General features: G+C 40.7%; 2 protein-coding genes, 2 long non-coding RNA genes, 2 other non-coding genes and 2 pseudogenes across 39 annotated transcripts; 4 read left to right on the plus strand and 4 right to left on the minus strand.

Annotated features, from left to right (window-relative positions):
• Nucleotides 1-3,915: 3,915 nt before the first annotated feature.
• SEC31A (SEC31 homolog A, COPII coat complex component) lies at nt 3,916-96,674 on the minus strand. Of its 23 annotated transcripts, none has more exons than XM_066385449.1 (29): nt 96,493-96,674; nt 78,285-78,364; nt 77,491-77,614; nt 74,669-74,867; nt 72,943-73,038; nt 70,804-70,944; nt 67,656-67,798; nt 62,562-62,661; nt 57,531-57,692; nt 57,176-57,328; nt 52,831-53,061; nt 47,903-47,977; nt 46,177-46,215; nt 45,563-45,640; nt 43,903-43,975; nt 43,300-43,478; nt 39,049-39,175; nt 38,045-38,190; nt 36,627-36,800; nt 33,265-33,438; nt 30,439-30,531; nt 29,628-29,754; nt 25,541-25,879; nt 17,193-17,231; nt 15,062-15,120; nt 13,393-13,659; nt 9,800-9,919; nt 6,423-6,494; nt 3,916-4,715 (listed from the first exon to the last, which is right to left on the minus strand). In XM_066385449.1, the coding sequence occupies exons 2-29, from the start codon at nt 78,361-78,363 to the stop codon at nt 4,536-4,538; spliced, it is 3,789 nt and encodes a 1,262-aa protein (XP_066241546.1). In that variant the 5' UTR covers nt 78,364; nt 96,493-96,674; the 3' UTR covers nt 3,916-4,535. The 23 variants fall into 23 exon arrangements, with proteins under 23 accessions (XP_066241546.1, XP_066241549.1, XP_066241538.1 ...); XM_066385452.1 differs by having other exon boundaries at nt 25,586-25,879; nt 78,285-78,367; XM_066385441.1 differs by having other exon boundaries at nt 78,285-78,367.
• On the plus strand, nt 85,058-86,190 carry LOC136406497 (keratin, type I cytoskeletal 18-like; annotated as a pseudogene).
• A 7,555-nt stretch (nt 96,675-104,229) lies between the features above and the next one.
• LOC136405935 (uncharacterized) lies at nt 104,230-118,697 on the minus strand. Of its 6 annotated transcripts, XR_010751598.1 has the most exons (9): nt 118,556-118,697; nt 118,227-118,394; nt 117,162-117,257; nt 115,065-115,267; nt 113,923-114,021; nt 109,410-109,536; nt 109,063-109,142; nt 105,658-107,035; nt 104,230-104,631 (listed from the first exon to the last, which is right to left on the minus strand). It is a non-coding gene; the product is annotated as an uncharacterized lncRNA (long non-coding RNA). The 6 variants fall into 6 exon arrangements; XR_010751595.1 differs by having other exon boundaries at nt 104,230-107,035; nt 117,162-117,189; XR_010751594.1 differs by having other exon boundaries at nt 104,230-107,035.
• A 205-nt stretch (nt 118,698-118,902) lies between these two features.
• LOC136405873 (uncharacterized) lies at nt 118,903-128,641 on the plus strand. Its single transcript, XR_010751584.1, has 3 exons — nt 118,903-119,236; nt 126,266-126,359; nt 128,431-128,641. It is a non-coding gene; the product is annotated as an uncharacterized lncRNA (long non-coding RNA).
• An 11,265-nt stretch (nt 128,642-139,906) lies between these two features.
• Nucleotides 139,907-139,982, minus strand: TRNAV-AAC (transfer RNA valine (anticodon AAC)). The gene has a single exon. It is a non-coding gene; the product is annotated as a tRNA-Val (tRNA).
• A 5,770-nt stretch (nt 139,983-145,752) lies between these two features.
• On the minus strand, nt 145,753-220,385 carry LIN54 (lin-54 DREAM MuvB core complex component). 7 transcript variants are annotated; one of them, XM_066385472.1, is made up of 13 exons: nt 220,263-220,385; nt 204,053-204,105; nt 198,209-198,332; nt 191,963-192,105; nt 173,433-173,649; nt 166,525-166,595; nt 165,721-165,918; nt 164,138-164,229; nt 163,012-163,083; nt 162,110-162,212; nt 161,815-161,952; nt 149,588-149,790; nt 145,753-146,846 (listed from the first exon to the last, which is right to left on the minus strand). In XM_066385472.1, the coding sequence occupies exons 2-13, from the start codon at nt 204,071-204,073 to the stop codon at nt 146,645-146,647; spliced, it is 1,584 nt and encodes a 527-aa protein (XP_066241569.1). In that variant the 5' UTR covers nt 204,074-204,105; nt 220,263-220,385; the 3' UTR covers nt 145,753-146,644. The 7 variants fall into 7 exon arrangements, with proteins under 7 accessions (XP_066241569.1, XP_066241565.1, XP_066241564.1 ...); XM_066385468.1 differs by having other exon boundaries at nt 203,390-204,105; XM_066385467.1 differs by lacking the exon at nt 220,263-220,385 and adding an exon at nt 219,502-220,011 and having other exon boundaries at nt 203,390-204,105.
• Nucleotides 166,063-166,399, plus strand: LOC136405549 (large ribosomal subunit protein eL30 pseudogene; annotated as a pseudogene).
• Nucleotides 176,448-176,572, plus strand: LOC136407401 (small nucleolar RNA SNORA51). The gene has a single exon (XR_010751941.1). It is a non-coding gene; the product is annotated as a small nucleolar RNA SNORA51 (small nucleolar RNA).
• Nucleotides 220,386-254,774: the final 34,389 nt, after the last annotated feature.

Below are 254,774 nucleotides of genomic sequence, written 5' to 3' on the forward strand. Positions count from 1 at the left end.
TATTTCCTAATTCGTAGATAAGAGGGGCTACTTAATGAAAAGCCAACAGAGGCACTGATACCAACTTAATCCTGTCTCTTCTGTCAGTGATGTGCTGCCCTTTGCAAGGTTCCAAGTTATCTTCAGTTTGAGTCCATTTTTTTTCATGCACTATCTATTTACTGAGCCTCCTCCAGAAGCCAGCACGAGCTCAGCGCCATGCAGAGTGTATGACTGTGCTCATGGGACTCCCGGGGCAGCAGGGCAGGCAGGCCGTACTCGGATCATCACGACAAGAAGTATATATCACAAACACCAGCAAATACTACGGAGGAATCACTAAACATCCTTTATAAGACCCAGTCATGGCATGTGAACATTTGGTAATTAATACCTACACCACATCCCCCTTTTTGATCAATATCTGTCTGGAACAACGGCCACCAACCAAACTCCCCCCACTCTCTCCCTACTCCCAATTCCCAGCTCTCTGAAATAAAGGAACAATCCTATTATTGTGACAAAAGAAAGAGAGTATTGACAAGCTTTTCAGCCACATCTCTTTTAGCTCTCCACCACACCAAGAAACTCCCACCCAGCTTCTTTTATGATAGTTATTTTGGTTTCCCAGGGCAGATAAACAAAGGTAGAGCACCTGATTTATTTCTCAGCATTAGCTGTTGTTACAGTTTCAGTGACCTCTTTCTCTTCCTGCTGTGTCAATTACCACAGGCTGCTCTTAAAAGGCAAAGGCCCCTGTTGCTCTGTAGTGAGAGGGGCAGTTGTAAATAGAGTTCAGGAATGTCAACAGGGTGACCTAGATTTGCAGCACCAGAGGAGAAACAAATCCCTTTGAGAACCCTACATAATCAAATGGAGCCTATCCTTCATGTGGGGAATAGGTGTATAGAAAGGTTAATTTCACGAAAATATGTATCATTACCTATCATTACACAGAGGGGACCCACTACTTAAGGACCTCAAGGCAGGCCAAGTAAATGTATTGGTCCAGAGACCTCAAACAACAGACTGTTTCTCTGATGCCTGCCTACTCATTTTCAATCAAGGAAGTGCTGCCTTGATTTTCCTCCAGATTAGAAATGAATTTAACTCGATGAGAGGAAGAAAGTTATGCAAATATAGATAGGCTGGCCTGAATTCTTTCACCTTCCTTCCAAGCTTTGGTGCTTATCCAAATTTGTTTTCAATTCCTTCTGAAGACATATAGGTGATACACAGAGATGCTGTGGGACAGGTAGATGGGTCACAGACTTCCAGAGCTGGAAATGAACTTAGAGATCATGTAGTCTGACCCACTCTCTTTTTTTACCCTCTCATTTTATAGATGGGGCACTGGAGGCAGAAAGAGGGACATGATTTGACTAACAATAAGTGGCAGCGAAGACACTAAAACCCAGTTCTTGACTGGTATGTGCTCTTCTACACTGCCCCTCATGATTATACAATTTATAGCCACTGGGATAGAGTGGGCTTTCTAGTAGCACTTTACTGTGACCATCGGGCTTCCTTCCAGTCCAGAACCCTGCTGGGTACTGTAACTCCCCTGAAATGAATCAAGACCTTTATATTGACTGAGACAAAGCAACCAAGTTAGTAACAACTCTAGGATGCTGCGCTCTCTAGAGCTAGGAAATGTTACAGCTGTCAAAGGTATAAAGAGTTCATGGTAGATATATTTGAGGTGCGTTAGGTTTAACTTCACATATAAGAACTAAAAAGCTAATAAGCCCACGTATCTTTTTGAAATAGGAAGGTTTCCTCTCTTTCACAAGGCCTCTGAAACCACGCTCTCTTCCTGTTTGCACAGTGTGAGCCCACTGACATACGCACGGTGCTCTAAGGAAGACCATGGGCTGGGAAACTGTCAGGTACCATAATGAAAGCGGAGACAGACCGGCCCGGTGAACAGTAGGCTTCTAGGCTTATGGAATGATGGCCAAAAATCAAATTCAACCGGGAGTGCAGTGCCATACAGAATGCAAACATGACCGAATCATGTTTGTACAGTCATTCTAGGGGTTTCAGGCGTAACAAGATCTCTGGAAACATAAATCCAAGGTGCAAAAAACGTATACCAGTTAAACCAAAGTCTATTTCCTTTTGTTTGACTTTATTAGCTTTTCCAAGATCTACTCAAAGCACTTAAAACCCACACATTCTAAACCTCCCAAAGGGGAAAAAGGGCCAACAGCTGGAAAATAAAGACTGGTATAATTTGACCCATCAGGGTTATATGCACTCCATGCACCTGGGCCTAAGAGACTTGTATGGTTACCAAAGCACTGAGTGGAACAGATGCTACAGTCATGTAGATAAAACCACCGAAGAGATTTGGGATTCAGAAAGAATGACTGCACGCAGCAGTTACTCAAGTGGAGCTGTGACTTTCCCAGACGGAACAGCAATCAGTTGTATCAGACACCGGATCCTGTCGTAAGAACAGCTTTAGACAGACATGCTAGACTGTACAGACATACATAGTGCTGTTTTTGGAGTTGAAAGCACTCATTTTCAAAATCAAGTGAGATTGTTTTTATCTACGTTTCCCTACTTAAAAAAACTTTCAAAAGGTGTTTTACTTATCTTCAGAAAAACAAACTATTCTCAATAATTGCCTATTATCTTCATCCTTCAAAGACAAAACAGTATGTGGGGTTCTCTTCTTACCTCCATCCATCTGTATGAAACTTCTCCACCGTTATCAGCCATGTGGAGAAATGTCTCGGCAGTGGGAAAAAATCAGTGTTTCACTGGAAAAGGGGAGATAACAGCTGCTCAGCTGTCAGCGCAAAGGTTTCCGTACTCAAACCTGCGGGATCTTTGCGGTTAGCCAGGGCCCCACTGCCACTGACTCGTGGTTCTCATCTTTTGGGAATTTGTCTTTTGTAAAATGCTACCCATAATGCCACTGTCGTGTCAGAGTAAACATAAATCTTAAGTATAAGGGAAATGAATGCGAAATATTACTCAAGGCCCGCCTGCTGTTCACATGGGGTCTTGGGCTGACACCACACTTGAGGGTCAGGTCTGGAAAGTCAAGTTGCCAGTTGAATGAGTCACAGAAGTGACTCAGACTATCAAAGTCCCAGGAGATGGCAGGGCAGGGAGGGTGCTGATACAGCACCGATACCTGAGGCTCCAATGCTCATACATGCTAATCCTCCTTTTTTAGTTATAAAACTATTCTAAGCTAAAAAGTGAGGATTTTTGTTTATTTTTTTAAGAGTAGTTTTATTTGAAAAGTAGGGAATCCTAGCAAAGGAAATTGAGAGGTTCTTGTAAACTTTTCCCCTCAGGCTGTAAAATACCTGACAAGCTACTCTTACTCCTTAAAATAACACCCCTGTCTCCACAATAGTCACACTATTTTTTTGTTTTCCAACCCACTCACGTAAAACTGCACAGGCATTGAAAATTACTAGTATCTGATTCTCCAGATTGGTGGGGACCATTATCTTGTTTACCACTTGACAGAAAACTGGCTGAAAATGTCTGGCTTTGATTCAGAAGGCTCACAGAAATTAACGTTTTCTTTCTGAACGTAAACCTCGGAGCTATAGATACTTTTTAAAAATTGGATAAATTTATAGATATAAAATAGAGATGATTCGATCTTAAAATTCAAACAGAATAGGCCTGACCAGGCAGTGGTGCAGTGGACAGAGTGTCAGCCTGGGATTCTGAGGACCCAGGTTCGAAATCCCGAGGTCACTAGCTTGAGCCAGGGGTCACTGTCTCGGCTGTAGCGCCCTGGGCAAGGCACATATGAGAAAGCAATCAATGAACAACTAAGGTTCACACAAAAGACACAACAAAAGAACTGACGCTTCTCACCTCTCTCCCTTCTTGTCTGCCCGTTTGTCCCTCTTTCTATGCTGCTAAAAAATAATAATAAATTAAATAAATTTTCAAATAGACCATTGAAAACATTTATTAATAAAGTTCAATGCATTGTACAGAATGAAAATGCTCAGTCTTTTCCTTATAGATGCTTAAAGCCAGTGATCCCACTTTTCATTAACAGTTGCTAAAATTTATGTAGCAGGGTCTAGATTTAATTGTTCAGGACCAGAGTGAAGCCAAACACAAAAAAAAATAAGGATTAAACTGTGAACAGCTGTTTAAAAAAAAAAAAGACTACGTACTCTTAAAATAAGATTACACACTTGAATCTGACTGATGTGGAGGGAGAGGACAGGAAGGAAACTGAGTTTTTGCCCTGCTTTCTGCATAACCAGATGCTTCTTTCCAAAAAGTATACGAAGGTTTTAAAAACCACACTTTATCAGAACACTTCAGGAAAACATACTAAGTGTAATCCAGGAAATACACTATTTGCATAATAAAATCATCACGGGCAATAAAAGACAGACAAAAGAAAGCACCAGGGTTTGGAGCAGTTCTACGTGAGTATCTGCAGAAATAGTGTAAATGCTATGGAAACATGCTAATGAGGACTGGTCCATTTCTTACCATTTTTTAAAACATGTTTCTTTGGAAAAATGGCAACATTGTCTGGGAATGAAGTTGTCCTTTTAGACACCCAGCTTACTGGCCTGGGTGAGGACAACTTTGAGAACTGGCATGAAAGCTGAGGTCTCGCTGAAGTTGCTGGTGCTGACGATGTGGGTGTGGATGCTCAAGCCGTCTGAGTAGTTCCGCATCTCCACGTTCCTGGCAATGTTGTGTAAACCACTGATGATCGTGGGGGAAAGCTGAAATAAAGATGGGACGAGAGATAACTAAATTAAGGGAGAATTCCCCCAGAGACCCTCTATAGACATTAAACTATGATATGTAAAAGGAGCTTGATATAAGCATTTTTAAAAATATATAAACCATTTAGCAATTCTAAATTTTTTAAACATTTTTTCTAACTTACTGATTTTAGCGAGAGAGGAAGAAAGAGACGGGGAACATCAAGCTGTTCCTGTGTGGGCTCTGACCAGGGATTGAACTGACAACGTCTGCGCTTCGGGACAATGCTCTAACCAACTGAGCTTTCTGGCCAGGGCTTTTAGCAATTCTAGAAATATTTTAGACCAAGCAACACTTAAGTTATAAAACTGAACCATGGCAAAATGATATATAAGGAAATTATTTATGAATCAACCATGTGCGATAAGCCCGAATTTTTTTTTTTTTTGTATTTTTCTGAAGCAAGCTGGAAATGGGGAGAGACAGTCAGACAGACTCCCGCATGCGCCCGACCAGGATCCACCTGGCACGCCCACCAGGGGGCGATGCTTTGCCCCTCCGGGCGTCGCTCTGCCCCGACCAGAGCCACTCTAGCGCCTGGGGCAGAGGCCAAGGAGCCATCCCCAGCACCCGGGCCATCTTTGCTCCAATGGAGCCTTGGCTGCGGGAGGGGAAGAGAGAGACAGAAAGGAAGGGGGGGGGGGGTGGAGAAGCAAATGGGCACTTCTCCTGTGTGCCCTGGCCGGGAATCGAACCCGGGACTTCTGCACGCCAGGCCAACGCTCTACCGCTGAGCCAACCGGCCAGGGCAAGCCCGAATTTTCTCATAGAAAAGCCAGATTTCCTCCCCCAAGCTGAAATGCTAACCTCTCTACTTAAAAGCTTTAATTCTTCAATTATTTTAAATTTTTTTTATTTATTCATTTTAGAGGAGACAGAGAGAGAGAGAGAGAGAAGGGGGGAGGAGCAGGAAGCATCAACTCCCATATGTGCCTTGACCAGGTAAGCCCAGGGTTTTTGAACTGGCAACCTCAGCATTCCAAGAATTCTTCTTCAATTATTTTAGATACAGCCTCACATCTTTATAAAAAAGATTCTTCATCATCATATCTCAAAGTAAGGACCCATTTTAGTCTTAAATCTTGTCTACAATAGAGATCCTGAACTTTTAGTCTACTTTCATTAATAACCCTCATCGTGTACTCCATTTATCTATTCTTTTTTTTTTTTAATTTGGAAATTAAATTTTAATGGGGTGACATTGATCAATAAGAGTTCATGGGATTCAGATGAACATTTCTGTAGCAGTTGAACAGTTGATTTGTGTTGTGTGCCCATCACCCAGCTCTAGAAAGGAGTGGGGGAGCAGGGAACAGAAGACACTGTGTTTTCCCCCTCTGTGGCGCTCTTCACAGTGGCAGCTCTTCAGTCGGCTCGTCCTGTGGCCACGTGTAGCCTTGCCTTTATGTGACAGATGTGCTAGAGGAAAAGGATCGGGAGTCTCAGACTGTGAGAAAGAGTACAATTTGGTCTCTGGAAAACAAAGCATCTTCCCACTCTGACTTCTTGATTCAAGGAACGTATAAAACAAACAGAAGGCCAGCCAGTCGCCTTAACATGGCAGTCTGCCCCCAAGCACACTCCATGCAAGTGCCGATGAGATGCTTATTTTAGCAACTGGGAATAAATGACTACCATAAATCCTCTTTTCCCCAGAAACTTACTGTCTGTTCCCTAAGTTTATCATATAGAAACTCCAAGCGTTTGCTGGCATCATCTAGCTTCCTCTTCGTTTGCTGCAGGAGAAGAAAAACAGGTATGTTATATACATATATATATATTTTTTTTTTCTTCTTCTTCTTTTCTTTTTTCTTTTTTCTTTTTTTTTTAAGATTTTATTTATTTATTATAGAGAAGGGGGGGGAGCAGGAAGCATCAACTCCCATATGTGCCTTGACCAGGCAAGCCCAGGGTTTTGAACCGGCAACCTCAGTATTTCCAGGTTGACGCTTTATCCACTGCGCCACCACAGGTCAGGCTCTTCTTCTTTTGAGAGGAGGTAGAAATAGAGAGGCAGGGATCTACCTGGCAACCCCCATTTGGGGGTTGATGTTCTGCTCATCTGGGGCCATGCCTGCAACTGAGCTATTTTTAGCAACTGAGGCACCTGGAGCCAATATGCTTGAACTAATTGAGCCATGGCTGCAAAAGGGGAAGAGAGAGAGAGAGAGGGGAGGAGGAGGGATGGAGAAGCAGATGGTCACTTTTCCTGTGTGCCCTGACTAGGAATTGAACCCGGGACATCCATATGCCAGGCTGACGCCCTTTTGTTAAGCCTACCGGCCAGGACCAGATATAGTATATTTGAACATTAACTTTTATCCCCCCAATCTTCCCGATCTCATTTCACTCAACCTTACACTAATGATGTTGAACAGCTTCATTTATAAAGAAAGGGAGGCAACTATGACCGAGAAACTTGAACCAATTATTAGAACAGAGGTCAGTAATCCCCTAATGGGAGGAGGGCAAGAGGATGAGCCTCTTCCTTCCGTGCACAAAATAAAGTACTGGCTGGGTTTCAGGGGGCTGCAAACTCATTACACAGGTATGTGCATGGACAGGTGCACCACCTCCATGAGCGACAGGCAGGGCCACTTGGAAGCAGCGGGGTCAGTGTACTACAGAAAAGAAACGTTGAAGTACAACTGTTATACGTTATGGGGGATGGAAGGCAAACGTATACGTGAACTAGAATCCTGTTTTAACCTTTCAAAAATATTAGTTATACACTTAGTCATTTGGTATGTTTAATCCTCCCTCTTTCTGAGCCTTTAAAATACCAAGAAAAAAACCAAAATTATCATCTGGTCACTTAAGACTACTAAGAGGAAAGTATGTAGTAAAAATGAGTTCTTAAACTGACAAGATTCCCCCACCCCATCCTAATGTCATAGGTATAGCAAAAGAAAACTACTCAAACCAAAATGAGAGGTTTAAAATGACAGTGTGATTAATTTAATGATCTACACTATACAATAGCTTTATAACTGACACTGTTTGTTCTTCAATATTAATTTGGGGTCTCCTATGTACCATACTGGGGACACAGTCTTATGTCTCATGGAACTGTATTATATGGGATACAAAAAGATGCTAAATAAACACTATGATTTATGTAGATGGTGACAAGGGCCATGAAGAAAAGTGAACGGGGTAAGGGACTGGCAGTGTTGTTGAGTGTGGATGTAAAGAAAGGCCTAGTGGCTAACGGGACATGAAGCAGAAGCCCAGAGCAAGTGAGCAGTGAGCAGTGCGGCCCACTGTGTAGGGGAGTCCCAGGCAGAAGGAGCAGCAAGCACAAGTCCTGTACTTGAGGGAGGAATGTTAACATGTCAGAAGAGAGGAAGAGATGAAGCCACCAAGAATAACATTACAAAACAAATGGTGCTGCAAAATTACTTTCCACTGTTTGGACACAATTAAAGTGAAAATAGGAATAAAGCCATAGTATAAAAATGGTTCCAGCTATTGATTAAAATGAACTTGTGTGGAGGAGAACCACTATAGTCGTCCCTGTTCTAAGTTAATCTCACATAGCCCAAGGGGGCGGGGGTGCCGGGGCAGGAGAAAATATTTGAACTTCTTCCCATACTAATTACAGAAATTACAGAACAGTTTGTTTTTTGTGGTCCTCTCTGCCAAGGGCTCAGGAGGAAGATGGCATTGTGTCCAGAGGAGGGTAAACTCAGTAAGAATTTCTTTAGCTGGCCCTGAACTATGTGTCCTCCCAACCTCTTTATACTGACTCGTGCCTGCAGGACTAGAGCATTCCTACATTTTTATGGGGAAGCCTCTATTTCTGATTGACAGTGGCCTGTCTATTCAGGGATGTGCACAGGGCATGGCGTCTGCCTGGCCACCAGCTGCACCGCCCCCTGCACCAGACCGTCTCCATTCCTCTCGGAAGGTCAGGCACTAGAGTTCTGTCAAGCCTACCCAGCCTCTGCTCTCCTGACACTGTCAGTTCAGGGAATTGCTCTCCAAAACACCAGCTGAAGGCTGCACATTTTAATACTCAATGTTGATGAAATAACAAATTCCAGAAGCTGTTTTTCAAGTAGACGAGTGGCCAGTCCTAAATAAGTCTATTCAATGTTTGCTGGCAGAAAGTGAAATTTCAGTAAAACAAAACTGGCTTTGTGGAGTTTTTGTTGTTGCCAATACACAGGTATCTCCGAAGTAAACTAAGTAAAATCAGTTGCTCTAGCTATGAATATGACTCCAACATCTACAACATTTAACTTGTGTGTGTGTGTGTGTGTGGCAGAGACAGAGTTAGAGAGAGGGACAGACAGACAGGAAGGGAGAGCGATGAGAAACATCAATTCTTCGTTGTGGCTCCTTAGTTGTTCATTGATTGATTTCTCATATGTGCCTTGATCGGGGGAGTACTGCAGACCGAGTGACCCCTTGCTCAAGCCAGTGACCTTGGGCTCAAGCTGGTGAGCTTTGCTCAAACTCAATGAGCCCACGCTCAAGCTGGCGACCACGGGGTCTCAAACCCAGGTCCTCCATGTCCCAGTCTGACGCTCTATCCACTGCGCCACCACCTGGTCAGGCAACATTTAACTATTTTTAAGGTCTTTGCAAAGTTACGTATAAGATGATCTACTTTAGAAAACTTGGATGTAAGTTCGGAAGGAAACCCCAAGTCTGACCGTCTTACACACCACCATTCTGTTCTATTCCTGTGCCAAACATGAGGCTGCTGCTGAGAGAGCTGCTGAGTGGCTGAGGGCGATCATTCTGGAGCTAGCAAGGTGAGAATGCTGGCTCTGACCTTCATGTTACTTTTCTGCTTTCTGCTTTAATTTCCTCATTGTAAAAAATAAAGATGACAAACCCACCTACCATGGAGTTATTGAAAGCATTAAATAAATTCAGATACAAAAAAGTAGTTACATACATTTTTATATGTAAAGCAAACTATGTAAGTTTGTACAAACTTTAAACTATCTCTTGTAGGACTTTAAGCAATAATTATAGAACTTCATAAAGGATTATATTAACTAGGAAAAATATGAGAAAAAATACATACTGGATCTGTGGCTGAAGACAGGCAGCGCTGAATGAGATCCTCAAATGTGGTCTTTAGAATCAGGTGCTCATCTGGAATAGGTTTCTTGGTAATTTTCTCTGTTGGCAGAGACTGCACATGCTGGAAGAAATAATACCACAAGATGAGTAGAAATGACCAGAATCTACCTATACACAAAGCCCTGAAACCCTGAGATACAGAGAAACCAACTACCTTATAAACGGGCTATTCAAGACCAAATGAAAAATTAACACGAAATCACTGAGATAAGTAACAATGAAAATCAAATATCCAGGAGAGGGCATAGTTATTCCTTCTACAGTTTAGTGGGGTTTTTTGTTTGTTTGTTTGTTTTTAGGGGAGAGGAGGGGAGATGGTGAGGCAGACTCCCACATGCACCCTGACCGGGATCCACCTGGCAACCCCACCTGGGGCCAATGCACTAGTACTGAGCTATTTTTAGCACCTGAAGCTGATGTGCTCCAACAGGAGCTATCCGTAGCACCGGGGGCCATGCTTGAACCAGTGGAGCCACTGGCTGGCTGCAGGAGGGGAAGAGGGAAAGAAGCAGGGGCAAGAGGGGAGAAGCGGACGGTTACTTCTCCTGTGTGCCCTGACCAGCAATCGAACCAGGAGTATCCATACTCTGGGCTGACACTCTATCCACTGCACCACCAGCCAGGGCCAACTTTGGTTCTTAAAAAACATGAATGGATATAAAGTATTTACCATATTTTTCTCTCCATAAGACGCACTCCCCCCCCCCCCCAAAGTGGAGGGGAAAATGCCCATGCATCTTATGGAGTGAAAAATACAGTATTTTATTAAATATCTTAACACACCATTTGGTTCAGAATATTTTTCTTATTTTCCTCAAAACTCTAGGTGTGTTTTATGGTCAGGTGCGTCTTATGGAGCGAAAATATGGTAATTAAGTATGGAACATATATTGACAGTACTGTGTATTAACTGATGGGAAGCAAACCTTGCCAGTAAGAAATAAAAAGAACCAGGCTTTTATCAAGTTGGCTGGTTAGAGCAGCTGCTTGCTCTGCTTGTTGGTTCATTTTTGTTTATCCTGATATTCTTCTATTCTTTTGTTTAATCTCAGAGGTTGGTTGTTAACTGGGCTATTAACAAACTACAAGATTAAGCCAAAGGTTAGAAGAGACTAGGATGTTACTGAGTATAAAAATGGAAGAGGAAGAAAGAATGTTTAAGTTTTTAAAGTTCTGATATATTAGTTCATTCATTCAAAAAGTATTTACACAATTATGGGTCAGGTACTAGTTATGTACTGATAAGCAAATACAGAAATGATCTCAGTCTCAAGGAGTTTACAAGTTAATGGAAGGAAGAGAATGTTTTGAAATGTCATAAATGTATGTATGTAAAATTACAACCGTGGCAAGCCAACAGACAATATAACTGAGATTTAATTGAAGGGGGATAAGTAGGAGTTAACCAGTTACATCAAGGGAAAAAGCATTCCCGACTTTGGAAGAACATGTACAAGAAGGATCATGACACAGGGGACTAAATGGAGACGATGTGGCTGGGCAGAGAGACAGCAGGAGTATGACAAGGTGAACTATTTCAGACTTCATCTTGAGAAACATCAGAATCTGTAATGTTTTGTTTTATTTTTATCGACTGATTTGAGAGAGAGAGAAACATTCATTTGTTGTTCCGCTTAGCTGTTCATTCAGTAATCACTTCCTCTATGTGCCCTGACCAGGGATCAAACCTGCAGCCATGATGTTTGAGGATAACACTCTAACCGACTAAGCTACTCAGCCAGGACCAGGAAGCTATAATGTTTTAAGCAAAGAGAAGACAAGACCAGATTAGAGTTGCATAAAGTAAACGCTGGCAGACCAATTTGAGGCTCCAGCATTGCTCAAGACTGGAGATGAAGGTAGCATCGACCAGACTGGAAATGTTGAGAAGGGAATTGAGAGAGACTTTAAAGTAGTATCAACAAGATTTGGGGATAGATTTGAAAAAAATGGCTAAAGGAAAGAGTATAAACAGCTCTCCCTTTCAATGGTAAATGAGGTTCTAAGAGTATAAATAAGGCCTGACCTGTGGTGGTGCAGTGGATAAAAGCGTCAACCTGGAAACGCTGAGGTTGCCGGTTCAGAACCCTGGGCTTGCCTGGTCAAGGCACATATGGGAGTTGATGCTTCCTGCTCCTCCCCCCCTTCTCTCTCTCTCTCTCTCTCCTCTCTATAATGAATAAATAAAATCTTAAAAAAAACAAAAAGAATAAATTTCAAAACTGTGAGAAAAATTTTTTTTAATAAATAAATAAGTATGGCATGAGCACCCAGGTCTAAACAAAAGCGAATGGTTGGGTAACTACCCAAACTGACATAGACTTGTAATTATAAAATAAACAAAAATTAGCAACACACCTTTATAATTTATGTTCCTGTGGAAAAAAATTAGTCCTCCTACCTCCATCAAAACACTGGGTTTTATAATGCAACTTTTAATATTGAGAAATTCCTTAGGTAGAACTGTCTCCTAACCAAAAACCATGCTTTTATGATAAGAGATAAAATTGTTAAAATTTTTAAAATTTATTTTTAGAGAGAGAAAGGGGAAGAAACAGGAGGGGAGAGAGAGAGACAGAGGTATGCTGTTCCACCTATCCATGCATTCATTGTTTCTTGCATGTGTCCTGACTGGGAATCAAACCCTCAACCCTGGGGATGCCGCTCCAACCAACTGAGCCACCCAGCCAGGACTTGACCAAGTACTTTAAAGGGGAGGTTTAAAAAAAATTTTTTTTAAGTTATAGATTTTAGAGGGAGGGAGGCCGAGAGAAAAAGACAGGAATATCACTCTGTTCCTGTATTTGCCCTGACCAGAGACCGAACCAGCAACCTCCATGCTTTGAGATGACACTTACCAACAGAGCCATTTGGCCAGGGCAAAATTGTTACACATTTGAGTTCAATGAGCCAAAGACAAAAACAGAAGACTAGTTTTATAGTTCAGAAGGAATTTGCTTCATCTTACAGTGAACCTGGGCCCAAGCTCTTTCCTTTTCATGGAAGAGATCAAAATGGTTATCTTTGCATGTCTAAATCAGTTATGTGGACATGTAATAGATTTTTCATCATCTAGAACCCTGCCAACTAGCAGTTTGTATGTGAAAGCAAGTATAAATTTATATTTCCATCTAAAGACAAGGCTGCATGTTATTAGCTCTTACACATACATAAGAAAAAACTCATTACATTTTTATTTTAGATTTTAAGGAGAAAAATCTTTGAAAATAGCTTCAGCTTAGCAACCTTGGGAGGCAAATATGGATCCAACTGAAATTGTGGCTACTGATTAGGTACAATGCAATCATCTAGTTATTGGAAACATACACTCGCAAATATCTAAGCCTCCTCTAGAAAGTTTGTATATGGCCGTATCGCTGAAAAATAATATACTATTTTTTATTCAGTTTGTCTAAATTGAAACCAAATTTAGATGCTTGTAAATAAAGGTATAACCATAAAAGTCAACACATTAAAAAATTTTACTGACATAGAGCCATCTCCCATTCCACTTCCACAGATCTTTACTGTTACCTGGATGGTATTTCCAATAGGAGCTCCTGGGGCGCCTTCGATATTGGGCTTTGAGAAAGATGGTGGCATGCCTGGTTGGCTGAGGGGCTGCTGTATGCCATGGAAAGAGGGCTGGCCACCTGGAACGTGTGGCTGTGGGAATGAAGCTTGGCTAGACAGTGGTACTGGAGCTGAAGGCTGTTGCTGCAGCATCTGTGACTGGGGGTCACCCAAGGGGTTCATGATTGGCGATGTAATAGGAACAGGAGGCATAAAGTTTTCAGGCATCTTTTAAAAGATGGTAATAAAGACAAGATGATTAAGAAAAAAATGATAGCAGCATTTCCTCAGCTTTAAATAAGGAAGACCATTTTATGGTTTAAAATTTTTTTTTAATAAAATACTTTTCAAATAAAATGTTATGCAGAGTTCTAGAGTAAAACATAAAAGTAGAGCTAATCTAAGAGAAATAGAAAGCTCAAACCTAGACCTTTCTGTTTCCCCTTCGCCTTCCATAGTTACTCCCATAACGAGGAGCCAAAACCACGGTGTTTCTAAAACGGGATGTCAAAGTTTAGAGAATTTTATCTAGCTATCCTAAAATCAGATATGCTAAATGTGTGTATGTTTAATATGATCTCAATATAATACCGTTTTCTTAGATCACTAAGTGGATATTGCCTGTAAATTCAATTACACAAAAAGTAGAGTAAGTTTCTGATTATTCCTAACCTAAATTTTGGGTTTTCTTGCTCATTTAGAGTTTCCCAATTTTATGTATGGCCTCTCATTACTATATTTGGGGGAAGGAGATCACTAGGAATAAAAAAAAAGGTAGAAAATGGCTTTGGGAGAAAGAAAAATCTTATCTTGTGCTCTAACAGCTCTTAACAGTTATTGACATCTAAACAATACTCAGCTATAAAGATAGTTCTTCATTCATATTATATGTGATAGACAAAATATAATTACCGAACTCATAATTACTATTGGAACCCCAAAACCAAAGTAACTCCTAAAAAAAGAATAATTTGAGAAGCCTGAAACTTTGTTTCTTACTCTTTGAAAGAGTTGGGCATTTATATTTTGCCTCCTTAAAGATGTTTAATTCATACCACCACACTGTTTTTTACTCTCTTTCCTTTCCTTCGTGGATTCAAAGATGTAAGCTGAAATACAATTTATTATTTATTTATTTATTTTTGTGAGAGACAAAGAGAAGGACAGACAGGCAGGAAGAGAGAGAGATAATAAGCATCAATTCTTCGTTGTAGCTCCTTAGTTGTTCATTGATTGCTTTCTCATATGTGCCTTGACCGAGGGGGCTACAGCAGAGTGAGTGACCCCTTGCTCAAGCCAGCAACCTTGGGCTCAAGCCAGCGAGCACGGGGTCATGTCTATGATCCCACACTCAAGCCAGCAACCCTGTGCTCAAGCTGGTGAGCCCGTGCTCAAGCCAGATGAGCCTGCGCTCAAGCCTGTGACCTTGAGGTTTCAAACCTGGGTCCTCTGCATCCCAGTCTGATGCTCTAGCTACAGTGTCACTGCCTGGTCAGGCTGAAATACTCTTTAAATTTATCAATCAGTAAGCTTAGCGTTTAAAGGAATCAGTGAACTGTGGTGTGCTCCAGGTGGCTACACGATTAACAAAACATCTGAAGGCAATTGGACAGACATCTTTTACTAGTACCTTCTTCTTTTTGGGTACTCTGTTCAAAGCTGGAGGATCATTCCAACCATTCTGAGGACCTAGAACAGATAATAGAGATCATTTTCTTTAGAATCTTGAAGAGAAGAAAACTAAGTTGTAACCATTTTAAGACACCTTCATTTTTGCTTTAACCCTAGATGATGGTCACAGAAGTTTTACCAGCTGAGCTATGAGGATCACTACATAGCCCTGGATTCTCAACATTACCTCTAAAATTCACCAGGCATTGGCTTAGTAGGCAAGATACCTTGCCATTAGTATGAAAGCACTGTGCTAAACTTAAGGGCTGTAAAACTTTTATGTCTACATTGGTGTATAACCTTCAAAGATCTGTTAACAATTCTCTCCTAAGAAAGAAAAAAGTAAGTCATAAGATTCTTCTTTTAAAAAATCTTCTGCCTGACCTGTGGTGGCACAGCGGATAAAGCATCGACCTGGAATGCTGAGGTTGCCGGTTCAAAACCCTGGGCTTGCCTGGTTAAGGCACATATGGGAGTTGATGCTTCCTGCTCCTCCCTTCTCTCTCTCTCTCTCTCTCTCTCTCTCTCTCTCTCTCCCCCCCCCCCTAAAATGAATAAAGTCTTTAAAAAAATAAAATTAAAAAAAAAATCTTCTGATATTCAACACACAAAAAATAAAAGTATTAATTTCCTATTTCCCAAGAGAGCAATTCAACATAAGCAAACATCCACATGATAGCAACACTGTTTAAAAAAAAATAAAGCCCAGGCCCTGGCCAGTTGACTCAGTGGTAGAGCGTTGGCCCAGTGTGTGGATGTCCCAGGTTCAATTCCCAATCAGGGCACACAGGAGAAGCAACCATCTGCTTCTCCACCCTTCGTTCTCTCCCTTCTCTCTCTCTTTCTTTCCCACAGCCAAGGCTCCATTGGAGCAAATTGGCCTGGGCGCTGAGGACGGCACCCTGGCCTCACCTCAGGAGTTAAAATGGCTCTGGCTGCAACACAGCAATGGCCCCAGATGGGCAGAACATCACCCCCTACTGGGCATGCCAGGTGGATCCCAGTTGGGTACATGAAGTAGTCTGTCTCTTTGCCTCCTTGCTTCTCACTTAAGAAAAAAAAAGAGAGACCAACTATACAACACCAGTAATTTTTATCATCTTTGCCTTAAGGATTATTTACAAAGTAGAAACGGGCATTCAAATATCTGTGGTGATATTTTTTTTAATGCCACAAAACAAATTCCAGGCTGGCAGCAAATTAAAATTAAACTACTGCCAACTTTAGTAAATTTCCTCTTAAAAAAAAGAATCATCTCAAAGTGAGAAATGGATATAAGTAGCAGAACTCACTAAGTACTCAAATATCAGTATCTTTAAAGAAAAAAATAAAACATACCAGAAATAAGAGGAAAATTTCCACATCACAATATAATCATGTTTTATTTCATTGAGTTGTATATATGTATACATGTAAAGACAAAAATTACTCCTCTTTACATGTACACATACATATGTATTATGTGTACATGTAAATTAAATATTCTTTCAGTATTTTACCTGTTGTTTTATTGATATCCTTGATATTAAATCATAAAATTGATTAGCAAAAAAAAAGAACCTGTGATTAATATACAATGTCACAAAATTTTTTTAAAAAAACAAGACCTTCTCCTAACCAGCATGTATCATAGGCCTTGATTTTAAAGATAGAATAAATTTTCTATAAGTTTACTAGGAAACAGAATGCCAAATGAACCTCAAGACACTCATGAGCTAGTCATAAAATATTAAACCACATCTTGCTATCTGCTTAACAAATTCTTGAAGCTTTGGCCATATATAATCATTCATCTCTGCCATTACCGTACCTTCTAATCTTATTCATATCTAGATAGTCTTGGTATAGTTCTTGTCTTTATGTTCATATAAAATAGATGAGCTTTTATGATTTAATGCTATTTGTGTCACCATGTCAAATCAATCAGTTCCAAGATCTGATTCATCAAGAAACCAAATTTAAAAAATTATACTGATCAGATTTGGGATATCATCAGCTTTGAAGTTTGCATGCGTTATTGTGAATGTCCAATCATTAATTGCATTCAATGATTCAGAGATTTCCAAAGGTATATTTTATAACCAATTCACCTTCCAATATAGGGGCCTGGTCTTGCATGGACTGATTTTCTGTAGACAAAATGTAGAAGTCACTTAAACAGTATTATCAAAGACATACTAAACTCTACTTTTCATTTTATAATTGTTTCTTCTCCCTCTGCCAACTCCCAGAAAGAACAAAATAATTTTGTGGGGGACTACAACTTACTTTTTAATCAAGTCATATGAAATGTCTTTTATTTAATTAAGAAAATAATTTTTTTTTTTTTTTTGGTAAAGCAAATTTTAAATAGCACTTGTTTCTCTTACTATGCTAGATGTCCCTTTTAAAAGAAAATTTTGTCCCTTCTTATTTAAGATAATTTTCTCCTAATTGTTTGCATCAATTGTTTTTCTACTACTTGATCAATGAAGCTCAGAAATATTACTGGGGAAAGACTTCTTCCTAACATGTTATAACTAATTTATCCATTTTAGTGTTATTTAAATCTGTGGCTCCAAACCAGCTGATGATCTTGATAAAATGAAGATTCTAATTCATGGGCATCGTGCAGGGCCCGAGATTCTAAGGTTCTGGTCAGTTCCCAGGTAATGCCCATGCTGCTGGTCAAATCCCTCTGAAAGTAGCAGGGGTCTGAAGAGAAATGGGAGGATTTCCACACTGGCCTGCAGAGGTCAGCACTGCACTTGTTAAAGATGTCAGACAATCTCAACAAGGCGGTACTACTTCACTGCTGAATTTGGGAGGCCCCAAACATCTGCATTCTGGAGAAACTAATTTCTGAGATCACACTGTGAATATGAATGTACATGAGCACAGGCCCACTTAATATGCTACCATATCATAAGGCCTTTTCTATAAAAATATATGGATTTGCAGACAGTTTAGGACAAGTCTTCCAGAAATCACTGCTCCTCTTAAGGGAACTAGTTTTGCCAGCAGACAAGAGAAAAGGAGGCTGACTAACACAGCAATTCCAAAATTGTCAGACATTCAGGGTCAGGGCAGGCCCAACCTCAAATCAAAAGCATGCAGTGGAGCCTGACCAGGCTGTGGCACAGTGGATAGAGCATCAAACTGGCATGTAGAGGATGCAGGTTCGAAACCCTGAGGTCGCTGGCTTGTAAGCGCTGGTTCATCTGGCTTGAGCGTGGGCTCACCAGCTTGAGCACAGGGTCACTGGCTTGAGCCCAAAGGTCGCTGGCTTGAAGCCCAAGGTCACTGGTTCGAGCCCAAGGTCGCTGGCTTGAGCAAGGGGTCACTCGCTCTGCAGTAGTCCCCAGGTCAAGGCACACATGAGAAAGCAATCAATGAACAACTAAATTGTTCCTGTCTGTCTGTCTCTATCTGTCCCTCCATCTGTCTGTCACACACACACACACACACACACACACACACACACACACACACACACAAGCATGCAGTGGAGGTACATCATATGCACCTTATAATATAACTTATGAGAATTCAACTTTCTCCACTTGGGGAGAGGAACCAAAAGAATATAGAAATTTACTAGTGAGTTCAATTCAGTCTGAGCCTCAGAAAAATTGTAAAGTGGGAGAGGTAATCCCATAGCTTGAACCCTCACTGTGTGGAGTTTATGAAGAGATGTTCTGCTAATCCAATATGGCTCCTAAACAAAGCAACTTCTTCACCAGGGGCTTAACTGAAGAAAGGAGTGATCAAAGGTTATTGATCGTAAGTGACTTCCTATTTTTGCCTTAAATGATGACTATACCCTAACTCCCCCTATAAGATATGACCTCACAGCACTGTCATTAATAAACCCCTGGGATTCATGTGTGCGCTGTGAGGACTGACCTGATTTGCAACTGTTGATACATTCTCTACACCAAACTTCAGCTTCTAGGCTGCCGGGGGTCGGGGGGGGGGGGGGGGGGGGGGGGGGGGGGGGGGGGGGGGGGCTAATTACAAACCTAAAGGCACTGAAAATACCTTGGCCTTGACCTTTCTTTTCAAGAAGTAGTTCCAACCACAAGCCCTTCTCCTCTCTTGTGGAAGAAGAAAGGCAAGAGCAGAAGATGGAAGCAGTTTTTCCTCTAACCTCTCATGGAAGTGACTTAAGCCCTGGCTCTCAAAACCTGAAAAGGTATCCTGATTTTACAAACTATGAGTAGCACAAAAAAGTTTATGGAGCAATTTCATATGGCCCTTTGGTAAAAGGAACATACAAGCTAGTTGGCTAGCCCGCACAACTTGAGGGGCAGGAGAGTTTCTGTTGAATAGAATTTAACAGTTGTACAATAATGAAAGTTCCTCCCCAGATATATGCCTGTCTCCTCCTAACCATGAAATACATTAGGCATGTTTTATTACAGCCCAGATAATCCTTGTTCAAATTTCTTACCAATTTAAAAGCGCAGTTTTGTTTCGCTATCATTTTAACCCTTCTCAATCTTTGTGCTTTTATGTTTTCACATTGTTTAAATATCATTTTTTAAAACCAATTAAATTGACCTCTACTTTATAGAGAGACACTTTAACAGCAACATCAGGTAAAGCAAGCTACATGAAGAACATGAATATCTAGAGAAGACAGTATTATGGAGGTTCACTATGGATGTGCACAATGATACTCACAGTCAACATGCAAAATATCAACACAGCATTATCTAATCTGGAACATAATTTCTTTTTCTTTATAGACACAGAGAATCAGAGAGAGGGACAGATAAGGACAGACAGACAGGAAGGGAGTGAGATTAGGAGAATTAATTCTTTGTTGCAGCTCCTTACTTGTTCAGTGATTGCTTTCTCAAATGTGCCTTGACTGGGGGGCTACAGCAGAGCGAGTGACCCCTTGCTCAAGCCAGTGACCTTGGGCTCAAGCTGGCGACCTTGGGGTTTCGAACCTGGATCCTCCATGTCCCAGTCCAACGCTCTATGCACTGCACCACCACCTGGTCAGGCTGGAATACAATTTCTTATAAAAGTGTAAAGAGATAATCTTTTACTCTTTCAAAAAGTAAAGAATAGGGATAAATCTCTTCCATACTTTTCAAAACATGACATGACTTTAAAGGGCAAAAAAGAGAGGATTCCTGGTATATAATATTTAGAAAAATAAGATGTAAAATTATGTGTCTGGGTATGTGTTTTGTTCTTAAGTGTATAAATATACATGCATACAATGAGATACTACTTCACACCCATTAAAATGGCTTTAAAAAAAATCTAAAACCAGAAAACAAGTGTTGATGCGAATGTACAGAAATCAGAACCTTTATGCACTACTGGTAGGAATGTAAAATGGTACAGCCGCAATAGAAAACAGTATTAAGTTCCTCAAAAAATTAAACATTGAATTATTATTTTATCTAGCAATTTCACTTCTGGTTATATGGCCAAAAGAACTGAAAGCAAGGAATTGAACAGATATTTATATACCCATGTTCACACCAGCATTATTTACAATAACCAAAATGCCCACGTGACAATAAATGGAGAAACAAAATGTGATATATACATAAATGGAATATTATTCAGTATTAAGGCAAATACTGTATGCTTCTACTTATATGAAGTACATAGAGTAGTCCATTCAGAGACAGAAGCTGGGGGGAGAGTGGAGTTACAATTTCACTATGGGGTGACAAAGAAGTTTTGGAGATAGTGCTGATAGTTGAACAACAATGTGAATGTACTTAATGTTACCAAACCCTTAAAAATGATTAAAGTAGTGCCTGACTAGTGGTGGTGCAGTGGATAGAGCATCGACCTGGGATGCGGAGGTCCCAGGTTCAAAACCCTGAGGTAGCGGGCTTGAGCACAGCCTCGGCAGCTCGACCACAGGGTCGCTAGCTTGAGCACGGAATTACCAACACAATCCCAAGGTCGATGGCTTGAGCAGAGGGTCACTGGCTCAGCTTGGGCTTCCCTGGCCCAGTCAAGGCACATATGAGAAGCCATCAATGAACACCTAAAGTGATGCAACTATGAGTTGATGCTTCTCATCTCTCTCTCCTTCCCTTCTTTCTCTCCCTTCCTATCTCTCTCTCTCACCCATACAAAATTAAAATAGTAAATTATGTTATCTATATTTTAACATTAAAATTTTTTATTAAATGTATACATACAAATATATGTATATGTATGGAATAAATAAACCTAAATTAGTGGTTATATTTGGGTGGTAGAATTACAGCTAATTTTAATTTTATTCTTTATATTATTTAGAATCTTTCAAAATCCTATAGTGAAAAATAAATAAAAACAAGGGAAAATTAATTTAAAAAATGAATATGGCATGTCATTGAATAGTGCAGACCCTTATCCATGTTAGGGCGGGGATGAGTCCTGCACAGGTCTTTAGAAGAAAGAGGGAGCTACTTGGTCTTACATATAGGGGTGGAGTTGCATACCATCCTTACTGGAATCCTATTTCTCACTGGGAACCTTCTTAAGTATTCTCGCAACGACATAATGAAAGGACCTACATATGTACTGGCTAAGATATTTTTTAGTGGATGCACAAAATATTAGCTCTGATGGTATGTAGACTTTGACTACAAGATAATTTGAGATGAAGGAAATAGAGCACCCTTGTCAACAATATACATCCTCTTTCCCCTGTATGCCTAGCATATCACATTTTAAAAAAAAGGTGACAAAATTAAAAATTATAATTTAGACATGAATCTCTGAGGTCGTTCACATTGACATAAAACAATTTTCAAAAACAAAACAAAAAGAAAAGGTTAAAACCAGGTCCTTCTAATTTGACTAAGAAATATTTTTGAAAAATTTAAAAAATTTCAGAATACTATTTTATGAAAATATGCAATATTATTTATTCATTGCATGCATGCCCCTTCAAGATCTTCTATGTGAGGAAACACAGGACTATATACCTAGATTGAGTTTTCTATTGTTTAACAAAATCAATGTTTACTCAAAGATAGTTTCATAATAGCTTGAAGGTCATTTTATCAGAAAATAATTTTTGAGTAAAATTCTAAGGCCTTCATATTTGAAAGAGCTCACCTTTAGTAACAAACACACATTAAACCAGGGTTTTAAATAATGTGACAGGCAGTATCCTATTCATCCTCAGCAGTCACCCAGGGCACTCTTCCTGCCTCCCGTACTGCCAGCACTGGCCCAATACCGCACTGTCCCGGCGCAGACTGTAGCACACCACACTAGAACTGGGAGAGAGCCTATTGTCCTCACCTCTGAGTCTGCCATGCTGCCCACAGTCTATTTTGTAGGAAACCTTCAGATTAGCTTCCATCAAGTACCAATTCAACCATGCCTGTGAGCAGTTCAAACTCCTTCATTAGAACTTTTCTTCTTACCATAAGAAGTATAAAATTCTTGTTCAGGCATTTTAAGGCTTTCTAAAATCTGGCCCACATACAGATTTTATGTTCTAACTTCTGACAGAGCTAGGTGCTGTTTACTAGACATGCACTGTCTCTTTCTACCTTCTCACCTCTGCCCAGAATAATTGTGATTACAGACTGAAGAGACACACATTAAGAATTTACTGAATGAGCCTGATCAGGTGGTGGCACAGTGGATAATGTCAACCTCGGACACAGAGGACCAAAGTTCGAAATCCCAAGGTCGCCAGCTTGAGTGCAGGCTCACCAGCTTGAGAACAGAGTCGTGGCTTGAGCATGGGATCATAGACATGATCTCATGGTCGCTCGCTTGAGCCCAGAGGTCACTGGCTGGAAGCCCAAGATCACTGGCTTGAGCAAGGGGTCACTCACTCTGCTGTGGCCCCCCCCCCCCCCCGGTCAAGGCACATATGAGAAAGCAATCAATGAACAACTAAAGAACTGCAACTATGAGTTGATGCTTCTCATCTCTCTACCTTCCTATCTGTCTGTCCCTCTCTCCTTTGCTTTAAAAAAAAATTTACTGAATGAATATTGTTTTGATTGTAATATTAGTTTCTCTGAGTTTGGGCACATTACTTTGTGGTTTACTAACAGTCAGAGAGGGCTTGAAAATCCTAGTTCTGTCAAGAATTATCCACCTGATAAGCAGAATTCCTAAATCCTGTAGGGAACCATAATATGATCTAAGACACCATTAGAACAAAGATAGTGTTTTCAGTAACAATCATTTATATAACCTAAGCAAAAAAATTTAGAAAACCAAAAAATAAATTACGATAAGCTGTATAACTGTTCACTAAAATATAGGAGACTATTAACATGCAAGAGGTAAGAAAGCAGCTAGCTTAGTGCATGCTGAATACTGAAAAAGCCTGTTTGGCTGTTTCTTCTTCAGTCGCTCTGTTCTTCAGCCAGGTTAGAACATTCTGTTACTTTGTATATAAGCAAAGACTTTATCTCAGGGCCAAATGCATTTTTGCTTAATTAAGAAGAAAATGATACCCATGCAAATATTTAACTTAGATAATAAAGTAACAAATGCCTCAAACAGTGTTGCTAAATGTTCTAATTCTGACTGATAGCTATTTCTATCACATTAGGACTAGACTATGTGGGGGGGGGGGGGGATAATGAACACGGCTTTGAAGACTTGAGAGACCTGGGTTTGTATCTCAACTTGGAGGTTGTCACAGTGCAACCATGGGAACATAATATAACTCTTAGAAAACTCGTTTCCTTGTGTCAATTTTTAAAAAAAAAATTATTCCTATTTCTCATGGCTTTGAGAATTAAGTAAGAAAATACTTGTCAAGTGTTGTTATCTGTCCAATACACATTCAATAAATGATAATTCACTTCCCTGCATGACCTTTTAAGTGGGGATTACTCACATCCATCTCTTACTCACCAACTCTACTACCCAACTAACTATTCACTGAAACAACGTTGACACTGTCTTCACTCACCCAGTTTTAAAAGGTAATTTTTTAAAACTTGACAACTGAATTAGCACTTGTCGCTAAATATCAATCTATTGAAGTGTTGAAAATTCTAGAAATTTTATTTGTGCAGTAAAAGATGATGCATATAATGTGTGAATGTATGTGATTTTTGGTACTTTGGACTTTAACATTATCTATTAAAGAAGAGAGGAGGAGATATGTGTATAATTCTGGATCCATAAGACTTTATTAGAAAGAAATTTTCCTTAGAAATTGTATTTTTTAATAAATGTTTTCAATAATTAAAGCTACTGCTTAGCACATAAAATGAGAAAAATATATGCTGGATTCCCCAGGAGCAACCTCAGTATTAATAGTAAAGTAAGGCTAGTTGATCCGCTAGTTCAAAACCATCAGTTATAATCTGAAAGAGAAACTATTTTCAAACACCAAAATATAAAGAACTCTAATTCTGAATGAGGTTTTGTGTAATCTCTACTAATTTTGCAGTCACTGTCCCTAAATGCTTTTGATGTATTAATGAATAAGAGAATTCAATTCTCTTCATAAGCCTATGAGTAGGTACTATTATTAATTCAAGGAAACTGAGGCTTAAAGGAGTTAGGTAACTTACTCAAGGGCACATAACTAGAAAGTAATGAAGCTGAGATACAGACCCAGAGGGTCTAACTTCAAAGCCTGTATTCTTAACCACCGTGCTAGTGGTTCCTAACCCTGATTCACTAACCTCTTTTTATAGCACATGTTTTTGAAGCACCTTTTACTATCTAAAAATGAAAATCATATCATATAATCTATCCATAAAATTAACATAATGCTCTAGCTGTAATGTGAGAAAAAAATTATTAAAATATGTATTTCACTATAAAAATAATTTTAAATTATAATTTTAATTAGGAAAATTCAGGCACAACTACACTACTAGATCAAAAAAAAGGAAAGGCCTAGAAATGCCCCACGTTTGCGGGCAGAGATGCCGCAGTGGAGCGCAGGTGCGCTGCCTTGCGAGGACGCTCTGCCGTGTCTGTGCTCCGCCACTGTGTTCTCTCACCTTTTCCCTAGATACGCTCATCTCCTCACCTTTACAAATAAACAATTATAAAATTTGTACAACCTCACTAAGACTCTGTACTGTTTGACCTCCATGACTGAGTTTAAGGCACCAATAATTTTAAAAATTGAAAACTTCTCACTAAGAACACAGAGCATAGTTCTGCTCCAGTAAAAAAGACTGGTGTCAGGTAAATCTGGTTCCAACCACCACTTATGTTGCCAATTCATCTCTTAGCACTCACTTGAAATTCAATGTAGACTGTACACTTCTTCCCTTTTGAATCTCTAAAGTTTTCCTCATTTAGCAACTAAAGTTCATTATGGGAGAATTACTATTTTAGAAATAGTTTTAGAATTTACTGTAAAAATTTAATCAACATCTTATTTTATCCAGTATACAAATAGTTAGAAGTAAGTCCCCTCCATCCACCCATGTGTTCATGAAAAAATACAGGAAGGAGCCAAACCAAATCCCTCTTAAGCTCAGACCTGTTCTTTGGGACGCAGGCAGCTCACTGGCAGCAGGCAGTGTACCTGTTGTTCCAGGAGGCAGTGCATAAGCTGAAGACGGGGGAGCTCCCGGTCCACCATGCTGGAAGGAGGCTCCGGAGGAAGGGGGCGGAGGGAAAGAAGCAGTGGGGCTGGAGGTGGCTGGGGAGACCGGGTGCTGTGCTGCATACAGCTGAGACTGCCCAGAATAGGAAGGAGCAGGAGATATGTAAGGGGTGTTAGGGTAAGCGTTTGAAGTAGAAGGAGCAACAGGCTGCTGAGGTCGATACGTTGCTGACCCCCCTGTTCCGAAGGAATACTGCGGGGCTGGTTGATAAGCTACACCAAGAAGAAACAGAAATTTTCATTAGTTACAAGTTTATTCAGACAGCAACAGAAAACCAACAAAGTTATCTCATTCTATGGAAATTGTTTTTTTATCATTCTTATTTTAATAATCAGTTATAACCAAATATGAACACTTAATAAGATGGTATGCTTTTGATAGCTCAGATGTTCTAAATATACTAAAGTCATTAGATCCCATATTTGAAACCTGACTTCTCAAGACTGCTATGGGCTATGATAACCTCTGAAACATCTGACCCAAGAACTACAAGACTGATCCTTTTCTATACTAGACTTTCCAGGGAGATCATTTCATAAGGTATATAAATGTCTAATCACTATGTTACATACCTGAAACTAATATAATATTGTATATCAACTGTAATTGAAAAGTTAAATTTAAAAAGTAAAATAAATTTGGCCCTGGCTGGTTGGCTCAGCGGTAGAGCATTGGCCTGGCATGCAGGAGTCCCGGGTTCGATTCCTGGCCAGGGCACACAGGAGAAGCGCCCGTTTGCTTCTCCACCCCTCCCCCTCTCCTTCCTCTCTGTCTCTCTCTTCCCCTCCCGCAGCCAAGGCTCCATTGGAGCGAAGTTGGCCCGGGGGGTTAAGGATGGCTCTGTGGTCTCTGCCTCAGGCGCTAGAATGGCTCTGGTTGCAACAGAGCAACGCCCCAGATGGGCAGAGCATCGCCCCCTGGTGGGCGTGCCGGGCGGATCCCAGTCGGGCGCATGTGGGAGTCTGTCTGACTGCCTCCCCATTTCCAACTTCAGAAAAATACAAAAAAAAATGTTATATGGAATTTGGTGGCAATACAAAATATCCCCCACCTTAGTACACTGCGGACCAGTAATTTTATTGCTAGCTTTACCCAGTGGCCAGATACGTTATTATTATTACTAATGACAAAAGACTAATCACTTTTAATTCCTTTTGTAATTTTTAACTTCAGCAAATGTGTTTTCCATTACACTGTTTCTCTCTAAATGACAACAATGAAAAGCCGAGAATTCTCGTGACTGGCCACAAGCCTTAGAAAACATGAGAATTCTCGTGATCTGTCTGCAATGTGTTAAGAATTATAGCATGAGTACTATTGTAACTGAAATCTTCTACATTTTTTTCAATTTAAATTTTATTTTTTCGAGAGAAAAGGGGCGGAGCAGCAGGAAGCATCAACAATGAATCAATGAATAACTAAAGTGAAGCAACTACGAGTTGAGGCTTCTTGCTCCCTACCTCTCTCCTTCTCCCATATGTGCCTTGAGCAGGCAAGCCCAGGATTTCGAACCGGCGACCTCCTCATTCCAGGTCGACACTTTATTCACTGCACAACCACAGGACAGGCTCCAACATTTTAGTAAAATCATCAGCTATTCAAATTCTGAGTTTGAGTACAGTTCCAAATTAATTATCAGCTCTTACGACCTCTGGCAAATAGTTACTATATAATATTTCATATACTATACGTAATTGGTTAGTAAGTGATCGAGCAGCCAACTAATATTTTAATGTAATGACCTGAACTCAGATTCGAGATCTTAATACCCCCACATTCTACACGACCAGGGTAGGTATGAACCTCTACAGAGTGACCCAAACTGTACTTGGTTCTACTCTGAAGACAGCACTTTCACATTGAACACTTGAGTGAAGAGTTGTATCAAATCTGTATTCATGTTATGTAAGAACATCCACTTTAGCACAGAATATGTTCATTAAGATTAGTTCTTAGTAGGTTAGGTAATGGGCCTCTTGTTTTTCTAATAGTTGTTTTATCATAATTTTCCCCTTTAATATTTTTCTTTTTGCTCTTCATTTAAATTTTAAAATAGTGGCAATATTTAGCCCTATTTAACATAGTGCAAATATTTATTTTCGGAAAACAAAACCAAAAGCTAATAGTGGATATATATCATTATTATACGTTTGTCAAAATTCACAGATGTACAACACCCAGAATGAACTCTAAAGTACAGACTCTGGATGACTATGATGTGCACAGCCATGGTGCAAGATGTCAATAATGGGGTAGGTTTGTGTGGGGGCAGATGGTACAATGAAACTTTCTGTACTTCCCATTCAATTTTGCTGTCAACATAAAACTGTTCTAGCCTGACCTGTGGTGGTGCAGTTGATAATGTTGACCCAGGACACTGAGGTTGCCAGTTTAAAACCTGGGGCTTGCCTGGTCAAGGCACATATGAGAAGCAATCAATGAATAACTAAAGTGAAGCAACTACGAGTTGAAGCTTCTTGCTCCCTCCCTCTCTCCTTCCCTCTCTAAAATCAAGAAATACAATCTTGCCCTGGCTGGTTTGCTCAGTGGTAGAGCATTGGCCTAGCGTGTGGATATCTCAGGTTTGACTCCTGGTCAGAGCACACAGGAGAAGCAACCATCTGCTTCTCATCCTTCCACCTTCTCTCTCTCTCTCTCTCTCTCCCCCTCCTTCCGTCCCTCTCTCCCTCTTGCTGCCATAGCTCGACTGGTTGGAGCAAATCAGCCCTGGGCGCTGAGGATGGCTCCGTGGAGTCTCCATCTCAGGTGCTAAAAACAGCTCGATTACAACCATGGCCCCAGATGGGCAGAGCATTGGCCCCCAATGGGGGTTGTTGGTGGTTGCTAGATCCCCGTTGGGGCGCATGTGGGAGTTGTCTATCTCCCCTCCTCTTACTTGGAAAAAAAAAGAATAAAAAAGAAAGAAAATCTTAAAATAAAATAACTGTTCTTAAAAAAGCCTATTTAAAAAAAAATAAGTGCAAAATAACAAAAAACAAATATCCCTGGATCCATTTTTCAAAAAAATGGTTTGTATCATCTTGTCCAAAGGAAAAGAATATATACCAAAAAATTTCTAGAATTCTACTTTTTTTATTTATTTATTCATTTTTAGAGAGGACAGAGAGAAGGAGGGGGGAGAGAGACAGAGAGAGAGAGAGAGAGAGAGAGAAGGGGGGAGGAGCTGGAAGCATCAACTCCCATTTGTGCCTTGACCAAACAAGCCCAGGATTTTGAACCAGCGACTTCAGCATTTCCAGGTCAATGCTTTATCCACTGCGCCACCACAGGTCAGGCTAGAATTCTATTTTTTTTATACCAAATCATGGAATGATTGACTCTAATAGGTCTCAGTAAAGGCTGAGTAACCAGGAGCCAAGTGTTCTGAATGGACTGACAGGAGCTGTTTGCTAGCAGGTTGATTTGAGGTGCTCCCTAGGGAAGACAGATTTCTCTCTCCCAGGGGTAGTCAACCTTTTTATACCTACTGCCCACTTTTGTATCTCTGTTAGTAGTAAAATTCTCTAACCGCCCACCGGTTCCACAGTAATGGTGATTTATAAAGTAGGGAAGTAACTTTACTTTATGAAATGTATAAAGCAGAGTTACAGCAAGTTAAAGCATATAATAATTACTTACCAAGTACTTTATGTCGGATTTTCGCTAAGTTTGGCAGAATACATCTTTATAAAACAACTTACTATAGTTAAATCTATCTTTTCATTTATACTTTGGTTGCTCCGCTACCGCCCACCATGAAAGCTGGAATGCCCACTAGTGGGCGGTAGGGACCAGGTTGACTACCACTGCTCTATAGCAATGATTTGGGCCCTATATACACTGGCTCTTGCTTTACTTGTTAAAATTGATTTGATCATGGCTTTGGAGCTTCAAAGTAAATAGTTACTATATTAGATAAGACATGCTGCTGTGAAAGGACTTCGGGGTCACAATACTTACGCTGCGGCTGTGGATAAGGTGGTACCTGGGTGTGCATGTGACCTGGAGATGGGGAAAGCTGAGCTGCAGCAACATTGGGGTTAACATTTCCATGCATCAAGAAACCTGGAGGTGGAGGATTTTCTCCCTAGGAAATGAAAATATGGTAAAAAGAGGATTACATTTGGAACCAAGAACCTTACCTGATAGATTTATAATCTCTGAAATGGAATTCTATTAAAAAAAAAACTTTATTGTGTAAGAAACATTGCATTTTGCACATTCTGTCTTCTTCAGTGCACATTTTCTGAACGATATATTCTGAATGATTTAAAGATCAGACAAGTTCAAAGTAATAACTGTAATGAATGCTACAGATGCCAATAGCCTCATAAAATAGTGCCGATAATATTTATAAGTCACCAGGATTTTCCATCTCTACTAAATTCCATCCACTATTCCACTCTTTGAAAATGTAAGTATAAATGTCACAAGGGAAGGCTGCTTCTCTTCAATTTTTGTAATGCTCAAAAAAAGGGGGGGAAGAGAAAAGGACATCTCCAGTGAAATCAGATTGAAACCATTGTTAGAACCTTGGTTGATGTTTTTCTTGCTCAAGTCAATTTAGAACTGTAAAGGTATGAGAGAGAGATAAGAAGAATAGATTAATTGTGCTAACTACTGCTTCTTGCATCCTAAAAGCATTCAAATGCAATAAGCAGACAGAGAGTTGGGGAAGGAGAACTTAAGAACAGGGGTAGAGAATATATAACTATATATATATATTTAGGTGAGCAGAACTCTGCTCAGAGAGGAATAATGAAGGATATACCTGTGTGTCAGAGGGAGAGGCTGCAGGTGGATGGCTGGGAAGGGCGGTAGGAGTTTTGTTACTCCAGGTAGTGACAGTAGGGGCAGTTCTAACCTGAATTGAACAAAGAAACACCAATCACAGAAAATAAAAAATGAAAATGTTAAAGAAGAAAAAGAAACCCCAAAAGGCATTAACAGCCATATGCAAAGTGAAACATTTAAGTGCAGCAAAACAGCCCGTTAGTGTCAGTCAGGCAATTGCTTTCATTGTAGCTGGGATTCCAAAAGAAAAACACATTCACAATAAAACAAAAGGAGGAAGGCAGCAGAAAAACAGTATGAAAGCCTAAATCAAAGCACAAAGAACAATGTCATTCAAGTGTCAATAATAAGGGGGGAAAGCTAGGTCCTGTAAGTAGGAAAGGAAAGAAGATATTTGGAGAAAAAAAAGGTAACTGAGTTAAGGTATTTTGAAGCATTAATATTCATGCTATAATTAGTTCTGTGAACATATTGCTATAAGTTCCCTTTTCTAGATTACAAATTAGAGCTACAAAAATAAAGTTAGTCCCATATGAGGCTTAGAGTCATACAGAGATTATTAAAGAACAACCAGTCTAATTCCCACTCTTTACCATTGAGAAACCATGGCCCACAGAAATGAAATGCTGAGGTCCATACAACTCACTGGTGGAGGATCTAGGCCTGATTCCAGGTCTCCCAATTCCCAGGCCAGTGCCTGCTACACTACTATACCATGTTGCTTACCCTGGAGTCCAGAGGTCTTCACTTTTTTTTTAAAAAAGACTTTATTTATTCCATTTTTAGAGAGGAGACAGAGAGAGAGAGAGAGAAAGAGAGAGGGGAGAAGCAGGAAGCATCAATTCAAAGCATATGTGCCTTGACCAGGCAAGCCCAGGGTTTCGAACCGGCAACCTCAGCATTCCAGATCAATGCTTGATCCACTGCATCACCACAGGTCAGGCCAGAGGTCTTCACTTTTTTAAAGTCATCAAAATCTTTTTTGTCAAGTAAATCTTTGTAGACATGCCAATATATAAACAAGTAATAGCAAAGATGTGAAGGGGGAGGGGCGGAGGAAGGTAGAAGAGGGATAGGCGGTGATGGAGGGAGACTTGGGGTGGTGAACACACAATGCAATATATGCAACATACAGATGATGTAAAACTGTATATCCAGAACCTGTATAATTTTATTAATCAATGTTACCCCAATAAAAGTTAAAAAAATATTTTTTTAAATAGCAAAGATGTGCTGGTCGAAGTGGAAGAAGGACTTCTACAAATCAGGTCTCCCTTTCATGCTTTTATTCCTGCCTGTACACATTCTTTTAAAACCATAAAATGTCCTCATTCAGTATAGCACAAGCTTTAATAAGGAAAATCACTGCTTAATTTATGGCTGAATTTGTCTTTCTTTTTTTAAAGCATGAGACTGCTAAGTCAAAGTAAAGCAAAAGTCTTTTGATGTTTCTATTTTCCCAGAAAGACAAATAAAGGCAAGGACGTAAAGAGTAAATACTCTGTCCTCCCAGTGGAGAGAATGCCTGACCACTTCAGTATCCTGAGAAACAGTGTGGCCCAACTCACAGTGCTTGGGAGTCTTCCTCCTAAACTGCCAATTAATTAGCCACACAATGCGGAAAAATTTAAGCTCGAAGTTTTAAAACTCTGGTTGGTTGCTTGACTCCTCCAACCTCTCACTTTGCCTAGCCATCACCAGATTTGCCTACCTATGCCATCGACTTTCCAAGTCTAGCTTAATCTCCACGAGAGTGGAGTTCTGTTTACCAATGTACCCTAACAGGCAGAAAATAAAGACAGACAGTCACAGTATGCTCTTAATAAATATTTGTCAAATGAATGAAAAAACAAAACTGTTAAAACAGAGATTATTCTACATAGTTATTATATTATTATTCAAATGTTATCTATAAGTATTAATCAAAGGTACAATAGACCAAAAAACATGACTTGATTTTTTTTAGTTTTTCATGACTTTATATTTACTTTGCTACAATAAAATGCAAGAAAGACCCTGTCAATTCCATCAGTAATTTGTTCTATTTTAAAATGGGCACAGTATTTGTGAACTCTGTTTCCAAACAAGACCATTTATTACTTATGAAAACATACTTTTCCTTTAAGAACATGAAGGTTATCTGATAGTCTAGAAATGTAAGTCTCTATATGAAATAATAAAAGACAGCAACAGCCACATTTTATGCCACTAAACATTCGGTAATTTTAATTTAATAAATAAATTAATGAAGATATTTAATCATCTTTACACTCCCAGTGGCCTACAACTTCATAAACTCACTTCTCTCTAATATACAAGTTGTCCCCAAAGTGTATGTGTTCTCAATGCTCTTTAGCATGCTGATACAGAGAGACACACTAAACCTATACCAGTGATTCAGAAAAGAATACTAAAAAAATAAAACAAACTACTTTCTAAAAATATTTTATAAAATTAACCACAAAATTGTTGCCACCACTTTACTTATAGTTTGTTAGATAAATCAAATTATAGAAGTTTCAAGAACATGTACATTGTAAGGAAAGTCTGAGTGATGAAGACATAGAAAACCCCCTAGAGAGCTTACACTTATATCTAAAATATCTATTAGACTAGATTAAAGGGATAATTTTTAAAAGCAAATTTTAAATACCACTTTGAAGAGTATAAAAAGTGTAACTATTAAAATAATATGTTGTCTAGTTTCATCATAGTAGATAAAGTCTCTTATACAACAAACTAAAACCACTAACTGGAACAGAAATACATACAAGTTCCTACTCAACCTAGACATATCACTCACATGGGGATAATATTGTTGAGTCGCAACTCTTGGCATCTGCATGTGGCCGGCAATTGGTCCAGGCCTGCCCTTGGGCAGCTGCTGCCTCTCATAAGGTACTTTAGGTGACTCCTGAACTGGTACAGGCTCTCCTTGTGCTCTACAAAGTCTGTCACGAAGCTGGACAATATTAGGCTATAAAACGTAACGGAAGAAAACAATACAAATGGTTAGAGTTCGCCTAAATGTATGACAGCATGTTGATTTTCCTTTTCATTTTTTTTACCGAGAGAGAGAGAGAGAGAGAGAGAGAGAGAGAGAGAGAGAGAGAGATAGGGGGGTGGGGGACAGACAAACAAGAAGGGAAAGAGATGAGAAGCATCAATTCTTCGTTGAGGCACTTTAGTTTATTCATTGATTGCTTTCTCATATGTGCTTGACTGCAGAAGGGGCTCCAGCTGAGTTACTGACCCCTTGCTCAAGCCAGTGACCTTGGGTTCAAGCAAGCGACCATGGGATCATGTCTATGATCTCATGCTCAAACCGGCAACCCTGTGCTCAAGCTATTGAGCTCATGCTCAAGCCAGATGAGCCTGCACTCCAGCTGGCAACCATGGGGTTTCAAACCTGGGTCCTTAACATCCTAGGCTGACACTCTATTCAATGCACCACTGCCTGGTCAGGCCATGTTGATTTTCCTAAAGTAAGCTTGATCATTCATATTGTATGCTGTGTATTCCACAACAGACTTTGGCATGACAGACTTTGATATCATGGTTTCCAATACTGAAGATTGACACCAAAGGCCCACAATTGATAGTATAACTTATAATTTAACTGAGGCAGTAATTTGAATTATGCCCACTACACGTAGCATGCATTGTCACTTCTCATCCCTGCTCTTTTGTTGTTTGCTTGTACATAGTTGAGTAACACTCAAAATCACAAAAGAAGCTAAAAAATACAATTTTGTTTCTTTGCCAGGAAAAAAGGCCCCAAAAGAAAATCAACTGCTAAAGATAGTAATGAAAGAAAAATGGCAATCTGAGAAAGAGATTAAACTTATTTAAATAGATGTTTGAAATAAAAGAGTAAGATGTCAAACTTAAAGATGCTTGTACAGATGTACAACTATACAGATCTGCAGTATGAGCTGACTATATACATGTTCTATACTAACAAAGGAGCAATGTTGAAATGTTTCAGCAAGAATTCATTTTAACCTGACCAGGTGGTGGCACAGTGGACAGAGCATTGGACTGGGATGTGGAGGACCCAGGTTCAAGACCCCGAGGTCGCCAGCTTGAACAGGGGCTCATCTGGCTTGAGCAAAAAGCTCACCAGCTTGGACCCAAGGTCACTGGCTCAAGCAAGGGGTTAATCCGTCTGCTGAAGGCCCACGGTCAAGGCACATAAGAGAAAGCAATCAATGAACAACTAGGGTGTCACAACAAAAAACTGATGACTGATGCTTCTCATCTCTCTCCGTCTCTGTCTGTCCCTATCTATCTGTCTCTCTGACTCTCTAAAATAAAAAAAAGAAAAAAAAAGAATTCATTTTAATATCTTTAAAAATTATATATTTCTAAAAATTATATAATTTAAACATTTTAGGTATTCTTTATTGCCTTTTATGGAGGATAATTATATACTATACTATCACAAAGTCTCAGGACATATTCCCCAGAAAATACTAAGGGTTTACTGAGATACATAGGAGAAAATAACATCAAAATTATATTTACATAAAGAATGTTCTTAGAAGTCCAAAGAAAATCCTAAAAGGTAATGAACAGAAAATGTATGTGGTTATAAATGATAATGAAAATAAAGAGTTTGGTTCTAAGGCTAGAAGATCTAATGGTCTTAGATTAAGTTAGTCTTAAAATAAATAAAGGGTCTTTTATCTCAATATTATTAAGTAAATAATCATTTAAAACTATTAAGCCAAAGTCATCATAAAGACTAAGTTTCTACTCTACCCAATATGCTCATTAACAATTTAGAAAGCTATGAGCTGTCTCTATATGTAAGAGTGTATATCACACCAACTGGAGAGTCATACCTCCACGGTCCTGGGACACAGATGGGTTTTACTCAATGAAATATATTGACAATTCCCTAGAACAGACAAAATACTGAAAACAATTTTAACTAAAAAAAATCCATAAAAACAGAATGAAGTTTACAATAAAAAATATAGAAAGGCCTGACCAGGCGGTGGCGCAGTGGATAGAGCATCAGTCTGGGATGCAGAGGACCTAGGTTCAAGACCCCGAGGTCGCCAGCTTGAGCGCGGGCTCATCTGGCTTAAGCAAAAAGCTCACCAGCTTAGACCCAAGGTCGCTGGCTTGAGCAAGGGGTTACTCGGTCCGCTGAAGGCCCGTGGTCAAGGCAGATATGAGAAAGCAATCAATGAACAACTAAGGTGTTGCAACAAAAAACTGGTGATTGATGTTTCTCATCTCTCTCCATTCCTGTCTGTCCCTATCTATCCCTCTCTCTGTCCCTGAAAGGAAAAAAAAAAAAAGTATAGAAAGAAAATAGTAGCAAGGCTCAAAATTAAGCTTTGTCAGACACAGAGCACAGACATAAATACCCTGTCAGTGAAAAGCCCACCCTGACGCCCCGTACCCACTGTGGGTTCAGGTTCCCTCCTCCTTGCTCCCACAGCACTGCTGCCTCCGTCCCAGCACTCTGCACGTCTGCCATCCCGTGTTTACTTGTCTACAGTCATTCTGAGTATAGAAACTCCCTCAGGAAAAGGATCTTGGCACTTTTATTCATCACTGTATATTCAGTTACTTATGAAATTGAACTGAATTAAAACCAATATCATGAAAACGCCTGAGTTTAATTGCACACCAAATAAAAAAACTAAATTAGGAATGTAATGTAATTCTCTCTGCCTTGAACACTTAGAAAATCTACTTGCCCACAGATGGTAGCAGACTGAAATGGCATAAAGAATGAACTTCCTAGCTAATTATCTGGAATGGAACTTGTAGAAATTTCAAAATTATAACCCATTAGTCTGATTAAGTATTAACCTTTATAACTTTTCAACACAGAGGATTCCTACAAAGGACCTTATATACAGAATTAGCACTTGGCTTAAGAAACAAAAAGTTGGTCCTTTTCCATTCATTTTCTTCAAATACTATATACAAAGGGCTCTTTCATGCTACAAGAGCATTCTATCTCTCTGACACAGCTTGGGTATAACTAAAATGATCTGTCATACATAACATTCACCTGTAGTCATGTGACAAAAATTCAAGCACTCCAAAACACTCCACCTACTTATACATTTCTGTTTAATACTGAGTGCTATCTACTGTACTCCCTCATATATTAGAAGAAAAATGACCAGTTATAATTACCTGGTTGGTGCTTTCAGGAAGAAAAGCCAAGGCTGCAGCAATACTGCCCTGGGCTGCCAACAAATTGGCATATTGACTCATCTTCTCAGCCAAAAGAACTCCCACAGTATTGGTATCCATGGCTTGGGTGAGTTGAACAGCTTTTCGTAGGATGACAACTTTTTCAATCAGATCCTACATGAGAAAAAGAAAGAAGAGTAAAGGAGAAAGACAAAGATACCAAGATGTATATGAGAAGAAATAGGAAAAAATAGTTACTAAGATTTCTAAAACTTACTGTAAGTATAGTACCTATTATCATCTCTTTAGAAAGGTCTAGAACAGCTGACCACCATTTAGGTAATTGAAAGGGAGGAAGAAGGTCTCTTACTCATGAATAGGGCACAGGTTACCACCTTCCCCTAAACATCCTTAAACTGCCAGACACCTGTAAACTAAAACAGGCAAATATCCAAAGTGAAAGTAATAAGCAGATGTCCGAAGGCAGAAACTTGGGATCCAGCAGTGTAGGAGAAACTACGAGTAAAAACACCATACTATCTATATTATAAAAACAGTCCCACTATGTGATGACCTCCTAATGGACTTGCTATTTCAAACCAGAGTTTCTCATACTGCTCTTCAATGGCAATTCTTCCAACAATGGGGAGCTATGCTTCAGGTGTAAAGCACAAGACTACCCCCCACCTGCCCTTCACAGGTGCACAAATCCAGAAGTGTGGATCAAGTGTGTTTTCTCTCAGAAGCCCACAGAAGGAAAACCGTGATTTCCTACCAAACTTTCAGTTTCAACAGAGTGATCTTTAAAGCAACAACCCTACTGAGAAAACCGCTTTCCAGAAAGAAAAAAAAAAAAATTAGACTGAAATATCATGAGACTCTGCTGATTAAATTATTAGGGGAAAAAAAAAAGATATAATTACTCAGTGCCTACGAAGAATATTTTACTTCCTTGCTTGTCCATATCTTACATGGGATTACACTGACCTCTTACTTCCATTTCCTCTTAACCATGAAGATTCTCTACCGGTACTGGGGATGCCTCCCATCTGTTACCTCATATTGCTTCTTTCTGTACCCAAAGCACATAGGATCATTGGGAGCAGAGAGAGGAGCACGAGGGAAAAAAAGGTAAAGCCAGGGCTGTTTTCCTGCTCTTGCCACCTACTTCTCCCAACAAACCACCAAATCAATCTTGATCTCAAAACAGTTGCAACCACATTTAACTAGTCCATCGTCTCAAACTTTGTCCCTCCAAGTATAGCAAGCAATAAATACACCTAATTAACAGAAAAAGAACTTCTAAAATTTAAGTTAGTGAGGTGAAAGCAATGAGCTTCTGGAAAAAATCAATTTCTAGACTATAAGGAGGGCGAAAGACAACTAAAAAGGAAGCACCATGTTTCAAAGATACTCACCTGAAGCGACAAAGGATTGCTTCCATCTTGAGCTTTAGTCCAACATGCAACTAATTTCTCTACATTCCCTGCACAAATATAGCAGAGACAAGCCTGAGTCTGCAGGAGGCTATCACCTTCCCTTTCAAGCCTGGTTCCCAAAAGATCTACAGATCAAGAGGAAAACAAAATGAGGTTAGACCCAAGGCAATCTGTATAGGAAGAGATCCTGAGCAGCCCATTTTCAGCAGTATGCATTAAACTTCACAACCAAAACAAAACCACTCTGTCAGGCAAATGCTCAGTAAATATTTGTCAAATGAATAAAAGTGTGTGACACATTGTACATAATGAACTACTTCACAAGATTCTATACTTAGCTATAGAATGCATTAACAATTATATTAGAAAAAATAATAGAAACAATATTTGCATCATTGCTTTTGTAAGCAGCAGTCTAAAATATGGCACTTTGGGATAAACATCAATGATAGCTAGGATTACTGTAAATTTTTCATAATAATAAAGTTAATATCTTTTCTCTTTCATATTCTTATGTTTTCAAGGTAGCAATTTGCTGCTCCTTCTCACTAAGCAGCCTGATGTTTTGTTCTTACACATTATAAATATTATTCCTCAGCCATCAGTTTAGTCATGGTCTTCAATGATAATTTCTACTCACACATTATAATGATTAATTTTATCAAGCTAACATTTATTAAGTGAGAGCTGATTATGTGCCATTTCACATAAGAATACACTAAGGCTTAGGAAGTAATTTTGACTAGGTTGTATAGCTAGTAAGGGGCAGAAGCAAGATTACAAGTCTGGTCTGTCTGAAACTAAAATCATTAAACAGTATTATTGAAAATAATGACTAGATATGGAGAAGGAATACAGTTAATAATTCTGAAAGAAGCATTTTTCTTATTTGTGATCGGTAGGTTTATGAAAATTTTTAATATTTGTTCATTTCATTTACAATATACAATGCCACATACGTAATATAAAACTCGTTTTCTTACCACAAAGGGCTGAAAACTCATCAGGTTTAGCATAAGTCAATACTGCAGCTAAAGCCTCTCTCCAATTTTTAAGATCACAAGACTCAACAATCTCTTTCCAGTTCTTCATCACCACTGCAGTAATTAGCTTGAGAAAGGAAAGAAAACAAAGGGAAAACAAAAAGCTTTGGGTATATTAATAAAAATGAACTCTAGCTAATCAATTATATCTTTAAAAAACTCTTATTATTCATAGTATTTCATGTGGAATAAAGCAGCAGCAAAGTGAAATATATCCTTAAACCAACTGACATAGAATATGGTATTGTTCCCCCCCCCCCCCAAAAAAAAATCACACAAGCATACTTTTTTTGTTGTTGTTATCAAAACGTTTAACAGGAAGACATGACCTGGTCTGATGGATCAAGAAGAACTTCTGAGCACACAGACATTTGAAGTCAGAATTAACTTTATCAAGAAGGAAAAAAACATTATAGGCCAAGAGAATACTAGGTGCAAAGTCCCCAGAGAGAGAAATGCACATAGAGTAAGAAACTGAAAATGGCCAGTGTGGCTAAAAATAACAGAGGAGAAAGTGACTTGAGACAAGGCTAAGGAGACGGACAGCAACCAATGCTGGAAGGACTGAAAACTGAGACTTTTTTTTCTTTTTTTAGGTGAGAGGAGGGAAGATAGGCAGATTCCTGCATGTGCCCTGACCAGGATCCATTTGGCAACCCCATCTGAAGCCAATGCATGAGTACTAAACTATTTTTAGCACCTAAGGCTGATGTGCTCCAACAGGAGCTATCCTTAGCACCTGGGCCTACGCTTGAACCAATTGAGCCACTGACTGTGAGATGGGAAGAAGTAGAGAAGGGGGAGAGGGAGGGAGGGGGAAGTAGATAGTCGCTTCTCCTGTGTGCGGTAACTGGGAACTGAACCTGGGACATCCACACACTGGGCCAACGCTCTATCCACTGAGCCATTGGCTAGGGCCTGGGACAACTTTTATTAAGTAAAAATTTTTTTTTTTTAATTTTTAAATATTTTCTCTGAAGCTGAAAACGGGGAGAGACAGTCAGACAGACTCCCGCATGCGCCCGACCGGGATCCACCCGGCACGCCCACCAGGGGCGATGCTCTGCCCACCAGGGGGCGATCGATGCTCTGCCCCCCCCCCCCCCGGGCGTCGCTCTGCCATGACCAGAGCCACTCCAGCGCCTGGGGCAGAGGCCAAGGAGCCATTCCCAGCGCCCGGGCCATCTTTGCTCCAATGAAGCCTTGGCTGCAGGAGGGGAAGAGAGAGACAGAGAGGAAGGGGGGGATGGAGAAGCAAATGGGCGCTTCTCCTATGTGCCCTGGCCGGGAATCGAACCGGGTCCCCTGCACGCCAGGCCGACGCTCTACCACTGAGCCAACCGGCCAGGGCCAAGTAAAATTTAATAACATCAAGCAGGAGCTCAAAAATGTTTAGACCGAGGAATAAAGAGGGACAAATATATATCCCACCTATGTGGGATACAAAACTATGATTCATGGACATAGATAAAAGTAAAGTGGTTACCAGGAGGGGAGGGGAAGGGGGAAGATAGTAAAGAGGGACAAATATACGATGACAGAAAATGATTTGACTTTGGGTGATGGATATACAATGCAATCAACAGTTCAAATGCTATGAAGATGTTCAACCAAAACTTAAGTACTCTTATTGATCAATATTACCCCATTAAATTCAATTTCTAAATTAAAAAGAAAAAAGTGTTTCGACCCTCTGCACCAGAAATTCTTTTCCTAGGACTATGGTCTCATTAAATAATTAGAAATTCACACATATCTTTAGGTATAACAAGGATGTTTATCACTAATTTATCTGTATTAAGAAAATATTAGAAATTACCTAGGCCCTGGCTGGTTGGCTCGGTGGTAGAGCGTCGGCCTGGCGTGTGGAAGTCCCGGGTTCGATTCCCAGCCAGGGCACACAGGAGAGGCGCCCATCTGCTTCTCCACCCCTCCCCTCTCCTTTCTCTCTGTCTCTCTCTTCCCCTCCCGCAGCCAAGGCTCCATTGGAGCAAAAGATGGCCCGGGCGCTGGGGATGGCTCCTTGGCCTCTGTCCCAGGCGCTAGAGTGGCTCTGGTCGCGACAGAGTGACGCCCAGGATGGGCAGAGCATCACCCCCTGGTGGGCAGAGCATCACCCCCCTGGTGGGCATGCCGGGTGGATCCCGGTCGGGCGCATGCGGGAGTCTGTCTGACTGCCTCCCCGTTTCCAGCTTCAGGAAAAAAAAAAAAAAAAGAAAAAAGAAATTACCTAAATACCCCCGAATAAGGGAAATAATATATCCTTCCTATAGAATATTATAGAACAATTAAAAATTTTTGTAAGAGCCTGGCCTGTGGTGGCGCAGTGGATAAAGCGTCGACCTGGAAATGCTGAGGTCGCCGGTTCGAAAACCTGGGCTTGCCTGGTCAGGGCACATATGGGAGTTGATGCTTCCAGTTCCTCCCCCCTGTCTCTCTCTTCTCTCTCTCTCTCTCTCTCTCTCTCTCTCTGTCTCTCTTTCTCCTCTCTAAAATGAATAAATAAAATAAAAATTAAAAAAAAAAAGATTTGGAAAAAAAAATTTTTTTGTCAGAATCTTGAATGATATGGGAAAATGTTTGCAATATAAGTAATAAGCAAAACCACACATATATATACATATATATCTTGATTTGTTATTATTTTTATTTATTTATTTTTTACAAAGACAGAGAGAAGAGTCAGAGAGAGGGATATATAGGAACAGACAGGAACAGAGAGAGATGAGAAGTATCAATCATTAGTTTTTCGTTATAACACCTTAGTTGTTCATTGATTGCTTTCTCCTATGTGCCTTGACCGTGGGGCTACAGCAGACCGAGTAACACCTTGCTCGAGCCAGCGACCTTGGGGTCTCGAATCTGGTTCCTCCGCATCTCAGTCCAATGCTCTATCCACAGCACTACCACCCGGTCAGGAGATCCTGATTTGTTTTTAAAAGCTCTATAAAACTTACAGGAAAAGGATAAAAAACTGGAACGAATTTGAGATTGAGAGGTACTAATGTGATGGAAGAATTAAAGGGCATTAAACCTTTACCTTGCCTGGCCAAGCCATGGTGTAGAGCGTCGGCCTGGAATGCTAAGGACCCAGGTTCGAAACCTTGAGGTCACTGGCTTGAGTGCGGGATCACTGGCTTGAGCGTGGGATCATAGACATAACCTTATGGTTGCTGGCTTTAGCCCAAAGGTCACTGGCTTGAGTGCGGGATCACTGGCTTGAGCGTGGGATCATAGACATAACCTTATGGTTGCTGGCTTTAGCCCAAAGGTCACTGGCTTGAAGCCCAAGGTCACTGGCTTGAGCAAGGGGTCACTGGCTTGATTGGAGCGCGCCCAGTCAAGGCACATATGAGAAAGCAGTCAATGACCAACTAAGGTGCTGCAACTATGAGTTGATGCTTCTCATCTCTCTCCCTTCTTGTCTATCTGTCCCTGTCTATCTCTCTCTCTCTCTCTCTCTCTCTCTCTCTCATCTTTCTCCCTTCCTGTATGTCTGTTCCTGTCTATCCCCCACCACTCGATTAAAAAAAAAAGTCTGACCTGTGGTGGCACATGGATAAAGTGTCAACCTGGAATGCTGAGGTTGCCAGTTTGAACCCCTGGGCTTGCCTGGTGAAGGCACATATGGGAGTTGATACTTCCTGTTCCTCCCTCTCTCCCTTCTCTCTCTCTCTCTTTCTACCCTCCCAAAATGAATAAATAAAACCTTAAAATAATAAATTTTTACTTTTAAAATTTTCTAAGTTCTTTCTACAGTAAAAAACCATGAAAAGTATTCTTCATTTTATAAATTTTATATGCAAAGAAAACAAATTGGTACAATCATGCCAAACTATCAACAGTAACTATTTCTAGGTCAAGAAATTAAGGATTTTTGTTGTTGTTGTTCTTTACTGATTTTTGCATTTCAATTATCTATAATAAGAGTGTTTTACTTTTAGGCCCTGGCCAGGTAGCTCAGTTGGTTAAAGCATTGTCCTGACATGCCAAGGTTGTGGGTTCCATCCCCAGTCAGGGAGCATACAAGGAGCAACCAATGAATGCATAAATAAGAGGAACAACAAACCGATGTTTCACTCTCTTTCTCTACCCTCCTTCCTCTCTCTTTAAAATCAATCAAAAAAATTTTTCCCAAGAGCATTTATAATCAGATAAAAGTTATAGTTTATTATTTTTAAAATAACATACCCTGGTAATTTTGCTTTGGGATTTTGCAAAGTATTTTTTCTGAGTTCGAGCCAAGAGTTCTTGTCCACCCGCTATGGCCAATATTACGGCATCAGCCATGCGGTTATCATGTAAACAAAGGTCAACAGCACTCTCAAAGTTACCCGTCAACAAAGCCTGAGTAATTAAACCATCAATATCTGTAACAAGGAAATAATACACCCAAGTTAAACAAAGTTTTTGTTACAAGAAAAAATTCTACACATATCAACCTTTACATGCACACACAAAGGAGAAAAAGGTGCTAATCTCTGAATATTACTGATGATTAATTTCTAACCCAAGCTGTTGAGATTTACAGAAATATACCTAGAGTATGTAAGTAAAATCAGGTAAGACAATACTAGATTGCTTCAAACAGAATAATAAAGAACATTATACAGTTTCTATCACATAGGCATCAGAACATTCTACCATTTCTAAGGCACTATTTACACATACTAAATGATTACTGAGTTATTTTTAACACCAGCACCTGTGACAAAACATTTCTAACTTAACCTTAAGAACTATTTGCTTTCAAATGGTTAAAAAAATTAGAAGTCAAAGCCAGTAAGTACTTACCTCCACTGATGGAGATATTAAATGGTCTTCCAGCTGAAGGTAGAAATTCAGGTTCTTGTTTTTCCTCTTTGTGCTAAAGAGGTGAAAGGATAACAATTCAGCAAAATTAAAAATAAAATTCATACATGATTATTCACCTACTGACTGGATGACATGCCAAGTTATTCCAGAAAAGTGCTCAGATCCAACTTTACACTTAAGATCTATGATTTCCTTAAGCATTTACTCCGATTATATAATCATAACTAAAATCCAATATCAGAAGTAATATCAAACAAACTGAACTATACCTATCCATTACTTGTAGCTCGGAAATTATTGAGGCTGAAGAATCTTTGTTTTCTTAGGTACTTCAGCTAAGAGTACCTTTAAACATGCGAATTATGTTTTTTAATCATACTATTCTTAGATTTTAAAACAACCCTGTTTCTACACACCTAAAAATTTCTGCCCACTAGCTTTAATTATAGGATCCTTTTGTTTTGATTGAATTATTCATAAAAAATTACTTGGTGTCCTTACATAAATGTAATATAAACAGATTGTTTATGACTATACTACAAGTACAGATTTTGTATTCTCTTCAATTAGTCACACTCAGAATAACAGATTAACCTGGTAAAAACATATACAGTTCTGCTCCAAATTTCTGAGATTACATGTAAGATTGAGTAAATATAAATTCAATATTTTTCTTTAGAAGAAAAGGAGTTTAATGCAGGGATATCGCTGACAAATACTCTAAATGCCTTCTCTTCTATGCATAAAAATTCAAAAGACAAAAAAATATTTCAAAGAGATTAGCGAGGAAATTTTAAAGACAAGTATAGCTGTCTTGCATGAGATAAAAGACCTATATTCTCCGCTTGTGCTAAAAAACCTCCTTCTAAGAAAACTGTCTTTTATAATCATCATGTAATAGTTGAAGTTTATTGATAAATTATGTTTATAACTTAGTAAAAGTTAGAAAGAAACACTCCATAGTCAGGATAGTCCCATATCAGAAAAAACAATGAAAATGTCAAAGGTGAAATGAGAAAAAAGAACCTGATTAATTTTCCAAGATGAAATATAATTAAAAAGTAAGAAAAGTAATTACAGAATTATTAGTGGTTAAAAAAATCCAGAAAATTAAAAGAAAAAATACTAATGGACTCTTTTTAAACTAATAAAAACTGTCAACTACAACTCAGAATATGTTTATAGTAAATCATGACAATCATTTTATTTATTGAAATAGTCTTTACCGGAACTCAAAGTTCAAGAGACTAATTCAGAAGCCTATGCCACTGATAGTGGGCCTTAGATATTAATGTGCCAAGAAAAAAATTAACTTTACATTCACTGCACTGTGGATTTCTGAATAAAATCTTTTATCAGCAGATATTATAATATCCATCTGACCAAATTAAGTCAATCTCACATCAACTGTTAATGTTAAACCATATAATCCAGAAGCTAGGTCAGAGACCTAAAGATTTCAGAGATAATACTTCCATCAAACTAGTAAACAGATTCCTCCCCTAAATTTCTCTTAGAAAACAATCTTTATTTTGGAACAAGTAGTTAAGAAAACTTTCCATATTTCAACATGAGATAAACGAATAGCACATAATTTTCCAATGTAACTATTGATAAAAATGAAAAAGAAAATAAGTACCTCTCCCAAGAGCTGCTCTTCAGCAGCAGGGCTCTCCTCCCCATCACTCTGTGCTACTTGGTCAGAGTCCTTAAGAGCCTTTGGTACACAAAACAATTGCAGAAGAAGTTGAAGAATGGAGCATTAAAAGGTTATTAGTGAACAAGGAAGACAAAGACCCAACAAACAATATTCAGAGCTAGTTTAATCATAAGAAGCAATACTAAGTTCACTTCTTGGCCTTTTGGCTAAGATCAAGTGAAGAAGCAACACTAAGTAAATTTGAGAAACACCATTAGAGGAAAAGCAAAAAGCCATTAGAGCTGAGACCTTCCCTTTCTTTCCTACTAAATGCCCTTTCGACAACAAAGATCTTAACAGTAAGTATCTGAGCAGTCACTGATTTCACTTTTCCTCTTCCGTGAAACTTATATACCATCAAGAGCTAGGAATGCTCTACCAGCTAACTTTATACTATTTTAAAATGAGAATTTATTCACTTATTAAAATACCTACAACCAGCACCTCTTTTTATACTGTAAAATAATGAAACAGATAAATTTCTTAAACTACATTTCCTTCTTATCACCTAAACCAAAATTTTAGAAGATAGCTATTTTTAAAGGCCTTCTTACCACATCGGGTCCATCCACTCTGTTCAAGGCCAAGGCAATCTGAAATAAAAACAACAACTCACCTACTAAAATGAATTACATTTCAAGTTAAATAGCAAACATTCACCTCTTACTCCATTCTCATTGGCAAAATCCACAAAAGTTTAGAACAGGGAGAGTATTTTTAAGAAAATAAAATCTATGCAGAACTGATTGATTCTCAATGGTTCTCGTTTCAACCACAAGGAGTCCCACTGCTCACAGGTCATCTCACTCTGCTGGTCAATGGCAAAACTCCAAAACAAGCATGTTTTCTTCTACTTTGTTTTAAATAAAATAACTATAACTATTTTTAAAAAGTATTTCCTCAGGTACTCACTCTTGAAAGAACCGCTATTAGAGGTATTTTGACAAATTCTATTTTCTCAGTTTTTGCTATCTAGTATGCAGTAAAATTTTCAAATTAATCTCTTAAGAACCTAAAGTGTAAACTAATCATAAAGTTAAATATAAAAAAAAGTCTAAAGGAATAATCAAAGACATAGCCAGTAAGCAGCTGGGGCTATGATGTGATGCCAAGACTGTATGACATCAAAGGGGCACTCATCTTCAACGAGGCGGCATGCCTGGAGTGGGCAGTACTAAACCTGTACGACCTATGTGACAACGCTGCAATGCTACAGAACGACAGCGATAATATCAATTACACAAAGAACCTACAATATTTCCTTCAAGGTTTCCGAAGTCAAGTGTTTTTACTGCTGTTCATGTCAACACTGTGGAATAAATAAGTCCCTCTTAGAGAAGACAACTATAAAATTGGAATATAATTTCCCCTTTTTTAAAGGAAATTTAAAAAATTAAGATGTTAAGCAAATCACCTGAATTTTTTGTTTATTCAAATCCAATGCAATAAATTTCCCTTGTACCAAAATATATATTTACTAATTACTTGTTAGCTGGACCAACTCAATACAGTTTGGGAATTGTGGGCTACAAATATAAACAGCGAGGGTGGAAAACTGTGATAGCCAGAAATAGTACACTATTTTTCATCACTTAAGCTGAAGTGCATGTGGGGTGATCTCTAACAGTTTTCAGGGCCATTGATTATACAACTACTTACTGGTCATCGCCCAATCTTCCCTGACACTGTTTGAATTAAAGGTGGTTCTGGCAATTTCAAAATCCAGGTATAAAGTGGAACTTCAGCTTGACCAGGTAGTGGTGCACTGAATAGAGCACTGGCCTGGGACACTGAGGATCCAGGTTCAAAACCCCAAGGTTGCTGGCCTGAGCACAGGCTCACCAGCTTGAATGCGGAGTTGCCGGCTTGAGTGTGGATCACAGATATGATCCCATGGTCTCTGGCTTGAAGCATAGGTTCGCTGGTTTAAGCCCAAGGTTGCTAGCTTAAACAAAGGGTCACTGGCTCAGCTGGAGCTCCCTGGTCAAGGGACATACGAGAAAGCAGTCAATGAATAACTAAGGAGCTGCAACTATGAGTTGATGCTTCTCATCTCTCTCCTTTCCTGTCTGTCTGTCTCTCTCACTAAAAAAATAAAATAAAATATATAGTGGAATTTCATATTTAACAATCTGTATTCAAAACTTTGGCAAACAAAAATTCTCATTAACTATTTATTCAATGATTGAGATGAGATGATCTGTGTAGAACTTTGTTTTAAAAAATCTATTATACATAAAGATTGAGAATAAACACTTTTTTACTTTTCAAAAACTTTACCTTTTCCCCTAGGTCTTCTTTTCTGTATCCTAGAAGTTCAAGGTATTTTCCACGAGAATCATCCTCAAAGTTTACCTTTAAAAAAGACATATTCTTGAAACAAAGACCTGCATATAAAGACTTAATTTTTAATTACATGATCGAATTTCAAGTAGAATTATTAAAAATACCTACAGTCTACTATATCACCTAGAAGGTTCATTGTAAGAAAGAATCCAAAAAATAGTTTTTAAGTTATTTTTAAATAGTAAATATACCAGTAATTATCCTGGTTGATTAAAATTTTACTTTTTAAAATTAAAATGATTAGGGTGACATTGGTTAATAGGATTATATAGATTTCAAGTGTACATTTGCATGATATAGGGTCTGTATATTTTATCGTGTTCCCACCACTCAAAGTCAAATCATCTCTGTCACCATATATTTGGCCCTCTTTACCCTTTACTACCCCTCCACCTCCCTCCCTCTGATAACCACTGTTGTTTGCATCTATGAGTTTGTACTATATCCCACATGAGTAAAATCATATGGTTCTTAACTTTTTCTGACTTAGTTTAGCATAATATTCCCAAGGTAATGGAGTATTTCATATTTTCTTAGGGCTGAGAAGTATTCCATTGTATGTATGCACCGCATCTTCTTTATCCAATCCTCTATCGAAGGACACTTTGGTTGTCTCCATGGCTTGGCCTCTGTGAATAATGCTGCTGTGAACACACAGGTGCATATATCTTTGCGAAAAAACGTTCTCAAGTTTTTCAGATAGATGTCCAGATGAGAGATTGCTGGGTCATATGGTAACTCTATTATTAATTTTTTGAGGAACCATCATACTGTTTTCCACAGTAGCTGTACCAGTTTAATTCCCACCAGCAGTGAATGAGGGTTCCTTTTCCTCAACAACTTCGCCAACACTTGTTATTACTTGTCTTGATAATAACAGCCATTGTAACAGGTGTAAGGTGGTATCTCACTGTAGTTTTGATTTGCATTTCCCTAGTGAAATTGAACATCTCTTTCTGTATCTGTTGGCCTTTTGTATGTCTTCTTGGAAGAAGTGTCTGTTCAGGTTCTCTGCCCATTTTTTAATTAAATTGTTTGGTGTTGAGTTGTATGAGTTCTTTATATATATATATATATTATGGATATTAACACCTTGTCAAAGGTATTGTTTGCAAATGTTATCTCCCATTTGGTCAGCTGCCTTTTTGTTTTCTTAATGCTTTCTTTTGCTGTGCTGAAGCTTTTTAGTTTGATATATTCCCATTCATTTATTTTTGCCTGTACCTCCCTTGACTTTGGGACCCAATTCTTAAAATGTTCTCTATGACCAAGGTCCATAAGTTTAGTACCGTTGTTTACTTCTATGTAATTTATTGTTTCAGATCTTACATTTAGGTCTGTGGCCCATTTTGAATTAGCTTTTGTACATGGGGGCAAACTGTATATTCTTTTGCATGTGCCTTTCCAATTTTCCCAGCATCATTTATTGAAGAGGCTTTCTTTTACTCCACTGTGTATTTTTGGCTCCTCTGTCAAAAATTATTTGCCCATATATATGTGGTTTTATTTCTGGGCTCTCGATTCTGTTCCATTTGTCTGTCTGTTTTTCTGCCAATACCATATTGTTTTGATAATCATAGCTCTGCATTATAATTTGAAGTCAGGTAGTGTGATACCTCTCTGGCTTTGTTTTCTCAGAATTGCTTTGGCTATTTGGGGTATTTTGTGCTTCCATATAAATCTGATGTTTCATTCTATTTCTTTAAAAAATGACATTGGGATTTTGATGGGGATTGCATTAAATCTGTATATTGCTTTATCAGGGGTCCCCAAACTTTTTACACAGGGGGCCAGTTCACTGTCCCTCAGGCTGTTGGAGGGCCGCCACATACAGTGCTCCTCTCACTGACCACCAATGAAAGAGGTGCCCCTTCCGGAAGTGCGGTGGGGGCAGGATAAATGGCCTCAGGGGGCCGCATGCAGCCCGCGGGCCGTAGTTTGAGGACGCCTGCTTTAGGTAATATGGCCATTTTAACTACATTGATTCTTCCAATCCATGAACATAGAATATCTTTCCATTTCATTGTGTCTTTTTCAATCTCTTTTAATAATGCTTTGTAGTTTTCAGTATATAGGTCTTTTCACATCCTTTGTTAAGTTTATTCCTAGGTATTTTATTCTTTTGGTTGCACTGCAAAAGTAATTGTTTTTCTCATTTCTTCTTTCAAAGTTTCATTGTTAATATACAGGAAAGCAGTGGATTTTTGTATATATCTTTTTATCCTGCAACTTTACTGTATTTGTTTATTATTTCTAATAGTTTTTTGGTGGAGTCTTTAGTATTTTTGATATACAGAATCATGTCATCTGCAAAAAGTGATACTTTTACTTCTTGCTTCCCAATTTGGATGCCTATTTCTTTCTGTTGCCTGATTGCTCTGGCTAGGACTTTTAGAAATATGTTCAATAGCAGTGAAGAGAGTGGTAATCTTTGTCTTGTTCCTGATTTTAGAGGAAAAGTTTTTCATTTTTCACAACTGAGAATGATATTGGCTGAGGGTTTCTCAAATATGGCCTTTATTTTGTTGAGATACTTTCCTTCTATACTTACTTTATTGAGTGTTTTAATCATAAATGGATATTGTAGCTTACCAAGTGCTTTTTCTGCATCTATTGATAAGATCACATGATTTTTATCCTTTGTTTTATTAATGCGGTGTATTACATTGATCAATTTGCATATGCTGAACCATCCTTGTATCCCTGAAATGAACCTCAATCGATGGTGATGTATTATTTTTTTACGTGTATTGCTGTATTTGATTTGCTAGTATTTTGTTTGGAGTTTTTGTATCTGTATTCATTAGAAATACTGGTCTGTAGTTTTCTTTTTTGTGTGTTATCCTTGCCAGATTAGGTATCAGAATATGTTGGCCTCACAAAATATGTTAGGGAGTATAGCTTCTTCTTCAATATTTTGGAAGAGTTTAAGGATAAATATCAAATCATCTTTGAATGTTTGGTAGAATTGACTAGTGCAGCCATCTGGACCTGGACTTTTCTTTTTTGGGAGGTTTCTGATGGATATTAAAGCTTCTTTTTAAACTATGATTTCTGTAAATAAAAACTAATTTATGTCCAAAGGCTATATGAATGCAACACTCATACTATGTGGAACATTCAATATCCTAAAACATTGCCAAAATTAATATTTAATTAAAAACCTATAAAAATTAACTGTATAATGCTTTAAATTAACCTTATTGTAGTCTAAACCTCTTTTCTTTGGAAAATTTATTATAAATAGTCATTCCAGTGTAGGCAAATGACCAACTAGAAAATTCTATTTGTTATTCTACTGTCATATTGCAGCTCAATAAAAGGGATGAGAAATGCCCCCAACCTCTCTTCCCTATACCTTTTACCTCACCTCCTCCATCTTTTTCCATTTCCTTAACAGGATCTACTACAAAAAATATTCTATTTTTTATTATACTTATGATTTTAATATACTAAGCTCTATGTTCTAATTTTAAAATAGGTTCCAGTAGAGATTATGTCTTTTGCCTGACCTGTGGTGGTGCAGTGGTTAAAGCATCAACCTGGAACACTGAGGTTGCTGGTTCGAAACCCCAAGCTTGCCTGGTCAAGGTACATACAAGAGTTGATGCATCCTGCTCTGCCCCCCTTCCCTCTCTAAATGAATAAATAAAATCTTAAAAAAAAGAATATTATGTAGTGTATCCCAAGGTTCTCTTTACCATGCCACAGTCACAGAGCTCCAGGGAAAAGCAACCTGGTCTCATCTCTCCAGGCAGAGGAGAACAGAAGCTCCATATCCACACATGCTGCAGATGGTTTTTCCAGTCTACCTGAATCATTACCAGCTACAAGCAGTGGTCATTGGGACTTGGACATGAGCTGCAAAGTATAGAATTGTGACAACAATTCCAGTGCCATGCGGACTTTTCCTGGATGTGGACTTTTCCTGGACTCCTGCTCCTTGGGACAGCTCCTAACAGACTGAACTGGGGTTGGGTTGCATTTTTCAGGGATTTGGCATGGTGATGGGGCCAATTTGGACTTAGTAAACAGGTTAAGGACACTACTCTTTTATGGATTCTTGCTGTATTGGCCAAGAGTTTGCTTAAAGGCTTTAATCACTGTAAAAAAAAAAATAGAAGACTAGATAAAGAGGATGTAGCACATATACACCATGGTATACTATTCAGCCATAAGAAATGATGACATTGGATCACTTACAACAAAATGGTGGGATCTTGGTAACATTATACGGAGTAAAATAAGTAAATCAGAAAAAAACAAGAACTGCAGGATTCCATACATTGGTGGGACATAAAAACGAGACTAAGAAACATGGACAAGAGTGTGGTGGTTACGGGGGGCGAGGGGAGTGAAGGAGGGAGAGGGGGAGGGGGAGGGAGAGGGGGAGGGGGAGGGAGAGGGGGAGGGGGAGGGGGAGGGGTACAAAGAAAACTAGATAGAAGGTGACGGAGGACAATCTCTCTTTGGGTGATGAGTATGCAACAGAATTGAATGACAAGATAACCTGGACATGTTTTCTTTGAATATATGTATCCTGATTTATTGATGTCACCCCGTTAAAATAAAAATTTATTTATAATAATAAAAAAAAAGAATATTATGTCTTTCTCACTTAAATACACCTATTATATTGTTTTTACTTATTAAAAAAGTACTTCTTGTTAGACTTTTTAAAGAAAAGGAAGAACTCTTGACTTGAACAGTTAGGTCGTGTGCTCTTCACAAGGTTTTCTTAATATCATTCAGAGGTTCCTGACATCACATTCTTCCCATTGTTTAATAGGAACACAGATTTAGAATATAATGGGAATAGATTTGCAGATAGTGAAATAAAAGTATTTTAATACCAACTTTACCTTCAAAAAGGACCACACATTTTTTTCAAACTCCGACTGAGAAGCATCAATTTTTTTCTGACAATAATTGATGAAGCCCTGTGACTGCACGACCTGCTGCAGTTGGTCCGATCGACTGAGGAATTCCTTTTCTGTCACAACCTGACTGATGAACACGTGCTGCGGCTGCTGCTCAGCTCCCTGCGGGGACTGCAGCTTGACGTTCTCAAAGGTAACCAATTTGCCTCCAAACTATAAAAGAACAAATGAACAAAATCAGTTTGAACCACAAGAATGTGGCCAGAAAAAATGCTTATTGTAAACATGCTAACAGAAGGAACTACGATCTAAGTATATATCACTTGGATAAAATTAACTGACACACTCTCCCATACTTCACAATCTGACCCTAGTCTTCAATCGTTATTCCTCTTCACAAAACCAACCTTCTAGATAAAATGTACTATTTATTGTGATCCACACATTTCTTGCCTTCTTGATTTTACTAACTTCCAGATATTCAATACTACTTCTCTTTGAGGCCCAGGCAAATATTGCCTTTTCTATCCCAATGCCTTTAGAGTATTATATATATATATCTTTTGTTGATTCAACTATTAATTATATGTATTCGTCTCACCTTCTGTTCTAGGACCTAAGTTTTAGAGGATGGCAGAATATGCCACTCTTCTCAAATATGCCTCTTGACATGATTATTTGAGCTAAAAACTACTTGAAAACAAGCAGGAGCAAGAAAGTCACTCTGACCTCCTCTTTTCTTTCTGAAAGTAGGAGATGAAACTCCCATATGAAAGCTGCTCTTCGTAAACCAAGAGTAAAGTAACATTCTTGCCCTGGCTGGTTGGCTCAGTGGTACAGCATCGGCCCAGTGTGTGGAAGTCCTGGGTTCAATTCCCAGTCAGGGCACACAGGAGAAGCGACCACCTGCTTCTCCACCCTTCCGCCGCCCTCTATCTCTCTCTCTCTTCCACTCCCACATCCATGGCTCGAATAGGTCCAGCAAAGTTGGCCCTGGGCTCTGAGAATGGCTCCATGGCCTCACTTGAAGTGCTAAAGTAGCTCAGCTGCCAAGCAATGAAGCAGTGGCCCAGATGCACAGAACATCGCCTGGTAGGGGACCTGCCAGGTGGATCCCGGTCAGGGAGCATGAGGAGTCTGTCTCTGCCTCCCCATCTCTCACTTAAAAAGGGGAGAAATCTGTACAAACATAACATGTTAAATAACAATCATCTCCTTTTAGTCTTTCTCTATATTTTAATTTTTCTACAACTGCCACTTGTTCAACCTATGATATAATCCCTTAGGTTTTGCCACTTCTTTGAGTCTTCATTTTCCTATGGAGCTTCCACGTACATGTAAAAATCTGTAGGCTTCTCTCCTGTTAATCTGTTATGTCAACTTGATTCTCAGCCCCCACCCCCGAAAAGCCTAGGAGAGTAGTGACAAAGCTGAACCTCCCCTATACTTACAAGGAAGGCTCTCTGTCTACAGTACTTTATTCTTGTATTGCCTGAAGTACTCAATACCTGCCTTGTATATAGCAAGTAGATAGTTAATATCGAATTAATGTAGTCATAAAAAATAAATTTAAGAGAAAATACAAGCCCAAATTTGGTTCTTTATGCTCAATAATTTTTATCAAGAATTATGATCTTTACACAAATTTATTAAATAACTAATATAGTCCATGTGTTTTTTATGTCAGGCATTATACAAAATGCCAAGATGTAAGAAAACACAAACCATTATTCTTAATAAATTCTTTTTATAATTGAATTTATTGCCTGGCCTGTGGTGGCACAGTGGATAACGCGTCAGCCTGGACCGCTGAGGTTGCTGGATGGAAACCCCGTCTTGCCTGCTCAAGGCACACAAGAGAAGCAACTACTACAAGTTGAAGCTTCCCGCCCCTCCCCACCCTACCTTCTTTCTCTTTCTTCTCTCTAAAACAATAAAATCTTTTTAAAAAATTGAATTTATTGGGGTGACACTGGTTAATATAATTATATAGGCTCCAGGGGTACAATTCTATAACACATCATTTGTACACCGTACTGTGAGTTCACCACCCCAAGTCAAGTCTCCTTCCGTCAACACTTATCACCCCTTTGCCCTCTCCTACCTCCCTGACCCCCGTTTCCCTCTGCTAATCACCATACTGTTGTCCGTGTCTAAGAGTGTTTGTTTTGTTTTAATTCCTTCACCCTCTTAAGAAACTTAAAGTGGAAATAAAACCGGATACAACAGGCACACGTAAGTGATAAGTGAGGTACAGATTATACCACACATGGTATGGAACTTCACAGAACGGCCAAAGCACTGGCTTTCCTCAAGTTCTAGGGAAGTCTGAGAAAACTGTTCCTAAAAGCAAGACCTAAACTGAGTTATTAGTTTTAGTCATTTACTTGGCTCTACGTAATATTAACATTATAATGTTAAATAATTATAATAACGTAAATGCTGTTCGCTAGTAATCAGCTTTTTAAATCATTCAAAACAAACACAGAAAACAAATATTCCTACTGAACATAAAAAAATATTTTTGAATACTTAGCAATGTAATTTGCAAAAATTAAAAGAAATAAAAAATTTGGAAAGGTAAAAATTGAAAGTATAAATGCACTAATTTAATATTGCATAAGAGTTTCAATTAATACTATATAAAGTTGATATCTCAAGACATGGACGTTTAGGTAAATTGTTTACCCTTCTACAGAGAATTATAAACATAACCAAAAATTCTAAAATGTCAATAATGGTAAACCCAAAAATATTTGAGGGGACATCGATATTCTACCCCTCTGGACCACAGAGAAGGCATTTTCACTGCATTCTGTAGGAGGAAATACCCAAGGAAGAGCACTTCCAGCCTCTCCCTGTCCTGCCACTCTCCTGGGAGAGGACTGATTAACTTGTTTTACAGGGAAGAAATGTAGCACACTTGCAACAACTCTTAAGAGCTTTTTTTGCTATCTGTGCTCCTATATAGAGCAATAGTCCATGTAGATCAGTTACCGGCACCTTCAAGGAAACCAAGGTGTTTTGTTTTTTTTAATTTTTCTGAAGCTGGAAACGGGGAGAGACAGTCAGACAGACTCCCACTTGCACCCAACCGGGATCCACCCGGCACGCCCACCAGGGGCGCTGCTCTGCCCACCAGGGGGCGATGCTCTGCCCCTCCGGGGCGTCGCTCTGCTGCGACCAGAGCCACTCTAGCGCCTGGGGCAGAGGCCAAGGAGCCATCCCCAGCGCCCGGGCCATCTTTGCTCCAATGGAGCCTTGGCTGCGGGAGGGGAAGAGAGAGACAGAGAGGAAGGAAGGGGGGGGTGGAGAAGCAAATGGGCGCTTCTCCTATGTGCCCTGGCCGGGAATCAAACCTGGGTCCCCCGCACGCCAGGCCGACGCTCTACCTCTGAGCCAACTGGCCAGGGCCGAAACCAAGATTTTCAAAGAGATATCTGCATATAAATGCTCAATGAAACATTATTCACAATAGCTAAGGGGTGAAAGCAACCTAAATATCCATTGATAGATGAATGGTTAAAAAAATATGGAGTATATATACAATGGAATATTATTTAGTCTTTTAAAAGAAGGGAATTCTGTCATAAACTAGAACATGGATGAAGCTTGAGGACATTATGCTAAGTGAAATAACCCAATCACAAAAAGACAAAAACTTCATGATTCCACCTATGAGATATCTAAAAGTAGTCAAAGTCATAGAAACAGAAAGTAGAATGTAATTATCAAGAGCTAGGGGAGGGGAAAACAGGAGTTGTTGTTCAAAAGGTATACAGAGGTTCAGTTTTACAAGATGAAAAAGTTTGAGATCTACTGCACAACAATGTGCATGTAGCCATCATACTATACTGCATACTTAAAAATGACTAAGGTGGTATATTTTATGTTATGTGCTTTTTACCATAAAAAATAAAAATAAACTGGCAAATAAAAAGAGCTAACTAAAAGGAAGGGAAGAAAAGAAAGGACACAACCTTCTCCAAAAAAAGAAAAGGAATCAAGGAGAGATAGAGAAGGAAGACAAGTTTAACAAGGTGAGGGGGGAAGAGATGAATGGTTTGAAGGGTGTACAACAATGAGAATGTACTTAATACCAGTGAATTGTATATTTTTAAACGGTCAAAACAGTACATTTTATGTTATGCATATTTGACCATTAAAAAGAAAAAAAAGGGAAAATAGGTCCTACTTTTCCTGAGAAACAATTAGAAAAAGTCACAGAAACATCTCAAACCCAATTGTCTCCCATCAGAGTGATCCTGTAAAAACACTTCACTGTAAGTCCTCTGTCATTGTGGACCATAAACACAAATCCACCTACTGAAAAGGAAGCACCAACGGGCCTTCGGATCCACTTGGGTGGCTTCTTCAGAGGCAACACTATACTATGCTGAGTGGTCTGCTGAGGAATTTGTAATGGAGGAAGGGGCTGTCCTGTGCCGAAGGGATCAAGATTTCCAAAAGATGATGAAAGCTAAAAAAAATAAATAAATAAATAAATAAATAACATGAGATTTCTAACTTATATAAGACTATATTACACATTTTAAGTATCCAAAAAATTCTTTTATCACAATTATCGGTATTGGTCAGTAATATCAAAACAATTTTCAATTCAATTACAGAGTAAGATTGTTTTTTCAGTTGTTATAATGAAAAATGTCAACAACTATTACCTTGTCAACTTGTTTCTGCCTTAAGCCATCTACACTCCCTCCCATGATAGAATAAACACTGATACGTCCATCGAAGGAAGCAGCTGACAAGACAGCAGGATTTCTGGGACACCACTGAATATCAAAGCACCACTGTGTGTTTGTGGGAAGTTCATATAAGACCTAGGCAAAAAATAATAACAAAGTCAGAAGACACTATAATCACTGTATAGCCAAAACACCTGAATTAATATGATCATCAAGTACAGCTTAATTATTTTCTTTTAGAACATGTCTTTAGCCAGAAAAAAAACAGTATAAAAATTTCTTTGAAGTACAAGAAAGTCCATTAAGATGGTCTGTTAAAATAAAAAGAAATGCTACTCCAAATTTCAATCAGATTTGAAAACAAGCACACCTTAAAAACTGAGGGGTATTTTGTTTCTTTTTATTGAAATGATACTAGTAGATGCATCTGAAAGAGCACAACAACCTATTATTAGAGCTAATTAAATTCTAAAAGATGACTGGTGTGTTGTCCAACTGCTTTTGCTTGCCAATGTCCAAACAGTAATTATATTAAGATTTGTTAGAAGACCAAATTTTAACAATAATCTCAAAAAGAAAGAATTCACTGAGAAATTTGGCTTTAAGTCAAAGTAGGAAACAGGTATACATCATTATTACTGCAGTATCTAAAAATATTTTGGCATACATAGTTTTTTTTTTTTTAAGAAGGAAAAAATACTGAAAAACTACTGTATAAAAAAATGTCTAATATGGCCCTGGCTTCTTGGCTCAGTGGAAGACATTGGCCCAGTGTGTGGCTGTCCTGGGTTCAATTCCTAATCAGGGCACACGGGAGAAGCAACCATCTGTTTCTTCACACACACCCCTTCCTTTCTCTCTCTCTCTCTCTCTCTCTCTCTCTCTCTTTCTTTTCTTCTCCTGCAGCCATGCCTCGATTGGTTGGAGTGCATCAGCCCTGAGTGCTGATCGGAGCCTTGCCGGAAGCACTAAAAATAGCTCAGTTGCAAACATGGCCCCAGATGGGGGTTACTGTGTGGATCCCTGGTCAAGGCATATGTGGGAGCCTGTCTCTATCTCCCTTCCTCTCACCTGGAAAATAAGGGGGGGAAATGACTGATAAAAAACCTTTACGGGGCCCTGGCAGGTTGGCTCAGCGGTAGAGCGTCGGCCTGGCGTGCGGGGGACCCGGGTTCGATTCCCCGCCAGGGCACAAAGGAAAAGCGCCCATTTGCTTCTCCACCCCCACCCCCTCCTTCCTCTCTGTCTCTCTCTTCCCCTCCTGCAGCCAAGGCTCCATTGGAGCAAAAGATGGCCCGGGGGCTGGGGATGGCTCCTTGGCCTCTGCCCCAGGCGCTAGAGTGGCTCTGGTCGCGGCAGAGCGACGCCCCGGAGGGGCAGAGCGACGCCCCAGAGGGGCAGAGCATCGCCCCCTGGTGGGCAGAGCAGCGCCCCTGGTGGGCGTGCCGGGTGGATCCCGGTCGGGCGCAAGCGGGAGTCTGTCTGACTCTCTCTCCCCGTTTCCAGCTTCAGAAAAATACAAAAACAAACAAACAAACAAACAAAAAACAACAAAAAAAACCCTTTACGGCCTGAACTGTGGTGGCGCAGTGGATAAAGCATCGACCTGGAAATACTGAGGTCGCCGGTTCGAAACCCTGGGCTTGCCAGGTCAAGGCACATATGGGAGTTGATGCTTCCAGCTCCTCCCCCCTTCTCTCTCTCTGTCTCTCCTCTCTCTCTCTCTCTCTGTCTCTCCCTCTCCTCTCTAAAATTAGTAATAAAAAAAAAATTTTGTTTTAAAAATTTAAAACCTTTACAATGGGCCTGAACTGTGGTGGCGCAGTGGATAAAGCGTCAACCTGGAATGCTGAGGTTGCTGGTTCAAAACCCTAGGCTGCCTGGTCAAGGCACATATGGGAGTTGATGCTTCCTGCTCCTTACCCCCTTCTCTCTCCATCTCTCTCTGTCTCCTCTCTCTAAAATGAATAAACTTAAAAAAAGTTAAAAAGGCCCTGGCCGGTTGGCTCGGCGGTGGAGCGTCTGCCTGGCGTGCGGGGGACCCGGGTTCAATTCCCAGCCAGGGCACATAGGAGAAGCATCCATTTGCTTCTCCACCCTGCCCCTCCTTCCCCTCTGTCTCTCTCTTCCCCTCCCGCAGCCAAGGCTCCATTGGAGCAAAGATGGCCCGGGCGCTGGGGATGGCTCCTTGGCCTCTGCCCCAGGCGCTAGAGTGGCTCTGGTCGCAGCAGAGCGATGCCCCGGAGGGGCAGAGCATCGCCCCCTGGTGGGCAGAGCGTCGCCCCTGGTGGGCATGCCGGGTGGATCCCGGTCGGGCACATGCGGGAGTCTGTCTCTCCCCGTTTCCAGCTTCAGAAAAATACAAAAAAAATAAAAATAAATAAAATTTTAAAAAAAAACCTTTACAATGTAATAATTGTTGCTAACTCAAAGTTTAGTGTGATAGTAACATGCTTACAGACCATAGATTTTGTGACTTTAAGAAAGGGAATGGAGAGTTATTATTTAAATGGTACTGTGTTTTAGTTTAAGAAGATGAAGAAGTTCTGCATATGGATGGTGATGATGGTTGTGTAACAATGTGAATGTAGGTGCAACTCACTCTGGAGTTAGCCTGTAACCACTTCAATGGGTACTTTTCACTTCTTTCACAGTTGTGCCCTAAATAAAATTTACTTTATTCTCAAAAAAAAAAACGTAAACCCATAATGTCACTGAACTGCATACCTAATATTGGCTAAAATATAAGTGTTGTACTGGCCACGTAGCTCGTTTGGTTAGACAGTTGTCCTGATACACCAAGGTTGTGGGTTCTGTTCCAGTCAGGGCACATACAAGAATCAACCCATGAATGTATAAACAAATGAAACAATAAATTGATGTTTTATTGTATCTCTCCCTTCCTCTCTCTCTCTCTAAAGCCAATCAATAAAAACTTTTTAATACTTATAAGTATTTTACTACAATAAAAAATGTAACTATTGGTCCTGGCCGGTTGGCTCAGCGGTAGAGCATCGGCCTAGCGTGCGGGGGACCCGGGTTCGATTCCCGGCCAGGGCACATAGGAGAAGCGCCCATTTGCTTCTCCACCCCCACCCCCTCCTTCCTCTCTGTCTCTCTCTTCCCCTCCCGCAGCCAAGGCTCCATTGGAGCAAAGATGGCCCGGGCGCTGGGGATGGCTCCTTGGCCTCTGCCCCAGGCGCTAGAGTGGCTCTGGTCGCAGCAGAGCGACGCCCCGGAGGGGCAGAGCATCGCCCCCTGGTGGGCAGAGCGTTGCCCCTGGTGGGCGTGCCGGGTGGATCCCGGTCGGGTGGATCCCGGTCGGGTGCGCGCGGGAGTCAGTCTGACTGTCTCTCCCTGTTTCCAGCTTCAGAAAAAGAAAAAAACATAAATAAATAAAAAAACAAAAACAAAAACAAAAAAAGTAACTATCCATCTTTAAAAAGAAAAAAAGTCAAATTAGCTTAACTTTGGCTTGTCTTTGATGCTTAAATTGGTTGATAAGATTCAAAGCTTCATATTTGAAGTACTTGTTAATTTTTAATTTGCATTTCAATTTAAAAATACACTAATTTTTTTTTATTGCTGCATGCAAGAAAAGTTTACCACTTCAAAGTGTAAGCACACCAAACTAATCATATGCAAAAATACATCAACTTTTATAACTGAGAAAATTAGAACAGTAATTTCCATGAATTTTGAACTCACCTGGGAAGGTACAGTGTAAAATGCAAAATTTTTATTATTTGGTCTACAAATCATGAGGCAAAATTATTATCTTAATTCATTTCTATGGTCTCTCCTAACTTTAATGTTTCTACGTTCTTAAAAACATCACTCCATCTAAAAACTTTAAACCATAAATCAAACAACATAAGTACTTGTTTTTATTTTAATATTATAGATTAAAACCTATTGAAGTTACTCTTTTTTTTACTAGAATTCCATCAGGGCAACTAGCAAAGCACTTGCGATACTTTATCTTAATTTACAAAAAAGTAAAAAGCTATAATTAAAATCTGCAGTATCTTGACCAATACTGAAAGACAAAAAACCCATTCAACTATTAAAAATAATAAAAAATAGTTAAAAGAAGATTTTAGTATATAACCCAAAGCAAATAAAATTGTTTCTATATCACTCAGATTTAATAAGGTAAAATTTCCTATATCTAAATTCCTATAGGTAAAAGAAATGACAAATTTGTATTACAAAGTATTATGTTCTTGCTGTTTAATTCGTAACAGATTAAAAACTCATTTCTACCAATTTCCAGAAATTAAAAAGGATCTTCAAGAATGGTAAAGTAGCCTGACCAGGTGGTGGTGCAGTGGATAGAGCGTCGGACTGGGATGCAGAAGGACCCAGGTTTAAGACCCTGGGGTCGCCAGATTGAGTGCGAGTTCATCTGGTTTGAGCAAAGCTCACCAGCTTGGACCCAAGGTTGCTGGCTCAAGCAAGGGGTTACTCGGTCTCCTGAAGGCTCACGGTCAAGGCACATATGAGAAAGCAATCAATGAACAACTAAGGTGTTGCAACGAAAAACTAATGATTGATGCTTCTCATCTCTCTCCATTCCTGTCTGTCTATCCCTCTCTCTGACTCTCTGTCTCTGTAAAAAAAAAAAAAGAATGGTAAAGTAGGAAAAAGATGCAAACCTTGAACACTACTACTTTGAAGACACTGATTTCCAGAAACCACGTTAAATAATCAAACCAAGTGTTTCTGAGTCTAGGTAAACACCTTTTATTGGAAATGGGGGTGGATGATTACTAGTTTCAAATATGCTATTTCAAAGACTAATTTTCCCAGATAAAACAACTGAGCTTATATATTGTTCCTGATAAAAATCTGTACTAGATTAACATGTCAACATACTTCCATCTACTTTCACATACCCTTAATTGTAATGATGCATTAAAGAATTCATATAAAAATGTTCTTATTCAGCTAGAGATAAAATATGATGATAGCCCTAAGTCTGCAAACGTTTCCTCTCCATACCTCTCCTGTGTTTGGGTTGGAGCAGAGAATCTTAGCATCTTTTCCACAGCTCAGCAACAATTCAGGATCTGCCATGCTCCAAGCAATTGCCAAAATTCCCCTTATAAAAAACACAAAAAGATGAAGAAATTTTTAATCTTGAAGAAACCAAATCACAAATTATTTCTTAAGTTTTAAAGACACACACAGCTGACAAAAGTATAATTTCATAGAATCTTTCTGGAAAGCAAGTTAGTAGTACATATATGCTCTTTGATCATTACAAAGATGCAATACAGTGCACAGTGTATAATAGCAAAAATGAAAAACAATGCCCAACAACATGAATTGTATAACAATAAATCAGAGATCATCTTTTGATGAGAAAATATGTAGTTAAAAATTCTTTTGTAGCCCTGGTCAGATAGCTTGGTTAGAGTATCACCCTGAAGCACAGAGGTTGCCAGTTCGATCCCTGGTCAGGGCACACACAGGAACAGAGCTGTTTCTGTCCCTCTCCCTCTCTCTCCCTCCCTTCCTCTCTCACTAAAATCAACAAATAAATAAAAAATTTTAATTCTGTTGTAGAAATCTATTTATTACTAATTTAATAAATGTAAATAATTTAGTAAATGTAAATGTTAATAATTAATAAAAAAGGTTATCAATGCACATAAATTGATATAAAAATGTATAGTTACATTATATAATTGAAGTTATGTGTGTATATATATAAAACTATGCACAATAAAATGCTTTACCTATGGATAGATAGGAAATGTAACTATTTCACATTTTCTTCTTTTGTCTAAATTTTCTAGCTTTTGTGATCAGAAATTATCTAGCATATAAAAACTTTTAAATTAAAATAAAAATTTAAAAATCTGTCTCATAAAGTATTACAGATCTAAATGCCAAAGATCTTATTTTTTAGTTGTTTTTGTGTTTTAATAAATTTTAATTTTTATCCTAAATATAACAAAAGTAATATTTTTGGTTAGTGTTCTGAAAATTCAGATTAGGTTAAAGAAAATAAAAATCCCCTGTTATCCTACCATCACCAAAAAACCCTGCTATTAACAGCTTGTCTTTGCTATATTCATGCCTTTGTTGTTTAGAGATAGAAGTGGGAAAGTAAACATTATGATACCATGAAAAAAAATATTAGAAACTAAAATTTAAATAGCAGATACTAGAAAATGTTAGATACTAGAGAAAAACTAGACACTAGAAGCATGTTTGCATATTTCTTAAAACAGAAACATACATTTTTTTTTCTTAATCTTCAGTGAGAGGCAGGGAGGCAGAGACAGACTCCCGCATGCACTCCTACCAGGATCCACCAGGCCAGCCCCTACCAGACGATGCCCTGCCCTGCTGGGCCCCAGCTCCATTGCTCAGCAACTGAGCTAGCCAAGGCCAAAGAGCCATCGTCAGAGCTCAGGGCCAACTTCGCTGGAACCATTCGAGCCATGACTATGGGAGGTAAAGAGAGAAGGAGGAAGGGGTGGAGAAGCAGATGGTCGCTTCTCCTGTGTGCTCTGACTGGGATTCAAACCCGGGACATCCATATGCTGGGCTGACACTCTACCACTGAGCCAACTGGCCAGGGCTGAAACATACAATTAATAACCCTCAATCCTCCTGGGAAAAATTCACAACAGTTCTAAGATGCAGAGTTAAAAACAAAGATAAGCCTCATTATCAACGTGCATACTACAGGTATTTTGCTTTCCCAAAAAAATTGTTTTAATTTGCTGTTTCTTACAATGTAAGTCATTGCAGAATTAGGAAATTATAGCATAGGAAGAGGACCCAAACTGTCTAAGACTTTTGTTTCTAATAGTTTATTTTTTAAAAAGTTAAAATCTTTATAGAAAGTATAATGACAATGTGAGGTATACTCTCATACTCCTCACCTAAACTTATCGGTGTGGCCACATTTACTTTATGTCTTTGTCTCTCTGACCATTTGAGAGTTAATCACCAATATCATGTTATACCAACTCTACTTTTTTTTTTGTGACAGCGACAGAGAGAGACAGAGAGAGGGACAGACAGGGACAGACAGACAGAAAGGGAGAGAGATGAGAAGCATCAATTCTTTGTTGCAGCACCTTAGTTATCATTGATTGCTTTCTCATATATGCCTTGATCAGGGCCAACAGCAGAGTGACCCCCTTGCTCAAGCCAGCAACCTTGGGCTCAAGTTGGTGAGCCTTGCTCAAACCAGATGAGTCCGTCCTCAAGCTGGTGACCTCAGGGTTTCAAACCTGGGTCCTCTGTGTTCCAGTCTGACGCTCTATCCACTGCGCCAAAGCCTGGTTAGGTGCCAACCCTACTCTTATCTCCCAGGATAAGAACAGTGTCCTATATGACCACAGTACAATTACATACTGAAAATACTTATAATATTTTAAAATATACGGCCCAGTCTGACCTGTGGTAGCATAGTGGATAAAGTGTCGACCTGGAATGCTGGTTTGAAACCTTGGGCTTGCCCGGTTAAGGCACATACAAGAAGCAATTACTACGAGTTGATGCTCCCCTCACCCCCCACTTTCTCTATTTTCTCCTCTCTAAAAATAAAAAAATAAATGTATATATAGTTTCCATATTCAAATTTCCTTAATTTCATCAATAATGTACTTTTTAACTGCCTCCCACTTTAGAATCCAATCACACATGTCAAGAATTACAAGGCATGTCAAGATATTGATACCATATTAATATCACATTTAAAAAAACATTTAGGCTTTAAATACTTTTCTTTCAATCACAGAATTATAGACCTAAAAATAACCCTAACGATCCTATAATCCAACTCTTGCATTTATTAGAGGGAGAGAATTGAGAGAGAGGTTGATTTGCACCCAGTACGGGTTTCTGTCTTGCTAAATTACGGCCGTTCCTAAAATTGGAAGTATATAATGTAGTGTTAAGAGCATCAACTCTGAGATCAGAATGTTTGGACTGGAAGTCAGTACTTGAGTTATGTGACCCAGGCAAAGTTAAACCTTGCTGAGCTTTAATTCCCCATCTTTTAAGGGGATAATAGTATCTTACACCATAGGTTTTTGGGTTTGTTTGGTTTTTTTCATCTTCTCCAAGTAAGAGGAGGGGAGACAGAGAGACAGACTACCACAAGTGCCCCGACTGGGATGCTCTGCCCATCTGAGGCCATGCTCGCAACCAACCTATTTTTAGCACGTAAGGCAGAGGCTCCACAGAGCCACCCTCAGCACCTGGCCCAATGCACTAGAATCAATCGAGCCATGGCTGCAGGAGGGGAAGAGAGACAGAGAAAGAGAGAAACAGAGAGACAGAGAAGGGGGGGAGAAGCAGATGGTCGCTTCTCCTGTGTTCCCTGACCGCTTCTCCTGTGTGCCCTAACTGAGAAGTGAACCCAGGACATCCACAGGCTGGGCCGATGCTCTACAGCTGAGCCAACTGACCAGGCCTACCATAGGTTTGTTATAAGAATTAATCAAGCTAGCATTTAAAGTACCTGAGCCCTGGCTGGGTAGCTCAGGTCGTCAGAGCATTATCCCAATAAACCAAGGTCATGAGTTCACTTCCTAGTCTACATAAAGAAACAACCAATGAATGCATAAATAGTGGAACAACAAATTGATGTATTGATGTCTCTTCTCTCTCTCTCTCTCTGTCTCTCTAACTCAATAAAAATATAAAGGCCCTGGCTGGTTGGCTCAGCGGTAGAGCGTCAGCCCAGCATGTAGAAGTTCTGGGTTCAATTCCTAGTCAGGGCACACAGGAGAAGTGCTCATCTGCTTCTCCACCCTCCCCCTCTCCTTTCTCTCTCTATCTCTCTCTCTTCCCCTCCCACAGCCAAGGCTCCACTGGAGCAGAGTTGGCCTGGGCTCTGAGGATGACTCCATGACCTCCATCTCAAGTGCTAGAATGGCTCTGGTTGCAATGAAGCAACTCCCCAGATGGGCAGAGCATCGCCCCCTGGTGGGCATGCCGGGTGGATCCCAGTCGGGCGCATGTGACAGTCTGTCACTCTGCCTCCCCACTTCTCACTTCAGAAAAATACAAAAAAATAAAATAAATAAATAAATATAAAGTACTTGCATACTTTCCATGTTATATAAGTGTTAGTTATCCTCCCACTCAAGTATAAGGTCCCCAGGGGCATAAATTTTTGTCTGTTACTGAATCCTAGTACAGTGCTTGGTACAGAGTATGTGTTCCATGAGTATGTGTTAAATAAATAAATCTTATCTACCATGAGAAAAACATTAAAACTGTTCAGAATCATCCCTTCTTTACTAAAGAGCTGACTGAAGTATAACATCTGAATAGGATTACATTCTGACGAGATTCTTTTTCCTTTATAAGGAGCTCAAGGAGAGGTAACAAAGTTTAGGACTTCTTAGTGTGCAAATTTACTACACAGAGGGAAAAAGGGATTTCAAGCGCTAGTCTATATATCCCTAAACAGGAAAGAAAAAAAATGTCTAAAAGTACTTAGAAAATACTGTAACATTAAAAGGGATTTGTTTCTTGTTTAAAAACATTGAACAAATATGCCTAAACTTTCAGAGTACCTGAATATCAATGATAGGAAATTTGCCAAATTACTAATTAAATTTAATGTCACTAAAACGAACATGAGCATCCACGCATTTATTAAAACTAAAAGCAGAATGAACACTTACTTTCTCAAATGTTTGCTTTTAAATTAAAATAAAAACCAAGAACTAAAACAAACTTTAAATTTTTTGCTTGACATTGAATATTATGCAAGGCTCTTCATAAGTATGACAACTCTAAGAATGAGCAAGTTGCATGTCAAGAGTTGTCCCAAAGTGTTGTGATTTACTAGAGTTTTTATCTATTAATTATTACTTGAAACAAATAGTGGAAAATCCTTTTGTTTGTGTTATTTGTACTGTTATGAGATGATGTGGCTATCATTTAGGGGTATAGAAAATCATATGACTGCTGCTTAAAATAAAAACAAACCATTTACACTAACTTTTACAAGATAGAAAGTAAATTCCCTAATAAAAATTACTTGATAATTCAAATAGTAAGTAAATATGTTTTCAAAAATAAACAGTTAAGCTCCTGGGAAAAGCAGCATGATACCTGGCATGGTTTTCCAGGACACGGAGTGGAGAGGAGGCAAAGCGGAGATCCCACACCTGGACCACTGGTAACCGATCATCTTCAGATGCGAGGACCATCTGAGTAGCAACTTCCGGATGCCACGCCATCCCAGAGCAATGCATCTGCAGATAGTTCAGGCTCACATTTTATCCTTCATATTACTTTAGGAAAAGTCAAAATGAACTTAAGGAATATGTCTTTGAAACAGTAGGAAACATCAGCTCAGGTTAGTCTATTTTTAAAAACACCAAAAATCTAAAAAGTACTTAATTTTATTAAAAAGTCTTAAGTAAAAAAAAGTTTAAATGTTTTCAATTCATCCAGCTACCTGAAATAATAAGCCATTCTAGGCCATAATTCTGTATCAAAAATACATTTTCCTGCCTGACCAGGCAGGCAGTGGCGCAGTGGATGGAATGTTGGACTGGGACATGGAGGACCCAGGTTCTTAAACCCCGAGGTCACTGGCTTGAACGTGGGCTCACCAGCTTGAGTGCAGGGTTGCTGGTTTGAGTGTGGGATCATAGACACGACCCATGGTTGGTGGCTTGAGCCCAAAAATCGCTGGCTTGCGCCCAAAGGTCACTGGCTTAAGCCCAAGGTTGCTGGCTTAAGCAAGGGGTTACTTAGTCTGCAGTAGTCCCCGCCCACCCGCCGTCAAGGCACAGATGAGAAAGCAATCATGAACAAATAAGGAGCTGCAACAAAGAATTCTCATCTCTCTCCCTTCCTGTCTGTCTGTCCCTATCTGTCTTTCTATCTGACTCTGTCAAAAAAAAAATATATATATATATACACACATACATATATAAATATATATGTTTTCCTGCCAAAATTGTAACTAAGAGGGTTTTTTGTTTGTTTTTTCAAATTTTATTTATTGACTTCAGAGAGAGAGGATAGGAGAGAGAGGATAGGAGAGAGAGAGAGAGAGAGAGAGAGAGAGAGAGGGAGAGGAACATCAATCTGTTTCTGTATGTGCTCTGATGAAGGATCGAACCTGCAACTTCTATGCTCCAGGACAATGCTCTAACCCAGGGGTCACCAAACTTTTTACACAGGGGGCCAGTTCACTGTCCCTCAGACCATTGGAGGGCCGGACTATAAAAAAACTATGAACAAATCCCTATGCACACTGCACATATCTTATTTTAAAGTAAAAAAGCAAAATGGGAACAAACACAATATTTAAAATAAAGAACAAGTAAATTTAAATCAATAAACTGACCAGTATTTCAATGGGAACTATGGGCCTGCTTTTGGCTAATGAGATGGTCAATGTCCAGTTTCATATTTGTCACTGCTACCCATAACAAGTGATATGACGCACTTCTGGAGCCATGACACGTACATCCCGTGTCACCAGAAGTAGTACTGTACGTGAGCAACGCTGCGCTTTGCTCACTGACCACCAGTGAAAGAGGTGCCCCTTCTGGAAGTGCAGCAGGGGCTGGATAAATGACCTCAGGGGGCCACATGTGGCCTGCGGGGCCATAGTTTGGAGACCCCTGCTCTAACCAATCAAGCCATCTGGTGAGAGTGACTAAAAGGAAGTTTTATATAAATTTAACACTTTCAGAAAAAAATTTTCTTTTTACCATAAATGCACACCTTTCTTCTATATTATAAGAAAAATCAAGATTTAATGTCCAAGCAACAACTACCATTCAAAAATTTTTCTTTTTTTGTGCCAGAGACAGAGAGAGAAACAGATAGGGACAGACAGACAGGAAGGGAGAGAGATGAGAAGCATTAATTCTTTATTGCGGCTTCTTAGTTGTTCATTGATTGCTTTCTCATATGTGCCTTGACTAGGGGGCTACAGCAGACCGAGTGACCCCTTGCTCAAGCCAGCGACCTTGGGCTCAAGCTGGGGAGCCTTGCTCTAATCAGATGAGCCCGCGCCTGGGGTTTCAAACCTGGGTCCTCTATGTCCCAGTCTAATGCTCTATCCACTGCAGCACCGCCTGGTCAGGCCCATTCAAATTTTCACATCAAGATAAATTAACATTATTAATGAAAATTACTTGGAAGTTCAGATCCTATTAAGTATTCCAGAAGATGACTGAAATGCTTATTGTATGTTTTATTTCATTAAAGCTTGTTTTAAAACTCCTGATTGAAAAACAACACCCTGAAGAAATATTCTTCTAAACAGTTTTTTGTTGTCATTGTTTTCCAATTATATACATTATGTATTTCCCTAATTTAGGCAAACATTTTGAAAATGTCAAACTATACAATGTAATTAAAAACTAACAAAATAAGGCCCTAATGGTATCTAAATTATCTTATAACACAGGATGACATAATATTAATGAATTTGTAAAGTCAAGCCTGGCTTGTGGTGGCACAGTGGACGGAGCGTTGACCTTGAATGCTGAGGCTGCTGGTTCAAAACCAGGTCAAGCCACACAGGAGAAGCAGTATGAACTGATGCTCCCCGTTCTTATTCCCCCACCTTCTCTCTCTCCTATCTGTAAAATCAAAAAATAAAATCTTAAAAAAAAATTTGTAAGGTCAAAACTTAATGTGTTACACAGCACTGTCTACTGGGCAGTATCTAAGAGAAAAGAAGCCAAAAGTGTGGAAACTACAAGTTCAGTCATAAAATTACTTGCAGAAAAAAAATCTATACATTTTAGAGAAAGGTAAAGATGAATTTAAAAATTGCTGGTTGAGCCTGATCTGTGGTGGCACAGTGGATAAAGTGTTGACCTGGAATGCTGAGGTTGCTGGTTCAAAACCCTGGGGTTGCCTGGTCAAGGCACATACAAGAAGGAACTACTATGAGTTGATGCTTCCTGCTCCCCTCTTTTCTCTTGCTCTCTTCTCTCTAAATCAATAAATACATGCTTTAAAAAATGTTGCTGGTTGTAAAATAACCAGAATATCATGGAATAAACCCCCAATCTCTCTCTACATCATTAATAATATCCAACATGCTTTACTGAGAACTTTATTTTCTCTAAGGAAAAATCCTCTCATTCCAACATAACTAATCCATGAAAATACAGGCTTTGACTTTACAAAAATTTCATTTGTTGCCAGCTCTGACAAACAATATAGGAAGGAATACCTACAGAAGAAATACAACATATTCACCACAAATCAATTATGTACTTACCCTGTTATTATGATCACTGACTTTGATGATAGGCTCATTTTTTCTAAGATCCCATACAGTAGCTCGGCCACTGGGACTGGCTGATGCTAAAATATGCTGGACCTGTCTGTTCCATGCAATGCAGCTGATATCTTCTGGGGGCTAGAAGGGAAAAATGATTAGAAACAATTTCTCAATTATAATTACATTTCACTACAAAATCTGATCCTTCTTTTGCAAAAATAAATTACTTAAAAACCTGTTCATTTGCTTTATCTTCCTAGTTCTTGATATATACATATACAATACAGTTAATACTGTCTCATCCATCAGGCATTTGTTAAGATCTTTTTACAAGTCAAGCACTGTTTCTTTATTTTGCAAGTGCCACATGGTAGATGATGACTACAAAGCAGATGTGGATCAATGTAACAACTAGACTGAGCAAAAGCTATAGTCTAGAAAGTATCTTTATAAAAGGAAGACCAAACACTATCATGATGTTACCTCTCAGATTGCCAAAACCTTGGATCCTGTTAATATGGCTACTCAAATTGAGTAGTATACAACATAAAGAAACTCAGAGTGGCAGCCAGAAGACTATTCTTTTTCAACTTATTAGAAACACATAATACAGGGAATAATGCCTTAGATCCATCAAACCAGGGTAAAACAGGTTTAAACCTGAAGTTCTACAGAACTCAATACTCTTAGGAATCTTTATCAGACCCCAAACTCCGTTCAGCAGGAACGTCAACCAAGGTAAGTAACAACTTCATGTCTAGTCTCTTTCGTTTCTAGAAGGCTTGAATCAATTAAGCTTTGAATGATAGTTACCCAGGAGTATAAACAGTCAGAACTACAGCCAGGAGACAATCTGACTTACCATATTTTTCGCTCCATAAGACACACTTTTTCCCCCCAAAAGTGGAGGGAAAATGCCCGTGGGTCTTGTGGAGTGGAAAATATGGTATTTTACTAAATATTTTAACACACCATTTGGTTTAGAATATTTTTTTTATTTTCCTCTTTTAAACCCTAGGTGTGTCTTATGGTCAGGTGCGTCTTATGGAGCGAAAAATGCAGTATTTATTTAAGATGAGCCACGGAAGAGTTTCACACCTCTAACGGGCCCCATTACAAAACCCTGATTAGCTTGAAGAAGTTACGGAAGGCGAACCTTCATCTCTCTGCATCCCCCAAGAATGAGTGAAAATCAGAAAGGGGTGATTTGCTACTCCACAGTAGGCCTATGTGACCTGGCTAAGCCCCTACCCCGTTTATCTCTGAGAAAAGGAGCATCTGAAGCTAACAGATCTTTCTCAATAAATGACCAGTTAAAAACATTTAAGACTAAGATGGCCTCCCAAGTGACTTTCCAGCGGACTTCCAACCTCGTTATACTATAATGTCAATTTTAAATGACACTCCCACCAGCAGCACCATGACAGTTGAAAATCAGCATGACAATGACTGGATGGGACCATAAAAAGACAAAAAGAAGGTAGAACCCAGGTTCAGAGAAAATCCCCACCCCTTTCCTGAAAATCTATACATATATCACCTACAATTTGCATAAACTTCCCCCTTATCTGCTTAGACTATCCCTTCCTTTCTATTCCTACATGGAGCTACAACTTCTCAGCCCAAAGTGCAAAAGAAGCTGATCTGTGAGCTATGCAGGAGCATTAGCTCTCCATTCTCTGGCCATTCAATCATTAGAGCTTGTGCTGTTTAAAAAAAAAAAAAAAAAGGAAGGAAAATATATAGAAAAGGGGTTGACTTATTTTTTAAAATAAGTTTTCTTTTGAGTCTGATTTTTATTCTAAGGTTGGATAGAGTTAAAATACTATAGTATATAAAATACTACATTAAATAAAATACCATATCTAAAAATATTATGAAAGACTTGTCTATTTTGTCTATTTTATTTACTACTGTATGTACATTAAATAATCTCTGGCAGATAACAGACAACAAATAAATACTTGCTGTTGAAAAACTTATACTTGAAAAAATATTTATTAATACTTCACTATAATGAAGAAAAATCAATGACATCTAAACATTGAATTTAAAAAGCATATTTTGTGTGGAATAAAACTGAAAAAGATTAAGTGTAGAAGAACACTTTTGAATATATCAAAATCAATGAAATACCTGTGTTTTGGCTCCTGGTGTCATTGGAGTTGCAAAATTGTTTAAATCCCAAATGTAAATTTCAGATTCATTAGCACCAGAGGCTACCAGATTAGTCTGCAATAAAAAACAATAACTAAATGGCAGTTACAAATAATTAAGAGAACTCATTAATTCAATTCACAGCTGTAACTTTTAGGTCATACATATCTGTCACTTTTAGGTCATACAATTTTTCTATTTAATTAAAGAAGCAAAACATGAATTTCTAAATACTATGCATAACAATCTGAAATTTCAATAATGTTTTAAAGAAACATTATAAAACTCTAACTTAAAAACATGAGTTTTGACATTTTAATACAATACATTAAAAATATAATTATTGTACATAGATAAATTCTTAAACAATCATGCAACCATATGGGGATTTCCATTTATGGTTTTGCATCTCTGGAACAGATCCAACTGTGAAAAACAAATGTCATCAATTATTGCTTTTAGGCAAATAACTGAATCCCAAAACAACGGTATTTATCTCAGGATGCCTAAAGCCAGCTTCTGCAGCCAGGTCAAAATAGGGTTGCCCTGGCTGGTTTGTTCAGTGTACAGAGAGTCAGCCCAGCAGGCGGACATCCTAGATTCAATCCCCAGTCAGAGCACAGATGAGAAGTGACCATCTGCTTTTCTTCCCCTCCCTCTCCCCCTTCTCTCTCTCTTCCCCTCTTGCAGCCAGTGGCTCTACTGGTTCAAGTGTCGGCCCTGGGTACTGAGGGTAGCTCGGCTGGTCTGAGCATCAGCCCCAGATGGGAGTTGGCAGGTGGATCCCAGCTGGGGCGCATGCAGGAGTCTGTCTATCTCCCCTTCTCTCACTTAAAAAAAATATATAGCTGGTAAAATCTCACCTTAAATTCCTCGTGTAACTCTCTTTCATTTACACTCAATCTTGTTTTAGGTGGCAATATATATTTTTTTTAAATTTGATTGATTGATTAAGAGAGAGAAGAGAGAAGAGAGTAGGAAGCATCAATTCTTAGTTGCTTTAGTTATTCATTGATTGCTTCTTGTATGTGCCTTGACTGAGGGGCTCAAGCACAGCCAGTGACCCTTTGCTCAAGTTGGCAACCCTGTGCTTAAGCTGATGAGCCGCACTCAAGCTGGTGACCTTGGGGTTTTGAACCGGGGACCTCAGTAGTATTCCAGGTCAACACAGTATCCACTGCACCACCACTGGTCAAGCCAGGTGGCAATATATTTATATATAAGCTATCTCTGTTGCATACCTTTAAGGTAAAAAAGAACCTAAAATTATGATATGTAGTTCAGCAAAATAATGAGTTTCATGCATTAACCTGCGCCTTTTATAGTTCACAATCATAAATTCTTCTCTGATCAATAGACTTATAACTGAAAAGAGAGGAAGTCTATGGTAATAGCAACCTATAATACAAGACATTAACCAAAAATCCACAGTTGTTTAATCCAATTAACAAAGAAACTAGGTTGCCAGTTTGACTCCAGTCAGGGCACATACAGGAACAGACCAATGTTCCTGTCTCTCTCTTTCCTTCCCGCACTCTCTAAAATCAATAAAATATAATTTAAAAAATATATATTACCTCATCAACTTGCATAGGCACATATTTTCAGCTTTTGATTCCAAGACTGAGGCATAATAGATTCATATACTTATTTCGAATAAGCAGCACACATCTCAAGAATTACTAATAAATGTCAAAAATCTAACCTGAAAAATGTTCACATCCAAGGCTCTCACTGGGCCGGTATGTTTGTCATTTTGGGCAATCACAACTTCCTTGTCTCCAGCTATAATTTTAGAAGGATCATAAAGAATAATATTTCCATTTTCACCACCTGCAATCAGAACTCCAGAGATACTTCCTTTGGAATCCATCTTATGAGGCCCCCAAATCAACTTGTGGTACCTTTAAGAAAAGTAAGTAAAACAGCTAATTTGAAGTCAAATAAATGTAGAAAAGAATTTGCAATTACACATTTAATTCCTTATATCTTCAAAAATACTCCAAAAACACTGCTTCTCTTCTATTCTTGGTAACTGTTAATGACTTGGTTAAAATGGCATTTTAGTTATTAATACGCATACTTCATTTTGTAACTTAAAAGAGTGAAAAAACTCTCGTGGAAGGAATAGTGCGACAAAGTGTACTTGATTTGTGTGTCAAAGATAAGGGCTTACAAATGGTTTTACCATGTACAAGCTGTGAGGTCGGGGCAAGTTACTTGATCTAAGCTGCTTTTGGTTCATCTGAAAAACAGAGCTTATCAACCACTTCCCTTTGTTATATTTGACTACAGAAGTACTCAGCAACAAGTGGTCTGTTAAATTGTAAAGGTGTTGAGGGAGACATCTAAAATTTTCTGAGAAAAATAATGTATTCTTTTATTTTTTGTGTGTGACAGAGACAGAGAGAGGGACAGATAGGAACAGACGGGAAGGGGAAGAGATGAGAAGCATCAATTCTTCACTGCAGCACCTTAGTTGTTCATTGATTGGTTTCTCATATGTGTCTTGACCGTGGGGCTACAGCAGACCGAGTGACCCCTTGCTCAAGCCAGCGACCTTGGGCTCAAGCTAGTGAGCTTTGCTCAAACCAGATGAGCCTGTGCTCAAGCTGGCAACCTTGGGGTTTCAAACCTGGGTCCTCCACGTTCTAGTCCAATGCTCTATCCACTGAGCCACTGCCTGGTCAGGCAGAAAAATAATAAATTCTGACAGCAAAAAAAGTGACGTCAAAATTATGTCTATTATAATGAGTACCCCAACTGTGGAGAATAAAAGATTACAATTTGGCATGGAGATGAAATATGAAGGTGCCACAGAGGTAGACAATGAGACACGATAAGATGGTGGAGTAAAAAAACTGCAAGACAAAAAGTATCTGGGGCTCCCATCACAGTGGGAGGGATCTGAAGAATATGAGGGGTCCCATGAGACTCCATGAGCTGTATTCTTTTAGCTAAGATACAATCTCTTCACCAAAATCAACCAAAAACTATTGAGGTAATAAAGTAATTTTACTACTCATATAAAAGTGTACATTTTGGCCCTGGCCGGTTGGCTCAGCGGTAGAGCGTCGGCCTGGCGTGCGGGGGACCCGGGTTCGATTCCCAGCCAGGGCACATAGGAGAAGCGCCCATTTGCTTCTCCACGCCCCCCTCCTTCCTCTCTGTCTCTCTCTTCCCCTCCCGCAGCCAAGGCTCCATTGGAGCAAAGATGGCCCGGGCGCTGGGGATGGCTCCTTGGCCTCTGCCCCAGGCGCTAGAGTGGCTCTGGTCTCGGCAGAGCGATGCCCCGGAGGGGCAGAGCATCGCCCCCTGGTGGGCAGAGCGTAGCCCCTGGTGGGCGTGCCAGGTGGATCCCGGTCAGGCGCATGCGGGAGTCTGTCTGACTGTCTCTCCCCGTTTCCAGCTTCAGAAAAATACAAAAAAAAAATAATAATAAGTGTACATTTTTTGCATTTCAATAGGGTGGGCCCTGGCTGGTGGCTCAGTGGATAGAGCATTAGCCTGGCATATGGACATCCCAGGTTTGACTTCAGGTCAGGGCACACAGGAGAAGCGGCCATCTATTTCTCCTCCTTTCCCTCTCCCCCTTCTCTCCCTCTTCCTTTCCCGCAGCCAGTGGCTCAAGTGGTTCAAGCACGGCCCCAGGAACTGAGCATGGCTCCACTGAAGTGCATCAGCCTCAGGCGCTGAAAATGGCTTAATACTCAAGCATCAGCCCCTGATGAGGTTGCCGGGTGGATCCCAGTTAAGGTGCATGCGGGAGTCTGTCTCACTATCTCCCCTCCTTTCACCTAAAATAGTAAAATAATAATAATATATAATAATTGGGTATAAGTACTTGGAAAGATTATCTAAATACCTACTATGTCAGAAATCATGTCAATAAAATCTCTGTGAAATATACTTCCAAATATAGATAAGTACAAGGAAAAAAATTTAAAATAACCTACCTAAAATAACCTACCTAAAATAACCATTTGGAGATAATCACTATTAACTATTTCTTTTTTTACCTATGCCTACCTTTTTTTGTAAACAAGTAAGAAATGGAGATAAAAGCAACTCTATTATATCATGAGGGAAAAAAAACTAGAAGCTAGATCTCATCTGTCCTATGCTACACAAAACAGTCAGCAATAAAATGTCAACAGAGCCATGACCAGGTAGCTCAGTTGGCTGTATATTCCCAATATGCCAAGATTGCAGGTTCAATCCCCAGTCAGGGCACATACAAAAATCAACCAATGAATGCAATGAATGTATAAATAAGTGGAACAACAAATCAATGTTTCTCTCTCTCTCTGGTCTTCTCTATCTAAAATCAACTAAAAACCAAAAATACAGTCAATAGACATAGGCTCTTCTTTACTTCCACAGAAATTCACTAATATATATTTTCACAAAGTATTTCATGTCATTGTTGGTAGTATTCCTTGCAGTGTCTATTAATGATATAGTTATAGACAAACTAGGCATCAATCACAATATATAAATATAATCACTTAAAATTAAATCTCATACCTGTGAGAAGAAGAGAAAGTGGCACAAGATTTCATATCCAAGGATGGATCAGAAAGGTCTAATTCAAATATCTCAAGGAAAGCACTGGTACTAAATGTTGCATCCAATTGCTGAGCAGAAGTTCCTATAGAAAATATATTTATGATAACTATATATGCAAAAGAGACTCAGAAAACCATACAGAATATAAATTAAATGCATGTTTTCTATTATCTCACTCATAATAGTAGCTGAAATCTCAGTACATATACCATTAAGCAAATGTTTAAATTATTACAGCAACAAGATCCTAACACAAGGCTCAGAGATAATGTTTATAAGAGTGGGTGGTGCAGATAACTTTTAAGCCTATAGATATTTTAAAAGCTCTCCGTAAAAAGAGTACTGTGATTTACCATATCTGCTTATAGCCATAAATGATATAACTCCAACTCTTTTTCTATAAAGAAGATAGCATCAAAATTGTTCTTCACTGAAATAGATCTTTAACAGTTTTTTTTAATGTCCTCTACTGTCATTATTATTGGAGGAATAAGATAAAACACAATTTTTATAAAGTGAGGAAGATGCTATAAATATAGCATGATTAATGCTATTATGTTCAAGCTGCAACGGGAACACAGAGGAAGGTCACTGAACTCAGCTAACAGGAAGAAGGGAGGCATTTTGCCAGGGAAAAAGAGACCTTGTAGAGAGGAAGCTTGATCTGAATCTTACAGAACAGGTATGAATAAGTCAGATGTGGAAGAGAAGAAATGAGGTGACTCATACTATCCTTTCTCCGTGGAACCTACCTGTAGCTAAGTAAATGGGATGATTCTGGGCAGGGCTCCAGGCCTGCATGGCCGTACGGTCTACTTCTTTTAACTTCATCCTGCTGAAAAGACTATTTTACATAAAAATATAATGAACATGTAACATAGAATATAGAAATATACTGGACAAACCATTATTACATCATTAGTAATGCCCGAATACCAATAAATCAAAGTAGGTATCATTTTTTGGGAATGTTCAATATTAGAAAGAAGAGACACTTGTTAAATTATTTTGAGACAAATATAGGAGTATTCTAATGTTTACAAACTATAGTCCTTCAGCTGGAAAATAACATGCTACCCTAGATGCTTCTCAGACAAGGATACATGGCAGTGCATCAGGGGTAAGAGAAGGTACACAAAAAAATAAGGTGTGTCTTCCTGGAGCAGGATCATTCAATAAGAGCAGTTTTTAAATTAAAACAGACTAAGTACAAAGAATAATAATAGAGTAAGCCCATAAATTTTAAAGATAAACCAAAAATTTAAAAAAAAACTGGTTACTCCAAGCTACAATTGCTCATACCACCAATTTATAGATTTCCTGTTAAAGTTACCTTGGTATAAAAATTCAGGAAGAACTGTGCTGTAGCTTAAAAAACTTTTTTTTGTTATTCTAAATATTTTCACGTGGCACAGTATTCCATTGTAAAGATGTACCAAAATTTAATTACTTAGTCCATCACTGATGAACACCTAAGTTGTTTCTAATCTTTTGCTATTTTTGCAAAAATGTTGAAATAAATGGCGATGGTACAGATTATTTCACTTATGGGCAAGGATGTAAAACTGCTGGGTTTAATTAAGGACAAGCAACATTTAAATTCTGAGGGATATTGCCATACTGCCTTCCATGGCGACTATACCTTTTCACATTCCCAAGAGTAGTTAGTATTTGAGTAGCTGCTGCCCTACAGCCTTCCCAGAGTAACACTTTGGTGGGGGATAACACTTTTAGATTTTTACCAAGAGGATCAATCAGTGAAATACATTAGCTCTGTATAGCTACAATTTGCATTTTTCATATTATAAATAATGAGCATTTTTTTGTGATTATGGGTCATCCATCTATCTATTCTTGTACATATCATTTGTCTGTCCTTGCTATTAGGTTGTCAGACTTTATCTTTTGATTTTGATTATATATATTTTTACCTTTCACAAGATTTTAAAAAGTAGATTTTATTTATTGGAACAGTTTTAGATTCACAGAAATATTAAATGAAAGGACAGAGAGTTCCCACATACCTCTTCCCCACTCACCCACCATCAAAATCCTGTACCACACTGGTACATTTGTTTCAGGCAATGGCCCAACATCGACACATGATTATATCCCAAAGTCCATAGTTTACCTAAGGGTTCACCCTTTGTGTTACATATTCTATGGGTTTTGACAAATACAAATGTATAAAAATACAAACCCACTATTATATATTATATTCAGGAGAGTCCCTGCCCTAAAACTTCTCTATGCTCCACCTATTCATTTCTCTCTTCCTCCCTCTCTACTGGCAACCACTGATCTCTACATCTCCATGATTTTCCCTTTTCCAAAATGTCATTTAGTTATAATCACAGAATATTTAGCCTTTTCACACTGGCTTCTTTCACTTAGCAATAGGCATGTAAGGTTCCTCCATGTCTTTTTGTGACATGACAGCTTTTTTTTTAGCATTGAAAAATATTCCATTGCATGGATATACTATAATTTTTATTTATTTATTTATTTTTAAAGATTTTATTTATTGATTTGAGAGAGAGAGAAAAATAGGAGGGGGAAAAGCAGGAAGCATCAACTCATAGTAGTTGCTTCTCATATGTGCCTTGACCAAGCAAGCCAGGGATTAAAATGGAAGACATCAGCATTCCAGGTTGCTATTCTATCTACTGTACCACCACAGGAAAATTTTTATTTTTTTGTCAAATTTGTCACTTTAATAAAATGGTTCCTAAATTTTGATTAGTTAGAAAGGCCTTCTGCATGCCAAGGCTATGAAAAAATTCACCCTTATTTTTCTTCTAGCAAATCCATTTACGGCTTATTCTTTTTAAGTGTTATTTGATTATTTTTTTTAAGTGAGAGGAGGGCAAATGGAGAGACAGACAACCGCATGTACCCCAACTGGGACCCCTCCCCCCTGGCAACCTGTCTTGGGCTGATGCTCAGACTAACAGAGCTATTCTCAGTACCTGAGGCCAACGCTCAGATCAGCCGAGCTAGCCTCAGTGTCTGGGGCTGATGCTCAAACTAATCAAGCCACTGGCTGTAAGAGGGGAAGAGAGAGAGAAAGGGGAGAGGGATGGGAAGTGAAGCAGATGGTGACTTCTCATGTGTGCCCTGACTGGGGATTGAACCCGGGATGTCCGCACGTAGGGCCAACTCTCTATACACTGAGTCAACCAGCCAGGCCCATTTATGGCTTATTCTTTACATTTAAATTTTGACTAACTTGGAGTATATCCTGGTATACAACATATGTTCAAAGTTTATTTCTTTCTTATGAATTCAAAATGATTTATTCAAAAGTCTTTTTTCTACTAATTTTATTTTTAATGATTTTATTTTACAGATTTTAGAGACAGGAGAGAATGAGAGAGAGAGAGAGAGAGAGAGAGAGAGAGAGAGAAGAGGCAGGGGAGTGGGAAGCATCAACTCGTAGTAGTTGATTCTCATATGTGCCTTGACTGGGCAAGCCTGGGGTTTCAAACTAGCGACCTCAGCATTCCAGGTTGACATATTGCACTACCACAGGTCAGGCATTTTTTACTAACTTTAGATATCTCCTTTATTATGCACTAAATTCCTATATTTAGGTTTACTTCTGAATTTACTATATAGGTTTATACTCCTGTAGGTATTAGGAAGTAGGTTAGAATTTACATTTCTACATCTGCTTAGGTTTATTCCTGGATTTCCATTCCATCAGTCCATTTGTTTATTTACATGGTAGGCACTACACTGTTTTAAATACTGGGACTTAGCTTATGATTTCAATAACTCCGACCCACTGCTTACTCACTGCTTTCCTCCAACCTGCTTTCCTTGTTATTTCTCTTTTATTTTGCTACATAAACATTGAAATTGTCTTTGTCAATTCCAGGGGGAAAAAGTAATTTTAATGAATTTGCATCAAATTAATAAATTTATGAAGAATTACCACAATGTTTGAATCTTATCAAAAACATGGTGTCCTGATCTAAGTCTTCTTTTTTATCTTTCAGTATTGTTTCACCTTTTTTTTTTTGACATGTTGGGTTTGCTTTTCCTTTTTTTTTTTTTTTTTTTTTTTAGCAAGAGAAAGACAGACCGAAAGGGAGAGAGAGATGAGAACCATTAACTCATAGCTGTGGCCACTTAGTTGTTTATTGATTGCTTTTCTCATATGTGCCTTGACCAGGGGGCTCCAGCCGAGCCAATGACCCTTTGCCCAATCCAGCAACCTTGGGCTCAAGCTAGCGACCTTGGGCTTCAAGCCAGCAACTGCTGGGCTCAAGCCAGTGACCATGGGGTCATGTCTGTGATCCCATGCTCAAGCCAGCAACCCTGCACTCAAGCCTGTGAGCCCACGCTCAAGCCGGATGAGCCTACGCTCAAGCCAGCAACCTTGGTGTTTCAAAACTGGGTCCACAGCAAACCAGGACAATGCTCTATCCACTGCACCACTGCCTGGTCAGGCTGTTTATTGCTACTTCATCTTTCAGTTTGTTTGTAAGTGTGGCTATTTTGTCCCTTACACTATCTTCTTGTTATTGTTGTATGGAGGCTAACAATTTCTTTATATTAATTTTGTATCCTGCTAGCTCATTCAATTCTCTTTTTGGAGTAGTTTTTCCATAGATTCTGTGGGGCTTTCCACATACTCATCAAGTGCAACTAAGTGACAGTTACCTCTTTGTTTCAAACTGTTACTTCTAATTTCTTTTTCTTGTCGGAGTTGGCTAGTATCTATAGTACCATATTAAACAGTAGTGATTACAGTGAGATTTCTTGTCTTTCTTTCTTTCTTTTTATTTTAAATATTTTTTATTTATTCATTTTAGAGAGAGAAAGAAAGAGACAAGACAGACACACAGAAAGGAGGTGCAGGAAGCATCAACTCCCATATGTGCCTTGATCAGGCAAGCCCAAGGTTTCAAACTGGCAACCTCAGTGTTTCCAGGTCGACTCTTGATCCACTGTACCACCACAGGTCAGGCTCTTTCTTTCTTTTTAATAGAAAAGCCTACTGTGTCACCACCGAGCATGATTTTGGGATCTGAGATATACATACATATGTATATATATGTATACTAAGTGTATATAATATAAGGAAATAACCACTGATTACTGTTTTTTGTTTTGTTTTTGTGACAGATACAGAGAGGGACAGACAGGAAGGGAGAGAGATGAGAAACATTACTTCTTTGTTGTGGCACCTTAGTTGCTCATTGACTGCTTTCTCATATGTGCCTTGACCGAGGAGCTACAGCAGAGCGAGTGACCCCTTGCTCAAGCCAGCAACCTTGGGCTCAAGCTGATGAGCCTTGCTCAAACCAGATGAGCCTGCGCTTAAGCCGATGACCTTGGGATTTTGAACCTGGGTCCTCCATGTCCCAGTCCGACACTCGATACACTGCACCACTGCCTGGTCAGGCTTGATTACTTTTTTATTGAATGCTATCTATAAAGATGATGTATTGAATTTTGTCAAATACTTTTCATTAAGTAATTGGAGATAACCATATGATTTTTCTCCTTTAGCCTATCAATAAAACAAATTACGGCCCTGGCCGGTTGGCTCAAGGGTAGAGCGTCGGCCTGGTGTGTAGGAGTACCGGGTTCGATTCCCGGCCAGGGCACACAGGAAAAGCGCCCATCTGTTTCTCCACCCCTCCCCCTCTCCTTCCTCTCTGTCTCTCTCTTCCCCTCCCGCAGCCAGGGCTCCAATGGAGCAAAGTTGGCCCGGGCGCTGGGGATGGCTCTATGGCCTCTGCCTCAGATGCTAGAATGGCTCTGGTTGCAGCAGAGCGACACCCCAGATAGGCAGAGCATCACCCCCTGGTGGGCATGCCGGGTGGATCCCGGTCGGGCGCATGCGGGAGTCTGACTGCCTCCCCGTTTCCAACTTCAGAAAAATACAAAAAAAAAAAAATTATACTAATAGATTTCCTAACAATGAATTATCTTCTCATACTCTGAATAAACTTCTCTTGGTCATGATGTATTATTTTACTAATGTGCTGCTAGATGTCATTTATTTAAAATAGTTTTGCTTCTAGAATCATAAGTGAGATTGAGTCTATAGTTTCTTATTTTGTGTAATCTTTGCCAGGTTTCTTTTTAATTTTCCCATTATTTTGAGAGAGAAGGGAAAGAAGAGAGAGAAGCATCAACTCTTTATTTCACTTAGTTGTTACATTTAGTTGTGTACTCATTACACAACTTCTTACACATGCCCTGACCATGGGTCCAACTCATGACTTCTGGAACGCAGGGTCGATGCTTTATTCACTGAGCCACTCAGCCAGGTCCAATCTTTGCCAGGTGTTGCTATCTATTTATACTTGCTTCACAAATATATAGGAGTTTTCCTTTTTTTTTAATGCTATGGAACAGTTTTAAAAGTGACACTGGGGCCTGACCAGGTGGTGGTACAATGGATAGAGCGTTGACCTGAAATGCTAAGGTCGCCGGTTCAAAATCATGGGCTTGCTGGGTCAAGGCACATACAAGAAGCAACAACCAAGCAACGAACAACTAAAGTGAAGCAACTATGAGTTGATACTTCTCAGTTCCCCCACATCCTCTCTCTGTAAAATCAATAAATAAAATACTTAAAAAAAAAGTGACACTGAGGCCCTGGCCAGTTGGCTCAGTGGTAGAACGTCAGCCCAGCATGTGGAAGGCCCTGGTTCGATTCCCAATCAGGGCACACAGGAGAAGCACCCATCTGCTTCTCCATCCTTCCCCCTCTCCTTCCTCTCTATCTCTCTCTTCCCCACCCACAGCCAAGGCTCCATTGGAACAAAGTTGGCCCAGGCACTGAGAATGGCTCCATGGCCTCTGCCTCAGGTGCTAGAATGGCTCCAGCCACAGCAGAGCAACATCCCAGATGGGCAGAGCATTGCCCCTGGTGGGCATGCCAGGCACATCCCAGTCGGGCGCATGCGGGAGTCTTAACTGCCTCCCCGCTTCTAACTTCGGAAAAATACAAAAAAAAAAAAAAGTGACACTGGAATTACTGATTCTTTAAGGATTTAAAAGAATTCTCCAGTGAAACATCAAAGCCTGATACTTTTGGAGGTTGCTCCTTTGGTAATTTCCTCCATTTCTTCTATGAAAATTGATCTATTTGAATTTTCTTTATTCAAGGTCATTTCTGGTAAATCATATTCACCTGGATTTTCATTACTATGGTCATCTATACATTCTACAATTTCTATGTGTATTCTCCATTGATCCAAAAGTTGTTCGAATTTAATATTTAAGTGGAAGAGCCTTTATTTTCCCTGCATTGTGATTTTTTGATACTATTTCTTTTTTATAAAATGTATTGGTTTTCCTTGGGACCTAGATAAGTGTTTTTGTGATTGTTCCATAAGACCTAAAAAAAAAGAGAGGGTGCTGTGGTTGCTCAAACCTGAGTCTTGGCTTCTTGCCTTCTTTTCTGAACTTGACTTTCAGCACCTGCTCCAGCTTCTCTACAAGCTACCAGACCCTGGGTTCCATGCAGTTGCTCAGCTACTGAACCCAGCCAGCCAGCAGTATGGCCAGCATCTATGCAGGGGCCGGGGGGCTCAGGTTCCTGGATCTGTGTCCCATTCCACCAGTGTACAGAGTGGCTGGCGGGGTAGGGGGTCCGGGGCCTGGCAGGCATCCAGAGAAGAAGACAATGCAATGCCTGAATGACCACTTAGCCTCCTAGCTGGGAGGATGAGAAGCCCAGAGGCTGATAATTGAAGACCGGAGAGCAAAATCTGGGGACACCTGGGGGAGAAGGGACCCTGGATCAGAGACTGGAGGCATTATCTCAAGACCACTGAGAACCTTAGGGCATACAGATCTTTGCAAGGTCTGCAGACAATGCCCGCATCATTCTGCAGATTGACAATGACTGTCTTGCTGCTGATAACTTTAGAGTCAAGTATTAGATGGAGTTGGCTATGTGCCAGTCTGTGGAAAATGGCAACAATGGGCTCTGGCACCAATATCACTCAGCTGCAGCTGGAGACAGATATCAAGGCTCTCAAGCAGGAGCTACGCGTCAAGAAGAACCATGAGGAGGAACTAAACGGTCTACAAAACCAGATTGCCCACTCTGGGTTGCCCATTGAGTTGGATGCCCCCAACTCTCAGGACCTCAGCAAGATCACGGTGAACATCCAGGCCCAGTATGACAAGCTGCTCAGAAGAACTGAGAGGAACTAGACTAGGATGGCCGCAGCAGATGAGGAGAGCACCACAGTAGTCACCTCGCAGACCTCTGAGAAGAGGAGCTGCTAAGATGACACTCACGGAGCTGAGGCTCCAGTCGTGTCCTTAAAGAGTGACCTGGACTTGATGAGAACAGCCTGAGGGGGGTGGAGATGTGCAATGCCATGCGGATGGAGCAGCTCAGGGGGATCCTGCTGCATCTGGAGTCAGTGCTGGACCAGACCCGGGCAGAGGGGCAGCACCAGGCCCAAGAGTACACGGCCCTGCTGAGCATCAAGGTCAAGCTGGAGGCTGAGATCACCATCTACCACTGTCTGCTGGAATAAAGGGAGGACTTCAATCTTGGTGACACCTTGGACAACAGCAACTCCATGCAACACATCCAAAACACTGCCTACCACCCGCAGGACTGTAAATGGCAAAGTGGTGTCTGAGATCAGTGACCCCAAAGTTCTGAGGCATTAAGGCAGAAGTGGGGCAAGAGGCCAATAAAAAGCTCAGGAATCATTGAACATTAAAAAGAAAAAGGTGCTGCACTGGCTGGCAGGCTCAGCGGTAGAGCGTTGGCCCAGCATGTGGAAGTCCCAGGTTCAATTCCCAACCAGGACACACAGGAGAAATGCCCATCTGCTCCCCTCCTTTCTCTCTATCTCTCTCTTTCCCTCTTGCAGCCAAGGCTCCACTGGAGCAAAGTCAGTCTGGGCACTGAGGATGGCTCCATGGCCTCCACTTCAGGTGCTCAAATGGCTCTGGTTGCAATAGAGTAAAGCCCCCAGAGAGGCAGAGCATTGCCCCCTAGTGGGTATGTTGGGTGGATCCCAGTTGGGTGCCTGTGGGAGTCTGTCTCTCTGCTTTCCCGCTTCTCACTTCAGAAAAATACAATAAATAAATAAATAAGTAAAATAATACCTTTGGGACTGAACTGTATTTTGTCTCATTAAGATCAATGCCCTAGGCCTAACCAGGCAGTGGCACAGTGGACAGAGCATCGGACTGGGATGTGGAGGACTCAGGTTCGAAATCCCGAGGTCGCCAGTTTGAGCGCAGTCTCATCTGGTTTGAGCAAGGCTCACCAGCTTGAGCCCAAGGCCACTGGCTTGAGCAAGGGGTCACCTGGTCTGTTATGGACCCCCCCCCCAAACCCGTCAAGGCACATATGAGAAAGCAATCAATGAACAACTAAGGGGCCACAATGAAGAATTGATGCTTCTCATTTCTCCCCCTTTCTGTCTGTCTATCCCTATCTGCCCCTCTCTCTGTCACACACACAAAAAAAGATCAATGCCCTCATTTCCTTTTCATTTGCCTTCATGAGCATACTTTTGAACCACTTCGTTTTCACTTCTTAAATACAGAAAAAGAAATCAAACTATGCTTAGTGATCCAACTTTAAAATCTTTTCAATAAATTAACCAAAAGGCCATTTAAAACTTTAAAAAAAATTGATATGATAGATATGGTTGCTTAGTTCTACCTTATTTTGTTGTTTAGTTTTACAATATGTATGTATGTATGTATGTATGTATCTATCTATCTATTATTTTTTGAGGGGGGGGGAGAAAGAGGGAGAAAGAGAGAAGCATCAACTTGTTGCTTCCCTTAGTTGTGGACTGCTTCTCCTATTTGACCAGGGATTGGACCATTGACCCCAGGCTCCCAGTGACCTCGGGATTGTGTTGGCAAACCTAAGCTCAAACCCACGAACCTTGGGTTTCAAACCAGCAACCTTGGCTTTCTGTGTCAATGCTCTATCCCAGTGGTCCCCAACCTTTTTCGGGCCACGGACTGGTTTAATGTCAGAAAATATTTTCACGGACGGCCTTTAGTGTGGGATGGATAAATGTATCACGTGACCGAGACAAGCGTCAAGAGTGAGTCTTAGACAGATGTAATGGAGGGAATCTGGTCATTTTTTAAAAATAAAACATCGTTCAGACTTAAATATAAATAAAATGAAAATAATGTAAGTTATTTACTCTTTCTCTGCGGACTCGTACCGGTCCGCGGCCCGGGGGTTGGGGACCACTGCTCTATCTGATGTGCCACCACTGTTCAGGTTGGTTATAATTTTAAAAAGTACTTTCGGCCTTGGCCTGTTGGCTCAGTGGTGGAGCATCAGCCCCACATGTGGATGTTCTAGGTTTGATTCCCAGTCTGGGCACACAGGAGAAGCGACCATCTGCTTCTCCACCCTTCCCTCTCTCTCTCTCTTCCCCTCCTGCAGCCACAGCTCCTTTGGAGCAAGTTGGCCCTGGGCGCTGAGGATGGCTCCATGGCCTCGCCTCAGGTGCTAAAACAGCTTAGTTGCCAAGCAATGAGCAACAGAACACTGTCCCAGATGAGCAGTGTATCACCCTGTAGGGGGCTTGCTGGGTGGATCCCAGTCTGGGCGGGTGGATCCCAGTCTGGGCGCATGCAGGAATCTGTCTCTGCCTCCCCACTTCTCACTTAAAAAAGAACTTTCATTCGTCTATTTTAGTTTTGTCTCTTTATAATTTTTCTGATAATTAGGATGATTTGTATTTTTGTTTTAATATATATTTCTGGTTCTATCTTTATAACTATAAATTTAAACATTTTTACTTCATACTATTAATTACCTACAAAGTAATTATGAGCACTAAAGAAATGAGCATATATAAAATTGCCTCTCTCGCCTGGCAAGGCAGTGGCACAGTGGATAGAGCGTTGGCTTAGGACACTGAGGACCCAGGGTCAAAGCTCCAAAGTCGCCGGCTTTAGCACTGGGTCGCCAGCTTGAGCGTGGAATCATAGATATGACCCCATAGTCACTGGCTTGAAGACCCAGGTTGCTGGCTTGAGCCAAGGGTCGCGGGCTTGAGCAAGGGATCCCTGGCTCAGCTGAAGCCTCCCATCAAGGCACATAGAGAAAGCAATCAATGAACAACTAAGGTGCCGTAACTATGGGTTGTTGCTTCTCACTTTTCTCCTTTCCTATCTGCTCCCCCTTTCTCTCTCTCTCTCTCTAAAAAATAAATTTAATAAATAAATAAAATTGCCTCTCTTGCACTACACAGTTATAGTCAATATTATCTTTCTCAGTCTTTACCTTTGTACTGTTAAATACACTTATTACTTCTACTAACTGGTACGTCAGCTTTAAATGATGTCCTTTGACTCCCAGCCATTAAAGATGAGGCAAGCCACAAACCTATTCTACCCCCACTTTTCTTCCTACTTCCCAGTTCTCTTAATTTTTTGAAGTTTTATAACCAATTCCTGCACTGTCATATATTTAACATGTACATTTTATTTTTTCTTCCTTATTCCCACTTTCTAGTCTCAGGTTTATAGTTAAATATACTCAATGCTCTCCAACATTACTTCTGCCAGTTTTATTACTCATCTCTAGAGGATGAAGTTCATCCTTTCTAGTTTCCTTAAGAGGACTTTAACAATAAGCCCGTGTCTTACAGGTTCAAATTGTTTATACTTGAAGAGCATTCTACAGATGATAAAATTAAGGCATTGAAAGATTAAGTAATTTTTACAAACTGGCAAGAAACTGAGCCAAGACTTAACTCAGAAGTTTAGTTTCACATCGTCCTGACATGCAAAGGTTGCAGGTCTGATCCCTGGTCAGGGCACACAGGGGAACAAATCCATGTTTCTTTCCCTCTCTCCTTCTCTCCCCCTTCCTCTCTCTCTGAAAACCAATAAATAATAATAACAATAATAATAATAATAATAATAATAAAAGAAGTTTAGCTCCAGAATCCAAGCTCTTACTTGTGTAACTTTAGTAAGTTCAGATGCTCAATTTAAATCATAGGAGAAATATTAACATTTACAAGAAATAATGCAAAACAACTATGATACATGATGAAATTAAGAGAAGAAGAAATCTATTTTAGAAACTGTGCTAGGTTAGGCAAAAGTGGATTAGGAGGCCGAATTACTCATCTCTGAATTCAATTTTTGGTTTGAATATTGGCTCTGCTACTTATGATACTGTGGACACACTACAGTGTATCTGTAAAGTCATGGTGCACTTTTGACCAGTCACAGGAAAGCAACAAAAGATGACAGAAATGTGAAATCTACACCAAATAAAAGGAAAACTCTCCCAGTTTCATACCTATTCAGTGCAGTTTGATGTGGGCTCATGCACAGATTTTTTAGGGCTCCTTAGGTAGCTATCCCGTATAGCCTCTACAGGTACAGACTCGTCACTGACTGATGGCCTACCAGAACGGGGTTTCTCCACCAAACTGCCGGTTTCCTTCAACTGCTTATCCCACCGAGTAATGTTATGCCTATGTGGTGGCACTTCGTTATAAATGCGCTGATATTTGTAAGGACCAAGAGAAGATCAGAAAATTAGCAGGGCACTAATGGAACAGGGAACTTAAGGGTTACAGGCAGGTCCTGCTCCTGTTCTGTTAGGAGTAACACGCCCAAGGTCGTTCAAGAAGCAGAGACAGATAGGGACTCTGGGAAGCTGAGAGAGAAGGAAAAAAAAAAGAAAAAGAGACAAACGTTTGCATTCTATTGGTTAAAAGACCCTTATCAGAAGTTTAGGTTTGGAATTCGCCAGTGAGCTAGACCCCAGCCCCTGTTGCTATGCTATGTGCAGCCCCCTTAGCAAATAGGTTACCGCCACATCTGCTTCTGTATTAGGCTTGCTTGCTTAGCTTATAAAAAGATTTAGCTGTGAGCGCTAGGTGCGATTCCCATCTGTAGCTCCTTGTGAGCACGGTGTCTCTGGACACCTCGGGAATTTGCCCCTGCGCAGGTAAAACTGGCCAATAAAGTTACATCTATACTCCTGAAAGTCTCCGACGTTTGTTCTTGCACCCGGTGGATGCTACAATATTCACGTTGCACTTCAGTCACGGATTCGAAATTAGTGAGCCACAGAACACACTGAACTTTCCTCTGTACCGTCCACATCTCGACTGACATGGCCGTGGGCTGCTCCACTGTATACATGGTGTTACGCCATCATCTGCACATGTGCACATGCTGCCACATCATCCTACAGAAACTGGGAGGGTTTTCCTTTTATTTGGTGCAGATTTCACATTTCTATCGTCTTTTGTTGCTTTCCTGTGACTGGTCAAAAGTGCACCATGACTTTACGGACACACTGTATTTAAACTCTCTGAGCCTCAGTTACTACATTTGTAAAATTGGGATAAGAGCAACTACCTCATGAGATGCTGTGAGGTTTAAATAAAATAATGTATTTTAGCCCTGGCTGGTTAAGTCAGTTGGTTAGATTGTCATCCTGATATGCCAAGGTTGGGAGTTCGATCCCTGGTCAGGGCACACACAGGAACAGATGGATGTTTCTGTCTGTCTGTCTCTCTCCCCCATTCCTCTCTCTTTCAATCAATAAATACATTAAATTTTTTTTCAAAAAGTGGAACAACAAATCAATGTTCCTCTGTCTCTAAAAAATCAATTAAAAATTATTTTTAATTTTATTTATTTAATTTAGACAGAAGAAGAGAGAAAAGGGAGCAAGAAGCATCAGCTCCCACATGCACCTGAACCAGGCAAGCCCAGGGTTTCAAAGCAGCAACCTTGACATTTCAAGTTGACACCCCATCCTCTGTGCCACCATAGGTCAGGCCTCAGTTTAAAAATTATTTTAAGGCCCTGGCCGGTTGGCTCAGCGGTAGAGCGTCGGCCTGGCGTGCGGGGGACCCGGGTTCGATTCCCGGCCAGGGCACATAGGAGAAGCGCCCATTTGCTTCTCCACCCCCACCCCTCCTTCCTCTCTGTCTCTCTCTTCCCCTCCCGTAGCCAAGGCTCCATTGGAGCAAAGATGGCCCGGGCACTGGGGATGGCTCCTTGGCCTCTGCCCCAGGTGCTAGAGTGGCTCTGGTCGCGGCAGAGCGACGCCCCGGAGGGGCAGAGCATCGCCCCCTGGTGGGCAGAGCGTAGCCCCTGGTGGGCGTGCCGGGTGGATCCCGGTCGGGTGCATGCAGGAGTCTGTCTGACTGTCTCTCCCCGTTTCCAGCTTCAGAAAAATACAAAAAAAAAAAAAAAAATTATTTTAAATAATATATTTTAGAGGGCCAAACATGGTATCTTGCACATAGGTTAATAACTATTTTAATATTCTAACTTATTTTTTACAATAGCACTATCATAAGATTAATAAAAAAAAACTATACATCTAGTTTCCTAAGATTACTATGAAAAAAAAATCCTAATTTTCTTTTTCTTTTTTTTTTTTTTAGTGAGAGGAAGGAAGGCAGAGAGACAGAATCCCACATAAGCCCCGAAAGACCGGTATCCACCCAGTAATCCCACTAGGGAACAATGCTCTGCCTATCAGAGGAGATGCTCCGTTGCTCAGCAGCCAAGCCATTTTTCTTTTTAAAGGGCCTGAGGCAGGGGCCATGGAGCCATCCTCAGCACCCAAGACCAACTCGCTGGAACCAATCAAGCCATGGCTGCAGGAGGGGGAACAAAGAGGAGAGAGGGAGGGAGGGAGGGAGGGAGGGAAGAAGGGAGAGAAAAGGGGAAGGAGTAGAGAAGCAGATGGTTGCTTCTCCTGTGTGCCCTGACAGGGAATCGAACCCAGGACATCCAAACAGGGGTGATGCTCTACCACTGAACCAACCGGCCACTGCCCCCAAATTTCTAAGAAGTGAAAAAGAAGCCTATTTTCTTTATATGAAATGCACTTAGCCTTGGTCAGGGCAAACAGGAAAAGCAACCATCTGCTTCTCCACCTCTCTCCCTTCTCTCTCTGTCTCTGTCTCTCTCTCTCTCTTCCCCTCCCACAGCCATGGCTCAATTGGTTCCAGTGCATCAGGATGGCTCTGTGGAGCCTTTGCCTCAGGCGCTAAAAATTGCTTGTTGGCCCCAGATGGGCAGAGCATCAGCCCCCGACAGGGGTTGCCAGATGGACCCTGGTCAATGTGCATGTAGAAATCTGTCTCTCTCTCTCCTCCTCTCACTTAGAAAAGGAGAAAAAAAAAAGAAAATGCCCTCTTCCTTCTCTCAGGCAATTTCAAGTTCAAGTCCCAACTCTTTGAAAACTGTCCTAATAATCCATTCCACATTGATTTAAATAACCTCATTACTGTCTATATTCATCTGTACAACACTTGAAGCATTTTATAATAAAATAAAATGTTTTTTCTAGCTTAAAAAATAAGTTTTTTCTAGCTTAAAAAAACTTTGTATTAGTACATATTGTTACATATTTTCTTTTTACCAATAGGTTTATATGTCACTATCTTTTAACCAATAGTTTTTTTATATGTCATCTTGTCTTACTAACAAATATCTTTTTTTAATCAAGTGTTACAATTTTTACCCTTACTGTACCAAAATTATTCAGCACAGGATAGATACACATTTCTTGCCTGACTGTTTCTGAATGTTTATATTTAGGGAAATTCAAATAGACTGGTGAACTAGAAATGCCAATTTCAGGTAAAACATTTAACTTTTATATTTTTAATTGTTAAAAGATTTTTTCTTAAAAGTAGAGGAAAGTATTGTTAGGGAGAAAGAGCTTTTATAAAAGGCATTAAGAATAATTTCTAAAAGTGAAACAAGATAGTTATATATATGTAGGTATATATACATTTAAAACCCAACTACCCAACTAAGCCTGACCAGGTGGTGGTGCAGCGGATAGAGAGCATCAACCTGCGATGCTGAGTAACCAGGTTTGAAACCCCTAGGTTGCAAGGTTGAGCACAGGGTCACCGGCTTAAGAGCAGGACCATAGACACGATCCCATGTCTGCTGACTTGAAGCCCAAAGTTGCTGGCTTGAACAAGGGGTCACTGGCTCAGATGAAGCCCCCCAGTCAAGGTACATGAGAAGCAATCAATAAACAACTAAAGTGCTGCAACTATTAGTTGATGCTTCTCATCTCTCTTCCTCCCTTCCTGTTTGTCTCTCTCTCTCTCAAAAAAAAAAAAAAAAAACAACCTGAATAATCACATTATCTCTAAGAGCAAAGGTACAACAAGAGCTACCTAATTCATGAACATTTTAGTTAATGTGTAACATTTACTGAAAGAGAAAGATAAATTCACAAAAACATAAAATAGTTAAGTGGGAATCCAAACCATTTCTAAAAGTCTATTTTTTGTCTTAGTACTCAATGTCCCATCAAAAGCAGTTCCACTTATTAACCTGTACTGAACACAAAGCTTCGATACCATCGGGGGGAAAAAATTACCACACTATAAAAATGGCCTAGAACCACATTATGAAGTCTGAATCTAATTAAACAGACCATAATTTACCTATTGTAATCATTCTCAAAACTAGTGGGAATGCCACTGAAATACAGCTTTGTCTGGATGCATGTATATTACCTTCTCTTAGAAATAATCATTCATTAATTGTAACTAATATTCTTGAAAATATGAAGGCTTAGACCATTTGTACTTCCCCAATGAGATCTGCTTTAAAAGCTTTGTGTAATTTTTAAAATATTTTTTATGATTAGAATTCACACTATGCAGACTTATTCCATTCAAGTCTATTTTACATGAAATATAATCATTCTGAAAATATAAAAAGAAAGTTGTCAGGACAGTGGCTTATTCACAGATGCCATCTACAGAGTAATATCTATAGAACAGCAGTTCAGAGTATGGAGACTGGAGCCAAATCCCAGCTTCACTATGTCCTACCTCTGACTTCGGGCATGTAACTACCTATGTGATTCTTGGCTACACACTTGGTAAAATAAGTGTAATACAAGTATTAATACCATTAGGTTGTTGAGAGAATTAAATGAGTAATTACAGAGAGTGCTGAGAATAGTGTGTTGCAGGTAGTAAATCCATGCTCTTAAATGAGAGCTATTACAAAAGTATCAATTTAAAATATCCCAGTGAATGTTTCTGAATGCATCAACTGAAGAAAATTTATGTTCCAGACTAGAACCCTTATTCTTTTATCCAACTTTCGACATCTGCACTTAGTTAAGTGGAAACTTTTTTTCTTTTCGCTCATTTTCTAAATGGTAATTTTGTGAAACGCTAGAACCCAACAGTAGTACTATTCTCTAAAAAACACCAACCTTACAATGCTACATATAGCGCTGACTTATACCTCCGAAAATAAAAAAGTGAAAGCAATAGAATTGAAAACTTTGACTCCCAAACCAGGAATACAATCACTAGCTAGCAGTCTTTAGTAAAAATATCCATCTTGGGTGGGCAAAATATCATTATGGATGGGCATATTTGTTCTACAGTATTTATTTATTATTATCAATGTTCTTGGCTAATCCCACTCAACCAAAACCAAAAAAGCAACTGTGCATTAATTACTGAACTAAATAGTGTCATACTTACTTGAAGGATAATAAATAAAACTTTTTGAGCTGAAATTAACCTAAGAATGACAACATTTTTAAAAGCAATGGAAAAATCAATTTAATAACATCACCTTACAAGAGTTTTTAATTTGGGATTGGGAAACCTCATGAAATTATACAGAAAATCCTATATGTGTGTGCATTCTTCTAGAGAAGATGATTTAGTGCTTTCATGAGATTCTCAAAACAAAGCAGAATCTCAAAAGGTTAAGTAAGAATCACTGCTCTTTACCATTTATAAACTTCTTTATATTCTTATGTTATTAGCTTCAGAAAAGACCCTGCTGGTCTTGACTGGGTGACTCAGTTGGTTAGACCATTTTCCCCATAACGCCAAGGTTTTGAGTTTGATTCCAGGTCAGGGCACATACAAGAATCAACCAATAAATAATATAAAATACATAAATAAGTGGAACAACAACAAATTGATGTTTCTCTTTCTCTTCCTCTCTCTCTAAAAATCAATCAAAAAAATTTTTAAAAGATCCTGCTTATATGATGAAATTAAGCAGTATACTTCTAAATCCATTCCAAATCTCATGAAAGTTCTTACAGTCTACAAACCTTACCCAGAGCTGTAATTAAGGGACAGTGAGAAACAGGGAGCACAGAAGAATCATTAATAAAAGATAAGTAAACTTCTTCAGCCACCTCTATCTAGTACAATTGGTATGTACAGGAAACGTTGGATAGCAAGGACGAGGCTTTAATTATTGATTAAATGCAGTTACAGTTGCCCATAGAGTCAATCACATTTCAGTTTTCTCTACTTAGAAAAAGCAGTTGAGGAGGAAAAATTTTACCACAGACCAGCAGCCAGAGAAACCTACTTAAAATTAGTTCCTTGAGTAAACAGAAAGTTATAATGTTCACAGGCCCAGGTACTATTCTGATTTATTTTACACCTGCCCCGCAATTTAACATCTTATATATTAGCAAACACATACACAACACTTAATGAGACTTCCTTCGAGGTATATATAGGCTGTGACTGGCGACCAGTGCTCATAAAATAATGCAATCCTGGTTAAATGACAGCAGTCTTCAGTTAAAACCTACGAACCTTTCCATCTGGCAACAGTTAAAATACAAATAAAAAATCCTAACCAAGCCAGAGTCAACCAGCGTAATCCTGAGGTTTGTTTCCTTCCCTCGCCCTTGGGGACCGCACCTCTTTGTGCACAAGGGTTTGAAGATCGCCTAACCTCAGACCCCAGTGACCGGCCGTGCCAGGACGCCTCGGGGAACTCCTGCTCAGCAGTGCAAACGACGGCGGATGTGAACCGGCACGATCCCCCAGCAGCCGTGACGACAGACGTTGCCCCACCGGGCCCGAAACCAAGACCAGGGGGTCGGCGCCACCGGAGACCGGGCCGCAGGCTGGCTGGGACCCGCGCAGACCGAGGCTGGGGTCACAGCTTCGGCCAGTGCTCTACCTGAAGGCCCGAGGTCCGGCGAAGAGGACAGGCGGGAATAGCGTGGATGCACCTGGCAGGGACCCTAGACGACTTGTTCCTGCGTTAGCGCGGTGCCGTCAGACTCTCCCAGCATTCGCCACCGCCCCACCTCCCCGACCAGGGCCACCTCCACGTTCCGCTTCAACGTGGCAGCCGCAGCCCCGCCCCTCCGGCCAGCGAGCTTCCGGGAGCGATGCCTCGCCTCGCCCCGCCCCCACCCGGGCGCGCAACCCGCCACGGCACTTCCGGGAACGGTGGCAGGCCCGGGCGGAGCGCGTCCAAGTGGGCGGGGGACTCGCTCGGGCGTCTCATGCGCGTTCCTGAGACTCTCTTCTGTTCTGAGGGGGCGCGCGGATGGCGCCCCTGCGGTCGTTCGGAGTGTAAGAAAAAGAAAAGTCCTACTGGATGTGGTTGTCTGGCGGAAGAACGGCTGGGGCCACAGAAAGGCCACGTAGCACTAGTCTGAGACGTCAACAGCCCCGGTGACACTGTCAACACCAAACCACGTGCAGATCGGGCTACAAGGGCCTTATTGCAGTGCCAGTTAATCTGTGACTGGGTTCTTTGGCTTGCTCGCTACTTTGGTTCTACAGTATTGCGTTTTGGGAATTTTTTTTTTCTTTTTGGTGGCAGAGACAGAGAGAGGGACAGATAGGGACAGACAGGAAGGGAGACAGATGAGAAATATCAATTCTTCGTTGTGATTCCTTGGTTGTTCGTTGATTGATTTCACATATGTGCCTTGGGGAGGGAGGTTACAGCAGACCTTGTGACCCCTTGCTCAAGCCAGCGACCTTGGGCTCAAGCTGGTGAGCTTTGCTCAAACCAGATGAGCCCGCGCTCAAGCTGGCGACCTCAGGGTCTCGAACCTGGGTCCTCCACATCCTAGTCCAATGCTCTATCCACTGCGCCTGGTCAGGCTTTGGGAAATTCTTTAAAGCCATACGATCTGGTCATACTCAAAGACAGTTGTGGACATACTCGATTTCTTTGTTACTCCAAAGAGGCACTTTGGGGAAGGTATTCCAGTTAGCATCCTACCATACGACTTGAGATCTTTTTTTTTTTTTTTTAAGATTTTATTTATTCATTATAGAGAGGGGAGAGAGAGAGAGAGAGAAGGGGGGAGGAGCAGGAAGCATCAACTCCCATATGTGCCTTGACCAGGCAAGCCCAGGGTTTCGAACCAGCGACCTCAGCATTTCCAGGTCGACGCTTTATCCACTGTGCCACCACAGGTCAGGCACGACTTGAGATCTTGTGAACATTTGCTCAGTTACTGGAACTTGACTACTTTTGTGAAAGCCTGTCATCTAATTAATGTGTTTCCTGGATGTTGTTTCTAGGTTAGGAAGATTATTTTCCAGTGAAGAAAGTAAAGCCGAAGAAAAATCACTTGCCAAAGTACCAGAACTTATATTCAACCAGGTCTCTCAACGTCTAGTTCTTCCTATTACGGATCAGTTAACGTCTCTTTCCTAAAGCCCTTCCTAAATACCTTCATTGGAACTGTTCTCCTTCTTGTACACAAAAAGTAAAGTATGGCTGTCCACATCAGAAACACCCAAACCTGTAAAGCATTTTTATGAGTTTATTTGAGCAAAGCTGATGACATATGCCAAGGGGCAAGACCTCACATACTCCAGAGAATTAGTTTTACAGCTTTCTTGTGCATTTGAAATTAAGGTTGCCTGACCAGGCAATGGTGTAGTGGATAGCACGTCGGCCTGGGACACTGAGGACCCAGGTTCGAAACACCAAGATTGGTGGCTTTAATGCAGGCTCACTAGCTTGAGCAAACTTGAGAGTGGGGTTGCTGGCTTGAGTGTGGGAACAGAGACATGACCCCATGGTTGCTGGCTTGAGTAAGGAGTCACTGGCTCAAGGCACATAAGAGAAAACACTCAATGAACTAAGGCGAGTTGATGCTTCTCATCTCTTCCTTCCTGTCTGTCCCTCTCTCTCTTTGTAAAATAAATAAGTAAAAAAAAAAAAAAAAAGATTAAGAAGGGAACATAAAGATAAAAAGCAAGGCGGGCAGTGGATTATAAATAGGTTAGTTAACAAGACTGCTTTCTTGAGGATGGTTATTATTATTTTTTTTAATTCATTATAGAGAGGAGAGAGAGAGAGAGAGAGAAGGGGGGGAGGAGCAGAAAGCATTAACTCCCATATGTGCCTTGACCAGGCAACCTCAGCGTTTCCAGGTTGACGCTTTATCCACTGCGCCACCACAGGTCAGGAGGATGGTTGTTATTTTAAAACCCCCTTTTTTGTCCACATGTTAAACACCCCTATTTAAATACTAGAGTAGCACATTTTTGTACTCTTGCTACACTGTAACACCCTTTTTGTGTCTATTGTTGTGGTTCAACTTAAAAAACAAGTTTATTTATTTATTTATTTTGGCAGAGACAGAGAGAATCAGAGAGAAGGACAGACAAGAAGGGAGAGAGATGAGAAACATCAATTCTTTGTTGCGGTTCCTTAGTTCTTCATTGATTGATCTCCCATATGTGCTTTGACTGGGGTGCTACAGCAGACCAAGTGACCCCTTGCTCAAGCCAGTGACCTTGGGTTCAAGCTGGTAAACCTTGCTCAAACCAGATGAGCCCGTGCTCAAGCTGGCAACCTCAGGGTCTTGAACCTTGGTCCTCCACGTCCCAGTCTGACGCTCTATCCACTGCGCCACCACCTGGTCAGGCAACAAGTTTATTTCTGTGGGACTGAAATAGACCATCCCAAATAGATTACTTAGACTACAGTAGCCAATTTCCAGTGTTCTAAAAAACCTTGTTTTTATTTCTAGCTGCAATGACTGAAAGAGGTGCCAATAATCCCTGACTTAAAAATGGGCCCATCCTTTGAGATGCTGAGAGTCTAGAACATGAAGGGGAAGGATGCTCAGAGCCTGATGGCTGAATCTGGCGGCACACCTTAGAGAGGAGTGATCAGCAGGCCTGGGCCCTCCAGGATGAAAATGAAGAGTGCTAGTTGTGCCGTGTGCCTAATGTCATGGGAATCAAAAGCACCCCCCTCTGGAGCTTCTTAATTATCCAGCTGCTCTTCTCCGAGAAACTGAGGGTATCTGCAGTCTAAACTGGTTACAACTGAGGTTGACCATCTGCTAGCGCTGTGAAGACCTACAGTGAGCCCGCATGAGGGACCCCAGCACTAGCAGTCACAGACCGACTTCTCAGTTAGAGCTTGCATTTATAGAGCACTTCGTCTGTGAGAGGCAGGCTTTGGGCACTGTACAGCTACTACCATGTGAGGAAGATTCTGATGTTCCCATTAAACAAGTTCTGTCAGGAGGAAGTTTTGGAACCATATCCAGTGCATAGAAGAAATCTGTAAAATTAGTGGTTATTACTGTTAAGATTCTACAGGTGCGAAAACAAGAGCAGAGCTAAGGAGCTGGAGGAAAATCGGGACAGTGACAGAAAAGCTGGGGTTGGAAGCAATGCCATCTTACTCCAGAACCCACATCTGCAAACCAGAGTTGCTCTGCCACCCTCCTAGGTGTTGAGGCCATCAGTGTAGACCTATCAATATATACCAGGGCATGTGGCATGGGTAAGATGCACCATGACCTAGGCCCAGGCTTTGGGGAACCTACTGCGCCCATTCTCCAGCTCTTGGCCCTTGAGTGAATGGAGGCTCCTCTGAGGTTTACAAAGAGGGGACAGCAGGTTTGTGTGGAAGGACTGAAGTAACGCCTGCTAAGTGATTGGCAGTCAGTGCTCTTGAAATGTTAGTTCTTAGAAGTATTATGATTCCTGTGATCCCACTGTATTACTCTTGTATTAAAATCACTTTCTGGTAACAGAAATGGCAAAGGAACTGGATCCTGTTATTGTCCAGTATAACTACACCTTCCTCATATAGATCAAAATACAAACCTCCCCTTCTCCACCCACTTTTGTAAGTCCCTGTGGGCTAAAAAAATACTGTGAGGAAAAGTTTATTCAAGCAAAAAAAAAAATATTTCATGAGATGAAAAAATTATATGAAATCCAAATATAAGTATCCATAAAGTTTTGTATAACTGTGAAGATTTAATAAAAAGAAACTTCATTTAAATTGGAGTTGAGGACCTCACACCAGATGAGCCCACACTCAAGCTGGTGACCTCGGGGTCTCGAACCTGGGTCCTCCATCCCAGTCCGATGCTCTATCCACTGTGCCACCGCCTGGTCAGGCCATACCTCATATTTTGACTTTGAGTGTTAACCCATTGTAGGCCAAATCCTGTTTAACAGAACAGGGCTTGGCAAACTTACTGTAAAGGGCCCTATAGTAAGTACTTTAGGTTTTGCAGGCCATAAGGTCTCTAACAACTATTCAAGTTTGCCCTTATGGTAGTACAGACATGGCCATAGACCATTGAGAGTGGCTATGTTGTGTTGACCTTAAAAAGTAAGAAACTTCTCTAGCAAAATGGATTTATTTCCGGAACAAAGAATTTCAGTTTGGGACATTCGGTCTAATGGTAAACAATGCCCAAGCCCAACCAACAAAGGAGAGGAACAGGGAGTGGGGGTGTGGTAGTTCAGAGGGACTGTTGTAGGCAGAGTCCATTGGATAAAATGGAGTTTGCAGTGTAGTGGTTATTTTTTTTCTTTTTGTATTTTTCTGAGGTGAGAAGCAGGGAGGCAGAGAGACAGACTCCTGCATGTGCAGGACTGGGATCCACCCAGCATGCCCACTAGGGTGCGATACTCTGCCCCTATGGGGCATTGCTCTGTTGCAACCGGAGCCATTCTAGCACCTGAGGTGGAGGCCATGGAGCCATCCTCCGTGCCCGGGCCAACTTTGCTCCAATGGAGCCTTGGCTGCGGGAAGGAAAGAGGGAGAGAGAGGAGAGGGGGAAGGGTGGAAAAGCAGATGGGCGCTTCTGTGTGCACTGGCCAGAAATTAAACCCAAGACTTCCACATACAAGGCCGATGCTCTACCATTGAGCCAACCGGCCAGGGCTTGTAGTGGCTTTTTATTGGCTGGTTACTGGAGAGGAGCAGCAACTTCCTGCTTTAGTAATAAAACATCTTGATGGGGATGGAATGTACTTGTTTGGAGTAATTGAGGGATGGTAGGGAGCAAGATCCCCTCCTACAGTTACTCGGTCTGCTAAAGGCCCACGGTCAAGGCACATATGAGAAAGCAATCAATGAACAACTAAAGTGCCACAACAACAACAAAAAAAATGATTGATGCGTCTTATCTCTCTCGGTTCCTGTCTGTCTGTCCCTATCTATTTATCCCTCTCGGCCTGACCTGTGGTGGCGCAGTGGATAAAGCATCGACCTGAAAATGCTGGTCGCCGGTTCAAAACCCTGGGCTTGCCTGGTCAAGGCACATATGGGAGTTGATGCTTCCAGCTCCTCCCCCCTTCTCTCTCTCTGTCTGTCTCTCTCCTCTCTCTCTAAAAAAAAAAAAAAAAAAAAAAAGAAAAGTCACATATTTATCCCTCTCTCTGACACTCGCTCTGTCTCAAAAAAAAAGAAAGGAAAAAAAAAAAAGGTGACCCTGCCTGGGTAAAAAAGCTCACCAGCTTGGACCCAAGGTCGCTGGCTTGGCTTGAGCAAGGGGTTACTCCGTCTGCTGAAGGCCCACAGTCAAGGCACATGAGAAAGCAATCAATGAACTAAGGTGTCGCAACGAAAAACTGATGATTGATGCTTCTCATCTCCCTCTGTTCCTGTCTGTCCCTGTCTAATCCTCTCTCTGGCTCTCTCTCAGTCCCTGTTAAAAAAAAAAAAAATGAGGTATGTAGTAATATAAATTATTTCAAATCCTTGATATAGTAGCATTAAAAGGCAATATGAAAACTGTCAACTATAACTGGTTCTGATAAAGATCAAATATAGCCATTTTTAGACTTGATGTATTTTTTTCTGGTGAAATACAGACTTCCTAGCTTGTTTTAAATGCAGGTAGTTTTCACTTTTTTTTCCCTTCCACTTTTCCAAGTGAGAGGAGGGGAGACAGATACGACTCCAGCATGCACCCTGAACTGGATCCATCTAGCAACCCCAGTCTGGGGCCAATCTTCTGCCCATCTGGGGCTATGCTTGTAAGATAGCTAGTCTTTGCACCTAGTGAAGGCTCCACGGAGCCCTCCTCAGCACTCAGGGCCAATGCACTCAAACCAATCGAGCCATGGCTGCGAGAGGAGAGAAAGAGGGGAGGGGTGGAGGGATGGAGGGGAGGCACAGGATCCTGTGTGCCCTGATTGGGAATTGAACCCAGGACATCCACACACCGGGCCAACGCTCTACCACTGAGCCAACTTCCCAGGGCTGGTGGTTCTCACTTTTAACTATGCATGGCAAAACTATGCAAGGTAGTTCTGGGGTTGGTTTTTTTGTGTGTGTGTGTGTTTTTCTGAAGTGAGAAGCAGGGAGGCAGAGACAGACACCTGCCTGCGCCTGACTGGGATCCATCCAGCATGCCCACTAGGGGGCAATGCTCTGCCCATCTGGGCCATTGCTCAGTCACAACTGGAGCCATTCTAGTGCCTGAGGTGGAGGCCATGGAGCCGTCCTCAGTGACCTGGCCAACTTTGCTCCAATGGAGCCTTGGCTGTGGGAGGGAAAGAGAGAGAAAGGAGAGGGAAGGGTGGAGAAGATGGGTGCTTCTCCTGTGTGTCCTGGCCTGGAATCGAATCCAGGATTTCCACATGACAGGCCGTGCTCTACCACTGAGCAAACTGGCCAGGGCCACAAAGCAGTTTTGCTTATTCTGTGACCTTAAAACTTGTCAAAACATTAAACTCTCCTGATGGTTATAAATGTACGAAAAGTAAAATATTTAAAACATTAAAAACATTGAAAATTGTTTTATTTCTTTTTTAATTTTTTAAAAATTTTATTTATTCATTTTAGAGGAGAGGGGGGAGAGAGAGAGAGAGAGAGAGAGAGAGAAGAGAGACAGGGGGGAGGAGCTGGAAGCATTAACTCCCATATGTGCCTTGACCAGGCAAGCCCAGGATTTCAAACTGGCGACCTCAGCATTTCCAGGTCGATGCTTTATCTACTGTGCCACCACAGGTCAGGCTGTTTTATTTCTTTATGAGCATCTTTTCTATGCCTTGACAAATTAAAATTCTGTCTGGATTAGCTTCCAAAATTTTATCCTTTGTGCTTTCAATGGTGGAAATATCTGAGTTCCTTTAAATAAAAAAATTATTTCTAGATCCGGGGGAGGGGAAGAGATCATAATTGCTTTACTTTAGTTGCTCACGGACTGCCTCCGATATGTGCCTTAACTGGGCAAGCCCAGGACTTTTAACTGGCGACCCCAGCACTTCATTCAGGCCTACGCTCTATCCACTGCACCACCACAGGTCAGGCAATCTGCGAGTTCCTGTAACATGAAGTTTCCCATCTGTCTCACTTCCTGAGACACATTCATCCTTAATGACACAACCACTTTCCTCACAACTGATTGCCTTACTAAGTTCCTTAGGCTGCACACCCAGATTCCTGAACGGAGGCAGTGTCGACTTCCTAGGGTCGGCTACATCTTCTCTAACTCCCATTCACAGGTCCTCAGAATCCTGCAGTGTTTTCAACAGTAGTTTTACACTACTGGGCAAAGCCAGGACTGCTTATAATTCTTGGAATCTGGGAGCAAATGTCACAGTAGCATCCTTACCTGAGCTTGCAGTTTCACCAGACTTAAAGTGACTTTAAGATTAATGAATTTACGCAGACTTCTGAAACAATGAAACCATCCTTTATTGGCAGTAAAATGTTCTTGTTTCCTTGTACAGTCATTACAATTTCCTTCCATGTAGCACTTCCACACTTCAGCCTGAATGTTAGTGAAACTGATTGGAATTTGTTTTTGATTTAGTCCCCAAAGTTAAATGTAAGTAAATGCTCCATTTGAACCATAAATTCCTAGTACAACTTAAACTCAAACATGTTGAAGCAACTCCATCTTGCTTTTTAAAATATGCTTTGTACTACAACTTAATGGAAGCTCAGTCTCACCTTGTCTTTGTTTTGTATCAGAATTTTCAAATATAACCACATCCAATTTCACTTCCAGCGTCACCACTTTTCGTTTCTTTACAGCTGTCACCTTTGTTGACCAATTCCCTCTTTTTATCACTGGAAGAAGAAAACACGACTATTCTTTACTCTCTGTGAACTAACAGATGTTCAATAACCAATCACCAACAGACTTTGAAAGAAGTGATATAACTGGTTACTGATCATGACTCACATCTTTTATTTGCATAATGATTTATAAGAATAAACAGCCAGTAGCAAAGTTTATGCAAAAATTCAGTTAATATTGTGGTCACTGAAATTTTAACCATGTTGTTGGGGGACTGATATTATTTATTTCAACTGTGAAAAATGCATGTTGGAATGGTGCAAGGAAGGACTGCCTGTATCTAAAAAGAATAATGTATTAATTCACAAAGTTTTTAATTCAATCTAGTTAACTACTAGCCAAGCCTAATCTTAGATTAAATAAAGGAATTTGAGTTCTCAAAAGAATGCTACCAAAACTCTGAATTACTCACTGGAGCTAGAAGAATGTTTGGAGATAAGTAATGCAGAATTCTTCAAATTAGGATTTGCAGACCATCCAAAGATTTAAATAAATTTGACATTTGCAAAAAACAATTGTCCAGATTATAAAACTTTACAATCATCACAAGTCACAAGACCATATGTCTACAACTTACTCCATAGCAACTATCATCACGATTACTGCTGTAAAATGGTACCATCCAACTTGTTATTTTAGTTGTTTTTTTTGCACTTAGATCTTAGCCAAAAGGCCAAGAAGCAATTACTTTCATTTTTAATGCATTTATTTAATAAATATTTTCATTAGAGGCCATAAACAAAGTATACATCAACTTTTAAGAAAGAGAAAATTGCCGACCAGATGGTTTGATTGGTTAGAGCAAGGGTGGGGAAAATTTTTGGCTGAGAGCCATGAACACCACATATTTTAAAATATAATTCCGTGACAGCCATACAATATGTTTAACACTAAATACAAGTAAATGTGTGCATTTTATGTAAGACCAACACTTTTAAAGTACAATAAGTTTCTGAATTCTTTTTAATAACGTTGTTATGCTGTTGCTAACCAATGATGAATAAAGCACTTCTTACCATTAATGCGACTTCTGGTGCTGCATAGTTTTGCTGATGAGTTTGTAGTCTGGTTGATATGTGGTGAGGTTAAGCTTCATGTAGGCGTTGAGACTTCCATCTGTTAAACGTGATCATAGGTTGGTCTTAATGTTCTTTAGATGTGAGAAAGACTGCTCACATGCATACGTAGAGCCAAACATTGTCAGTAGAGCAATACTCACACGCTGCAGTGTGTGGTATGTGACAGGAAGCGCGTTCCAAGTTTTGACAATCAGCTGGTCCGCAGGTTGAAGTTTTTTCATCTCTCTCCACTTGTGTTTGCTCGCCAACTCTGCTTGCTGTCGTTCAAGTCTTTCCAAATCTTCATTCAGTGACTTGAAATTATTCGCCCACATCTGAGGCCTTCAGGTCAGCAGCTTGTAGCTCAAAATCTCTGACGGGGACACCAGGAATGTAACTCAGGTCGGCACTGTCCACTGCAACTGTGGATGGGTGATTAGATGTGAAGCCCGCTAGCTGCTGGAAATCAAGATGTTGAGCAGGGTCACTTGCTGTGCATGCATCTTTAAACTCTCCCAGTTTTTCAAAGTGTAGTAAACGACTACACTTTTCAATGTTGGTGATGAAGAGTTCCATCTTGTTTTCAAATGCAAACACTGCTTGTTGAAGGGATAAGACTGTGTTTCCAACACCTTGCATTTTCACATTGAACTGGTTCAGATGTTCAGTCATGTCCACGAGATAGAACTTCAGGAGGCACTCAGTGTTAGCTAACTTAGGATGCGACGTTTTTCATTTCACAGGCAAAACAGCAAAACTTTCCTCAGGTGTGTCACCGACAGCATACCTTGCAATCACACTGAACTGGGATAAATGGCTTATGTCTGTTGACTCATCCAAAGCGAGAGAAAAGAATGGTGCTGCATTAATGTCCTTCACTTGTGTTGCCTCAATTTAATCTGCCATTATGATAGTACGATCATGAACAGTTCTTGCCAACGGAGGCATGTCTTTTATTTGATTATCTTGTCTTTATTCGAAAAGTTGTCAAAAAGTTCATTGGCAAAATCAAGCATGAATGTTCTAGCATACTCCCCATCTGTGAATGGCTTTCCGTTTCTCACAATTGCTAAAGCACCAGCAAAGCTAGCCGAATTACAGTCACCTTGTTGGGTCCAAACACAGAGTTGCTGCTGACTAGCCTGCACTCTGCACAGTAGCTCTTGATGTGCTTTCTTCCTGCTGTCCCCTGCTGGATATTTTGATGCAAATGTAGTATGGCGTGTGTTGAAGTGCCACTTTATATTTGACCATTTCACCGATGCAATTTTATCATTGCATATTAGACACACTGCAGAACCTGCTCTCTCCACAAAGGCGAATCCTCTGTCCATTCCTGCTGAAAAGTACGATACTCATTTTTTTCTCTTCTAGCCATCTTCTTGGTCAAAAGGGTATCTGCAATTAGCTAGCTGACTACTTGATTAAAAGGAGGGAGGGTTTACTTTCTGACCTCACAACGGCCTGTGTACGTTAGGCATTATCCAATAAAAATTTGGTGTTATCCCGGAGGACAGTTGTCTGAACATGAGCGGTAGGAAATGAATGGATTGTAATACATGAGAATGTTTTATATTTTTAACATTATTTTTTTTATTAAAGATTTGTCTGCAAGCCAGATGCAGCCATCAAAAGAGCCGCATCTGGCTCGCGAGCCATAGGTTCCCAACCCCTGGGTTAGAACTTTGTCTGAAAGTACAGAGGCTGCTGGTTTGATCCCTGGTCAGGGCATATACAAGAAGAGATCAATGTTCCCGTCTTAGTTTCTCTCTCTTCCCATTCCTCTCTCCCTAAAATCAATTAAATAAAAGATAAAAAAAGAGAAAATTAACTTAAATCAACATTTGAGTATTCACAAATATTTTTTTCCTTTATATTCTTCAGCTTTGAGAAACACCCAAGACAGCATGCCTAAGTATTGACAGATTAACCTAGTATTAGATTTGAGATTTCCAGCTTCCAACCACCTGACTATCTACTAGTATTGAACAAAGCTTAAGTTATAGGACGATCACTCATATCAAAGAGTACTTATAAAATATCTATAGTTCAGCAATTGAAACCCAGAACATATATTCTCTAAGAATTTCAGGGGCTGAAAGAATTATGTCAGTATTTTTAAGAAATGGTGACTGGCCTGACCAGGCCATGAAGCAGTGAGTAAGTACACCGTCAGACTGGGATGTAAAGGACCCAGGTTCAAAACCCAGAGGTTACCAGTTTGAATGAGAGCTCACCAGCTTGAGTGTAGGATTATAGACATGACCCCATAGTTGTTGGCTTGAGCAAGGGGTCACTCGCTCTGCTGTAGCCCCCTGGTCAAGGCACATATGAGAAAACAATCAATGAACAACTAAGGAGCCACAACAAGGAATTGATGCTTCTCATCTCTCTCCCTTTCTATCTGTCTGTCCTTCTCTGTCTGTCTCTGTGGCTGGGTGTGTGAGATGATAGCTCGGTTGGTTAGATCATCATCCCAAAGCACAGAGGCTGCTGGTGCAATCCCTAGGTCAAGGCACATACAGGAACAGATCAATTGTTCTTGTCCCTGTTTCCCTTCCCCTCTCTCTAAAATCAGCAAAATAAACATGAAAAAAAAGAGAGACTCCATCTGGTGGCTCAGTGGATAGTGTTGGCCTGGAATATTTGGGCCAGTGGTCAGCAAACTCATTAGTCAACAGAGCCAAATATCAACAGTACAACGATTGAAATTTCTTTTGAGAGCCAAATTTTTTAAACTTAAACTATATAGGTAGGTACATTCCTTATCGAGATAGCACCCACACATGGTATTTTGTGGAGGAGCCACACTCAAGGGCCCAACGAGCCACATGTGGCTCACGAGCCACAGTTGCCGACCAGGGTCCTGGGCTCTTGGTCAGGGCACACAAGAGAAGTGACCATCTGCTTCTTGCTTCTCTCCCTTTCCCTCTTCTCCTACTGCCTTGATTGGTTCAGTGTGGCCCCAGGCACTGAAGATAGCTCAGTTAGTCCAAGCATATCAGCCTCAGGCACTAAAAATAGCTCAGTACTCAAGCATCGGCCCAAGATGGGTTTGCCAGGTGGATCCTGGTCAGGGTGCATGTAGAGGGTCTGCTTCATAATCCCCTCCTTTCACCTTAAAAAATAAAATAAAAATGAAATGGTGACTATTAAGGTTAAAAGTCCTACCCCCAATCTAATGGCCTATTATTAATCTATTGATTCAGAAAATTATATTACCTTTGAAATTATATTTGTTATCTTTTAAAGCTAATATAAGGAAAAAATTTTCATTGAGAACAATATCTGAATTATGCTCAAATGTCAATATTTTTGCTTAGATATTTTTATTTTATCAAAACTAATTTATTAATCCCTTACCTTGTTATAGAAATCTTTGAATTCTTGATCAGATAAATAAGAAAAATGTTTTCTAAGAAAAACACGCTTCAGTTTTATTCCTAAAAAGAAAAAAAAACATTTACTGATAAATCAATGTACAAACACTACATATCTATAAGCCTCACAATTTTCTTTTCCTATTATGTCCTCATCCACATACATTAATCACAACAAATCATGATGTGAACAGCAGTGGAAAAAGTTTAATCATTGGACATTTTTACTTTCTCTTTCTTTTCAAGCAGCAATGATGAATATATTTATTTCCTATTACTGCTGTAACAAATTGTCATAAACAGTGGTAGAAAGCCAGACAAATTTATTACCTTTCAGTTCTGCGAGTTAGGTTCTGTAGGAACCTCACCGGGCTAAAAGCTTTGTTCCTTTCTGGAGGCTCTAGGGAAGAATTCATTTCTTTGACTTTCACGGCTTTTAGAGACTGCTTTCCTCCATCTTTAGAAGCAACAATATTGTTTAATCGTTGAACATTTTTGCCTTCTTCTTATTTTCAACTTACGCTCTAGTCAAAAGGTTTTCATTGCTTAGCCTTTTTTAAAAAAGCATGTAATACATGAACATTCCTATACATTCCAATTTCTCATGTAGAACAGATAAGACCTCTGATTTTACAACTGGAAAAAACCCATAATAAAGATAATCTCAAGTACAGTGGTCCCTCATCTATTGTGGGGTTTAGGTTCCAGAACCCCCATGATAGGTAGAAATCTATAAGGTAGAGACCTTATATTTATTTTATTATTTATATATATTTTAAGGCTTTATAAATCCTCCCCACTCTTATAAACCTTTCCCAAACTATTATTAACCTTTCCCACACTTATTTTACCACAAAAATAATTAGAATAAATATGTAAAAATACCACAAAATCCCATGATACTGCTAAAAATCCACAATATAAAATTAGATATATACAATTTAAAAATCCACAAGACAGTGAGACTCCGAAAAGTGAAGCACGATATGGTGAGGAACGACTGAATATCATTTATCTACTTTGTACAGATTCTCTTATGCAAACGTACAGGTATCTTCTTTTCACCATGAGGCCAGATATGGAAAGGGAAATCCTACCTTAAACCATTCAAAAACTGGTTTTGCCTTGCTTTGCATCTAATGCTTTTGTTATTAGACAAGGTTTCCAATGATCAGAAGTTTTAAAACTTTAAGAGGGAGAGGGTTATCTCTGAGAACATGAGTTCTAAAGCTTTAAAAGGAGGAGAGCTGCCTGACCAGGCGGTGACGCAGTGGATAGAGCGTCGGACTGGGATGTGGAGGACCCAGGTTCGAGACCCCAAGGTCGCCAGCTTGAGCGCGGGCTCATCTGGTTTGAATAAAGCTCACCAGCTTGAACCCAAGGTCTCTGGCTCAAGCAAGGGGTTACTCGGTCCGCTGAAGGCCCGCAGTCAAGGCACATGAAAAAGCAATCAATGAACAACTAAGGTGTCACATGCGCAACGAAAAATTAATGATTGATGCTTCTCATCTATCCATTCCTGTCTGTCTGTCCCTGTCTATCCCTCTCTCTGACTCTCTGCTAAAAAAAAAAAAAAAAAAAAAAGGAGAGCTGTCTCTCTTAACAAAGAACTTTTAAGCAGTGATAAAGGGAAAAAGACTAAAAAAATTACAAATCTTAGACACTAATTAGAATTCTTCACAACATTCTGATTGCTTGACAAGGTCTATACTTTGCTCATAATGAGGGATTGAGCCTACAGAGGTGGGAAGCAGTATAAAGAAAAGAAAGTATACTCACTATATTGGATAAAAACCAAGATTTGGGGGGAAAGGGCAAACAGCCCTAAGCTGCTGCTGGATAATTGCATCTTTCCTCCATCCTATGTCAAATATTTATGTAACTGCCTATAAGTGATTGGACTATTCTTTGAAAACTCTACACAGAAATTTCAACCTTTCCAAGTCAGTCTACACCCCAAGCAAAATACTAGGCACAGGGACACTCAAGTTCTATTTAAAGTCTAGTTCTAACCACTTCTCTAACCACCTCCCCCCTAAAAATTAGGAGAGGGGCAATGGGTCCAAGAAAAATACATACAATCAAGGTAGAACATTCTGACTAGAAAATGAACTTTCTACCTGACTGGTTGTAGCACAGTGTATAGAGCATCAACTTGGGGCACTGAGGACCCAGGTTTGAAATCCTGAGGTTGATGGCTTGAGCCCAAAGGTTGCTGGCTTAAAGCCCAAGGTCACTGCCTCAGCTGAAGTACCTCCCCGTCAAGGCACATATGAGAAATAATCAATGGACAACTAAGGTGATGCAACTACGAGCTGATGTTTCTAATCTCTCTCCAATTCTGTCTCTCTTAAAAAAAAGACTTTCTTATGAACTCCCTAGAAACTTTTCAAAGGAGTGTAGCATCACTAAGTATTTTATATACGTAGGCAACAAAGAAATCATGCATCTTAGAAAAGAGAGCACTTTTTGTACACACTCTCACGTCTAATGATCTGACTTAAAACCTCTTGATTCAATAAATTAAGTTTTTTTTAAAAAAAGCATTTTATTCACATGTCATAGTCAGCCTCCAAGATGATCCCCACTTCTTCGTATTCACAACCTTGTATAGTGCCAACCCACACACCAGGACTGGTCTCTGTAACCAAAAGAATAAGACAGAACTGACACTATATCACTTTCAAAATTAACTTTTCTATTTTATTTTATTTTTTTTAAGTGAGAGGAGGGGAGAAAGGATACAGAGTCCCATATGCACCCCAACCAGGATCTATCTAGCAATGCTCTGCCCATCTTTGGCCATTGCTTGACAACTGAGCTATTTTTAGCACCTGAGGTAGAAGCTCAGTGGAGCTGGGGCCAACTTGCTCAAACTAATCAAGCCATGGCTGCAGGAAGAAAAGGGGGGGTAGGAGGAGAGAATCAAATGGTTGCTTCTCCTGTGTGCCCTGACTGGGAATCAAAGCTGGGACATCCCCATACACAGAGCCAACATATTACCACTGAGCCAACTGACCAGGGCTTCAAGATTAACGTTTAAAAGATAAGCTTCCAGGCCCTGGCTGGTTGGCTCAGTGATAGAGCATCGGCCTGGCATGCAGGAGTCCTGGGTTCGATTCCGGCCAGGACACACAGGAGAAGCGCCCATCTGCTTCTCCACCCCTCTCCCTCTCCTTCCTCTCTGTCTCTCTCTTCCCGTCCCGCAGCCGAGGCTCCATTGGAGCAAAGTTGACCCAGGCGCTGAGGATGGCTCCATGGCCTCTGCCTCAGGCGCTAGAATGGCTCTGGATGCAACAGAGCAACACCCTATATGGGCGGAGCATCGCCCCCTGGTGGGCATGCTGGGTGGTTCCCGGTCGGGTGCATGCGGGAGTCTGTCTGCCTCCCCATTTCCAACTTCAGAAAAAATACAAAAAAAAAAAAAAGATAAGCTTCCATTTTGGCCTTTTTCTCTTGTATCATTCCCTCTGAGAAAAGCCTGCTGTCATATGTGAGGACCCACAGGCAGCCTATGGAGAGATTTACAACATGAAAAATAACTGAAGTCTTCAGCCAACAGCCATTAAGAAACTAAGGCTGCTTGCCTGACCAGTGGTGGCGCAGGGGATAGAGGGTCAACTTGGAACACTGAGGTCCCCAGTTCAAAACCCTGATGGCTTGAGCATGGGGTTACCAGCTTGGGCAAAGGATCGTCAACATGATACTATGGTCACTGGCTCAGCTGGAATCACCCCCACCATGCTGTCAAGGCACATATGTGAAGTAATCAAGGAACAACTAAAGTGCTCTAACAAATTGATACTTCTCATCTCCTACCCTTCTTGTGTGTCTCTCAAATAAATAAATAAATAAAACCAAAACTATGAGTTAATGCTTCTCACCTCTCCCTTCCTGTGTGTCTCATAAAAAAGTAAAAAGAAACTGAGGCTGCCAGGTGTGAGAGTTTGAAAGCTGATGTCTCTCTTCCTTGCACCATAATAAGTGTTTGTTATTTTAAACTACTATACTAAGTTTTGAGTAACTTGTTACATAGCAATGTATAAATCATGTAGAGGGCCACAATCCATAGCCAAAAAATAAAATGTACAACTTATGAATTAGCTGAAAAGGTCTGAAGTTTTGTGGGGGGAAAATCAGATTCAGAATTGTCTTTATATTTAGTTTCCAAAATTTCAAAACCCCAGGTTTTCTGAAGAAGGAAAACAAACAAAAAAACAGTACTAAAAGGATGAAAAATTCAGCAAGAATATAAATCAGTTATTAGAAATACATTTTATTATATTGGGACAACAAAATTAAAGGCTTTAGTAGAACTAGCTAAGAATCTGACAAAAAGGTAGGTTTTCAACAAAGAAGATACCAGTACTAGAAAGCAAAAAGTCTATTTGTTCTCACAGGGTTGCTGTAAGAAATATTGCTAAAAAACCCAACTGTGTGTCTATGTATATAAAACACTTAGCACAATGCCTGTATAATAAGCAATAGCTGTCATTATTTTTCCCCAAGTGACTAATTAATGAGCTTCTATACCAGGGGTCCCCAAACTTTTTACACAGGGGGCCAGTTCACTGTCCCTCAGACCGTTGGAGGGCCGCCACATACAGTGCTCCTCTCACTGACCACCAATGAAAAGAGGTGCCCCTTCCAGAAGTGTGGCGGGGACCTGGATAAATGGCCTCAGGGGACCGCATGCTGCCCCCAGGCCATAGTTTGGGGACGCCTGTTCTATACCATAAAACAGGAAATTAGACTTCACTGAGGCCTTTATAAATCCTGCATTTTTTTTTACTTAGACAATCCTGCATTTTTAATTCATGGACACTTTTCCAGGAATACTTACATTTAAGACAGACAGTAAAAATACTATCTTCCCTGTATATTTTGAGTCATCTTCCAAGACCCAGAAATCTTGTTCTGATTATCTCCAAGAATATAATTCCTGCAAAGAGATGTTTTAAATTATTTTGTGTAACAGCCATTGCCTTTGAGAAATAATATCTTTAAGACAGCTTATATGTCCTCATTAACATATTCAATAATCACAACCGGCCTAGCCTGTGGTGGTGCAGTGGACGGAGTGTTGATCTGGAATGCTGACGTGGCTGGTTCGAAACCCTGGGCTTGCCCCATCAAGGCACATGTGACAAGCAATCAATGAACAACTAAAGTGAAACAACTGCCTGACCTGTGGTGGAGCAGTGGATAAAGCATCAACCTGGAACATCGAGGTCGCCCGTTTGAGACCCTGGGCTTGCCTGGTCAAGGCACATATGGGAGTTGATGCTTCCTGCTCCTCCCTCTTCTCTCTCTCTCTCTCCTCTCTAAAATGAAGTCTTTCAAAAAAATAGGGGAGGGGAATACTTCCCTGTGCTAATCATTGCTTATTATCAAGATTATTAAATTGCATAGGTTTTGAGTAGTCAACCTTATTTTTCCCATGCTCTGTTTCTTTCAAATGCACAATTCTGCTGAACACGAGGTTGTTTCAGGGACACATAGGACATCAGAGAAGAAAAGCAGAAACACATGTATCTATTTCTGTGTCAGTGACTGAAAAGACAAATTGACCTTAGACATCACCTCTACACTCAAGGATCACCTTCCAACAGTTACCTTACAAAGTTCTGAATCCTTAAAAATAGGGCAGCCATCACAATTAGATACCACTTCACACCTACGAGAATGTGGAGAAATTGGAACCCACATCTATCACTAGTGGAAATGGTGTAACCACTTTAGAAAAAGTTTGTCATTTTCTCAAGAGGTGAACTGTAAGAGCACATGACCGAGCAATTCCACCCTTAGGTATAGACAAGAGTAAAATAGGTCCACACACGGACCTGGCTGGATGGCTCAGTGGTAGAGCGTCAGCCCGGCATGTGGGAGTCCCGGTTCGATTCCCAGTCAGGGCACACAGGAGAAGCATCCATCTACTTCTCCACCCTTCCCCCTCTCCTTCTTCTTCTCTATCTCTCTCCTCACCTCCAGCAGCCAAGGCTCCACTGGAGCAACGTTGGCCCAGGCGCTGAGGATGGCTCCATGGCCTCCATCTCAGGCGCTAGAATGCCTCCAGCTGCAACAGAGCAATGCCCCAGATGGGTAGAGCATCGCCCTCTGATGGGTATGATGAGTGGATCCTGGTCTGGCACATGTGGGAGTCTGTCTCTCTGCCTCCCTGCTTCTCACTTCAGAAAAAGACAAAAGATAAAACAAACAAAAAATACAGGTCCACACACAGACTTATACACTACTGTCCACAGCAGCATTATTCACAACAGCACCCCCCCCAATGGAGACAACCCAAATGTCCACCAAGTGATGAATGGATAAAGAAAATGTGGTATATCGACACAACAGAATATCTTTTGGCAATTAAAAAAAAGTACATATAGGCCCTGGCCGGTTGGCTCAGTGGTAGAGCGTTGGCCTGGCATGCAGAAGTCCCGGGTTCGATTCCCAGCCAGGGCACACAGGAGAAGCGCCCATCTGCTTCTCCACCCCTCCCCCTCTCCTTCCTCTCTGTCTCTCTCTTCCCCTCCCACAGCGAGGCTCCATTGGAGCAAAGATGGCCCGGGCACTGGGGATGGCTCCTTGGCCTCTGCCCCAGGTGCTGGAGTGGCTCTGGTCGCAACAGAGCGACGACCCGGAGGGGCAGAGAATCGCCCCCCTGGTGGGGAGAGCATTGCCCCCTGGTGGGCGTGCCGGGTGGATCCTGATCGGGCGCATGCGGGAGCCTGTCTGACTGTCTCTCCCCGTTTCCAGCTTCAGAAAAATACAAAAAAAAAAAAAAAAGGACATATATATGCCACAACATGGATGAACCTTAAACATTCTAAGCCAGTCACAAAGACCATGTTTTAGTTTGATTCCATTTATACAAGTGTCCAGAATAAGCAAAACTACACAGACAAAAAGATTAGTGGTTACCAGGAGCTTGGGAAAAATAAGATACAGGGAGTGACTTCTTATGAGAATAAATTTTTGGGTGGTGGGTGATGGAAATGTCCCCAAACTGTGGTGGCGGTTGCACATTAAAAACGCTCACTTCAGAAAATTAAAAACTACTGATTTAAACACTTTATTTTAAAAAGAAGGAATTAGTGTGCCATCTCCCCCTTTTAAATTATTGATTTTAGAGAAAAAGGGAGAAGGAGGGAGAGGAAAACAGAGGGAGAAAGAGGGAAAGAGAAACATCAATTTGTTGTTCAACTTTTTTTTTTACAGAGACAGAGTCAGAGAGAGGAATAGACAGAGACAGACAGACAGAAACAGAGAAATGAGAAACATCAATCATCAGTTTTTCGCTGCAACACCTTAGTTCTTCATTGATTGCCTTCTCGTATGTGCCTTGACCGTGGGCCTTAAGCAGATGGAGTAACCCCCTGCTCGAGCCAGAGACCTTGGGTCCAAGCTGGCGAGCTTTTTGCTCAAACCAGATGAGCCCACGCTCAAGCCAGCGACCTCGGGGTCTCGAACCTGGGTCCTCTGCATCCCAGTCCAACGCTCTACCCACTGCGCCACCGCCCGGTCAGGCTGTTCCACTTCTTTATGCATTCATTGCTTGATTCTTTTATATGCCCAGACTAGGGACGGAACTGCAACCCTGGTGTAGCTGCACGAACCAACTGAGTTATCCGGCCAGGGCTGAATTGTACACTTTAAAGGGATTAATTGTATTATATATGAATTACATCTCAATAAAACTATCACAAAAAATAAAGCAACCATTTTTTTTTCCTTAAAGATAATTGAAAACTTATTTATTTCTATTTAGCCTCATTCATATCTTAACTGGTTACTAGAAAAGTTTCTAATAGTCTAACAAACTGACAGTGATTTAAATTCAGGTCCTATCCTTTGCTCCTCTTACAGCCAAGCAAGGTCATTCCCCATGGACCAATTTTCCACAAATGTGACTTTTAAGAAATCTTGTATGAGCAAAATCTGTTAATTTCTTTCAAATGAGATAGCAGTTTTTAAATAAATTAAATTTAATTGAGTGACGCTGGTCAATAAGAATACATAGGCTTCAGGTAAGCATATAAGCATATTATAATTGAAAGCGGATGTAAATATTACCTTGAGCTGAGTCTTTTTTGGATGGAATCTGGACAAAGTAAACAAAAGGGGAGAAAGAAGCAATCTTGTTTGGAAATGTTGTAATCATTCTACCAGCTAGAGAAGGAAATGAAAACGTTACAAAAATTTGTTTAAGCAGGAGAGAAAGAAGCCAGCAGAGAAAGAAACTTAGGCTCTCTTCCAGTACAGATATACTAGATATACTAAGGACCTCTTCAAAGACACGAAATAGAAACTATGCCCTCATTGGCCCTATTTTGTTTCATTTATGGAAATTGAAATCTGGAGGCGGAGCAGTCCCACACCTTTCCCTTTCTCCTTTCCTCTCCCCCCACTCCCCCCCCCCCCACTCCTCCCCCCAGGCCGGTTCTCCTTGCCTCTGTACCTAGTTTCTTGGGCCAATTTCTTCTACAGCTCACTTCTTCTACTTGTGATTTTCTAAATGAACTTTTATTACCAAAAAAAAAAAAGAAATGGAAAGCTTATACCGTAAACGTAAAGGAATCAAAGAAATCGTCCAGGCTCTGGCCGGTTTGCTCAGTGGTAGAGCGTCGGCCTGGCGTGTAAAAGTCCCGGGTTCGATTTCCGGCCAGGGCACACAGGAGAAGTGCCCATCTGCTTCTCCACCCCTCCCCCTCTCCTTCCTCTCTGTCTCTCTCTTCCCCTCCCACAGCCGAGGCTCCATTGGAGCAGATATGGCCCGGGCGCTGGGGATGGCTCCTTGGCCTCTGCCCCAGGCGCTAGAGTGGCTCTGGTCGCGACAGAGCGACGCCCCGGAGGGGCAGAGCATTGCCCCCTGGTGGGCAGAGCGTCGCCCCCTAGTGGGCGTGCCGGGTGGATCCCGGTCGCATGCAGGAGTCTGTCTGACTGTCTCTCCATTTCCAGCTTCAGAAAAAAAAAAAAAAAGAAAGAAATCGTCCAAAGATCTCCTGTAACGGTCCATGACCGCTCCCACATCTTAAACAAAACTATTTCACTGCCCCTTCTTTATTGCCCCTCCTAGTACTGCTACTGACGAGTCCGCACTAGCCCCTGATTATTACCAAATAGCCCCAAGAACCTCACCTTATTTCCTTCTTAATTCCCGCGTTGTTTCAAAGGGTCTTGCAAGAAAGTGTTCGATGAATTAAAAATCGACATATTCTCATATTAGACTCATTCATGCTCCCGAGGTCACAAACCGAGGCCCAACCATACTAACAGCTCCTACATTATCTTCGCAACAGGGAACTACTAAAAAAAAGACATGTCTCTCAGTAAATAGTTTCTTTTTGGCCCAATTTGTCTTCAGCATTTCTGGGGCACACCCGTTTATCCCTCTTCCCTCTATCTCTGCTTCTCATCATTTCCTCCATTCCTTTTCAGAGCCCGCAGCCGGAGACCCATCGGCATACCCCTGGACTGATCCCAACGTTGTCCTGCCACTCCACTTCGCATTCTCAGGCCTGGCCTCACAAAAAGCGCGATGGCACTGGATTTAAGCCCAGCAAGCAACAACAGCAGAACAACGTGCCCACCACAGCAAAACTCCCGAATCACCCCGAACAGAGAGGGAGGAGCGAACTGCATGCGCCCCTGGCCTTTCCGATTGGCTGCTGTGACATGACGTGACCTGTGATTGGCCATCACGTCAAGCGAAGTGCTCACAGGAAGAAGGGTAAGGGTCCGAGTCTTAAACGCCCGCCTTCCCAACAAATAGAGGTCGCAAATGCCGTGTGGGCGGAGCTAGGCTTATCGTGATCCACGCTGTCCCCAGAACACGGACTGGGGAGGACACGTAGCAAGATGACCCGAAGTTATCTCAGCAGTGGGCTGCAGCATTCTGGACACCGTGCTGAGCTGCAAGCGCGGCTGCTCTTTCCCCCAGTGCGGGAGAGCAGCCTCGGAGCTGTCTTATCCCCACAGCACTGCCAGGCGCACAGTAGGCCAGGGTGGACGGGGCCGAGCAGCGAGTCCTGCCGTGGATGTGACGTGTTTGACGTGTGTAATGTGTGCCGGGGAAAGGAAACTGGGGAACTCTGAGGATTCAGGACGTTTGTTCCAGCTTTTCCCGGTCTGTGATTACCTCCGGATTGGTAATGCTCGTTGCCTAGCGCTGGCCTATGGCTTTTAGTGGTAGTGACTCAAAAGGAATTCCGCTTCCTTTCTGTCTCATTTAACGTGAGGAGACGAAAGGAAGGGAAGTTTGGGAGAACTTTTGAAGGCGTGCACTTCCGTTTACAGTGTGGGTGTCACTCAAGAGCAGGAGTCCAGATCGGTTTTCAGTACTGCCTGTCATAACAAGTTGTTCAGTGGTTCGCCGAGATAGAGGGCTGGCGGTATGCTGGCTGAATCTGGTCGTGGCAAGGAAGTTTCCCTGGGCGCAGGAGGAGGGAGGAGCTTCAGACCAGTCTAATTTGAACCCTAGTCTATGGTCCAGGCTGTCATATAGGTCATTTAAATCAATGTTGAAGGCACAGTAAGAAATAGAACGTAGGTAAAATGTCCGCACAGACAAAAAGAAATGTACTTTAAAAGAGGTAGGCTATTAAGGTAATGTGAAATGTAGAACTAAGCCATTGAAGCACTTTTTTGAGATCAAAAAGAGCTTTATGAGACAGGAGGTAATTCAGTTGGACTTGGAACCTTACCTAGAGTGGGTGATGGTACAGGAGTGGAAAAAGTAGTTTGGAAACTTTTTTTTTTTTAATGTCAGGTTACGGAGTTTCAACTATGTATGGTAGGCCTTTCGTAGTCATCGTTTTGTTTTTTAATTAGGGCTCATTCTTCTACATAAACTTATAATTGTCTCCTGGCTTTTCCATTTCCCTCTGGGATTTTTCCCCCATTCATTACACTGCTTTCTCTACAGATTACTTGTCTCAAAGCAGAATGCTTACATTACAGTTCCCTCAAGCCCTCATCTGAAGGTAGGGCATTCCTATGAAACTTCATAAGCTGAAATGGCATAAAATGAACAGTAAGTTCGCATTCACCAGAAAGTTTGCATTACACCATTTCACTTTTATGGGTGACCTACGTTTTCAACTAACCAATAGAAATCCAGAGGATTTTCGCTATTACAGGGGGAAAAAGTGATTGCTGTCCTGATTAGGTCTTTCGTAAAGCGAAGTTGCTTAATTTAAACTTCAGAATGAAGGCTACCTGTACTTACATTTTTAAACACAGACACAGAAACTCTTGAGCCTATGTGCACCTCTTCACTACCCTACCTTTATAACCAGGCTTCTCAACACAGGAACATGCACTTGCTTCTCTGAGTCCCACTGACTTTTCAACCTAGTGTAGCCATATTACCTGTGATCACTGCTGTAATGCAACATAGCTGACAGGGTCACTGGTAGTCCTGCCAAATCTAACTGAAATCTAAGCCCTTCTCTTGGCGTCTTTTTCACTTTTAATCATAGTTACTCTCTGAAACTCTCGCTTCCCTTGGCTCGATTGACACTCCTTATTTCTCAGTCTCTCACTGCCCTGCTTCTCCTGTGCCTTCTCCTTGGGTTCCTTCAATAGGGAATGCTCACTTAATGCTTTTATTTGGTATGTTGTGGACCCAAGTAAGACTTGCTTAATTTGCAAAATGATGCATTATTACAATAGTTTTCTATGATTCCTCCAGCCTGATGTTTTCCCCATTCATTCCATTTTCTAGATTCTTGGCCATGATTTTTCTAAAAACACAAATTGTATCATGCTGGTTTCCTGAAGTAAGGATTTTAATCCCTTGGGCTCTCGAATGCCTCAAAGGCAAGAGTCCAAGCTCCTCTGTGAAGCCTTTCCTCACACACCTTTCAGCCTGATTTACAATATTGTACACATGCTGAATTACACACACCTGTATGAATGGGAAGAAATTATCTTTGTCTTCCCACCTAAGAAACTGTAAAAAAAAAGGCAGGAGAGAAGAGTGAGAAGAATGACAGTGTTAGTCCTAGCAGCAATGAGGTAGTCTTAATCTGGGTTTAAGGCTCGGCAAAAAAAGTAGTATGAGGAGAGACTTAATCAACTTGCCATGGTCTAAAGATGCCTCTTCACACTTTTTTATCATGGAATTCTCTCCATAAAAAATTTGAGCATATGCCCCTGATATATGCAAAGTGATTTATAAGTTACATATATGAAATGATAGACTCATATATGTTAGTATATCAAAAACTATGCCTGACCTGTGGTGGCTCAGTGGATAAGGCATCAACCTGGAAACACTGAGGTTGCCGGTTCAAAACCCTGGGCTTGCCTGGTCAAGGCACATATGGGAGTTGATGCTTCCAGCTCCTCCTCCCTTCTCTCTCTCTCTCCCTCTCTCTCCTCTCTAAAAATGAATAAATTAAAAAAAATTAAAAAAAAGTTTAAAAAAATTAAAAAAAAACTAAAGGATGGGGTGAAAAGTTGTTTTAAATATTTATTTTATTGATTTTAGAGAGAGGAAGTGAGGAAGCAAAGAGAGACAGGAACATCAATTTGTTCCTGTACATACCCTGACTGTGGATCAAACCGGCAACTTCTGTGCTTCAGGACGATGCTCTAACCAACTGAGCTATCCAGTCTGGGCTAGAGGTGAAAAATATAAAAATAAATTCTAATATTTTCTTCAAATCTCAGTGGCGGACATGACCTGAAGGATGGATCCACAACTTGTTAGCACACAAGGCCCTTTGTGGTCGGCGTCCAGCTACCTCTCTAGCCATCCAGCCCACCTGTAACCACTCCCAGCTACCTCTCCACTCTTAAGCCTCCAAATTACTTATTTTTCGTTGCTTTATTAGACAGTAAGATCCAAGGAGTTATTTTATATCTCTGTATTTTTGCATCTGCTTGGAGTGGTCACTATCTGCGTAGCAAACTCCTACTGATACTTCAGCTCTAGTTCCAGTATCATTCCCTCTGAAGCCTTCCCCAGCATCCCTCAGTATATCAGAGTTGTGAAAAGTTACAAAGACATAGGCAAAAGGCTCTGATTTGCAAAGCATGAACCAATAACTCAAAGGTATAGAAACTATCAGGGAATATTGATGCTTTGTCAAACACATAAACAGCTAAATGTTAAGTGGGACTGGCAGTTTAAAAATTAAAGCAGCCCTTTGTTTCATTCTCTTTTTGTTCTAAAAAGATTAATGAATTTAGGCCCTGGCCAGTTGGCTCAGAGGTAGAGTATTGGCCAGGCATGTGGAAGTCCCGGGTTAGATTCCCAGTCAGGGCACACAGGAGAAGCGACCATCAGCTTCTCCATACTACTCCCTCTCTCTTCTCCTCCTGCAGCCATGCCTTGAATGAGCAAGTTGGCCCTGGGCACTGAGGATGGCTCCATGGCCTTGCCCCAGGTGCTAAAATAGCTCGGTTGCCAGATGGGGGTTGCTGGTTGGATCTCAGTCCGGGTGCATGCGGGAGTCTGACTGTCCACCTCCCTGCCTCTTACTTGATTAAAAAAAAGACATTAAGTTTATTTTATAACCAAAGAAATATATGTACAATAATTTTGAAGAGTTTTTGCCTGAATTTTTGTAATGAATTCTGTTTTTAAACTTTTAATTGTGAAACATTTTAAACACACTGGCAAGCAAAAAATAATATATAATAAATACCTATGTCCCCATGCATGGGATTAAGCAGATGTTAACACATTTCCTAGTTTCAGATTTTTGTTTAGTAGACACCTAAATTGTAGGTACAACTAAAGCCTTAACCCTCAATCCTTTCTCTTCCTCCCCAGAGGTAACCCACTGTAGAACAGGTTTTTGTTAGCCACTTTTCTGAAAAATATTTGATGTGCAAGGAGCCAAAGGTAAATTACTGCTAGAGTGTAAAACAGGCATAGTCAACAGGAGAGAAAACAGATTCTGTATTACAGTGTAAGCCAATTCACTACTATGTATATGAGATGGTGATTGGTTTGGGATCTCATGCCAGAGTGGCTTTAGATTAGGGAGACATGAATTCCAATTTCAACCGCCTATTTACTGGTGACTATACTTGGCTCTGGTCTGGGTCATCTTCTGTAAAAGGATAAAAATCTGTCTTGCAGAGTTTTTGCAAGACTAAAACTAAGTCTTTAAAATGCTTGGCCTCTGGTGGTGCAGTGGATAAAGTGTCAACATGGAGTGCTGTGGTCATCGGTTCAAAACCCTGGGCTTGCCCGGTCAAGGCACCTATGACAAGCAAGCAATGAACAACTGAACTGAAGCAACTATGAGTTTATACTTATTGCTTATCCCCCCACATCCCTGCTCCTCTTTGTAAAATCAATAAATAAAATCTTGAAAATACATATAAGCAGAAGATAAATGCTGTAAAAGTAGTATTAATTATTGCAACTTTAATATTGTCCAGAATTCGGCCCTGGCCGGTTGGCTCAGTGGTAGAGCGTCGGCCTGGCGTGCAGGAGTCCTGGGTTCGATTCCTGGCCAGGGCACACAGGAGAAACGCCCACCTGCTTCTCCACCCTTCCCCCTCTCCGTCCTCTCTGTCTCTCTCTTCCCCTCCCGTAGCCAAGGCGCCATTGAGCAAAGTTGGCCGGGGTGCTGAGGATGGCTCTGGTCGCAACAGAGCAATGCCCCAGATGGGCAGAGCATTGCCCCCCGGTGGGCATGCCGGGTGGATCCCAGTTGGGCGCATGCGGGAGTCTGTCTGACTGCCTCCCCATTTCCAACTTCAGAAAAATACAAAAAATATATATATTGTCCAGAATTCAAATTAGCCACGCCTGTCAGACTACACTATTTCCTAACCCATTAATGTCATTTTACATATAGGAAATATTTAATATTTTGGGACAGACCAACTAAGCTATGTGGGACTGGCATGATGTAACTACAAGGGTTCCAGGTGGCCCAGGCCATGCCCTGGGCTAAGGGGATTGATAGTTCACCACACATGCCAGTTGTGAAGATTTGCTTCAGAGGATCCGGCTAGTAATGTAACCTGGTGGACTAGCCAGTTTTGATGGTCTCTTGCATGGTTAGAGACTACACCCAGTCTGTGGAATGCTGCCTCATAAATGTGCCATTAGTTAAGAAAAGAACCTAATGAAAAGGGATAGATTTGCCTCTTGTTTACTGGAAAAAGAACTCCCTGTACATTCTCTCTTGATCAAGTAGCATCATCTTCGTAGAACAATCAAAAGTCTCTGGCCCTGGCCGGTTGGCTCAGTGGTAGAGGGTGAGCCTGGCATGCGGATATCCCAGGTTCAATTCCAGTCAGGGCACATAGGAGAAGCAATGTCTACTCCCATATATGCCTTGACCAGACAAGTGCAGGGTTTCAAACCGGGGACCTCACCGTTCCAGGTCAATGCTTTATCCACTGCACCACCACAGTTCAGGCAAAAAAGAAGACTTTCTAAGAGTCAGTCACCACTTTTGGTGTTAACATCCTTTTGCTTCTATTGATTGTTGTTATTTTATCCTTTAAGCCATTATCCACACTCTGTCCATGGTTTGGTCACTGTCTGCAATAGTCATCTAACTCTTCTGTCCTGCCATTACCCTTAACTTCCTCTTATTTGCTTAATAGAGTCTACTTCTTTTGGTATTGTTTTTTCTTCTTCCCCATTCAGAAGAATATAGTTGGTGTTAAATGCAAACTCATAAATTCCAAGAACTTTCTATTTAACTGATATGCATTTTTAATTGCTTTGAACTGTCTTTTTGTACCACACATACTTACCTACTGTATATGTAGTAAATTGATTTGCTTTCATGCTTTTGCATAAAATTAATAATAACTTTATTGAGATCTAAAATGGTTCAGGCATTGTACTAGGAGATTTACATAAATTATTTTTTTATCCTCAAAACAACTTCTTGGCCTGACCTGTGGTGGCGCAGTGGATAAAGCGTCGACCTGGAAATGCTGAGGACGCCGGTTCGAAACTCTGGGCTTGCCTGGTCAAGGCACATATGGGAGTTGATGCTTCCTGCTCCTCCCCCACTTCTCTCTCTCTCTCTCTCTCTCTCTCTCTCTCTCTCTCCCCCCCCCACCTCTCCTTTCTAAAATGAATAAATAAAAATTAAAAAACAAAAAACAAAAAACTTCTTGCTCTTGCTGTGTGACTGTTGGTTGGAGTGTTGTCCCGATGCCCCAGGGTTGTGGGTTCAGTCTCTGGTTGGGGCACATGCAGGGTCAACCAGTGAATGCATGAATTAAGTACAACAACATTTCTCTCTCTCTCTCTTTCTCTCCCTCTTTCTCTCTAAAATCAATCAATCATTAAAAAATTTTAAAAAAACTGGTATTCTCGAAACAAATGAGATGAGGAATTTTGGAGGTTAAATGACAGCTAACACCTGACCTGTGGTGGCGCAGTGGATAAAATGTCGACCTGGAAATGCTGAGGTCACCGGTTCGAAACCCTGGATTTGCCTGGTCAAGGCACATATGGGAGTTGATGCTTCCAGCCCCTCCCCCCTTCTCTCTCTCTTGTCTCTCTCTCTCCTCTCTAAAAATGAATAAATTTTAAAAAATTAAAAAAAAAAAAAAAAAGACAGCTAACAAGTGAGGGAGCGGGAATTTGAACCCTGGTTAGTCTCAATTCCAAAGCTCAGGCTCTGTCCACTATGCCTTTTTGCACAAGTAACTTCCCTGTCCACTCCATTAAGCCATGTTTTTGCTCCTCCAAAGAATTTCTCAAAACTCATATCTATGAAGACTTCCCAAATTACCACATTTCTCTAGTTACTTGAGTCATTTCAGAAACTTTCAGCATCATGTTACTATTTTTGTATAAATGGAAAAAAATCCCTATTTACGTTGTCCTACGGACTGTACATTTAAAAAAAAACAGATAATGGCCATACCACTGTGGTGGCGCAGTGGATAAAGTGACAACCTGGAACTCTGAGGTTGCCAGTTGGTAACCCTGAGCTTGCCAGGTCAAGGCACATACAAGACTCAACTATGAGTTGATGCTTCCCACTCCCTTTCTCTCTTTCTCTCTCTCTCTCTCTTTTCTCTAAAAACAATAAATAAAATATTTTAAAAAACAGATTCTGACTTTTCTTTCATAACTGAGCCTCCACAGCATTCAGTAAGTGCTTTGCATTCAGTGGTATTTTTATAGATCATCTGTGTGATAATTTCTAAACCTTAATTTTTTATTTCTGTGATAGGTTCTCCATGGTGTACATCTTAAAGGTAAAGCAAGACAGAAAACCCTAAAAGAGCCACTTCCTGATGATTCTAAAGACGTTGCTACTGAGTACTGTAACTACAGGATTTTTTATAATTTTTATTTTTTTTATTCATTTTAATTTTTTTTTTCTCCATTTTCCCAAAGCTGGAAACAGGGAGGCAGCCAGACAGACACCCGCATGCGCCCGACCGGGATCCACCCGGCATGCCCACCAGGGGGCGACGCTCTGCCCACCTGGGGCGTTGCTCTGTTGCATCCGGAGCCACTCCAGCGCCTGAGGAAGAGGCCACAAAGCCATCCTCAGCGCCCGGGCCATCCTTGCTCCAGTGGAGCCTCGGCTGCGGGAGGGGAAGAGAGAGACAGAGAGGAAGGAGAGGGGGAGGGGTGGAGAAGCAGATGGGTGCTTCTCCTGTGTGCCCTGGCCGGGAATCGAACCCGGGGCTCCTGCACGCCAGGCTAACGCTCCACCGCTGAGCCAGCCGGCCAGGGTCTTTTATTCATTTTAGAGAGGAGAGACACAGAGAGAGAGAGAGAGAGAGAGAGAGAGAAGCAGGAAGCACCAACTTCCGTATGTGCCTTGACCCGGTAAGCCCAGAGTTTTGAACTGGTGACCTCAGTGTTCCAGGTTGACACTTTATCCAATGCGCTACCACAGGTCAGGCCTATAATTACAGTTTAAAGAGACCTTTGACAATAAATGTAGAGAAACTGGCCGATGTGCAAGAGATGCTATCACTGTCCAAAAAAAAAAACGTTCCTATAAAAAACTACAGATGATCAAGAAGAGAAAGGGTTTAGGATTAATTGATGCACTGGTAGATGAGAAACTATTCTCTGAAGAAACAGAGTGTCTGCTATGAGCAATTTTCAGGTATGTTCCCCACTGACCTGTAATATTTACAAAATAGCTCTTAATTTTTCTGAAACATTAAGTCCTTACTTTGCTTTTGGCTGAGAAGTGAAAAATCTCAATAATATAAGCAAGAAGAATGAAAAGTAATCACCAAATTCCTTTCATGGTTTTCCAATTTTAAATGTAATATTTGGCCCTGGCTGGTTGGTTCAGTGGTCGAGCATCGACCCAATATGTGGAAGTCCCGGGTGATTCCCAGTCAGGGCACACAGGAGAAACGACCTTTTACTTCTTCACCCCTACCCTTCCTTTTTCTCTCTCCCTCTTTCTCTTCCCCTCCGCTCCCTAAGCCATTGCTCAATTGCTTCAAGTACATCAGCTCTGGGAGCTGAGAATGGCTCCATGGACCCTCCGCCTCAGGCACTAAAATAACTTAGTTGCGAGCAGTCCTGATGGGCAGATCATCGGCCCAGACGGGGATTGCTGGGTGGACCAGCAATCCAGCCAGCAGTTGGAGTACATACAGGAGTCTATCTATTCCCCTCCTCTCACTTAAAAAAAAAATACAGGGGTCCTTGGTTATGACACAGTTCCATTCCTACAACAGTGACATAACCCAAATTTTGGTGTAAGTTGAAACACACCCTCGCCTAGGTCACTTTCCTATCCTACTCAGTCATAAAATTATAACCTAGAACATAAAAACACAACTAAGCCACAGAAAAAGGAAAAGGACATAAATATACTGTACTATACTGTAGTAACAGAAAAAATGACAGAAAAATGAGTGTAAAAGAATTCCTTACCTTTATTCCTGTGGTTGGCTTGCACACTGGAAGGGGCATTGCAAGGTGGGAGAGTGACCTACTGGGAGGAGGAAGCTGGAGAGGCAGGAGAACCTGCAGAAGGTGCTGGAGACACTGGGTCAGGTGAATCAGGATTGCCTAAGGAACATGCAGGAGACACTGGAGATGATTCTACCTGTACTACAGGTGTTTCATCTCGAGAAGCAGCTGATGTAGAGGGTACAGGATCTGTTGCAGGCCTCTCTACCTTCCTAAAAAATTGTTCCAGGCTAGTCTGGAAGGTTGATGACTTCTCTTAAAAAAAATCTGCCTATAGCATTACGAGGCATTCATAACAGCTCAGTAGATCTTACTGAATCTGTCATCGCTGGGGTCCTCAGCCTGAAATTTTGCCAACCCATCCTCTGCCATAGAAAAACCTGCCAAACCCTTAGTAGTAAATCTCTTGGGTTCTGGGGTTTCTATCTCTTCCTCTTCAATCAGCTGCTTCTCCAGCTGAATGCGGTCCTCAGCTGACAGCTCCTCTCCATGTGATGCCAGTAGCTCTGTGTCAACCATCATCATGGCTTTCCTCTTCTTCGAAGTACTACCACCTGAAGACTCTGATTTCTATTTAGGAGCCATAATAAGGGCCAAAAAGTCACCAAACAAAGCAACACAAACAGAATTCTTGTTCTTTTAACAGCCCCAAATGGCATAGGTAAGTAAACTCGGGGGGAGGGGGGGTAGACACCACCTCCCTCCCTTATAGGCCGTGTTGCTGTGTATTCTTCTGTGCGCAACCAAACTAGTTTGCCAACACAGTCTGTAAGTAAAACACTGATAGCATAAACTGAAACACTCATGTCTCAAATTAAAAAAAATTTTGTGGGCGTGAGTGTCATAAACTCAAAACATCGCATGTCGAGACTATTGTAACATAAAGACCCCTGTAAGATGTTTAGCCTGGCCTGTGGTGACACAGTGGATATAGTGTCGACCTGGAATGCTGAGGTCGACAGTTTAGAACCCTGGGCTTGCTGGGTCAAAGTACATACGACAAGCAAGCAAGCAATGAACAACTAAAGTGAAGCAACTATGAGTTGGTACTTCTCACCGCCCCCGCCCCCATAAACTCAATAAATAAAATCTTTCAAAAAAGTAATGTTTATTACAGGAAAAGCAAAGAAATATATAAATGATGAAAGTAACAATACTACTTACTATTGAGAGTCAATTTCATATGGTCTATCCACTGAGCCACTGCCTGGTCAGGCTATTCATTACTTCTATTCCCCTTGGAACAACACAAAATATTCTCCTCTATTTTTTTTTAATTACATGTTTTTGTGTTTTTTTTGCACTTCTTTTATTTTTTATTTTATTTTTATTTATTTATTCATTTTTTAGAGAGGAGAGACAGAGAGAAAGAAGGGGGAGGAGCTGGAAGCATCAACTCCCATATGTGCCTTGACCAGGCAAGCCCAGGGTTTCAAACCAGCGACCTCAGCATTTCGAGGTCGATGCTTTATCCCAGGGGTCCCCAAACTTTTTTCACAGGGGGCCAGTTCACTGTCCCTCAGACCGTTGGAGGGCCAGACTATAAAAAAAACTATGAACAAATCCCTATGCACACTGCACATATCTTATTTTAAAGTAAAAAAACGGGAACAAATACAATATTTAAAATAAAGAACAAGTAAATTTAAATCAACAAACTGACCAGTATTTCAATGGGAACTATGCTCCTCTCACTGACCACCAATGAAAGAGGTGCCCCTTCTGGAAGTGCGGCGGGGGCCGGATAAATGGCCTCAGGGGGCCGCATACGGCCCACGGACCGACCGTAGTTTGGGGACCCCTGCTTTATCCACTGCGCCACCACAGGTCAGGCCTATTCTCCTCCTTTAAAGATACCTACTCTTATTCTACAAATAGGACATGCTTGTTGTTTTTTTTCTGAGGTTGGAAACGGGGAGGCAGATCAGACAGACTCCCGCATGCGCCCGACTGGGATCCACCCGGCATGCCCACCAGGGGGCGATGCTCTGCCCCTCTGGGGCATCACTCTGCCGCAATCAGAGCCATTCTAGCGCCTGAGGCAGAGGCCACAGAGCCATCCTCAGTGCCCGGGCAAACTCTGCTCCAATGGAGCCTCGGCTGTGGGAGGGGAAGAGAGAGACAGAGAGGGAGGAGAGGGGGAGGGGTGGAGAAGCAGATGGGCGCTTCTTCTGTGTGCCCTGGCTGGGAATCGAACCTGGGACTCCTGCACGCCAGGCCGACGCTCTACCACTGAGCAAACCAGCCAGGGCCAACAGGACATGCTTCTTATTTAACAGAATGCAAATCCAAAATCTCTGTTTCTTCCATCAAAGAGTAAGTTGGATACATATTCTTATTTTGCCCCTCTTCAAACATTCTGGTTTACAAAGAAGACTAGGTAGTTTTTCAATGGACATATATATTTTACTCTATAGAGTGTTTTAAAAAATAACTTGAGGATTCATACAATTTTCAAGCTTAAAGGGATTCTGAAATTCTACAGTTCAACTGAATTGCAAAAAGACTTTAGTGGTAAATTCTGTAGCAGTTAAAACTTTATAAAAATTTGCAGTAATATGAGTAAATGCTATTATAAAAATAAAAAGTACATGACTATTGCCCTGACGAGATAGCTCAGTTGCTCAGAGCATTGTCCTGAACCACAGAGGTGGCCAAGCTCAATCCCCTGTCAGAGCATATACAGGAACAGATTGATGTTCCTGTCTCTCTCTCTCTCTAAAATCAATAAAATAAACATTTAAAAGTAAATAAAAAAAATAAAAATCAAGCTCACCAGAGCTTTTTTAAAACCTATCTAAAAGAAAAGTTTTACCTAGAGGCATTAAGTTTCATTACCTACTCACTGCATATGCGGTAAGCATCTTTGTTGTTCATTTGAGAACCCTAATGCAAAAGAATAAATTTTAGACAATTTATTAAAATTTGGTCACAGTCTTGGTTTTAATACTAGTGTGTAATAGAGCCCTGATAGAGAGCCACTGTATTAATTTTTTCATTGTCTTACTATTTAGCCCTATTTTAAAATATAAACACCTGATAATACTTTTGTCTCCTAAGTAGATTATAAGCTACTTATAGTCAAAATATATCTTTTTCATCTTGTTTTTCAAGCACATTAGTGCATCTTGAAATTAATTTACAGGGTCATAATTGGCATTAAATTATATATATACACATATATATGTATACATACACTATATACATATATAAATACAGGATGGCCGAAAGCATACTTACAGTGGTCCCTCATCTATCATGGGATTAGGTTCCAGAACCCCCTGTGAGAGGCGAAAATCTGTGAAGTAGTGACTTTGTATTTATTTTATTATTTATATATATTTTAAGACTTTATAAACCCTCCCCACATTCTTATAAACCTTTCCCATACTGTTATTAATCTTTCTCACACTCTTATAAACACTTCCTATGCTCTTAAACACTTTGTACACTCTTAAACCTATGTAATTTTAACAACATAAAATTCTATATGGGTACTCACCAGTGAATACTAATATGTTTTAATTAATATTTTTTATATTTTTAAATATTATTTTCAATTTTTTAGGCTATAAAATGCTTATTTTACCATAAAAATAATTAAAATAATAAACATATAAAGATACCTATATACTGCAATATCCTGTGATATAGCAAAAAAAAATATGTGATACAAAATTAGATATATACAATTTAAAAATACGTGATACAGTGAGACCATGAAAAGTGAGCCACGATATGGCAAGGGACAACTATACAGTTATGAGTACATGAAACAAAGTTCATTCTCGTATTATTATTATTACGTTAGAAGAGGGGAGATAGACAGACTCCCTCATGCACCCTGACCTGGATCCACCTGGTAACCCTGTCAGGGCCTGATGCTCAAATCAACTGAGCTATTTGTAGTGCCTGAGGCTGACACACTGGGACCCACTGAGCTATATCTTCAGTGCCTGGGGCTAATGCTTAAACCAATTGAGCCACTGGCTATGGGAGGGGAAGAGGGAGACATAGGAGATAAGGAGAGGGGAAGAATCAGATGGTCACTTTTCTTGTGTGCCCTGACAGGGAATCAAACCCAGGACGTCCATGTTGGGCTGATACTCTATCCATTGAGCCAACTGGCCAGGGCCAATTATTGTATTATTAATACAACTGTAAACCTACTTTCGCAGTTTTATACATATATATGTGTATGGCAGGTAGTAAAGGTAAATTCTGTTTATGAAACTTCTAGGTTGCAGCAAAATATCTGGAATGCCTTGTCCTGAAATACTTAGGGAAGTACCATATTCCCCATGTATAAGACACATCTTTTTCTGAAAAATTTGGGGTCTAAAAACTTCGTGCGACTCATACAGTGGTTGTAGTTTTTTTACCTGCATTTCCCGCTTTTTTTGCGCTTGTTTTTGCATTCATTGTTGAAGACAGTGATTCATCATCAGACACAGATGAGGACAAACTAATGGATGGGAGTTTTGAGAGTGATGAAGAACTGTATGAATTTTATGATAAATAAAACTTGAGTTCAATAACTTTATGTAATACAATTTTTTTTTTCAAATTTTGGGCCCCCAAATTAAGGTGCGTCTTATACATGGGGAAATACAGTACTGCATATTGAAATCTCAATTAAATAGAGGCCAGATGTCTAGGAAAAAACTTGCAGCCTAGAGTTTAGCCCCCAAATCAGAATTTAACTCAGAAAAGTAATTTGAATTACAAAAGTAAATTTCATTGAAGATGAGCACCTTAGTCTTTACCTCAGAATCTATTTAGTTTTTAGACAGTTATTAAAGTTGGTTGTTTCCTTCCCTGATTGATGTACAGCAAACTAGAAAGAGTCAAGTAGAGCTAAGTGAAAAGAATTCTGAAGACGGACACTAACAGTACCGGGAAAGAATCATCAGCAGGCTGGGAAGGGCAGAGATACCATGTATAAAAGAACTCCTAAGAGAGCAGTGTTGTTACAAACAGATGCAGACGCCTTAGTTGCCCCTAAAGCAGGGGTCTCAAACTCAACTCAGCATGTGGGCCGCAGAGCAAGATCACAGCCATTCAGCGGGCCGCACTAGGTCTACAAAAGGCAACTGTTACGCAACACTTTTCTCACTGCAGTTGAAAACAAAAAAAAATCAGTACAACAAGCACAATCGTACATGCAGTTTACTCAGTGTCACAAAACGACCAGAAACTGTAGTTCACATCACAACTGCTGTTAACTAAGCTAATATCTAGCTAGGATGCTAGAGAAATGAAAAATACAAGTAGGCCCCTAGGCTTACTTAATTTTATCCAAAATATTTTGAACTTCGTGGATTAGTCTGAGGGCCGCACAAAATTGTTCGGCAGGCCGCGAGTTTGAGACCCCTGCCCTAAAGGCTTACTTTTGAGGCTATAAGAAGAGGTGAAAAAAACTCTGCATAGGGCATAAGCAAAGCTGGGCTCCCCATTTGTGCAGAACTAGCAGCACAATATAGGCCAACAGGCTTAACTTCTCCCCGTGTCCCAGATTCCTAACAATAAAGTGAGGTCATTTTATATATAAAATGTACTGAATGTTTCCAAAGTTTTCCTCCCCTTTTAACACTTACCTCATTTCAGTGAATTTACAGGTAAGACTTGATTTATGATCTAAATGCTAAACACATCAATTAGAACAAACTGGGTAATTGACTTGTATACTTTTAAAAGAAATAAGTGAGAAAGTAAAATTTATTTTATGGTATATTTGCATCTTAAAATACTACTCTGTGTTTCTAAGTTTCTCTATTATCTTACTTTTTTATAACTCTGATCATTAAGTTGGAAATATTTTCTATTGAATTTGGCTACATACACTTAGCTTTATTTCTGCAGTGATTTGAGACCACTATAGTACCATTTTAAGGCATTTTGTCTAATTTCTTCATCTGAGTTTTATATTTTTCATTTTTTCCAGATCGTTATCCAAATGTAAACCCAGTCCAGGTTTCAACAGCAACATTTTTTTCTTTTCTTCAGTAAAGAGTGGAGAATGGAGACCAGCTATATCATCAGTATTGTTCACTGATAATAAAAAGTATAATCTCTCAAGCAACAGCTGCAGTGGGACCCCAGCAGTCACCATTTGCAAAGGTTTATGGACTTTGGTCTTGGCAAACTTGCTGCCAATGAAACGCCACTCATCTCAAGAAATTATTTTATTAATGGCAGTGGGTATTTGTGGTCACTGGAGAACACCTCTTGGTTATTGTTTTATAAACGGGGCCTCTGGATATTTGCAAGCTCAGCTGCTTTGTCTTACTGTTGGAAAACTGAGTGACATAGGGATCACAGTTGTGGCTGTTACGTCTGATGCTACAGCTCACAGTAGCATCAGCGTTGGGCAAAAGCATTGGGCTTCACAGCAGATGGCAAAAGCATTGGGCATACACGTTGATGGAGACAACATGAACTGTATATTTCAGATCCTTCATCTTCTAGCCAACAGATTGCATACTTTGATTCGTGCCACTTGCTTAGATGAATAAGAAATGCATTTCAGGATTTTCAAAGCATTCAGTTTATTAATGGCATAGCACATTGGCAGCACCTTGTGGAGTAAGTAGCACTAGAGGAACAGGAATTATCAAACATGGAAAGGATCGCAGGAAAACTTGCAAGTTTGAAAAACCACATACTAAAAATGAATTCAGCTACCCAACTCTTCAGTGAGAATGTGGCCAGCACATTAGTATGTCTGCTGTCATTAGGCCTGCCTCCTTTCCAAAAGTGTATTGGTACCATCCATTTTTTACACTTAATTAATAATCTGTTTGACATTTTTATTTATTTTATTTTATTTTTTGTATTTTTCTGAAGTTGGAAATGAGGAGGCAGCCAGACAGACTCCCGCTTGCACCTGACCGGGATCCACCCGGCATGCCCATCAGGGGGCGATGCTCTGCCCATCTGGGGCGTCGCTCTGTTGCAACCAGAGCCATTCTAGCGCCTGAGGCAGAGGGCACAGAGCCATCCTCAGCACCTGGGCCAACTTTTGCTCCAATGGAGCCTTGGCTGTGGGAGGGGAAGAGAGAGACAGAGAGGAAGGAGAGGGGGAGGGGTGGAGAAGCAGATAGGCGCTTCTCCTGTGTGCCCTTGCCACAAATCGAACCTGGGACTCCTGCACGCCAGGCAGACGCTCTACCACTGAGCCAACTGGTCAAGGCCTGTTTGACATTTTTATTAGTAGGAACTATTATGGAAAGGGACTTAGAGGACATCTAATGCTGAAACTTTTGGTAAAATTAATCACGTGTTAATGGAAGCCAAGACAATTTTTTTTACATTATCTTACACTAGCAATAATCAAATAATTAAAGGCAAGTGAAAACTAGGATTTCTGCTTAACGCTGAGAGCTTAAAATGGCTCTATCAAAATTATGTTTTCCCAACAGTAATGCCTTTTTTATATCTTCTGGCTTACAAATTCAGTCAAGCCCATCTGGAATTATTTCTAAAGATGCTTAGACAAATATTAGCAACCAGGTCTAACTCTACCTGTATGGCATTCCAGAAAGCTTACCATAATTTGGAAACCAGATACAGATTACAAGATCAAGTTTTTCTAAGTAAATTGAGCATTCTTGACATTTCAGTTGCTCAAAGGACAGATTTGGTCCTTTGGACAGTTCAGTGTCAATATGGTGTCATTGTTATAAAGACTGTTTTTCACAAAGAGGATATTTGTCAAGACTGGTCTAATTGTTCACTAAGTGAGGCATTACTAGACCTATTGGATCACAGGTGAAATCTCACCTGTTGTGTTGGTTATATTGCAGATAAGTTATCAGCTATTTTAACTTGTGAGGACTGCAGCAGTGCACTGTATGCTTCAGATCTCAAAGTCTCTAAAATTGGGTCACTGTTGTGTGTCAAAAAGAAGAGTGGTTTGTATATCCCATCAGAAAGTTTATGTCGAGTAATAAGTATTTGTGAACAAGTTGTAAGAATGCATTCAAGAATGGCAGTTTGGCCTGACCTGTGGTGGCTCAGTGGATAAAGCATCAACCTGGAAATGCTGAGGTCACCGGTTCAAAGCCCTGGGCTTGCCTGGTCAAGGCACATATGGGAGTTGATGCTTCCAGCTCCTCCCCCCTTCTCTCTCTGTCTCTCCTCTCTCTCTCTCTGTCTCTCCCTCTCCTCTCTAAAAAATGAATAAATAAATAAAAAAGAAACAAAGATTAAAAAAAAAAAAAAGAATGGCAGTTTGTAAATGACTTCCTAAACAGAGGGAATTTTATCTTCAGCAGAAAATATTATGTGAGTTTTCTGGACATATTTATCTTTTTTGTAGATTTAGATGAGCCTCTTTGTGATGGAGAGAAGCGTGTGCCATCATTCCCCTTGTAAAATCACTAAGGGATATATTTATAATACTCTGTTTTTTAAAGTTCAGAGCTAAAGATACAGCTCGTTTCCCTATAAAACCATTCAGAAACAATTGAAAATGTCACGGAAACACTGGTCATCTTTACAGGATTACAAATGTTCAAGTTTTGCTAATACCAATACAATTCATGCATCTGCTAAGTAACGATGGATATCCATTCAAATGAGGGACCTAAAATACAATAAAATTTATCTTAAGAATACTTGGTCAACATTTATTTTAAAGTTCAACTTACCCTATTTTCTAAATTGACCATTCTGCACAGTGGACAAGTTTGCAGTTCTGACTCAGAATCTAAAATCTGCATATTATAAAATCTGCTGGAACTTTGGTATGGCCTGCAGCATTTCAGAGTTACCCAGACTGTGCAAAGCATTAAGAGCAAAGTAGGTAAGAGGTGCTGTCTTTGAATTTACTACTAGAAGACTGAATAATGTGACTGGATATACTTCAAATTTATTCAGTCTACTTTAAAACAAGAGAGTTACAACGAGGAGTTACCAACACATTGACTCCTTTTACAAACAGACTATATTCCTTAAAAGAGCTTTGGTTTACAGCTTTTAAGAATGTTGACAGAATACCTATAAAACCTTGCATATAATTTTTACTTACAAATCGAAATTAAGGTGTGGTTTGAGAATTAGGCTAAATTAAAAAAGTGACCATAAAAATCCCTTTGCCGGGGTACCCTAAAATAGAAATACTCATTATCTCTGGCAGAAGGTAAACGTGAGCCATGGGATGGTTCATTGCGCTGCAGTGAACCTGGGGAGTCTAGTTTTTGGGAAGTACACAGGTGATGTAATTTTCAAAATCCATTGTCTCTAGACTTCGAAATACTACTTTTGAATAATAGAGTGGACACTTATTTGACTCCTATTAGAAGAGCTCAATGCTCATCAGTGAATGAGAAGCCTTGATTTCAACTTCTAAAGTCTACTTGTTGATTACAGGAAGGCTAAAATAATGAAACATATTTCAGTGTTGAAGGAATAGTGAAATTTCATAGTATATGAGTAATAAATTGAGAAAAGATGGTCAACTGAGACAATAGATATGAAAAAACATTGCCTTAACTACATAATTTTTCAGAAATTTAAGAGAAATAATCTAAAGATGGAAACATAATAAGGGTAATATTCTCCATTCTCTCATACCCAGATTTGAAAAGATAAACAGGAAACTGAAAATTGCAAAAGATTAATGACTAGGTAGAAGTTGAGTTTCTTGAATTAAAATTTACCCTAAGTAGTATATTTTGATATACTTTTACATTTGTTCTACCTCAAACAAAGGCTTACATTTTGAAATGTAATTAAGAGTTGCCTCAGCGGTAGAGCGTCCGCCTAGCGTGCGGAGGACCCAGGTTTGATTCCCGGCCAGGGCACACAGGAGAAGCGCCCATTTGCTTCTCCACCCCTCCGCCGCGCTTTCCTCTCTGTCTCTCTCTTCCCCTCCAGCAGCCAAGGCTCCATTGGAGCAAAGATGGCCCGGGCGCTGGGGATGGCTCCTTGGCCTCTGCCCCAGGCGCTAGAGTGGCTCTGGTCGCAACATGGCGACGCCCAGGATGGGCAGAGCATCGCCCCCTGGTGGGCAGAGCGTCGCCCCCTGGTGGGCGTGCCGGGTGGATCCCGGTCGGGCGCATGCGGGGAGTCTGTCTGACTGTCTCTCCCTGTTTCCAGCTTCAGAAAAATGCAAAAAAAAAAAAAAAAGAGTTGCACTACATTTTATATGAGCTATTGCTGAGAAGTCTGAATATTGTGGTTTTTGTTTTGTTTGCAATAGAATGAATTTAGATTCACCAAGATATTTAAAGGAAACCTTTTTGTAAGTCACTACTTTTAATTTATTACTTATTAATTTATTACCTAATCTTTACTTAAAACTATGTTCATTGTAATGTTTTAGTTCTTTGCTGTTACATTTCATTAATGAAGTATTATATTCTGTATTTTAAGAAATTAGTGCCTGACCTGTGGTGGTGCTGTAGATAAAGTGTCAACCTGGAATGCTAGGGTTGCTTGTTCAAAAAACCCATGTTTGCCTGGTCAAGGCACATATGGGAGTTGATGCTTCCTGCTCCTCCCCCCTTCTCTCTCTCTTTCTAAAATGAATAAATAAAATCTTTGGAAAAAAAATAAAAATAAAAGAAATTAGTGTTGTTCGCATTATTTAAGTGCTGGATAAATTGAACAAACATTGAAGATAATATTTTCATCACTGCCTTTATCACAGTTAATTGCTCTTGCCCTAGTAAAGTGTGATATCAGATTTACTTGATATGATTTGCTTGACAGTAAAATTATTCATTTATTTATTCATTTTAGAGAGGAGAGGGGGAGACAGAGAGAGAGAGAGAGAGAGTAGAGACAGAGAGAGAGAAGGGGGGGAGGAGCTGGAAGCATCAACTCTCATATGTACCTTGACCAGGCAAGCCCAGGGTTTCGAACCGGCAACCTCAGCATTTCCAGGTTGATGCTTTATCCACTGCGCCACCACAGGTCAGGCCTACAGTAAAATTAAAAAAAAATTTTTTTAAACTTATTTTGTTTTAAAGAGAGAAGAGAGAAAGAGAAGGGAGGCAGGGAGCATTGACTCATAGTTGCATCCCATATGTGCCTTGAGCAGGCAAGTCCAGAGTTTCAAACCAGCATTCTAAGTCCATGCTTTATCCACTGTGTCACCACAGGTCAGGTGTGAAATATTTCAATATTCATATCTGAGGATTATTTAGTTTATAAATTCAATGCAGAACCTTTGTTCTTTTTTTTCTTCGGAGAAAACTAACATTCCCTTTAGAAATGTATCCTTCTTACTTTTTTTAATTTTCTTTTTTTAATTTTTTTATTTTTCTGAAGCTGGAAACGGGGAGGCAGTCAGACAGACTCCCGCATATGCCCGACCAGGATCCAGCCGGCACGCCCACCAGGGGGCGATGCTCTACCCATCCGGGGCGTCGCTCTGTCGCAACCAGAGCCACTCTAGCGCCTGGGGCAGAGGCCAAGGAGCCATCCCCAGTGCCCAGGCCATCTTTTGCTCCAATGGAGCCTCGGCTGCAGGAGGGGAAGAGAGAGACAGAGAGGAAGGAGAGGGGGAGGGGTGGAGAAGCAGATGGGTGCCTCTCCTGTGTGCCCTGGCCAGGAATCCAACCTGGGACTTCTGCACGCCAGGCCGATGCTCTACCACCGAGCCAACTGGCCAGGGCCACTTTTTTTTTTTCTTTTTTATTAATCAGTGAGAGGAGGGGAGGCAGAGATATACTCCCACATGCACCCTGACCAGGATCCACACACAAGCCCACTGGGGACGATGCTCTGCCCATCTGGAGCCATTGCTCAATTGCTCCAACTGAACTCTTCTTAGTGCTTGAGACAGAGGCCATCCTCAGCGCCCATGGCCAATTCGCTCCACTCGAGCTATGACTGCAGGAGGGGCCGGGGAGAGAGAAAGAGAGAGAGAGAGAGAGAGAGAAGCAAGAGGAGAAGGAGTGCTTCTCCTGTGTGCCCTGACAGGGAATTGAACCCAGGACTTCCACATGTTGGGCCGATGCTCTACCACTGAGCCAACCTGCCAGGGCCTTATCCTTCCTACTTTTCAACAAATAGTGCTGTAACAATTGGATATCTACATGGAAAAGTATTAACTTAATGGATCTAAATCTAAATGTAAGAGGTAAAAGTACAAAACTCTTAGAAGAGAGTTGAGATTTAGATCTATGTTTTCTTAGACATGACACCAAAAGCACCATCAACAACAAAATAAATTGGACTTCATCAAATTTAAAAACTTGTGCTTCAGGGGACATCGTCAATAAAGTAAGAACCCAAAGAACGGGAGAAAATTTTTACAAATCATATTGTCTGGAAAAGAGTTTGTATCTAGAATATACAAAGAATATAACTCAATAATAAACAACAACCCAATTTTTAAAGCGAGTAAAACTGAGTAGACACTCTTCAAAGGAGATATGACATCTTAAATGATATTGAATGATCCAATCCATGAACATGAATGGTATCTTTCTGTTTTTTAAGGTCTTTGATTTTTAAAAAAAATCAGTGTTTTTGCTTGACCAGGCAGTGGCGTAGTGGATAGAGCATTGGACTGGGATGCAGAGGACCCAGATAGAAACCCCAAGGTTGCCAGCTTGAGCGCAGGCTCACCAGCTTGAGCGTGGGGTCGCTGGCTTGAGCATAGGATAATAGACATGACTCCATGGTCGCTGACTTGAACCCAAAGGTCACTGGCTTGAGCTCAAGTTTGCTGGCTTGAGCAAGGGGGTCACTCGCTCTGCTGCAGCCTCCCCCCCCCCATCAAGGCACATATGAAAAAGCAATCATTGAACAACTAAGGTGCTGCAATGAAGAACTGATGTTTCTCATCTCTCTCCCTTCCTGTCTATCCATATCTATCCCTGTCTCGGTCTCTGTCACACACACACACACACACACACACACACACACACACGTGTTTTCTACATTTCACATATACATCTTGTACATATTTTTGTTACATTTCATGTTTTATGGTGCTGCTGTAAATGGTAATTTAAGCCCTGGCCAGTTTGCTCAGTGGATAGTGTTGGCCCCATGTGTTGATCCCCCAGTCAGGGTACTCGTGAGAAGTGACCATCTACTTCTCTCCCCTCCCCCCTGCCCCTTCTCTCTCTTCCCATTCTGCAGCCAGTGGCTCCATTGGTTTTAGCGTAGGCCCAGGGAGCTCAGGATAGCTTGGCTGTTCTGAGCTTTGGATTCAGGCGCTGAGGGTAGCTCAGTTGATTAAAGCATTGGTCCCAGACAGGGGTTGCCAGGTGGATCCTGGTCGGGGTGAATGAGGGAGTCTATCTCCCCTCCTCTCACTTAAAAAATAAATAAAAATTAAATGGTAATTTAAAATTTTCAGTTTCTAAATGTTGATTTCTATGTATAAACACACTTTTGCACACTGACTTGCTAAACTCACTTACTAGTTCTAGTAGCTTTTTAAAAAAAGATCATTTGACTTTCCCATATAGGTATTCACATCATCCACAAATTGATACTGTCCTACTCATTTTTCATCAATGGCCTTTTCTCCGCTCATACAGTGACCTCCAATAGTGTTGAATAGGAATACCTTGTTCCCAATCTTAAGAGGGCAAACATTGTCCTCACCATATATGTTAGCTGTACATTTTTATTAAAAGCTCTTTTATCAGGTTGAGGATCTCTGCTATTCCCAGTTTGCTGAAGAGTTGTTTTATAATAATTAATGGATATTGAATTTTGTCAAATTTTCTTCAGTTTTTAGGAAAAAAATTATTTTGAGACTTTAAATACCATAATAGTTACCCTTTTAAAACATACAACTTAGTAGTGTTTAGTATATCCAAAAGGTTGTTTTCTGCAACTTTTGAGATGCTGTTTTTCTTTTGCATGTTAATACTGATTTTTTTTTTTAATGTTGGGTCAACTTTTTTTATTTTTCTGAAGCTGGAAACGGGGAGGCAGTCAGACTCCTGCATGCACCCGACCGGGATCCACCCGGCACGCCCACCAGGGGGCGATGCTCTGCCCATCTGGGTGTCGCTCTGTCGGGACCAGAGCCACTCTAACGCCCGGGGCAGAGGCCAAGGAGCCATCCCCAGTGCCCGGGCCATCTTTTGCTCCAATGGAGCCTCAGCTGCGGGAGGGGAAGAGAGAGGCAGAGAGGAAGGAGAGGGGGAGGGGTGGAGAAGCAGACGGGCGCCTCTCCTGTGTGCCCTGGCCAGGAATCGAACCCAGGACTTCCACATGCCAGGCCGACGCTCCACCACTGAGCCAACCGGCCAGGGCCTGGGTCAACCTTTTATCCCTGGGATAGACTCACCCTGGTCATGATGTATTGTTTTTATATATTGCCAGATTATACTTGCTAATAAATTAGTTACATTAAAGTCTGTGGCCATAATAAACATTACCCTGGATTTACTGATTTTTTATTGCTTTTGGGTGAAAACTAAAAATACCTTAAATACTTTCATAAAACTTTTAAAACTTTTTTTTTTTTTAATTGAGAGGCAGGGAGGCAGACAGACAGGGTCCTGGATGTGCCCAGCCTGGGATCCACCTGGCAAGCTCCCTACCAGGCAATGCTCTGCCCATCTGGGGCTGCTGCTCTGTTGCTCAGCAACCGAGCTATTTTAGTGCCTGAGGTGAGGCCATGGAGCCATCCTCAGCACCTTGGGCCCACTTGCTCAAACCATTTGAGCCATGTCTGCAGGAGAGAGAGAGAGAGAGAGAGAGAGAGAGAGAGAGAGAGAGAAGATGGAGGGGTGGAGAAGCAGATGGTTACTTCTGTGCACCCTGACCAGGAATCTAACCAGGGACTTCACACACTGAGAGCCAACTGGCCAGGGCCAAAAGTAAATTTTTAAAAGATATATATTTTTAAGATTTTATTTATTGATTTTAGGGGGGGGAGAGAGAGAGAAAACAAAAGGCAGTGGGGGAGGAACAGGAAGCATCAGATTATAGTAGTTGCTTCTCATATGTGCCTTGACCAGGTAAGGCCAGGGTTTCAAGCCTACGATTTCAGCATTTCAGGTTGACATTTTATCCACTGCACTACCACAGGTCAGGCTAAAACTAAAATTTTAATTTAAAAAGTTTAAAAACTTTATATACCTTACATTTAATAAAATTACTTGGATCATAAAAAGTTCACATTTGGCGTGACCTGTGGTGGTGCAGTGGATAAAGCACGGACCTGGAATGCTGAGGTTTCCAATTCAAAACCCTGGCCTTACCTGGTCAAGGTATGGCCTTGCCCAGTCAAGGTACATAAGAGAGTTGATGCTTCCTACTTCTCCCCCTTCCCTCTTTCTTTCTCTAAAATAAATAGTCTTAAAAAATATTAAAAAGAAGGAAGTTCACATTTGGTCTGTAGATGACAAAATGAGTATTAAAGAAGCCCTAATGCCTGACCTGTGGTGGTTCAGTGGATAAAGCATCAACCTGGAATGCTGTGGTCATCAGTTCAAAACCCTGGGCTTGCCTGGTCAAGGCACATATGGGAGTTGATGCTTCCTGCTCCTCCCCTCCTTCTCTCTCTCTCTCTCTCCTATCTTTAAAACAAATAAACTAAAAAAATAAAGAAGCCCTAACAAGGGGAAAGACCCAAGTAATTTACATAAAATATAATTATCATTAAAAGTAGTGACTGGCTCCAGCCTCTGAGTTGCTGCAACAAAATTCCTATATGAAATGTTTAAGGTGCAATATGATCACATGCAGGGCTGAGGTCCTTGGTTTGAAGCTGTATTTACATAACAAGTATTCATTTTCTTAGTTATTCATTACAAAACAATAAAATAAACTTTCCTAGAGGTATTTTTATTCACATTTTACATAAGAATTGAAAAAATGTCAGATGTGCATAAAAGAAGATTGGGAGGCCAAAGCAGCAGTCTCCCCGAAGTTGCTGCTCATCTTGTTTTAATATCCTGTAATGTTATGGTTCTGGTTTTAATATAGTCCAAGGACAAGATCTACAAATTGCTTTCAGTTCTTATAAGAAAGTGCTCACCCCATAGAAACATCAAGCATTATTAAAAAAAAGAAAAGAAAAAAAAAGAGTAAATTGTCCTTAAAAGAAATAGTGGAAGCCTGACCAGGTGGTGGCGCAGTGGATAGAGCGTCAAACTGGGATGTGGAGGACCCAGGTTCGAGACTCCAAGGTTGCCAGCTTGAGCGCGGGCCCATCTGGTTTGAACAAAAGCTCACCAGCTTGGATCCAAGGTCGCTGGCTCCAGCAAGGGGGTTACTTGGTCTGCTGTAGCCCCACAGTCAAGGCACACATGAGAAAGCAATCAATGAACAACTAAGGTGTTGCAACGAAAAACTGATGACTGATGCTTCTCATCTCTCTCCATTCCCGTCTGTCTGTCCCTATCTATTCCTCTCTCTGTCACTGTAAAAAAATAAATAAAAAAGAAATAGTGGAAGAATGTCTCATTTCAAAGCGATTTATGTTAATAATAATTGCACAAAATGATAGATATTTTAGTTGTGATTTTTCAAAAGTAATGTTAAATTTACCTAAAATCAGGTATGTTAAAAGGTTTTGTGCATGTTAAATGGTTAAAAAGTAGTGTTATTAAAAAAAAAGTGCAAAAGCTCTTTGTACAGAATAGTATAAATGTTTATTTTTTGTATGATTTACTTTGTTGTTATGTTTTTACAATATAGAAAAGTGTATTCTTTGAATAGCTCTAGTAAATATAAATTTAATCTTTCTATTTTGGGATGTAAATAGAGCTAAAAAATTATATACCCAACCCTCCCCAAATAGTCTTTTAAAATTGTTGAATTAATGTGGATATTAATCTTGTTCAGCAATTTGATGCAAATGCCTAAATACAAAAAGTTGTTTAGTAAGTACTACACACAAAGGAAAAGACTTAATACTTTCGCTTTTTGAAAATCAGAAAAACTAGTAGCATTTGATCGCACCTTCAAATTTTTACAAGCAAAACATTATCAAGCAATGCCATCATACATAATTTATAATTGTAATCCAAATTTCACAAACATTTTCTGCACACTGTATATAAATACACATCACAAAGGTGCAATTAGAAGTGAACACAGAATATGTACAAAATGAACAAAGTTTAGGTTTAGACCAAAAAGGTACTGTAATTTTTTGAAAAATAACTTGATTAGATATTATTTTATCCTCTTACACTAATTTACATTTATACAAATTTTAATTAAACACACTAGATTGAGGTGCTAAGAATGTTTGCACTATCTACATTTAAAGTTTACTGCACTGTAATTTTGTAAATTCGAATTTCAAAAGAAAGATACTAATGCATAACGGAATTTTCTTTTGGATTACTTAATTTCTATTGCCTATATCTTGCATGTTCATATGAACATATATACACACTTAATACATACAACTATAGATTCCTTGTAGGAAATGTAATAATTATACACTAATAATTATTGAGGATTAAGGTACCTAACAAAAGGCCTGAATTCCAACATGGTTTTTTTTGTCATAAAATCTAGAGTTCTATTATAACAGGCTCTTAAATTCATAAAGCTCTTGAATTTCTGAAAATGATTTGTAAGTTATTTTAGTAATTATATGAAAACACTCATACCTTCAGCTTACCAAATCACTGGCTAAAAATAATGCCATATTAAACTTTCCTTATAAAAAAAAATCCCACTATAATTTTGAAAGCATTATTAGGAGGCCCATTTCAGTAAATCAAGTTTGAAACATCTGGTTTGAAACATCTTAGTTCAAAAAGTCTATAAAGAGAACTGTACAGACGAAAAATCCTCCCCTAAATTCATGTCTCAGAGTTTCAATCCATTCAAGCCAACTTTTATACCTGGTAATTATATAAGGTTCTATTTTACCACTACCTAATAATATGTTTAGCTTTTATATATAGGAACCTTTCATTTGAACAGTACCCAGTAATCACATTGATAATTTATTATCATTTCAAATACATAATACTTCCTTGAAAGAAAATGGAAACATCCCAGAGCATTTCTTAGTCACTTCTTATTATAAAATCACATGTCCATCCTTTGAGAATTCTTTACTATCCCTTAAGGTTTTATATGTTTTTTTAAAAAACAAAGTAATTTCTTTATTTTAAAAGTGTGCCTATGAATTACTTTCCCTTCTGACAGTCCCAAAGTGATCCTATTATTCCAGAAACCATCATAAAAAGTTGATTTTTCTTAAACAAAAAAAGATAATGTTTTTCTAAACACAATGCCATTGAAACTATGTTCCATAAGAATTTGTTTATGTAGACGTTCCATCTGCTTATATTCTAGGTCTGGTACCACAGAATGGCTGCGTAACACCAATGCTGCTTTGACTTTTTCTACTGAACAAAGTCATACAACGCCATACAGTATAAATTATAGTAATTTATAAATGTTCTTTATCAATAGAGTCAGAAGGCTAGAACATCCAATTCTTAAGAAACCCAAGCAAATTAAAAAGTTATATAATACAATAAAGAAAAATTCAATTTAGAAGGGGCATAAGGAGATTAACTAAAAATTTTAAAATGTACTAATTTCCTCATTTAAAATTTCTTCTCTCTCAATATTATAATTTCAGGTCTGACAAGGACTAAATTAACAATACAATAATTATTAAATTATCTTCCAGAAAATCAAGTGTCCCTGCACCTTCAATTTTCTGTATAGTTCCATTTATCAGTCTTCTGTGCAAGAATTAGCAATTCATAGCACAAGGGTCACTTTTTGCTTTTCCTGCAGAGTTGATGACGCTCATCAAACATCGTCCAAATTCTTCAAGTATCATCCGTTCGGCTGCTGCTTTTGACTTTCCCTTCTTGTCTGCCTGCTCTGCCTGGGCAAGAAGGCAGTTACACGTGGCTTCAGCTACTTCTTTTGTTACAAATGTAAATGGCAATCTGAAAATGAGAGAAAGGGAGATGGTGGTGCTAAATAAACTACAAAAGTGGATGACGTGTTTCATTTAGAAAACTGTTGACATCTTCATATTCACCCGGGCACTAAGCATTACGATTTATGCAACAAACATAAGCACATCCTAAAGAGATTTAAAAAGCTCGGACCTGGTTTTATGATTGAGCATATTTTAAAAATATTGTTCAGAAAATATAACATTTTACATAAATATATGTCTTCTTACCTAGACAAGGTTATCTAGATAACTAAAAGATGTCATTCTACATGTTGACTTGATAATTCTGTAACAAAAGTCCTCTCAATTCATTATTGTTAGCTCCACGGTGCAGTCTGTTTTATTTACTGCTGTCTCTTCACTGTCTAGAACAGTGCCTGACAAAGATACACTCCTTGAATATTTGCTGAAGGAATGAATAAATTATATTGGGAACTGAAAGTACTATTTACTGGACAACACTAAAAATAAAGCACTTTCTCATATTTCAAATATATTTGTAAAAAATCAAAACACACCAAAATTTTGCATTGTTTTATCACAAGAAACAACAATAAGGAAACCAAATGCTGTTCTGTACATGGGAGTTTCATTCATAAAGACCTGAACTACTGAATATTGAATTAGAGCAACCCAATCTGAGGCTTGCTATATGCAGCCAAGTGTTAAAAGTTTTCAACAGATAAAACTGGGCAACCTAAACCTAACCACTAATTCAACTTTTAAGTAGTCACTAATAGAAGGAAGCCACAAAAACAAAACAAAAAATGAAGCCTTTAATTAAGGTCCACTGTGATAAGAGAAGATATCAGGAGCCAGCCTGCTATACAATTGTATAGAAATAGTTATTTATTTATTTATATTTTTGTATTTTTTTGAAGTGAGAAGCATGGAGGCAGAGAGACAGACTCCCTTATGTGCCCGACCGGGATCTACCCGGCATGCCCACTAGGGCGTTGCATTGTTGCAACCAGAGCCATTCTAGCACCTGAGGCAGAGGCCATGGAGCCATCCTCAGCACCCGGGCCAACTTTGCTCCAATGGAGTCTTGGCTGTGGGAGGGGAAGAGAGAGATAAAGAGAAAGGAGAGGGGGAAGGGTGGAGAAGCAGGTGGGTGCTTCTCTTGTTTGTCCTGACTGGGAATCGAACCTAGGACATCCACACGTCAGGCTGATGCTCTACCACTGAGCCAACTGTTGGCCAGGGCCAACAGAAATATTTAAAATACAAAAAGCACTTTAAATTAGAAAATATTATAATATTATAATCATGTAACTATTACAATAATATAATATATGTTGTATTAGTAATATTGTATAATAGTGCTCAATATATCACATTTGGAAAACAGAAAAAAGGAAAGAAAAATACAAATCTCTGTCACTCAAAGACAAATATTTTATGCTAGCAGAACATTATAGTATATAATTTTGTGTTCTTTGACATCTCATAATATAAACATTTCCCCATGAAAACTAATTGAAAATTTAATTGTAAATATTTGAGTGTAGCAGTATCTTTAATCTCCAAATGGAGATTAAATCCATTTCCACTTTATTTACTCAAGAACCATTTGCTGATTATATTGCAGTTGTAAGAGTTCTTTAGAACTAGTATCTGAAAAATATTTTGTACAAAAGAAGCATTACTGCCTGACCAGGCGATGGCGCAGTGGATAGAGCATCGGACTAGGATGTGGAGGACTCAGGTTCGAGACCCCGAGGTCGCCAGTTTGAGTATGGGCTCATCTGGTTTGAGCAAAGCTCACCAGCTTGGACCCAAGGTCGCTGGCTCGAGCAAGGGGTCACTCGGTCTGCTGTAGGCCCCCGGTCAAGGCACATATGAGAAAGCAATCAAAGAACAACTAAAGTGTTGCAACGAAAAACTAATGATTGATGCTTCTCATCTCTCTATGTTCCTGTCTGTCCCTATCTATCCCTATCTCTGGAAAAAAAAATGCATTACTTTTATAAGCATTGGATCTTATTTCAACTTAGGCATTTTAAATGATTTACCTACCATTTGCAAGGCTTATTCCATTTACTAGTTCCTCAAATTAACCTGTAGCAAACTAATATAAATCTAAGACAGTAAACTGGATGGATCAGGCCCTGACAAACGGGGCAACAAAGGTGCTTTTCTCCTCAGTCACATGGTATGGGTGATTCGAAGGCTAAGAAAACAGGCTCAGAGAGATGAAGTTCTTGTTGAATTCACAAACCACTACAGAGCTCAGATAGTATTTAAATGCAGGTTGGCCTGACTTGAAATGAAGCTCCAGCTTTTCTACTCCAGCGCTCAGCAGTATTGTGAAATGAGCTACAATAATATAGTGTGTGATGGCTGCTTCAATAGTATGGACAGTGCTACAAGGGCAAGGTAAGAGTGCAACAAATGTGGGTAATGACATAACCAATAAGAGGTATGAAAAATCTGGTTTTCTTAGTGGTTTGTCACATTACATAATTGCTCATCTTAGTAGGGAGAAAGCCAATGGAATTAAAAGAGAGTGAACTAAAGCATTACTGTACATTTTAGAACTGTGCAATGTATCTGCTAGCGGCTTTTCTGTTGCCTTTAGATTTCTTTACAAAAAGTAACAAAAGACAGAAATCGCAAAAATCAGATTTGCAATAATAATATGAACTCAGTTCTGTCTAAAGAGAAACTTTACCAAAAAAAGAATATTCATGTCATACTATAAAAGGGATGAAACTATTGACTTACTTTCCTCCTCCGCTATTCAAAGCTGGTGACGGCCTAGTAAGCAAGTCGGAAATTTGAGAGGATAGCTTAGTCTTCGCTGCCGTTTGCTGCTGTACCCTCACTTCAGCTGCGTCTGCCAAGTGCATCAGTGTCTTTCTTTCTGGGCTTTCTTCAAAATTCTTACAGCCAATACATTTGCATATTGAGGAACACATTATTTTTGCCTAGAAGATTTACAAAAGAAAAGCTTCCAAATCAAAACCAGAACACATTACTATAAACTCCAAGATCAAGTCAACAGATAACACAATTAACTGGTTAACTGACATGGAAATTATTAATGGTAAGTGAGATAAGCCAGGCAGAAAAAGAAAAATATCATATGACCTCACTCATTTGAGGAATTCAATGAACAATGTGAACTGAGGAACGGAATTGAGACAGAGGAGAGATCAAAGGGACCAGAGGAAAAGAGAACAGAGGGAAAGGGGATGATAGGATGGGATAAAGCTGAAGGGAAGGGGGGAGGGTGCTATTGGGAGGAGGGAAAGGGAGATGTTGAGGAGAATATGGGGGAGGGGGATGCATTCGAGGTAACACTAGAATCTATGTAAACACAATTAATTAAAATCAATAAAAGAATTATCTATGGAAAAAAAAAATGGGCAAAGGACCTGGGTAGACACTTCTCTAAAGAAGACAGATGGCAAATAGACATGAAAAGATGCTTGTCACTAATCGTCACAGAAATGCAAATTAAAACCACAATGAGAGCCTGACCAGGTGGTTGCACAGTGGATAGAGCACCAGACTGGGATGTGGAGAACCCAGGTTCAAATCATAAGGTCACTGGCTTGAGCTCAGGCTCATCTGGCTTGAGTGGGGGCTCACCAGCTTGAGCACGGGGTCACTGACTTGAGTGTGGGATCATAGACAGAAGAACCCCATGGCTGCTGGCTTGAAGCCCAAGGTCGCTGGCTTGAGCCCGCCCAAGGTCGCTGGCTTGAGCCTGCCCAAGATCACTGGCTTGTGCAAGGGGTTCACTTGCTCTGCTGGAGCCCCCTGGTCAAAGCACATATGAGAAAGCAATCAATGAACAACTAAGGAGACTAAGGAGCCACAATGAAGAATTGATGCTTCTCATCTCTCTCCCTTCCCCTTCCTGCCTGTCTGTCCTTTTTGTCTCTGTCACAAAAAAAAACCCCAAAACAAAACAAAACAAAAAAACACAATGTGATAACATCCCACATTTGTCAGAATGGCTGTCATCAATAAATCAACAAACAAGTGTTGGCTAGGATGTGGAAAAAAGGGAACCCTCATGCACTGTTGGTGGGAATGCAGACTGGTAAAGCCTATGGAAAGCAGTATGGAGTTACCTCAAAAAATTAAAAATGAAACTACCTTATGACATAGCAGTTCCACTTCTGGGAATATATCTGCAGAAACCTGAAATACTAATTTGAAAGAATATACGCACCCCTACATTAATTGCAGTGTTTTTGACAACACTCAAGATCTGGCCTGACCAGGCAGTGGCACAGTGGATAGAGCGTCGGACTGGGATTCGGAGGACCCAGGTTCGAGACCCCGAGGTCGCCAGCTTGGACCCAAGTCTCTGGCTAGACAAAGGATTACTCGGTCTGCTGTAGCCCCATGGTGAAGGCACATATCAGAAAGCAATCAATGAACAACTGAGGTGTCGCAACAAGAAAAAAAAAAAAGATCTGGAAGCAGCCAAGGATCCATCAGGAGATGAGCACAGTGGTGCTTGACACACCAGCACTTTGAATCACGAGCAATTTGAGAGACAAGCAGCCACCTGTGGGATTTTTTGCTTTAAGGCATGAGCAGATGTTTGAACCACGAGCTTTCGCCACCCTCCACTAGATAGCCTGCTGAACGTTCTGAAAGGGAGGAAGAAACAAATTTCCATGGAAAGGTTTTTGTTGAAACAGCCTCTAACTGAAAGTGAGGAAAGTGTGGTGAAAAAGCCAAGTCAGTGAAGAAAATGATGATTGTTGGGCAAATGAGTTTGTAAAATTTTTAGTTTCTGAGTTTGCTTACTTTTATTGTTAAAAATGGCGCTGGGCAGCTGTCTGTGAAATTGCTAATTACCTTCCTGCTTGGGAAGAGCCATTGTTATGCTAATGTACCCCTCCTCCAGTATCTTTGCCTGACCTTGAAGGTAAATATAGTTCATAAACCAGTTTATTTCTTTACATGATCTCTTATTATGTGTGTGTGTGTGTGTGTATATATATATATATATATATATATATATATATATATGTATTTGTTATTTATAAAGTACATTTTCTTATTTAAAGGTATATAAAACAGGCCCTGGCCGGTTGGCTCAGTGGTAGAGTGTCAGCCTGGCATGGAGTCCTGGGTTCGATTCTCGACCAGGGCACACAGGAGAAGTGCCCATCTGCTTCTCCACCCCTCCCCCTCTCCTTCCTCTCTGTCTCTCTCTTCCCCTCCCACAGCCAAGGCTCCATTGGAGCAAAGTTGGCCCGGGCGCTGAGGATGGCTCTGTGGCCTCTGCCTCAGGCGCTAGAATGGCTCTGATTGCGGCAGAGCATCGCCCCCTGGTGGGCGTGCCGGGTGGATCCCGGTCAGGAGCATGCGGGAGTCTGTCTGACTGCCTCCCTGTTTCCAGCTTCGGAAAAATACAAAAAAAAAAAAAGTATATAAAACAAAAAATTGGTGTTTTTTGGGGGCCGGATGGATTAGTTGCATTCCCATTAATTTAAATGGGGAAATTCAATTTGACACATGAGCAAACTGAGTCACGAGCTTGGCCATGAAACGAATTAAATTTGTGTGTCAAGGTACCACTGTAGATAAAAAAGCTGTGCACCCTGGCTGGCTTGCTCAGTGGATAGAGCGTCCTTCCCACGTGCAGACATCCCAGGTTTGATCCCCAGTCAGGGCACACATGAGAAGCAACCATCTGCTTCTCTTCCCCTCCCTTTCCTGTTTTTTTTCAAGCCTCTGACTGTCAGTGGCTTGACTGGCTCGAGCATCAGCCTGGGCACTGAAGATAGCTCCATTAGTCCGAGTGTTGGCCTCAGGCACTGAGGATAGCTCAGTTGCTTCACCCATCGGCCCCAGATGGCGGTTGCTGGGTGGAGCCCAATTGGGGCACATGTGCAAGTCTATCTATCTCTCCTCCTCTCACTTAAAAAAAAAAAAAGAAAAAACTAAAAGCTCTGGTACATTTATACAATGGAATACTATTCGGCTATAAAAGAGAAGGAAATCTTACCCTTTGTAACGGCATGGATGGACCTGGAGAGTATTAGGCTAAGCAAAATAAGTCAGAGAAAGACAAGCACCATATAATCTAACTCATATGTGGAATCTAATGAACAAAATAAAATACAAACAGGCTCATGGATACAGAGAACAGACTGACAGCTGTCAAAGGTGATGGAGTTGACGGGGGTTGGTGGTGAAAAGGGTGAAGGGATTAAGCAAAGAAAGAAAAATCTCACAGATACAAACAACATTATGGTGATTACAAGAGGGAAATGAGGATGGGGAGGTAGAAAAAGATACGGGGGTAAATGGTGATGGAAGGAGACGACTCAGGGTGGTGAGCACACAATACAATATACAGCTGATGTATTATAGAATTGTACAACTGAAGCCTATATAATTTTATTAAGCAACGTCACCTCAATAAAAAAGGTAAAAAAAACATGTTCTTTTTTCTTTTACAGAGACAGAGAGATAGAGTCAGAGAGAGGGACAGACAGGGACAGACAGAAATGGAGAGATGAGAAGCATCAATCATTAGTTTTTCATTGCGCGCTGCAACACCTTAGTTGTACATTGATTGCTTTCTCATATGTGCCTTGACCGTGGGCCTTCAGCAGACTGAGTAACCCCTTGCTTGAGCCAGCGACCCTGGGCTCAAGCTGGTGAGCTTTTGCTCAAACCAGATGAGCCCGCGCTCAAGCTGGCGACCTCGGGGTCTCGAACCTGGGTCCTCCGCATCCCAGTCCGACGCTTTACCCACTCCACCACCGCCTGATCAGGCAAAAAACATGTTCTTTATAAAGAACATGAATTGATACATTACAACAAAAAATAAGGGTCATCTAGAATCAAACCACCTCAATCAAGCCATCATTAACATAGTGGTGACCTCCCACTCATGCAAACACACACATACACTATCATTTCAAAGGGATTCCATAGATGCTATTTTTATTACGGGTATCTCCTTCCCCAAAACCCCTCTCCAGATTCCCCAAACCCTTCAACAGCTCATATATAATCAGTATGTCCTTTCATGAAAAATATGTAAAATATATATTATTTATAAAAAACACAGATATTATATATGTACATATATATATTATTAACTCACAAATACAAAAGGTTTTTTAAATTTTATTTTACAAAATCATATTCCCACCTTTTGGCATCTTCCTTTTCTCACACTATGCCTCAGGATTCCCTCCTTCCAAGTCACCTGGCAGACTGAATGCATTCTATGTAATGGCTGGGAATTACTCCCTGGTAACGATGGGCCACATCTTATTTCACTCCCCTATTGGCGGGCATTTGTTTCTAGCTCTTGAGTACCACAAACAATGCATAAAAAGATTTTTTTTGGTATATATTGTTTTTATTTCTATGAACTAGATTTCTAGAATTGAGCTCACTGGTCAAATGTCACATATATTTTAATTTTAACAGATGTGGCCAGATTGTTCTTCCATAAGGCTGTGACACATTTCATCAGCAATGTATAAACTCGCAGGCGTCCCCAAACTGCGGCCCCCTGAGGCCATTTATCCAGCCCCCACTGCACTTCTGGAAGGGGCACCTCTTTCATTGGTGGTCAGTGAGAGGACCACTGTATTTGGCAGCCCTCCAATGGTCTGAGGGACAGTGAACTGGCCCCCTGTGTAAAAAGTTTGGAAATCCCTGGAAGGAAGCCTTTCCTACATTCCTTCCAACAATGTATATTATAGCTCTTTTTATACGGAGTGAAATAAGTAAATCAGAAAAAAAACTAACAACTATATGAATGCATACATAGAAGGGACATAAAAAATGAGACTCAGAGACATGAACAAGAATGTGATGGCAACAGGGGTGGGGGGTGGGGGGAGGGGGGATGGGGCGAAGAAGGAGTGAGGGGTTGGGAGAGGGGAGGGGCACAAAGAAAACCAGATAGGTGACAGAAGACAATTTAACTTTGGGGGAGGGGTATACAGCACAATCAAATGTCAAAACAATCTAGAGATGTTTTCTCTCAACATATGTACCCTGATTTATCAATGTCACTGCATTAAATTTAATAATTAAAAAAATATTTACCAATCTGACTGGGGAAAATAAAGTGAGAGCTCCTTGTTCTTTACATTGAACAGACTCCTAGTGATTTTGAGTACCTTCTGAGTATCTTTTCTTTAATGAACCCGTGTCAACTTAAATAAATAATTTCTCTCCATAACATCTAGCAAGGTAAACATCATTTTATGAACACTTTTACACTACACTAATACATTCCATTTATCAAGGGGAAACATGGATATACTGTATTTTTCACTCCATAAGACACACCTGACCATAAGACACATCTAGGGTTTTAAGGAGGAAAATCAGAAAAAAAAATATTCTGAACCAAATGATGTGGTAAAATATTTAATAAAATACCATATTTTTCACTCCATAAGATGCATGGGCATTTTCCCCTCCACTTTTGGGGGGAATAAAGTGCATCTTATGGAGCGAAAAATACGGTATATTTTGCGTAAACTGTGTCACTACGAGCAAGTCTGGAACTCACTACCTGAAGTAAGACTACTGGGCCACAAAAAAATATAGAAATCTTACCCTTTGTAATGGCATGGATGAACTTGTAGATTATTATGCTAAGTGAAATTAGCCATTCAGAGAAGGACAAGTACCATATGATTTCACTCATAGGTGGAATCTAATGAACAAAATGAACAAGCAAAATAGAGACAGACTCAGATACAGAGAACAGGCTGACAACTGTGTGTGAGAAGGTGGGGGAGGGTAGAGAGATTGAGCAAAGAGAGAAAAACAAAAACAATTCATGAATATGGACAACAGAGTGGTGACTGCTGAGGGCCGGAGGGCGGGAGGAGGGTATAGGGATAAACGGTGGACAGACCTGACTTGGGGCAGTGAACACACAATACAGTGTACAGATGATGTGTTGTAGAACTGTGCACCTGAAACCTGTGTAACTGTCAGCCAGTGTCACCCTAGTAAATTCAACAACAACAAGAATTATCTAATGATGAAGAGATAAAACCCCTGAGGAGGTGAAAGACACAGACATACTAATAATGTAAATTTGGATTAAGTTTTAAGAACCATAGGAATGCCTGACCAGGCAATGGCGCAGTGGATAGAGCATTCATAGCCTGGGGCACAGAGGACCCAGGTTTCCCCTCGCCCCAAAGTGAAAAGCGGGGGAGGGGAGGGGAGGCAGAGAGACTCCTGCATGCGCCCAACTGGGATTCACCCAGCATGCCCACTATGGGGCGATGCTCTGCCCATCTGAGCTGTTGCTCCACTGCAATCGGAGCCATTCTAGCACCTGAGGCAGAGGCCATGGAGCCATCCTCAGCGCCCGGGCAAACTTGACTCCAATGGAGCCTTGGCTGTGGGAAGGGGAAGAGACAGAGAGGAAAGGGAAGGAGAGGGGGAGGGAGAAGCAGATGGGCGCTTCTCCTGTGTGCCCTGGCTGGGAATTGAACCCGGGACTTCCACACTCCTGGCCGACACTCTACCTCTGAGCCAACCGGCCAGAGCCCTAGGTTTTTCTTAATTTTTAATTTTTTTTTATTTCAGTGAGAGGAGGGGAGGCAGAGAGACAGACAACGGTGTGGTGACTGCTGAGGGACGGAGGGCGGGAGAAGAGGGAGGATAATCAGTGAACAGAGACCGAGATGTGCCCCATCTGAGATTCACCTGGCAAGCCCATGAGGGGGCGATGTTCTGCCCATCTGTGGCTGTTGCTCCACTGCAACTGGAGCCATTTTTAGCACCTGAGGTAGAGGCCATGGAGCCATCCTCAGCACCCAGGTCAACCTGCTCAAGCTAATTGAGTCATGGTTGTGGAAGGGGAAGAGAAAAAGAGAAAGAAATAGAGAGAGAGAGGAGGAAGTGGAGAAGCAGATGGTCACTTCTCCTGTGTGCCCTGACCAGGAATTGAATCCAGGACATACACACACCAGGCCGACACTCTACCGCTGAGCCAATCGGCCAGGACTGAGGATCCAGGTTTGAAACCCCGAGGTTGCTGGCTTGAGCAAGGGATCACTGGCCCTGCTAGAGCCCCCTGGTCAAGGCACATGTGAGAAAGCAATCAATGAACAACTAAGGTGCTGCAATGAAGAATTGATGCTTCTCATCTCTCTCCCTTCCTGTCACTGTCCCCCTCTTTCTCACAAAACCCCCCCCAAAAAACAAACAAAAATAAACCATAGTAAAGGTACTATTATCTAATAGAAACTCAGGAGGGAGAAATTAGAATGATAAGGCATCCATTTGGCTTTGCTAATTCAACTAAGAGGGGGGGGAAAGTTCACAAAAAAAAGCGCAACCATTTAAATTATGTGGACAGTCACTCACTCAATCAACAAGCTCTGTGAAAGAAACAAATATGTTATCCAGGTGCAGACCAAATGGACCAAAAAAGACAATTAAATTCAAAGGACCAACAATTCAAGCCCTGGCCATTTGGATCAGTGGATAGAGCATGGGCCGAGGGTATGAATGTCCTGGATTTAATTCCCAGTCAGGGCACACAAGAGAAGGGACCATCTGCTTCTCTCTCCCTCCCTCTCTCCCTTCTCTCTCTCTTCTCCCTTAGCTAGTGGCTTGATTGGTTTGAGCAATGGCCGTAGGCACTAAGGATAGCTTGGTTGATTCAAGCATCAGCCCCATGAGGATTGCTGGGTGGATCCCAGTCGGGGCACATGCGGGAGTCTGTCTCACTATCTCCCTTCCTCTCATTAAAAAAAATAAATAATAAAAAGACCAACAATTCAATACAAACTGTCAGACATAGAATATTGTTAAAAATAAAACTGTCAGACAACACTGCAGCTAATTCATAGTGACCCAATTAGCCCTGCTAGTCATAGTTTAGTACATATATTCCAAGTTTTTCTATTTCTTCTCTTTTAGAACAACAAATTAATTAGACTGTGTATGTCCTGAATGCCAAGGATATCATTATAACAGATATGGCAACTTTCTCTCTTTTATCATATTTCAATCAGTCTATTGCCTTTTCTACTACTGATTCACAAATTTGTTAACCAGTTCAATTAAATTATTAGTTCACGTTTGAATTTCATATGCCTAGTACGTACTATTCAGTGACACTGGCATGAAAGGGTTCCTCTGCCCATCTGACACAGCTTTATATCAGTTTCCATTTCCTTTTTGTGGACTTGCTTTCATGCTTACATTTTTGTATATTAATGACAATTTTAATTTTTTTGTTTTTTTTTGCAACAGAGACAGAGAGAAGGACAGACAGAAAAAAAGAGAGATGAGAAGTATCAAATCTTCGTTGAGGTACCTTAGTTGTTCACTGATTGTTTTCTCATATGTGCCTTGACTGGGGGGATACAGCAGACCGAGTGACCCCTTGCTCGAGCCAGCGACCTTGGGCTCAAGCTGGTGAGCCTTGCTCAAATCAGATGAGCCTGCGCTCAAGCTGGCGACCTCAAGATTTCGAACCTGGGTCCTCCGTGTCCCAGTCCGACGCTCTATCCACTGCGCCACCACCTGGTCAGGCAATTTAAAAATTTTTTTTTTTAATTTTTCTTAAGTTGGAAATGGGGAGGCAGTCAGACAGACTCCTGCATGAGCCCGATCAGGATCCACCCGCATGCCCACCAGGGGGCAATGCTCTGCCCATCCGGGGCGTCGCTCTGTTGTAACCAGAGCCATTCTAGCGCCTGAGGCAGAGGCCACAGAGCCATCCTCAGCGCCCGGGCAAACTTTGCTCCAATGGAGCCTCGGCTGCAGGAAGGGAAGAGAGAGACAGAGAAGAAGGAAAGGGGTAGAGGTGGAGAAGTAGATGGGCACTTCTCCTGTGTGCCCTGGCTGGGAATCGAACCCAGGACTCCTGCACGCCAGGCCGACACTCTACCACTGAGCCAACCGGCCAGGGCCAATTTTAAAATATTTTAAAGTTAGTTTTTAGAGAGAGGAGGAGGGGAGAGAGAGACAGACACATACAGAGAAACATCAATTTATTGTTCCACTTATTTATGCATTCATTGGTTAATTCTTGTATATGCCCTGACTGGGGATCAAACCTGCAACCTTGGCGTGTTGAAATGATACTCTAACTGAGCTACTTGGCCAGGGACATGAAAATTTTATATGATATGATTTATGAACAGAAGCCACGTATTTGATCAGATGCTCAAACAAGAAAGTCAATCTCTTCCAACACTGAATGAAAAACTAGCTTGTTGAACTCTGAGACATTAGAGACTTTCAAAAATAATCTTGATTAAATGCAATTTTCACTCATACTGGCTTTAGGACCAACAAAAATGTTGCTTTTCTTCTTCCTGAGTGAAGTACCTGACTTATATAATACATAGATGAAGAACTCAGTGCACAAATCCTCACTCCTGACATACTTTGTACGGGAGGGCCCTGACAGGCAGACACATGTCCCTGGAGCAGAGCAGACCTAGCAGGGCCGAGTGCAGTCCTGGTGACATTACCTTACCAACTGCAATGCTAGCCTTTCTGCCAAATCTAAAAATAAGGTTTCCCTCTGAGTATGAAATTTGAAAGAATGAAAATATACCAGATGAGAAGAGCCAACTGCAAGAATGATTCAACCTCAAAGATCATCAGTTTCAGGTGCATCAAAAAACCAATTATAGTAAACCTAGCGTTAACCTCAGGCATGACTATCTTTTTTTTTTTTTTTTGACACAGACAGAGAGAGGGACAGACAGGAACAGACAGGCAGGAAGGGAGATGAGAAGAATCAATTCTTCATTGCAGCACCTTAGTTGTTTGTTGATTGCTTTCTCATATGTGCCTTGACTGGGGGGCTATAGTAGAATGACTGACCCCTTGCTCAAGCCAGTGACCTTGGGCTCAAGCTAGAGACCATGGGGTCATGTCTATGATCCCACACTCAAGGGTGACCTTGGGTCCTCTGCATCCCAGTCTGATGCTCTATCCACTGCGCCACCGCTTGGTCAGGCTAGATTCTTATATTTAAGCTTTGAAAATAAGAATAATAACATATAGTGTTTTGTCTAAAGAAAGAAGGGGATGATTTACATGGCACATATCAAAGGCGAGTTTCAACTACATTCTTCAGAAAAGATGTCTGATCCATAAATAAAAACAGAGAGCTGAGTGGCATGGTAAAATAGTAAAAACAGATGCAAACATCTAAATAATGACCAATAACTTCTCCCAGCAATATTCCACATTCCTTCTTTCCTACTTTTATGTTCACTAGGCAAACTTCCTAATTTAGTTTTCCATAGAGCAGTGTTCTTCAACAGTGCACTATTAGCATTTGGGCAAAATAAATCTTTACTTTCAGGACTATCCCCTGAAATGCAGGCTATTTTGTATCCATACATATTTCCAAAGAGCCTGCTGGGGACAGAATTGGTAGTACCGACCTCTGCTGAGAACCACTATAAAGTTTCCCATCCACTTTGATATTATTATTTTTACTAAAAATTAATAGGCTCTGTCCATTTGGCTCAGTGGTAGATCATCAGCCCGACATGTGGATGTCCCAGGTTTGATTCCCTGTCAGGGCACACAGGAGAAGCAACCATCTGCTTCTCCATCCCCCTCCCCCCAACTGCAGCCATGCTTGATTGACTTGAGCACATTAGCCCCAGGTGCCGAGGATGGCTCTGTGGCACCTTAGCTTCAGGCACTAAAGATAGCTCAGTTGTGGTCTTGGCCGGTGGCTCAATGGCTAGAGCATTGGCCCCATGTACGGACATCCTGGTTTGAACCCCAGTCAGGGCACACAAGAGAAGCTACCATCTGCTTTCCCCCTTCCTCTCCTGCAGCCAGTGGTTCAATTGGTTCGAACATGGCCCTGGGGACTGAGGATAGCTCAGCTGGAGCACATCAGCCTTAGGAACTATAAATAGTTCAGTACTCGAACATCAGCCACAGACGGGGTTGCTGGGTGGATCCTGGTTGGGGTACATGCAGGAGTCTGCCTCACTATCTCCCCATCTCTCATCTTAAAAAAAAAAAAAAAGAAAGCTCACTTGCAAGCATAGCCACAGATGGGCAGAGAGCATTATTCCCAGACAAGGGTTGCCAGGCGGATCCTGGGAGGGGCACATGTGGGAGTCCATCTCCCCTCCTCTCACTTGGAAAAGAAAGCCCCCCCAAAATCAATAAACAGCCTACCAGTGGTGGCACAGTGGATAAAGCACCAACCCAGAATGCCAAGGTTGCTGGTTTGAAACCCTGAGGTTGCTGGCTCTGAGTGTGGGGCTCATCAGCATGGGGTCATTGGCTTGAACTGGGGTTTGTCCACATGATCCCCAAACTTGCCAGCTTGAGGCCTAAGGGCACTGCCATGAAAAGCTCAAGGTCATTGCTTGAGTAAGGGACACTGGCTTGGCCCCAGCCAAGGCACATACAAGAAGCTCAGTGAACTGCTAGAGTGAAAGCAACAATGGGTTGATGCTTCTCCCTCATTCTCTCTCTCTTCCTTCCTGTCTCTCTCTCTCAAAACAAACAAGAACAAAAAGCCCCCATAAATGGGTGCTCTGATTTGCATATTTCCTAGAATAATGACCAAGAAGTTACCAACTGGTAAATCAGCTGAGAGCCCAAAGTGTAATGACAAAACGAAGATACAGGCATACCCCAGAGATACTGAGGGGTTAGTTCTAGGTCACTGCAATGAAGCAGGTTTGTAGTAAAGTGAGTTATAACCGTTTTCCTTGTGGAGGGTCTTACTTTAATTAAAAAGAACAACCTCAACATCTGTGAAGCACAGTAAAGCAAGGTGCAGGTAAACGAGGGGGCCTGTGTTGCTCTCTGAGCCTTCTTCGGAGGCCAGAAGGTCTTCCTCAAATGAGGGCCCTTGGGCCAACTATGCACATTTTCAAGCTGCAATAGCAAAGCAATCTCTCAAGTAAATTTACAGTATTTTACTTTCTAACCTTATTTTCGAAAGACATTCTTTTCCCCAACAAGCACCTCACCTCATAGCATTCACAGTAGTTTTTAAGACATCCTGATCGTTTGCAGTTACATCCTTTGCTGTGACGCCGATCTGATTCTCCCTCCTTGCCTTTCCCTATTTTAGGCTTAAAAGCTTCTGGATTCCTGTCAAGGCATGCCTATCAAAACAGATGAAACACCAAGTGAAGTTAAATCACAGGACATTAAATTTAAACAATGCAAAGGGAATTAATTTTCTTTGTAAAATAAAGAGTTCTACATAAGACAGATGAAAACTGAAGTTTTTATCAGTTAAATGAAATAAAAAATAATCACCTTTATTGCTTTTTGCCTTTCATTTTCATGTTCCAAATTATTATAACAATTAGTACAATTGCAGTTGTTGCAAAATTCACCATTTGCAAAGCAATCACAATATCTGGAATATAAAAATCAGTGTTTAAGTTATATAAAAATGTCATTGTTAAACAAAACTATAAATTATCTGATTTAATAGCATTATATGTGGTAAAGCACTTTAGAAATGTACTTAGAGCCACCTGGTTAGAGTTAACATATATTGTCAACGACATGATAAAGCTTAAAATTTAAAGTCATTGGTTCCTAAAATTTTAGTTTCAAACCTTCGTTTCCATCGTAAGAGCTGTCAACACAAGAGCTACATGATTTTATGTGCTCTCAAAGTAAGTTATTTCAAATCATAAAAAAAGATAAATATGGGCTATATTCTATTAGAGGAACCTACTCAGTTGAACTACTGTCATGCTTCTTTGGGTTCTAAACTCCCAGAAGACCAATGCTTTTCACTTAATTGTTTCATGTTAAATCTCTTAGCTCAATATTAATAGCAAATTAATCACCCTACAATTTTAAAAACTACTCAGAATAGCACCTCATTCAGGAGATCAAATTATAAAGGTAATAAATAAAATCAAATTTATCATTGTTAAGGACAGAGACTATGTCTCCTGCTGCTGTGTCCCTAACCCCTACTCATGTGCCTCATTAATGGTAAAAACTCTACAATTATTTCTTACTAAATGAATGAAACAGTAATTTCACACTGTCATGTTATCAAACATTTACACTTGTGTGTCTATTTAAATTGCTTAGATTTGTGAAATTGGACTGTTAAGAGAAATTTTAGTTAACTCCATTTATTTTTAAAAGCATTTTCAGGTATATCAAATGAGGAAACAGTAGCAAAAAAGACTTACAATTTCAAACACAGCGATTTTGTACAATTACAGGGCTTTCTTGGCCGACTGGCAGACTCTGATGGGATTATGCTATGCAGACACACAAAAAGATACAAATTTTAATCAATTAAAAGTAACTATTCAAAATTAGGAAGTCCCCAACCTGTAAATTCCTCCTAAGATAAAGCTTTAACAAATGTATCCATCTCTAGGAAAAAGTTTGCTATGTTGTTAATTTACATTAAGTTCAAAAAAAGTTAACATGAAAAGGGAGGCAGAGAGCCAAGATGCAAGGGGAAAAAAGTTATCAGTAAACGTCTACAGAAGGTTCAAACAGCAATACTCTTCCTTCAGAAAACGAAACCTGCTATCTCCTCACAAGTTTTCGGATTCAGTTATAACAGGTAGGAAGACAAGGGTGTGCAGGGCTGGAATTCGGGAAGGGAGGGAGAGGTCGGCCGGTTCCACACAACACTGCAGGCAGCAATTAACAGATTAAACAACAGACACACCAAAAACAGCAAGGACCTAACATAACTATTTAAAAACCAGTACCTTTTAAAAAATAGATTCAGGTAGAAAAGAGAGAGAAGAGGAGAAGAGAGGAGAGGAGAGACAGAGGAAAGGAGAGAAAAAATACAGCACGTGGAAAAACTGGTAAATCCAAGAAAGATATTTTGGAGTTTGTTTTTTTTGATGAGCTACTGATATATTTAATACATGAAAAACTCCAGAGGCCTCTGGACTTGGCTGGAAACTCATCCTGAGCAGGAAGCCTGGCTAAGGGGAGGCAGAGGAGCCCTCCAGCGTGGGCGAAACACCATCATTCACACCTGGCAGCAAGACAATGTTTGGCAATGACAGGGGTGTGTGTGGGGGACCCTGGGTTGGCATGGATACAATGTTGGTTATGACAGGACTAGAGCAGGCATCTCAAGGGGTGACCCTCAAGTAAGATATCTGGGAGTTCCTTTGACTATTCCTGTAATTTTTTTGTTTCAAGTATTTCAAAATAAAAGGTACCATAAAGGCATGCTCACATAGCTTTGAGGGGAAAAAAATCAAATAAATGTATTTTGAAATAAATATATTTGATGCTGCATTTAACCTGATCTAACAACTTACAAATTTTCAAAATCCTCACCCATTGAATGGCAGCCTTGCCTGGGTCTGGATGCCTGGTGTGCCGGTGAAGTTGGAGTTGCTTGCTATAGACACATATGAAGACTGCTGTAGCTACATGTAAAGAAAAGATCACTTTAGACCATATTTACAAAAATTATCACATTCTTAGATACAATGATCAGTAAGAAGCACAAATTCAACTACTGAAGCAGGAAAAACAGAATGGTGAATTTGATGCAAACACACCCACTCATGGAGCTTTTCTAAAGATCCAAAATAATATTAGAGGTGAAAACAATGTGAACATTTTAACATACAGTATAGTACAAATATAATAAATTTTTTCATAGAAGAGTATGTCATCAGAATTAAAAAATTATAAGTAAGTGCCCTAAAAGTACTGTAGTACAAGTACTGGCTAGGAAAATACAATGTGTCTACTTGTAAATAAAATTTATTTGATCATTCATCACATTACAAGTTATAGAAAATGAGAAGTTACATGCATAATTTTCTACTTTACATTGATTTCTAAACATTAAAAAATGCTAATGATAAAAATACTGAACAATTTTTAAATCAGTAGCTACATAACATAATCCAAAGTACATTTCATTAAAAAAAAAGGATAGCTTTCTGTTTCTCTTACAATCAACAGCTTACAACATAGTGCTAATTTGCTTGATTTCTTTCTTTCTTTTTTTTTTTTTGTATTTTTCTGAAGCTAGAAATGGGGAGAGACAGACTCCCACATGCGCCCGACTGGGATCCACCCGGCATGCCCACCAGGGGGCGACACTCTGCCCCTCCGGGGCTCTGCCGCGACCAGAGCCACTCTAGCGCTTGGGGCAGAGGCCAAGGAGCCATCCCCAGCGCCCGGGCCATCTTTGCTCCAATGGAGCCTCAGCTGTGGGAGGGGAAGAGAGAGACAGAGAGGAAGGAGGGGGGAGTGGAGAAGCAGATGGGCGCTTCTCCTGTGTGCCCTGGCCGGGAATCAAACCCGGGACTTCTGCACGCCAGGCCGACGCTCTACTGCTGAGCCAACCGGCCAGGGCCTTGATTTCTTAAGTGAAAAAGAAAACTGCTTCCTAGAAGGAGCAGTGCTAATCCAAGCCAGCCAAGGATAACCTGTGGCTTTGATCTAAAGATGACCAAATGGGTCTGAACAGATCACTCAAGGTATGTCACCTAGAAATCACCTCACAGTGTATTTTCTAAGAACAAGTCAGTGACATTATATTCACAGGGGAGGAAGAGCTTTATTAGAGCTCTTCTTCACAGACCTTCCTGTGCATTTGGATTGTGCTGATTTTAACTTCAACCCATTCTCTTCTATATCTATATTATCTTGCCCTCTCACCAACCTGCTCTCAGCTCCAAACTGTCTGACTTGTGTATGTACTTGACTTGTGCTCTATATTTCTCAATGCTAAAGATACATAAAAATGAACTCAGAAGTTTTCATTGACATTTAAAGATTTTGGAAACAGTCATTTTAATACTGAGTTAGACGGTTTTGAGTAGTTTTCAGAATGTGACAACGCGACATCTTGGACCCGGTTATCCTTTCAGGAATACACTGACTTCATGTTTGCCTCATACCTGAGTAACGTACTGAGCTGGCAGCACTGCATAACCCACATTCCCTGTCCCCGGGGCCGGTGCCAGCACAGTGCCCGGGGGCAGGTTAGTGAGGTTTGGCTGGATCTGTGGCAGTGGAGTGGCAGGCATGATCAGCCTTTGCTGTGGCTGGTTAGTAGTAACTATTTGTGAAGTTGGATTGATTGGTTTGGGGACAACCTAAAAAGAAAGTACATCAATTATTACAAAAATAAATTTCACAGCTTCTCAATACACCTCTTATACTTAAATCTTAAACGTTCACCCTCAGTCATCTTGGTAGCTGCTCTTGGTTGGGGGCCATCTCGCACGTAAGGCAGGAAGATAGTGGCCACAAAGAAGATAAAAAAGTCACTAGAGTTGATCAACTCTAGATTCCAACTTGGTATGGAAAGTGAAAAGTACATGCTGGGGTACAAGCACACTGAAAATGATCAGACTAGGCAAAGCCAAAATGGTCATCCTTGCCTACTGTCCAGCCTTGAGGAAATCGCGAACAGGGCTCTAGGCCCTGCTGGCCAGGACTGACATCCGTCACCACAGTGGCAATGATACAGAACTGTAGAGCGTGTGGAAAATACTACAGAGTGTGCACACTGTCACTGCCCCAAGCGACTCTGACAGCATCAGAAGCATGCTAGAACAGACTGGTAAGAAGTAAGTCATGCGAATTAAAAAAATAAATAAAACTGGCTAGAGCTTAATTAAAAAAAATCTTAACTTACAATTTTAAAAGTGAACTGTCTGCTTGAGAAAGACTGAGAAAGGAAGTTAGATGATACTCACTTGTTTGACAGTCTGTGTAGATACAAGTGGAACGGACATCCGCACTGAAGTGGTACTAACCACTGGCTTTGCTTTTTAAAAGAGAAGAAAAAGAGGGACAATATACTTTCAGAAAATAGTATTTAAAGCATTTAAGGTACTTAGTTTTCTTAAGCTATCCTCATGAAAGAGCTTGAAGAATTCCACCTGCTTCCTATTTGGAGTAATCTTTATCCAGGATAGTTATCTTTCAAAATTCCTTAGCCCCGTACTCCAGTGCAAGTTTGCCAGAGCCTCTTTCTTCATACAACATCTGGGTGGTTAACTCTTTGGTGGACCAGCACTGGCAGCTGCAAATACTGCCTTAACCCATCTACCAGGGAACTTAAATCAAAATTTCTTAACCCACCTACCAGGTAGCTATAGTCACTTTATAAGGGAATGTTTGTTGTTGTCATTTAAGACATTATTCTAAAAATACTTCAATTTGTATTCACATGATTTATATATTCACTACTAAATACAGTCAGATGACACATTGTATAAAATAAAAACCTGCCATTCAGGAGCTTGGGTAACAATGCTGTTCTATATTATTTCTAATTGCTATGGGGGTTCAAATTCCAATTCTGGTACCTTCTAACTGCTTCAATTCCCTTTGCTTATATTTCCTTCTGCAATATGGAGACAGTGTCTCCCTTAAAGAGTATAAGGATTAAATGTTAATTCATAGAAGTTTATTAGAATAGTGCCCAATAAATAGTAAGTGCTCAATAAACGTTAGATGCCATTACTGTTACTGTTGTTATTACTACAACCATTACTATATACTATATACATGGCATTGGAGACAGTGTTTCAGTGAAACTAAAGTATAAGACACCCGCTCAGAGAGATTATGTTCAAGTGGAACAGATCAGACAGCACCCAAATAAAGTCAATACTGTTAAAAAAGAGAAAGCTATGGGAGTTCAAAAGAGACAGAACATGCATGTGACTGGCAGAGGATGGAGTGCGGCAAGTGCGTTGAGGACCGTGTCTGAGATGGTTGCTGGTCAGCGGGCAGGCTGCAGAGAGGGCACACAGATAGGAGGAGGACATTCCACACAGAGGCAGGAGCATGAGCAGTGGAAGCTCGATGCTGGGAAGCTGCAAAGCATTTCACAAAAATGTTGGTGAACAGACCAGTTTGGTTGGAACCTAGGGTTAAAGCTGGCAAGCACAGGCAGAAAGAGGGATTACAGCTGTTTTGAAAACCTTGAATGTTATGATAGAAATCTGTATTTTTAATTCAGTAGCCAATGGGAAGTTTCTGAGGATTCTGAAGTACAGAAATACCACTGAATAGCACAAAAAGACACTGTATTTGGAAGCAGTATGTAAAACAGAATGGACTTGCAAGGAACAAAGAAAGAAGAACACAAAAATGAGGGTCTAATCTGGAGTGACAGCGCTGGGAATGGAAAGAAGCGAGCAGCTGCAGGGACACTGTGGAGGGGAAAGGAACGTGAGTTAGCAACCATTTGCTTGGCAGAAACTGTAGTTATAAGAGAAGAAAAGTATTCGTTAAGCTTTCAAGTGACTGAGAAAATGACAGCTGTTAAAACTAAAAATTCACAGATGAGCTGATTTTAAGGCAAGATGAAACCTGACATAGGAATGCTATAATGAAATTCAGGAGACAGATTGGCACTAGACCTATTATGTTTGGACCAAAAGAAATACAATGTTTAATAAGTTACTGCCACTTACAGTCTAAAAAAGGCTTTAGAGAGACAGAAAGAAAATCCCTTCGTTTTTTTTTTATTTTTTGCATTTTTCTGAGGTGAGAAACGGAGGCAGAGAGACAGACTCCTGCATGCTCCCAACCAGGACCCATGTGGCAAGCCTACCAGGGGGTGATGCTCTGCCCATCTGGGGCGTTGCTCCGTTGCAACCGGAGCCATTCTAGAGCCTGAGGCGGAGGCCATGGAGCCACTCTCAGCACTTGGGCCAACTTTGCTCCAATGGAGCCTTGGCTATGAGAGAGGAAGAGAGGGATAGAGAAGAAAGGGGGGAGGAAGAATGGAGAAGCAGATGGGCGCTTCTTCTGTGTGCCCTGGCCAAGAATCAAACCTAGGACTTCCACGTGCTGGGCTGATGCTCTACCACTGACCCAACCAGCTAGTTTTATTCATGCTGATGGTCCAGAGTCTGGTCTGAAAGAGAGATGCTGAGATAATAGGACCTAAACTGCTCTACCATAAAAGAAAAATAAATAAATATATACCTCCTTTGATAGAAAGGCTGGAAGGCTTGATGGCAAACAATTGAAGTTGAGAGTCCTAGAAGATTAGTGCTAATGACCTGAAAGGAAAAAAGCCCCTGCAGCAAGGTAACAAACTAGGGAGAAAGGGGCAACCCCAGGAAGTGTATGATTAGTGGTGATGATTGCTAACTCTGAACATAAAACAAAAACAACTAAATGACATGCTTAACAAAGTGGAATTTTGCCAAGTATAAGACGCACTTCCCCTCCGAAAATTTGGGATCTAAAAACTGGGTGTATCTCATACAGTGGCGGTAGATTTTCTTGCTTGCATTTCCTGCTTTTTTGTGTGGATGAGGAGTTGTACAAATTTTATGATGAATAAAACTTGAGTTCAACAACTTTATGTAACACTTTTTTTTTTCAAATTCCGGACTCCAAAATTAAAGTGCGTCTTATACATAGGGATATACAGTATCTCAATACAGTAGCTATACAGAGAGTATAGGGCCATGATTTATAGGAGCAGTGACACGTGATACTTGATCTGAGTGTTTCCTGTTCTGTTTGATTCTCCTCATTATCTTTAGTGAAATTATAATAACCATTGCAGACTGGTCTCAGCAATACTGTAAGGCAGTGGTCCCCCACCTTTTTTGGGCCACGGACAGGTTTAATGTCAGAAAATATTTTCACAGACCGATAAATGTATCACGTGACTGAGACAAGCGTCAAGAGCAGGGGTCCCCAAACTGCGGCCCGCAGGCCGCATGCGGCCCCCTGAGGCCATTTATCCGGCCCCCGTCGCACTTCTGGAAGGGGCACCTCTTTCATTGGTGGTCAGTGAGAGGAGCACATTGACCATCTCATTAGCCAAAAGCAGGCCCATAGTTCCCACTGAAATACTGGTCAGTTTGTTGATTTAAATTTACTTGTTATTTATTTTAAATATTGTATTTGTCCCGATTTTGTTTTTTTTTTCTTTAAAATAAGATATGTGCAGTGTGCATAGGGATTTGTTTATAGTTTTTTTTATAGTCTGGCCCTCCAAGGGTCTGAGGGACTGGCCCCCTGTGTAAAAAGTTTGGGGACCCCTGGTCAAGAGTAAGTCTTAGACAGATGTAACAGAGGGAATCTGGTCATTTAAAAAAAATAAAACATTGTTCAGACTTAAATATAAATAAAATGGAAATAATGTAAGTTATTTATTCTTTCTCTGCGGACCGGTACCAGATGGCCCACGGACCGGTACCGGTCCCCGGCCCAGGGGTTGGGGTCCACTGCTATAAGGAATTAAAATGTGAATTAAAAGCCTTCATGCTTGCGACACAGAAGAGTGGACCCCTATACCACTTGCATATAGAGCAGTGATTCTGAAGCGAGTCCAAAAACTAGAGGAATGTTAAGAACCTCCTAATGGTCTGTGAAATAATGGGGAAGAAGTGGGTTGTCCTTAGACTAGGATGATTGTTATAATAACGAAAGGTAACTGTCCCTGCACTTGAGTGCAAACATAGAGCTAGAAAATTTGGGAACTCTAGGTTTAGAAATAGTTTTGCATCAGCATTTCGAGTTTTAACTGAAACCTGGAGAATGAAGAAAACAGAACACAGTATTACCCAGGGAGGGAGGGGGTCATACTGATGTCCAGTTACTAAGTCCAGAGTCTTTCTCCTCAACTTCTGAGCGGTCTCAGATTACCACTACTGCAGTTTTCACAGACGGGGGCGTAATCTTTTGTTTTTTAGTCTTTAACAGAAATTCTAAACAATCCTTTTATAACAGCCCACTCAAAGCTTCAGAAACCATATCTGCAAGTTCTTGAGACTTTAAATTTCTTAAATTGAGTTCCTCCCTCACCAAGATGGTAGGAGATTATATATATATATGTGACAGAGACAAAGAGAGAGATGGACAGACAGGAACAGGACAGGCAGGAAGAGAGAGAGATGAGAGGCATCAATTCTTTGTTGTGGCACCTCAGTTGTTCATTAATTGCTCTCTCATATGTGCCCTGACTGGAGGGCTACAGCAGAGCAAGTAACCCCTTGCTCAAGTCAGCGACCTTGGGCTCAAGCCAGTGACCTTGGGCTTTAAGCCAGCAACCATGGGTCATGTCTATGATCCCATGCTCAAGCCAGCGACATCGGGGTTTTGAACCTGGGTCCTCTGTGCCCCAGTCAGGAGCTCTATCCACTGCGCCACCATCTGGTCAGGCAGGAGATTATATTCTTAAAAGGCTAACTGAGCACTCTTTTGGGTCTTTCTACAGTGCTGCCTGTCATCCAGCCAGCAATTAATAGTATGCAGCCTTTGAACACTGATTTTTGTAAGGCTCTGGTGGGAAAATGTACAAGATGAGCCCAATTCCTTCCGGCATAAGTAAATTGCTCATAGAAAATTAAGTCCTTAGAAAGATATACCTTTGATAAAGTAGAGCAACTCTGATAAAGTAGTGTATTTCCAATAAAAACTGCATATTTAATTTGTTATTTATGTGAAAAAATATATATTATATATATTCACATCTTTCATGGGATAAAAGAGAAAAAGAAAAAGAAAAATCTGAGTAGATATAAGGGGAATCACATGAGTAATAAGTGTACTTGAGTGTGGAAGAAGTTATATCCAGAGAAGGATCCAGAGAATGGGAAGGGAGATCAGGGAGGAAGTTGAAGGTGGAAAGCAACAGGAAGAGGCAGGGAGGCAGAAAGGGGAGGAAGATGGGGTGAGGAATTTCCAGGAGGCAAAGACAATAGAGACATAGAGAAAGGCAGAAAGACAGACTTGAATTTGGGAAAGAAGACACTAGTAAATATACTAGAAACATGAAATGTCCAACTGCTTCTCTACTCTTCCTGCATCTTCAGCTCCCTCTTTTACTTATACCAAAGGCTTATTCCTGATAATGAGTAAATTAATCTTAACATTACACTAGAAATAGACATTCAGCATATGGGTACAAACACACTCATAAAACACAACTAATATCTTTATATCATGATATCTAAGGAAACTGAACTTGTACTTCTGTTAGTACCCTATTAAGTTTAAGTACTGAGAGAATATAAAATGAAAGTCCTGTAGGAAGCAATGTTTCTTTTCTTTTTTAAAAGATTTTTATTCATTTTAGGGAGAGGGGAAAGAGAAGAGAGGAATGGGAAGCATTAATTTGTAGTTGCTTCCCATATGTGCCTTGACAGGGCAAGCCTGAGTTTTGAACCAGTGACCTCAGCATTCCAAGTTGACACTTTATCCACTGAGCCACCACAGGTCAGGCAGCAATCTGTTTCATTTTTCCTCTCATTAAGAACATAATAAGAGATTTTCTTCCACTATCAGTTTAAAGAGGAATTAGAAAATTAATTACTTGATACGTTTAATTTTAATGAAATACACACCAAAGTACTGTTTCCCTCATGTATTCTCATTTTTCTCCTACCAGTAATTAATGAAATAGATTTTCCCTCAGGTAAACTATTAGCAATAGATAGCTCCACCCTCCAATTTCTTAATAAAATGAAAGAAATAAAGAAGTGGTCTTTTTTGTATTTTTCTGAAGTGAGAAGCAGGGAGGCAAAGACAGACTCCTGCATGCACCCGACCGGGATCCACCTGGCGTGCCCACCAGGGGGTGATGCTCTCCCAATCTGGGGTGTTGCTCTGTTGCAACTGGAGCCATTCTAGCACCTGAGGTGGAGGCCATGAAGCCATCCTCAGCACCCAGGCCATCTTTGCTCCAATGGAGCCTCGGCTGAAGGGGAAGAGAGAGAGAGAGAGAAAGGAGAAGAGGAAGGATGGAGAAGCAGATGGGCGCTTCTCCTGTGTGCTCTGACTGGGAACTGAACCCGGGACTTCCACATGCCGGGCTGATGCTCTACCACTGAGCCAACTGGCCAGGGCCTCAAGAAGTGATCTTATTTCTTCTAGTTACATCTAGTAAACAATACTTGCCATCATTCACTTGCTATCAACTGCTTTTTGACATCACTGGAATATGCAGCAGTTTCAAAAATAAATAAATAAATAAATAAATAAAGCCCTGTTCTGATTCTGTCACACCATTCAACTTTTTAAGTAGATAAATATGGAGAAAGGTTATGTGTATGAGTCTGTGTTTCAGGTGGTAGAAAGGATTAAACACAAACAGAAAATGGAAAAACTATAAACAGAAATACCCTACAGGAAAGATACAACTGAGCAAAGTAACAGAATATTTTAATAACTTTTTATTAGCAATTACAGATTCAACATAAGAATGAAAGTTATATAAATCCTTATTTCCTATTTATACCTTGTCTACTGGTCATTTCCACTGACATCTTATCAAGCATCTTGATAGTTTAAAAAATAAGACAAATACATAATTTGGTTCCATCTAAATCTATCCCACTGGCATAAATGGTAGGCTTTTAAACCAGCAATATAATGGCCAACCACAAACTGACGAATAATTATGATTATCTGGTACTATAATACTGTGACCAACAACATCTAGCAGAATGAAATACTATGGTCACAACTATACAACTATGGCTATTTCACTGCTTTCTATAATAGCTGCTGATTCAAACTTGCAGCTGGAATGCCATACTTCATCAGGCTTTCAGCAAGAAAAGGACATGATGTTCTTTAATAATGTTAAAAGTATTAATTACTATTTAAAGAAATGGTTACTAACCTTGCTGAAGAGGCTGAGTGTTTGTACTGGGACTCTGACTAGCTGGCTGCGTGGAGCTACTGGCCGTTGTGGCAGTAACAAGCCGAACATAATGAAACTTGCTTCCAGGCACTTGGATCTGCTGGACATTGGGAGCAGTTGCCAGAGGAATAATTGTCTTAAACTGTGATGTGCTCACGCCTCCAACAGTGATGGTCTGCACAGCTGATTTCACTCCCTATTAAACAATACAACATGGCTATCATCAATCTGGTATTTAACTTTCCTACACCTTTTAATTTAAGACAATAGCTCAAGTAAAAGTATATTCCTGTATTTCATCAAAAGCTGTTGAAAGGAACAACCTGTTCAAAGAGAAATAAAAAGAATAGTCACAAATACAGGAGTGAAACCACAAGGAGTTCTGTCTTCCATCTCCAGTTGGTATTCCAGGTCAGATGACTTGCTATGAAGAAATTATTACTTAAATTACAAAATCTTATAGAGTTTTGTTAATACCAGGTAAAATTTATAAGAAAGAGATTATTTTAAAACTCCCAGGATTAAGCCCCATATTTGACACAGACAAAAGAAAAAGAAGGATGCAGATATTTGGCTTTATTACTACCCACCAAATTAACTATGGCAAATTGCACTTTACCATGTTTTAAAGGAGAAAGAAATCCAAAAGAAAAGCCCTCTTTTGGTTTAGTAATTTCTGAAAGGCTTAAAACACTCCACAGATACAAATGTACCCACTAACATACGGGTAGGAGGCCAAACTCAGTCCAGAATTACACCAACTTTGGTTGTCCAGGGAAACTAATTTTGGGTGATTCAGATCTGAGTCAACATAATCATTTTTAATTTTCTCCTTCAGTCCAACAAAAAGCTATGTGACTTCCTAAAAAGCTAAATGAAACATCAGAGGCAGAACAAACTTTTAAGTTTCTCCAGTCAAGGTTTAATTGATGTATAACAGACTGTCATACAAAGCAAAGATCCAGAAAAGATCCTCTAACTACTTCTGTAGTATTATTTTATAAAGAATTACATCCCCACTTCTTCCTTTTTTTTTTTTTTAACAGAGATAGAGAGTCAGAGAAAGGGATAGACAGGGACAGACAGACAGGAACAGAGAGATGAGAAGCATCAATCATTAGTTTTTCGTTGCACATTGCAACACCTTAATTGCTCACTGATTGCTTTCTCATACCTGCCTTGACCGCGGGCCTTCAGCAGACCGAGTAACCCCTTGCTCGAGCCAGCGACCTTGGGCTCAAGCTGGTGAGCTTTTGCTCAAACTTGATGAGCCCTCGCTCAAGCTGGCGACCTCGGGGTCTCGAACCTGGGTCTTCCACATCCCAGTCTGACGCTCTATCCACTGCGCCACCGCCCGGTCAGGCCCCACCTCTTCTTTAAAAAGCCCTCATGCTAAAAGGTAACTAACATGATGGAGACCTATACTCATTATATGAATAACAATTTATGAAAGAATAATTCTGAAGAATTTGAACATTTTCTTTCTTTCTTTTTTTTTTTTTTTGTACTTTTCTGAAGTCGAAACGGGAGGCAGTCAGGCAGACTCCCACATGCGCCAGACCAGGATCCACCCAGCACGCCCACCAGGGGGCGATGCTTGCCCACCTGGGGCGTCGCTCTGCCGCAATCAGAGCCATTCTAGCGCCTGAGGCAGAGGCCACAGAGCCATCCCCAGTGCCCAGGCCAACTTTGCTCCAATGGAGCCTTGGCTGTGGTAGGGGAAGAGAGAGACAGAGAGGAAGGAGAGGGGGAAGGGTGGAGAAGTAGATGGGCGCTTCTCCTGTGTGCCCTGGCGGGGAATCGAACCCAGGACTTCTGCACGCCAGGCCGACGCTCTACCACTGAGCCAACCGGCCAGGGCTTGAACATTTTCTTTAAAGCTCAGGAAATGAAAAAGAAGAATGTCATTTAGTTTGAAAATTTAATAGTCAATCTCCATTGACTTACTTAAGCATAAAATAATTAACACATATCCTGGCGGGTAGCTGAGTTGATTAAAGCGTCATCTCAATATGTAAAGGTTATAGGTTCGATCCCTGGTCAAGGCACATACAAGAATTGACCAGCAAATGCATAATTAAGTGAAACAACAAATCAATGTTTCTCTTTCTCCAAATAAATCATATTATCATTAGACAGAGACACCACAAAGCAGATTAAAAATAAAAATAATAGCCATAAATAAGTGCATTTAATGAAAATATATAGCTTAAGGGAATAAAATGTGTACATATGGAAGCTACTGAAAAATCAAGCAACCTATGAGATAAATAACATACAATGGTGCAAGACATACAGTCCTTGCTGTATTAGCTCAAAATGGGAGGAAGGATTCTGTCTTTAAAAACAAGGTGCCTCAAACATAACAGTTAAGAGTATTGGTTACTTAATGTATATACAGGACAATGCTGTAAAAAAACTCTAAGATTGCCTGACCAGGCGGTGGCGCAGTGGATAGAGCGTCAGACTGGGACGCAGAGGAGCCAGGTTCGAGACTCCGAGGTCGCCAGCTTGAGCGCGGGCTCATCTGGCTTGAGCTAAAGCTCACCAGCTTGGACCCAAGGTTGCTGATCTGAGCAAGGGGTTACTCGGTCTGCTGAAGGCCCACGGTCAAGGCACATATGAGAAAGCAATCAATGAACAACTAAGGTGTTGCAACGAAAAACTGATGATTGATGCTTCTCATCTCGCTCCATTCCTGTCTGCCTGTCCCTATCTATCCCTTTCTCTGACTCTCTCTCTGTCTCTGTAAAAAACAAAAACAAAAAAACCCTCTAAGATTATCGGCCTCCCAGTGCTTACCGCAGGCTGTGTTCTGTGGACTTTTTTTTTATATTCATTTTTAGAGAGGAGAGAGAGAGAGAGAGAGAGAGAGAGAAGGGGGAGGAGCTGGAAGCACCAACTCCCATATGTGCCTTGACCAGGCAAGCCCAGGGTTTTGAACCGGCGACCTCAGCATTTCCAGGTTGACGCTTTATCCACTGCACCACCACAGGTCAGGCGCTTACCGCAGGCTGTGTTACACTGACTGTACAGAAAGAGGAAGCAGAGTAAACCCACCCATCTACACCTCAGCCCTGGCTCTTTGCCTGGTATGTATTGTGAATGGGGGGACACGGGGTTTCTAAAAAAAAAACAACAAAACAAACAAAAAGACCCTCTAAGATTATCTGACTTAAGTCTAGGAACAACTTTATGAGCTAGACAAAACATAGTACCAATACAGGGGCACAGCACTGCGTATCGTTTCCATCTCTTTAGTTTCAAATTTTTATATCCTAAACTTCAAGCTACAGCTCTTACAAGCTATATATCAGGAGTCGGGAACCTTTTTGGCTGAGAGAGCCACATATTTTAAAATGTAATTCCGTGAGAGCCATACAACCACCTGTGTACATTATGCATTATCCAATAAAAAATTTGGTGATTGGCTCCAGTCACCCGCAACCATGAACATGAGCGGTAGGAAATGAATGGATTATAATACATGAGAATGTTTTATATTTTTAACACTTTTTTATTAAAGATTCGTCTGCGAGCCAGATGCAGCCATCAAAAGAACCACATCTGGCTCGCGAGCCATAGGTTCCCAACCCCTGCTATATATATATAATTTAGTCTTTAAAATAATCAGATTTGACTATATTTTTAATCAGTGTCTGTTTATATCTAACATAGTTAAATATTTGAACATAAATCTACCATTGTACATCTTCCTATTTGAACTACATATCCTCTCTTCTGTTCCTTTTTCTCCTTTACTGCCTTATTTTTGGTTAAATATTTTATTAGTTCATTTCCCCACTCCATTAACTTGTTATTTATAATTATGTTACTATTCTTTAGTAGTTACCCTAGAGATTACAATGAAGGAATAAAGTTAACACTTTACATACATATCAGACAATGAAAGAACGACAGAACACAAACACCATTTACTCTTGCCTCATCTTTGTGCTTCCGTATTTTAATTCTACATATAATTTAAACTCCAAAAGACATTCATTTATATATACCACACAAATTCAGCCTTTCTGTCTTTTCATTAAGTGCAGACCTGCTGGTGAGGAATTCTCTCATTTTCTCAAAAAAAAAAAAAAAAAATCTAATCCTTTCTTTAGCTATATCTAATTTGTTGATGAACTTGTCTACTAAATTCTTTTTTTCCTCTTCTTTTCCAAGTGAGAGGAGGGGAGACAGAGAGGCAGACTCCCACATGCACCCCAACAGCGATCCACCCAGCAACCCCCATCTGGGGCCAATGCGCTGCCCATCTGGGGCCATGCTAACAATGAAGCTATTTTTAGCGCCTAAGGCAAAGGCTTCATGGAGCCATCCTCAGCACTTGAAACAATCAAGCCATGGCTGCAGGAGAAGGGAGAGGGAGGGAGGGAGAGGGGGGGGGGAAAGAATAGGGTGAGGGGTAGAAAAGCAGACGGTCACTTCTCTTGTGTACCCTGATCGAGAATCAAACCTAGGACATTCACACACTTGGCCAACGCTCTACCACTGAGCAAACTGGCCAGGGTCTTCACCTAATAAAGTCTTCTTTCTTTCCTCCTTCCCTCCCTCCCTCCTTCCCTTCCTCCCCCTTCCTCTCCTTCACCTCTTTCTTTCCTTCTTTCCTTTTTCTTTCTTTCTTCCTTTCCTCTCCTCTCCTCTCCTCCCTCTCCTTTCCCTTTCCTTCTTTCCTTCCCTCCCTCCCTCTCTCTTTATTTTTGTGACAGAGATAGAGAGAGGGACAGATAGGGACAGAGAGAAGGAAGGGAGAGAAATGAGAAGCGTCAATTCTTCTTTGCAGCTCCTTAGTCTCCTCAGTTGTTCATTGATTGCTTTCTCATATGTGCCTTGACCAGGGGCTACCGCAGAATGAGTGACCCCTTGCTTAAACCAGCGACCTTGGGCTTCAAGCCAGCGACCATGGGTCATGTCTATGATCCTGTGCTCAAGCCAGCAACCCTAAGCTCAGGCCGATGAGCCCGTGCTCAAGCTGGCAACCTCAGGGTTTCAATCCTGGGTCCTGAGTCCCAGTACGACGCTCTATCCATTGCACGACCACCTGGTCAGGCGAGGATTCTTATTTTATCTGCTAATGTTGGAGACAAGACAGTTATATAGATAGATGGCTCAACCAATATCCTGAAAACACTGAATTTGCAGGGTTCCATATCAATATGCCTGCTTTTTTTTTCTTTTATACAATTTGCAATTTGGTTCTGTTTGCAAACATGGCTTAGAAGTCATTATTCAGACATGAGCTTTTGTTCCAGTTTGTCTCAGTCTTGTGTGTATTCTAGCAAGCTATTCATTGCATTTTTATACCTTTTTCTTTATACCAAGGAGAATACTACCACTAAATGAAATTCAAATAGTGCTTTGGGACACGCACTGTTGGTGATTACCAGAGGGAAGGGGGATGGAGGGAGGTAGATGAGTGTGAAGCAGGGTGCTGGACAGATAAAATATATTATGCTCGCTTTGTTAAAGATGGCGCTGCCCACATGGAAGCTCGTTGCCCAGATGATATTAATGTGTGTTGGGGCGGGCTGTGGGCAGACTGGATCCTTGTAGCCTGGGGCTTGGTTTTAGGACTAAGCCTTTCCCACCATTTTTGATGTGGGGTGGTGCAATCCCATCATGCCCCAGATAAGTGACTTTGTATTAGAGACTTCCCTATTTTGTATATTGGATTAAAAGTTTTGATTTCTGCACTATAAAATGGGGGCAGAATGGGAGCTTCCTGAGATTAGCATTAGAGGAGAGAGGAGAGAGGAGAGAGCAGAGAGCAGAGAGCAGAGAAAAGCCACGTGGAAGAGGCCAGGAGAAGCAGCCAAGATGGCGGAGTGTTGAGTGAGAAGCCAGTTTGTGCAGTTTGTGCAGGGAGAAGGAAGGAGATGGGAAACAGAGGTGAATAAGTCTGGTGAACTAGAAACCTTTGATTCTAGGAAACTCGGATAAGTCAGTAGCTTTGTGAGCACTGAATGTGAGTGGGTTTTGGAGCCCAGTGTGTGTTTTTACTTGCCCGCCGGGTGCACCTAGGATTAAAGATGATGGCCCACCACTTCTTGGCTCCGTTGTTTCTTTACTGACTGTCCGAATCCAATGCGAACCTGCATGGACCAGGCGGCTGTGATGGTGGCCGTGGATACTGGCTTTACAGAGGGTAAAGAGCAGTAAATGGTGATGAAAGGTGACTTGACTTGGAGTGGTGAACAATATACAAATGATGTATTCAATAAAACTGTACCCCTGAAACCTATATAATTTTATTAATCAATGTCACCCTAATATATTCAATAAAAATTTTTTTGTGTGTGGGGAGGAACTTCACTTTGTAAGTTTGTATATAATATATGGGTGACAAGAGCAGGGCAGATATAGTATCATGTAGACACTCCACAGGAAATACTTTTTCACATAAGTTATAATAAGAAATAGGACAGACAGCTTGAGTGGGGGCTCATGAAGTCTGAGCAAGTCTCACCAGCTTGAGCCCAAGGTCGCTGGCTTGAGCAAGGGGTCACTCATTCTGCGATAGCCCCCAGTCAAGGCACTTATGAGAAAGCAATCAATGAATAACTAAGGTGCAGCAATGAAGAACTGATGCTTCTTATCTCTCCCTTCCTGTCTGTCTGTCTGTCCCTATCTGTCCTTCTCTCTGTCTCTGTTAAAAAAAAAAAAAAAAAAAAAAAAAAATTAATCCTAAGCAACCTAAGGCATAAATGTCTTATGTGTAAAATCTCTTAAAATAGCAATTCATATCATCTCTGCCTAGAATATGACTTGAGACTCAGTTTTTAATCTAGATTAACTGGCTGCTAATTTTTTGCATACTTTTTATTGGGAAAGAGCCTGTCTTTTTCTTTTCCTTCTTTATTGAAATACTTATAATTGACATAAAACAGTGGTAGTCAACCTGGTCCCTACCACCCACTAGTGGGCATTCCAGCTTTCATGGTGGGCGGTAGTGGAGCAACCAAAAGTATAAATAAAAAGATAGATTTAACTATATTAAGTTGTTTTATAAAGATTTATTCTGCCAAACTTAGCAAAAATCCAACATAAAGTACTTGGTAAGTAATTATTATTATATGCTTTAACTTGCTGTAACTCTCTCTGCTTTATAAATTTTACAAAGTAAAGTTACTTCCCTACTCTATAAATCACCATTACTGTGGAACTAGTAGAAAATTTTACTACTAACAGATACAAAATTGGGCAGTAGGTATAAAAAGATTGACTACCCTTGACATAAAACATTGCATTATTTTTAGTTATACAATATAATGATATTATATATATTGCTAATTGATTAAAATAAGTTTAGCTGATATTCATTACTGCACATAATAACAAATTATTTTTTCCTGTGATAACAAAAATTTTATGAAGTGACTTCCAAATATATAATACAGTATTTTTTTCTTCTTATTATCCAAGTGAGAGGAGGGGAGATAGATTCCGGCATGCACCCTGATAGGGATCCACCTGGCAAACCCCACCTGGGGCCAATGCTCTGCCCATCTGGGGCCATGCTTGCAACTGAGCTATATTTAGTGCCTGAGGCAGAGGCTCAATGGAACAATCCTCAGCACCTGGGGCTGATAGATATATATCTATATCTATATATTTATATATCTATATCTATATCTATATCTATATCTATATCTATATCTATATATATATATAGAGAGAGAGAGAGAGAAAGGGAGGGGGAAGGGTAGAGAAGCAGACGGCTGCTTCTCCTGTGTGCCCTGACTAGGAATTGAACCTGTGACTCCACATGCAAGGCTCATACTCTACCACTGAGCCAACAGCCAGGGCCTTTTTTAAAAGTTATTGTACACTTTTTACAAAAGTATTATTAACTAGTCACCATGCTGCACATTACATCCACAGAACTTATTTATCTTACAACTGGAAGTTTGTACTTTTTGAACACCATTACACATTTCACCCACACTCCCATCTCTGGCAATTACCAATCTGTTCTCTGTATCTTTAAGTTCACTTTTAGTTATTTTATATTCCACTTGTAAGATCACACAGTATGTCTTTCTTCATCTGACTTATGGCATTGGACATAAGGCCCTTGTTAGGTACATCCATGTTATTGCAAATAGCAGGATTTCATTCTTTTTTTTTTAAGCCGAATAATTTCCATGCATGTGTACAAATAAACACATTTTCTTTATCCAATCATCCACTGATAGAGACTTAAGGTGTTTCCATGCCTTGGCTAAACCCTGTAAAATAAACAGGGACATTTTTACTTTTTTTTTTTTCTTTTTTCATTTTTCCGAAGCTGGAAACAGGGAGGCAGTCAGACAGACTCCCACATGCGCCCGACCGGGATCCACCTGGCATGCCCACCAGGGGGCAATGCTTTGCCCACCAGGGGGCGATGCTCTGCCCCTCTGGGGCATCGCTCTGTTCTGTCCAGAGCCATTCTAGTGCCTGAGGCAGAGGCCATAGAGGAATCCCCAGAGCCCGGGCCATCTCCGCTCCAATGGAGCCTTGGCTGCGGGAGGGGAAGAGAGAGACAGAGAGGAAGGAGAGGGGGAGGGGTGGAGAGGCAAATGGGCGCCTCTCCTGTGTGCCCTGGCTGGGAATCAAACCCGGGACTCCCGCACACCAGGCCGACGCTCTACCGCTGAGCCAACCGGCCAGGGCCTTTTACTTATTTTTTTAATGGAGGTGGGGACAGACAGACAGAAAGGGAGAGAGATGAGAAGCATCAATTGTTCATTGTGGCACCTTAGTTGTTCATTGTTTGCTTTCTCATACGTGCCTTGACCGAGGGCTCCAGTTGAGCCAGTGACCCCTTGCTCAAGCCACCAACTTTGGGCTTCAAGCCAGAGACCATGTGGTCATGTCTATGATCCCACACTTAAGTCGTTGACCCCATACTCAAGCTGTTGAGCCTGCACTCAATCCAGTGACCTTGGGTTTCGAACCTGGGTCCTCTGCATCCCAGTCCAATGCTCTATCCACTGTGCCACCGCTTGGTCAGGTTATAAATATGTTTTTAAAAATTTGTGACAATATTTATAGTTATCATAAAATAACTATGTTTACATTATCCTAATTGCCAAACTTTAGGCTTTTAAAATAAATAAATCTACCATTAGAAGCAAATTTGAAAGCTTTAAAATGCTTTCAAGCTAGAAGAGACAAAAAAGAAAATGAAGATTATATGTATTGTATGAATAATGACAGTTTCAAACATAGAGATGGATACTACAACTTTCAGCACTGACTTATTGACTGGTGAGGTACTATTAAATAGGTGTAAGGCATTAATTTGCTATTTTCCATGGATATTAACATATATATATATATGTATATATATATTTGTGTGTGTGTGTGTGACAGAGACATAGAGAGAGACAGAGAGGGACAGATAGAGACTCCTTAGTTGTTCATTGATTGCTTTCTCATATGTGTCTTGACTGGCAGGGGCTATAGCACAGTGAGTGACCCCCTGCTCAAGCTATCGACCTTGGGCTCAAGCCAGTGACCTTTGAGCTCAAGCCAGTGACCATGGGGTCATGTCTATGATCCTGCAGTCAAGCCAGTGACCCCACGCTCAAGCTGGTGAGCCTGCACTCAAGCCGGTGACCTAGGGGTTCGGAACCTGGGTCTTCCGCATTCCCTTCCAATATTCTATCCACTGTGCCACCCCATGGTCAGGCCCAACTTATATTTTATTCATAGTTATTATAGTAGCAATAATGAATAATTTAAATGTGATGAACTAGATACAAGCACTCAAGGAACTAATAAATACCCTACCAGACAAAGTTAGACAATCTGCTTTATAAGTCATAAGCCTAATGAAAGTCAGAAACCAACCATACTGGCCTGACCTGTGGTGGTGCAGTGGATAAAGTGTCGACCTAGAATGCTGAGGTCGCCGGTTCAAAACCCTGGGCTTGCCTGGTCAAGGCACATATGGGAGTTGATGCTTCCTGCTCCTCCCTCCCCCTTCTCTCTCTCTTTCTCTCTCTCTCTGACTCTCTCTCCTCTCTAAAAATTAATAAAGAAAAAAAAATATATAAAATTTTTAAAAAAAGAAAGAAACCAACCATACTAAGGATTAAAACATAGTACCAAGATAGGGTAAATGAAACAGTATAGGATTGGCCTAGGAACAGACTGCCAAAGATAAAAGGAATAAACCATATATTAAACAGTTCACAATGAAAGCTGGCATCTCAAAGCAATGGGAAGTGGTCCTGGCTGGACAGCTCAGTTGGTTAGCATTATCCTGATATGCCAAAGTTCGATTCATGGTCAGGGCACAGACAAGAATCAACTAATGAATGCATAAATAAGTGAAACAAATCAATGTTTCTCTCCCTGCCTACCTCTCTCTCTTACTCCCTTCTTCTCTAAAATCAATCAATAAAATTTAAAAATAAACACTAATCAAATCAGTGGAAAGTGACAAGATATTTAATAAGTTATTTGGGCGTGACCAGTGGTGGTGTAGTGGATATAGCATTAACCTGAGATACTGAGATCCCAGGTTTGAAGCCCCAAGGTCACTGGCTTGAATGTGGGCTCATCTGGCTTGAATGTGGGCTCATCTGGCTTAAGCGTGGGCTCACCAGCTTGAATGCGAGGTCACTGGCTTAAGTGTGGATCATCGATATGATCCCATGGTCGTTAGCTTGATCCCAAAAGTCGCTGGTTTGAGCAAGGGTCACTGGCTCAGGTGGAGCACCCCCTAACTTCTGGTCAAGACATGTATGAGAAGCAATCAATGAACAACTAAAGTGAAGCAACTACAAGTTGATGCTTCTCATCTCTTTCCCATCCTGTCTGTCTGTCTGTCTCTGTCTCTGTCTCTCTCTCGAAAAAAAAAAAAAAAAGAAAGTTAACTGGATTAGTTATTTGGTCTGAAAAAAAATAGCTGGGTCCCTAATAACAGAATCCTTGTAACAATTCCAAATAGTTCAAAGATTTATCCTAAAAAATAAAACCAACAATGGAATATAGCCAGACACATATACCAAGAAGATAGAAGAGTCCAGAAATAAACCTGCGCATATATGTTCAAATGATTTTCAACATGGGTGCCAAAACCATTCACTGTGAAAAAGACAGTCTTTTTGACAAATGGTGATGGGAAAACTGATATCCACATGCAAAAGAATGAAGTTGGACTCTTTCCCGACATCAAATGTAAAAATCAACTTGAAAGGGATCCACAACCTAACTGTAAGACCTAAAACTAGAAAACTCTTATGAGAAAACACAGGGTGAAGCTTCACAACAGTGAATTTGGCAATGATTTATTGGATATAACACTAAAGGCAAAGGCAATAAAAAATATAAACAAATTAGATTTCATGAAAAATTTTAAAGTTTGTATCTCAAAAGACACTGTCAAAAGTAAAACAGCAACTCACAGAATGGGAGAAATATGTGCAAATCATGTATCTGATGAGAAACTAAGATCCAGAGTGTATTAACTTCCAAAACTCAAATCAATTAGAAAATGGACAAAGGACTGAAATAGATATTTCTCCAAAACAGATATACAATGGCCAATAAACACATGAAAAGATATATAAACATCACTAATAATTAGGGAAATGCAAATCAAAAGTACAATGAGAAACCACCTCACATCTGTTAGGAGTGCTACTATAAAAAAGTTGTCATCAAGGCCCTGGCCAGTTGGCTCAGTGGTAGAGTGTAGGCCCGGCATGTGGAAGTCCTGGGTTAGATTCCCGGTCAGGGCACACAGAAGTGCCCATTTGCTTCTCCATCCTTCCCCTTCTCCTTTCTCTCTATCTCTTCCTCTTCCGCAGCCAAGGCTCCACTGGAGCAAAGTTGGCCTGGGTGTCGAGAGTGGTTCCATGGCCTCTGCCTCAGGTACTAGAATAGCTCCAGTTGCAACGGAGCAACGGCCCAGATGGGCAGAGCACTGCCCCCTAGTGGGCATGCTGGGTGGATCCCAGTTGGGTGCATGCAGGAGTCTGTCTCTCTACCTTCTGGCTTCTCACTTCAGAAAAATACCAAAAAAAAAAAAAAAAAAAAAAGATAGATGATGGAAATCATTTTTAAGGATTACTTCTTGGATCCATAGGTGAATATTACATTATTACTAGAATGAGAGTTCCAGCATCTTTTCCTTTTATAAATGCTGAAAGTAATTTTCACAAATAAGTATATATAAGGTCTATCGGAAAGTTCTGTCCGTTTCTATCACAAGTTTCGACATGTAAGCACGTTTATTTGGCGCATGTGTGCCTCTCTATTTTTATCACTTAATGTATACATACTGATGTAGCAAATGAACTAAAACAAAGTTGATTCACATTAGTCTATGTGTGAAGCGATAGTGTACCCATGGCTACTGATAAAGTTCATTTACGCCACTGTAATTTTTACAAATTTCAACAAGGAAGAAATGCTACAGAAGCATGTAGAAATTTATTGAAAGTGGTTGGTGAAGGAATAATACCGACTATCACTTGTTTTTGTCCTTACAAAATTTTTTGAAGGGCAAAAAATTAAAAAATGAAGAAGATATCAAACAAGCACTGGTTCAATTTTTCACATCAAAAGATAAAACATTTTTCAAAAATGGGATATACAAGCCCTGGCCGGTTGGCTCAGCGGTAGAGCGTCAGCCTAGCGTGCGGAGGACCCGGGTTCAATTCCAGGCCAGGGCACACAGGAGAAGCGCCCATTTGCTTCTCCACCCCTCCGCTGCGCTTTCCTCTCTGTCTCTCTCTTCCCCTCCCGCAGCCAAGGCTCCACTGGAGCATAGATGGCCGGGCACTGGGGATGGCTCTGTGGCCTCTGCCTCAGGCGCTAGAGTGGCTCCGGTCGCAATATGGCGACGCCCCGGAGGGGCAGAGCATCGCCCCCTGGTGGGCAGAGTGTCGCCCCTGATGGGCGTGCCGGGTGGATCCCGGTCGGGCGCATGCGGGAGTCTGTCTGACTGTTTCTCCCTGTTTCCAGCTTCAGAAAAATGAAAAAAAAAAAAGAAAAAAGAAAAAAAATGGGATATACAAATTGCCCTCATGCTGGCAAGAAATCAATAATAATGGCAATTATATTATTTAATAACGTTTATTGATGGTAAGAAAAATTTGTATTTTGTTTTATTCCAAAAACGAACAGAACTTTACGGTAGACCTTATATTAACAGAGGATATTAATTATAGAAAGGTGACCTAGGAATCCTTGTGTACCTAATATACACAAGGATAAATAACAAGAGAAATTCTGAAATAGTCAAAGCAAATGGTCACATTGTGAATGTTTTTTTTTGTTGTTGTTGTTGGTTTGTTTGTTTTTTTAAACAGAGACAGAGAGAGAGTCAGAGAGGGATAGACAGGTACAGACAGACAGGAATAGAGAGATGAGAAGCATCAATCATTAGTTTTTTGTTGCGCTTTGCGACACCTTAGTTGTTCAGATTGCTTTCTCATATGTGCCTTGACTGCGGGCCTTCAGCAGACCGAGTAACCCCTTGCTCGAGCCAGCGACCTGGGGTCCAAGCTGGTGAGCTATTGTTCAAACCAGATGAGCCCGCGTTCAAGCTGGCGACCTCGGGGTCTCGAACTTGGATCCTTCCGTATCCCAGTCCAACGCTCTATCCACTGCGCCACCACCTGGTCAAGCATGAGTGTTGATAGATAGAGAAGGGTGGGTGTTTGGGGTTTCTTTGTGACCACTTTTTATTAAAAGTAAGGAGATCTCTAGCCAATCCTTACTTTTTAATCTTTTTTTCTTTTTTTTTAAATTATTAAGTGAGAGGTGGAGAGGCCAAGACAGATTCCTGCATGTGCCCCGACCAACTGGGATCCACCTGGCAAGCTCCCTACCAGGCGATACTCTCTGCCCAGCTGGGGCCACAGCTCCGTTGCCAGGGGCAACCAAGCTATTTTAGCACCTGAGGCCAAGGCCATGGAACTATCCTCAGTGCCCAGGGACAACTTTCCTCAAACCATTCGAGCCATGGAAAGGAAGAGAGGGGTGTGGAGGGGATAGGGTGGAGTAGCAGATGGTCACCTCTCCTGTGTGCCCTGACCAGATAGCGAACCCTGGATTTCCATACCCCATGCCGACGCTCTACCTCTGAGCCAACTGGCCAAGGCCTAGACTTTTTTTAAATTGACTTTTCTATGACATTTGAAATTGCAGCTCAGTATCATTCTTGAAATCATATTCCCTTCCCTCTCTCTTACTATCTCTTACCATTCATTCTCTTCCACTGGCTCCTTTTCTTCTACAAACCTGTATTACTTTGTGCTTCAGCCCTGCTTTTCTTTCCATTGTTCACAAAGCCTCATGTTCCCTTGTTGATTTCACTTATATGCAGTACTTTTCAGCCACTGCCTATATTCAGCTTCCTAATGGACACTCTCCTCTAGATAATCAGTGTGTACTTCAATGACAAACATCTCCAAGGACAAAACAATGTACCTCTTTGCCCAAATCAGCCATCCCTTCAAATATATATAAGAAGATAACAGGATGTTTTCTTCTACCTCAAAATTTGGCTGAAATGAGGCCCCCAAAGATAAGAACTACAAAAGATAAACACCCAAAACTCTAAGGAGGAAGACAAAACACCCATGTCAGATTTACTAAAAGAGAGCATCCCTATCATACACCTCCTGCCATTGAAAAGGAAACAAAATAAGACAGATTAGAAATAGAAGTAAATTAATAAACACAGAGTATGCTAGAACTCTACCCCAGGGTGGGATCTAAGACAGAAGAGCTCTCCAAGGAGAGAAAACTGGCATCTGAATCTTTGCAGGACAATACATTATGATAAAGAAACTCTTAAGCCCATCTTGGTCTAGTTACCAGAATTAAATGCAATGAGGAAGTCCTTAGGAGAATGTAGCAGGTATCCCCAGGAGTTTAGGGCATATGTGAACACAGAAACTGGTCCCATCCTGGAGAATTTTGAAAGCAAGAGGATAGACGGAACTGTCCAAATGGCACAGCAAGGACTCAGAGGACAGTTAGGCAAGCTGCACTTCCATCTCTGTCCCGTAGGTTTCCCGTTAGCCAAGTAGATGCTGCAGTATGGTTAAAGGGTCTTGATGGGCCAATCTTGATGGGCCTTCTGAATATGAAGTAAGGCCGCTCAGCAGTAACAGGCTGGAAGGTGGACTACAGGAGGCAGGAGAGTCAAGAGGAAACTGCCAAAGGTTGCTGGAGTGTTCGCCAGACCCATGACAGAGAGCTGGGCAGTGTAGGCATACCCACAGGAGTCTCCAAAACCCTTTCTAAATGCATACCCCCAAAAAAAGTCCACACCTGGACACCTGTCACAAGTGGGTACCAACAGCTGGATTACAAATACAACAGTGCTAGGCATATAAAACCTTGTTCTTTTTCTCCTAATCTTCCTTCCAATCAGAAGTCAAAAGCAGAAAAGAGTAGAAGGGATAAGAGTCAAGAAACAGATTGTACTCCTCTTTTCTACCACATGATCCCTGGGCCAATTCAAGGTCTGAGTTGAGAGAAACAGCTTTCAACAGGATGTCAGCTTTTGACCAAATTTTCATAACTGTATATTCAATCACCAAGTAAGGCTTACAGTTAAAAGTGACCTCCGGTCAAGAGGCAGGGAAAGAAGATCCAACATGACATGGCTAAGTCAAGGATGACAGAAAAATAAGGCTAGTTCCTGTTTTTATGCTTTCAGATACAGCCCACACATCAGTCGTGTCATTCCAGTACCACCACGTACTCCATTATGCCAGTCAGGAATCTAGGCATCATTGTGGATTCAACCCTTCCCTAATAGCCCAACATCCAGTCATTATGCTTTAAACCGCTTTCAACACATCTCTTCCTCCCTAACCCCTTAGCTACTAGTCTAGCTCTCACCTAAAGTGCTACAATAACCAAACTTAGTGATTCTCTATCCTGGCCTATACTTCAGAATTTTAAAATATTAAATCTAATTTCTAGGCCTTAGCCTAGAGCAGGGGTCGGAAACCTATGGCTTGCGAGCCAGATGCGGCTCTTTTGATGGCTGCATCTGGCTCGCAGACAAATCTTTAATAAAAAACATAATAACGTTAAAAATATAAAACATTCTCATGTATTACAATTTATTCATTTCCTACCGCTCATGTTCATGATTGCGGGTGGCTGGAGCCAATCACAGCTGTCCTCTGGGACAACACCAAATTTTTATTGGATAATGTGTAACGTACACGGGTCGTTGTATGGCTCTCACGGAATTACATTTTAAAATATGTGGCGTTCATGCAAAGGTTCTCGACCCCTGGCCTAGAAACTCTGATTTAAATGGGTTCCAGGGAAGGCCCAGCCACTAGTTTTTACAAGAGCTCCCCAGGTGCTTTGAAAGTGCAGCCAAGGTTGAGAACTGCTAACGTAACTGGTCTCTCCCAGAATCCAGGCTTCCCTTCCTCCAAACTGTCTTTCATAATGCCACAAGACTCCTCTTTTAAAAACTACAAACCTCGCCCTGGCCGGTTGACTCAGCGGTAGAGCGTCGGCCTAGTGTGCGGAGGACCCAGGTTCCATTCCCGGCCAGGGCACACAGGAGAAGCGCCCATTTGCTTCTCCACCCCTCCGCCGCGCCTTCCTCTCTGTCTCTCTCTTCCCCTCCCGCAGCCAAGGCTCCACTGGAGCAAAGATGGCCCGGGCACTGGGGATGGCTCTGTGGCCTCTGCCTCAGGCGCTAGAGTGGCTCTGGTCGCAACATGGTGATGCCCAGGATGGGTAGAGCATCGCCCCCTGGTGGGCAGAGCGTCACCCCATGGTGGGCGTGCCGGGTGGATCCTGGTCGGGTGCATGCGGGAGTCTGTCTGACTGTCTCTCCCTGTTTCCAGCTTCAGGAAAAAAATAAATAAATAAATAAAAAATAAAAACTACAAACCTCATATTATCCTAGAGCAGTGGTTTAGAAGCACAGAGCTTTCAAAAATTGTGATTCTAGGCCAAACTTTGGACCAATTAAAACAGAGTCTCTGGGGATAAGAACCAGACAATGGTATTAAAGCTCCCCAGGTAATTCCAGCAGACAAGGCTGAGACCCATGTCCTAGCAGCAATGGGAAGCAACAGAAAGTCTTTAAAAATAACAAAATCCAAACTCCCCTGAAGGTCATGAGACTTTCCATTAATTTTAGCCCCCTCACCTCTCACACTACCAAAGCAACCTGGCTCCCTAAAAGGGCCACACATTTAGACTTTTGTGTAAAGTATTACCTTGATCCAGAAAGCCTTCTCTGCTTACCTACAGCTAAAACCCAAACCAGCTTTTTAACATTAATACCTTTCAAGAATAGTTTCCTTCCTTAAAAAAAAAAAAAAAAAAAAGAATAGTTTCCTTTGTATAAACCCTCCCTGACATACACAGCAGAGCTCATCAATCTACCTGTGACTGTTAATGATTCTATAAGGCAATTCTTAATGTTTAAGTCTTTCCTATTAAACTACTTGAAAATTAAAAACTTGTCTGATTTATGTTTTTATCTCCAGTACCTATTACTATGCACAGTATATATAAGCACTCAATCTTTGCTGAATTCATTCCATTTAATAAAGATCTATATTATTATGCAGGTAGAACCCCATTTTAACAAACTGTAAGAGATATATTTATAAATTATATTCAAGTCTCATTAAGACAGAAATCAATAGCTAGACTGCTTAAAAATGAAGGTGAATACTTAAATGTTTGTTCTATTTATGAAAAGTTACAAATTAAGGAAAAAGGCAGTACAAAGGGCAGTATGTTTCTAGAATCACAAGGGTGGTATCTTACAGAATAATGACACTTGAATTTCCAACTGAATATGTCCTTTAAAACATAACTTTTTCAAAAGTTATGCTGGCTATTATGACTTCTGTATATTTTAGGAAAGTGAACTGAGACTACTTACTTGAACTAAGAGTAAAATAGTGGGTACTTTGCTACTTTCAAAAGAAAACAAATCATGAAAAGCTGTCAAATGCTTCGAATGAACTGCACATAAGCTTTAAAGCTCTGATAATATGGTTACCAACATCCGATGGCAATTTCTAGTCTCTGGGTACTCTGTTACCCAGCAGAAGTTCAATTCTCCATAAAACCCAGGACAACTTAAGAAAAAGACACAAAATATTTTATCAAAAAGACTTATATTTACCATTTTAGACTTATATAGTCATTATATATATAAATGACTACTCAAAAACAGTAATTCTGCACAAATATTAACTGAAGTACTAAACATATAACGTACCTTATCCAAGAGAGCTTTGTTGTACCTAGTCATATGGACCATGAAAATCATCTTAGCACGCAAAATGATTACTAGGTTGCTATGTGTTTAGAGTTAGTTTTTTATGTCATATATCCCTGATTTCAAAATGAATTCAGTGTCACTGAATACCTATTCAGTTGTCTGGGAATACTGTATGTTAAAACCAAGGCATCTGAAGTGACTAGTAAGAAAATAAAGGCATTAACCACAGTATTTGGCATTTGTGGTTAATTTTTTTTACCTTATTTGGTGATTTCAAAGGTGAGATGGCTATTTTATTTGGTGTCTGTGTTGTAGAATTTAAAGTTGATCCAATAACACCACTTTCAGATATTGTTATGGTCTTTGATGGAGTCCCAGGAGTAGACTGTGAAAGAACCCTACCTGCAAATGAGAGGCAGCACATCAGTTTGACTTATTAAAATAATAATACAAAAATGTATGTAATGTATCTACACTCACAAGGACTGTAGGATATGTTTACTATTTCATATGTATCCACATATGAACTTAAAACACTCAATTAAGTTCCTAATGACCTATTATGAATCTAAGCAAAAAGAAACAAAACAATGTGTCTTAGTAATAGTATTGTAACATCACTTTACATAAAGCCCATGAAAACACCTCTGCTCACATTCTCACCAATCTTGTTAAATCTATCAGAAAATAGGCTCAGGATAGCTAAGCAAAATGCTGTGTAAACAGAGTTGCTGAAAGTCAAGACTTGAAGTCTTAAAACTTCAATCTGTTTTCTACTGTACTGGAGCTGTCTTACTCTTTGAACTTAAACCACAGGCCACAATTAAATCCACATCTATAAAAATATAGTTTTTGGACTCACTTGAACACTGTCTGGCTTAATACTGTCTGATTTTAGACTGCCAAAAGGGAAAAAAAAATCTTCCCATCTAGATTCCAGCAAGAATACAAAAATACTGTGTTCCCTTCTGGACAATAACCTTCAGGAACAGAAAAACTGTGTGGCTGGATAGCTTAGGGCCATGGTCGGCAAACTCATTAGTCCACAGAGCCAAATATCAACAGTACAACGATTGAAATTGCTTTTGAGAGCCAAGTTTTTTAAACTGAAACTATATAGGTAGGTACATTCCTTATCGAGGTAGCGCCCGCACGTGGTATTTTGTGGATGAGCCACACTCAAGGGGCCAAAGAGTCGCATGTGGCTCGCGAGCTGCAGTTTGCCAACCAGGGGCTTAGGGAATTAGCAATCATATTATAATGAGTTGAAATATTAATTTTTATCCTAGGCAAAAGAAATACAAAGACATGACACATTTTCAAATTCTTAAAAGACTGTGTGGTAGTTATTAGTGCCATCTATCAAGTATTCTGGTTCTCTCCCATCCCGGACACTAGATAGAACTGCACTTCTACCCTTCCCCACTCCGTGTGGTTAGGTTAGGACCACGTGACTAGCCCTGGCAAATGAATTATGAGTACAAGTGAGGTGTGTCTTTTCTTTGCCAGAACATTTACTGCCTGAGCAAGGCCTTTCAAAGCTCTTTTTCTCTGCCACGCCTGAGATAACGGCTACTCTTCAGCCCGGGTCCTTGAGAGACCCATGAGAAGAACGCCCTTTGAAAATCACTAAGTATGAATAAAAAAATAAATTTGGGGGATTAAAAAAACCCCTAAAACTTCTGAATTTAGAGATTGTTTACAGCAGGAAAATCAAGATTCTCCTGACTGATCCAGGCTGTCAAGTTGAAGGATTAGAATCATCAGTTGCATGGCATTAATGCACAGAAACAAAAAATGTTCATTCAGTTCAGCACTGAGAAAAAACTTCTAACAAAAATTTCCAACTGAAATGACTGTTTCAACACAAGTGAGTTTCTAGTCACTGAAAGCGTTTCAAGCAGATGCTGGATAATCAAATCTTCTAAGAGGCCTGCTTGTTTTTCACCCAGAGAGCACTTCTCATTATCTAATCTCCAAATCCCTTTTTAGCCTTAGCTCTGTAGACAAATTCATGCAAGTATGCAAGTTAATACAATTTCACCTGGAAACTGTATTTGCAAGGCATTTACACTCTACTGTCAGGTGTTCTTCACCTGAATCAAGAGACATATTCCAGAAAGCTACAGATGGGGGGGCAGTGTGGGACAGGGAGCTAGCATATCTGAGTGAGGACTAGCTCTATAAGAAATTAATTCACTCGGTCTGCTGAAGGCCCATGGTCAAGGCACATATGAGAAAGCAATCAATGAACAACTAAGGTGTCGCAACAAGAAATTAATTCACTAGTAAGTATTTTTACATTGATGAAGTTTGCTCCACAGTAGCAACCTTATACCTTGGGAAATCTGATAAGAAGGACCCGTGTGTCTCACTTAACCATCTCAAAAGTCTTGTGCAGTGGTTGGGGATATCAACATTTTACAGAAATGAGTAAGATAAACAGATACTGTGTTTACTCAAGATCAAAGAGAAAATCAATAGAAGAGCCATGACTAAAAGACAATAGCTCTTCCACACCACTACACTGCTTCCATGATACATATATTCACTCAACAATACGTTCCCTAAACCATATCTATGTGCAAGAAACTGTTCTAGGTATTGGAGAGGCAGAGACAAAAGAACTACCATCAATTGGCTATATATACACATGCTATCACATAGATGGACCATGAGGAAATAAGCCAGTCATAAAAGGACAAAGTCAAAATGATAAAGTCTTTACTGAGGCTGGGAGGAGGGAAGAATGGATAACTACACTGCTCACAAAAATTAGGGGATCAGGGAACGTGCAGATACTCCAGTACTTTCAGCCTTTTGTATAGTGCATTTTCACCAATAAAATAAGTTGGTTTTGCATCTCATTTGCATAACTGAACAACTTTCTTTGCCTTGTCGTTTTTTTTCTGATGTTTTTGTTTAATAAAAAAAAAATCAAATGCCTTTTTTATCACTTCATATTCATTTTGAAGTATTCCCTAATTTTTGTGAGCAGTATATTATCTAATGGGTACAAAGATTCAGTCTTGCAAGATGGAAAAAGTATTGGCAATGGATGGTGGTGACGGTTGCACAATGATGTGAATGTATCTAATGCCACTGGATTATCCACTTAAACATGATTAAAATGGTCAACTTTATGCCATACACACACACACACACACACACACACACACACACACACACACACACATATGTATATATATCTTTTTACCACAATTTCTAAAAAAATAAATAAAATGGCAAGCAAAACAAAACAAAAAAAGGTTGCCATTTAAAAAAAATGAATTCAGTAGGGAGACGGACAAGAAAGACAAGTATTACAATAAAGTATGACTAAGAAATTTTAAAAGGCAGTGTGCAAGTTACTTAGGGGTCAAAAGCTTTCAAGGTAGGCGGAGGTAATCCAAAGATAAAATGGAAGAGTTAGTAGTCAAGAGCAAGAGCAAAGAAAGGTATTTCAGGTAAAAGGAATATAGTGCCAAGATCCTAAATTCTGAGAGAACAATGGTCCATTTGGTAATCTCTTAAAATAAATTAAATCAGTAGATCTAGAGCTTATGGGAGGTGCAAACGAAAAAGGTATGTATTACATACACCATAAATGTCTTTAATGTTAAGAAAGCACTGGCATTTAAACTTAATCCTAATGGATGAAAGCCCAGGAAAGGATACAGCCAAGAAAATTTTAAGCAACAGTGTAACAAGATCAGATTTCCATTTTAGGAAAATCACTTTTATACAAACATAAGTTTGTCTTGAGGGAAGAGTCAGAAAAAGATATCCAGCTTCAGTGAGAAACCCAAAAGTAATTAAAAAACAATCTAAATGTGCTTTGAAAGATCATTAGCTACAATATAAAGATGATGGAACTTTCTTTTTTTTGAAGAGTGACAGTCAGAGAGAGGGACAGAGAGACAGGAAGGGAGAGAGATAAGAAACATCAATTCCTTGTTGGGGTATCTTAGTTTTTCACTGATTGCTTTCTCATATGTGCCTTGACTGGGGGGCTCCAGCATAGCAAGTGACCCCTTGCTCAAGCCAGCGAACTTTGGGCTCAAGTCAGTGACCATGGGGTCATGTTAATGATCCCACCCTCAAGCCAGCAATCCTGCGCTCAAGCTGGTGAGCCCGTGCTCAAGCCAGCAACCTTGAGGTTTGGAACCTGGGTCCTTTACATCCCAGGCTGACACTCTATCCACTGCGCCACTGACTGGTCTGGTAGGAACCTTCTTGTGATAAGACAATTCAACAGGAGAGCTACTTTAGCAGTTTAAAATTTGGTTTACATGAATTTAAAAGGCTATAAATAACTATTTAACAGAAGAAATTATCCTTCCAAACTGAACATAATGCCAATAACTCTAGTGAAATTTAACAGAAGTCTATCTCTATACATTTTGGTAGGGCTAGTAAAAACTAGTTAAAATATGAAGCTATGATTACTGTGCAATGTGTTATAAATTAACCAAAGATCCAACAATGACATCTATTATAGTCAAATGTAAGAGGTGAAATCTGGACACTAACCAAAAATACATTCAGACACTTCTATAAACACCTTGACTGTTTAGCATACAATATTCCCACATAATTAAAAAAAATTTAAGGGACTCTCTCAGACTCAAAAACAGTAAAGAACATTGCACCAAGACATTCCTCTTGCTTAACCTGCTCTACCTCCCCAAAACCTCCCAGGGGGCTGGCGGCCCCTTTTTCCTCAATACATCCAAGCCTTGCTCACTTTCAGCTAACTGAAGCCTACTTCCTAAACCAGCTCCAAATTCCAACCCTTTTCCAATCTTTCCTGTGGGACTATACCTGCTACCATGCAGCCCTCAAGATACCAGCCTTCTATATTCATCCCAAATCTCTACTGAGGACAAAAGAGAAAGAAAACATTCACTCACCCAACACTGCCCTCAAATCACAATCTTTCCATGCATTCTCACATCTGCTAAAATGAGAAGTCTACCTACATACAATTCCAAACCTCAGGAAAATGGCTAATCACAGCCACTGACTTCAGAATTGCCTACTGTTATGCTGTCTGTTTAGCAAAGATAGTAGTAGGTGGTTTTACGATATACTCCTACCCTATCCATGGTTAGTTAACATTTAAAGAACGTTATTCAAAAATACATACAAGGCCTGACGTGTGGTGGCACAGTGGATAAAGTGTTGACCTGGAATGCTGAGGTCGCAAGTTCAAGACCCTGGGCTTGCCCAAGAAGCAAGCTTCTCGTTCCCCATCCCTCATCCTTTCTCTCTCTCCCTCTCTTCTAATACTCAATAAATAAAATCTTAAAAAAAACAAAACAAAACACCATACAGGAATGGGTAATTAGCATTTGAAATTCTTTAGTCAAAGTCGACCATCCTGGGATACTTCCTTCCAGCACAATGGAAATTAGAAATGAGTTCTAAATTGGCGTTAGGAATAATGCCAGTTTAACTCTGAATTAAAGACCAGTTATCGTGGCTGTGTGGTTTTCTCTAGGAATACTGAGCTGCTGGCCTGGCAAGGAGTAAGAAGAGAGATGGACTTAACCAAGCTACTACAGAAAGATACAGGGAAAAGATCATCTGTGATGTTTGCAAGGGGGGACAATGATGGGTCCTGGACTCCACGTTGAATAAGGAAGACTGTAAGGACAGGAAGAGGACAGTTATTAATGAGAAAGTGGGAGGGTTAATGGATCAGAGCTTTCAAAGTCAAAGAATTGCCAGAATGGGAGTACAAAGGCAGATAATCTAGAATAAAAATAAGAAATTACTAAAATCAAGATTTCTGAGGTCTTACTGATACTGGGTGATGACCAATTTTAAAGTATACAATAAAAGAGAATTGGGTCACACTAAGAAATTTGCTGGTAAAATATACCTAAAATTCTGTTATCACTTAAGCATCACAACAATTTTCTATTCATACAAAACTGCATATAGAGCACTTTAAATTACTGAAACTAAAAAGTCAAACAAAAACCATGAACTAGTATACTCCCACATGTATTAATTTAAAACTATTAGACTGAGCACCTGTGCTCTAGAGACAAACTGCCTGGGTTCACATTTCAACTTGGCCATTAACTAGATGAGCACCACCGTATTCCCAGTGACAAAATGGGGCTGGTATTTGTACCTACCTCACATAACTGCCATGATTATAGAAGCCACTATATGTAAAGAGCCAAGAATAGTGCAGGGCATATAGTAACCACTATATTAGGTAGTATTATTAGAGTTTAAGACTTTGTACTACTTTCATGCTAAAATTCTACCCCAAATTAAGGAGACTAAAATAATGGACTGATTTTAAGAGAAGGTATTTTACTTTAATCACACATTTAAATTTAAAAAGTGTAACATTTCTTATTAATCAGTTTGGTTTATGATAAGCTATACTTGTTTCACTAATGTATTTCAAGGAGGCAGAACAGCCTTTTTTTAAACCTAAAAGGAAGGTGAAAATATAGCTTAATGAACTATAAAGAAATATAACCTGCAATGACTGGTGGTGATACTTGAGTTGTCTGTCCTGTAACTGCTTTACTATTAATTGGTTTTGCAAAGATCAGCTTCGTAATTACTGGCCCAGAGGTTGGTGTTCGAGGCTTCTTAGCAATCTGAAATATATAAATAACTATGAAGACCATTTGGTTTTACAAAACACCTATTCAATCAAAATTAGACAAAAGACTGACACACAGAAGGACACATAAAACGAGCTCATTTAACAAAATATATCACATATATTATCTAAGTATTAATGTTAAAAACATTTAAAATGCAGCCATTCATCAAAATATTAATATGATAACATCCTTAGGCCAAATAACTTTGTAGTTCACAGTAAATCCTTATTTTAGTCCCTGGGAATAGACATATAATTAAAACCAAATTAGTATTTAAAAAAAATGTTTAAAATAGTTTATTTAACATTTAATAATAGAAACAAAAAACTATGGCACAGCAATATTTTTTCAAACTAAAAAATTATTCAAGAATAAAAAGATGGACTAGAGTAAGAAAGAATAGTGCAAATGATGAAGCCATCTGCAAATATAATTAAATTAGATTGACTCCTAGAAGCAAAATATAAATACATAAGATGGACTTATGCCTAGATGTTCAGCTTTACATCTATATATGTTAGGGATAGATAAACAAAGAACTGAACAAGTTAATGTCCTAAGATGCAGAGACAACTTTGGCAAAACAAAGATTATTCTAAAGGCAAATCCTCTCAAATGTAATATTATTTACTAAGACATTGTTTACTAGAGTATAAATTCCTTGAAGGGAGGGTATTTTACTCATCTCTGATCTTAGGTTATATATTGGTACACTGTTGACCTGAACTAAAACTCTCCACAAGTCAAGGAAGTTAGAATTACCAATGTTTTTATATTGAAATTATAAGTGTATGCAAAAACATAGTTTCTTCTTAAAGTTAGAAGCATACACTTAGACTTTTAGAGCAGGAAGAACATTAAATATTAATTTTATCTTTGGGCAGACATGAAAATTGAGGCCCTGAAAATACTATTTATTATTAAAAAGGACTCAACATGAAAAAACATGACCAACTTGAATGACAGAAATATGCAAGAAGCTGTAACAGATCACAGAACTAGGTAAATATTAGCTTTATGCTCAAATTATAAGTTAAACTAACATATTTTGTTACACAGCATATATTACTTTCGGGCACTCAGAACATATTACTGACAAAATAAAATGTAAATAAGTTTTAAATCATTTTTTAAAAAAATAAGGGGATCCAGTACTATATTAAAAAAACACCCAACTTGCAAAAACCCTGATATACTCAAATGAATTCATAATTGTACTTTAAAAAAAAAATATGCAATTTGGGAGACATACGTGTTTCCCTTAACTGTGTTTATAGGCCGGAAACTCTAAAGCAAGCCATAATATGCCACCTATTAACTTAGTATTAATAATCTCAAGAGGTCGAAGTATTGACAGTCTTAAAATCCATGTCTCAAAAGAAATAATCTTAGCTATAAAGATTAGGAGTGTTTACCTATTTTTAACTGATTTTCACAATTATATGACTATATGAATACTTACCAATCAGAAAAAATATATAAACAATACAACTAAAAGCACAGTAATTTATCAAATAAACAATCTCAACCTGCCCTTTTGTTATGTTTCTTTAATGGAGCTTTGCTGAAAACTAATGATTTCTGGTTCCATTAAGGAACCATGATTTTCGCATTATGAATTCTAAACTCCCCTAAAACAAAATTATTTAATTAGGTAAAACAAAGCATGACGGATCATTTATAACAAATTTATCCAACCAGCAGATTAAGGCCAACATGAATCAAAAAAGGATATTTACAAATTAAGACTATCAAATATTTGAACAGATAATACATGCAGGTAATTTTGGGCACTGTGTTGTAGCGATATAGGAACTAGTTAGGAGTTACACTCTTCCAAACTTCTAGTTATTTATTACTCTTATATATTATGCATAAAAATATGGGGAAATGTTTATATATCTGTAATTAAGTATAACTATACCTCTTTGTTACTGCCTCTGGCCTCAATTGTCACCTCTCTCCTTCATTTTTCAAGATGGGTCTCCTTCTTCCACCCTTACCTGCTGTCCATACCCTAACAGTTTCAACGCTCATTAAACTTAACTCTGAGGACTGACTATCTAGGAAAAAAAACCAGACAATCATATACACCGTGTAATAATAAACCAAATATTCTGATGCCTAAGAAGAAAACATATAGATGTGTTGCTGATTTGTTTTTTCCTATGCTTCAGAGCTTTGTAGGTTACTTTTTAGTTAGAAGGATTTGGGTTACCTAAAAATAACTGGACAAGTAGAATAATATCCTAAATGGGGTTTCTTTTGTTTTTGTTATTTTTTTAACCCAAAGTTCTTTTTAACAAATAGAATCAGGGTTTATAAAAGTAATAACAATAAAAAGTTAAAAGAATTAGGTCTCAGTCTTTGTTTTTATTGTGATTATAGTAGACAACTAATGGATATAAATAACTTAGTCATTAAAACAGTATGTAATACATTGTCCTTGTAAATGAATGACATTCTGATTTACATTATCAGTTTCTTGTGACATGGCTATGATCCATATTCCCAAAGCTGGATATACTCTGGAAAACCAATAAAAAACAAGTTTCAGCAGCTCTTTTTATGGAGTATGTCCACATCTTTCCCCACCTCCTTCCCCCAGGTACGTTTTCTTGCCTCTCTCTGTAGCCTAAGCTCCAGGGGTTCTTTTTTTTCCTCTGTCACTTGTTTCCTGAGCCCATGTCTTCTATGACTCGCTTCTACCTCTGTAACTTTTCTAAATAAACTTTCTAGTAGGAAAAAAGAAAAATATTTCTAAACTGATTTAAAAAACCAAGCTGAGGAAAAGATGCTTGATGATGATAGAATATCTCATTCAAGAAACCCTCATCAGGCCCTGGCCGGTTGGCTCAGTGGTAGAGCGTCGGCCTGGAGTGCAGAAGTCCCGGGTTTGATTTCCAGCCAGGGCACACAGGAGAAGCACCCATCTGCTTCTCCACCCTTTCCCCTCTCCTTCCTCTCTGTCTCTCTCTCTCTTCCCCTCCTGCAGCCAAGGCTCCACTGGAGCAAAGATGGCCCGGGCGCTGAGGATGGCTCTATGGCCTCTGCCCCAGGCGCTAGAACGGCTCTGATTGCGGCAGAGCGAGGCCCCCAAGACGGGCAGAGCATTGCCCCCTGGTGGGCATGCCGGGTGGATCTCGGTCGGGCGCATGCGGGAGTCTGTCTGACTGCCTCCCCGTTTCCAGCTTCGGAAAAAAAAAAAAATACAAAAAAAAGAAAGAAACCCTCATCAAAAGAAGTAAAAGAGGGTAGCAGGTAGCTCAATTGGTTAGAACATCAACCCCATACACGCCAAGGTTGCAGGTTCAACTCCCAGTTAGGGCACATGCAGGAGTCAACCAATAAATGCATGAATGAGAAGAACAACAAATCAATGTTTTTCTCTATTTCTCTCCCTAAAATAAATTAAAAAAATTTTTTATAAAGAATTAAAAGATTCACAATGCGCAACGAAAAACTAATGATTGATGCTTCTCATCTCTCCGTTCCTGTCTGTCTGTCCCTGTCTATCCCTCTCTCTGGCTCTGTAAAAAAAAAAAAAATTTAAAAAAAAAAGAATTAAAAGAAATTCAGAGTTAAGTATAATGAACAACAACAAAAGAATAGAGAATGTTTAACAGTGGCAGAAGGGATTTGGGCAAATTACAAGGTTTAAGAAAACTTACAAAGTTCTTAAATATAAAGCCCACAGAAAATAAGTTTCTAATATTTTGCCAACCAAACATTATTTTAATATCAGTGGAGAGTGGATAGTTCCTCAAACCTTCCTATTTCTTTATGCCATTGCTTTAGTTCTTTAACTGATGCCTCCTCCCTTTTTCTAAAAGTCACCTCTTTCAAACAGGGAATGTATTTGTGTTCCCTGGTCTTAAGTAGATCACTGTATTTCTAAGATTAATGGTGACCAAAAAAGGCCTATTTGGGCATAAAAAACAGGAAACCACTTAATAAATGTTCTGTTAACCTTCTATGTCAAGGTCCTAATCATGCTAATAGTAAGTACCATTTTGAAGGATCTTAAAAGTTTTGAGAACTACATTAAGAACTTGATGTTACTATGTACTGTATTTCCCCAGGTATAAGACTCACCTTTTCTCAAAAAAATTGGGGTCTAAAAACTGGGTGAGTCTTATGCACAGTGGTTGTAGAAGTATGGCATTTCAAATGCCATAGATGGAACTGAGGATGAGGCAATATATGAAGACAGCAATTCGTCATCAGACTCAGATTCAGATGAGGACAAGCTAATGGATGGGAGTTTCGACAGTGATGAGGAGTTGTAAGAATTTTATGATGAATAAAACTTGAGTTCAATAACTTTATGTAATACATTTTTTTTTCAAGTTTCAGGCCCCCAAATTAAGGTGTCTTATACATGGGAGTGTCTTATAAATGGGGAAATACGGTATTTCATCATGATCAAACACCCATCTTCCAGCTAAAGTAAAAAACTCAGAGATGATAAGTCACCTATCCAAAGTTCCACAGGTGATAGGGCAGCAAAGAAGTGACTCAAATCTAGTTGTCCCCATCTAAAGCCTATATTCCAAAATGCAAACATGAATGATGGTAATGGACAGTAAACTCCAAAGAAAGGCACACACTGGCTAGTATGCACTATTTCTAGCTCCAAGGGTTTCTCAGAGCAGCAAGTGTTCCTCAATTCTGTCCATCTGTTAACTGAAAAAATCATGTCTGAATGATGTTTTGGTAGCCCACTAGCAATTCTGGCATCTTTATACCAGCAGAACATTCTTGTAATCAAACTATTACTAAGAATAAAATGCATTTAAAAATTAGTATAAAGCTATAAATATACTCATCTAGAATTTAATCAAGATTAAGTTTGCTCTAAGTTCTCTAGCAAAAATATTAAAGGATTAGACATCAAACTCTACAAAACCACATTACTAAATGCAACATGAAGAGAATTCAGTAACAACTAAGCATTTAATCACCCTACAAACACACTACCAATCAATTTAATTTTAACATGCATTTTAATATTTTAATTCATAAGCCCCCTTTTTATTTTTTTTTACCTGTACTGTTTTTAACTGTTGGGTCTGTAACACAGAGGGCTGAGTTGTAGTATTAATCAGTTGATTTCCTGGGGTCAATGCTGAGACACCAATGACAGGTTTCACCTCTGGCCTCCCTCCAATGGTAACTACTTTAATTTGCTGCGGTGGTAACTTAGTATCTCCTGACTGGGCCTGAGTTGTAACTTTCTGAGCCTGGGATAGTTGGCTATGGGGTAGTGCTAAAACAATTGGTGAACCAGACTTGCCCAAAGTTGTTAAAATTAACTTCTGTCCATCTGGTTTAAGGGTCTGATTGCCAAGTTTAAGATCAGATGTCTGTGATACTTTGTTTAAAATAATCTGATTGGCAGATATAGTCACAGGAGTCTGAGCACCAAGTTTTTGAAGGCCACTTGGAAAAGCTGGTTTCACTGTGGTATTAGAATCTGCTTTAGTAATTGTGGTATTCACTGCAACTTGGTTAGTGTGGTTACTGTACACTGTAATTGGTTCCGTGGAAATGGGCGTGGCTGCAGAGTCACCAGTAGAATTTATGTTGACAATTTCTTCCAGTTCTGTCTCCATAGGAATTGGGGATGAAACAATAACAGCCTCAATACTATCATCATCCACTAAAGTTATACCAGTGTCCATTATTTCCTCTGGAAGCAAACTATTCACCTCAGCTGGCACCACCTCCATGATCGTTCTCCTGCTAGAAAGTTGATCAGGCACTGCAATAAAAGTTGAAAAATAAAAAATTACTAGGTTTCAAAATAGATTTGAGAAGGAAAAAATTATTCCAGAAAAATGCAAATAACAAAGTTAAAATGACATTTTTTAATGATGTGTAATTGAGGCTGTTCCTTATGCAGATGTTGGTTAAACCATTTTAACATCCTCAAATTTCAAGAATCAGAAATATAAGTCATATGAGACACAAAACTAGAAGCAGATATCCTCATTCACCATGCCTCAATCCAAAAGTGTACCGTATTCAGACAACACTAAGTCACATAATTACAGAAAACTCCTTTTCAATGCCCACTCATGAAACTTTCAAGTCTTTGACATGTATGATCATGTTATTTCTTCCCAGTTTTGCCCTATTGACAGACTTCAAAACTGCTGATACACACAAAGAAATAAAGATTTTAAAATATAAATAGATATTGGAAAAATATCTCCAAATTTCAAGTGAGCTAGGTCCTAAAATGATGATATTATACCTTTCATAAAAATCCATTAAATACTCAATGTTAAAAGTTTTTAGAGTAATCTACCCCAGCAAGTGAAGATCAAAAGGCCCAAGTTTGATCAATTAGTTTCATACTAAAGAAACCCTTATTTGAAAAGAAGATTCTCAAACTCTTCTCAGCCATTTAAAATGTCAAATAAAAGCACAATTTGAGTGGTATACAGCCAGTCCTCATAAAGAATAAAAATGGTAGTAATAATGAAGCAGATTATGAACAAATCAGAACTGTGATGCTTTTAGCCAAACATCATGTAGAACTTCCAATAAAAGAGTATCATTACCTTCCACTTATTAAAGAAAGTATATCATGTTTATGACTAAGTTATATATTAAGTTACATATTTGTCCGTAGAGTATCAAAGATTCATAGGAACCTAATCAACAATTCTTTCTTCTGCCCTTTAAAATATAAAATGTAATACCTGTTCCAAGATTAAAAGTAACAGACTTGAGTTGCAAGTTATAATTATTAGCACTGACAAATATTAATAGTGCCAAATTAATAATGATTATTAAGTACTTACTATCTACCAGTGATGGATGACAATTTAATTTGCTTTCTCAACAAATGTAAAATGGTATCATTTGACAGATGAAGAAATTTAGGTTAAATAATTTGCCCAAGGTCACATAGCTATCAAATGAACGAGCCAGGAATCAAACTCAGGATGTTTTATGATACCAAAGTTCATAATTTTAATCACAAAATTATATTGCCTTAATGTTTTACCACTGGTATTTTTAAACGGAAAAAAATAAGTCTACTCCTTTATAGTCAACCCCAGCCTATACCACTAATCTGTTCTATCACTATAGATTAGCTTTGCCTTTTTACCCATTCTAGAACTTCACATAAATAACATGTTACTCATAACAGAAAAGAATCATATGATATGAATTTTCCCCCTCAGCATGTTGAGATTTATCTTTATTCTTGAGCTAATTAGTAGTTCTGTTCCTTTTCATTGTTGAGTAATATTCCAGTGTAAGAATCTACCATGACTTGTTTATGCATTCACCAAATGATAAACATTTGGGTTGTTTCCAGTTTGGACTCTTATGAATAATACTGCTATGAACATTCAAGTTCATTTTTTTTTTTTGGTGACAGAGATAGAGAGTCACAGATAAGGACAGACAGACAGGAAGGGAGAGAGATGAGAAGCATCAATTTTTCATTGTGGCATCTTAGTTTTGTTCATTGATTGCTTTCTCATATGTGCCTTGACCAGGGGGCTACAGCAGATCAAGTGACCCCTTGCTCAAGCCAGCAACCTTGGCTCAAGCTGGTGACCTTGGGGTCTTGAACCTGGGTCCTCCGCATCCCAGTCTGATGCTCTATCCAACTGCACCACTGCCTGGTCAGCAAGTTCAATTTTTATTGTATGTATAATTTCTTTTCTTCTTTTTTTTGGGAAGATTTATTCATTTGAGAGAGATAGAGAGAAGGGAGGAGGAGTAGGAAGCATCAACTTCCGTATGTGCCTTGACCAGGCAAACCCAGGGTTTTGAACCGGCAACCTCAGCATTCCAGGTCAACGTTTTATTCACTGCGCCACCACAGGTCAGGCCATAATTTCTTTCCTTTTGAATAATACTTGGAAGTAAACTTGCTGGATCATAAGGTAAGTTTATTTTTAACTTTGCATAAAATTGCCAAACAACTTTGTAACTTGGCTATACCATCCTATGTACACTAGTTCTAGCTTTTCCACATCCTCGCCAACAACTGGTATTATCAGTCTTTTCAATTTTAGCCACTCAAGTGGGTATAAAGTGATATTTCGTTATGGTTTTAATTTGAAATTCCCAGATGCTTAATGATGTTGAGTATCTTCTCATATGTGTATTGTCTATTTGCATATTTTCTTTTGAAAAGTGCCTGTCAAAATCTTTATCATTCTTAAAATACTTTTTTCTTTTTTGCTTCTTATTGAAGTGGATGATTTCTTTATATCTACTACAAAATCATCAGTCACAATAACTTGTACATCAAAGAAATCACTAGTACTAGTGGGACCACAAAGTACTAACACTTCTTTTTTTTTTTTTTAAAGAAGCTGGAAACGGGGAGAGACAGTCAAGACAGACTCCCGCATGTGCCCACCAGGGGCGACGCTCTGCCCACCAGGGGGTGATGCTCTGCCCCTCCAGGGCGTCGCTCTGCCGCAACCAGAGCCACTCCAGCACCTGGGGCAGAGGCCAAGGAGCCATCCCCAGCGCCCGGGCCATCCCCGCTCCAATGGAGCCTTGGCTGCAGGAGGGGAAGAGAGAGACAGAGAGGAAGGAGGGGGGGGTGGAGAAGCAAATGGGCGCCTCTCCCATGTGCCCTGGCCGGGAATCGAACCCGGGTCCCCCGCACGCCAGGTCGACGCTCCACTGCTGAGCCAACCTGCCAGGGCCTAACACTTCTTTATATATGGCTCCTCCTGACCAGGAGAATCCACTCTGGCAGTTATGGGAATTTACAGTACAGGCATGTGAACTCAACACCAATTATACCTTAGCAATGGAAGCCACAACAGTACACAACAACACTCCCCAACCCAGCCCAATAATGTCACATTGCCTTTCCTTCCCTGGGTGCAACCCTAGCCTAAGCCCCAACTGGCATCTGAACACTCCATCCCCCACAGAATAAGGCAGGACAACAACTTGGGTGCCAGTACCCAACAGAGCTTCCTGAAGTTCCCCCAGCATATTTTGACATGTGGGTTTGGCATTTGATTCTTCTTTGAGGATACAGAGACCTCAGCCCAACCCCTATTTATCTTCCTCTTTTAACGCACCTGAAGTCAAGTGTAGGAAGAGGGAAAGTCAGGCCATGAAGGCGATAGTGGCCTGATAGTGCATTTACTTTAAGTTTCAAGCACCCACACTTGCCTCTCAACTAAATGAATTCCTAATGTTTTCAATCCACTCAAAGCTCTCCATCCTTATTTCTAACACCATTTTATCACCTCTGGGACTCCTTGATTCAGCTGCTGCAATCACAGTCTTTCAGGCAAGGCCATGGAGTTGAGTGTATAACATCCAAACACCATCCAGGCTACCACCTCTCAGCTCAGCCCCTAATGTTCATTAAAAGGAAAAACTCTGAAGGACTCTTACTCTCCCTGCCCATCACCCTTGCCCACCACTTGGATAAGAACGTTCACTAGCCTGACCAGGCAGTGGTGCAGTGGATAGAGTGTGGGACTGGGATGTGGAGGACCCAGGTTCAAGACCCTGAGGTCATCAGCTTGAGTGCGGGTTCATCTGGTTTGAGCAAGGTTCACTAGCTTGAGCCCAAGGTAGCTGGCTTGAGCAAGGGGTTACTCGGTCTGCTGTAGCCCCACGGTCAAGACACATGAGAAAGCAATCAATGAACAACTAGTATGCAACAACAAAGAATTGATGCTTCTGATCTCTCTCCCTTCCTGTCTGTCTGTCCTTCTCTCTGACTCTCTGTCTCTGTCAAAAAAATAAATAAAAAGCCCTGGCCAGTTGGCTCAGTGGTAGAGCGTTGGCCTGGCGTGCAGGAGTTCCAGGTTTGATTCCCGGCCAGGGCACACAGGAGAAGCGCCTATCTGCTTCTCCACCCCTCCCCCTCTCCTTCCTCTCTGTCTCTCTCTTCCCCTCCCGCAGCCGAGGCTCCATTGGAGCAAAGGTGGCCCAGGCGCTGGGGATGGCTCCATGGCCTCTGCCTCAGGCGCGAGAGTGGCTCTGGTTGCAACAGAGTGACACCCCAGATGGGCAGAGCATCGCCCTTTGGTGGGCATGCCGGGTGGATTCCGGTCGAGCGCATGCGGGAGTCTGTCTGACTGCCTCCCTGTTTCCAACTTCAGAAAAATACAAAAAAAAAAAAAAAAAATTCCTTAAAAAAAAAAGACCGTTCACTACCAAATGCGGAGTCTTTTCCTATCCCCTAACTCAGCCCACACAGCCTTCAACCTGCCTCTTTCAGAAAGCCATGTCTCTTGTGAGCCTTCTATCCTCAAGGCCAAAACTGTCAAGAACCGCGTGGAGTTTGAGATTTCTTTTTTTATCTTTTAAGATTTTATCTATTGGTTTTACAATAGAGAGGGAATAATAAGTAATTGCTGGCCTGACCTGTGGTGGCGCAGTGGATAAAGCGTCGACCTGGAAATGCTGAGGTCGCCTGTTAGAAACCCTGGGCTTGCCTGGTCAAGGCACATATGGGAGTTGGTGCTTCCAGCTCCTCCCCCTTCTCTCTCTCTCTCTCTCGCTCCCTCTCTCTCTCCTCTCTAAAAATTAATAAATAAAAAAAATTAAAGAAAAAAAAAAGAAGTAATTGCTTTACTCTAGTTGTGCTATTGGTTGCCTTTCCTATGTGTCTTGACTGGGCAAGGTCAGGGTTTTGAACCAGTGACCTCAGCATTCCAGGTCGGCGTTCTATCCACTGAACCACCATAGGCCAGGCAAGTTTGAGATTTCTGACCTTCCAAGCAAGCTAAGTAGACCTTTACTGTTTCCTTGATACTGGCAGACACAGTAGTCCTAGGTCTGAGACACAGGACTTGGCCCTGGCCTGGTAGCTCAGTTGGTTAGTTTCATCCTGAATTGCCATGGTTGTGGGTTCAATCCCTGGTCAGGATACATAAAAGAATCAACCATGAATGCATAAATAAGTGGGACAAATCAGTGTTTCTCTTTCTCCCTTCCTCCCTCTCTAGAATCAATAAATAAAAATTAAAAACAAAAACAAAGAGAGAGACAGGACTTATTATTCACAGTCCAGCAAGGATCATGAGCGTCAAGCATATATCAGTTCCCTTACTGCTCCCAACCCCAGAGAGCAGACAGGGACTGGCCCAGGAACATGCTGGGCAGGCAGAGCGGTTTGCATCTGAACTGAGATATTATTGCCAACTTCTAATTGCTAATATTTTGTTAAGCATTTCTGTCTACATTCATAAGGGCTATTGGTCTGTAGGGTTTTTTCTTGCAGTAGTTGTCAGGAGATAATGCTACCCTAATAAAATGAGTTAGGGCATATTCCTTCCTCTTTAATTTTCATGAAAAGTTTGCATAGAATTGCTATTTCTTCCTGAAACATGTGCTAAAGCTTACCAGTAAAACGATCTAGACATAAAATTTTCTTCTGGGAAGGTTTTTCCCCCCCCTTTTCCAAGAGAGAGGAGGGGTGAAGATAGTGAGACAGACTCCCGCATGTGCCCTGACAGGAATCCACCCAGCAACCCCGTCTGGGGCCAATGACTGAATCAACTGAGCTATCCTGGGGCCTACACTCAAACCAATCGAGCAGCTGGTTGCAGGAGGGGATGAGGGAGAGAAGGGGAGAGGGAGGAAGAGAGAGCAGATGGTCACTTCTCTTGTGTGCCCTGACCCAGAATTGAACATAGGACATCCATACACCAGGCTGACGCTCTATCCACTGAGCCACTGGCCAGGGCCTTGGGAAGGTTTTAAACTATAAATTCAATTTCAAGAGATGTAGGGTTATTCAGGTTCTCTTTCTTCTGGAATGACTTGATATATGAAAGTTGGCATCCTTCAAGGAATTTGTATATTTCCTCTAAGTTGCTGAATTTATTAGCATGAAGTTATATATAATATTCTTTTATTTTAATGTTTATGAAATGTCAACTCTCCATTCCTCATTTAGATAACTTCTGTCTTCTCCTTTTTTCCTGATCAATCTGGCTTGAGATTTAGCAATTCATTGATCTTCTCAAAGAACCATTTTGATGTCATTAATAATCACACTTTAAAAAAATTTAATTGACTATTGTTATCTCCTTCATTCTACTTAGTTTAGGTTTGTTTTGTTCTTTTTCTAGAAGCTTAAGATGAAAGTACAAATCAGCAAACTACATACAGCCCATAGACCAAATCAGGACCATGGTCTGTTTATGTATTACTTTGCAACAAAGAATTATTTTTACGTCTTTAATAATTATATATTATAACATATATATGATTATTAACATATAATTTTTTTACATGGCCTGCAAAGTCTGAAATATTTTCTATCTGGCCCTTTACAGTAAAAGTTTGTCAACTCTTTCTTCTTTTCTAAAATAAACACTTAACATTAAAAATTTCCCCCAATGCTGCTTTAGCTGCTTTCTACTAATTTAATGCTTTTATTATCGTTCATTCATTTAGAATGTTCTCTAATATTCCTTATGACTTTATTTTTGATACCGAGAAAATAAAAAAGTGTGCTATTTAATTTCCAACTATTTGGTGATTTTTAAAACATATTATTGCTTTCTAATTTACTCCTACTATTATCAGAGAATGTAATACTCCACAATGTTTCCATCATTTGAAATTAGAGATGTTTTATGACTCAGTAGATGGTCTATCTTGGTGAACACTGCATGTGCATCTGAAAAGAATGTGTTCCGTAGTTACCGAGGAGTACTGTTCTATAAATGTCAACTAGGTCACGTTGGTTGACGCTGTGGTTCATACCTTCTATATTCTTACTTTTTCCTCTTCTATCAATTACTGAGAAAGGCTGTTAAAATCCCTTAATATGATTGTGGATTTGTCTATTTCTTCCCTTCTGTGCATTTCTGCTTCGTGCATTTTGAAGCTCTGTCATTAGGAAGAACATGTCTTTTTATTTGTCCTATTAAAAGAGCCTGGGAGTTACAGGACTAGGAGTCTACCTTTGAACTGAGAATAAAGTTCAAACATGTAAGAAAAGGTCTGATTGTTTTAACCAATCTCTGTAGTATGGGTCTGTGCAGAGTTCTGGAGCCAACACACTTCATCAGCCACTGAACAGATGATGATAATTACTTTACGAGTAGAAATTCATTATCTGTTTCAAGCAGGGTCACCGGCAGAGCAGCCTATGCTAAAAGAAACTCTCAAAAAGGAGCTTGTGGGCATGGCAGGAAAGGGTACGGCCATCTAGTTACATGAATCATCGCTCTAATTTTACCCCTTAGGAATGGAAGATATGTAATAGCACATGCAGCCTCATCATCCCTGTCTGGAGGACCACTCCAACAAAAAGAGAGTATTATCACAAGCCAACAGGACTGAGAGCTCCAGTTCCCCTCAGCTATACAAGGGGTTACCTGTGAAGGGATTACAGGAAAAGAATGCAAAATATACAATGCATTCCCCACGTCTCCTATATTTTCTGCTCATAAAACAAAGTTCTAGTCACCTGACCTGTGGTGGCGCAGTGGATAAAGCGTCAAACTGGAACGCTGAGGTCACTGGTTCAAAACCCTGGGCTTGCCCAGTCAAGGCACATATGGGTGTTCAGGCTTTCTGCTCCTCCTCCCTTCTCTCTCTCTCTCTCTCTCTCTAAAAATAAATAAAATCTAAAAAAAGCCCGAAGTTCTAAAGGCAAAATACGATTACAAAAGTCAAGACATTGAGGTTCCCCCTCCCAGTCCAACATGGTTAAATGATTATAACCTACTGATACTTAAAGATTGAATCTCAGAAAGTTTAATGATTTCTAAATCTAATTATATAACATTTTTAAGATGTCTCTAAAATGGCACCCCCACTCTCATCTCCACTATGCTAGGCATTCTATCGCATCACCTGGGCACCTCCATCATGGCATCTACCACAATCAGAAAGTACCTTTGTTTATAGTCTGATTCTTCCTCCCCCACTTGTTTTAGAATGCACACTCCATGAGGATAGGGATCTGTCTATACTTATCACCACTGTATCCCCTTTCCCCAGTGCCTAGAACAGAGCTGGCAAATGATAGTGCTATGTAAACACAATTCTGAAGGATGAATAAATAGGGAGAAGGGGTGTCATCTAAAACTATAGCATTATTTACACTGGGCTCTGAAAGATAACCTTGGTTTGTCTATTTAAGAAAGATAGGTTTATATAATGCTCTGAGTCTTCATAACACTTAAAGTAACATCATAACAAACTGAGAAATTCCTTTTCAAATAAGTTTTTAAACACTTAGATTTAGCTTTTAACCAATAAATGCTACAATTACATCTCATTTGAAAATCTCTAAGGTTCTCAAGAGCTTTTAGCTGGGTTAAGATTTTTATCAGTCATTTAATTAACAAATACTAATTGCTTCCCCAGTTTGTGCAGGGCATTATTGGAAATTAACCAGAGATCTTACCCTGACAGAGCATAGAAATCAATAGAAGAGTGGCATGATCACAATTGTACTTTGGGAGGATTAACTTCATCTCAGTATCTTATTGGGCTGTAGGCAGAGAGACAAGTTAGGAGGCAATTATATTAATAGTATTTAGTTCAAGACAGAGATAAATGGAGGGTATGATTTAGAATAGTGACAACTGCCTGACCTGTGGTGGTGCAGTGGATAAAGCATCGACCTGAAAATGCTGAGGTCGCCGGTTCGAAACCCTGGGCTTGCCTGGTCAAGGCACATATGGGAATTGATGCTTCCTGCTCCTCCCCCCTTCTCTCTCTCTGTCTCTCTCTCTCTTCTCTCTCTCCCTCTCCCTCTCCTTTCTAAAATGAATAAATAAAATAAAAATAAAATTAAAAAAAAATAGAATAGTGACAATTAAAATAAATGAATTAAATATAAAATGAAAAACAACATAAGATAGAAATGACAAATGCTCTATGTTTTTATATTTTTAAGAGGTTTTTTATAACCCTGTCCAGGTAGCTCAGTTGGTTAGAGGGCTGTCCTGATATGCCAAGTTTGTGGGTTCAATCCTTGGTCAGGGCACATACAAGAATCAATCAATGAACACATAAATAAGTGGAACAACAAATCAGTGTAATCCCCGCCTCTAAAAGTCAATCAATGAATAGAAACTTTAAAAAAAGTTTCTTATAGAATATTACCAGTGTTATTACTGTTCTTTTCTTAGTTACAGGTGGACAACCTGGGTGAACAACTGTTTAATTCTTATACATAATAATAAAGTGATGACCTATTACCCTATTAGAGATGAATAAGTAATTTGCTGATGCTTAGTCAGAAATATCTGAGTGTTTAAGAAATATACTTTTGTACCTGGTGATTATCACCAGTACTAACTGGTTCACTATACCATTTGGATTTTAGCTTTGATTTCTAAAATCAAACATTAACAACTCAAAAACTAGATACAGAACATTTCTCGAACTTAACTGGGAGCAGCAGACTGAAAGTTATGAGCCCTGAAAAGGATTTTTAAATTTTTATATTTTCATTTTGGTAATATATTTTAAAGTATATTGTGGAACATCTAGATAGCCACCTCATATCCACAATCAATGGTACTAGAATTAGGGTGAGCTAAAGAAAAAGGCACAGAAGAATCTTACAAGGTAAATGATAAGTTTATACTAAACCAAGTAAATGCCAAACTACCTAACATGAAAGCATTCAAATACAGAAAAGTGGTGTAGGAATTAAGTTATCATACAATACTTACAGTGTGTCCATAAAGTCATGGTGCACTTTTGACCGGTCACAGGAAAGCAACAAAAGACGATAGAAATGTGAAATCTGCACCAAATAAAAGGAAAACCCTCCCAGTTTCTGTAGGGTGATGTGGCAGCATGTGCGCATGCACAGATGATGACGTAACACTGTGTATACAGCAGAGCAGCCCACGGCCATGCCAGTTGAGATGTGGACGGTATAGAGGAAAGTTCAGTGTGTTCTGTGGCTCGCTAAATTCGAATCCGTGACCAAAGTGCAACGTGAATATCGGCGCGTTTATAACGAAGCGCCACCACATAGGAATAACATTACTCAGTGGGATAAGCAGTTGAAGGAAACCGGCAGTTTGGTGGAGAAACCCATTCTGGTAGGCCATCAGTCAGTGACGAGTCTGTAGAGGCTATACGGGATAGCTACCTAAGGAGCCCTAAAAAATCTGTGCGTGAGCCTACATCAACCTGCACTGAACAGGTATGAAACTGGGAGAGTTTTCCTTTTATTTGGTGCAGATTTCACATTTTTATCGTCTTTTGTTGCTTTCCTGTGATCGGTCAGAAGTGCACCATGACTTTACGGACAAACTGTATATACATTTAAAATAAAATATGTTAATAAAATAAAATTATACTGCTCACAAAACCTCGGGCATATTTCAAAATAAATATGAAGCAATAAAATATCCCCTAATTTTTGTGAGCAGTGTATTTAGGCCAATACTAGGGATTCACAGTATTTTCCTACTTTTAAAGGGCTACATTCATGCTTAAGACTAACATGATGGAAATAACAAAGAGATTCAAATCAGAAATATCCACTTCCAAATCTTGGCTCTCCTACTAATGTGTTAAACTAAGCAATAATTTCTAAGCCTCATTTATTTGCATGATAACTGTGAATACAGTTATGTGGCACATTATACCTCAAATGAAAAGTCCTTTCTTCTAAGCTAATTTACTTTTTCTGCCTGACCAGGCTGTGGCACAGCAGAGAGAGCATCAGACTGGGACGCAGAGGACCCAGGTTCGAAACCCTGAGGACAGCTTGAGTGTGGGCTCACCAGCTTGAGCGCAGGGTTGCTGGCTTGAACATGGGATCATAGACATGACTCCATGGTCACTGGCTTGAGCAAGGGGTCACTCGCTCTGCTGTAGCCCCCAGGTCAAGGCACATGAGAGAAACCACTCAATGAACAACTAAGGAGCCACAACAAAGAATTGATGCTTCTCATCTCTATCCATTCCTGTTTGTCTGTCCCTATCTGTCCCTCACTCTGTCTCTCTCTCTCTGTCACACACAAAAAAAGCTTCTTCTGATTTCTCTCTCTCTTTTTTAAATGTTTATTATATTGATTTGAGAGAAAGGGGCAGGGGAAGAGGGAGAAAGACAGGAACATTGTTCATTCCTGTATGTATGGTGACTAGGGATTGAACAGGCAACCTCTGCACTTTGGAACAATGCTCCAACCAACCAATATATCTGGCCAAGGCTGATTTCGCTTTTTTTATGGCATTCAATATTCTATTCTATAAAACAGCAGGGTGTAAGGTCTTGTCATCCTTAATGTCTCTCTATAAATTTAGTCATATATCACAATGTCTCCTTCCCACTACAACCAAGAATTTCCAAAATTTCAAAGCTTTTAGCCTACTATGCTATTTTTGCCTCCATCTCCTTTAACCTTCAACATCTTACATTAAAGCTACAGGATTCATTTTCCTCAAGAGGATCTCTGAGGCTGCCACTCTCCTATTTAAAAACTTTCTATAGTTCTCAAGCCTTCTGCATTAAGGCTCAACTCAACCCCATCCTTCCAACTTACCTCCAACGATTCCTAAACTGAAAGTTCCTGAGGCAATAATATCAAGGTTTTCCCTTTCACTAGCATAGTATGTAGAACACAACAGATAAGATAACCAATAGTAATATTTGAAAAAAATTAATGGAAATGTATAATGCTCCTCTCCCCACAAAAAAGACACTAGACTATCTCCAGTGGCATAATTCTTCCTTCATTTCTTTCTAACACACTTTAATTATTAACAGACAATTGTTCCAACCACAAAAATCTAAAAACTGGTCTTTAAAGACAGTCACAAAGGATGACAACAACCCTTCCTGATTAAAAGAAAAAGAAAGCAAATGGGGAGGAAAACATTTTAATCTCTCTTTATTATTTTTAAAATTCTTAGTCTTACTACTAATTTAGCAGCTGGGTTGGCAAGGACCAAATAATTGCAACATAAAATCTCTAAGAAAAAACAAAATAAAACAATCAAAGTCCTACTAGGTACAAGGACATCAGACAAATGAGTTTTAAAAATTCATTAACTAGCCTGACCAGGTGATGGCGCAGTGGATAGAGCGTCAGACTGGGATGCAGAGGACCCAGGTTCGAGACCCCGAGGTTGCCAGCTTGAGCGTGGGCTCATCTGGTTTGAGCAAAAAAGCCCACCAACTTGAACCCAAGGTCGCTGGCTCCAGCAAGGTGTTACTCGGTCTGCTGAAGGCCCGCGGTCAGGGCACATATGGGAGAGCAATCAATGAACAACTAGGGTGTTGCAATGCGCAACGAAAAACTAATGATTGATGCTTCTCATCTCTCTCCGTTCCTGTCTGTCTGTCCCTATCTATCCCTCTCTCTGACTTACTCTCTGTCTCTGTAAAAAATAAAATTAAACAATTCAACCTTTTAAAAAAAAAATTCATTAACTAAGCCTTCTAAGTATCTCTCAGTTCCCTTAAAATTTTTTTTTGGTTTAATCTTCTAATGAATGAAAGACAAATGTCCAAGATTGACACGCTCATACACACAAAATATTTCCCCTATGAATAAAAAAAATGTCTATTTATGACATACTATGACATCATCTGTTTATAGGAAACTTGGATAAGGAAAATATTGCTAATCAAAAAATTACCAGTAGGCATTTCTTAAATATTCACTTCTCTGTTCTCTCTCATATACTTAATATCACTGACCCAATCCTCCACTACAAAAGCTGGAAAAATACAGGGCTTGATATTAGTATATAAAAATTTGATTCACATGTACTGTTGGTGCAGGGAGACAGATTCCTTAGGGATCTGCAGCACAATCTAAAACACACATGGACCTTTAGGTAATCTAACAAAACTAAATTATGGCTGTCATAAAGTCAATCAAAACAGGTCTCCAGCTCTTTAAACAACAGGGACCAGTATTCTGGAATATAAAAATTCTCAACTCATCTTTACCAACGTAATGACACACATCAGATGTATGCATCAAGCTATCTCACAACTTCTTAACAATGAAGACAAAACTTGTGAACCAAAATAGAGCTCCCAGAACTGTAATTCACTTGGATTATAAAATCCCCTGCAAAATCTTTCATAACTTTACTCTCTGAATTGATTAAATAAATGGGGGAGGGGACAGAGAAAAACATAAATATAAAACCTGCGTGACAGTATCTCAATTGTTATTTGCCAATGGCAGGGGCAAAGGGGGTCACTCTATGGATGACAGAGCCATAAAAGAAAAGCACAACATTGTTAATTGTTACAAAACTGGTACATGCACTCAAAAAATGTGAGCATCCACACCCCAACAAGTTCTAGACTATGATCTAAATCAAGAGCTTAAATGCAGAATAAAATGGCAATGCTCTGCTTCCATAAAGAAAGATATAACCTCGTAAACTGCTGGACATCATCAAACCAATACCCGCCAGAGTGGATATTTTGAATATTAAGTCAGGAAATCATGATAAGTGCTGGCGGTTCCTCTAGGCCTCAGCAGCAGCCTTAGATATCAGCAAACTCGAGCCCTCTTAACACCCAAAGAATAATGTTGATGTCATTACGAGGCTACTGATTCTTTGCACTCTGGATTAGTCATTCCTTGATCCACAATGCAAGTCTATTCCTCCCACCCCTCAAATAAAGAGATCTCAAGACAGAGAAGCCCTCTGGTACCCCCTTCTCTACCTCCAGCGGCTGTCGCTTTCTCCTCCCTCCGGCTCCGAGGTGGGGGCTCCAGAAGGTCCCGGGCAATTCCCGAGCCCGGGCGGTGCTTGTTTTGCCTGTGCACGGTAGCTCTGTCCAGATGCTTCCTTTCCCAGTTTGCCCGAAGTGGAGCGCTCCGGGGAACCCGGGGGCCGAGGAGGGAGCCCGGGTGGCGACGCCGCCACTGCCGCCGCCTCTGGTATGTCAGGGGCCGGGATTGTATTTCGAAAGATCCGCCATTTTCACCTCGTCATCACCATCACAGCTCAGCAGCTTCCCCGACAGCCAGAGCCCCGGCTGCCGCCGCCGCCAGTAACCTCCCCCTTTCTCCTCCTCCCCTCCCCTGCCCTCCCCTCCCGAGAGGCGCACACCCACATATCCGGGGAAACCTCCCGCCGGCCCCGCCAACCTTCAAATGTACAGGAAGACACAAATGCCCACACAGCCCACGCCGAGACCTCCCACCCCACAACGAAAAATGGTGCTGCTGAGGGCCTGGCAGCCACGCCAAAGGAAGTCGCGCCACCTGCGGGGTCCCTAGTCCGGCATATTTTTGTTTTGAAGAGCAAAAGCCATGGGAAGGTGACATAAGGACAATAAAGAACCCACATTCTTTCATTTTCAAAAAAGAAACTTGAGGTGATGAAATGCATTTTATTCACTGTGCTCATCTCAGGCAATAAAACAAGATCAAGACCTTTAATGTTTTAATCAAGATCTTTAATCAAGACCAACTCGACATTTTTCCTCCACTGTCAGCACTACTCGAACAGAATGAGCTATTTCCATATGCACGTCTGACCTCACTGACATATTTGCAAATTACAGACATTGATCCTTACGCAGATACTGTGCAAAACAAAGTTCTGAACTGTTTTCCTCTCCATGTAAATTTATTTGATAAATTCTGTCCATGAGTACTGTAACTTCCAGTTGGTCACTGGTTTAAGACGTCAAAGTGCAACTACGTTTAAAATGTATTGACCCTATTTGTGGATGAACAGTTTCTAAAATATAGCAAATATACCTCCACACTAAAATTCTTTGCCACATTTTTAGGATCTAAGTCACCAAATGAAAAAAAAAATCTACCGTTGTCCAATACAGTGAAAATAAACAGCTTGCTTTAGAACAAGACCCCGGAGTTACCCATCCACCCCCACTAGCTCCTCTCATTATGCAGTGTAATAAATAACCAGAAGAGAACGCAGGTATTTTTTTAATCATCAAAGAAATAAGAAAACAAGCTGCAAGGCTTCTGACTAGACTAGAATTTTTCAAAAACCTAAACTGTCTACTTTGCTAATTTCAGAAAGATATGACAATCACCCATTCAAAGGCTGAATTCTAGACCTATCAAATACAGCATAAGCTCTAAAAGACCAATCTGAAATAAGCAAATTGAATGTCAAGGTTCGAATAGGTCCACTCTACTGTCTTTTTTAAAAGTTAGTCTAAGAAGAGTGACGTATAAGCTGAAAAAGCCATTTTCCTTACCTTGCTTGAATGGCAACTCCATATAAAAGTCGGTAGATTCAGGCTTAAACTAGTGTTATCACCCAGTCTAATCGCCGTCTCTATATGCTAGAGGCTTAAAAGTATCAAGTCTTCCCGGAGTCTTCATCTTTAAACTTTATTTCCACACCGCCAGCCGCGTCCATCCGCACTCTGCGTGGTGTTTACCGTTGCTTGGCCAAGCTAAGTCCCGGCCCGCTCCCTTCCCCCGTGCACCTCGGGGACATTATGACATTTGGCTGGTGGGCTTCGCGAGGAAAACGGACACACACGAAGATACCATACGAAGGGGCGTAGAAAGAACGGGGCGGCGGGCAGCAGGGAAAGGAGGGGCTTGTACAAAATGACACAGCAGCAAAACCGGTTCCCAGAAACCCGGGGCCGACACGGCCGGCTTCTCGGGCCACGCAGTGTGCGTGTCAATAGCCGCGGGAGGTCTTCCTCCAGACCTCCAGGAAGGGCGGGCTGCCGGGTGACAGCCGCCCTCCCGGGTGCGGGCGGGAAGAGGCTGAGCCCGGAGGATCCTCCCGCCCACTGCAGCCCAGGGGTGGGGCGCGGCGACCCCCAGCCTGCAGGTTCCCGCTCTCCATCACGACCCACCAGCCCGGGCTCCCGGAAGGGCAGCCCTGGTTCCCAAAGGGGGCGGTCTGGCGCCCTCCGCCCGCGCCACCACCCGCAGTAGAGGCCAGCGCCCCTTCCCGGCCGCCCGCCCAGATGCCCCCACCCCGAGGTTTGACACTCACCAGAGCCGGCGGCGCCGCCGCCTCCTCCTCGCGCCGTGCTCCCTGGGCTCCCAGCAGCCGCGGCGGCGGCGGCGCCTCCGAGACACAGACCCTGGTTTGTTCAAAATCACGCGCCCAGCGCCATTCCACCTCCGCTTCCCATAATACGCCGGGCCCTCCCCTCCCCGCCCGTGCGTCCCTATCCTCCCGCCCCTCCACTCCCCCCGCCCCGCCTCTCCCTCTGACTTTCTCCGCCCCGCCCTTTCCGCGGCGCCGGCCCCTCCCCTTGGCAACCCAAGCTCGCGTCATTCCGCAAGGCGCCGTCTGTACGCTCCAGCTCCACGTGACTCCGAGTGGGAGCGCTGTCAAAGCTTTCGCACGGAATGTTCCATCCGGCTGAGGCTGGGAGGGGGAAGAGTGGGATTGCGCCAGCAATTGGAGGACTTGCCTCGTCTAGCATTTCTTGCTAGGAAGTCCGTGCTGTAGGTGCGATTTCTAGCATCCTGCCGCTGTTTGATGTGCTTTGGTGTGGAAGTGATCCATATTCACAAATGCTAAATCTTGGTTTTTTTAGGCACTAATTTTGTAGAGGTAGCTAAAAAGCCCCTGGAGACCTCGCAGAGTTACATTTATTTTGAAAGGGAGAAATTTACACTATTTAGTTAAGACTAACACAATCAAAATTCTTTGTATTTATTCACCTTTTACTTTTATTTTTCCCCCCCACTTATCTTTCATTATAAAATAAGAAAAGGTGCCTAGACTTGGAGTTGGATAAACAGGCACTGAGAGATTATTTAGTTAATACTGCTCCATGTGGGAGATGAACTACACAGAAGAAACAATAGAAATTACAAAATAGTATAAAGTAAAAGACTGTGGTACAGTCTATAATTGCAAATGGAGCATGGAGGGCATACAGGTAAACGTGAAAGACTGTAGCCATGGAACGATGGAGGAGTTGAGGTGCAGTGTAAACAGCAATCACTTTGAAATAAAAAAGTTCTGGTTTTATTTTATTTATTTATTTATTTATTTATTTATTTATTTATTTATATTTTTCTGAAGTTGGAAACAGGGAGGCAGACAGACTCCCGCATGCACCCAACTGGGATCCACCTGGCATGCCCACCAGGGGGCGATGCTCTGCCCATCTGCGGAGTCGCTCTGTTGCAACCAGGGCCATTCTAGCGCCTGAGGCAGAGGCCATGGAGCCATCCTTAGCGCCTGGGCCAACTTTGCTCCAATGGAGCCTTGGCTGCAGGAGGGGAAGAGAGAGACAGAGAGGTTGGAGAGGGAGAAGAGTGGAGAAGCAGATGGGCACTTCTCCTGTGTGCCCTGGCTGGGAATCGAACCCGGGATTCCTGCACGCCAGGCCGACGCTCTACCACTGAGCTAACCAGCCAGGGCCAAAAAAGTCCTGGTTTTAAATTCTGGCACCGCCACTTACTAGTGTACAACATTTATCAAGTTCCTTTTATCATCTATGAAATAAAAATAAAGCTTCACAGGAATCTGAGGGTTGAAAGGGTGTCAAGCAGCTACAGTTTCTGCCTCAAATGATTTCTCCTTGCATGACTGGTGGTGTCTCAGTGGATAGGGGCCTAGACTTGGGACGCTGAGATCCAGGGTTTGAAACCTGTAGGTTGCTAGCTTGAGCTCAGGCTCACCAGCTTTAGTGTGGATCATCAACAGGATCCAATGGTTGCTGGCTTGAACCCAAAGATTGCTGGCTTGAGCAAGGGGTCACTGACTGGGCTGGAGCCCCCCCCACCTCAAGGCACATATGAGAAGCAATCAGCGAACAACTAAAGTGCCGCAACTATGAGTTGATGCTTCCTTTTTTTTTTCTTAAGTGAGAAAAAGCAGGGAGTCAGAGAGACAGCCTGTACCTCTCACCTCAAATTCAGTGGTTAGGATTTAGCAAGGCAAGTGAAATGACTTTAGCAAAAGCTTTAAAGTGCCTGTGCAAGGACTGTGAAAAAGATGAATGATAAACACATGCTTTGTTGAGGATCAGTAGGTGAGCCCCCTTTAGGAGGAGCCTTGAAAGCTACTGTGAGAAAATATCCTCATGGTTAAATGATTGGTGGTACTGTGGGGCACCTCTGAAAGGAAGAAGAGAGAAGGAGTACCTAAACCCAGGTGAATTCTGATAAATAAAGAATTCCCCGAAATGGAGAAAATTTCCTAGTTGATTCCACAAAGGCTAGCCGCTAGCATATCCCTGATGCCAAAATCCAAGACAAACAAACAGTACAAAAAAAAAAAAAAAAAAAAAAGAAGTGGGAAATTCCTTTCTCACTATGACTTTGTTACAAAGGCAAAATTGAGTATTAAGATATTAGATCCAAGGCCCTGGCCAGTTGGCTCAGTGGTAGAGCGTCAGCCTGGCGTGCAGGAGTCCCGGGTTCGATTCCTGGCCAGGGCACACAGGAGAAGCACCTATCTGCTTCTCCACCCCTCCCCTTCTCCTTCTTCTCTGTCTCTCTATTCCCCTCCCGCAGCCGAGGCTCCATTGGAGCAAAGTTTGCCCGGGCACTGAGGATGGCTCTATGGCCTCTGCCTCAGGTGCTAGAATGACTCCGGTTGCAACAGAGCAATGCCCCAGATGGGTAGAGCATCACCCCCTGTTGGGCATGCCGGTGTCTGGCGCATGCGGTCGGGCGCATGCGGGAGTCTGACTGCCTCCCCCGTTTCCAACTTCAGAGAAAATACAAAAAATAAAAATAAAAAAATTTAAAAAAAGATACTAGATCCAGGTCCTGGCTGGTGGCTCAGTGTGTAGAGCAGGGGTCCCCAAACTTTTTACACAGGGGGCCAGTTCACTGTCCTTCAGACCGTTGGAGGGCCAGACTATAAAAAAAACTATGAACAAATCCCTATGCACACTGCACAATTCTTATTTTAAAGTAAAAAAACAAAACGGGAACAAATACAATATTTAAAATAAAAAACAAGTAAATTTAAATCAAGAAACTGACCAGTATTTCAATGGGAACTATGGGCCTGCTTTTGGCTAATGAGATGGTCAATGTGCTCCTTTCATTGACCACCAATGAAAGAGGTGCCCCTTCCAGAAGTGCAGCAGGGGCCGGATAAATGGCCTCACGGGGCCGCATGTGGCCCGCGGGCCGTAGTTTGGGGACCCCTGGTGTAGAGTGTCAGCCTGGCATATGGACATTTTGGGTCCAGTTTCTAGCCAGGACACCCAAAAGAAGCGACCATCTGCTTCTTACCCCCTCTCTCTCCCTCTTTCCCTCCCTCAGCCAGTGGATTAATTGATTCAAGCATGGTCCCCAGTACTGAGGATAGCTCTGTTGGAGCGCATCAGCAGCAGGTGCTAAAAATAGCTCAATACTCTAGCATCGGCCCCAGATGGGGTTGCTGAGTGGATACTGGTGAGGGTGCATGCAGGAGTCTGCCTCACTAGCTCCCCTTGTCTCATCTAAAAAAACACAAATAACAAAACAAAAACAAAGGTATCAGATTCAGTAATGTAGTAATAAAAAGAATTAACACCATGACAGCCTGACCTGTGGTGGTGCAGTAGATAAAGGGTCAACCTGGAACGCTGAGGTTGCTGGTTTGAAACCTGGGCTTGTCTGGTCAAGGTGCACATGGGAAGGTACACAAGGTACTATGAGTTGATGCTTTCTGCTTCTCTTCCCCCCCCCCTCTAAAAATCAATACATTTTTTAAAAATTAAAAAAGAAAAGAACACCATGACAAAGTACAGTTTATTCCAAGAATGGCTGTTTAACATTAAGAAATCTCAAAAAAAATTTAAGAAATTTGCTCATGTAACTTATCAAATTAAAGGAGAAAAGCCAAATGATATTATCTAAGAATGCATTGTATAACATTCAACATCCATTTCTGAATTTAAAAAATTCTTAGTAAACTAGAAATAAAAGCACATTTTCTTAATTGGATAAAGACGGTTACCAAAAAACACAGTGTGAAATGGCACAAGTATTCACATTAAGGTCAGGGACCTGAAAAAATAGAATGTATTACTGGATACCTATTCTGTGCCAGGCATGCCGATAGGTACAAAATATACTGTAGTTGATAAAGTTTTCTTAAACTAGACTGGTTTCTAAAACATTATTCAGACTTTCCTTTGTTCATGAGTCCATTTGTCATAAGTCTAGCTTTAGGCCTTCCATAAAGAGAGAGTCGAGTAAACTGCTTGTTACTTGGTGCTTGCTAGACTGCTTGTTAGACTGTTAGACAGTAGTAAACTGCTTGTTACTTGGTGCTTACTAGACTGCTTGTTAGACTGTTAGACAGTAGTAAACTGCTTGTTACTTGGTGCTTGCTAGACTGCTTGTTAGACTGTTTGTTAGATAGTACTAAACTGCTTGTTACTTGGTGCTTGCTAGACTGCTTGTTAGACTGTTTGTTAGACAGTAGTAAACTGCTTGTTACTTGGTGCTTGCTAGACTGCTTGTTAGACTGTTGTTAGACAGTAGTAAACTGCTTGTTACTTGGTGCTTGCTAGACTGCTTGTTAGACTGTTAGACAGTAGTAAACTGCTTGTTACTTGGTGCTTGCTAGACTGCTTGTTAGACTGTTGTTAGACAGTAGTAAACTGCTTGTTACTTGGTGCTTGCTAGACTGCTTGTTAGACTGTTTGTTAGACAGTAGTAAACTGCTTGTTACTTGGTGCTTGCTAGACTGCTTGTTAAACTGCTTGTTACTTGGTGCTTGTGAAGGTGAGGGTTAGAGAGACAGCTTTTCTCTGATCCTATTCCAACTTCATTCTTACGCAGGCTTTGGGTTCCTGGGTCTGGTGATCCTGACCCTCTTCAGCATTATGACCTCTTATGGTCTCTGCCCAGGACAGTGTCCAAGCCTTTCCCTGGAATAGAGGTTTTCTAATTTGTCACCTGTGCCTTGAGGACCAACGGGTTCACCGCCTTCCTCCATCAGCTTAAGTATTTTGATCCTTAGAGGACAAGGGTCTGGGCTTCCTATGGCCATTACTGCGGTGGCAGCCACTCCTCTCTTTTAACCCTGTACCACCTGCAGTCTTTCTCTGCCTGCCACCCTGCCCCCAATCTCTGTCATGGGTGCCCAGTGCAGGTCCCTGGAGAAAAGCCTGGGAGAGAATGTAAACTTCCCTTATGATTGTGGTTTCCATGGGGTTCCCATGCCAGCCCACATTCAATTTTAGCAATTTATTTAAAAATTTCGCAGAATTCTTCTTTGCTGTTCGTATAGCTGCACCATCGTTCTTCCTATGCTCTGCCACAGATGACCCAGGGTTGCACCTCTCCTGTGTTTAGAAGCATCAGTCTCTCCTTACATTTTAGGCTGTTATAGCCCTGTGACCTCAGCTCTTTGATTTACTCAGTAAAAGTTATGATTTTATAGATTATCTAGCTTATTGTTGTGGTGGTGGTGGGGTCTTCAGCTTTCTACACTGAGGCACAAGCTGGAAATCCTCCAGGTGTTATTGATTGATTGATTGATCGATTTTTGTATTTTCCAAAGTGAGAAGCAGGGACGCAGTTAAGACTCCTGCATGCGCCCAACCGGGATCCACCCAGCATGCCCACCAGGGGGCGATGCTGCCCATCTGGAGCATTGCTCTGTTGTGGCTGGAACCATTCTAGCGCCTCAGGCAGAAGCCATGGAGCTATCCTCAGCACCGGGGCCAACTTTGCTCCAATGGAGACTTGGCTGTGGGAGGGGAAGAAAGAGAGAGAGAGAAAGTATAGAGGGGTAAGGGTAGAGAAGCATATAGGCGCTTCTCCTGTGTGCCCTGACCAGGAATCAAACCTGGGACATCCACACACCGGGCCAATGCTCTACTGCTGAGCCAACCAACCAGGGCCCAGGAGTTATTTTAATTAAGAAAATATAGGTGTCTTGATTGCTGGACCAAAATTCTCATCAGTTTTTATCCAGGACAGTCCTACTTACTCTTTTAAGCCATTTCTTCCTACTTGTCTTTCTATCTCTTAGAGCTCTTGCTTTACAACCCAAGTTTCACGCTCTGCTTCTGGCTGTTGCCACAGTTGGTGTCATATTCAGATCATCCTCTCCATCTTTCTGACTTATTGATTAGTTTGTAATCAATCTTTGGATTTGTGTACTTCTTGATTTAAGTGAGAAGGGCAATTCGGATGGACACAACATCACATTCAATGATGCTGGGATTTTCTGGGTCTTCTATTTACCCAACCATGTTCTTTACTCAATTTAACAAATATTATTTGAGTACTTACAAAATACAAAGCACACAGTTCTGTGTACCTTGTAATATACAAAAATGAATCAGGCTAACACATGTCTTTCACCCTTCTCTCCACTTCCAATTCAACTATGTGTATGACCCCACTTGAAACATGACTCTGTGGGAACCAGCAGATAGACACAGCGGGCATTAGATGGCATGAATGAAGCCTAAGGTTATAGTGAGTCTAAAGATAGAAGGGGAAGAGGATCAGAATACACTGGGCTAACAGAAAGAGTATAGCTTGTGAAGATCCACAGACCTCCAGAAGGAGGGATAGGACCTGACCCAGCATTGTTTGTAAGAGGAAATGCTGATCATCTCGACACTTGTGGAGCTTTGGGGAAGCAGACCAATTGTGTTAAGACATCTCTTCCTCTGAGGCTGGATGAGCCTTGGCCTTTGAAACTGTTTCAGAAGGCAGAAGACATACCATAAAAAATACCATAAAATATATTAATACATAAATAAAAGCACTTCAGAAAACTAAATTCAATGCATACATATAAGGCTATGAAACAAAAAGCATGGTTTTGTCCACTTTTTAAATTGAGGTTTTACATTCAGTGAAATGCACAGATCTTAAGAGGACAGTTTGATGAACTTTGCTAAATCCGCACACTCATATAATCAATACCCCTATCAACATATAGAACATTTCTTTTATTTACTTTTTTTAGATTTTATTTATTCATTTTTATTAGAGAGAGAGGGGAGAGAGAGAGAGAAGGAGAGATAGAGAGAGAACAGGGGGAGGAGCAGGAAGCATCAACTCCCATATGTGCCTTGACCAGGTAAGCCCAGGGTTTTGAACCGGCGACCTCAGCATTCCAGGTCAACACTTTATCCAATGCGCCACCACAGGTCAGGCCCATATAGAACATTTCTATCACCTCCTACTACTTCCCAGTAAATTCTCATCATTCCTTATTTCTCCCTTCTTTCTGATTTTCACTCACCATAGATTAGTTTTTGTCTGACTTAAAATATGTAGATGGAACCATAAATGTCAACCTCAAAAATAAAATATCCAGTTATTTTATCAGCAAAATGAGTTTACTTGGGAATAGCCGAGAATTGTAATTTGAGTCAGTCAAGCTATGGTGAACCATAGGCAAGTCCAAAAATACTACATAGAAAACTCCAGAAATAATTCATAAATTTTATTTTATTTTTTCAAAATTATGGATTTTATTTTTACTGAAGCATTTAGAAACATCACTAAGCTTATTTTTGGAAGGCTAAAGACATTGTTATACTGAGTATATTTTTTATAGAAAATAGGTCTACAACTAGCATTATCTTTCTTATTACATATATCAAATAAAAACCAAGCCTTAAATAGCCGATACTCATGTTTTTATTACATGTAATTTTTATGTTTATTGTTAGGTGTTAAAGATATGTTTGTCTTACCTTACCTGTGATGGCACAGTGGATAAAGCATTGACCTGGAACACTGAGGTCATGGGTTCAAAACCCCAGGCTTGCTCAGTCAAGGCACATATGGAAGCTGATGCTTCCTGCTCCTTCCCCTTTCTCTCTCTCCCCGCTCTAAAATGAATAAAAATAAAATCTAAAAAAAAATAAAATGGTGCTTATCAAGAAAAAAAAGATATGTTAGTCTTGTTGTTTCTGCTTGTAAAATTTCTTTACTGGTTACCTATTTAATATATAAGATATCCATTGACATTAATTGCTTAGATAAGAATGGGTTATTTTCTTATATCACCTACACTAGATAAGCTCACTATGTAAAGGCATATTTTGCCTTCCTTCCACAAACCTGTGCTAAATCAATATCCTTAATAATCTCACATCTGTGTGACTTTTCAATAAATGTATCTTTACCAATCTATCAATAATATTTTTAAAATATTGTAAAACATTAGTCAACTCTATTTTATAGTTGCCACATTATTTTACATTAAAAATCATCATGACTAAAACTAACAGCTTTTTAAAAATTTTTAATGTTTATTTTATTGATTTTAGAGAAAAGTCAAAGGGCAGAGAGAGAGACAGAGAGACAGGAACATCAATCTATTCCTGTATGTGCCCTGATCAGGGATCAAACTGACAACCTCTGCACTTTGGGATGATGCCTTAACCAACTAAGCTATTTGGCCAGGGCTTAGTGTTTTTTCTATTTTGTAATAATAACCATCATTATATGTGTAAATTATCCCTCATCTTCCTCATCCTCATAGCATGACTTTGGATTATACAGATGAGAAAACTGGCCATGGCTAGATATTTTGGTTGGTTAGAACATCATCTCAATACACAAAGGTTGTGGGTTCAGTTTCTGGCCAGGGCATGTACAGAAAAAGATCAATGTTTCTGTCTCTCTTTCTTTCTATCTTCCTCTCTCTCTAAAATCAATATTTTTTTAAATCTTAAAAAAGAAAGCAAAAGAAAAAAAAGAAAACTGACTCTCAGAGCTATTAAGCAACTTGCCATAGTTCACACAACTAGTGGTAGCAAGGAAGAAAATTGAACCAAGTTATCTGCCTTCAAAGATGTCCTTCCAACATCCCCTATGGCTTCATCTAGAACTGTACAAGCTGAACAAGGAGGAAACATGGCTGGTGCCCAGGGCACATTTTGATGGCCACTTGTATGACTGTGGGGTAGTCCATATATCCCTGTTTTATTGCAAAACATAACTTCATTGTCTTTTTCTTGTCATCATTCCAAGGCTGGAAAACAGAATCTCCAAGTTAACCAATATACCAATCTGGAACCATCTTCTTCTTTCTTCATTGGCTCCTTGTTCTCCCTAATGGGGGCCACTTTCTGAAAGGCAATTAGAGTTGTCCCTCGAACAACAGAGGTTTGAACTGCGCAGGTCCTAACAATTCATAAATTTTAAATTGCACACCGTTCTGAGTATCAGATAAAATCTCATACTGTCATCTGTTCTATCCTGTCCAGGACATGCATCATCCCATTTTACAGCTTATTCATGCTGCATATGCTATCACCTACTAGTCATTTAGTAGCTCATCTGGGTCACCAGATTGACAGAGGTGGTACCATAGTGTTTGTGGTCAAGTAAATTAAAATATATATATATATATTAAGGCTGTGCCTGACCTGTGGTGAAGCAGTGGATAGAGCATGGACCTGGAATACTGGGGTTGCTGGTTTGAAATCCTGGCCTTGCCCAGTCAAGGCACATACAGAAAGCAACTATGAATTGATACTTTTAATTTTCCCCACTTCCCTTGCCTTTCTCTTTTTCTCTTCTCTCTAAAATCAATAAATAAAATATTTTAAAAAATTTATTGGGGTGACATTGGTTAATAAAATTATAGAGGTTTTAGGTGTACAATTCTATAATATATCATCTGTGTATTATATTGTGTGTTAACCACTCCAAGTCAAGTCTCCTTCCACCACCATTTATCTTGACCCTCTCCTACCTCCCTCCAACCCCCTTTCTCTCTGGTGATAATTACCAGACTGTTTTCTGTCTATGAGGGTTTTCTTGTTGGTGTTAATCCCTTCAAAGTAACTTTTTTTTTTTTTTTTTTAGTATTTCAACTGTTTTATTGATTTTAATTGATTCTGTTTATATAGATTCAAGTGTCCCACTGAATACGTCCCCCAAAGTAACTTTTATTTCACTTAATAATGGCCCCAAAGCACAAGAATAGTGGTACTGGCAATTCAGATATGGCAAAGAGAAGCTATAAAGTGCTTCCTTAAGTGAAAAGTTAACCACGGTGCAATAAGATATTTTGAGAAGAGAGATGACCACTTTCACATAGCTTTTATTACAATATATTGTTACTAGAAAGCCTGGCGGTCATACAAAATGACCGCTGTTCTAGATATTATAAATTGTAATTAAAATGATTTGTGCAGAGGTGTCTGCTAATTCAAACTGAATTACCCAGGGCAGGTGGCGAGGACGCCCCTTTGCTTAGTGCCCCACGGGGTTTCCCCCTTCTACTTGCTTAATTGCTTAAAGTAGAGTGCAATGAAGGAAACCACTGGCGGTACATTTCTTAAGAGCCACCGCTAGCTCAATAAATAAAGGTGATTTAAATAATAAAATGTTAATTCACATGTCAAAGATCTCTTTGTACACAACATTTCTTGTGTAGATCTTTCCATCATTTTTAAGCTCGCCTGCCTTTGTTCAAGGGACTCATTTTGTTGAGACAGGTTTTTTTGTCTTGCATCTGAGGCAAGCCTTGTTTCTCTATGCTCATCAGTCTCATTTTGCCGAGAAAGACACATTTGCTCTGCGACTGAAGCAAGCCTTGTCTTTCTCTGCTCAGTGGTTTCTTTTTGTCGAGAAAGCCGTTTTTGTGCAGCTTTTTAGCTCCTTTTCTCTCCTCTTCAGTGCTGTATTTTCTAGAGGCATTCTTAAAAGAAATTACGTTAAGACGTAGTTTTTATGTAAAACAGATGATTGCCAATGCAAACAAATGTTCACCTTCCCCCTGACACGCTCAATTTGCGTTCAGCTGTGGCAACTTCACCTCATTGGCTAGTACAGTTACGCAAGCAACCAATAAGCTATCAGTGACAAACAGACACTTAAGCCGCATATAATAAAGATAATTGTTCTATTTTGTTATTGTTGTTAATGCCTTACTGTGCCTAATTTATAAACTAAACTTTATCATAGGTATGTATATATGAGAAAAAACATAGCATATGCAGGGTTCAGTAATAGTCACTGTTTTAGGCATCCATTGGGGGGTTTGGACCATATTCCTTATGGGAAGGGGGACTACTGTATGTACAGTATTTATTTTTTTGAGGTTCATTCATGTTGTTATGTCAATCAAAAGAAACAACAAACCCAAAATAGAGTCACTTGTGGTAAGCCTTGTATCGACTTAATACTTAATCAAATTGTAGTTTCACCCTCTCCCAGGTGTGGAATTTTAAACTAATCAGTCTAAAATTTCCTAGTCAGCACTAGTGAATTAAACTGCTCAAAAAGACTTACCCTAAGTCTAAGGGAATGTGACCTGGCCTGAAATAATCCATTCTTTTGACTTTCTTGTCTCACCCTATCTGCCTATAAAAACCTTTCATTTTTCAACAATTCCTTGGAGCACCCTTCTAGTTGCTAGATGAGATGCTGCCTAATTCATGAATCACCTAATAAAGCCAATTAGATCTTTAAATGTACTCAGTTAAATTTTATTCCTTTTTTTAAATGTATTGATTGATTTTAGAGAAAAAGAGAAAGGGAGAGAGACAGAAACACTGATCTTTTCCTGTATGTGTCCTGACCAGTGATTAAAATAGCAACCTCTGCATATTGGGATGATGTTCTAACCAACTGAGCTATATGGCCAGGGCTGAATTTTGTTCTTTAACAAATATACCTGTGGGGTTCTTTTTCTTTTCTTTTTAAAAAATATTTTATTTATTAATTTTAGAAAGGGGGGAGAGAGAGAAAGGGAGAATGTAGGTCAAAAAAGTTTGTAAATATGATATATATGTTTGCTCGCTTATAGTTTGCATTGGGTGTGGGAGACAGGCTGTAAGCCGGCAAAGTCATTATATCCCAAGGCTTAGTTTTAAGACTAAGCCTTTCCCACCCTTTTAATACTAAGATCTTTTCAAAACTAAGCTTTTCCCCACACCCTTGACTGTTGCATGATGTGGGGTGGTGCACACTTATGAGGAACCCCATTTATGCCTCAGATAAGTGACTTTGTATCAGAGACTTCCTTATTTGTATATTGGCTTAAAGGTTTTGATTTCTACACTATAAAATAAAGCAGACTGGGGGCTTTCTCTCTTGGTTCTGCTATTAGCATTGTGGAGGAGAAGCAGCCAAGATGGCAGAGTGCTAAAAGAGAAGCCAGTTTGTGCAGAGAGAAGGAAATGGGGAACAGAAGTGAATAAGGCTGGTGAGGTAGAAACCTTTGATTCTAGGAAACTCAGATAAGTCAGTGGCTTTGGGAGCCCTGAATGAAAAGAGAAGTGTTTTCCCACTGTGTGTATTTCTCGCCCTTCGGGTGCAAGCTAGGATTAAATGTAATGACCCACCAGTTCTTGGATTCATTGTTTCATTACCATCTGTCCGAATCAAAAGCAAACCTGCATGGGCCAGCTGGCTGTGGATATTGCCTTTACAGGGGAGTAAGAGGAAGCATCAACTCCTATATGTGCCTTGACCAGGAAAGCTCAGGGTTTTGAACTGGGGACCTCAGCATCCTAGGTTGGCGCTTTATCCACTGCTCCAACACAAGCCAGGATTTTCTTTATTTTTTTAATACCAAGTAGTATTCTATTGAATGGACATAATACCTTGTTTATCTACTTTCCTGATGAAGAACATTTGGATTGTTTTTATTTGGGGCTGTGTAAAGCCAGTATCCAAGGCCATCATCACAGCAGCCTGTCCCATGTAGGTTCGCATTGGATTCGGACAGTCGGTAAAGAAACAATGGAGCCAAAAACTGATGGGCCATCATCTTTAATCCTAGCTTGCACCCAGCGGGCAAGTAAAAACACACACTGGGCTCCAAAACACACTCATATTCAGTGCTCACAAAGCTACTGACTTATTCGAGTTTCCTAAAATCAAAAGTTTCTAGCTCACCAGACTTATTCACCTCTGTTCCCCATCTTCTTCCTTCTCCCTACACAAACTCTGCACAAACTGGCTTCTCACTCAACACTCTACCATTTTGGCTGCTTCTCCTGGCCTCCTCCACGTGGCCTTTCTCTGCTCTCCTTTCTGCTCTCTCCTCTAATGACAATTCCAGAAACCAAGAGAGCAAGCTCCCTTTCTGCCCCTTTATAGTGTAGAAATCAAAATCTTTAATCTAATATACAAAATAGGGAATACTCTAATACAAAGTCACTTATCAGAGACATGATGGGATTGCACCACCCCACATCAAAAAGGGTGGGAAAGGCTTAGTCCTAAAATCAAACCCTAGGCTACCAGGATCCTGCCTGCCCACAGCCTACCCCCAACACACATTAATATCACCTGGGTGATGGCTTCCACGTGGGCAGCACCATCTTTAACAGAGTGAGCATAATATATATATTTTATCTGCCCAACAATCCACCCCTATGCTCACTTTACTACTCACAATCTACACCACCAGCATCCCTGTGCAAGGAAATTAGGCACATTACACAAATTACAATAGCATAAATCATACAGTTTCAACAATCACAAAGGTACACTTCACCGGTCTCTGAGCACTTAGCGCAAAGCGCAGAATGTCTTTGGCCTTCTTTCTAGCCATGGGAAAAGCTTCCCGAGGCAGGGGAGTGCTTCCAGCAAAGCCACCCCCCAACCCCATCAGGGTATTTCACATTGTCCAAAATCCGTAAGTCCATTCAACAAAGGAGCCAATGCCCACTCCAGCCATAGTCCAGGAAATCAGTCCATGCACATGAGACCTCGGCCACCCCCCTCATCCCTGCCATTCTGGCAGGTCTTACACTGTCCCAAAGAGGAGCACATGGCAATGGCAGTCAGCATTTCCATCTCTGCTCCGGAGAGCATGTCCAGCCCTATGTCCCAAAATTGCAAACCTACCAGGAACATAGTAAGTATTCTTGCTGCTTGGCTCTCATCTTCTGGAGACTGCAGATTGCAACTCCAGCCCGATTATCCTCATCCTCCAAAGAGGAACTAAAAACACCAGCTCCCATTGCCGGTCTCAAGTCCTGGGCTGCTGCCAGGCTCAAGTCCCGGGTTGCTGTTGCCTTCTGCTCCGCAGACCTTGCAGCTCCGGACCCGGCCTCAGCCTCAGCCTCAGCTTCAGCCTCAGCCCTGGCCTCCCGCCGCTGCTGGCTCTCCACAACATTCAGGGCAATCTGCAACTCATGGACATGTCAATCCTCCTCCAGCAGCTGCTCCTTTTCCAGGCGAATCTTGCAAACCTGGTTGGCCTCCTCCTCCAGCACTTCCTCCAGCTCCAGGGTCAGCATCTGTTTCTCCAGCATTTGCTCCAGCTCCTTCCACTGCTCAGTTTGCAGGTCCCGGGCAGCCTCTTCCACAGAGCTCTTGGTTTCCTCACACATGGCTGTAAAAGTCAGCCAGCCTACAGTCCCCAAAAGGACAGCCATGGGGAACCATAACAGCAGCCAGTCCTCTACTCCACCACTCAAAGGTGGTGGTGACTCCATACCGATCTGTATCAAATCCTGCTGACTATGCCAAATGTAAAGCCAGTATACAAGGCAAGATCCACCATCACAGCCGCCCGGCCCATGCAGGTTCGCATTGGATTCGGACAGTCGGTAAAGAAACAACGGAGCCAAAAACTGATGGGCCATTATCTTTAATCCTAGCTTGCACCTGGTGGGCAAATAAAAACACACACTGGGCTCCAAAACACACTCATATTCAGTGCTCACAAAGCTACTGACTTATCCGAGTTTCCTAGAATCAAAAGTTTCTAGCTCACCAGACTTATTCACCTCTGTTCCCCATCTCCTTCCTTCTCCCTGCACAAACTCTGCACAAACTGGCTTCTCACTCAACTCTCCGCCATCTTGGCTGCTACTCCTGGCCTCCTCCTCGTGGCCTTTCTCTGCTCTCCTTTCTGCTCTCTCCTCTAATGAGAATCCCAGGAACCAAGAGAGCAAGCTCCCTTTCTGCCCCTTTATAGCGTAGAAATCAAAATCTTTAACCTAATATACAAAATAGGGAATACTCTAATACAAAGTCACTTATCAGAGACATGATGGGATTGCACCAACCCACATCAAAAAGGGTGGGAAAGGGTTAGTACTAAAACCAAGCCCCAGGCTACCAGGATCCTGCCTACCCACATCCCACCCCCAACACACATTAATATCACCTGGGTGACGGCTTCCACGTGGGCAGCACCATCTTTAACAAAGTGAGCATAATATATATATTTTATCTGCCCAACAGGCTATTATAAATAAAGCAGCTATAACATCTTTAGCCAAGTAAACATATGAAAACTATGATTTTTAAAACAACAGTAAAGATAGAGACCTGAAGATGGCAGCAGAGTAGGCGGATGCACAGACGCCCAGCTCTAACCATCAAACTGGAATACAAATCAATTTAGGAAAAATCAGCATGAAAAACCAACTCTGGACTACAAGAACAGCTCTAAAAAACCAAAGAGCAAAGAAGAAGCCACAACAAACCTGGTAGAGAGCACCTGAATCTCCCCTGCTTACAGGAATGGAGGGGGGGGGGTGAAGCTGAGAGCCTGAGGGGGATCTCACTCCAGGGAAAAGAGCAGAAAATACTGCTCACAGCCACATGCCTGGTGACCAGGGAGCGAGGTGTGTTAAAAGAACCGGCTTATCTCCCAAGTGGAAAGTAGAGAGAAAGGGACAGACTGTGAGGGCAAAGGAATTCAGGAGATGAACTAAAAAAGCTGACTCATTCATGCTGGAGGTGGCCATAGCTGGGGGAGGGACTGATCCTTCCACAAAACAGTACTGAATTGCTTCCAGATCAGAGATCTCCAGACATCTCTCCAGCACAATCAGCATAACAAGACATAGCTGAAAACAAGAAGTGGGGAGGAGGGGCAGTTACGCAGGTCTCCATGGAGAGCTGAGATACACCTCCCCCTACTGAAGCTGAGAAAACACCCTGCCCCCAGAGAGATTAGTTGGTGGAAGAGGCCTTCAGAGTCTCAGGTTACACCCATCACATTTCTGGATACAGTTTCAAGGAAGCCCCCTGCTGAGATAAGTAAACAAGACTATCACCTGTTAAGAAAACAAACAAATCAAGACTTCAAAGCTGCCCAAACCCTAAAGTGGATTACAAATACCACTGATACCAATCCAAGAAGACCTAGAAATAACACAATTGAAAACTGGAGGCAGACAACACCAAGCTTAGACTCAACCAACTCTACAGACAAAACACCCAAACACAGATAATACAAAGCATGTGCTCTACCACTGAGCTACATCCCCCACCCCTATAGATAATGAGAAGACAAAGAAGTGCAATCCAAATGAAACCACAAGAGAAACCTTGAGGAGATGAACTGAGTGATATGGAAATAATCAAACTTCCAGATGTGGAGTTCAAACTAATACTTGTAAGGATGCTTAGGGATCTTAGAACAACAATGGATGGTGATTATAAACACCTAAATAAAGAAATAGCAAGTATAAAAAAGGATATTGAAATATTAAAAAAGAATCAGTCGGAGATGACAAATACAATATTAGAAATAAAGACCACAATGGAAGGAACTAAAAACAAGATGGATAGAGCTGAGGATTGAATCAGCGAGTTGGAGGACAACTTGAATGAAGGCAAGAAAGCAGAGAAGAAAAAAGAAAAGAGACTCAAAAAGACTGAGGAAACTCTTAGAGAGCTCTGTGACAACATGAAGAGAAATAACATCCATATCATAGGGGTTCCTGAAGAAGAAGAGAAAGAACAAGGGATAGAGACTTTGTTCAATCATGTCATAGCTGAAAACTTTCCTAAATTAATGCAGGAGAAACTCTCACAAGTTCAAGAAACACAGAGAACTCCATTAAAGAGAAACCAAAAAAAAACCTACTCCAAGACACATCATAATTAAAATACCAAAGATAAGTGATAAAGAGAAAATATTAAAAGCTGTAAGAGAAAAAAAAGCTATCACCTACAAAAAAGCTCCCATAAGGATGACATTCGACTTCTCAACAGAAACACTTGAGGTCAGAAGGGAATGGCAAGAAATATTCAAAGTAGTGCAGAACAAGAACCTACAACCAAGACTACTTTATCCAGCAAGGCTATCATTTAAAATTGATGGAGAAATAAAAAGCTTCCCAGACAAAAAACAACTCAAGGAATTCATTACAACCAAACCAATGCTGCAGGAAATGTTAAGGGGCCTGTTGTAAACAGATCAACATGGGAAAAGAATATAGCAAAAAAGGAATACAGCTTTAAAAAATAAAATGGCAATAAATAACTACATATCAACAATAACCATAAATGTAAATGGATTAAATGATCCAATCAAAAGACATAGGGTAACTGCATGGATGAGAAAACAGGACCCATACATATGCTGTCTAGAAGAGACACACCTTAGAACAAAAGATGCACATAGATTAAAGATAAAAGGATGGAAAAAAACATTTCATGCAAATGGAAATGAAAAAAAAGCTAGGGTAGTAATACTTATATCAGACAAAATGGACTTTGAAACAAAGGATATAGTAAGAGATAAAGAAGGCCACTACATAATGATAAAGGGAGTAATCCAACAGGAAGATATAACTATTATAAATATCTATGCACCTAATATAGGAGCACCTAAATATATAAAGCAGACTTTGATGGATTTAAAGGGCAAGATCAATAGCAATACTATAACAGTAGGGGATTTCAATACCCCACTAACATCACTAGATAGATCCTCAAGAAAGAAAATTAACAAAGAAACAGCAGACTTAAAGGACACACTAGATCAACTCGGTTTAATAGATATCTTCAGAACTTTTCACCCTAAAGCAGCAGAATATACATTCTTTTCAAGTGCTCATGGTACATTCTCTAGGATAGACCACATGTTAGTGAACAAAAACATTCTCAACAAATTTAAGAAGATTGAAATCATATCAAGCACTTTCTCTGATTAAAATGGCATGAAACTAGAAATGAACCACAACAGAAAAGCTCAAAAATTCTCAAACACATGGAAGCTAAATAGCAGGTTGTTAAATAATGAATGGATTAAGAATGAGATCAAAGAAGAAATAAAAAAATTCCTAGAAACAAATGACAACGAGCATAAAACAACTCAAAATTTATGGGACACAGCAAAAGCAGTACTGAGAGGGAAGTTCATAGCACTATAGGCACACCTTAAGAAACTAGAAAAAGCTCAAATAAACAACTTAACCCTGCATCTAAAAGAACTAGAAAAAGAACAGCAAGTAAAGCCCAAATGTAGTAGAAGGAAGGAAATAATAAAGATCAGAGCAGAAATAAATGACATAGAGGCTAAAGAAACAATACAGAGGATCAATGAAACTAGGAGCTGGTTCTTTGAAAAGGTAAACAAGATCTATGAACCTTTAACTAGACTCACCAAGAAAAAAAGAGAGAGGACTCAAATAAATAAAATTAGAAATGAGAATGGAGAAATAACAACTGACAAAACAGCCTGACCTGTGGTGGCACAGTGGATAAAGCGTCAACCTGGAAATGCTGAGGTTGCCAGTTCGAAACCCTGGGCTTGCCTGGTCAAGGCATATATGGGAGTTGATGCTTCCAACTCCTCTCCTCTCTCTCTCTCTCCTCTCTAAAAATGAATAAACCCCCCCCCCAACGAACAAACAACTGGCACAACAGAAATACAAAATATTGTAAGAAAATACTATGAAGAACTGTATGCCAAAAAACAAGACAACCTAGATGAACTGGACAAATTCCTTGAAACATACAATCTTCCAAAAATCAATCTGAAAGAATCACAGCCACATGCCTGACCTGATGGCTTCACAACTTAATTCTACCAAATATTCAAAGAAGAACTAACTCCTATCCTTCTCAAGCTATTTCAAAAAATTCAAGAGGAAGAAAGACTTCCAAGCTCCTTTTATGAGGCGAGCATAATTCTGATTCCAAAACCAGGCAAAGACAACACAAAAAAAGAAAATTATAGGCCAATATCCCTGATGAATTTAGATGCTAAAATCCTCAACAAAATATTAGCAAACCGGATCCTAAAATATATCGAAAAAATCATACACCATGATCAAGTGGGATTTATTCTGGGGAGGCAAGGCTGGTACAATATTCACAAATCTATCAATGTTATTCATCACATAAACAAAAAGAAGGAGAAAAACCACATGATAATTTCAATAGATGCAGAAAAAGCATTTGATAAAATCCAGCACCCGTTCATGATCAAAACTCTCAGCAAAGTGGGAATACAGGGAACATACCTCAACATGATAAAAGCCATCTATGACAAACCCACAGCCAGCATCATACTTAATGGGCAAAAATTAAAAGCAATCCCCTTAAGATCAGGAGCAAGGAAAGGGTGCCCCCTTTCACCACTCTTATTCAACAGCTATCAGACAAGAAGAAGAATTAAAAGGCATTCAAGTTGGAAAAGAAGAAGTAAAACTATCATTATTTGCAGATGATATAATATTGTGTATAGAAAATCCTAAAGTCTCAGTCAAAAAACTACTGGACCTGATAAATGAATTCAGCAAAGTGGCAGGATATAAAATCAATACTCAGAAATCAGAGGCATTTTTTTTACGCCAATAATGAACAGTCAGAAAGAGAAATTAAGGAAACAATTCCCTTCACTATTACAACCAAAAAAATAAAGTACCTAGGAGTAAACTTAACCAAGGAGACTAAAGACTTGTACTCAGAAAATTATAAAGCTTTGATAAAAGAAATCAAGGAAGATACAAACAAGTGGAAGCATATACCATGCTCATGGTTAGGAAGAATAAACATCATTAAAATGTCTATATTACCCAAAGCAATCTATAAATTCAATGCAATACCAATTAAAATACCAATGACATACTTCAAAGATATAGATCACATATTCCAAAAATTTATATGGGACCAAAAAAGAACATGAATAGCCTCAGCAATCTTAAAAAAGAAGAATAAAGTGGTAGGTATCACACTTCCTGATATCAAGTTATACTACAAGGCCATTGTACTCAAAACAGCCTGGTACTGGCATAAGAACAGGCATAGAGATCAATGGAACAGAACAGAGAACCTAGAAATAAACCCACAGTTCTATGGACAACTGATATTTGACAAAGGAGGTAAGGAATTACAATGGAGTAAAGAAAGCCTCTTTAACAAATGGTGTTGGGAAAATTGGACAGCTACCTGCAAAAAAATGAAACTAGACCACCAGCTTACACCACTCACAAAAATAAACTCAAAATGGATAAAAGACTTAAATGTAAGGCGTGAAACCATAAGCATCTTAGAAGAAAACATAGGCAGTAAGCTCTCCAACATCTCTCGGAGCAATATATTTGCTCATTTATCTCCACGGGGAAGTGAAATAAAAGACAGGATAAACAAATGGGACTATATCAAACTAAAAAGCTTTTGCACAGCTAAAGACAATAAGAACAGAATAAAAAGAGAAACCACACAATGGGAGAATATATTTGACATAGCATCTGATAAAGGGTTAATAACCAAAATTTATAAAGAATCTCAACACCAGGAAGACAAACAATCCAATCAAAAAATGGGAAAAAGAAATGAATAGACACTTCTCCAAAGAGGACATACAGATGGCCAATAGGCATATGAAAAAATGGCCCTGGCTGGTTGGCTCAGTGGTAGAGCGTCGGCCTGGCGTGCAGGAGTCCCAGGTTCAATTCCCGGCCAGGGCACACAGGAGAAGTGCCCATCTGCTTCTCCACCCCTCCCCCTCTCCTTCCTCTCTGTCTCTCTCTTCCCCTCCAGCAGCCAAGGTTCCATTGGGGCAAAGTTGGCCCGGGCGCTGAGGATGGCTCCATGGCCTCTGCCTCAGGTGCTAGAATGGCTCTGGTTGCAACAGAGCAATGCCCCAGATGAGCAGAACATTGCCCCCTGGTGGGCGTGCTGGGTGGATCCTGGCCGGGCGGATGTGGGAGTCTGACTGACTCCTCATTTCTAACTTCAGAAAAATACAAAATCAAAAAAAAAGAAAAAAGAAAAAATGCTCAACATCACTAATCATTAGAGAAATGCAAATTAAAACCACAATTAGATATCACCTCACACCAGCCAGAATGGCGCTCATCAACAAAACAACACAGAATAAGTGCTGGCGAGGATGTGGAGAAAAGGGAACCCTCCTGCACTGCTGGTGGGAATGCAGACTGGTGCAGCCACTGTGGAAAACAGTATGGAGATTCCTCAAAAAATAGAAAATCGAACTGCCTTTTGACCCAGCTATCCCACTTTTAGGAATATACCCCAAGAACACCATAGAACTGCTCCAAAAGGAGAAATGCACCCCCATGTTTGTGGCAGCATTGTTCACAATAGTGAAGATCTGGAAACAGCCCACGTGTCCATCAGAGGACGAGTGGATTAAAAAGCTTTGGTACATATATACTATGGAATACTACTCAGCCATAAGAAATGATGACATCGGATCATTTACAATAACATGGATGGACCTTGATAACATTATACGGAGTGAAATAAGTAAATCAGAAAAAACTAAGAACTATATGAATCCATACATAGATGGGACATAAAAATGAGACTCAGAGACATGAACAAGAATGTGATGGTAACGAGGGTGGGGGTTGGGGGGAAATGGGGCGAGGAAGGAGAGAGGGTTTGGGGGAGGGGAGGGGCACAAAGAAAACCAGATAGAAAGCGACGGAAGACAATTTGACTTTGGGTGAGGGGTATACAGCATAATCAAATGTCAAAATAATCTGGAGATGTTTTCTCTCAACATATGTACCCTGATTTATCAATGTCACTGCATTAAATTTAATTAAAAAATGATAAAAACAACATTAAAGATGTATTGAAGTAGAATAAATCTTGCTAAGTGACCCAAGAAATATATAACATCCCAGCACACAGAGTAAAAAATAAATAAAGAGACCTGATGTATGACTATTTAGAGTTCCAGAAGCAGAGAAAGAAACAGATATAAGAGAAGTAACCATTAAACAAAGAATAATAAGATATTTCCCTTAACCAAAGATAGACTTCCATTTGTAGATGAAAGGGGTCACTGAGTTTTAGGTAAGATCAATGAGAAAAGACACACCTAATCATACCTGAGAAAAAATCTTGCAAAGAGAAAATCTTTAAAACTTCCATGTAGGGAATCATACATCTAGTCTTGGACCCTCTATAACTTGGATTAAGAGACTTTAGTTTAAAAGTACTGAATGTGTCCTGACCAGGCAGTGACTCAACGGATAAAGCATCAGATTGGGGCATGGAGGACCCAGGTTTGAAACCCCAAGGTTGCCAGCTTGAGCATGGGCTCACCAGCTTGAGTGAGGGGTTGCTGGCTTGAGTGTGGGATTATAGACATGATCCCATGGTCACTGGCTTGAGCCTATGGTCTATGACTTGAGCATGGGGTCACTCTCTCTGCTATAGTCCCCTGGTCAAGGCACATATGAGAGAGCAATCAATAAACAGCTAAGCAGCTGCAACAAAGAATTGATGCTTCTCATCTCTCTCCCTTCCTGTCTGTCCCTATCTGTCCCTCTTTCTCTCTCTCTCTCTCTCTCTCTCTCTCTCTCTCTCTCTCACACACACACACACACACACACACACACACACACACACACACACACACCTTGAATGTGAATGGTGAGGTGAATGTAATTCCCTGCTGCAAACACAGGAAAATAGGTTTCTTTTTCTATTGTGAACACCAAGAAACTGTGTGAATAAGTGATCTTTGTGCAAACACAAAGGAATGCATGTGAATGGCCTTTTAGGAAATTAACCTAGAGGTTTATAGATTGCCCCTTCCTTGGTGCTTGTTAATTAGCAAAAGAAAAAGAATGTGCTGATCAAAACTAGCCCTTTATCCATATCAACAAGAAATAATTAGTTATTCTTTCCCCTTCCCACCTGATCTACCTCCTCTGCAATCCTGTTATATTTGTTCTGCTTCTGATCAATAAAAGCTCTGGGAGAAGGAGAATTGGGAAGTTAGTCTCTCTTGACTGCCTCTCCCTCTTCTCTTGACAACAGTTTGTGTCTTGAGCACTTTTTCCACATAACACTGGTAGTTTCCAGTGGGCTGGAGGACTACAAGTGGTGACCCCCAACATGATCAAATGGAATTAGTGCTTGAAGAGAAGTTTAGCAGCTGCATCTGACAAGGAATTTCCGGTAAGGAACAGTCCCTATTTATCTTGAGGTCAAAGAGGGATTTCAACATGAGTCAGGAGCTCACCAAACAGCAGCGTATTTATGTTAGGAATTTACAACAGTTGCTCCACGCTACTCAGTGTACTGTAGAGCCTAAAGCATTATAGCAGGTCTTACTTGTTGTACTGTTGTAAAGTACAGTGGTACCTTGAGATACGAGCAGACCAACATATAAATTTTTAAGATACGAACTGCGACTTGGTCCATATTTTTGTTTGAGATACGAGCGAAATTCCGAGATACAAGTCGTGATTCAGGAAGCTGCCACTAGTTGGCACATTGGTGCATGGTCCAGTATTGGCAGCACAACACCAGCATCTCGTTCTTTCTCATGTGTTACACGCAGAATCAAGTTGAAACTCGTGCGCTGTACTTGTTCTTGTATCATTTTTGCATTTTTAACTAACTTTTTTGTGTACTATCATGAGGCCAAAGAAAGTGAGTGTAAAGGACAGTGCTGAGAAGAAGAAGAGAATGATGTTGATAGAAGTAAGGCAAGAAATAACAGAAAAACATGAGTGTGGTGTACGAGTGATTGAACTGGTAAGGCTGTACGACCGCAATACATCTACAATTTGTACCATCCTTAAAGAAAAGGATGCCACCAAAAATGCAAATCCAGTGAAAGGAACTACAATTCTCTCCCAATTAAGGACAAATATCCATGAAGAAATAAAGAAGCTTCTGCTGGTGTGGGTGAAAGAGAAAGAGCTAGCAGGAGATACAGTGACGGAGACTGTAATATGCAAAAAGGCACGTATTATTTATGGCGACTTGAAGAAGAAAGAACCATCAACCTCAAAAGAGGCAGCAGAAGATAAGTTTAAGGCAAGTCACGGCTGGTTTGAAAATTTCAAGAAGAGATCTGGCATCCACTCAGTGGTGAGGCATGGTGAAGCTGCAAGTGCTGACGTTAAGGTAGTTGAGGAGTACATCGAAGGTTTTGCTGCGCTTATTGCAAAGGAAGGCTACATCCCCAAACAAGTGTTCAACTGTGTTCAACAGGATTGTTTTGGAAAAAAATGCCCCGGAGGACTTTCATCACACCAGAGGAGAAGAAGCTGCCAGGCCATATACTCATGAAGGACTGTCTGACCCTTGCATTGTGTGCAAATGCTAGTCGTGACTGTAAAGTAAAGCCACTGCTAGTGTATCATTCCGAAAATCCTGGAGCCTTTAAGACTCACAAGATTCTTAAAAAAAAAAAAAACCCTGCAGGTTATGTGGCGCGCCAATGCAAGGACATGGGTTACGTGGCAGGTTTTTTTTTTTGTTTTTTTTTGTATTTTTCTGAAGCTGGAAACAGGGAGAGACAGTCAGACAGACTCCTGCATGCGCCCCACCGGGATCCACCCGGCACGCCCACCAGGGGCGAAGCTCTGCCCACCAGGGGGCGATGCTCTGCCCCTCCGGGGTGTTGCTCTGCCGCGACCAGAGCTACTCTAGCGCCTGGGGCAGAGGCCAAGGAGCCATCCCCAGCGCCCGGGCCATCTTTGCTCCAATGGAGCCTCGGCTGCGGGAGGGGAAGAGAGAGACAGAGAGGAAGGAGGGGGGGTAGAGAAGCAAATGGGCGCTTTTCCTATGTGCCCTGGCCGGGAATTGAACCGGGGTCCCCCGCACGCCACGCCGACGCTCTACTGCTGAGTCAACCGGCCAGGGCCACGTGGCAGTTTTTTATTGAATGAGTACATCTTGTCTTTGATCCTGCAGTGAAGAAATATCTTCCAGAAAATAAACTCCAGATGAAAGCCTAATCCTTGATAATGCTCCAGCCCACCCATCTGGTCTTGAAGATGACATTCTTGATGAGTTCAAATTCGTGAAAGTCCTCTACCTCCCACCCAACACGACTTCAATCTTGCAACCTATGGATCAGCAGGTCATTTCCAACTTTAGAAAGCTTTACACAAAGCACTTGTTCCGCCGCTGCTTTGAGGTGACTGAGAATACAATTCTAACCCTCCGAGAGTTTTGGAAAGATCACTACAACATCGTGATACGTTTACGCATTATTGACTTGGCATGGCAAGAGGTTACAAGAAGAACCTTGAACTCAGCATGGAAAAAGTTATGGCCTGATGTTGTTGCAGACAGGGACTTCGAAGGATTTGAACCAGAGACTGAGACCGAGATAGAAGTGTTGGAGGAGATTGTGTCCCTTGGAAAGTCAATGGGTCTGGAGGTAGATGAGGGTGATGTAAATGAGCTCATCGAGGAACATGAGGTGGAACTCTCAACTAAGGAGTTGAAGGAGCTACAGATGATGCAACATATGGAGCTTCTGCAAGAGATTAGTAATGAGGAGGAGGTAGCGTCGGAGGAAGTGACTCCTACAAGTGAAATTCAAGACATGCTGGCAATGGGGGAGAAGCTTTCAAGTTTCATTGAAAAGAAACACCCAGAAAAAGTTTCAACTCGTCGTGCTTCAGCATCTTTTAATGACACTTGTTGCCCTGGCCGGTTGGCTCAGCGGTAGAGCGTCGGCCTAGCGTGCGGAGGACCCGGGTTCGATTCCCGGCCAGGGCACACAGGAGAAGCGCCCATTTGCTTCTCCACCCCTCCGCCGCGCTTTCCTCTCTGTCTCTCTCTTCCCCTCCCGCAGCCAAGGCTCCATTGGAGCAAAGATGGCCCGGGCGCTGGGGATGGCTCTGTGGCCTCTGCCTCAGGCGCTAGAGTGGCTCTGGTCGCAACATGGCGACGCCCAGGATGGGCAGAGCATCGCCCCCTGGTGGGCAGAGCGTCGCCCCATGGTGGGCGTGCCGGGTGGATCCCGGTCGGGCGCATGCGGGAGTCTGTCTGACTGTCTCTCCCTGTTTCCAGCTTCAGAAAAATGGAAAAAAAAATAAAAAAATAATGACACTTGTTTGTCACATTTCTGTAACATTATAAAAGGCAGGCAAAAGCAAACCTCTTTGGATAGATTTTTATTCAAGTTCTGCAAGTGAAAGTGCCAAAAGTGCAGCTAAAAAGGCAAAAACAGGTGATGATTAAGTGAAAAAATACATAATGTTAAATTTACGTTAAGTTTGGCCTGACCTGTGGTGGTGCAATGGATAAAGCGTCAACCTGGAAACGCTGAGGTTGCCAGTTCAAAACCCTGGGTTTGCCTGGTCAAGGCACATATGGGAGTTGATGCTTTCTGCTCCTCCTCCTTCTCTCTCTCTCTCTCCCCTCTCTAAAATGAATAAATAAAATCTAAAAAAAAAAAGAAAGAAACATTATTAGAATAAAAAAAATAAATAAATTTATGTTAAGTTTAAAGTTAGAAAAGTGCATTTTTTTACAATTAAGTTTTTGTGGTTTCATTTTAAGTAAAGAAAGTGCAGTTTTAGTTTTGTTTAAAGAAAATGCAGTTTTAGTTTACATTTAGTGTTAAGAAAGTGCAGTTTTAGTTTACGTGTCTACAGTGCCTGCATCCCTTCCTCTCTCCCTCCTCCTCCACCATTCATCTCCATTAGCCGCACTCGTCTGTCTCCAAGGTAAGAATACAGTACTAAATAACACTTTTTTCTTTTATTCCATATATTTTGTTATGCATTGGTAAAGTATACATGTATGTTTCTTAATTAAAAACATGTCTTTTTTCGGTCCTGGCCAGTTTGCTCAGTGGTAGAGCGTCGGCCTGGCGTGTGGGAGTCCCGGGTTCGATTCCCAGCCAGGGCACACAGGAGAAGCGCCCATCTGCTTCTCCACCCCTCCCCCCTCCTTCCTCTCTGTCTCTTTCTTCCCCTCCCGCAGCCGAGGCTCCATTGGAGCAAAGATGGCCCAGGTGCTGAGGATGGCTCCATGGCCTCTGCCTCAGGAGCTAGAATGGCTCTGGTTGCAACAGAACAATGCCCCAGATGGGCAGAGCATCGCCCCCTGGTGGGCATGCCGGGTGGATCCCGGTCGGGCACATGCTGGAGTCTGTCTGACTGCCTCCCCATTTCCAACTTCAGAAAAATACAGAAAACCCCAAAAACAAACATATCTTTTTTCATAATTTAGGATGGTTTGGGGATATTTTATAGGGCTGGAACAGATTAAATTTATTTCAGTTATTTTAAGTGAGAGAAATTTGTTTGATATATGAGTTGACTGACTTATGAGCTCGGTTACAGAATGAATTAAACTCATATCTAAAGGGATCACTGTACCATACCTCACTAATGTTGTAAAGTACCGTACTTTACTTCCAATGGGTTTACATAGAGACACCAAATCCAGATGAATTTTGAAAGGTTTTATTAAAAGGAGATTTATTAATATGCCACATATGACTAACATGGGGCATATCTGACCCAAATCGTGCAGCCCCAAATATATCTCAGAGGCACACACAGGTTGGGTGGGGCATGACAGCATGGCACAATCATTAACAAGATTATAACATTTTTCTAGGGGATTTAAAAAATGTAGAAACTTGCAAGGTAATACAATATCAAACATGTTACAGGTATCCTTTATAATCCAACAGGACAGGCCTGTATTGAACACGCTTACCATACCTTAAAAATCTATCTTGAAAAACAAAATAAGGGGAGTCCCTGTGGACAATTAGAGTTCCTGTGGGATTGATTAGCCATGGCCTTATATACCCCAAATGTTTTGAATCTTTATAAAGACCATCTTCCTGCTATTGAATGGCATTACAGTGGTCCCTTGTCTATCGCGGGGGTTATATTCCAGAACCCCATGCGTTAGGCGAAAATCCGTGAAGTAGCGACCTTATATTTATTTTATCATTTAGATATATTTTAAGGCTTTATAAAACCTCCCCACACTCTTATAAACCTTTCTCACACTCTTATAAACACTTCTTATGTTCTTAAATACTTTCTACACTCTTAAACCTACATAATTTTAACAACATACAAAATTCTATATGGGTACTCACCAGTGAATATACTACAACTTGAATGATAAAGATGATGACTTAATATTCTTTTAATATGTTTTAATTAATATTTTTAATACTGTTTTCAATTTTTTAAGCTAGAAAATGCTTATTTTACTACAAAGACAATTAAAATAATAAATATATAAAAATACCTACATACTACAAAATCCCACCATATAGGAAAAAATCTGTAATATGAAATTAGATATATACAATTTAAGAATCTGCAATACAGTAAGACCGTGAAAGTGAACCATAATATGGTGAGGGATGACTGTATTCCAAAACAAACATTTCTCTCAAGACCAGCAGGTGTATCTTCGCAGATGGGAAACAGGATCTCCATGGGAAGGATCTTATTCTGCTTTCACACAGAGTCGAGGGTCAGTTTGTGCTTCCTTACCTACTGGAATGGAGTGGATCCCCCTCCAGAGAGTCAAAATATTATACATCATGAATCCCAAACAATTGGTCCTGGAAATACAATACCTGATGCTGAATCCAACATGAGGACCAATGAGACGAGCATTGCAAGTGCCAGGAATCACTTGGGGACTACTGAAGAGCCTAGATCAGTAGGCGGTACATTGATGAATAATGTTGGAGCTGCTCCCACCCCAGAGAGTAGATTCCTGGCATATTTATCTCTCACAGCTCAAAGTAGTCAACAAGTATTTAGTAGAGCTCTTGTATTTTGACCTTATTTCTTTTGTTTACTCCAGCTATGTCCAATGTATTATTAGGCACATTTATATAATTCTCCTTTATTTTTCCCACTTACATGATGGGATGCTTGTCCTCCAACGACACTGCCTGGACTGGAGGTGTATGGTTACCTCCTGCAGGCTCTTTAGAAGAGCAAAGGGAATGCCTCACAATTAATGAGTCTTTACACCTCCCCTCTAGCAATCCCCCATATGCTTTACAGATTATATATGTTTGCTTGCTTATAGTTTGCTTTGGGTGTGGGGGACATACTGTAAGCAGGCAGGGTCATTATAGCCTAAGGCTTAGTTTTAAGACTAAGCTTTTCCCCACACAGTCAAGGGACTGTTGCATGATAGGGGGTGGTGCACTCTCATGAGGAATCCCATTATACCTCAGATAAGTGACTTTGTATCAGAGACTTCCTTATTTGTATATTGGATTAAAGGTTTTGATTTCTACACTATAAAATGGGGCAGAGGAGCTCATGCTAGAGGAGAGCAGAGAAAGGCCACATGGAGGAGAGGAGAAGCAGCCAAGATGGAGGAGTGCTGAAGGAGAAGCCAGTTTGTGCAGAGAGAAGATGGGGAACAGAGGTGAATAAGGCTGGTGAGGTAGAAAACTTTGATTCTAGGAAACTCGGATAAGTCAGTGGCTTTGGCAGCCTTGAATGGAAAGAGAAGTGTTTTCCCACTGTGTGTATTTCTCACACGCAGGGTGCAAACTAGATTAAATGTAATGGCCTACCAGTTCTTGGCTCCGTTGTTTCTTTACCGTCTGTCTGAATCAAATACGAACCTGCATGGGTCAGGCGGCTGTGATGGTGGCCAAACACTACCCTACCATCTATGAGGAATATATATTATTCCTCAAGAATTTCTTTATTTTCAACCCAAACAGATAATCAAACAGCTAATCTCACATTTATATTAATACATGCTATAAGTGTCAATACTACAGAATTTAGAGCAGTAAACTTTACCACATCACCTAACATTCCACCTTTTCACCCAGGAATAGATTATAAACATCAGTTCCAGCCTGTTCAGTGAAGTCCTTGTCATGTAAAAGTTCCTTGTATTGCTCCTCTTTTCAAGAATAGTACACTGTAGGACTGGGGACCCCATGGCCATTTGACCACTAATGAGCATAAACTTTCTTTTAATAGCCCTTCTAATAGTACTGTCAGCTGGAAGGAATATAGGTTGTCTGGACCTGTCTTACAACTCTCAGACACCCAACACTTTAGCCCCTTCCAGATGCAGTTATGGAGACTAGGATTACCTTCTTATAATCACATTCTTTCACATAGAAATTATAGTTATAGTAAATATTTCACCCTTTCTTTAGTTAGGAATTTTTTGACAGTGTTATGCTGTGTACTTCACACCCTTATGTGTTTATTATTACCACAGAAGCCCCTAATATCACTCTCACCAACCAACTATATAATATGACTATTCCATGTGGTTGTTATACTTCTTGTCTCACTCATCAAAATGCTACAAGGCTTAATATTGCCTCCATCATTCCTTTGCGTTGCTTATCTCAGGTATGACTGACTACCAGTCAATTTAACCTGGCCTTGGGCAGTATCTTCAACTTTATAGGTTTTAAAATCTACACTTACCCACTGGAGATGTTCAAAGCAGTTCTTATTTACTCTTATTGCTTTTCTTGTCTCTATTATTATTATTTTAACTACTGCTACAGTTGCTTCTGCATTTCCTACTCACAGTATCCATACAGCTGCCACTATAGAACATGGAATGACCAATAACACACAATGTCTAGTAGAACAGACACAAACTGATAAGGGAATTTTATCCAGACTGTAAGCTCTTGAGGCAGCTGTGGAGTGGCTCGGGATCAACAACAAGCTCTTGCCACTCGACAGACTCTTAGGTGTGACTGGGAACATACCCACACCTGTGTCACTGTGTTACCATATAATAAGTTTCATCAACCCTGGAAATACATTAAGCAAAATCTACTTGGAGCATTTTCTACTAATTTAAGCTCTCAAGTTATTCACCTCGAGGCCAAACTTCATCAATAGCTCCTTGATATTCAGAAACTCAAACCAATACCTTACAGACTTTACAAGAGAGTTTCCAGTGGCTTAACTCTTCTACTTGGTTTCATGGCATTAATTTACCCTTCTGGAGCATCTCTGTTCTTCTAATTATTTATGTTTTCTTTTAGTGATAATTTTCCACATTATTATCTGTCTCTTTAGTGAAGTACAAAGCCAGCAAGGAGCTCTCACAGCTTTCCTCACCCTACAGCTCACCTCCCTCTACATCTCCTTCCTCAGAAAACAGGGAAGGGGGAGATGTAAGGAATCACCTATCTAATCTTAGACCCTCTCTAACTTGGATTAAGGAACCTGTTAAAAAGCCCTGAGTGTGAATGGTGATGTGAATGTAATCCCCTGCTGCAAACACAAGCAAATAGGTTTCTTGGATGCAAACACCAAGAAACTGTGCGAATGAGTGATCTTTGTGCAAATGCAAAGGAACGCATGTGAATGGCCTTTAGGAAATTAGCCTAGAGGTTTATAGATTGCCCTTCCTTTGGTACTTGTTAATTAGCAAAAAAAAAAAAAAAAAAAAAAAAAAAAGAATGTATGACCAAAACTAGTCCTTTTTCCATATCAACAAGAAATAGTCATTCTTTCCCCTTCTTACCTGATTTGCCTCCACTGCAATCCTGTTATCTTTGTTCTGCTTCTGATCAATAAAAGCTCTGGGAGAAAAAGAATCAGGAAGTTAGTCTCTCTTGACAGCCTCTCCCTCTTCTCTCTCTCTTTTTTTTTTAAAAGGTTGGAGACCACTACTTTATTTATTTTTATTTTTATTTTTATTTTATTTTGTATTTTTCTGAAGCTAGAAACAGGGAGGCAGTCAGACAGACTCCCGCATGCGCCCGACAGGGATCCACCCGGCACACCCACCAGGGGGCGATGCTCTGCCCATCCGGGGAGACCAGAGCCACTCTAGCGCCTGGGGCAGAGGCCAAGGAGCCATCCTCAGCACCCGGGCCATCTTTTGCTCCAGTGGAGCCTCGGCTGTGGGAGGGGAAGAGAGAGACAGAGAGGAAGGAGAGGGGGAGGGGTGGAGAAGCAGATGGGCGCCTCTCCTGTGTGCCCTGGCTGGGAATCGAACCCGGGACTTCCGCACGCCAGGCCGACGCTCTACCACTGAGCCAGCCGGCCAGGGCCTCTCCCTCTTCTCTTGACAACATTTTGTGTCTTCAGCAGTTTTTCCATGTGACACTGGTAGTTCCCAGTGGGCTGGAGGATTTCACTTCCAGGTTGAAATATAAAGGTTATGTATTATAAAATTGTACATTTGAAACCTTTATAATTTTATTAACCAACATCACCCTGATAAATTCAATTTAAAAAGAACCTTCCAGGTGGAAAGAACAAGTTACTTACAAAAAGAAGAAAAACAAAAAGAACATGGAGGACAGGGAGCTGGGGGAGGGATAGGGGTAGGGATGGGAGAGGGAAGGGACAGGAAAGGGAGAAGGGGAAGGTGTGGAAATAAACAGGAAGACCAACCAAACAAAGGCTATTTATATAAAGTTCTATATAGCAAGAGACTTGGCCACCATCAGTGTGTTGACAGGGGTCCAAAGGCAGGCATGGAATGGAAGCTTTATAGCTTTATAGAAAAGGGAATTCAGGTATGCCCTGATTACAGGCTGTTGTCATGGGGAAGTTGTCAAGCAGCCTAACTTAAAGTGGAGCATCCTAAGTGATTGGTTTGGGGAGCATAATTGGCTTTCTCTGGTTGGTTGTAAGGTAAAGTGGGGGCAACATTTTGAGAATCTGACAGTTACTGATCAAGTGGTGGACATTTTGGGCTGGTTGATACAGAAATTGTTGGACTTCCTGGAATGATTGCTTCAGATTGTGGGTCAGAGCTTTCTTTTTATGTGTGGTCTTGACTGTTTGCATATTCAGTTTTTCAAAGAGAAGAAAGAAGGAGAGAGGGAGACAGAATCATTGGCATTGGACTTTTTATCTAAAATCCTAGAAGCTAGAAGACTGTGGAGCAACAGTTATAGGTCATGAAGGAAAAGGATAGCAGCTCAACCAAAATTACATTCATGTCAGGATAATAGAAAGATATCTGTGAGGCCCTGGCTGGTTTGCTCAGTGGTAGAGCATCTGCCCATCGTGTGGAAGTCCCAAGTTTGATTCCTGGCCAAGGCACACAAGAGAAGTGCCCATCTGCTTCTCCATCCTTCCCCCTCTCCTTTCTCTCTATCTCTCCCCCCCCACCCATAGCCAAGGCTCCATTGGAGCAAAGTTGGCCCAGGCGCTGAAGATGGCTCTATATCACCCCCTAGTGCAGTGTTTTTCAACCAGTGTGCTGTGGCACACTAGTGTGCCATGAGACATGGTCAGGTGTGCTGTGGGGAAATTAAACATGGGTCCCCAAACTACGGCCCGCGTGCTGGATATGGCCCGCAGAGGCCATTTATCTGGCCCGCCGCCAGCCACCTCCATCCGAACATAAACATTCCCCTCACAATCCCTCCAGCTATCAGCGACAGGAAGAGTGGAGGCACAGGGAACGCTCACTGAGCAATCACCTTCTAGGAATCATCCTGACCACTAGCGATGAACCAATAGTAGGCCGCCTCTCATCCACACCCAGGAAGGTCCCTGCTTGGGCTGCCACGCACTTGTCATTATGTGGCCTTGGCAAGTAGTTGAAGCTGCTACTCCTCCCCATGGTCCCGATTTCTAATCCTGGTCAGGACTGGAGGTAAATGTTGCCACCACTAGATGAAGCCTCAGCCTCAGCTGGTTATGTCTATCCTGATGGTGTATATAGATATTTGACCTTTTTCTTTTTAAAAGAGGCCCCCCCCAGAGGGTGATATACAATGCATCACAATATTATCTATATTGTATGGCCTCCTGAAGGGTCATCTTCCTAAAGAGCTCAAATCTCTATATACACCATCAAAACAGACAGAACCAAGGCCTCTGCACCCAGCTGACCACGGGATTTGAACCCACAACCTCAGGGAGAACTCTAGTATTTATCAGAATCCTTACCTAGAAAGAAAACTTCTCAATCTGACAGTAGAGATGCTCTGAGGACTTATGATGTTCACAAGTACCCAACATTTTCTAAAATTGATTTTGTCCAGTCTCTATATAGAGAGAGTGTTTGCCAAATTGATTTGAACCCACAACCTTGATGAAAGCTCCAGTATCTATTAGCGGGACTGTATATATGAGGGGTTACATGGGACTGTATATATGAGGTTACATGGGACTGTATATGAGGGGATGTTACGTGGGACTGTATATGAGGGGATGTTACGTGGGGCTGTATTTATAAGGGGATGTTACGTGGGACTGTATATATGAGGCATGTTACATGGGATGTATATATGAGGGGGTTATCCTTTTTTATTTTATTTTTAAAAAAATAAATGTAATTTATTTAAAGGACCTCTGCCAGACATATTGCACTCTTGTGACAGTTTGGGATCTCAGCAAGACGAGCAAGTGACAGTGATGGAGAAGTTTTTGAGAAGGGAAAATGCAAATGCCGAACAGGGCCCCAGACAAAATTCTGACCCAGATGAAGGCCCTAGTATGAGTGGTCGACAAAAGAAAAAAGACAAGATGGTGAGCTCGAGGCAATACAGCGAAAGCTATCTTTCATTTGGATTTACTTTCACTGGGGATGAGACAGCACCAACTCCGCTGTGCTTGGTGTGTGGTGAGAAGCTATCCAATAGTGCCATGGTGCCAAGCAAGCTTAAACGCCATCTCCAAACGAAACACCCTTCCGTTCA

Source organism: Saccopteryx leptura, chromosome 5 (genome assembly GCF_036850995.1).
Source record: "Saccopteryx leptura isolate mSacLep1 chromosome 5, mSacLep1_pri_phased_curated, whole genome shotgun sequence".
NCBI lineage: Eukaryota > Metazoa > Chordata > Mammalia > Chiroptera > Emballonuridae > Saccopteryx > Saccopteryx leptura.

Coding starts and splice junctions, on each gene's coding strand:
- SEC31A (XM_066385449.1), bottom strand. CDS start 78,363: ATGAAGTTAAAAGAAGTAGACCGTACGGCCATGCAGGCCTGGAGCCCT. Junction 29,755..30,438: donor CCTCTCCCTCTGACACACAG/GTATATCCTTCA, acceptor TTCATTTCCTAG/GGAGAAAATCCTCCACCTCC. Junction 9,920..13,392: donor CTATTGGAAATACCATCCAG/GTAACAGTAAAG, acceptor TATTTCTTCCAG/CATGTGCAGTCTCTGCCAAC.
- LIN54 (XM_066385467.1), bottom strand. CDS start 219,523: ATGGAGTTGCCATTCAAGCAAG. Junction 204,106..219,501: donor GGAGTTGCCATTCAAGCAAG/GTAAGGAAAATG, acceptor CTTTTATTGCAG/TGCCTGATCAACTTTCTAGC. Junction 192,106..198,208: donor ATCACCACCAGTCATTGCAG/GTTATATTTCTT, acceptor TCTCATTTGCAG/GTAGGGTTCTTTCACAGTCT.